Source organism: Halichoerus grypus, chromosome 6 (assembly GCF_964656455.1).
Source record: "Halichoerus grypus chromosome 6, mHalGry1.hap1.1, whole genome shotgun sequence".
Classification (NCBI taxonomy): domain Eukaryota; kingdom Metazoa; phylum Chordata; class Mammalia; order Carnivora; family Phocidae; genus Halichoerus; species Halichoerus grypus.
Genome location: NC_135717.1, coordinates 1,964,689 through 2,208,497, shown reverse-complemented (window position 1 = coordinate 2,208,497; position 243,809 = coordinate 1,964,689). Strand labels below are relative to the sequence as shown.

The 243,809-nt window shown below is 52.6% G+C and overlaps 4 protein-coding genes and 2 long non-coding RNA genes across 22 annotated transcripts; 3 read left to right on the top strand and 3 right to left on the bottom strand.

The window, feature by feature from the left end:
• Window positions 1–18,498: 18,498 nt before the first annotated feature.
• GNA12 (G protein subunit alpha 12) lies at window positions 18,499–132,110 on the top strand. Its single transcript, XM_036101731.2, has 4 exons — window positions 18,499–18,916; window positions 66,949–67,164; window positions 128,110–128,160; window positions 129,397–132,110. The coding sequence occupies exons 1-4, from the start codon at window positions 18,602–18,604 to the stop codon at window positions 129,964–129,966; spliced, it is 1,152 nt and encodes a 383-aa protein (XP_035957624.1). The 5' UTR covers window positions 18,499–18,601; the 3' UTR covers window positions 129,967–132,110.
• LOC118541852 (uncharacterized) lies at window positions 99,842–101,096 on the bottom strand. Its single transcript, XR_004920295.2, has 2 exons — window positions 100,844–101,096; window positions 99,842–100,439 (listed from the first exon to the last, which is right to left on the bottom strand). It is a non-coding gene; the product is annotated as an uncharacterized LOC118541852 (long non-coding RNA).
• A 2,350-nt stretch (window positions 132,111–134,460) lies between the features above and the next one.
• Window positions 134,461–140,252, top strand: LOC144382199 (uncharacterized). The gene is made up of 3 exons (XR_013448658.1): window positions 134,461–136,020; window positions 136,126–136,302; window positions 137,412–140,252. It is a non-coding gene; the product is annotated as an uncharacterized LOC144382199 (long non-coding RNA).
• A 1,065-nt stretch (window positions 140,253–141,317) lies between these two features.
• AMZ1 (archaelysin family metallopeptidase 1) lies at window positions 141,318–162,304 on the bottom strand. 6 transcript variants are annotated; one of them, XM_078074249.1, is made up of 8 exons: window positions 151,561–152,026; window positions 150,093–150,191; window positions 147,864–148,364; window positions 146,342–146,509; window positions 144,767–144,895; window positions 144,300–144,469; window positions 143,643–143,819; window positions 141,318–141,900 (listed from the first exon to the last, which is right to left on the bottom strand). In XM_078074249.1, exons 3-8 carry the CDS (start codon window positions 148,165–148,167, stop codon window positions 141,340–141,342), a joined length of 1,509 nt encoding a protein of 502 aa, XP_077930375.1. In that variant the 5' UTR covers window positions 148,168–148,364; window positions 150,093–150,191; window positions 151,561–152,026; the 3' UTR covers window positions 141,318–141,339. The 6 variants fall into 6 exon arrangements, with proteins under 6 accessions (XP_077930375.1, XP_077930374.1, XP_077930378.1 ...); XM_078074248.1 differs by lacking the exon at window positions 151,561–152,026 and adding an exon at window positions 150,806–150,927; XM_078074252.1 differs by lacking the exon at window positions 151,561–152,026 and adding an exon at window positions 150,806–150,927 and having other exon boundaries at window positions 143,643–143,750.
• A 5,641-nt stretch (window positions 162,305–167,945) lies between these two features.
• BRAT1 (BRCA1 associated ATM activator 1) lies at window positions 167,946–181,701 on the bottom strand. Of its 6 annotated transcripts, none has more exons than XM_036101699.2 (15): window positions 181,444–181,701; window positions 181,115–181,254; window positions 180,564–180,707; window positions 176,871–177,025; window positions 174,415–174,562; window positions 173,587–173,959; window positions 173,186–173,305; window positions 172,037–172,128; window positions 171,202–171,320; window positions 170,941–171,127; window positions 170,674–170,747; window positions 169,720–169,822; window positions 169,516–169,614; window positions 169,184–169,359; window positions 167,946–168,855 (listed from the first exon to the last, which is right to left on the bottom strand). In XM_036101699.2, the coding sequence occupies exons 2-15, from the start codon at window positions 181,155–181,157 to the stop codon at window positions 168,160–168,162; spliced, it is 2,529 nt and encodes an 842-aa protein (XP_035957592.1). In that variant the 5' UTR covers window positions 181,158–181,254; window positions 181,444–181,701; the 3' UTR covers window positions 167,946–168,159. The 6 variants fall into 6 exon arrangements, with proteins under 6 accessions (XP_035957592.1, XP_035957591.1, XP_035957593.1 ...); XM_036101698.2 differs by having other exon boundaries at window positions 167,946–168,858; window positions 181,444–181,700; XM_036101700.2 differs by lacking the exon at window positions 174,415–174,562 and having other exon boundaries at window positions 167,946–168,858; window positions 173,587–173,930; window positions 181,444–181,700.
• A 2,592-nt stretch (window positions 181,702–184,293) lies between these two features.
• Window positions 184,294–232,391, top strand: IQCE (IQ motif containing E). Of its 7 annotated transcripts, none has more exons than XM_036101706.2 (23): window positions 184,301–184,470; window positions 191,327–191,374; window positions 192,781–192,826; window positions 195,934–196,062; window positions 196,628–196,762; window positions 197,669–197,739; window positions 202,664–202,777; window positions 202,903–202,953; window positions 205,781–205,851; window positions 206,863–206,935; window positions 207,135–207,184; window positions 208,602–208,765; window positions 210,188–210,243; window positions 211,398–211,597; window positions 214,088–214,192; window positions 215,627–215,717; window positions 218,388–218,555; window positions 222,663–222,686; window positions 224,799–224,900; window positions 225,411–225,532; window positions 226,634–226,734; window positions 227,641–227,754; window positions 230,387–232,391. In XM_036101706.2, the coding sequence occupies exons 1-23, from the start codon at window positions 184,303–184,305 to the stop codon at window positions 230,524–230,526; spliced, it is 2,343 nt and encodes a 780-aa protein (XP_035957599.2). In that variant the 5' UTR covers window positions 184,301–184,302; the 3' UTR covers window positions 230,527–232,391. The 7 variants fall into 7 exon arrangements, with proteins under 7 accessions (XP_035957605.2, XP_035957599.2, XP_035957601.2 ...); XM_036101711.2 differs by having other exon boundaries at window positions 184,432–184,470; window positions 195,873–196,062; XM_036101709.2 differs by lacking the exon at window positions 184,301–184,470 and adding an exon at window positions 186,734–186,977.
• The last annotated feature ends 11,418 nt before the right edge of the window (window positions 232,392–243,809 follow it).

Below are 243,809 nucleotides of genomic sequence, written 5' to 3'. Positions count from 1 at the left end.
ATTAAAGCTTCTTTCACATTCCAAGGGCTACAATTTCCAGACATGATCTGTGCCTCCCATGGACTCACAGGCTTAGAAGCCAAACAGAACCAACGTGCCCGAAGCGTCAGCCCGGGCAGTGGTCCAGCACGAGAGCCTGCAGGACAGGCACGCTCAGAGCGGGGTCCCTCTCTCCATCATCAGCCCTGCCCCGAGTGCAAGCCGCGCCCCCCTCCCCCGCTGGACGCGCAAGGGTATCCCCCCAACCGCTCAGGCTCCCTCTGCCTGTTCGCCTCTCTGCAGCCAGAGGAATCTTTCTAGGTGCAAATATGGCCTGGTCCCTCCACCAGGCCCTCCAGGGTCCCCCCCAGTGCTCTCAGGACAGAATCTGCCCTTCTGTCTGGTTTCCAAAGGCCTGCATGGTCTGGTCTCTGCGTCCTGTGCGGACTCTATCACCTTACACACATACCCACACACGTGCACACACGCACATGCACACAGGGACACACACAACATACACTCATGCACGTATGTACAAATATACATGCACACATGATACACTCACGCATACACACACCCACAAACGTGCACACACGCACACTCACAAACACACCTGCACATACATGACACACACGGAAGTCACATCTGTGCATGTCTGCATACGCACCCACCCGTGTGCATACTCAGTCACACATGCATGCACACACACTCACCTGTGCACATGTGTGTACATATCCGCACACACTCACGCATGCACACCCACACCCACACATGCACACGCTCACACTCCAGCCGTGCTCTGCCGCTTCCCTCCCCTTGCTGCCCTCCCCTGTCTGGCGAGTTCCTGCTCTTGGGACTCAGCTCAGGACGGAGGCTCCCACACACCTACCCTGTCACTGTCTTCCCTCTCCTTGCGGATCCACGGCTAGTTTCCACTTCCCGTCCCCTCGGGTCAGGCTGCACCACGTGACCCGTCGTGGCCAGTGCTGTGCTGTTTCCTAGACAGAGCATTGAATTAACCAAGGGAGAGACTCTCATGATCCTTTCCCTTCACGGACCAGCACACGTTGGCGGTGCAGGGAATGGGGACGGCTGGTCACTACCCGAAGGACAACTGCCTGAGAGACGCATGGACTCGCAGCCAAGTGTGTGACCAACACAGGAAGCCTTGTCGTTCTAAGTGACAAGGTTTGGGGGTACTTGTCACTGCAGTATACCATAGCCAAACTGACAGTCACATACATCAAACTTCCCTCTAGAATTTCCTGCTCACCAATCCCTCCGCTCCCACCGCAAAGGGAGGCTAGCTGCCCTTCTTTGGGTGCCCACAGCCCCTGAGCTGTCCCCAGTACCCTCCGTACACTGGATTAGCACCGCCTGCTCACGGCTCTGCACGCCGCAGTCCTCGGCTCGAAGGACCCTAGATCCTGCCGCAGGGGACCCAGCTCAGGGGAGGGGTTCAGTACATGATTGATGAGCTAATGACCAGTTGGAAATGAGCTGGGTCTTGAACGGTGCATGTCCCAGGTAGGGGGTACTGCACAACCATGGCGCAGAACCAGAAACAGCCCAGTGGAGGAGGGGGTGCCGGAAGACAGTGGGAGGGGGCTGGCCGGCGGGCAGCAACAAGGGTAGCGTGGGCGGGGGGGATTCGGGGCAAACTCCCTCTGTGAGCAGTTCTGAGCACTCATGGGCTGTGACACATCGCACCTGCCCCTTCACCAGGAGAATCCCAGCGACCTGGTCCTCAGCCTGGAAGTTCCAGACCCCACGAGTCACACGGGCAGGGATCCAGCCAAGACCAGCTGATGCCAGGGTGGGCTCAGCCAGCGGTCTCACCCTCTCCCACCGGGGCTCCAACACTTCCCGGGTGACACTCCCGGGGCCCCTCAGTGTGTCCTTCAGCAGGAGGGGTGGACCGCGGCTTCTCCCCAAGAGCAACAACCCCTGGTGGGGCCGAGCTGGTCTTTGCTGCTCCCTTGCTTCTTTGTGAGTTGAAATGTATTTTTTTCCCCGTTCCTAATTAACTCCCTGCCACCACGCTTGCAGTAAAGCCTGATTTATCGCTGTCTTTCTGCATGCAGGGGACGGGCTATTTAATCTCTGCCGCGTGGACTCCAGCACACCATCTCAATGAAATGTACATCCCTCATCCTGTTAGCATCCCGCCAGCTCTCCTCCATCTCCCTGCTGTCCACCAGCCCGGCCGTCCCGGACCGAGGCGGCTGTAAATCACAGTCTCTCCTCTATAATAACACCCTCTGCCCTTTGCCTCACCTGTCAGCATGGCTCGGACTCTGCCAAGCGGCAGTCTGTGGCTCACTCCCGTTGGCAAACCCGGCAAGCCAGAAGCTGGACCCAGGTATTCCCCAGCCCGGCCCCCTGTGGTTGGTGCTCCTCATGCTCCGCCAAGCCCAGAGGTCACCTTTGGGCAGTTCCCAAGTGTGCCTCCCCGGGGGATGCCCGGCCAGGGGAGCATGCTCTGCCCACCTGCAGGGCAGACCACGGTGCCAGGAGTTGGCAGGCCAGGAGCCCCCCCCAACCGTGGAGGGGCAGGAGCGGAATGGTAAACTGGTAACTAGGAGGGAAAGCAAGCCCTGATGGGTCATGTTCACTGGGTCTGTGGGGTCAGTACTCCTCCCCGGCCCACGTCAAGCCAGCCATATGCCGCTGTTGCCACTGCTGAATGCCAAGTTCGGGAAAGATGGGCATCCTGGGTCTTCCCGCGGATCCAAGCCCGCTCCACACACCCTGGAGGGGACAGGGGGTGAGTTCAAACCTCAGCTGCTCACCCTCGGGGGGCAGTTCCAAGGCGTGTCCCGCACAAGCACGAGCAGGAAGGAGGGGACTCTGAGGCTAGGTGCCCAAGGGTGAGTGGGCGCCCCACCGGCTGAAGAGGAGGGGAGCAGAAGCACCTTCTCGGCGGAGCAAGGAACGTGGCCGGAAGTGTGGGCAACTTTCGTGGTCACCTGTTTGGCTGCTTCAGAAACCATATGCAGAGCAGGTGGGTCTTGGCCAAAGCCATGCCGTGGCTCCCAGAACTGTCCCCGGCATTGCACAAAGACCCTTCTCTGACTGCAGATGGATGCAACTGGGGTATGCAACTCTCTTTTCCAGCTGTAGGTTTTGTGACATCTAAATGCAGGTCAAGTATTTCTCATTAAAAGTAGCATCAGGGCTGAGATGTGTTACACGTGTAAAATACACACCAGGCTTTGGAGACTTAACCTGCATCATCAATAACTTGTCTATTGATTACGTGTTGTTATTTTGCACATATTAGGTAAAATATGTTCTTAAAATTCATTCTGGCTGTTCCTTCTCCGTTTCTTTTTTTGTTTTTTTTTTAAAGATTTTATCTATTTATTTGAGACAGAGAGAGAGCATGAGGGGGGGAGGGTCAGAGGAGAAGCAGACTCCCTGCTGAACAGGGAGCCTGACACGGGACTCGATCCTGGGACTCTGGGACCACAACCCGAGCCGAAGGCAGTCGCCTAACCAACTGAGCCACCCGGGTGCCCCCCTTCTTCCTTTTTTAATGAGGCTACTAGAAAATTTCGGGTTACCTACGCGGGTTGTGTTTGCGGCGCGCATGCTATTTGCAAGGTCGGCGGCTCTGCTCTAACTGTGGGAATAGAAGCCCAGGAGGCTGTTAGCACCTGCCCGCTGCCTGGCTCACACCTGCCCCAGCGCACGCGGGCCAGTGTGCAGATCCTAGGAACGAGGCCACGCCCCTGCCGCGTGGAACAGGTGTTTGTTCTAGAGACCAGGTGGTCCTGGGAGCATTGCCCCACCTGAAACACGCAGGGTCCGCCCATACGTGCACTCCCTTTCAACCCCACGCCCCTCCCTGGCGGGCGGGCAGCCATCCCCTCAGGGGAGAGAGCTTAGAAAGCCAGATCTTGACCATTATGTCAGACCAAAAAATGTGGCTCCAAAAGCTTTGGGAAGAAACTAAGATCTGGAGAACGCCTTCTCCCTGCTCCTAAACTAGCCCGAGCCCTTTCCAGCTGGGGAAGGAAAGAGGAAACACAGAGGGGAAGCACGGGGTTTGGATGCCACTGGGGGTCCGAGAAGGGGATCCTGCAGCCTGCCCCCTCGGGCGGGAGAGGAATGAGAAGTCCCCAGAGCTAGGACAGCTGGGGACAGATGGAACCCGAGAAATCTGGTAAGTGGGGGGTGCTAACACGGGGTGGGGGGCTGGCAGGGGGCAGGGAGGATAAAGGACACAGAAGTCAGTAAGGGACAGCGAGCAGGCTACCAAGGAGGAAACTCTCTGAGGCTTGGACACCTCGGAACAAGTAGAGCAGGGGGATGAGACATGACCGTGTCCCTTCAGGGGACACTGGCATCAGGAGCTACCAGTGACCAGGTACCCCCCCAATGCCATAAGTCTGTATAACCCCCTAGAACATAACTGCCACGCTAGGGCCAAAAGAAGAGCAAAGGGACCCTCTAAACTCTGAGTTTAAATGGCCCAGTTTACCCAGAACTGGCCAAGATGGCATTTTCTGCCATGGGTCAGAATCGGGGCTCAAAGTAGCCATCAGGCTGAGTTACAGAAAAACACAGTCCTGGTTTCGCTTCACCTGAGTCCCCAGAGTGAGAGATGCACCCCCACCTCCTGGGTCATGTGACCGCTTCCTTCCCAGGGTGGCCCCAGAAGCTTCCAGAACTCCCCTGTGTGGCTGAAGACAGGCATGGCCAGACCCCCAGGGCTGGAAGCACCCACCTCGAGCTAAGAACAAGGTGAATCCCCTTGGAGCTGTGTCGGGGGGCTGACCTTGGAGCCCTGGGCCTGCTGAGCATCTGGACAGGGGCCGGCAGCCTGGGAGGGGCTGCAGTGGGCTGAGGAATGGCCTTGCTCTCCGGAGCGGCCAAGAACAAGGCTGGTGGGCAGGCGTAGTGGGCAGCTGGCTGGAAGGGAGTGACAGTCACAGGCATCCTGGGTCCCGACCCCAGCAACCCCCTCCCCGTGCCATCCTGCTTTCTCACCTACAGCTGCCCATAGCTGGGGAGGGGGACATGGGCCCTGGGCCCACGACGCTGGTCACCCCTGTCTGGTTCTGGAGAAGGGAATCCAGGCACTAATGAGAACAAATGGCAGCCTGGAGAACTCATCTGTGGCTCCCAGATGAGATTCCCCCTGCCCTCCCCACCTACCCCTCCAAAACCCACAATTCAACAGAACCCGGTCTGGGTTTTCTTGTGTGGCGTGACCGCCACCTGGTGGTTGCAGGTGGGAATTCCAAGCCATGTTCTCCAGGAGGCCAGACCATCTCTGGGCCAAGGTGGGACCACCCACCGAGGCTAGCAGCCGCTCTGTGCAAACCTGAGGACTTCGAGACAGTGGCAGCAAGGTCTAGCTACAGGGGCTACACCTCCCAGTCAGGTGGACTTCATGCATTCATTCCCCCAAGCATGTATTGAGTGTCCACTGCAGGCCAGCTATCGGGGATCTAGAGAGGAACGAAATGGTCACGTGCCTGGCTTCACAGAGGGTCCAGCCTAACGGGGGGAGGCAGAGAACGAGCGTGTAAGTAATGAGATAATTTCATAATGTGTTCGGTGCTGTGAGAATTCTCAAAGCTCAGGAACAGAGTCCAAAATGTTTCCCAGGGTCTTCAGTGGGACTCGCCTCAGCCTCATCCCCCAGCGCTCACCTTGACACAGGGCCTGGGCCCCATCCTCCTGGGGCTCCCCGCAAGGCCTTACCTGCTGTGCTGTCCAGGCCTCAGAGCCATTCCCTGCACAGGCCATTCCCTCCAGCTGCTTGCCCTTTACATCGAAACTCAAAGATCGCCTCTTCCATGCAGCCTTCCCTGATACTCCACAGGCAGGATCAGCCCCCACCACCATCACCATAGTATTCATGCACCTTGTATGGACCCTTTCACAAGGTCAGAGAGTGGAGTCACTATGAGGCGCTGGGTATGGAGCTGGGAAGGCCTTGCGTCCAGCCCTGACTTGGCCACTGTGGGGGTTTGTGGCCGTGGGCGTGGTTCTTAACCTTTCTTAGCCTCAATTTTCTCGTCAGCAAAAAACGGGACTTAAAATAGCACATCCCTCCTGGCTGAGAAAATGTGATGCTTTAATGTCAGTGAAGTGCTCCGCGCATCTCGGGGCACACGGAACACATGTTCAGTAAACACGAGCTGCGATCGTATGATATTATCCCTGTGCCAAAGCCAGAGACGCAGCTGTCTGTTGCTGGCTTTCCCCACAGAGCTCTAAGTGTCTCTGTGTCTTGTCTTATGAAGAGGGCCTTTTCCCGTTGTCCCAGGACTGTGATCCGGGACTCCGGTCTGGAGGCAGAGGGATATCAGGTGCCCCCAGCCAGCAGCGAAAGGGGTAAGATGTCTTCTCAGGGCTGAAGGCTGAAGAAGTGGCCAAAATGCTAGCCCACCCTCTCCCCCTCCTTCCATTGCCAGCCATACAAGCAGGAGACAGCCGAGGAGGCAGGGGGAGAAATCGGGAGTCCTGGGGGGTGCGGGAGGCCAGGGGCGTGTCACTGTCAAGTTAAGAAAGAGACACTGGATTTTTTTTTCCCTCCTCCTGCTCTCCCTCCCCTCCTCGGCTCAGGCTAAGCGGAGAGGGAGGAAGAGGAAGGAGAAGCAGCTGGTTCCCCTCCCTGCCTCCCTCCTGGGGCTCTCAGGGCAAGGCCTGGCCGCTCTGCAGGAAGGGACAAGATGACCGTGAAATTGGATTTGAGATGGAAGTTTTAGATTCAACCAAACAGGCCTTTTTATTGCACCAAAGTGCCCAGGAAATGGCAGAATCTGTCCAAGCCCTAGCGAAGGGACAGGAAGCGGAGAATGGAAAGAGCAAGGCTGAGGGAGTGAATCACTAGCGGGGAAAACCAAACCATTTCCTGTGCATTCCCGACATAGGCCAGGCGACCATAAACAGCTACGCGTGTCCCCAGAGCCTGGTGCAAGCTGGTGTCCAACCCAACATAGCAGGAGGACGGGTTAATCTCTCCACCCAGGAATTCCGTGCCCCAGACTTGCTCCCCGTGAGGGTCTTGGCCCTGGATGCCCCCCCACTCCTACGGCCCCATCCCCACTACCCCCACCCCTGTGCCCATGCTCTCAGCAGACTCAAAGCCCCACACCTGATTTGGTGTTCTTCTGCCTTGAAATTCCTAACACCTTTTGAACAAGGGACCCCACAATTTCATTTTGTACTGGGCCCTGCAAATTACGTAGCCAGTCCTAGGACAGCTCCTTGCTCCCCAAGGTCATAGGTAGCAAATGGAACCCACTCTTCAGGTCCCAGGGCTCCTCTGCAGAGTGGTCAACATAAGTACCTTCTGGGGGGTCTCTGAGCCCAGGCAGCTCCCCTGCCCTTCTCCTTCCCCAGGAAGCAGGCTCTGAGCCCACCACCCATTATGCCTCTGTGCTCTGGGAGCCTTGGTCTGTGCAGACTACCAGAGGGGGGCCCCAGTGAGCCAGAGAGGGCCACCATGGGTCACTGCTCCTGCCTAATATTTGCAGGGCAGGATGGGACATGGGGAGGGCGGTGCTCCCAGTGCTGGAGGGCATCAAAACCTGCAGTAAGTTAGGTAGCATTTCCAGACAGCTGCTGTGGGATGAGAAGGCCAAGGGCAAGGAGGGAGCCGGGCCGTAACAGGAATAAGGTAACCGCCCCCGTGCCAGACTCACTTCCTCCCGGCTATTAATCCATTTCATCGCTACAACCTGTTCAGGCTTGCTTAGTTCATCTCTATTTTACAGAATAGTAAACTGAGGCACAGATTTTATATATATATATAATCAAGAAGCTTATACTTATGTATATCAAGAGACTTATTTTTAAAAACTGGCTCCCAGGATTATAAAACTGACAGGTGTGAACTCTGTAGGGCAGGTCAGCAGGCTGGAGACCCAGGCAGGATTCCTTCTCTCTGGGAAACCTCAGTTTTTATTCTTCATGCCTTTCAACTGATTGGATGAGGCTCGCCCACATTAACGGGGTAATCCCCTTTACTTAAAGCCCACTGATTGTAGATGTCAACACATCTATAGCACATGGTCACACCAACATCCAGATTAGTGTTTGATTAAATCACTGAGTACGATGTCCTCCCCAAACGGACGCCTCAGACTAACCATCCCAAGTTCTGGCCAAGAAGCTGTGTGCAGAAGCGACGGTCACTTCTAGGTTGTGATTTCATTGCCAGTCCAAAACCCTCCAGAGCTCTTTCTTTCCCTCTCCTGGGGGATCAGCAATCTGCAAGATGGTGGTTGCCGGGTCAGCCTGAGTCCTGGGATGAGTTGAAATAAAGGAGACCTCAGGGGCGCCTGGGTGGCTCAGTCGGTTGAGCACCCAACTCTTGATTTCAGCTCAGGTCTTGATCTCAGGGTCCTGAGATCAAGCCCCGCATTGGGCGCCGCACAGCAGGAAGTCTGCTTGGGGATTCTCTCTATCCCTCTGCCCCTTCTCTCTCTCTCTCTCAAATAAAATAAATAAAATCTTAAAAGGAGATTCCCCCCCCCACACACACACACAGTCTTCAATGGACTTGAGGTGGGAGCTAGAAATGAATAAATCTTGGGTTTGGGAGAATTTCGTGAGGCTAAACTAAGACTAAAGAACGTGTGTCCTTCACCTTGCCTTTGTGCAGTCCTTGTGAACGAGCTCGATGTTTCTTGAGCATCTCCCAAAGGTATCCCCAGATCCTAGCCTTCTCCTCAGAGGTGATGTGAAAGTCTCCACGTGTGTTGCTACGGAGGATGAAAATAACACATACCAACCTTTGATGTTTGAAGCTAGATCAGCACCTGAGACAGAAACTCACCCCACTGTCCAGACTGCTGACTTAGTTCTCAAAACTGCTAACTCTTAGCTCCCACAAATGTTCTCCTTCTGGTGCTTGGGGTCAAGTTAAGTAGAACCTAGGTTCAAATAGGGAAGTGCCATAGCACATGAGTCGTGGGTCCCACAACTAACTGTTCCTTAAAAACATGCTGACTCTGAGTGAAATAATCAGCCAGCAAGACAACTCTCTTCCAAACCATGGCAGGCAGAATCCTGAAGAATTCACTTTTCCCCTTCTAAGAGAAATGACAAGGTCTATCCTAAAGAGAAGGTCCTCTGTGATGCCCTCAAGGCCCCTGGAGACTATGCCTGCCATTCAACCATCCATCTACTCATCCACTCATCCATCCATCCATCTACCCACCCATCCATCCATCCACTCATCCATCCATCCACCCATCCATCCATCATCCATCCATCCACCCATCATCCATCCATCATCCATCCATCCATCCCTTCTTCCTTCCTTCTTTCCTTCCATCCATCTATCCAACAAGCAGTGATTAAGTTCCTACTATGTGCCGGTGCAGGGCTCCAGCCCTACATAGATAGATTGCTTCATGGATACAGCTGAGGAGACAGTCAACATATAACAACACAAATAATTTTAAGTGTGATAAATGCTGGAAGTGGAAAGCATGGGGTACTAGGAGAGCAGACAATGGGAACTGGGCCTAGTTTGGTGGGGTATGTCAGGGGGGGGAAGTTTGGGGTCAGGAAAGGCTTCCTGAGAAAGTATGGTTTGAGCTCAGCCCAAAGGGGTGAACGCCTGGGAGAGAACTGAGGGCAGGACAGTTTGGGGAGCTGAGGGAGTAACAGGAGGGAGGTCCTGAGGCAGGAGCAATCTCCAGAATATGAGCCAGAGTCGCTAAATTCTCCAGAGTGGACGGGCTTGAGGGGGGCAGGGGGAGGAAGGAATGGTGACTCTATTCCTAGTCCCACAAAGGGGGAGACGCATGATGCCGTAAAGGGGGCATAGGGTGCCAAGGGAGTTGGAAAGACAGGGGTGAAATTCTGGCTTTGCCACTTCCTTGGTGTGTGATTTTGGGGGAGAGACTTTACATTGCCAAGTGTCAGTGTATAGAATAGGAAGGTAATGATAGTAATAATTAACATTTACAGAGACCTTACTTTTCGCACGTCTTTCTTCTTAGGACTTTACAGATCTCATCTAATCTTCAATAATTTCAACTCTGTTGTGGTACTATCACGTCATTATTGTTCTCACTTTATGGATGAAGAGAAGCAGGGCACAGTGAGATTAAGTAATTTGCTCAAGGCCACACAGCGAGTAGAGGATGGAGTCAGGATCAGAATGCAGAGCCATGCTGTGGACTATTAGACTGTAGCGCCACCTGGCGGCTGTAGCAGTAAGGATACGCCAGGTTAGGAGGCAATAACAAACAACCCCATGATCTTTTTTACTTGATACTGTAACAAACAAGTTTAACAAGCTGGGCTGTTTGTTTAGAAGGTCTATTTCTAATTTCTAAAACTTTGGATATTATTAATGTTAACAATATCAAATTTAACTTGACACATTTTTTTTTTAGATAGTAATATCAAATTTAACTGCAACATGGGCAGAGAATGAGGTCTGGATGACACCGATCCTTGAAAATGTATTGAAACTTGCCTTCTAACCTCCTTTGTAGTCAATTTTGAAAACGTTCCTTGTATTTGAACAGAATACGTATTCTGTAATTGTTGGGCTCGCGGTTCAACCTATCTGTAGTAGGTCAAACTTGTTCATTGTCGCTTAAGTTATCTATTGGTGCATAACAAGTCAGTCCAAATCTTAGTGACTTAGCACGTCGTGTGGTCATGACTCTGCAACCTGGACTCAGCCAAGCAGCTGTGCTGGTCCTTCCCTTGGTGCAGTTCAGCTGCGGGTTGCCTGAGGGCACGGCTCAGCTGGGACGCTGGGGTGGCTGGAGCAGTCTCCCTTTGCAGGTAGTCCTGGGGTCTTCACCTTTTCCCACAGTCTCTCCAGCTCGGCAGCTGGACTCTTCAAGGCAGCACAGGGTTCTGAATGCACAAAAACAGAAGCTATCAGGGTTCCTTAAGGCTCAAACCTGAAACTGGCAGAAGATCACCTCTGCCACACTCTATTTGTCAACACATGCCCCACGTCCAATCCAGATTCAAACCAGAAGTGGTTCTTTTGGGGGCTCCTGAGGTAACAGACTCCCACAACTGTATTCTTTTATTTCTTGAACTATTAATTACTAGCAGAGGTATGTTTAACCCACACCCTCACCCCAGCGGTGATGGTGGATTCCTCTGTTTCTCCTCAAGGTTGTGTCCACTCTTTCCTTTCAATGTTTGAGGCTGTTATTAGGTGCATACAAGTTTAGAATTGTTATATGTAGCAGTGACATAAACCTTTTATTGTATAAAATGACTCTTCATCACTAGCAATGCTTTCAGACTTAAAATCTACTTTGTCACCTATTAGTATAGATATGCCAGACTTCTTTTGTTGGGTATTTGCCTGGCAAATCTTCCTTCACTCTTTTACTTTGATCTTTTCTGGGTCATCAGGTACGTCCTTTAGGAGTAGGCAGCTGGATCTTGTTTTTATTTCATCCAGTCTGACAGATTTTGTCTTTGAACTATTTTAGTCTGTTCACATTTCCTTTTATGAGCCATATATTTGGATGTATTTACACCTTATTCTGTCCCATTCGTCCTGCTTTTATTCCTGTGTTTCTTTCTCCTTCATTCTTCACATTCTTTTGTCTTGGTTGATTTTTGCTTCCTCATTCCATTTTTCCCCTCTGCTTGTGTGGAATTTATACACTCTATTTCTCTTCTTTTTGTGTTTACCCTAAAATTTTCAGCATGAATATTTAACTTGACAAAGTTTAGCACTAATCAAAATGTTTATTCTCCTCTCAAACAATTAAAAGATCTTAGGACACTTTATGATCGTCCCCTCCCCATATATATATATGCCTTTGGTGTCCGGTGTTTTAGTCCTATTTTTTCCTTAACTCCACAAGTTAAAATTATTATTGTTATTTCATATAATCAGTGATAAGAATTACCTGTGTGTTCACAAACTGTCCACTCTTCCTTTTTGTATGGCAGACCTTCCTTCTGAGATTATTTTTCCTCCTTCCTGATGCACGTTATAGTAGATCGCCCATGCCCATGCTGCCATAGCAAAAATACTACAGACTCGATGGTTTCACAACAGAAATTAAATTTCTTACATTTGTGGAGGCTAGAAGTCCAAAATCAAGGTGTTGGCGAGTTTGGTTTCTTCTATGGCTTCTCTCCTTGGCTTATAACTGGCCATCTTCTTCCTATGTCTTCACATGGTCTTCCCACTGTATGCATCTGTGTCCAAATTTCCTTTTCTTATGAGGACACCAGTCATGGGGTCGCAGCCCCACCTAATGACCTTGTAACTTAATTACCTTTTTAAAGACCCTATGCCCCAGTAGAGTTACATTCTGAGGTCCAGGGGATTAGGAGTGCAACATACGAATTTTGGGAAGAAGGCACAGTTATGTGCCCATAATGCACATTATATAAAGTAATCGTCTGTTTTTATTTGTTTGAAATGCCCTCATATCCTCCATTTTCTTGAAATATATGTTTACCGGTTTACCATTCTAAGTTAATGGTTATATCCCCTCAATGCTTTTAGATATTAATTCCAGTCTAGCTTCTACCTTCACCATTGAGAGATCAGTTCTCTGTTTCTGTGGTTGCTTCGTGGGTTATGTGAGCTAGTACATGCGAAATGCTTAGAACAGTGCCTGGCCCCTAGTAACTATCATATAAATAGTAGTATGATTGCTTTCTCTCTGGCTGTTTTTAAGGTCTTCTCTTGTCTTTGATGTCCTTCAAGGTCATGATGGTGTATCTCCATCTAGATTTCATTTATCAAGCTGAGCGTTTTGTGTCATTTGTCAACTTAAAATTCTAAGCTGTGATTTCTTCAGATATTGCCTCTTCTTCTCCCTAGCCCCTCTGGAACTCTGATTAGATATATATTCAGTAGGTCTTTCCTGTCTCTTACTCTCCATATTTTTGTGTTGTATTCAAGGTGATGTTTTCAGGTCTGCATTCCAGTTTTCTCTCTTCATCTGCGTCTTAGTCTACAACTTAACATACCCATTACATTTCTATTTCAATATAGTTTTCATTTTTAGATGAATTATTTGGTTCTTGTTCACATCTTCCCAAACATTTTTTTATATTCTCTTATTCCTTATTCATACTTTCAATACCCTCTTTTATTTCTTTTTTTTTTTAAGATTTATTTATTTATTTTAGAGAGATAGAGCGTGTGTGCACGAGGGAGCAGGGGGAGGGACAGAGAGAGAGAAGTGAGAGAGAATCCCAAGCAGACTCCCCACTGAGCACAGAACCCGACACAGGGCTTGATCCAAAGACTGTGAGATCACGACCTGAGCCGAAACCAAGAGTCAGATGCTCAACTGACTGAGCCATCAAGGCGTCCCTCCCTCTTTTATTTCTTTAGAGATATTAAGCATATTTATTCTATCATCTGTATTTGACAAGTCCAATATCCCACATTTTTTAGTCTATAGTTTGGGCTGTTGTCTATAGTTTGGGCTGGTTTTCATTCATGATGCCTTATTTTCTTCTGTGTTCACTGGTTGTTAAAAAAAATGTACACTCACTTCCCTTGGAACTTAATCTGTTGATAAATGATTGACATCCATACTGTTGATTTTACCAGCTCTTTCACTGAATATGTAGTCCTTGCTGGTCCTCGGTTTACGCAGGTGTCTTCTATCAGACTCTCTACCTTTAACGATCTTTAGGTTTTTATCTCTTGCAGCCAGGAAAATAGAACCCTAAACTTAAGAGGTTCAGCAGATGTTGTCAGGGAAGCTGGTGGCTTCACCACTAATATGCTTAACTTTGAATTTTTGTTTCCACTTTGATTTTGGCCCCTGAGCCTTCCTTAATCAGATCAGCGACTCTTAAAAAAAGTTTTGAATAGTTTATAAGGCATTTTTAATTGTTGTTGCAGAACGGTTGGTCTGAGTATTTGGTCTACAATACTGTCAGAAAAAGAAGTGTCTTTATTGCTTCTCTCTTCCATCTCTTTCCCTCGTCCTTCTAGAACTCTTAGCATTCCCATGTAACTCTCCCTTCCTTCCTCTCATGATTTCCATCTCTTTATACTTATCCTCTGGGTTTTGAGATATTTCTTTTACTTTATCTTCCAGTTCTCTCATCTTGTTTTCAACATTTCTCAATGGTTATCATTATCATTTGTTGTTGTACAATGCCATTTTATTATTATTATTATTTTTAAAGATTTATTTATTTGAGAGAGAGAGTGTGTGAGCAGAGGGGAGGGGGAGAGGCAGAGGGAGAGAGAGTCTCAAACAGATTCTGCATTGAGCACAGAGCCTGATGCAGGGCTTGATCTCATGACCCTGAGATCACGACCTGAGCTAAAACCAAAAGTCAGATGCTCAACCAACCATGCCACCCAGTTGCCCCTACAATGCCATTTTATACCATGAACAGCTCTCCTAAAGTGGAATGATGAGGTGGTGATGATGATGGTGGTGGCAGTACTGATGATGGTGATGATGATGATGGTGGTGATGGTGATGGTGGTGATGATGATGGTGATGATGGTAGTGGTGTGATGGTGATGATGGTGATGGTGGTGATGGTGGTGATGATGATGGTGGTGATGATGATGGTGATGATGATAGTGGTAGTGGTGGTGATGGTGATGATGGTGGTGGTGGTGATGGTAGTGGTAGTGGTGGTAATGGTGATTATGATGGTGGTGATGATGGTGTTGATGATGATGATGGTGATGATGGTGGTGGTGATGATGACAGTGGTAGTGGTGGTAATGGTGATGATGATGGTGGTGGTGATGGCGATGGTGCTGATGATGGTGATGGTGGTGGTGATAATATTAATGGTGATGGTGGTGATGATGATGGTGATCGTGATGATGATGGTGGTGGTAATGGTGGTGGTGATGATGGTGGTGGTGTGATGGTGATGATGGTGGTGGTGATGATGATGGTGGTGGTGATGATATTAATGGTGATGATGGTGATGATGATGATGGTGATGGTGATGATGGTGGTGGTGATGATGGTGATGATGTAAAGCTTTCATCCATTTACCATTAGTTGAGATGTTTGTTTCTTCTCTCTAGCACCTCGGTCCCCTTAAGCTTATTCAGACTTCCTTTTTCCCACTCAGAACCCTTTGGCTTTCAGGGAAAGCTCTGAGAGTCTCTTTATAGTGATGAAATATGAGGTAACAGGCAAGATGTTGCTTCTCTGTGAGCACAGAGAGGAAGCTCCCACGTTTCAGCAGTTGTGGCTGTTGGCAAGCTCCCATTCTCAGAGACGGGAAATCTTTCAGCCCCTTTGCCCATGCAGCTCTCCCACATTCTCCCCAGGCCAGAGAAGACATCACACGGAGACTACATTCATAGGAGCAAAGGGGAGTTTATTCCTTTTGGGAACCCCAGATTCCTGGGCCTTATCCCAGACCTTGGAGCTGCTAATCTCCTCACTCCCACCCAGCTGGAGATTGAGAGTCCGGTGGCTGTTCTCTTTTCTAGAGATTCCGGAGAAGCTCACTCTTCCACATATGCATTCCAGGCCCTGCCATTGGACCCTCCCTCCTGGCTGCCCCTTAGCTCAGGAGGTGGAATTGAACACAAGTTGGGAGGAACATTCAGGCCACCCCTCCCATCCCTCGACCAATCTTTAAGCACATGGTGGCCATCTGTTTACAAATTTTGATCTTGCTTATTTTTAGGAACTGTATGTTGTTTCACCTATATGGCTGTACCTTAATTTATTTAACCTGATCTTTCCCCAGGTTTTAGATGTTAATATCATACAGTGTATTGTCCTTATGGATTCTTCATCATCATGCCAGTATTATTGTTCTAAATTTCTAGCACTGGATCCCTAAAGCTCCATGATAATGATAATAAAGTTAGAAATTACTGAATGTCCATTACGTGTTAGGGCCTTCTTTATATATGTTAGCTTATTCAACATTTATCACAGCCCTATTTTTTCCTGATTTTACATATAAGGAAACTAAGTCTCAGAGAGGTTAAGCGAGTCGTTCAAGGTCACATAGCTAGTGGGCGGTAGAGCCAAGCTCCGAAGTTCTCATGCTTTCATCCACTTCATGCTGCACGTGGGAAATACACTGGGTCAGGTTTCCAACTGTATTTCCCCTGACATGCGGCACGAACTTCCTGGGACCCAGATTCTTCTGTTACAATAATCTCTGCCTTGCCTCCCTCCCAGCAGGTTTCAGAGGACAAATGAGATCATGTATGTGGAAGCACTTCAAAAACTATAACGTGTCATACGAATGTAAGGGATAATTAAGAGATTATTATTAAGTACAAGATAAGCTTGTTTACTTCAAGCACCTGAGCCCTTTGACAAATGTAAAAGATATGTCCAGAGACCTTATCAAATCCCCAAATTGGATGCTACATAATAATTAGATAAACACAGACACAAAGTTATTTATAAAGATGTAAAGTTATTTGTAGCTTGCTCAGAGTGCTTTGTGAATCACCTTTTCATAATTTCTTTTAACTGAAGGAAGAGCTAACTCTGGTCCACTGCTGAAGTCTACATTTTCCTCTTTATTTGTTCAAAATTCCTATTTTCTGTTTAAGAAACATTGCTTTCTGAGGTTTCAGCACGTTCTTTCCGCTTCTGTCCTAACACACGCGTTTTGTCTTTCTGCGGAAGGCCATTTTCACAAAGAAACAAGACTTTCTTTTTCATCATTTTTGAAGGATGACAGAGTACTAGATAATATGTTGACTCATAGGTGATACAAATTCATGCCTCTGTAAATGACATTGCCACACATCATTAGCACTTAGGATCAATGGGGAGTTGAGATCCTTGAATACCCTGATTCTGGGGCAGAAACTAGGGGTTCCTGTAGTCTCCACTCTGCTCTCTGCCTTGAGCAGCCTGGCTCCCTAACTAACGTGGAAGTTTCTTGACGCAAAGAATGCATCTTTTCCACCTTCAGCTTCCTCTCCTAAAGTCCCCAGTGCCTGGCGTTTTCATGAGTACGCAAACATTATTTGTAGAACGGGATGACATAACACTCACAAATCACTTTTTCTATCACTCACCCCTCTCTAGTCAGAGACACTGAAACAGTGAGAGAGCAGGGCTCCAGTTGATCCTGTGTGGAACCTGAAGACTTGGGACAGTCGTTTGCAAGCTGGTTTTTATTTTATCCACCTGGTGAGAAGGGCGGTTTGGGGACAGGATCATCTTTAAGACTTGGTAAAATAATTCAACAAGGAGGCCATTAGACTAAAGCGGCTTTAATGCAGTGATGGTTTAGGAAAACAAACCAAAATTGAAACCTGTAAATGCTTCAAGGTTACAAAAGCAAAACGCTAAAGACAACCAATCACAAACAGCCAACTAGCCTTTAAGCTATAGCCAATCAATTTCCGTTCTTTGCTCCTGGCAAGTTCTCTATATAAGTCTTTCCCCTGGCCCACTTTGAGGAGCATTCTTAACCACTTCTGGTTTGATGCCTCCGGATTTGAATCAATTGTCGCTCAAATACTGCAAACTCTTAAAAATTTTAATATGCTTCAGTTTATTTTTTATCGGACCACGGTTCCCAAGTCTGGCCAGTCACCTGGAGATTAAGAGATATCTGAGCTCCTTCCAAGAGGTTCTGACTCACGCTTCATCTGGGACAGGTACGAATCTGTAATAAGGTCAGCTAACTCTTTGCAAGAACTTACTTGGGTCTCGGCAGCGTGCGAAGTGTTTTTACAAATCCATGTTCTCAGTTTATGTCTTCATAGCCATGTGAAGTAGGTGCTATAATCGCCCCCATTTCGCAGAGGAGATTGAAGCTAAAAACAGGGTTGGAGGGGTGGGAGCTGCTTCTAAGGTTCTGCAACCAGTTAAGGGATTGAGGGGAGATTCCAAGTAAGACCCAGCAAATGCAGACACCAATCACTGTGGTACATAAGACTTTTTCGGGGGGAGGAGGGGGTGCTTCTGGTGATTTGGATGCTTAGCCAGCTTTTAGAGAAGACAGATGCCCAGAGGCCATGCCACTCTCAAAGTGTGCATTTGTTTGAAAATGTGTGTCCCCTTGCCCCGTGTTTCTGGAAGGAAAATGGTTTAGGAACAGCTTTCTCTGTAAGCCTAAAACGAGCAGCTGCATCTCCTATCGGCATTTTCGGGCAACGCGAAGTGCACTCGCGAGCCTCCTGGTCTCACAGGTTGACCCAATCTGGGAACCCAGGGCGAATCTTTCTGTACACCTGGCACTTCTGGTCCCGCCCGGTTTCGCCAATCCCCCAGTCCCAAGACCGTTCGCTGTGATTGACGTGACCCCAGAGCAATTATAATTGGCCATGGCGGACGGCCGCTCCGCCTCCCCAGCGACCCCTCCTCCCTTTCATTCTGAAAGAAAGAACCTCATCCCGGGCGCCCAATGAGAAGCGCCCCCACCCCAAAGATCCCGCCTCTTTCGGCGCCGGCCCCGCCCCGAGGGCGGAGGGACGCCCGCCTCCCGGCGCGGCACGGACCAATCGGAAGGCGCGTTCTCCCGGATGGACGACAGCAGGCCCAATCGCCGGGCTGCAGCGGCGCGCGCCCCGCCCCTCCGCCGGGGCCGAGCGGCGGGCGAGAGCGGGCCTCGGGGCGGCGGCGGCGGCGGCGGCGGACGGACGCGGCCTGAGGGAGCGGCCGGCTGCCGCGCGGGGCTCGCCTCGCCCGCGGCGGGGTCCATGGCCTGAGCGGCCATGTCCGGCGTGGTGCGGACCCTCAGCCGCTGCCTGCTGCCGGCCGAGGCCGGCGGGGCCCGCGAGCGCAGGGCGGGCGGCGGCGGCGGGGCCCGCGACGCGGAGCGCGAGGCGCGGCGGCGCAGCCGGGACATCGACGCGGGGCTGGCCCGCGAGCGGCGCGCCGTGCGGCGCCTCGTCAAGATCCTGCTGCTGGGCGCGGGCGAGAGCGGCAAGTCCACCTTCCTCAAGCAGATGCGCATCATCCACGGCCGCGAGTTCGACCAGAAGGCGCTGCTCGAGTTCCGCGACACCATCTTCGACAACATCCTCAAGGTGCGCACGCCTCCGCGTCCCCGCCCGCGCACCTGCGCCCAGGTGCGCCCAGGTGCGCCCAGGTGCGCGCAGGTGCGGCCGGCTGCCCCCGGCTTTGGGGCGGCGGGGTGGGCGGAGGTGGTGGCATGGGAGGGCGCTGGCCGGGGGAGGGGTGCTCACCCCGTCTCCGCGGCAGCCCGACCGTGGCCTCCGCCTCTCCCTTCTCGGGGCCTGGGCGACGCAGAAGCGGAAAAGCCGGCCGGCTTCGGGGGATTGGGAGGGCCGGGTCCTGGACGCCGGGTCGGGGACGCGCCCTTGCAGGATGGCTTCTGCGCGCTTCCCACGGCCGGCCTCCTGGGGTCAGGGAGCCCTCCTTTTCCTGCCCTCCCGGTAAGTGCGGACGAGCGGTGTGGACCGGAGGGGAAACCGGCCGCAAGTCTCTCGGTGGAACTGCTTATTTGGAAAATGTCAGACCTACCAGAGTCCAGAGAGTAGAACGAGCCGTACGCACCCACGCCCCCTCCCCCACCTTCGGCGCCGATCTGTTCCCTGCCGCGGGGTTCACCTAGACCCCTGCCCGTGGCTTGTAGCAAATCCCAGACATCGTGTAACTTCGTTAGTCTTTTAGCGTATGTCGCCAGAAGATAAGACATCATTTTAAAGAACAGCCACGGTACCCTTATCAGACCTAGGGGTTGGTCACTCCTTACTTCATATTCTCAGCTGTCCAGCCTGTGTTCGCATTCCCTCCCCAGCCCTGTAGTTGTTTTTTTTTTGTCTGCATCAGGATACAAATTAATTCCTTGCTTTGCAACTTTCAGTGTATCTCTTAATGGTGTGTAATCTTCTGGCTCTCCTATTCCTTGCTCCTCTTATTCTTGGCAGTTTTTGGGGAAAAAAACAAAAAAACCTGTAGAGTTGAGAAAGTCTGGGTTCTAGTCTCTCTCTACTGTGAGTCAGTGCCACAGGGCCCCAAAGAAAGGAAATCTGGAGAAAATTGACCATGAGCAGCAGAAAGTAGATTCTCTCCTGCACCTAGGGTCATTTCGGGGGTTTTGTTTTGTTTTGTTTTGTTTTTTAGTTTATCCCTACTCCTCTCCCTGTCCTCTCGCCTACTCTTTCCCAGGCCCATTTTGGGGAAAGTAAATTACAGGTATGTCTCAAAGCAGAGGTAGAGGAGAGTTTGTCATACCAGACAGCTGTCTGGAGACTAGATTTTATGGTGCCCCAAGGGACTTTAAATTTACCAAGAGGGCTGTAGAAACGCATCTGGTACGTTTCTTTCACTTCACCCATGAGGAAGAAGCTCCAGGCCTTGGGGGAAAGTGGCTCCTCATTGGGACCTGGATGCTGGAACCCTGGGTCTGGTCTCCCAGGCCTTCCTCCCTCCAGGCGCTTTCACTGGGATTCCCACTTTCTGTATTTGTTATTAAAATAATTTATTTTAATAGAAATAGCTCTTTTAGAGTCTTGCCGGGAATGAAAGGAAGAGAATAATTTGAATGATAAAACACTCCTTTCCTTTTCACCTCTTTCAAAAGCCTCTCTGTGAGTCAGCTCTGGCCAGTACTTCATCAACTTTAAGGCTAGGAGCCCAGTGTGATTCAAGGGGATCCACTGTGTGCTTAAAATTCCCCTCATCTTCTGGGGTAAAGTGCATGTCATTGTCTTTCTCTATCACAGAGCCAGATTGTATTTTTGCTGCTTTTCTGAACCTCCAAACCAAGCAGGTATAAAAGTATAAGGATTTCGCTGACTCCCTCCACTTTCTTTTAACTCCCGAGGTGGAGAAAATGTTTAGAAACAGAATCTTAAATCTAAGTCATCGTGTTGAGTGCATTTTAGAAAACTCCGTCTTAACCTTTTCCCATTGCACAAAAACCTTTAACTTTTATTGACTTCCTAGTCAACAGAAATAAGATTTGTTAACCAGTATCTTATTTTCCTTCCCAACTTTTTACTAACTGTAGTTCCATTTTAAACCATTTTATCTGTTGTGACTGTTTCAATGACTAGTTAGAAATTTATCTTCTGATTTTTTTAAAACCAGAAATTCTTCCCCTCGCCACACCATTTTTAGACTGATCAGTTTGGGAAGAGACCTTTTAAATTAATGGCTTTGTAATGGCTTTAGCAGTGGACCTTTGAATGATACTGTTTAGAATAATAGAATAATAATTTGTGTCTACATCGAGATTTGGTGTTAAGGGGCTATTTTTGAAGTACTCAGTATGTGCTGTGCACATTACCCTGTCCTTCATAAATGACATTTAGTTTTTATCATGCTTCAGATGGTATTGTCCCATTTAGCCAATGAGAAAATTGAGGATAGAGAGTTTAAAATCTACTCAAGGTCAGCTTCTAATAACCAGGTGGCAGCGCTGGGAACCAAACCTAGTCCTTTTTTTTTTTAAACTTTAATTTGGGGATAATTGTGGAGTCCCATCCAGTTGTAAGAAATAATACAGAAAGCCCATGTACCCTTTACTCACTTACCCTCCATGGTAATAGCTTGCTAAACTGGGATAAAGTATCACAACCAGGATACTGACAATGTGAACATCAAGATACAGAATATTCCCGTCACCATTAAGGATCCCGTATGTGGCCTTTTATAGCCCCTCCTTTCTGCCCTTCCCTGACCCTGGCAGTAACTAATCAATTATCCAATTCTATAACTTTCATTCATTCCAGATTATTATGTAAATGAAGCCATGCAGAATATGACCTCTTTTATCATTCTGCGTAATTCCCTGGAGAATCACCCAAGTTGTGTGGATCAAAAATCAATAGTTTATTTCTCCTGTTTGCTGAGTGGTATCCATGGTACGGATTTACCACAGCACACCATGTAACCCTTCAAGGCCTCTGGGTTGTTCCAGTTTTCTGCCTATTATGAATAAATCTGTGAACATTCATGTACATGTATTTGCATGTACACACATCTTCATGCATCTGGGATATGTGCCTAGGAGTACAGTTGCTCAGTTGTATGGCAGTTGCGTGGTTAATAGAGTGTTTTTAGAGTGCCTGTATCATTTTGCATCCCCACCAGCCATGTCTGAGTGATCCAGTTTCCCCCGCATCCTCGCCAGCATTGGATGGCCCTTTTTTATTTCAGCCATTCTGATAGGTGTGCAAGGGCTAGCTCATTGCTGTTTTAATTTTCATTTCCCTAACAGCTAATGATGTAGAACATCTTTTCTTGTGCTTATTTGCCATCCGTATATCCTCTTTGGTGCAATATCTCTTCATGTTTTTTACCTATTTTCTAGTTAGGTTGCTTGTTTTTTACTGTTTGTTGTTTATTGTGCTTCATTGTTGGTAAATGTTTTGAGAGGTGTTTTTATACTAGATACTGGTCGTTTGTCACATATTATGTTTTGCAAATAGTTTCTCCTGGTCTATAACTTTCCTTTTCATCCTCTTAAGGTCTTTCCCAGAGCAAACCTTTTTTTGATGAAGTCGGTTTATCAATTTTTTTCCCTTTATAGGTAATGCTTTTGGTATCAAAGCTAGGAACTCTGCCTAGCCCTAGATCCCAAGATTTTTTTTTTTTCTAGAAGTTTGGTAGTTTTATATTTAAGTCCCTGATCCATTTTGAGTTAATTATCCCATGAAAATGTACGAGGTTTAGGTGGAAGTGTATGGGTTTTTTGTTGTTTTGTTTTGTTTTGTTTTTGCCTTGAGTGCTCAATTGTTCCAACACCACGTGTTGAAAAGACTGTGCTTCCTCCACTGAATTGCTTTTGCTCCTTTGTCAAAAATCACTTGGCATATTTGTATGGACCTATTTCTGGGTTCTCCATCCAGTCCCACTGATACGTATGTCTCTCCTGCCATTATCACATTCCGTTGATTACTGTAGCTATACAGTAGGCCTTAATATCAGATAGAGTGCTTTCTCCCACTTCATTTTCTATTTTCAAGATTGGCTTAGCTATTCTAGGGCCTCTGCCTTTCCATATGTATCTTAGAATAAGCTTGTCTGTGTCTATTAAAAAAAGAAAATCTTGCTGGGACTTTGATAGCAATTGCATTAAACCTATAGATCATTTTGGGGAGAATTGACATCTCTATATATTGAGTCTTCCAGTCCATGAACATGGTATGTCTTTATTTCCATATTCTTTGATTTCTTTATCAGCATTTTGCATTTCTCAGACAGATCTGGTATGTGTTTTGAGTTTGTACTAAGTATCTTGTTTTCCTTAGAGCACTTGTAAATGATACTGTGGTTTGTTGTTTTTTCAGTTTCCACATGCTCCTTGTTCATACACAGCAATGCAATTGATATTTCTGTCTTGATTTTGTGTCCTATAACCTTGCCGAATACACTTAGTGGTTCTAAGGGCTTTCCTGTAGATTTCTTGGGATTTTCTACACAGATCATCATGTTCCTTGCAAATAGGGACAGTTTTATTTCTTCTTGAGGCATACTTTTTATTTCTTTTTCTTGCTTTACCACAGTAACTAGAACTTCTGGTATTATGTTGAATGAGAATGGTGAGAGGCTTATCTTCTGTTTCTTTCCTGTGTTGGTGATTTGTGTCTTTTATTTTTGTCAGTCTTCTTAGAGGTTTATCACTTTTATTTTTTTTCCCCCTGAAGAACCAGCTTTTTATTTCGTTATCTTTTTTTTTTTTAAGATTTTATTTATTTATTTATTTATTTATTTGAGAGAAAGAGAGAAACAGCATGAGAGGGGAGAGGGTCAGAGGGAGAAGCAGGCTCCCTGCTGAGCTGGGAGCCGGATGTGGGGCTTGATCCCAGGACTCCGGGATCATGACCTGAGCCGAGGGCAGTCGCTTAACCAACTGAGCCACCCAGGCGCCCTATTTCGTTATCTTTATGGCTTTCCTCTTTTCAGTATCATATATTTCTGTTCTTATTTCCTTCTTCCTTTGGGTTTATTTTGCTCTTTCTTCCCCTAGTTTCTTGAGGTAGAGCTTTGGATTATTTGAGACCTTTCCTCTTTTCTAATGTAAGCATTTTGAGTGCTATAAATTTCCCACACAGGACGGTTTTAGCTGTGTCCATATATTTTGATATGTTTTAACTTTTATTCAGTGTCATGTATATTTTTATTTCTTTTCAGATATTTTCTTTGACCCATGGATTATTTAGAAGTGTGTTGTAGGTTCCAAGAGCTTAGAGATTTTCTTATTATCTTTCTGTTATTGATTTCTATGACTTTATTAAGGTCAGAGAACATATTTTATATGATTTTAATTCCTTTAAATACTTAAGGTTTGTTTTATGGCCCAGAATATGGTCCATCATGGTATATATTCTGTGGGCCTTTGTTGGTGAATGTTCATGGACACTTGAACAAAATGTGTATCCGTTGTTTGGTAGAGTTTTCTACACGTGACAGCTACTGGTGTCGGTGGTGTTGAGTTCTGTATTCTTATTGATTTTCTGTTTAGTATTTCTGTCAGTTGCTGAGAGTGAGGTGTTGAGGTCTCCCAACTATAACTGTGGATTTGTCTATTTCTTGTATCAATTTTTGCTTCATGCATTTTGAGACTCTGTTGTGTGGTGTATAAACATCTAGGATTATTATGACTTCCTGGTGGATTGATCCTTTTGTCATTATGTAATGCCCTTCTTTGTCTCCAGTAATTTTCTTTGCTCTGAAGTCTACTTTATCAGATATTTTAATATAGCCACCCTTTTTTTAAAAAATGAATGTTTTCATGTTGTATATTTTCCAATCCCTTAAACCTACCCACATTGTTGCTGTGAAATGAGTTTCTTGGAGACAGCATATTGTTACATCATATTTTTTTTTCTGTCAGTCTTTATTAATATGCGTATTTAGGCCATTTACATTTAAGGTAAGGTAATTAATATGTTAGGGCCTAAGTTTCCCATTTTGTTATTTTTCTGTTTCTTTTATTTTACTTTACTGTGGGTTATTTAAACATGTTTTGAGGATTCCGTTGATCAATTGGTGGTTGATTTTTGAGTGTATCAATTAAAGCTTTGTTTCCTTTTCTCGGTTGCTTTGGGTTTATGATATACATGCATAGCTTACCCCAGTGCACTGGCATCAGTGTTTTACAGCTGTGAGTGAAGTGGGGAAACTTCCATGTAGACCCCTTTACTCTCCCCACTTCTTAAATGTGCAGTTTTAAGTATTTATTATTATACTTTGAGTCCCACATCAGATGGTTTTATGTCAGTCATCAAATATGATTTAAGAAACTTGTGAGAAGTGGGATGGTTTGTTATATTTATCCCTATTTTTACCTGCTCTGATGGTCTTTTTTTTTTTCCTGAGGTTCTGAGCCTTCTGTTACCCTTTCCTTTCTGTTCAGAGAACTTCCTTTAGCCATTCTTAAGGGTGGCCTTGCTTACAACAAATTCAGCTTTCCTACATCCAAGAATGTCTTTATATCCCCTTCATCATTGAGATCTCTTTGCCGGTTACAGAATTCACAGTTGACACATTCTTGTAGTACTTGAAAAATGTGCATTATTCTTGCCTCCCTGGTTTCAGATGAGAAATCCACTGTCATTTGAATTGCTCTTTCTCTGTAAGTAAATGTGTCCTGTCTAGCTAGTTGCTTTTAAGATTGCTCACTTGTCCTTTAGTTTCCAGAGTTGAACTATGATTTGTCTGGATATAGGTTTCTTTCAGTTTATTATGTTTAGGGTTTGCTTAGCTTCTCAAATCTGTACATTTGTGTCTTTTGCCAAACTTGAGAAGTTTCTGGCCATTATTTCTTCAAATACCTTTCAGCCCCACTCTTTGTCCCCTCCCTCTGAGACTCTGGTGATAGGAGGGTCAGTGGCTCTTATTACTGACCTCTAGGTCCCTGAGCCTCTGTTGCCTTGTTGAGTGGGATGTGACCTCAGTTCCCCCTGGCCTGGCTGATCCCGGGGAGTATTAAGAGCAGCAGAGTGGCAACCAGCCCAGCCTCTTACCTCCTTTTCCTGCCCTCTGGGACTGAGTCAGGGTGGAGGCTCCTCTCCCCACTGATGCCACCCTGGTCGGGGAATTGGAGCACCTCCTGCATTTCCAGGCGGGAATAGAAGAAGAGAGCCTTGCTTGGCCCTGCCAACATTACCTAGGCCACTGGATGCTTATTGGTTCTGCAGGGCAGGAAAGGGAACTAGGAGATCACCTCAGTGGGTGATGTGTGCAGTTTTTCTGTTGGTATTTGGCTAGAATAGGATAGGTGTTGCCCAAACAGTTTTCTATTGTTAAGACCACCCTTTTCCCAGCCCTTCTGCTAGGAAGCTTTTCTCAGAGCTCTTTCCATCTGCACCTTTTGGCTGTTGCAGCTTGGAGGCTGTGCAGCGCCCTGTCCCGGACAGGTAGGCAGTGAGGATACCTGGGACTCCCCGTCACGTGGTTCCTCAGGTCCTGAAGTCCCAGGCAGCCTGCCTTCTTGTCTCCACTGTCTTTCCTATGCTTGCTTGTTGTGTTCTGTCCAGAGCGTCCTTAGTAGTAAGGGAGAGGACCCAGGAGGAATGGGGCTACTCCATCTTGGCAGAACCAGAAGTTTCCATCATCCCGGTCTTTTGATTCCAGGTCCAGGACTCCTCCTTCAGGACCACAGTTGTGCCTGAATTTGAACCTGTCATTTCTTTAACTTCATCACCTCATGCTACCCTCTGCAGGGATTATTTGAATCTATTCGTTGCTTTGACCTCCTGTAAATATTCCCACTTAGACTGCTTATTCGTTCTTTTCATTTATATAATCTTAGATGCTAGTCTCTCCCTCTCTGTGTGGGCTGTCCCTAAAGTTTGTGTATGTGGTGTTTCAGAACCTGTGTGATAATGCCTCTGGTGATGGCAGGGGCCTCGGCATTTGTGTGGAAGGCTTTAGACCAGCTTGGCTTTATCTCCCAGGGTCTCCACCCGCCTCATCCGTACTTTGAGGAGCCGATTGTGAGGACCGAATCCCACATCCCGTTGGAAGTAGATACGACGTAAGCCATTTGAAACGTTAGCATCTGTTCCATGGATAGGAAATCCCAGTACCATACACACAGTTGTGTTAGTGTATCCTTTAACCACCCAGAGCTGGACACGGATTCTGAATCATTGTTCTGGTGGCTTCGTTTCTGCTCAACTCAGTTTCAGGAGCTGACTCCCTAAGGCCTCCCACTGGCCCTCCTAGTGTATGTTTGTGGGGATGATTTAGAAACCTTGTGAAGAGTGGGATTGTTAGAATTAGTGGTCTCCTGTTGACACTGAAACAAAAAAATTCAACAAATGCTTTTTGACCGTATACCCAAGGTGATGTGCTCGGCGCTGGTGGGGAAGGGGTTAGTTAATGGTGTATCCTGCCCAGTGTCTACCCTTCAGGTGCTCTGGCTAGCTGGGAGGACAGTTGCACTCTTTAATATAAAGTCTGAATGTAGATCGTGTTAAATGCCATTGTAAAAGGAGACAGGTGGCTTGGTGAGAATAGGGAAGATTAATTCTGGCTGAGCTACCTGGAAAAGCCTATGAAGGAAGTGTGATTTGAGCCAGCCCCTGAAGGCTCCATGGCTTTTTAGCAGGTGGAGAGGAACATACACATGAGACTATCTCAGTGCCCAGTGTTTCTACCAGTTAGGTCAGAGAATTCTAATAGTATGGCGTAGTAATTCTAATAGTATGTAGGAGCCAGACGGAACTTTCTAGTGCAGAGGACCGGTCATCATGCAATAGCCGGCTAGAGACCTTGGTCAGGATGCTCTTTATCTGAAAGCCATGGACCTTCTCCCTAGAAAGTTCACACACATGCACATAGTTTAAAAGGGTCCGTTGCCATCCTAAGCCTCAAAGTGGGCCTACTTACACTCTGTGGACTGCAGGTTAAGAAATTTTGTGGTGGAATATCTAAGATTATGGTAAGTTTCTGTAAATAAACTTTTTTAGGATTGTTTGCTGTGTCATTACTTTTTGCAAAGGCGAATAGGACTTTGAAGAAGCCTCCACTGCTGTTCTGTGATTTTTTTTTTTAAGATTTTATTTATTTATTTGACACAGAGAGAGCGACAGTGAGAGAGGGAACACAAGCAGGGGGAGTGGGAGAGGGAGAAGCAGGCTTCCTGCGTAGCAGGAGCCCGATGCGGGGCTCGATCCCAGGACCCTGGGATCATGACCTGAGCTGAAGGCAGACGCTTATGACTGAGCCACCCAGGCGTCCTGCTGTTCTGTACTTTTAAGCACTTTGAAACCCCTGGCTGCAAAGTCTTTGTTCTTGGGTTCAGAACCCCTTTGTGCTGGATGCTACAGTGGGTTTGTGTGAGAGCAGAAGCGTAAATGCGCTTCCGCGGTCTGGGAGAACAGTTGGGATTTTACTGCCTTGTTGGCTAATTGCATTTAAGTAAGCAAATTTACTTTTACACCTGGACACACATGGTTGGTCCTTTAATAATACCAAGAAACAAAAATCTCTTTTTCCATCGGTTAACAAAATCCAGAGGCCCCTCTGGCCCTTGTTGGGGATTCATGGCATGTGGACGGTTGGTGTTCCTCTCCAGCTTGCAGGCTGACATGTTGGTTATTTTAACCAAACCGATTTTAGGGGAGTAGTTTTGACCCTCAGTTATCTGTCATGTGAGATCTGAAATATAGCTGTGCTTGATGTTAGATGGTGTTCTGTTGACAGCTCATAATTATTTTCTGTTATTATGTAGTCGAGGACATGGATCTTATCGCTTGTAAATGGAACTGAAGATTCATACTTAAGGCTTATCTGGAGATGTAATTACAGGGCGATCTTCAAACCAACAAAGGTAGTGTGTGATGGACCTGGCGTTTGACTTGCGTCACCCGGAGGGCGGTGCCCTCCCTTCAAGACACGTGGCTTTATTTCCTGTGCTAACTCTTGTAGTTTGTATTTCAATAAAAGCAGTGGTCCCCTTCGCCTCTTCTGCCCAGTGGGCTGGACGGAGCAGCTGCTTAGTTTCACCTGATGGCCCTTTGAGTGAGCAGAATGTGAAGAATAGTTGCTGACCACGTGGTTAGCTTTTTTGAATGATTCTTTTGTGCATGAAGGGGTTTGTCTGTGTCCATTGGGGTCCACGTTCAGGTGGGCCAGGCACACTGGGGTATGGAGAGGAAACCCAGTTAGCGTTCTGCGGTATGTGTCGGGAAGCCAATACTTCGGCGTTGGTTCGGCGTGCTGGGTCCATCTGGAACTTGTGGTCTGGAAGTGCCGTGTCCGTAGGACAGAAAAGGAACAGTTAACTCTTGGGAGTATTTGGAAGTGGGTAGAAAGGAGCTGGAGAGCAGCCCTGCAGTTGTCCGGGATGCCAAGAAAGTGTTCCCCACCCCTGCTCTCTTCAGCAGAGGCTAAGTAGACAGCACCTCTCTCTGAACTTGGGCATCTATCTGTTTTACTGTCTAGCCTAAAACCATGGCACCAGCTTTGCCTAATGGCTCCGTTACATCAAGACTCAGCAGGCAGACTGATCTTAATGAATATTGACTGGTGTTAGCCAGTGAACCCAGGCCTTAGGGAGTCAGCTCCTGAAACTGAGTTCAGCAGAAACGAAGCCACCAGAACAATGAATCAGAATCCGTGTCCTGTGCAGTGTTAATATTGTCATTGCCTTGGTGGAAGGTTCTGGGGATTGTGCATGGTATGTGTTCCATCCAGCCCTTGAGTGCATGTGTGGGGCAGTCAAAGGGAGGTTCCCTTTGCTGTACCTAGGGAAGGCCAGGACAGATGTCAGGGCCGCAGCAAGACCTGCTCCTGACTTTCAGAGCCAGGCCCTTTGCTGTGCTGTGTACACGGCGGTGAGTCCTTTTACAGTGCTTACCTACCTAGTTGGCTTGTGGGGGCAGGAAACACGGGAGGACAGGGCAGGAGAGGCGACATCACTGGTTAAGTCACTGGAAGGGTGGGAGTCCCAGCCTAGCTGAAGGAGGTCATCACAATTGTCTGCAGGATGTGTGATGAGATTCATCGGGACTCGTGTCTGGGGCAGATCACCCGGGCTGCTGAGAAACCTGTAACAGGCAGTTCAGTGCTGGGCACGGCCCAGGGGCACTGGTCCACAGCAGGTGTGGGGCCCACGTGGTGCCGAGTACCGGCCTTCTCAGGATGAGATGGTGCTCATCTTTGTGGACAAGTTACACAGCATTCCGGGCAGAAGACTTGACATTTACCGAGGAAGGAGAGGGAGTGATTATTTAAACTCTCACCTTGTGGCTGGTTTCTGTTACAGGTGAAAGGGAGTAGCTGCTTCAGAAGTTTGTTTTGGAGTTTTTATTTTTAAGATTTTTTTTTTATTTGAGAGAGTGAAAGAGCAAGAACAAGAGCGAGAGAGTGAGCGCATGAACGGGCGAGGGGCAGAGGGAGAGGGAGAAGCAGACTCCCCACTGAGCAGGGAGCCCGATGTGGGGCTCGATCCTGGGACCCTGAGATCATGACCTGAGCTGAAGGCAGACGTTTAACCGACTGAGCCACCCAGGCGCCCCTCTTTTTGGAATTTTTATAACACGCGATGTTTAATCTGTGTTTTCCATCGATACCAGTTCTGTATCTGCGGTTGTTGGCACAGCTGGGATGACCCCAAACTCTGTATTTGCAGCCACTTACATGTTTTCTCCATAATTCTTGTTTCAGGATGGGGAAGGGAAGGGTTTTCCCCTAGGACTCTGACGACTTGATTAGAGAGAGACCTGTAGGTTGAAAAGTCCGGGTGTGGAGCCACGTGGGAAAGGAGACCCTCCCTGAGAGGTTAGCTGGTCAGGATTGAGAGATGGAAGATTGGCGTTTTACCTTCTTATCAGTACATATTGATAGAATTATAAAGAAGTACGATTGTGTTTTTAAACAAACATGCCAGCACCACCAGAATGTCCTACTTCAAGCAGATGTCTTGTTAAAAGTAATCATCTTGGAAGCGGAGCCGACAGATCCTGATGAAGTGTGTGTTTATGTGGGAGATGCTGCAGAAGCCGTGAGGATGGGCCCTAGAAGGAAGAATACCTTCTCTTTGAATCGGGAGCTTTGGTTTTTGTGTTTGAGGCCCCTTCTCTCTTCCCTCCTTTGGTCCTCAGTAACCCTATAAAGTCAGGTTGGGGGTTTTACTTTGGTTTGGGGGCGTTTCAGCTCCAGTACTTTCTTGCCTTCCCTCCCCAGCCTCCTGTGCTGATGGGAGGAGGAGGGAGCGGCTGGACCAGTGAGTTTTGGGGAAGGGAGGACGTGCTGGTCTCTGGCCCTCGAGGCTCCCTTCTCTGGAGCCACCCTGCTCACAGGGAGCTAGCATTCCTCTTTTGGGGGCTTAGCCATAGGGGCGGTCCCCCCTGTGCGTCCAGCCATGCCAGAGAGTGCTAACTGCTCACCGGGTTGTGGGAACATTAGGGGCTTGAGAGAACCTCGGAGCCCCTAAGTTCCTACCCTCCCCACTGTGTCCCTCACGGGGCACTTCAGCCCTTCCTTAAGCAGCTCCTATGCCGGGGAGATCACCCGGGCTGCCCCTCCCTTCTGGCCCTGCTTCTTGACACTGAGCTGTTACAGGTGGCCCTGAAACGCGTGGACCCATTTGACATGACGTTCTGTGGAGCAGCACAAGCGACAAACCCTCCTTCTACGTGACAGCTTTCGACTTCTTTTATTTATTCAACAGAGTCCCTGCATACTTCGGAAATAACTAAGAACAAAACCAAGTTCTCCTTCCCCTATGGGTGGAGCTGCCATTAGCCCCGCACTGTGTCTTCATAATCCATGTACTTTGAGTTGGGGATTCTGTGACTTGAGGCTGGAAGCACATGAATCCGGAAGGCAGGAAGGCACCAGCTCTGTAGTGAGCTGGAAGAAAAGAACTCAGGCAGAGGAATTAAAGAGCACGAGAGCAGATGCCCTGAAGCAGGAAGGCAAGAAAGAAGCTGGCTGTCGAAAGAAAGCGCTCTCGAAGTGCTGGATGCAAGGTGGAAGAGAGAACCTGATCAGATCTGGCCGGGCCGCCTTGGCCAAGGTGATTCTGGTGCGAGTGGGCAGCGGTTGCAGAGTCGGTGAGCAGGAGCTTGCCTTGATTCTCTTGGTAAATGACCCATCTGCGGCAGGCTGTGAGGTTGGAGCAGGTTCACAGGACCTTCTCCCGTTACCTGACGGGATGCGTGTGTACATATACACATATGTGTGTCTCTATTTAAAATCTTACGTGTCAGTATGAAAAAATTCACCAGGAGTAATCATGAAAGGGAAAGAGACCTTATTACACATGTAGGTTGAACTGTATGAAATTCTGATTTTTGACCTACAAAAATGGCAGTTTCCTATGGTCCAACCTAATGTTTCAAAAACACTGCAGCCAAAGGCAAAAAGATGATTCTCGGGCCATGTAGTTCATCTCTTGGCCTCAGCCCCAACCCCCAACAGTAATGTTGAGGGACGAAGGTGGGTCAGTGCAACCCCAAACATCCTCACTAGTCCCCTCCAGTTGGGAGAGAGGCAGACCCGCGGTCTGGAATGGAGCCCTGGGAAAAGTTAAGGAAAGTACCAAGAAGCAAAGGGACCTTGGCAAAGGCAGAATCTGTGCTGAGCCAAAGCTCAGGAGATGGGAAGTGAGCTTGAGGGACAGGACATTTCGTAGGATTTCAGAAGAAAGCGCCCTGTGCCCCAGACAGGGTTCCAGCTTCCTTCCCCTCCCTTCTCTCGGACACAGATTAAAAGCAGCATCTGTCTGCCACACTCAGCTCTGGTCTGGGAAGACAGATGAGGTAGAAATGCTATCTGGGAAACTGCCCCAGAGTCCTTCTGCGAAGAACAGGTTGGTGGAGAGACTCGGCCTGGCCACTCTCCATCCTGTATCCAAAGGGGGGCGGGAGTGGCAGGCAAAAGGCAGGTGAAAACCCGAGTCTGGAAAAGAAGGTGTGCTGTGAAAGCATTTATTATAGAAGACCAGAGCCCAGGGGTCTGATAAACAATAACATGAGAAAAAAGGAACAACTACAGGGTTGGCGAGACCCTGAGAAGTCACACACGCCATTCTAGTCTCCTAAGTCAGATGCAGGAAGGGCCTGCGTGGAAACGTCAGGATGCGGGGACAGGTCCAGTTGCCCCACCACTGATCTCCCCCAGTTGGGGAAGGGGCATTGGAGCGCCAGCCAGAGCGCTGCAGGCGTCTGCAGGGAGACACACCTCTAAACCCCACGTCCAAGGAGGCCTTCCTGCTCTCGTCCCTGTGCCCCCTGTGCCCGCAGAGGTGGACAAAGGCCACGCCATTCTCGTCGCTCTGACTGTGAACCATTCCGGGCGAGGACTGCCAGTGGACTCTGCTCCTACCCAACTCTGTGTCCCCTGTGAGCCCTTCAGACTCCGCAGCAGAGAGCGGGCCGTTCGGGTGTGGGTTTGTGCACTGAAGAAAGATCTGTCTGAGCAGAGGGAGACTTACTTCTTGGGGCACCTGCTAAGCTGAGGTCCTCGAGAGCAGGAATAGCTGCGTTCGTGTTGCTTTCCTGGCATTGAACCTAGTGCGCACGCCTAACGGGAGCGGGAGGACTCGGGGGCAGGCGCCCACAGAGCTTGGTAGCAACTCTGGCCCTTCTCCACCTGCCTCCGTGGTGCCATACGACAGTACTGACTACGTCTGCATGTGTGTGGCCTCACGGTCCTTAGACCTCCTGTCACACAGCTCTCTCGTTCGTTAACTGGCAGCTTCCTAATCACAGGTGGAGGGCGGGGTGGGGGCCACACTTGCGGTGAGAAAACTGCTGCGTGGCCCTTTGTAACGCATGACTTTGCCTGTGGGAGTTGGTGAGAGCGGACTGTGCTGACCTGAAAACGGGCGTGTTGCTGAAGCCGTGGTAACCTTCGCCGCGGTAGTGTGTAGTTCCCTGTACGAGGACAGTAGTAGTAGGTCTGCAGACTCCAGCACAGTGTGACAGCTGTCCCAGGTGAGCGTAAGCACCCCCGGATCTCACGTGGGACACCGCGCGAAACTCGGGCGCACGCACCCACCACAGCGCTTCGTGCGCTATGATCTGCCGCACGAGTCTGTGTAACCGAACCAGGAAAAAGTACCAGGGGTAACAAAATGCCGCCTGTTTATTTCTGTGAAGCAATTATGAACTTATTTTTTAAAACATGTTTTCTACAGTAAACATCATTTTAGAGCGTGCCTTGTAATAGCAATTTTATAGTACGTGTCCTTAGGAATATATCCTATGTGATTAATGTAATTAATGTAACTATAATAAATATAGTTTATATAACAAATAATCCAGCAGTGATTAAAGTCCTTTTTCCCCTATGTCAACTCTCTGCAGCTACAAGGACGTTTCCATTTTTAATTGTAGGTGTTTTAATTTGTGGTTTGAATCTTCCTTTAGAATTTTTGTAATCTTGAATATTTTCAGAATGTGTAAATATTTACCAAGGAGACCACAGCATCTTTAGCATTTTTTTTCAACATTTTTTTTTTAATTGGAAACTTGTCTTGTTTCTTAATGCTCAGTAACTTCAAGAAAAGAGCCACCACGGTGCCTGAGCTCTCTTTTCTCTATCTGGTACAAAGTAAAACTCTCGGACAACGTAAAGGCCTTTTTCTAGTCTTCCATTAATTTTTAAAATCAATAACATTCTTAAAAATAAAGTATTGGATGTAAGTTTTAAATGTAGGTGTTTTTGAAGTAGACTAAAAGACAAGTCTTGAGCCTTCTAAAAACAAAAAACTGTCCACTGTTTTTATGGGTAATTGGTGATACCTGTGAATATTTTCTTTTGTACTGTTTTTATAATTAATACTCAGGTAATTGTTTCCTTGATTATGACTTTTTCCCCCAAGTAGTTTTGACATTAATCCGTCATCTAACCTATTTTATATAAACAACATGATCCAAGAGGAGACCATTGAGTGCTCAATAGATAGAATCACAGATAGGTCACGATTAGAGAGTCTGTAGGGGTGTTGTCTGAAGGAAAGATCTTCCCTGCACAGAAACATTCTTATTGCAGACTGGAACAAGTCAAGGGTGCCAGGTGCTAATCTAATTCAGAGATGTTGTGGAGTTTCTAGTCCGTTAAATAAAAAAAATTACGCACATCGACTAGAAAGGAAGGGACAAAATTAGCATTATAAGTGGTAAATATCACCCAGAATGTTGTTGGAATTAAACAGTTTCAGAAGTGGCTGGACACAAAATAAATGTTTGTGTTTGAACATGTGTGCCCATGTACTTTCCTATAATAGAAAAATATCCTGGGGCAGGGAAGGAAAAATAAAATAAGACGAAATCAGAGAGGGAGACAAACCATAAGAGACTCAACTCTAGGAAACAAACTGAGGGTTGCTGGAGGGGGAGGGGGGTGGGGGGCTGGGGTCACTGGGTGATGTCCTCCTTAAGGAGGACACATGATGGAATGAGCACTGGGTGTGATAAGCAACTGATGAATCACTGAACTCTACCTCAGAAACTAATAATACACTATATGTTAATTGAATTAAAATAAAATTAAAAAAAACATATCCCATTCATAACAGCAAGCTAGGATAAAATACTAGGAATAAGCAAGAAGTGAGTAAAACCTGTATGATGAAAGCCATAAAACTGTACTGAAGAAAATAAAGACTGGGAAAAATTATTTTTTCTGAGTAGAAATTCTTGATATTGTAATAATGCCAGATTATGAATTGAACACAATACCAGTCAAACCCCAATTTATTTTTCTTAGAACTTGACAGAATGATTCTGAGATTTGCATGATGAATAAATTCTGGGGAAAAAAACGCCGTGTGTTTGGAGCAGTTACCATGAGAAATGTTGAAGTGGGGTAAAGCCGCCGTGATTAAAGCAGGGTCGTGCTGGCTCAGGAATAGGCAGTGGACTGGTGAGGTAGACTCAAATCCTAGACCGACCCACCTGTACCAGGGCCTTTAGAATATCGTGAAGGAAGGCTTTCAGAACAGTGGGGAACGAGGGATGGTTGAAGAAATGGTGCTGTGGAAATGGCTAATCATTTAGGAAAACAAGAAAGGTCCTTTTCTAATACCCTAATTCTGTATGATTAAAGGCAAAAACATTAAAATCAAAATACTAGAATAAAATATAGATGGGTAGGAAGGCCTTTCAGATTATGACACCAAAGACAGGATAAAAAGGACGGGGGATGGATCTTTTTGACTCCATAACAATTTCTTAAATTCTGCTTGGCAGAAAAGAGAATAAAGTTGAACAAACTGAGGGGCTCCTGGGTGGCTCAGATGGTTGGGCGTCTGCCTTCGGCTCAGGTCATGATCCCGGGGTCCTGGGATCGAGCCCCGAATCGGGCTCCCTGCTCAGCGGGAAGCCTGCTTCTCCCTCTCCCACTCCCCCTGCTTGTGTTCCCTCTCTTGCTGTCTCTCTCTGTCAAATAAAATCTTGAAGAAGTAAAAATAAAGTGAACAGTTCAGTGGCATTTAGTACATTCACTGTGTTGTACAACCATCCCCTCTGCCCAGTTCCAGGATATTTTCATCACCCCAAAGGGAAACCTGGACTGAGTAAGCCATTGCTCCCTGTTACCCCCTCCCCCAGCACCCACTAATCTGTGTTCTCTCTCTCTCTTTGCATTTACCTGTTCTGAGTATTTTATATAAATGTGTAGCCTTTTATGTCTAGTTTTTTTCACTTAACACTTTTTTTTAAGTTAATAAGCCTTTTTTTTTTTTAAGTATTTATTAGAGAGAGGGAGATCACGAGCTGGGGGGAGGGGTAGAGAGAGAGAAGCAGACTCCCCACAGAGCAGGGAGCCCAATGTGGGACTTGCTCCCAGGACCCTGGGATCATGACCTGAGCCAAAGGCAGATTCTTAACCGACTGAGCCACCCAGGCGCCCCAATAAGCCTTGTTAAGAACAGTTTTAGGTTTACAGAAAAACTGAGTGGAAGGTACAGACTTCCCACACATCTCATCCCTCCCCTCCTCAGAGTCTCCCTGTTGTTAACATTCTGCGTCAGTATGGTACATTGTTAATATTGATGAACCAGTATCAATACCTTATTATTAACTAAAGTCCATAGTTACATTCAGGCTCACTCTTGGTGGCTACAGGTTTGTGGATTTTGACAAATGTATCCACCATCACAGAATCACACAGAATAGTTTTGCTACCCTAAAAATCCCCTGCATCCTACCTATTCATCCTCCCTCCCTTCCCCCCAACCCCTGGTGACCACTGATTTTTTTTTTTTTTTTTAAGATTTTATTTGAGAGCGAGAGCATGAGAGAGAGAGCATGAGCAGGGGGAAGGGTTAGAGGGAGAGGGAGAAGCAGACTGCCCGCTGAGCAGGGAGCCCAATGTGGGGATCTATCCCAGGACCCTGGGATCATGACCTGAGCCGAAGGCAGACGCTTAACCAACTGAGCCACCCAGGCGCCCCATGTGACCACTGATCTTTCACCATAGTTTTGCCCTTTCCAGAACATCATATAGTATGAAGCCTTTTCAGGTTGGCTTCTACCATTTAGCAATGTACATTTAACATTCCTCCATGTCTTTTCATGGCTTGATAGCTCATTTCTTTTTAGTGCTGAGTAATATTCCACTGTCTGGGTGGACCACAGTTTATCTACTTACCTGTTGAAGGATATCTTAGCTCCCCCCAAGTTTTGGCAATTATGAAGGAAGCTGCTATAAACACTTGGGTGCAGGTTTTTGTGTAGATAAAAAATTTTCAATTCATTTGCATAAGTGCCAAGGAATATGATTGCTGGTCAGTTCAATTTTGTAAAAAAAAAAAAAAAAAAAAATACCCAAACGGTCTTCTAGAGCGGCTGTACCATTATGCGTTTCCAGCAGGCATGTCTGAAAGTTCCTCTTGCTCCTTACCCTCACCAGCCTCTGGTGTTGTCAGTGTCCTGGATTTTAGCCATTCTAACAGGTGCAGGGTGGCATCTTGTTGTTTTAATTTGCGGTTCCCTGATGACGTAAGATGTGGAGTATTTGTCATGGGCTCGTTTGCCATCTCTCTGGTGAGGTTCAGATCTTTTGCCCATTATTTGGGTTGTTTTCTGATTCTGGAATTTTAAGAGGTCTTCGTATATTTTGAACACCGGTCCGTTATCAGCTGTGCATTGCCATGATTTTCTCCCAGCCTGTGACTGTCTTCTCGCTCCCTCCCACGTAGCGGTACGGGCCCATCCACAGGGCAGCGTGCGCCGCACCGCCTTCTGGCTGGGTCGCATTCCACTGGGCGAGTAGACCGCATTCTGCTGCTCCCGTCCTCCGCGCGGACGTGTGGGTCATTTCCCACTCTGGGCTCCTGTGGATGACGCTGCTGTGGACGTCCACGTGTGGGCATGTTTTGTGTGAGCGTGTTTTTGTTTCGGGTATCTACCTAGGAGTGGGATTGCTGGAGCACGTACGTCAGCACTTGGAGGAACAGCGGCTGCGCTCTTTTACGTTCCGTCCCGTGCACCAGGGCTCCGGCTTCTCCTCGCCAGCACTGCTGGTGTCCGCCTTGTGTATGACACCACTTGGGGTTTTGATTTGCGTGTCTCCGTGGCACTGAGGATCTTTTCATGTGTTTGTTTTGCTCTGCTTTTAAGACTCTTCTTTTTAACTTCTTGACTTTCACTTCCTACTTAAACCTATGTGAGGAGTCATCGTATTTTTATAATCATCATATATATATATATATATATATATATATATATATATATATATATATATATTCGAAAGCTACTGACTATTTTTGCCATTCTGATGCCAAAGAATTGGAAATAGGAAGAGACTTTAAAGAGTTTTTTTTAATTATTATTATTATTTTAAAGAGAATGTTGAGGACCTAAAATTGGGACAAAAATACTTCCGAGGCGTGTTCTTCTCCGCTGTCTTGATTGCCGTGTGCCTGCATTTCCCCCAACGGCCATTTTCAGTTCGTCTGCTTTGTATACCTGTTCTCTCATACCCTTCACATGACTGTCAGCGTGAGCCTTCTCAGCTGGCTTTCAGAAGGCTGTGTTTCTGCTTCAGAAATTATGGTAGTCCTTAATCTCCGTTTAGACCTCGCAACTTCTAAGCCAGAACTGCTTGGCTTCTGTATATTTCCCTATAAAAGGAGGACCCGCTGATTCTGGGAAGAGGGAAAGGCTTCCTCCTGAGCTGCAGGTGGGAGTTCACATCTGGCAGCTTCTCTGGGCCCCTCCACCCTTTCGGCTCAGCTCTCTGCCCTGCGGGGCTGACCTGCACAGGTTTGGTGCTCTCTGGCTTCTGCTTGTCCAAGAGCCATTCTCCCACAGCCTTAGGTTTGTATTTCAGGTTCACATAGACCACCTGGTGGTGCATGACCTCTCAAGCCAAGATTTTGGTCTGTGGTGATCTGGCCGCAGATGAGGGGTGAGGAGAGAACAGCATGAGATCAGGGCATTTGCTCCCCCCACGTTTTTTTCCAGTGCCCCTCACACCTTTGTAATTAATCCCCAGTCTGAGTATGCTGTTTGTTCCCTGCTGGTAACCCGGATTGATTTAGGGCGTACAGTAACCTCTCTTTGGAGGGCTGGCCCATGATTAAAGATGGTCACGGGCTTGTGTACCACCCGAGGCCAGGGCGTCACTCTGTGTGACCTGAGACAGGAGCCTCCCTCTGGGGTGCACTCTGGGTGCCTGCTTACCTCCCCTTGTCTGGGCCCTTCCCTGTGCATGCAGCCACCGGCTGTCTTGTGAAAATGCAGAGTCCCATTCAGTAGGCCCGGGAGAGAGAGGGCCTGTGACGCGGCCTTTCTGGTAAGCTCCCAGGTGGGGTCCAGGCTGCTGCTGGTCCTCAGCACACTTTGAACAGTGAGGGTCTGCGCCGCAGTGGTGATTCATAACACTAACACCCCAGAACACCTGCCTGCCAGCAGTAGGGGGTACTTGGTTCAGTGGTAGCATGTACTGGGTACCACACAGCCATTGTGAAGTCATTTCACTCCTATTTATTGAACGTCCCTGTGTGTTAGGTGCTCAGGACGCATCAGTGGAAAGAAAATCCCCGTCCTCTAGAGCTTATACTCTAGTGTGGGAAATAGGCGGCCATCGTAATCAGTGTTAACTTCTCTAGAACATTAGAAGGTGTGAGGTGCCATGGGGAGAGGAAGAAGAGCAGAGGGAGGGAGGAGGAGAGTGGCCTGGAGAGAGCCTGCTGTCAGAGGTGACATTTGGGCAGTGGGAGGAGGCCGGGAGCTAGCAGGGGGATGTGGGAAGAGCGCTTCCCACAGAGAATATGCCTAGAGGCTGGAGCCTGGAAACTGGGTGTCAGCTTGGAACCTGGGGGAACCCCCCACCCTGCCCCAGAAAGGGGAAGGGAGCTGAGAAGGGGCGCAGATCCAGTGGGGCCTTGCAGGCCCTCGGAGGGACTCTGGCTTTATGTCTGAGGGACACGAGCTCCATGTGACAGTTTTCCCCAGAGGAGTGACCCGATCGATCAGAGTTGGACATTCAGGGTCACTGTCACTCGGGAGGGGGAGGCCGGGGTGTGAGGGGTAGAAATGGTGAGAAATGACCAGGTTCTGGGAATGGTTTGAAGGTACTGATATTGAAAATAATATATTTGAGACATGAAAACATGCTTGTGATATGTTTAACCGAAAAAGGAGTGAGCTATTATTCTTCAAGGTCCAAAGTTTTTTGTTTTTTGTTTTTTGTTTTATTTAAAGATATTTATTTATTTAACAGAGATAGAGAGCACAAGCAGGCAGAGTGGCAGACAGAGGGAGAGGAAGAAGCAGGCCTCCCGCTGAGCAGGGAGCCTGATGTGGGGCTCAATCCCAGGACCCCGGGATCATGACCTGAGCCGAAGGCAGCCGCTTAACCAACTGAGCCACCCAGGCGCCCCCAAGGTCCCAAGTTTGAGTGTAAAAAATAAATAAATAAATAAATGCTGGGGGGAGGGGGCATGATTCACCAAAATGTAGTGAGTAGTTACCTCTCATTAAAGGGGATTTATTGGGGTGCCTGGTTGGCTCGGTCAGTTAAGCGTCTGCCTCTGTCTCATGTCATGATTGCAGGTCCTGGGATCAAGTCCCCCATCGGGCTCCCTGCTCGGCAGGAAGCCTGCTTCTCCCTTTCCACTCCCCCTGCTTGTGTTCTCGCTTTCACTGTCTCTCTCTCTCTCTGTCAAATAAATAAATAAAATCTTTTAAAAAATAATAAAATAAAGGGGATTTATTCTTATTTTTGCTTACTTATGTAAGCACATGTAGTAGTTTTATCAAAAACAAAAAACTTTAAACAACTGTTTTTCTTTTTCTATGCAGTTTTACTGCAAGCCCTTTATTCCATCAAGATCATGCATTTGCATTGCTCTTTACAGATACTAACCTATATTTTGCACTTCATTGTGTCTACAACATGCTTTTTAAGTTTTTTATCTTTTTAGTTAATTTTGTGTGTCCAACTAGAATTCAAGATCCTTTGAGGTTCAGGATGTCCTTTTGATTTTCTCTGTACTCCACCTTGTAGCAGATTCTTCATCCTTATTGGATGAGTTGTTCCAGTTCTTTTGAGGAAGGACTGGACCCCTTCCAAAATGGCTTTCTTTTTCTACGTCTGCAGAGGTTTGTTATCGGTGTGATTGAAAGACCAAGAATGTCTAATTCTTTCCTGCTCTCCTCTCCTCACATTCTCCATTCCTGTTACCCTCCCACGGTGCTCATTCTGTCCCATCAGAAAGTTCTCCCTTTTGAGCTCACAGAAATTGTAGATCCGGGACACAGTTTGCCCTTCCTGCTATCGATACTTCAGTTAGATCAGTAGCCCGTTCTATAAATAGTCTTGTCCCTGCAGTTGCAGAAAAACAGGGCCCTTGGGTTTAATGGTGGGCGTGATCTGTGCTGGGGGCTGGCTCTGGACTGTTCAAACCAGCAAGTGTAGAAGAGCCCTTCCCGCAAAGCCTGCCACAGATGCCTCAGACCGGACTTTTTATCGTTACAAATATGTATGAAGAGTCACGGAGAATTAAAATTACTTGTTTTCAAGGCATAGTGTAGTGGTGGTTGGTCACTGTAGTGTTCCTGAAAGGCTTATTGTTGCTAATCTCTTAAACCATATTGAATTCTGGTAAGCGTGAGGTCAGGGAACGGGCATGAGGAACTCTGATGATAAATCCAGTGCTTTTAGAAGTGGTTTTAGCAAACCATCTTGGGGGTGGGGGGTCAAGGATGTTAATTTTGTCCAGCTCCTTTGCAAGTCACTGTCTTTATCTTTAGTAAGGCTTGAGAAAGGGACTCCCTTAAGATAGGTCTTAGGTTTGGGAGGTACGAGTGTGCAGATCTAAGGTCCCCATTATTCAGAATTACCACTCCTGGTCATGGGACACGTACAGACGCTGGCTCAGACGGGAGGGTTGTCTTTGAGTTCTGAGACACATGGGAGGTGATACAGACAAAAAGCATGCAGAATAGAACATCTCAAAGAAAAAGTAGTGTCCAGCAGCAGCTTCAGAATTTGCAAATTTAGCTAAAAAGTTATAAAAACAGAACATAGGAAAGCCAAGTAGGTAACATTCTAACATTTTCAAAGCTAGATTTATTAAGAAATGGTCATGTCAATCTGAATTTTTTCCGTTTGTGTGCCTGTGTTATCTTTTTACCTGATTCTAGTGGGCGCGTCCTGGAATGCCCGTCCTGGGGGATGTGCAGGGACCTGACCTCACGCACCACGTATCCCCGAGGCCCACACGGTGCGGGCATATAGTGGGCATCGTATATTTGTTGGACATACAAATAAGTGCTTCTAGAGGAAAGAAGTCTGAGAAAACACGAAAATCAAATTTTAATTTTGATAATCTCCTAAAATATTTTTCATGTTTTAGTAACACGAAGGTCAGGACTATCCGTGTATTTCCTGGAACTAGCCCTGTGCTGGCAGGGAAGGAAAGGGAAGAAGAACCACCTGCCTGGTCTTGCGTCGAGCTCTCTTGCTAAGGCGTAGTGGAAGTGGGACAGGACGCCCAGGGTAGGATGGCCGGAGGCGCCACCATTACCCACCGGGGAGTGTTCAGTGGTGAGTCGCCTTGCTTTGGGCCAGCCAGTGAGTTCGCGGGGAGTTTCAGCCTTGTTTCCTTATACAGAGTCCTGCGCACAGATTGGGAGTTGCTTGAGTAGCCGATAAAGGCGATTCTCTATTCATTATTCCATGTAACTGAAAACACGTGGGTCTAGTTTCTCTCTGCAGTCAGGGGCTGACATCCGTTTTCTCACAGTTGTATTTACTACTGAAAGGAATGCTAGTGGATTAGTTCATTCACGTGATCTTTCTGCAGGGGGGCGGGGGAAGGGGAAAGCCTTTGGGCACCTGAGCACAGGAAGCAGCAGGTTTCCCACCGTTGAAAGAAGGAGTCTCCCGAAATAAAGCCAAAGTGATCCGGCTGCTTTGCTTTCTCAGCCTGTCTTTGTAGAACGTCGATAATCTAAGAATCTTCACAAAAAATTTTAAGCCTACAATAAGCAGAACGTTAATCAGAAAATCATTGGTATAAATCAGGTCTCAACCGGTACCAGAAGATTGGGATCATCCCCTGCCTATTTTCAGACCACAATGCTTTGAAACTAGAACTCAATCACAAGAGGAAAGTCAGAAAGAACTCAAATACATGGAGGCTAAAGAGCATCCTACTGAAGAATGAATGGGTCAACCAGGAAATTAAAGAAGAATTAAAAAAATTCATGGAAACCAATGAAAATGAAAACACAACTATTCAAAATCTTTGGGATACAGCAAAGGCAGTCCTAAGAGGAAAGTATATAGCAATACAAGCCTTTCTCAAGAAACAAGAAAGGTCTCAAGTACACAACCTAACCCTACACCTAAAGGAGCTGGAGAAAGAACAGCAAATAAAGCCTAAACCCAGCAGGAGAAGAGAAATAATAAAGATCAGAGCAGAAATCAATGAAATAGAAACCAAAAGAACAGTAGAACAGATCAACGAAACTAGGAGCTGGTTCTTTGAAAGAATTAACAAGATTGATAAGCCCCTGGCCAGACTTATCAAAAAGAAAAGAGAAATGACCCAAATCAACAAAATCATGAATGAAAGAGGAGAAATCACAACCAACACCAAAGAAATACAAACAATTATAAGAACATATTATGAGCAACTCTATGCCAACAAATTAGATAACCTGGAAGTAATGGATGCATTCCTAGAGATGTATCAACTACCAAAACTGAACCAGGAAGAAATAGAACACCTGAACAGACCTATAACCACTAAGGAAATAGAAGCAGTCATCAAAAATCTCCCAAAACACAAAAGCCCAGGGCCAGATGGCTTCCCAGGGGAATTCTACCAAACATTTCAAGAAGAATTAATACCTATCCTTCTGAAACTGTTCCAAAAAATAGAAATGGAAGGAAAACTTCCAAACTCATTTTATGAGGCCAGCATTACCTTGATCCCAAAACCAGACAAAGACCCCATCAAAAAGGAGAATTACAGACCAATATCCCTGATGAACATGGATGCAAAAATTCTCACCAAAATACTAGCCAATAGGATCCAACAGTACATTAAAAGGATTATTCACCACGACCAAGTGGGATTTATCCCTGGGCTGCAAGGTTGGTTCAACATCCGCAAATCAATCAACGTGATACAATACATTAACAAAAGAAAAAACAAGAATCACATGATCCTCTCAATAGATGCAGAAAAAGCATTTGACAAAGTACAGCATCCTTTCTTGATCAAAACTCTTCAGAGTGTAGGGATAGAGGGTACATACCTCAATATCATAAAAGCCATCTATGAAAAACCTACAGCGAATATCATTCTCAATGGGGAAAAACTGAGAGCTTTCCCCCTAAGGTCAGGAACGCGGCAGGGATGTCCACTATCACCACTGCTATTCAACATAGTATTGGAAGTCCTAGCCACAGCAATCAGACAACAAAAAGAAATCAAACGCATCCAAATTGGCAAAGAAGAAGTCAAACTCTCACTCTTTGCAGATGATATGATACTTTATGTGGAAAATCCCAAAGACTCCACCCCAAAACTGCTAGAACTCATACAGGAATTCAGTCAAGTGGCAGGATATAAAATCAATGCACAGAAGTCAGTGGCATTCCTATACACCAACAACAAGTCAGAAGAAAGAGAAATTAAGGAGTCGATCCCATTTACAATTGCACCCAAAACCATAAGATACCTAGGAATAAATCTAACCAAAGAGGCAAAGGATCTGTACTCAGAAAACTATAAAATACTCATGAAAGAAATTGAGGAAGACACAAAGAAATGGAAAAACGTTCCATGCTCATGGATTGGAAGAACAAATATTGTGAAGATGTCAATCCTACCTAGAGCAATCTACACATTCAATGCAATCCCCATCAAAATACCATCCACTTTCTTCAAAGAAATGGAACAAATAATCCTAAAATTTGTATGGAACCAGAAAAGACCCCGCATAGCCAGAGGAATGTTGAAAAAGAAAAGCAAAGCTGGCGGCATCACAATTCCAGACTTCCAGCTCTACTACAAAGCTGTCATCATCAAGACAGTATGGTACTGGCACAAAAACAGACACATAGATCAATGGAACAGAATAGAGAGCCCAGAAATGGACCCTCAACTCTATGGTCAACTAATCTTTGACAAAGCAGGAAAGAATGTCCAATGGAAAAAAGACAGTCTCTTCAACAAATGGTGTTGGGAAAATTGGACAGCCACATGCAGAAGAATGAAACTGGACCATTTCCTTACACCACACACAAAAATAGACTCCAAATGGTTGAAAGACCTCAATGTGAGACAGGAGTCCATCAAAATCCTAAAGGAGAACACAGGCAGCAACCTCTTCGACCTCAGCCGCAGCAACTTCTTCCTAGAAACATCGCCAAAGGCAAGGGAAGCAAGGGCAAAAATGAACTATTGGGACTACATCAAGATCAAAAGCTTTTGCAAAGCCAAGGAAACAGTCAACAAAACCAAAAGACAACTGACAGAATGGGAGAAGATATTTGCAAATGACATATCAGATAAAGGGCTAGTATCCAAAATCTATAAAGAACTCATCAAACTCAACACCCAAAGAACAAAGAATCCAATCAAGAAATGGGCAGAAGACATGAACAGACATTTTTCCAAAGAAGACATCCAAATGGCCAACAGACACATGAAAAAGTGTTCAATATCGCTCGGCATCAGGGAAATCCAAATCAAAACCTCAATGAGATACCACCTCACACCAGTCAGAATGGCTAAAATTAACAAGTCAGGAAATGACAGATGTTGGCGGGGATGCGGAGAAAGGGGAACCCTCCTCCACTGTTGGTGGGAATGCAAGCTGGTGCAGCCACTCTGGAAAACAGTATGGAGGTTCCTCAAAAAGTTGAAAATAGAGCTACCATATGATCCAGCAATTGCACTACTGGGTATTTACCCCAAAGATACAAAAGTAGGGACCCGAAAGGCTACGTGCACCCCGATGTTTATAGCAGCAATGTCCACAATAGCCAAACTGTGGAAAGAGCCAAGATGTCCATCAACAGATGAATGGATAAAGAAGATGTGGTATATATATACAATGGAATATTATGCAGCCATCAAAAGGAATAAGATCTTGCCATTTGCAACGACGTGGATGGAACTGGAGGGTATTATGCTGAGCGAAATAAGTCAAACAGAGAAAGACATGTATCATATGACCTCACTGATATGAGGAATTCTTAATCTCAGGAAACAAACTGAGGGTTGCTGGAGTGGGGGGTGGGGTGGGAGGGATGGGGTGACTGGGTGATGGACACTGGGGAGGGTATGTGTTCTGGTAAGCGCTGTGAACTGTGCAAGACTGTTGAATCTCAGATCTGTACCTCTGAAACAAATAATGCAATATATGTTAAGAAAGAAAAAAAGAAGAAGAAGAATGTAGCAGGAGGGGAAGAATGAAGGGGGGGAAATCGGAGGGGGAGAAGAACCATGAGAGACGATGGACTCTGAAAAACAAACTGAGGGTTCTAGAGGGGAGGGGGTTGGGAGGATGGGTTAGCCTGGTGATGGGTATTGAGGAGGGCACGTTCTGCATGGAGCACTGGGTGTTATGCACAAACAATGAATCATGGAACACTATATCTAAAACTAATGATGTAATGTAGGGGGATTAACATAACAATAAAAAAATTAAAAAAAAAAAAAAAGAAAATCATTGGTTCGCATCTTTCACTTAAATAACATTTTGTAGAATGTGCGGGATTCCCATGGAGTTTTGTCTGTGTTCATTAGAATGTGGCCGCAGTGGCATCTTTGTAAGTTATAAGGTTGAAGCCACGGTGGTCAGTTAACCAGGCGAGCATAACTGATTTGTGGGCGCAGGTCTGGATGCCACACAGCTGACAAAGACAGAGGAAGCCAGCCCTGCTGACGTCTGTGGGGAGAGTGCTCCAGGCAGGGGGGACAGTGACTGCAGAAGCCCAGAGGCTGGGGTGTGCCCTGGGATTGGAGAGACAGGTCAGCGTGGGTGGAGTGGGGTCAGCAGTGGCAGGGATGGGGAACACCGTCTTGGAGGCCGCACTAAGGATTTCACACTTAAAACCAAGTGTGATGGGAAGCTCCTGGAAAGTTTTCAGTAGAGAACCGAAATGATCTGACTTCTGTTTGTAAAAGGATCACTCTGTGTACCAAACAGGAGTGTGATCCAGAGTACAGGCGGGGAGATCACTTGGAGGACCTCAGGAGTCCCTGCATATCAACACCGGTCGTTTAGTTAGGTTGGCAGCAGATGTGGGGTTTTGTCATCTTGCTTGCCTCAGTCTTTCCATCTGTGAAATGGGGATGATAATAGTAGCTTTCTCCTGGTTTCCCTAAGAATCAAGTGAGTTAATGCCTGCCAGACTGGCCCCTCGACCTAGTTGGGGTTCAGTGAGTGCCGGCTTCATTCTGAGCATTACTGCTGCCGCTGCTCCCTCTCTCCCCAGACGCCATCACTCGCACGAGTTTGGTTGTTTTCAGGGTTCGATACTTTAGTACCTGTGTGTATAGCCGTAATCAGTAGATATATGTCATGTGTTTTTAAGAATTTATAAAGGGGGGGCGCCTGGGTGGCTCAGTCATTAAACATCTGCCTTCTGCTCAGGTCACAGTCTCAGGGTCCTGGGATCGAGCCCCGCATTGGGCTCCCTGCTTGGTGGGAAGCCTGCTTCTCCCTCCCCCACTCCCCCTGCTTGTGTTCCCTCTCTCGCTGTGTCTCTCTCTGTCAAATAAATAAATAAAATCTTAAAAAAAAATGAATTTATAAAGGGGCACCTGGGTGGCTTAGTTGATTAAGCAATTCTTGATTTCGGCTCAGGTCACAATCTCAGGGTCGTGGGATCGAGCCCCACATTGGGCTCCACACTCAGCTCAGAGTCTGCTTGGGATTCTCTCCCTTTGCCTCTGCCCCTCTCCCTCACATGCACGTGCATATGTATGCGCACATGCATGTGCACGCACTCTAAAATAAATCTTAAAGAATTTATATATATGGCATCTTGAATATATTTTAAAAATTGGCTTGCTCAGCAGTATGTTTGCATTCCGTCCATGTTGGTACATACAGATCTAGTTTGTTACTTTAACCATCATGCTAAGTCCTGCATGTCCTCGTCCACATCTGCAGTGCACTGTGGCCACAGTTTCTCCAGAGCATGTGCTTAGACGTGGACTTGACAGGTCAGTCCTGTGCACCGGCAGCTTTATGGAGTTGTCAAATGCCGCCTCTCATGGAAAGTCTTAGCGAAGCTATTAAATGAAGTGGAAAACTATTCCTTATTTCAGATAAGTGAAAAATTCCCTGTGTATGTGTTTGAGTGGACAAAGTATTAGGACTTGTCAAGTACATGAGCTGGAGGAGCCATAGAAAATCACCCAGATTTGTTTTAATCGGAAATGGAGGGGCGCCTGGGTGGCTCAGTTGGTTAAGCGACTGCCTTCGGCTCAGGTCATGATCCTGGAGTCCCGGGATCGAGTCCCACATCGGGCTCCCTGCTCAGCAGGGAGTCTGCTTCTCCCTCTCCCGCTCCCCCATCTTGTGCTCTCTCTCTCACTCTCTCTCTCAAATAAATAAAGAAAATCTTAAAAAAAAAAAGGAAATGGTAAGACACGTGGACACGGAGATGACGGTCGTGAAGGAAGAAGTTCGTACTGACAGATCTTCAGCAAAGGGGCACTGCCCACCACTCAGGGCCCCCGGGGAGCACCAGGGTCAGTCAGGAAGCAGAGGGAGAAGGAAAAGCATGGCCCGGAGCCTCAGTGGTACTTTCATGGGAAAGAGTGAGCAGAGCAGGGTGAGCAGCTGATGGGGAGATAGTTGACAGGGATGGTCCCTGCTTGTCCAGGACCTGGCCCTGGGTGTTTGGGGCCCCATTCTCTCTGCAGACCCATCACTGCCTGGGTCTTGCCTCCTGGGCTCTGCACTGGTTGGTTTGCCTATGAAAGGGAGTTAGCCAGCCCTGGGAGGGGCCGTCCCTCCAGGATTACAAGCCCCAGAGATGTAAGGGCATCATGAATACAGAAAATAGAGAACACGATTAATACAAGAAGAATCGATTCAAAGATAGTCATGACCTAGATTAGAAATGCCAGAAACATGAAATCGCTCTTTTTCTTCCCCCCGCAAGCCTGTTTCCCCTCCTAGTTCAGGTCTGCAGAGGTCACAGTGGTAGGAGGCCCTTCCGGAAGTGCCCAGCTCAGACTCCACTGCCAGACTCCGATTCCTTGGGTCTGGGGTTCAGCCTGGGTACCAGGATGTTTAAAACTCCCTAGGTGACTCTCCCAGCAGCCAGGCCTGCGAAGTACTGGTCTGTAGAGAGAGAACCCTGAAAATCCATTCATGGGGGTTTGTAACATCAGATACACCCACCTTGCAGGCAAGAAGGAAAAGTCCTAGGAGTCAGCAAATGTTCTCTGTAAAGAGAGTAAATATTTTAGGCTTTGTGAGTCAGGAGTCCATATCAAGTCTATTATGAAGATATTCATGTAATAAGAAAGAAAATAAATTTCAGTAATTTTTTTACTGATAAAATCCAATATGTAATAATAAGAATTGTCATGTAGAGTACAGTGTTATGTAATACATAATATATACAAATAGAATTCTTTTGGGGGGGAATAACATTGCATTTAATTGGGGTTCAAAGTTAGTGTTCCTACCATCGAATCAAATGCAGATACTCATGTCTAAGAACCATTCTTAGCTCAGAGGCCAGAAAAGTCAGAAGACAGGATGGATTTGGCCTGTGAGCCTCAGTCTGCAGACCCGCCCCACCCCACATGAGTGGGCTGAGAGCTTATAGTTCTGAACTAGGACCAGGAGTCCCTGCCACTCCCTGTTTCTGCTCGCAGGCGGGACAGCGGTCCCTTGGCTCTGGGTGGTGCTCAGACCAGGGTGGCCTAGGGAAGAACATTCTTTATATTCTTTGGTATCATGATAGTGCAATATAGACCATTTGTGGTGCCTCGAGGTTTGTGTTTTCCCCTGAGATTCCGACAACTACAGGCCGCTCACCAAAGCTCAGCTCCAGGGAATACGAGCCTCAGATGCCGCAGAGTAAAGGTGGTGCTAGAGCGTTCAGTTTGCCAGCAAATACAAGAAAACAGCTCCCTAAAGTCTCTGCTCTGCCCCGATCCACTGCTATGTAATGAGGGTGTGTAGGGAAGAACCCTCTGTTCTGTTGTCTTCTTGACCGATTGTGGGAAAATCTGAAAGTGCCTCTGTGCATGTGGATGGATAAACTGATAGCCCGAAGAGCCAAGCTCCCAAATGGGCTATTTCTGAACCCATCTTGGCATATTTTTAAGATTGTTTGGTGAAATGACACTAGCATTACATTTCTCCTCGTTCTAAGTTACGGTTTGTAATATTTGCAAACCATAGTCCAGGAAAAGTGCCAGCACCCCGCACCTCGGCTGCCTGCGGATTCCCGCACCTACCAGGCTCCACTGCGTTCTCCCACCCCCTCCTCGCCGGCCACGCTCCAGCCCCTCGGGTGTTTGGTTTCAGTTTTTCAAAACTGCTAAGCTCAGGGCCTTGCTTCCCTTCCACTAGGAAAGCTCAGCCTGCCACTTACTGCATGGCTGGCTCCTTCCTGTCCTGGGGGTCAGCTCGTCACCTCAGCGGCCTTCCCCGACAACCCTCCTGACAGTGGCCTCCTTCCCCATTCTCTCTGCAGACCCATCACTGCCTGGAGAGCATGCGTCCCCCCCATCGGAAGGAGGGGCTGGGATGCAGGGATTGCTTCTGTCTCTGTGGCCTTGTGATTGGTCTCTCCCCTTGCCCTCAGCGTGAGCTGCAGGAGGGCAGTGGCCCGTCTGTCTCGTCTCTGCTGTGTCCCGGGTACCTGCCACGGTGCTGGCACCTGGTGGCGTTGAAGATGACCAGCCCTGGACGGAAGGGGCTGCCGCCGCAGGATAGAAGTGAATTCCTCGTCACCCGCGTGTGGTGTCGCGTGCCTACTGTGTGCCCGGCGGTAGAAATCAAACGGCAGGTGCCTCACAGGCGCCGGCTGAGAATACGTGGCCTAGTGGGTGCACACAAGTCGTTGCAGGGCACCGTGGCGAGGGCGCTGGCGGGGGGGGGGGGGGTGGATGCGCACAGCACAGGAAGGTGCTTACGGGGTTTGTGGGATAACTCAGGAACCCTTTTTCTCTCATAGGCTGATAGCATTTATGGATAGAAAGCTGATATTTATAAGGAATTCCTAGCTGGAGGGTGACTTGTTGGAGCACCTTTTAGAGGTCCTTCTAACTTCGAAATGCTGTGAAATTCTGTGCCATGAAAAAAGCAGGAAAAGGAAATAAGGAATTTTGTGGTGGGGGTTGTGGTTTTAAATAGGAGAGTTGGGTAAGGCCTCACTGAGAAGGTGACTCTGGAATAAAGACTTTATGTTTGCAAAAGAACTCCCCTGAGAGTCTTGGTTTGTGACCCTGACTAGGTTTGTGAGCCAGCGTTGAGAGGGGCTTTATTCTAGTGTCTTGAGCTGTCCTTAGGTGAGGTTACGGGATTCGTAGAGACAGAAGTTGACTTGCGTGAAGCAGCACAGCGGACGCAAGCTGGACGTCCGCCGCTGGGCCGGGCACACACACGCCGAGTGCCACCCCGGCCCGGGGCTGCGCCTGCCCCCGTGCGGCGCCCAGCCAGAGCCGGCTGGAGCCAGGCGCCGCTTCCGGAGCTGCTCCCAGCTTGTCCACGAGTCTGCAGACGGGCAGACGCAGCCGTGGCCTCAAATCCCAGTCTTGTGACTAATCCCAGCGTCTCCTGCTTTTCCAGTTCTGCGCTTACACCTCACAGTGCTCAGTTGCCTGCCTTTTCATCTTGTTTTTCCCTGGCGCCCTGCTCTGCCCCACCTTCCGGGCCTGGTCAGTTTTTCCCATCTCAGTGCTCTCCCGGAATGACTGTCCTCGTGTCCCCAGCGTCTTCCTCTCGAGGGGCCGCCGGTACGGTCGGTCTCTTGGTGCGAGGGGTGCTTCTCTTGCAGGGACAGCGAGTGTCTGTCCTCAGTGGCTGTCACCCCTGTAGCAGGTGGCACCCGCTGGGCACTCTGAGTTCTCTGCGGGGGGAGGGGGCCGAGGCAGCAGGACGGGTGAGACGGGCTATCTGAAGGGGTTGGCACTGCGAGCGTCTGTCCTCATGTCAAAAACCTCATCCTGCTGAGAAAGAGCGTTCTGTTTCATCAAAGCTGATGTATACTTACAATTTTGAAACTGTAACCTCTTCTCATTGGAGATGAAGTAATTACATTTTAAAAGTCACTCACTTCTTTTGATGTTGTGTATGTGCAGTTGACCCTTGAATAACACAGGTTTAGGCTACACGGGTCCACTTATACATGGTTTTGTGGGTTTTTTTTTAATAAATACAACACTGTACATGTATTTTTCCTTCTTTATGATTTTCTTAATATTTTCTACAGCTCTGTATTGTAAGAATACAGCATGGAATATACAGAACATGAAAAATATGTGATAACTGTTCATGTTCTCCCTAAGGCTTCTGGTCAAACAGTAGGCTGTTAGTAGTCAAGTTTAGGGGGAGTCAAAGTTACACATGGGTTTTCAACTGTGTAGGGGGACAGGGTCGGCACCCCTAACCCAAACTTTGTGTAGGAGCCAACTGTGTTTATCCTTGAATCCATCTACAGATGCTGAATAACTGTGATTGTTTACCAGCTTTATCCTTCGTGGAAGGTGCAGGTTTTGTGGTGGGTTGCCTTTCTTTTTCTGTGCTCCCCACCCCGCATGTTATCTAGATGCACTTGGAAGTTCACCATGAACATTTATGTGTTCACGTGGCTTCAGCAGTGCAGTCAGGGCAATCTGGTATGTCCGAAGGGGAGCATGAAGTCACCCAGTTTTAGCAAATTACAGACGTCTAAAGCCTGTGTTGGTGTTTTACTTAGCAGCTTTAAAAGAAAAAGAAAGCTAAGGAAAACACTGCCTGAATGATTGATCATAATTTTGAGGAAAAGCAGATGTGTGTCCTTAAGGAGATATTCTTACTTACTTGAAAACTAAAAATAGTTTTGTGTGTGTGTTTTTTTTTTTTTCATGGAATTAGGAACACAAGGATTAACTTAGTCTGCAGGTTTCTGGTGAAGAACGGTCTGAAATGCTGGTTGTGTTTAACACTTGGAAACCTCTGGGACTACCTCTCCCATGGCTGTAGTGTGGCATTTCTAGGGAATCTTTCTGGGAGTTTCCCTCCAACCGCTGAATAATTAATGCTTTCTGTGCTAAATGTCTGATTTCCTTTGGTTTTATATGGAAGCAGTATGTGACTTTTTACCTGGTTCTTTATGGAGGGTGCTTTTTTTTTTTTTTTAAGATTTATTTATTTGAGAGAAAGAATGAGTGTGAGCGGGGCGCGGGGGGCAGAGGGAGAGGGGAAGCAGACCCGCATCTGAGCACAGAACCTGACGTGGGGGGTGCGGGGGCTCGATCCCAGGACCCTGAGATCACAACCTGAGCCGAAACCAAGAGTCAGACGCTTAACCAACTGAGCCACCCAGGCGCCCTCTGGATGGTGCTTTTTAAGAACTGGACATGGGTGCTTGCTGTGGCCTGTGGGGCTGTGTTTAAATAGTCCGCGGAACCTATTTGGGGGGAGCCCCTGCTTCCCACGTGTGCTACAGGAACACTTGGCTGAGCGTCCGAAACCAGCATGACGCCCAGTGCTGGCCCAGCAGGCCCTCCCTTAGGGCTGCCCAATGGAAGGGGGTCAAGTGTTGCTCATGGGGAGCTCGCTGTTCGGTAGAAATAATCCTCGTTTTACCGCCCTTCTTCACAGCTCTCCAGCCTGTGGGTTTGGGCAGTCTTCTTCCAGGTACACTGATTTTACTTTGTGGTTTCTTCTCTGGGTTACTTTACTGGTCATTAACAAAATCAGTCTGAGTAACAAGCAGCAAGCGTATTCTCCGATCCCTCTTAAACATGCTAACGATTTCGTCTGTCTTGGGGTTCCCTGTGCCGCCGTGGGTTCACCAGAGTTCCGGTAGCTTTGTCGCTCGTTGTCTTCCGAGCAAACTGGCCTGACACCTGCAGCTGCGCCTCCGGCCCAGTCGCCGTGCTTCGGGGCTGGTGTGACGGAGAGCGCTCCCTGCCCGCTGCAGAGCCAGGTCAGCAGCTGTAACCCCAAGTAGGAGCCGGACTTCCTTTCCGGGTCTGACATCGCTGCCCGGCCCGGGCACCTCAGGCTGGGGCTTCCGCCAGCTCTTTGTTCCTGGCCACATTCTCAGCTCCTTTGCTGTTGGAAGAGGAAGTCTCCTCACCTGACTATGCGAACGTCTTCATTGCTTCTGGTCCTCTGTGCGTACTGTCTGAAAGGGCTGAGCTGCTGGCCTCAGTATCCCCTGTTGAAGGGCATCTTCCCTGGAGCCCTGCTTCCCTGTTTGTTCTTACCATCTTTCCAGGGACCGCTGGGCTGGGTCTGCTGGTCAGGAGTGGGTCTGACCCTGCAAGACTGCTCCAAGTGCATTATGCTTTTAAATAATTATTTGTATCTTATTAATCATAAAAGCATTTGTATATTTGGGAAAGAAGTGATACACAGATGTGGGGCATTTCTTCGATTTAAACTTTGTCATGCTGCAGTTTTAATTTACTTGCTACAGTAAATTAAGCTGTCTCTTTGGTTGAACTTTTCCTGTAAACTGGCTTTTTATCTTGGATGTGTAGAAAGGAGATAGTTTTTAAAGGAATTTCCAGACCCATTACACAACTAAATTACTCTCAGGTAATATATGAGCCAATATTAACTTATTAATCTCAATAATGATTCCTCATGTGGGGTAAGTTTTCCAGTGAGAAGTAAATTGAAATGATTGATGGCATTTGGTTTGTGTGCTATTTGATCCGTTTAGGTTCAAGACAGATCTAGTTAGTACACAGGTACATGACTTCAGGTATTCCTCGCTGTACCCTCAGAGTTACCCTTGTTTAGCAGATGAGGAACCTGAAATTCAGACATTTGTCCTCTCAACAAATAGACCACCTACTGTGCGCCGGGCCCGGGAATGGGAATATGGGAGTGAACAAAACAGACCAAGGATCCTGCCCTCAGGGGCATTCCGGTCCAGTGGGAGGAGAAAGATAATACACAAGATGAATGAGTAAACCATAGGGTCCATTAGCCAGCTACTGGTCAGTGCTAAAGAGAGCGAGAAAGTGGGGAAGGGGCAGGAGAGGTGGGCTTGGGGCGGCAGAAGGTCACAGTCATAGATAAGATGGCCAATGGAAGGCCTTGCTAAGAGGCTGATCTTTGAATAAAGAATCAAAGGAGCTGAGGGAGTGCATTATCTAAGGCAGTCTAGGGATATCTGGGGCCAAAGGGTTTCAAGCATCAGGAACCGGAAGTGCAAAGGCCCTGAGGCAGAAGCAGAGAGGCCAAGTGATTGTAGTGGAGCCAAAGGGAGAGATGAGGAGGAAGTGAGGTTAGAGAAACAACAGGGTCAGGTCATGTGGGACCTTCTAGGCCTTTATAAGGACCTGGGCTCTTACTCTGATGAGACAGGGGTTCTTGTAGGGTTTGAACAAAGTGCCATGAACTGACTTATTTTGAAGATAGACTGGAAGGGACGCATGCAGATGTGACCTGCAGAGGGCCCTGAGGGAGCTTCCCCGTGGGCGGAAGGGTTGCCGAGAGCACGTGCTGCCAAGCGCGCAGCTGAGCTATGCTGCTCTGTGTGCGGTGCCGGACCCCACTGCACGTTAGCGCCGCTTCTGTATCTGAAGAAGGAAGTGGTGGGGTGTGAGTCAGTGGGAAATGCATGCACAGATTCACGAACTACATAGTGAAAATCGTGGAGGCCCCAAGAGCAGGGCCTCCGTGTAGCAGCTAGAGCGCCGGACTGCGGGAAGGGGCCTGACTAATAATAGGGCTCGAAGGTGCTTTGACCTTGTTTAACCGCAGCTCCTCCGTGGGGCCAGGAAGCCGGGTCTGCGATGTTGCAGGAGCTCCTGATGCGCCGGGAGCTGCCTCCCCCTGTCGCTCCTCTGCCCAGGTGTGTGTACGCCTGAGACTTGACCCGAAAGGGTCTCAGCGGTTTAGCGGGAGTCTGCCTCATGCTGGTCTTGGATTTATTGACAGGCCCACATGCATTTTTGGTGCTGTTTATGTTCTGTGGTAGTAATTTTACCTTCTTTTCTCTTTTCTCCAGTTAGTCTTGTAACCAGCCTCAGACTTGCCATTGGATAGCTTTGGAGACAGGAATGAAAACCGTCAGCAGGCCGGTGTGCTGTCCAGGCGATTTTTCTGCCCTATGCACTTTATCTTAATGCCTCACTATTTCAAGGGATTTCTGTCTGTGCAGATAAGAATTGACCTTAACTCTCCCATCAAATTCAAGGCTCTCCTGATGGGGAAACTTCTAAGATCTCAGGCTAAAGGTTTACATCTTCTCTCTGCCTTCATGCAAGATGCTTTACTGGAAGTACTGGCTGATCTTCCTTCTCTGACTGGAAGTGAGAGATTTTAGAAATTCACGCATGTTTATTAACAGTTACTTCATGATTTTATCTCTTTTTTAATTAACTCACTTTTACTCATCATTTATTTGGCTTATTATTCGTGTTTTATTATTAATAGGACTTAGAGGAAAAATGCTTCTGTAAAAGCTTATTTGAACTATAGAAGCCAAATACTTATTAATTTTCTATTTTTTCCTGACTTTGGGTTGTCAGTATGTGTGTGTGCGTGCGCGCGCGCGCACACACACACACACTGAATTTGCTTCATTTTTTTTTTAAGATTTATTTATTGTAGAGATCATGAGTGGGTGGAGGGGCACAGGGAGAGAGAGAATCTCAAGCAGACTGTGCTCAGCACACAGCCCAACATGCGGCTTGGATCTCATGACCCTAAGATCACGTCCTGAGTTGAAATCAAGAGCCAGATGCTCAACCAACTGAGCCACTCAGGCACCCCATAAATTTGCTTCATCTTCAGTTGGTAATGTTTGGGATTTCCCTTGGGGCTATGGTTTGAGGATGTGACTGGTTAAATATTATTGTAGGACAATTTTAGCAAAGCCAAACAGACCAATTAAAAAAACAATTTTAGGAAAATGAAAAGTTAACCAGCTATAAATGTGTACCTTGGTACAGCCTTTCTGGAGAGCAGTTTAGTAATACTTATCAGAAGCCTCAAAAATGTGCGCATACTTTTTGACCCAGCAATTTCATCATGCAACTTTGAGGAATCTGTCACAAGACAGTAGTCAGATACGTGCAGATGTGCCCGTCCGGGAAACTTCCGGCCTTGTTGTTCATACTTTCCATGCTTTGGAAACAACTCAGATGTTCAGCAACAGAGGATCAGTTTAATTACAGCTCTCCCCATAGGTGGGATTACTACACAGCAGTTACAAGTCCTGAGGTTTTGAAATAGTTAATGACATGGGGAAATGTTTGTGATATATTGCTAGAAATGTTTTTGAAGATTTATAAGATGTTTATACATACATACACAAGGAGAATTCTATAAAGAACGAGACCGATAACATTCTGCATTAACAACAGTAATATTCTTGAGGACTTAATTTTCTTCTTAGTGCATTTCTGTGTTTCCTCTGTTCTCTACGCTCAAAATATTTTTGTAATCAGAAAGAAACAAATTCCATCTTAAGAAATGTTCCCATATAGTGATTCAGTCCAAGAGTGTACTTTAAATTAGCCACACTAAGAAAGGTAAAACAAAATTAATATATTTTGATAACCCAAAATATCAAAACATTATCATTTCAACATGTGATCAATATTAAAAACTAAAAGATATTTACATTTATTTTTCATAAGTCTTTGAGAGCCAGTCTGTGTTTAGAACACATCTCAGTTCGGACTGGCCACTCGTCCACCGCTCAGTAGTCACCGGTGCTAAGGACCTCTGTGTTGGATGGAGCAGCTGTTGAATGTTCTAATTCTGTGGTGCTAAGGTCGTTTACATGAGTGAAAGGTCTTTACTGTTCGGAGATTAAAGTATGATCTGAACTCACGAAATTTTCTCTAACTTAGCCAGGTGTAAGCATATCCCATGCTTCTAGATTTTAATAACTGTTTTTTAAAAAATCTTATAGAGAATACCAGAAATGTCGGGTCCTCAAAGGTCAACTCAGATCTGGTTGTAGTCTCGGGCCTGCTGTCAGCTGTGTGAAAGACAGGAAGCAGACAGACAGCTTCTGCCTCCTGCCTTTCTTTGTGCCTTCACTTCCCTGATAAACCCATAAAGGAATAGAATATAAGTAAAAAAAACCACCAGCGGTAGAACCCAGAATCACATTTAACTGGCTGTGTGATTGAGCTTCAGTTTTTCTCATCTGTAAAATGGGCACAGTACTGCTCACCTTACAGTGTTACAAAGTGGAAATGAGCTAATGGATGTTAAGCACTTGACACAGTATTGTTCACGTGGCAAGTACTTTAGTATGAGCGATGGTAACATGTTATTGTAGCGTCCCTGAGACAACCTCTGGATTGCTGAGAGAGCATGACTTTTGTGCATGTCTGCATCTGCTCGTTGGACACCCTGATAAGAATGGAAAGGATAGCATTTTTGTGACCTCTGTGCTGTTGTTTCCCACAGTATGCAAGGCCCTGAGCTTGATCAGGCTGGACGCAGAGACTTATTCAAGGACCGGTTTCTGTGTGTGCGTCATACACCCGACCTCAGGACAAGTCGAGAGGTGGTCTTTCTGCAGCCCATGTTAACTGCTTGTCCTGACCAATGTCTGCAGGGTCGAAAATATCATGAGATGTGTTCCTGGACCTCACCTTGCTGCTCAGGATGACCCTGAGAGATCGGCCAAGGTTGTGTTTCCTCAAATGCAATCTAGTGGCCTGATTTTTCTCACACCACTTTCCTCAACCTCTTTCCACTCTGTTATCCATTCTTCCCCAAGCCCAGCTCATTGTTGTTTGGAGTTCTGAGCCTCAGCTCAGTCCTGTTAGCTGTGAAGTGGCAGAGGCACGAGAGAGGGCCCACCCTAGGGCAGACCCTGCGAGAAGCTGGCCCGGTGGCTCTCTGAGCACGGAGCACGGTAGGAAATACATTTTACCAGCGTAGCTGCATGTGATGTGTGGGCGCCTGGAAATATACAGACACATCCGTCTGTGTGCTCAGATCCTGCTTGAAAGCAGAATTCTTTTTTTTTTTTTTTAAGTAGGCTCCACACCCAGCATGGAGCCCCACGTGGGGCCTGAACGCTTAACCGACTGAGCCACCCAGGTGCCCCTAACGCAGAATTTCTATAAATCACTTGCTGCTACTATTTACAGATTATTCCGATATTTACCATTATGTTCTATTTCATTTTTTAAAAGCTCACTACATGATTTCACTGTGTGGATCCTGACTTGAATTTTGAAAGCACTGAATTAGCACATTGAGCTGTGTCACCTGTGTGTAGTGTTTATGGGATGTTCCCCCCCTTGGAATGATACTTAGTATTTATTCTCGAATGTCTTTATTATTTACTGTACTTCGACAGGAAGGCTTCATTCCCCCTTGCGCCAGTGTTTGTCTTTAGAACATTTAGTGGATGTTTAGTCCAAGCGGATTCCAGGGTTTAGAGCCTGCCACTTGAAAGAGAAGAGGAAAAGTTGCTCCCTGCGTGGCTCCAGGAGGTGACTTCAGAAGTCTGCAGCCTGCCGGCTCTTGAGTTCTGACATGCAGCATGGATTTTCACATTACATTTGAGGAGATCTGAGGAATTCTGAACTGATGTTGAATTCCTTGTTTATTTATTTTTTTAGCTTTAAGGAGCACCAGCCTTTCCTGGGTACCCGGAAAAAGCTCAGGATTGACAGTTCACTTCTCCTGTACATTTCCTGAACCCAGAGTTTTTCTTACAGTTCTATTTCCTCAAAGTGTTGCCTTGGATTTCCTGCTGTCCGGTTAAATTTAATTTGTCTTAAACTTCCCCAGATCTCCCCCCTCCCAAGCCAAACAGTCCTCTGGACTCAGCTCTGGAGAGCTGGTTGGTGGTCTGGTTGTGCACTCTGTCTGCTTGCCCCGCTATCCACGTTTGGTGACTTCTTTCTCTTGCTATTACCTCTCATCTTCTTTGGGGGGGGGGGGCTTCTGACTGCTCCCCCCCACACCTGCACTGGCGCCCTCCCACCCCTGAGTCTGCAGGCAGCTGCTCCTTTCCAGACCCCCATCCTTTCCTGCTCCCTCGGAGTAAATCCCCCCTTCGCAGCTTGCCGCCTTGCCGCCCCCTTGCCGCCCGCTGGCTTCCGCCGGCTCCTCTCCCGGCTAGTGGGTCGTGCCCACCACCCTCCCCTGCCTCTGATTATAGCCTGCGCGCTCTGTGCTCTGCCCTGCTTCTGTGTCCTGAGAGCTCTTGGAGCAGACGCCACGTTTACCACCTTTGTGGTCCCCCCGCCTCCCCTGGCACTGGTCTTTGCCTGAGGGGCGTCTCAGTGTAGAACTCCGGAGGTGGCTTTCCCGGAGCCTGTTCTGGTAGTGGGGAGGCACGGTGGGGGAGGGGACTGGCCCAGGAGGCCGGCGTTCCTGTCCTGAAAGTAGTGGTGCTCTGAGGACCGGGCTGTCTGCTTGCTGCTTCCCCTTCTCACTTGTCCTCTGACCTCTCAATTAAAAGCTCTCTTCCACTTCGGTTTCAGAGAAAAACTAAGAGGAGCCATCTGCCTTTGCTTGCTGGACTCATTAACTTAAAGAAATGTATCCTGTTTACATTTCTGGCAGCATTTCTTTTATTTGGATGGTTGCCAAAGGCAAACAACTCGGCCCTAGTGGGTTTAAAAAAATAATAAAATATAAAAAAAAAAAAGAGCTTTCCAATAGATACGCTGTTATCTGATTGGGCGAACATTCTAAACCTTAACATTTTCTTAATGTCACTGTTTCATTCTGTAGAAAAAGTTAATTTGATCTACTAGCATTTTAGATCTATCTCGGCTTTAGTATTTACTGTGGGAAGATTTTAGTAAGGAATGACTGAAAAGATTTGGTTTGATTAGGGGCTAAACTAACAACATTTATTTTGAAGTGAGATAACAGGATTTGCAAGTTTTGGTCTCCATCCAGTAAAACTGAAACCCCCCCCTCCCCCAAATCTACATCCCCAGCAGACAGGGAATCTCTTCTTTGACTAGAAGTTTAAATTGCTGGATTTATAAATTGTCTTAAAAATGTGCTCTTTGAACAGTCTAAAGTGTTACATAGTATCGAGATGAAGTCACCAAACTGCATAAGACTTAAACTGTTCATATTTGGGTAACTGAATAAGATGTATGGTTCTCAAAAAATTAATACTTCCGTAACATTGTTACTAAAAGAAGAGCTCTCCTTAAAGCCATTAGTGAGACAAGCAAATTGTCTTCTGCCCTAATTTTTTTTCTTTGTCTTCTGAGTGTATATGGATTTTAGGATTTTCTGGGCTTTGTGTTCCGGGAAATAGGTCTTTCATTACAAAAGAATGAGGCAAGGTGTTTTGTAGAATGCCGGCCGTGTGGTACCATCTTCCTTCTAAGACAGCAGCAGCTCTGTATGATGGTGGTTCAGTGAACCCGTGTCGTGGCAGTGCTGCCGAAGTATAGTAAATAGAATATTTCCAAAGACTTCGTGCTCTCTCGAGAAAGCAAGAAAAAGAAGACTCCAATTTTAGGCAGAAACCTCTCCTTTATCTCGATTTTTTGGGTGTTCAGAACAAAGTTGGCAGAGAGTAGTTTTTCACTAGGATAAATTGTAAAAAGCAAGAGGGACCTCTTTTTTCTTGATGCTTTTTTTCTTCCAAATGAAGGGACTAGGGTACAGAAAACAGACCGTAGCTAACTGGTATAATTCAAAGTTCATCAGCAGTTTTGTCAATTTCCCTGGATTTTTAAAAAGAGAAATAAGGAGCCTTTTCTTCGTGTTTGGGAGCAGTTAATTTGGGCCGGTTCCAAGCTTGCCTGGGTGGCAGCGTGTGCAGGGAACACAGGCTGCTTTTGGATAGACCAGGGTTTTTTAAGCCAAACCTGTGTTCACCCCAATAATTAGGGAAGGCCTGGTCTGTGCAGTGTTGAAAGCAGGCTTGGAAATGATCACTCAGTCTTCCAAGTCCATTTTGATTCCCTGCCTTCATCTCCGACATATAAAAACGAAATTCCCCAGGGAGCAGGGGTTCCATTTCCCTTGTGAGGGAGGAGGTGCTCCTTGTGAGGCTGAACGTTCCTCCTGCGTGGAAAGGGCACTGACAAGATACCTGGTGCGTCAGACCGAATTGGCTGAGTGTGACTTGTGCAGGCTGGGCCGTCAGGAATGGGAGGTGGGTTGGTTACCTGACTTGGGGCTGGGGCTGGGGCTGGGCTGAGATCCTGACCCAGCTCTTTCGCCGGGCGAGGCATGTCATGTGCCAGGACGGCTTTGTCTGATGTGCACAAAGGTGCTGTGACCCTGTGCCTAGAATCTGACCGGAGAGATCTCTTCTACCTTCTCTGTATGCAGGTGTTTTTTTTTGTTGTGCAGCATGTGGAGAATATGAAACATCTTTGTTTTCTTGGGTTCTTGTCCTTTTGGGCAGATGGGAGTTTGGTGTGAAGTTGTCAGAGAAAGTAGGGAGATGTGAAGGACCCAGAGGCAGGAATGGGGTGCTTGGAGCCCAGAAGCAGGAGAGCTAAGGATTTATTCAAGTCCTGTTTCCCCACTGGGCGGGTTCTAACCCCCTGTTGCCACTTGCTGACATTGACCTGCACTTCAAAAGCTCACTTGGAGACCCATCCATCTCGCTTTTCCTACTGGCCCCTCGTAAACCTTCCCTTTCCACGCCACGAAATTGGAGCATTTATTGTCTCGGCTGCTGGTTAACTTCTTAAAAAACTTTTTATTTTGAAATAATTATAGGTTCTCATGAACTTGCAAAGATGATGGGGAGCGGTATCACACAGTTTCCCCTAGTGGTTACGTTTTCGAGAACTGCAGTGCAAGCTCACCATCAGGAAATCGATGCTGGTGCTGTGTGTGCGTGCATGTGCGTGCGTGTGTGTGTGTATGTGTGGGGGGGGAGGGAGGGAGAGATTCTGTGACGAGCTCTCCCACGTGAGGGTCTGTGTAGCCAACACAGCTCAGCTCCATCACCTCCAAGACCCTATCACTGCCCTGGCACAGTCACCTGCCCCCCCTGCTTCCCCTGCCATCCCCAGTCCCTGGCAGCGGCTAATTTGTATCCTATCTTTATAACTTTGCCACTTCAAGAATATTCTATAAATGGAACCACATAGTATGTGACCTTTTGAGATTGCCTTTTTTACTCTGCATAATTTTGAGATCCACCCGGGTTGTTGCATGAATCAAGTGTGTTCGTTCCCTTTTACTGCTGGGTCCTATTCCATAGTACGGAGGCCCCCACAGAGTGTAACCATTTCTCTGTTGAGGGGCTTCAGGGTTGTTGCAAATAAAGCTGCTCTGGGCATTCTTGCACAGGATTTTGTGAGGACATAAATTCCCATTCCTCTGGGTTCAACGCCCAGGAGTGAGATTTCTGGATTGTATGATAAGTATATGTTTAATTGTTTAAGAAACTAGAAAACCGTTTTCCAGAGTGGCTGTGCCCTCTCGCAGCCCCATCAACGATGCATGAGACAGGAAATATCTTTGCGTCCTCACCCCCATTTGGTGTCCTCACTGGTTTTGTTTTAGCTGTTTTAATAGTGGGTAGTGATACCTTGCCGAAGTCTTAACCTGCTTCGCCCTCACCTGCTTACTTGCTGTCTGTGTGTGCCCTCTGGTGAAACATCTCTTCATACCTTCTGCCCATTTTCTAACTGGATTGTTTTTCCAGCTGTTGAGTTTTGAGTGTTCTTTATATATTCTAGATAGAAGTCCTTTGTTAGAGATGTGGTGGGTTGTTGTTTTTTTTTTTTCTTCCAGCCTCTTAAGAGTCTTTTGCAGAACAGAGTTTTGATTTTTATGAAATCCAGTTTATTGATATCTTTCTTTTATAAATCAGGCATTTCGTGTTCTGAAAACTGTTTACCAAGCTGTATATGCTGACCATTTTCTCCTATGCTGTAGTTTTATGTTTTTTGTTTTTGTTTTTGTTTTTAAGATTCTATCTATTCATTTGACAGAGAGAGACACAGCAAGAGAGGGAACACAAGCAGGGGAGTGGGAGAGGGAGAAGCAGGCTTCCCGCGGAGCAGGGAGCCTGATGTGGGGCTCGATCCCAGGACCCTGAGATCATGACCTGAGCCGAAGGCAGATGCTTAACGACTGAGCCACCCTGGCACCCCTATAGTTTTATGTTTTGAGTTAATTCTCCAGTGTCATTTGTTGAAAAGGGTATTCTTCCTCTGTGTAATTGCTTTTGGATCTTTATAAAAATCAGCAGGCCATGCTTGTGTGGGAGCATCGTTGGGTTCTCGCCTTTGTTCAGTTGACCTAGGTGTCTGTTCCTTCACTAAATCCACACAGTCTTGATTATTATAGCTGTATAGTAAGTGTTGAAATTGAGTGATTCCTTTCACTTAGTTTCTGTAAATTGTTTTAGCTAATCTAGCATCTTTCCATAAATTTTAGAATAACTGTAACTACACACACACACACACACACACACACACACACACACACCCCACATAGAACACACACCATATCCATACCTATAAAAGATCTTGCTGGGATTTTATAGAAATTGTGTTAAACTTGTATATCAATTTAGAGAGAATTGATGTCATTACTATTTTAAAGCTTCCAATCCATGAACATGGTATGTTCCTCCATTTAATAGGTTTACTTTGATTTCTTTCATCATTTTGTTTTCAGCATACAAGTCCTGTACATGTTTTATAAGATTTATACTCTTTTAGTGATTGCTAATAATATTGCATTTTAAATTTCAATTTCTACATGTTCATTGCTAGTAGACAGTTGACTTCTGTGGGTTGATTTTTACGTCCAGTGACCTTGCTGAATGAGTTCACTTGAATTCTAGGAGGCTTTTTTGGTAGGTTCCTTGGGATTTTCTACATAGATATCATTTCATTTCTTCTGAAAGTAGGCTTAGTTTTATTTTCTCTCTCTCTCTCTGATCTTTACACCTTATATTTCTATTCTTTATCTTACCGTACTGGCTAGGACTCCCAATACCATGTTGATTGGCACTGCTGAGAGTGGGCATCCTTGTCTTGTTCCCAGTTTTGGAGGAAAGGATTCAGCTGTAGGTTTTTGTCAGTGTTCGTTAAGTTAAGGAAGTTCTCCTCTATTCCTAGTTTTCTGGGTGTTTTTATCATGAATGGTTGTTAGTTTTTTTTAATTCCTAGGTCTTTCTCTCTAGCTAGATTCTGAGTTTCTGGAGATCAGACTCTGCTTCATAAACATTTTGTTTACCTGCAGTGCCCAGCTTGTGCTTTTCCCGGAGTAAGCATTGAACTCATGCTTGTGGATCAGTACAAACGGGCCTGGTTACTGATGGCACGTGCGTGTGGGTCCTAAGGAGGGAACTCACAGGAACACCTCTCACCAGCAGTCCCGATCTGCTAGGCCTGGAGGAGAGATCCTAGCTATTCTTTCTGGTCCCCGTTACCATTTGACTCGGTGGTTTCAGGCAGAAATGGAAGTTGTAGGCACCAAACTGATGCTGCAGCAGAGATACAAGGAAGGCAGAGACCTGAGGAGTCCTCTCTGACCCAAGTGTTGGAAGTGAAACTTTTTAGGGTAACTGCCAACTAAAAACCACTGAGTTGTACACTTTAAATGGGGGAATTGTATGTTATGTGACTTATATCCAATAAAGATGTTATTTTTTTTTTAAAAAACAAGTGCCAAGTGGGCAGTGAAGTCTGGGATTTTCTGTGCCAGGGGGTGAGTTACTGCTCCCAGTCGTTTGGGGTCTGAGCCCGTGAAGGCTTTTCCAGACAGGCCCCCTGCTGCTCTTCGCCCACCGCAGTATTCACTGGGTCCCCTCAGAACTTAGAAACTGGCTTAGGTACAGTATTGCTAATTCGGAAGCACTAGCCTAAGAGCGATGAACTGGACCTACTTCCCGGTGGGACCAGATCTCCCGCAGTCTGGACGCTTCTGCTCCTGTACTTAAGGCGAGTCCGTGAGGTAAGAATGGGGCCGGGAGTACTTTAACAGTGAGGAACTAAGAAAAAATGAAAACGGGTGCCTGGGGGGCTCAGTTGGTGAAGTGTCTGCCTTCAGCTCAGGTCGTGATCTCAGGGTCCTGGGATGGGGTCCCGCATTGGACTCCCTGCTCCGCGGGAAGCCTGCTTCTCCCTCTCCGTCTGCTGCTCCCACTGCTCCTGTTCTCTCTCTCTCACTCATGTTCTCTCTCAAAATAAATAAATAAAATCTTAAAAAAAATAATGAAGTTTCTCATTATCACTAGCAGTGGTGGCATTAAATCGAGGATGTGCCCCCCCAGCTCCTGTTTTGGGGGGACGGGCAGGCCGCTCGGCTTGTGGTGCATTTCGGTTTTGTCCTGTTTCCCGACTGCTGGCCACTCTTTAAGCTGAAAGAGGCGCTGTGTCCTCCTGGTGTGGAGGAGCTGCCAGGTTTCAGCGAGTTGAGACCCGGGTGCCTTGACGAAGCGAACCAAGAGCAGATCCTGGGGGATGGCCTGGGAGTTTTCTGCTTGATGACAGTCGATGCCCGTGCAGAGGCTCTCTGTTGTGATGTCGTCTTGGAAGCACAATTAAACCCTTTCTGTGTCTTTTATCTCGCAGGGCTCAAGGGTTCTTGTTGATGCACGAGACAAGCTTGGCATTCCGTGGCAGTATTCGGAAAATGAGAAGCACGGCATGTTCCTCCTGGCCTTTGAGAACAAGGCGGGGCTGCCTGTGGAGCCCGCCACCTTCCAGCTGTACGTCCCCGCGCTGAGCGCGCTCTGGAGGGACTCCGGCATCAGGGAGGCTTTCAGCCGGAGGAGCGAGTTCCAGCTGGTGAGTGGTGCGCAGGCCCCCGGGCGGCACGGTTGTGTTTTACGTGGCTGATTGGACCTTCGGTAGAAGTTCCTTAAAACTGTCAAAGTACCAGCCAGCTGCGCGTTGCTGTAAATCCTAACATTCAGCAACAACAAAAACACATAACGGAAGCGAATCAAGCTATTAAATGGTTTCAGGGGGCAACGTGAATTCAGTCTGGCTGAGTCAATGTTTTGTTCAAGGAGTACAAAGGATTCTCAAAATACTAAAATTCAGTGTAACTCCCGGAGCTCGAAGTGTTTAGGCCTTACTCATAGTAGGAAACCACTGTCTCCTGAGAGCCGCTTTCCAGCTTGTACCATGTGGCTCCTGGCCAGTCGTGACTGTGTGCAGATCAGCACCTTGGGAGCGAATCTGAACCTTCCCAGTTGCTCTTTTTGGATTCTTTCCTTTGATTTTAAAGTCTGAAAGTTTCGAAATGCCTGGTCATCTCTGTCATTTAGATTCATCTAAGATATGCCTGTTGGCATTTTGGCTTTTTCCTCAATGTCCTTTGTTCGCCGTAGACGGAGTATCTGGTCTCTGCTGTCCCTGGCACAGTGGTTCCCGCCCGCGCCATCCACGCCCGTCCACGCCCAGGGGCTCCGAGCACCTGGGACTCCCATGCCGTCTGCCCCTGGGAGCTGGGACCCCGAGTTTGGAGCCATCAGTCCCCTCCTTTCTTAGAGTTTTGCCATAATATGTACTTTTCAAGTTTTCTCTATTTTCAAATTTGATATAAATGGCATATAAACTGTGTATATTCTCCTGTGACCTGCAGGTTTGAGATTGATTCATGTTGCTGGTGTGGCTGGGGTTCCTTCATTTTCACTGCAGGAATAAATCAGGGGGGTCCGTTCTCTCTGTGCTGTGGCCTTTCTTGTGTGTCTCCCGACATACGTGTGCAGGGGTTTCTTCAGGACATGTCCCGTGTGAACAAGACTGCCTGGTCATTGGGCACATAGACCTCCCAATAGACAAGATCTGTCCGATCATTTTCCAGAGTGGTTGTAGAGAGTCCCTGTTGCTCTCATCCTTGCTGATACTGAGGGTTACCCAACTTTAAAAATTGTATTAGTATCTCCTTATGGTTTCATTGAAATCTCCCTGATGATATTCATCGGCTACATGTGTTTTCTGGGCTATGCCTATTCATGATTTTACCAGTTTTTTTTAATGAGTGATTTGTATTGGAGGGTCCTGCGGATGGTCTGCCTGGTCATTTTTTCCGTCCAGTTTCCATATGCTCTTCACCCTGTCTCTGCTGAGGCTGACCTCTTAAAGAGATGGAGTAGGGCTGTCAGTGCCAGGAGATGGGTGTGGAGCCGCACGGTGAATGAAGCTACAGACCCCAATCTGGTTCCACCGTTTTCCCTCGAGGAGCTTTCCCAAGTCCCCAGATCCGGCTCGGGACCCCGCACAGCCTCAGTCGTCACTCTCCTTAGTCTCCAATCTGTGACCGACCTCTGTCTTATCTTGGTTTCCGTGACCTCGACACTTAGGGAGCACTGGCCAGTTATTTTGTGGTGTTTCTATTTGGGTTTCTCTGGTATTTCCTCATTGTTAGAATGAGATGATGCGTTTTTTGGCAGGAAAACCACAGAAGGGATGATGTACCCACTCAGAGCATCCTTTCAGGGGTTCAGCTCCTGGTGACGTGAGGCCGGGCTTGCAGGGTCTCTGCTGTAGAGTTACTCTCGTTCTTGTTACTGTTAAGTATTTGGAGACAATGCAGATATCCTGTTTCTCCTCAAGCTTTGGCTCGTTTTAATATCCACTGGCGGATCTTACAGGTGACATTTTTATAACCCTTTCTCATCTTCGCAGTCTTTTTCAAGTTAACTTTAAAAATTAAGGTGGGAGAGTCAAAAGAATGAGAGGGTGTGGCTGTCCTGGAAAAAAATCTTAACCTTCTAAAGGGGGGAATGTCAGAAACAACCAGGGAATACAACATCTAAGTGTGAATTTGGGGTTTAAGTCTTTCTCCCTGTAAACGGATATGTTCTAGGAGAGAAGGCGGAAATCGCTACCACCGATTGAGAATTTACTGAAGAAGCCAGTGTAAACCTCCAGAGCCGATTATTTACAACTCGTGTTGAATAAGCATTCGGCCTGGGAGGGTGGTGTGCTGGGGCAGTTTTGCCAGACTTCTGTCTGCTGGTTCCGTTGCATGCTGTGTCCTCAAGCTGGAAGGGACCTCCCAGCTGAGTACCAAAGCCTCGTGTTGGTACAGACCGGGAAATAAGCTGGAGAGGTTATGGTTTGCTCAAGGCCGTGTCCTCTTAATTATCACCACGATGAACTCGAGCCTCAGAAGCCAGTCTGCTTGTTTCCCCGTTCATTTATTCATCCAGCGTTTACGGAGCACCTCCTGTGTGCTGGACACTGTGTAGTATGCTGCGGATGCAGCAGCGATGAGACCAACCATGAGTCTGTCCCCGAGAGCCTTTAATCTAGACTTGACCTTGGTGTGGGGTTCAGGTGAGGCTGCCAGAAGGTGGATATCGGTGTCTCTGTTTCTGTCTTGTGCCCCCACAGCCGGGCTCTCTGAAGACCTGGTGCCTGGGAGGTGTACGTTCCAGGGAGCTGGCTACCCTTCAGGACTGTCCTCACCAAGGGCAACAGTGACAGTGGGTTTGGTTCATTGGGTAGTTAGGTACGTGGGTGTTTGTTATTCTCATACTTGATACTTTTCTATAGGTTTCCTTTTATTTTAAAAAATTAGAGCATTTTCTTAAAAGAGGTGGGCAGTAGGCCTTCCTAGCCCTCGTTGCCGAGGAGTGCAGTTACGGCCAGCCGTGAGGGGTGCGAGCATCGTCGTGCGGCATGATCAGCCCTCCCCTGCCCCGTCTGCAGCCCATCCCTCACCTCTCTTCTCTGTGGATCTTTCTCCTAGTGTCAGAACCTTTCCAGGGTGATGCTTCATCAACTTGTTTTTTGCTTTTTCTCTCCTCCCCTGGTGACCAGCCTTTGACCATCTCTCAGTGGAGAGATCCAGCAGCTTTGAGAATTGCTGTCAGCCAGGTGTGAGATTTTTTTTCCTGTTCCCTCTGCCCTCTGGGTTTTACTTTACCATTCCAGGCAGAGGCAGAAACAAAAAGGGGAGGAAGAAAGGCCAAGTCTGGTGACTGCCTTGTGAGGGCCCTTTCTCCTTGTGGTGAGTAGGGTGGGTGTGCAGGGCGGGAGTCTTCCTGCTCCGGAGCGGAGACGGCTGTGCCCTTCTGTGTGTTCGCGGACGTCGGCTGCCATTCATGTGCAGAATTCGGTACAACCTCCTGCAGCTCAGAGAAAAGGAAGGAAGATAACCGACTACGTTAGACCTCGTCTTTCAAACCGCATTTGAGGAAGACATAGCAAGACGACTACGTTAGACCTCATCCTTCAAACCGCGTTTGAGGAAGACACAGCAAGACACTAAACCGAAAGGTTGTTCTCGTAGGTGTAACGAATATGAATATTGTCTACTTCTATGGCCTTTCTCTAATAAAAGAGAAGTTTGGATTTTTAAACGTGTCTTGCAAATTATGAACTAATTAATCTGCTTGTAATATTGAATATGGATAATATTTCCACAGTTGGTCTGCTTTCTGTTACACCTTTGAATTTAGGGTCTCGTTCATCAGAACGGTACAGCGTAGGTGTGCCCGCGGTCGTCTGTGCATAAGTCCTGCACGGATAGGGCCCATGGGTTTGCACGTTGTAGTCCTCCTCGCTGGGCGTGCGGCCGGTGGACTTTCAGCCCTTTCTGCACGCCAGGCCCTTTGCTGAAGTCAAGTCCCATTTATTCTGAAAGCTGGTACGCAAACAAATGATAGCAGTAAAATGTGCTGAGAAATATAAATGAGGCTACATTAGGGTTAAAGGGAGAAAATGGGCAATTCTAACCTGGCAGGTAGCAGTCAGGGGAGATGTTTTGGAGGAGATTTGTAAAAATGAGGTAGAATGAACCACTGGGGATGGTTGGCAGTGAGGTGGCAGAGGGGGCGCTGCAGATGACATGCGGGGCCATGAGGGTGGCAGGGAGACGCTCTGTGCCTTCCGTGGCTCTGCCCCCTTCTCTGTGCTCGGGCCATTCAGGCCTAGCTTCCCTACCAGCTTTGCTGCTGGGGGGGGGGCGTCTTTTGCACAACTCTTTGTTAAATAGTTAATGCTCATCTTCATCTTCATTGTCGGACATTTACGACTTGGTGTTACTCTGGGTCAGGTGTACCGTTTCCTGGCTCAGAGGACTGGGCAGTAATCCTGGCAGTTGGGTGCCTCACGTGCCTTCCCGTGGCGTCTGCAGAGGCTGGGGCGACCACACAGTAGGTGTGCTGCACACACAGGACAGCTCACATGGACTGTGAATCACTTTTCACAGCCTTTTGGTTCTTACTTCCAAGGGGCAGGGCCTTGTGCTTTCTTGAGACTGCCTTCCTTCCTTTGCTTTGGAAGATGGGACCGAAGGCTCAGTTCAGAGGAGCAAGTTTCTGTGGACTGCGCAGGGTTTCTTGATTCCTGGGAATCAGATGATTCTGCTTATTACACAGAATGACTTTTGTTTCCCCGTTACGTTTCAAGGAATCGCATCCCTGTAACCTCACCAGAGATTGCTAGGAAAGGCTGGGTGTTCGGGCTGCATTTTAGGTGTGGAGGACGGTGGTTCGTCACAGCTGTGTGGGTGGATGCTGTCTCCTTAGAAGCCGCTGAGTGTGACGTCTTAAGAGGGGAAATGACCCTGTGGCTTAGGGAGTAGCATGCTGACTATGAAAAGAACCACTGGAATCGTCGGCCTAGCACCTGACATGAAATCCGCATGTGTCAGACTCCCAATTTGGTGGCGCCTGGGCTTCAGAAGTATTCCGGCTTGGTTGCTGGGCAGAGTCTGGGTTGGCTTTGCCTGGTCGCCTGCGCCTCCCGTCCCTCTCCCCAGTGGTGCGCGCTTATTAAGGGCCCCAAGAACATGGTTTACGAGTTCTCGGGCTTGGAATGCCTCATTGGGAAAGCTCCGAGATAAAGTAGTGCCCCCGTTCTCCTTTGCATTTCCGAAACAAACATCCGTTGGGCCGGGTGGTAGTTATATCATCTGAGAAAAGAATGAACCAGTCCCTTTTCAAAAGGCTGGCGCCACAGGTTCACGTCCCTGAGCTGCTCAGTGGGCCTCTGAGACCCCCGAGGGCGAGGCCAAGCGGAAGACGAGGCCGTCTGTACCTGCAGGCACTTTGTAGCTCTCCGTGAGCGCGCGTGAATCAAAGGGCCTGATCCCAGCAGCACAGTGTTCTGCACCCAGCTCCGTCCTTCTGGGAACAAATGCCCTCCGTGATGGCGTGGCTGTTGTTTTGAGCCATACGGGAAGGGTTCCCTGGAAACTGGTGGATTAGGAATAAGACCTGAGGTCGCAGCATGCCCGGCAGGTGACAGGTTGCATCTGCGAGCTGTTTGGGGAGGACACAGGCGTTTTCCACTGAGTCTGGGGAGGCCCTGTTGCTCGTCTGGCTGTGTCTCGGCCTGCCTGAGTGCCGCCCAGGCACCTGCCGTTCACTGGACTCCTTCGCTCTGTCCTCTTCTCTCTGCCATTAGGATGCCCTGTAGTCGTGATTTTTCTAAATGCTGTAATCGGAGGTTTGAGACTAGAAACCCCCAGCAGGTGCGGTGAGCACAGTGCCTTTAAAGTGAGGTGTTTCTCATGGTGCAGGTGGGGCATTTCGGACTCTTCCTGCTTCCCAGCGATGCCGGAGCTCCTGGGCATCCGCTGCTGCTGTGACGTGCGGTGGCAGAAAACCCCGAACGGGAGGGCCTGTCTCCCCTTCTCTTGTGAACAAGTCCCGGGACAGCCAGTCCAGCCATGCGGGGGCGGCCCTCTCTCCAGGCCCTTCGCAGGGTCCTGCTGTGGGGCTCCTTTCCTCGGCTTGAGCCCCAGCCAGACAGCAGGAGGAGGGTGCAAAGGAGCGGCCCACCCTCTTCCTTTCAGGGCGACTTCCTGCAAGCACCACCAGCCGCGTCCTCGTAAATCTCCTCTGGGAGCCGAGTCCCATGGCCACACCTACAGGGGAGGCTGCTGCCTGTGGGCCCTCCTGGCCTGGTGTTACTGAGGCAGAAGCCCAGAAGGGCCCCAGGCCGGGCCGGTAGCCAGCAGCCCCTGCCAGAGTCCCTCTGGGACCTCTCTGCCTCTAAGATGATTGGGGGCGGGGGTTAGTGCTCAGTGGGGAGCCCCAGGGAGGGAGAGTTGGGTCTCTAAGTTATTTTCACTTTCCTTTGTTGGGTGAGGAGATGGTCGTAATAGCACATAATAGGACACTCTAAAGTATCCTCTGCTGGCTAATGGAGATACCTCGCAACTGTGTTTTCCATCTTGTGTGTCCTTCTGAATTCTATGGAATTCATTCCTTCAGCAAATATTTGTGGAGTAGCCACCCTGTGTCCTGGGGAAGTAGCAGCAAACAAACAACATAAGGAGCTGACTTTCTGATAAGAGGAGCCAGTCGATAAATTAGCAGGCGTGCGTGTGTATGTGTGCACACGTGCCCAAGGGCGTGTACTGTGTGTGTTAGAGGAAAACATCAGGGAACTGGGAGAGTGGGGGGGGGGGGAGCCTGCTTCAATGAATAGTGATCACAGGGTGGGGGTTCTGTAGCATAGTCTTGGTTCTCCCCACATTTGTGCTCCCTCCCATCATGGTAATCGAGTTGAGAGTACTGCCCCAGAGCCAGGCTACGTATTCTACTCTCTACATGGTCTGCTGTAGCCTTGGGACTCTGTTCTGAGTCTTGCTCTTAAAATGACTGGGCAGGTCTGCCCCAGCCCCTCCATCTCCCCGTAGGCTGCTGACCCGTGCCAAGAACCTGGGTGGTCAGCACAAGCCCACAGTGGAAGTGATAATACAGAACATGGCAGAGGCACCTGGGCCATATTGTTGAAGCGTCTGTGTCTGGGCTGGGAGCCCGGACTCCTGTAGCTTCCCCGAGTGGCATTTGAGAACCCTGAAGGAGGTGGGAGAGCAGGCCTTGTAGGTGTCAGGGGAAGGGGGAAGTTTCCTCGCTGGGAGAGTGACCAGTGCAAAGGCCCTGGGCTGGGGTCAAGTTTTGTGTTCCAGAGCCCAGTGAGCAGGTAGGGTAAAAGAGACAGGTTCCCAGAGCAGAGGTATTTATGTGGTTTGATTTACATTTTAACAGGATTGTTTTGGCAGCTGTTTCGATAATAGAAACAGGGAGGCCTGTTTGGAGGCTTTTACAATAATCTAGGTGAGAGGATGGTGGCTCAGATCAGCATGATCATGGTGGAAGCGATGAGAATTGGTCAGGTCTGTGTCTTAGAACTGGAGAGGAATTTGGAAGTCCTCTGGTCTCACTGCCCATCCAGCTTAAGGATTCCCTCGGCGTTAGCCCTGTGGCTGATACTGAGCCCAGTATTTTATTTTATATGTTAAATTGAGACCACTGTTGGAGAGTCCCTTTCTCTTTGTGAGTGACTTCCGGGCCACCTGTGTGTCTGGAACGGCCCCTGGAGCCCACACAAGTAAACCCTGTGCTCGTGGTGTCTGTGTCCAAACGCGTCCCGCCGTCCGTGCTCACTGCCAGGGACACGCGTCAGACTGCACGTCCCGGTCTTTCTGTGAAGGTCAGTCACCCTTCATTTCCTGAGGTCTCAAGATCGGGAGTGCCAAGAGTGAAGATCTCGGGCAGTGGAGGGCAGGTTACAGCAGCTTAGAGACCCACACGCCCCCAGGTGAAGCATCAGCCCCTCCTGTCCTGCTGGGGGAGCAGTGGGGTTCCCAGGTGTTCCATTAGTGTGGAATTGGGCTCTAATTAGCAAACACTGAAGTCAGCAAACAGCCCCTTTCTCCTGTTCCTACCGTGCGTACCTTCTCATGCTGTGCAGCAGAGGACCTCCCCGTCCCCTCTGCAGTCCTGGGTTATCTCCAGCCATGCTAGTTTTATTCCTCTTAAATTTTTACCAGCTGAAAAGTGGAACAATTCCATGATTATTAGTTCTTTTCTTGCATGCATTAGCCATTTATAGTAATTCTGTGAGTTGCCAGTGATACCCTTTACTTCCTTTCCTCTTTTGGGAACAAGTTTCTATTGATTTATCTAGTCTATTACTAGGTGCTTATTTTGGTATCACACCTTTTTTTTTTTAACTTTATATTTTGAAATAATAAATTCACGGGAAGTTGCAAAGATAGTGCAGAGAGGTCCTTACGTCCTTGGCCCATTTTCCCATGTGGGTAGATCTTACATGACTCCAATATAATAAGAAAACCATGAAATTGACATTGGTGCAGCGTGTGTGTGTGTGTGTGTGCGTGCGTGTGCGGCTCTGTGTCCCGGGTAACCGCCCCTGGAGTCAAGACACGGAATGAACTGCTCCATCACTGCAGAGATCACCCTCGTGCTGCTCCTTCTTAGTCACACGCCTCCCTTCCTCCACCACCCCTGCCCCTGGCAACCGCTGATTTGTTCTCCATCCCTAAAGTTTATCAGCTTGCATGAATGCAGTCATAGTACGTGGGAACCTTTGGAGGCTGACTCTCGAGATGCCCATTTATTTCTGGGTAGTTCTTCCTGGTCTGGAGGCGTCACAGGAACTACAAATGTGGCCAGATACGCAGTTACAGACACGTATCTATGTACACATATATGAAGAATCATCATCTGTATCTTAGAAGAATAGCTCAGGAATGGTAGAGATTAGTGAATAATTTCTAGAGAAAGTGGAGTTCTATTTCAGGTCCTAGGAGATTAGAAATTAGTTTCGAGGGCGCCTGGGTGGCTCAGTTGGTTAAGCGACTGCCTTCGGCTCAGGTCATGATCCTGGAGTCCCTGGATCGAGTCCCGCATCGGGCTCCCTGCTCGGCAGGGAGTCTGCTTCTCCCTCTGACCCTCCCGACCCTCCCCCCTCTCATGTGCTCTCTCTCTCAGTCTCTCTCTCTCAAATAAATAAATAAAATCTTAAAAAAAAAAAAAAAAAAAAAGAAATTAGTTTCGGTTTGGTACCGCGTGCGTGTGTGTGTGTGTTTAACCTTTCAAACTAAGTTAACTTTTTTTTTTTTTTTTAAGATTTTATTCATTTATTTGTCAGAGAGAGAGAGCACAAGCAGGGGGAGAGGCAGAGGGAGAGAGAGAAGCAGGCTCCCCACTGAGCAGGGAGCCCAACATGGGGCTCGATGCCAGGACCCTGGGATCATGACTTGAGCCTAAGGCAGACGCTTAACCGACTGAGCCACCCAGGCGTCCCCTAAGTTAACTTTAATAGTGTGATTCGTAGGGGAAAGTTCAGTCTCCTTAAAACCAACTGTTCATGTCAAAGGGACTTGAAATTCTCTAACCAAATCCTCCTATTTGATACTGAGACAGTTGGAGGCCTGGGTGTTGAAGAAATTTGCGTGTGGTGACGCAGCTAATGAACAGCCTGGCCGGATTACAGTGCAGAGAACCCCAAGTAGCTCCAGCCTTTGAAGGCCCGTCTGGGTCCCGATCCCAGTGCTGGAGGGGGCGGGGCACGCTGAGCTTTCCTCCAGGTGGCTCTTGCCGGAGGACACAGAAGCAGGAAACAGAGTTGTGCTATTCTTGGATCGGGGGCCAGTGAGAAACTTACGTGTTCCTGCTCATGGTGTTGGCCTTTCCCCTTCATTTCATTAATCATGACTAGTATATACTTACCGCTACAGCCTGCTCCTTTGGGGGAAAGATACGAAGTGTTAAGCATTTTAACGTAGATCCCTGTGAAGACCGTCGCCCTAAAGCTCTGCCCCTGGAGGTTTGTAAGCGGGTGACATGACGGTCCGGGTGGAAGTGCGGTATCTGCAGGCACAGCTCGTTCTGTTGCACTCTGCGGGTAGTGTGCTCTTTACAAATTAAGAGTTTGTGGAACTAGCAGGAGACCCAGAAGTGGAGCCTGAAGATGGGACTGAATTGCAGCACTTGACATAATGAGGAGCTGCTTCTTATGGATGAGCAAAGAAAGTGGTTTCTTGAGATAGCATCTACTCCTGATAAAGATGCTCTGAGGATTTTTGAAATGACAACAGGATTTAGAATATTGCATAAACTTAGTTGATAAAGCAGCAGCAGGGTTGGAGAGGATTGACTCCAGTTTTGAAAGTTCTGTGGGTAGAATGCTATCCAACAGCATCCCACGCTACAGAGAAGTCCCTCATGAAAGGAAGAGGCCATCAGTGCAGCAAACGTCAGTGCTGTCTGATTTTAAGAACTTGGCATGGCCACCCCAACCTTCAGCAGCCACCACCCTGATCAGTCAGCAGCCATCGATGACGAGGCAGACCCTCCACCAGCAAAAAAGACCGTGACTCCCTGAAAGCTCAGGTGATGTTAGCATTTCTTAGCCACCAAGCATTTCTTACTTAAGGCGTTTCTAGGCATAATGCTGCTGCGCACTTAACAGACTACGGTATAGCTTAAACATAGTTTCTGTGTGTAGTGGGAAACCAAAAAATTCATTTGACCGGCTTTATTCTGCTGTGCACTTTATTGCAGTGATCTGGAACCGAACCTGCAACGTCTCTGAGATATGACTGTGATGGAATTAATAATAGAATATTTTGTGTGATAACAAGGCCAGAAACCCCAAGAGAAAGAATAATGGATTTCACTGAGTAAACATTTTTCACTTTTGTGTGGCAGACATCAGCACAAAGAAAGTTAAAAGGGAAATGACAAATGAGGAAAAAATCGCAACATATAGCAAAGATGTTTTTTTAATATGTTGAGAGTGTATGAAACAACTACAACATGAGCTCTTATGAACCGGCACATGAAGACTCAGCAGAAGAAGTAAAACCACCATCCTCACTGCTGACTGTGCAAGTGCAAATTAAAGCGGTAATGAAGTAATTTTTCTCTTTAAGATTATTTGAGAGAGAGAGAGCACACATGTGCAGGGGGGCGAGCAGAGGGAGAGGGAATCTCAAGCGGACTCCCCACTGAGCGCGGAGCCTGACGTGGGGCTGGCTCCCACAACCCTGAGATATGACCTGAGCCGAAACCAAGAGTTGGGCGCTTCACTGACTGAGCCTCCCAGGCGCCCCATGAAGTAACTTCTTGTCAGTCAGACTGGTGGTGATTCTCAAGAATTCCTTGGGCTGATTGAGGTCCTGGGAAATAGGTACTGTCGTCTGTAGGTGGCAGGAGAGCAAGTGGTTCGGTTTCTCAGTGTGTGTGTCAGAGTGTCACATCCTCTGCAGTAATTCATCTTCCAAGGAATTTACTCTGAAGCAGGAACTGTGAGATTTCCGGCTTCTAATCACCGCAGACTAGTTATCCAGAGACTTCTGCCGAAGATAACTTAAAATGCCAGATAGGATGTTGAAAACAACTTTATGGAAGCCTCTAAGTGCCGAGAAGATCGTAAGGACTCCAGGCCAACCCCTGAGAGCGTGGGACCTGCAGAGGTGAGCGGAGCCCTGGCAGCTGTAGTCGTGAGACGTTCGGTGATCTAAACCAGGAGCCTGAACTGTTTCATAGACTTTTCAGGGTCTCAGAAGGAGGTAGAGACTCAAGATTGACAGAGTTGAGGAATCTGACAGGAAACTCCTCTGTAGTGAGCTGGGACCTCGGGGGGGCAGGGGGTGAGCCAAAAGCAAACCCCAAAAATGGGGAGAGTGGAGAGCATTACCTGGCTGCTGAGCCAGGGCAGGGAGGGGAGAGGCAAAGGAAACTGTCTGTAGGCAAGCTCCCTTGAAGACTTGGTGCTCGGCTCCGTAAGGCGGTCCAGGAAGCCCCAGTGCTGTGAGTTTACTTTAAAGTGATACCAGACAGGGTGGTGTGCCTCAGTACCTGGTAGAAGCAAATGGGGACCTCTCTGGAAAAGACCCTCTCATCCTAACCCTTGGAATTCCCCAGAAATATTTCTAAGGACAGGGGTTGGGGGGAGCGTCCCAGAGATAGCCAGAATCACAAGGAAACAAGGCACAGTACCTAGAACCAGAAGAGAGGACAGCAGAATCTGACCGACAGTGTTTAGATATTGGGCTTACCAAATGCAGATTTTAAAACAACTATACTCGGGGCGCCTGGGGGCTCAGTCAGTAAAGCGTCTGGCTCTTGGTCTCAGCTCAGGTCTTGATCTCAGGGTTGTGAGTTCAAGTCCTGTGTTGGGCTCCACACTGGGTGTGGAGCCTACTTAAAAAAAATAAAACAACGATAGTTAATATGTTTAAGAAAATAAAAGTCAGAAAATATCTTCAGGAAAAAAACCTGGAAACTATTGAAAGTGACTTAACATATTTTAAAAGAACTTCTAGAATTGGACAATACAAACACCAAAATTAAAACTCAATGGATGTGTTAGGCAGTAGTTTGAGCCCAATAAAAGAGAATATTAATAAAGTAGAAGAAATACAGGAAGCAAATTTCAAGAACATAGAACAGAAAGACAGAAACCGGGAAAATAAGAAAGCTCAGTTGAGAGGCACAGAGCCTGGTGGGAGAAGGTCTAATGTACATTTCAGCAAGAGTTACAGAAAGAAGGCTGGAGCAAAGGCACTATCTGAAGAGATAATGGCTGGTAAAACATCATATCACAGTGAAGAATCCCAATGAGTCCCAAGCAAGATTAATTTAAAAACAAAACAAAACAAAAACAAACCCCACATACCTATAACTAGACCTATCACAACAAAACTGCAGAAGCCAAAGACAGAAAAATCTTAAAAGCAGCTACAGAAAATGGTAGAGATGAACTTTCAAGGAGGGACAGTTTGGCAGCTTTCTTCCCAAAAGCTACAACAGAAACCATAAAGAGTGAATGATGCTTTGAGGTGGTGGTGGTGTGTGAGAGAGTATAACCACTAATCTAGAAATCTGTAAAATGAAGGTAGAACAGAGACATTTTCAGATAGAGAAAGAGTTTATTATCCCCAATACCAGAGACTCCACTTCAAGCAGAAGGCAAGGGATTCCAGATGGAGGGTTTGAAACATAACAAAGAGTGAAGATTAATTTATCTATTATTTTTCTCTTTTGTTGGTCATGCTTTTGGTGTCAAATCTTAAGAAATCATGACCAAACCCAAGATTAGAAAGATTTGCCCCTATGTTTTCTTTTTATATTTAGGTTGTCCTCTTACATTTTGATTGTTGATCCATTTTTCAGTTAATTTTTGTATATGGAGTGAGGTAGGGGTCCACCTTCATTCTTTTGCACGTGGACATCCAGTGGTCCCTGTTGAACATCTGTCCTTTCCCCATTGAGCAGTCTTGGCCCCCTGGATGAAAATCAGTTGGTCATACATGTTGGGTTTATTTCCTATTCTATTGGTCTGTATGTTTATCCTATGCCAGTAACACACTATTTTGATTACCATAACTTTGTAGTAAGTTTTGAAATTAGGAAGTGTAAGTCTTCCAGCTTTCTTTTCTTTTTCTCATTGTGGTTTTGACTCGCACTCCCCTGAGGACTAATTATGTCAAGCTACTTTCAAAGAAAAATAAAGTAGGAGGGGCTTGCTCTTCATGAAGGTCATCAAACTACGGCCCACAGGCTAACTTTCATGTGGTGTGTTTTTGTTTGGACCCCCAGCTAAGAATGTTTTTTACATTTTTTAAAACTTAAAGAAAAAGAAGAATATGCAATAAAATGACTATATGTGGTTCACAAAGCCTAAAATATTTACCATCTGGACCTTTACAGGAAAAAAAAAAAAAAGTTTGCTAACCCCTTCTCTAATAAATCTAACACTGAGATTTGTAGTTTAAAAAAAAAAAAAGTTAATAACCAATACAGTGGGGAATTGGTACAGCAGAAAAAGATAAGTGAATTGGTGGAACTATGTGGAGAACAATGAAATTGGACCCTGTGCACACACACCCAATTTCAAATGGATTAGAGACCTAAATATGAAAAGCAAAACTACATATTTTTTAGGAGATAGTATAGAACAATCTGTATGATCTTGGTACAGGGAAGAATTTAACTGATTAAAAGTGCAAATGCAGGGGTGCCTGGGTGACTAGGTCGGTTAAGTGTCTGACTCTTGATTTTGGCTCAGGTCATGATCCTCAGTGTTGTGAGATCGAGCCCTGTGTCATGCTCTATGCTGAGCCAGGGAGTCTACTTGAGATTCTCCCTCTCTCTCTCTCTCCCCCTCCTACCCCCCCCCCCCAGCTCACATGCATGTTCTCTTTAAAAAAATAAATAAATAAATAAATGCAAAAGAAAAGATTAGTAATTTGACTACCATCAAATTAAGAACTTCTTCTCCTCCAAAGACCCCACCAGCTGTGGGAGTGGAGAACATGTTCGTCATCTATAACTGACAAAGGAAAAGTGTCCAGAATGCTTAAAGAACTTCCACAAATCCACAAGAAATAGGCAATTGTATAGAAAAAGGTTAAAGGCTTAACAGACATTTTTTTAAAGGATTTTATTTATTTATTTATTTGTTTATTTATTTATTTTAAAGATTTTATTTATTTATTTGACAGAGAGACACAGCAAGAGAGGGAACACAAGCAGGGGGAGTGGGAGAGGGAGAAGCAGGCTCCCTGCCGAGCAGGGAGCCCGATGCGGGGCTCGATCCCAGGACCCTGATATCATGACCTGAGCCGAAGGCAGACGCCTAACCGACTGAGCCACCCAGGCACACCGATTTTATTAATTTATTAGAGAGAGAGTGCACACAAGTGGGGGAGGGGGGAGGGACCGAGGGAGAGGGAGAAGCAGACTCCCTGAGAGAGAGCGCGAAGTGGTGCTCGATCCCAGAACCTTGGGATCATGACCTGAGCCGAAGGCAGATGCTTCACTGACTGAGCCACCCAGGCGCCCCTTAATTTTTGAAACAATGAAATGATATTATATGCTCACCAGATTTGCAAAATTAAAACATTTGACAATCCCAAGAATTGGCAAGGATGTAGAGTAATAGGAACTCTCCTTAGCCCTGGTGCTGGTGAGTATTTAAATTGTATACCTTGTTTAGAAAACAGATTGGTATTATTAGCTCAAGTTTAAGATCTACATTCCCTGTGGCTCAGTGGTCCCACTCCTGGGTCTACAGAAGGGTGTGTGTATGTGTTCATATGGCAGTATTATTCATAATTGGAACAGTCCATATGCTCCTCAGCAGTCAAATGGGTAAATAAATTATTTTTTTATTCCTGAGTACTGCAGCAAAAATGGACAAAGGACCGCTCCTGTCAATAGGTATCGTGATGTTGAACCAAAGAAGGCCAACAGGAAGGCGTATTACTGTAGGATTACAGTGCGATGCAGCCCCCTTGTTGAGTGCCCATGCAGGTGACAAAACTACAGGGAGGGGTTAGGAAATGTCACCAGCATCCAGACGGTGGTCAGTTTACAGGTCAGGGTGGGCGCTGTACGAGGGCCCTTCTGGAGTGCTGTTCCTGGTTCACACTGACCACGGCGGTCGCGGTGTTTGAGTTCAGCTGGACATCTCTGTCTTATGCACTAGTCTTATGGCATGCCATAGTTCATAGTAATAAGGATTTGAAAGGGAAAATATACTTAGATGAATATGCAAAGATTACGTGTAGAGAATGTTGAATGTATTGCTCATAAATGCTAAAACAAAGAGGAAATAGCCCGAATACTCTCCAGGCGGGATGGGCTGACCACCTGTGAGGCCACTGGCCGTGGGCCAGACGCTGTACAGCTGGCGGGGAAGCAGGTCCCTGACACAGCAGGTGAAAACAGGCCAAGCAGCAGCACATGTGTAAGAAAGAAAACATACACACACACAGGAATATACTCATTAGTGCATATGTGTGTATACTAATGCACAGAAAATTAAAACCTCAAGTAAATATATCCACTGAACTACTCCAGCTGTTACTTTTTATTTTGTCTATAATTGCAAAAATGTGTATTTTAAAAATTATTTTTAATCATGGTAGAAAAACATTTTTATAATCAGAAAAAGCCATGAAAACATTTTAAAACGAATTGTAAAAATTAATGACTGCAGACAACGATTTCATAAATCTTTTGCATTGTTCCTAAAAGAAGGTTTAAGGTCTGAATAATTCTGGTTAACTGAAACGTGCTGTTAATCTGAAAGTTTCAAAGGATGGCTCCTCCCCTCCTCGTCCCTCACTTCCTTTGAGCAGATTTCAAGAAATGTGGTCCACTGGAGCGCGTGCTCAGTGAGCCGGAGGACTGGGGAGAGCCCTGGGCTCTCGGACCCCCGCCTGGTGCGGGAGCTTCGGTTCCGCAACTGTCAGAGAGGGCAGCACGCCTCCTTTTAGATCAGCTCAGTGGTGAAAACACCTAGCATCGTGTTGGCGAGACACGTCTGTCTGGGAAACCAATTTGCCGATTTAGGATTTCTTCTGTACTCAGTACTGGGCCGTGGGCTGTGGACGGAGGCTTCTCCTCGTCCTTCCCCCGAGCACCAGGGCTCAGATGCCTGCAGCAGGCACCTGCGTCTCCCCGTGTGCGGAGACATGCACGGATGCCTGTCGGTCGGTCGGTGTCACAGAGACAGACCTGCACCAGGTGGGTTTCTAACGAAAGCCGTCATTCAAGGACACGGGAGGGAAGAGGCCGCTGCCATGATAAGTAGTCATGAGACTGACGAACTCGGTTGCTGTAGTGAAAGAGGCATCTAGAAAAGCAAGGTTGCCCTGTTTTTGCTGTCCTTTGGGGAGCTTTTCTGAGAATTTTGCATTAAAGCCAGATGAAATGGTGGATTTATTCACTTGTTATGCTTTTTTTTCCTTTCTTCCTTTTTTTCTTAATTGTGGTAAAACACGCCTTTTCTTTGTTATAAGCCACTAAGGCTTTCTAGCGGGTCAGTATTAACAGCTGAGCAGGTGTATCGCGGCGAGTCTTGGGCAAGTCTAGTTTGTGTGTGAGCAGTTCCTCGGGGATTCCTTGTGGGTGGGGACGGCCGACCATTTAACAAATAGGTCAAGAGATTGGATGGGGCCCTCATCTTCTGGTACTGGAAACACCTTTGCTGGGGTCACCAGGAGCGCCCCACAAGCTTGTATAGCAGCACTTGCTGCTCGTAAGTTCAAGGTTTAGAAATAAAGCCAAGGTGCTGTCTGTGAGCCTTTCAGACCAGGGCAGGCAGATTGCACAGCTGTCCCTCTTAGCTCGAGCTGCTGTAACTGAACACCACACGCGGGGTGGCACAAATAGCCGGCGTCTCTTTCTCATGGTTCTGCAGGCTGGGGGTCCAAAATCGGGGTGCCTACAGATCTGGTTCTTGGCGAGGGCCCTCATCTTGGTGTGCGCTCAGAGCAAGCTCTGGACTCTTTCCTCGTAGGAGGGAGAGCACTAATCCCATCATGAGGCTCCTCCCTCAAGACCTCCGGGTAAGCCCATTTACCTCCCAAAGGCCCCACCTCCCAGTCCCGTCACACTGGGGGGTCGGCGGGGGGACACAAACATTCAGCCCACAGCGGTGACCCTGCCCTTGCTCCCTCTTCCCTACTTCCTTTCCCAAAGGTAGTTAACCAACCTCTCTTCCTCAGTTCACTTCAGTCCTTTGTGTTTCTGCATTTCTCTAAGAAGACATGTTTTATGTGTTTGGCTGCATGGCTAGATCTGTGTTATTTTTATGCATTGGAAAAAGGATGCCTTTCTAATTAAAATAGGATTGTCTTCCTCCCTTTCCAAGAGTTTTGAGCCCAGAGTATTAGATGGCATTAAAATTTTTATTTTCAAGGAGACCCCAGCCCCCTGAATTTTGAGGAAAGCAGAATTCAGGGAGAGAAAGGAGGGACCAAGGTTCAGGTTTGCTCAGGGAATCAAATGTAGGACATTTAGAATGCGGATGTGTTCATGGGAAGGTAGCTCTGAGATGCACTCACCCCTGAGGAGCCCAAGACAATGAATCTCTTGCTTTTGCCTTCCTCCTCTGCCCTTACTCTGGTGTGGTGGTAACAAAACTGATTACCGAAACCTCTGCTCAGTAAATGGGGTTTCAGTTCTTGAAGCCAAGTTAATTTTTATTCCCAGTTTGGTGTATGCTCTTTCCCTGAGCCAGCCTGATTGTGAAGTTCCCGAAGACCAAGCTGGTGGTGGGGATGGTGCCGTGACACGGTACCCCGGGATGGGTAGCTCTGGTTGGAACTGGTCTCACAAGGCTTTGATTTCATCCCTTATATGATATTTGACATAAAAGGAACTCGGTTTGGCCGAGGCCCACTGCATGGGTATCTTGCATCATTCTGGGCATTTTAGCGAATTCTCCAGAGCCTCTTTCTGCATTTGTACTTCCCAGGAGATGTGATGTGATGCCCAGTGTGACTGTCCTTGGAGTTCTGGTGTCAGTCCTGGTTTTGCCTGAGCACAGGAAATCGGTGACTCTGCAGTGACCCATGTTCCCGAAGTGTCGACAACCCACAGCCCCCCTCTTCTCCCACCTGGTTGTGCTCCCGATGTGAGTGTTGGGTACTGGTGTCCGACCCTGGCTCTGTTGTCACCTTGCTCATCATTGGCCACCTTTCTCTCCTCTCTCCTTTTCATGCTGATGCTCAGATTTCAGGTATCTTCTCCTGTAGGTCCCCTTGCAGGATAGCCTCGTGCACCCCGTTTTAGTCCATGGGTGACCTGTCCCTTCCCTTTGGTGCTGTCATGGGCACTACAGGATTGCAGAAGGATGCTGTAGCCAGAGAGAGACTGGGGGGTGGCCGGCACTGCCCCACGTGATTCTGCTGCATTTATTAATGGCCCTGGCAGAGACACGGGGCACGGTGGTCCTCCTGAGTTCTGCTGACTAAAACGGGGGAGTGGGAATCAGGCTTCATTTCCAGGTTATTTTTCCTTTTCTCTGTTATTCTTGACCTGCTGCTCTTTTTCGTCCAAAACTTCATACTGAAATCCTAGTCTCCCAAGACCATTCTGGCTGGCTGATAGCTCATTCCAGCCAACTTATATCGTGGTGTTTAACCCAAAACAAGGTTGTAAAATAAGGAAAAAGCAGTGTCTCAACTCCAGGAAAGGGATAACTTGATCAAGCCTAAGACCTTAGTAGCTGGGAGACCTATTTCTCCAGGGCTCCCTCCACCCTGTTTTTTTAAACTTTGTGAATTTTGTACTATATGCATTTATTATCTAGTCAAAAACTTTGAAAATGTTAAGTAATTCATAATACAGTGAAAAGTTCAAATTCTATAAGGAAAGTATGTTACTGGGGCGCCTGGGTGGCTCAGTCGTTAAGCGTCTGCCTTCGGCTCAGGTCATGATCCCAGGGTCCTGGGATTGAGCCCTGCATCGGGCTCCCTGCTCTGCGGGAAGCCTGCTTCTCCCTCTGCCACTCCCCGTGCTTGTGTTCCCTCTCTCGCTGTCTCTCTCTCTGTCAAATAAAATCTTTAAAAAAAAAAAAAGAATGTTACCAGCAAACTTGAAAGAAGGATGTCAGTAAACTGAATTATACAATTCACACTGTTTTTAGAATATTATTATTATTGATTGTGATATTAATAGTGATTCCCATATAATGGGTGCTTAACCGTGCCGGCCACTATGCATGAACTTATAAACCAAACCCCAAGTGATGAGTTGGCTCTTCAAACACACATTTTGTTTCATAAGTATGTGCAACATTGTCTTTTTTTTTTTTAAGGAAACAACTAATAGATGAGGCTTTATGCATATTTTTGTTTTATAGTTGTTTGGTTTTATTCATCTGTGAAAGTGGTTTGTGTAAAAAGGAAGACAAATCTAAGTCTGAAAGAAATATTCAGTAACAGATGTTGACTTACGTTCTTAAACTTTGTGCTTTAGCTGCACCTTATATAATTAAGACGTTTGATGAATTAATGATGTGGAGTCCCGTTTCCCCACACTCCCACCTCCTGCTCCTTCTCTCATTCATTCTGCTCCAAGCATAAAGGTGGTCTTGCTATTCCTTCAACATTCTGTGCACAGTCTGGCCTCAGGGACTTTGCACTTGGTGTTCTCTCTGCCTGGCATACTCTTCCTCCTACATCTTAGAAAGGTTGATTCAAATGTTACCTTCTCAGTGAAGTTTTCCCTGATTTTCGTGATTAACATCACGATTCCACCCACCACTGCCTGTTACTTTTCCCTGCTTCATTTTTAAAATACTTTTGTTGGAGAATTTGTTGTACATGTATATATACATGCATGCATGTATACACACATCTTTGCATATACATTATATATAAAAAGTATGTGTATATAAACTCAGTTTTCACAAACTAAACACATCCATGTAACCAACACCCAAATCAGGGTACAAAATTACCAGCACCCCAAGATCCCTTTTCTTGAGTCACTACCTCCCACTCTCCAGAAATAACCTGACGTTCAACAGCGTAGAAGAGTTTTGGCTGGTTTTGTATTTAGTACATATAGCACCATACAGTATTTACTCTTCTGTAACTGGCTTCTCTCCTTTAGCATCATGTTTCATGAGATTCATCCGCGTTGTGGCGTGGGTTGTAAATCCTCCATTCTCATTGGTGTACAGGATTCTCTTATGTGAATATAGCGCAATTTAATACGCACTCTCCTGTTGATGGGCACTTGGGATTTTGACAGAGCATGTTACTGTGAATATTCTGGCACATGTCTTGTGATGAAGAGATGCGGGCATTGCTGTCAGGTGTATCTGGAAGTGGAGTCGCTGGGACAAAGGACATGCATGTGTTCAGTTGTAGGAGCTTTTTCACAGCATTTGTATCAATTTCTACTCCACCAGCAGAGTTCAAATCCAGCCACTTCCCTTCCTTACCAGCCCTTGGTATTCTTTGTCTTTTCCATGTACTTATTCTAGTGACCATGTAGAGGTCTCTCACTTGCTTACTGACTGAAAAATAATTGATGTACGTAAATGAAGAAATCTTAAGTGTATACAGCTCAATGAATTTTACCTGTGTATATACTCATATAACCACCACCTAGTCTAAAATAAAAAAAACATTTTCAGCGTCCCAGAAAGTTCCTCCTGCTTCTTCCCAGTTGATACCACTCCTCCCAGTGAAAGCACTGGGATTTTTATCACCATAGTGTTTTACCTGTTTTTGAAGTCCATTTAACTGGAATAATTTATGCCCTTAAATCTGACTTAATTGTTCAGTGTAATGACCAAGATTTATCTGTATTGTTACATTATTGGTAGTTTATTCTTTTTTATACATAAAGGGAAATGAGAAAGGAATTTAAATTTTCACTACTTTCACGGCGCCTGGGTGGCTCAGTTGGTTAAGCATCCAACTCTTGATTTTGGCTCAGGTCATGATCTCAGGGTCATGAGATCAGGCCCCACACTGGGCTCCACACTCAGCAGGGAGTCTGCTTGAGATTCTCTCTCCCTCCCCTGCCCCTCTCCCTGCTCACACACATGTGTGCGCTCTCTCTCAAATTGTTTAAAAATCACTACTTTCAACTAAACACAAAAGAAAATAGTAATGCAGGAAATGAATATAAAAGCTACAAGGCGTATAGAAAACAAATAGCAAAATGACAAAGGTAGGGCCCTCCCTACCAGTAATTATTTTAAGCGCACATTGATTAGACTCCACAATCAAATGACAGAGACTGGAAGAACAGATGAAAACACATGGTCCAACTATTTCCTGCCTGCAAAAGATTCACTTTAAACCCAAAGACACAGATAGATTGAAAGTGAAAGGATGGAAAAAGTTAGCAGAAGAGAGTAAGGTGGCTATACTAATATCCAACAGAATCGACTTTAAAATCAAAAAAAGGTTGCAGGAAACAAAGGCTTGTATATTAATAAAAGATTCAATACAACAAGAAGATACAAGTTATTAACATGTATGTACCTAATGACAGACCATCTAATATATGAAGCAAAAAGTGACAAAGGGAGAAGTAGACAATTGTACGATAACAGCCATAGACTTCAACGCTCCACTCTCAATAATGAACAGAAGAACTGGACAGAAGATAAGGATGGAAATAAAGGAAGTAAACAGCACAATAAACAATCAGATCTAACAGACCTATACCAACCACCCAATAACGACAGACCACACACTCTTCTCAAGTGCACATGGGACATTTTCCAGGAGAGACCACTAACGTAGACTGCAAATAAATCCCAGTAGTATTAAAAAGATATCATAAAAATAATCCTTAATCACAACAGGATGAAGTTAGAAATCAATAATAGAAGTAAAACTGAAAAATTCACCAATCTGTGGAGATTGAACAGCATACTCTTAACTAGTGGGTCAAAGAAGAAATCACAAGGGAAATTAGAAAATACTTAGAAATGAATGAAAACAAAACCACAACATACCAAGATTTACAGGGTGTGGTAAAACCCACACTAAAGGGGAAATTTATAGCCATAAATGCTGACATTATAAAAACAAGAAAGATCTCAAATCAACCTGATTTTACAACTGAAGGAACTAGAAAAAGAAGAACAAACTAAACCCAAAGCTAGCAGAAGGGGAGAAATAAAAGATTAGAGCAGAAATAGATGAAATAGAGAACAGAAAAACAATAAAGAAAATCAGTGAAAGCAAAAGGTGGTTTTTCAAAAAGATCAACACAGTCAACAAACTTTTAGTGAGATGGACTAAGACAAAAAGATTCAAGTTCTAAAATCAGAAATGAGGGGCACCTGGGTGGCTCAGTCGTTAAGCATCTGCCTTCAGCTCAGGTCATGATCTCAGGGTCCTGGGATCGAGCCCCGCATCGGGCTCCCTGCTCAGCAGGGAGTCTGCTTCTCCCTCTCCTGCTTCCCCTCCTTGTGCTCTCTCTCCTGCTGTATCTCGCTCTGTCAAATAAATAAATAAATTTTAAAATAAATAAATAAAATCAGAAATGAAAATGGGGACTTACCACCGACTCTACAGAAATAGAAGGGGTTATAAGGGAGAACTGTGAACAGTTGTATGCTAACAAATTTGACAACCTAGATGAAGTAGGACAAATTCGTAGAAATACAAAACCTATCCAGACTAAATTATGTAGAAATAGAAAATCTGAATGGACCTATGACCAGTAAGGTTATTGAATCCGTAATCAGAAATCTAACAGAGAAAAGCGCTGGGCCTGATACCTTCACTGGTGAATTCTACCAAACATTTTAAAAAGAACTAATACCAATCCTTCTCAAACTTTTCCCCAAAAAATGAGAGGAGAGGGGAACACTTCCTAACTCATTCTGTGAAGCCATCATTACCCTGATACTAAAGTCGAAGACTAAGAAAACCAGTATCCCTTACAAATATAAATGCAAAAATCCTCAACAAAACACTAGCAAACCGAATTCAGTGGCATAGTAAAAGGATTGTATACCATGACCAGTGCAGTTTATTCTGGGAATGCAAGGATGGTTCAACATATGAAAACCGATCATTGTAATACCCCATGTTAACAGAATGAAGGATGAAAGAACCCAGGGTATTCTCAATGTGGTAAAAGCATTTGACAACATTTAATACCCTTGGGTAAACACAGTCAGCAAGTTATGAATGAATGGAAATTACTTCCATATGATAAGCCATATGAAAAACCCACCACTAACATCGTACTAAGTGTTGAGAGACTTGAAAGCCTCTCCTCTAAGATCAGGAACAAGACAAGGCTGCCTACTTTCACTACTTCTGTTCAATGAAGTACCAGAAGTTGTAGCCAGAGCAGTAGGCAAGAAAAAGGAAAGGCATCCAAATTGGAAAGGAAGAGTAAAATTATCTCTGTTCATAGATGACATAATTTTATATATAGAAAACCCTAAAGATTCCACAAAAATCCTGTTAGAGCTAATTAATCCAGCAAAGTAGCAAGATACAAAGTGAACATATAAAAATCATTTGCATTTTTATTTTTATTTATTTATTTTTTATTTTTTAATTTTTTTAAATTTTTTTTTAATTTTTATTTTATTTTTTTTTTTTTAAGATTTTATTTATTTGCGAGAGAGAGAATGAGAGACAGAGAGCATGAGAGGGAGGAGGGTCAGAGGGAGAAGCAGACTCCCTGCTGAGCAGGGAGCCCGACGTGGGACTCGATCCCAGGACTCCAGGATCATGACCTGAGCCGAAGGCAGTCACTTAACCAACTGAGCCACCCAGGCGCCCCATTTGCATTTTTATACACTAACATTGAACAATCTGAAAAGAAAATTATGAAAACAATTCCATTTACAGTAGCATCAAAAAAAAAATAGAATTATCCAAGAAAGAAAAAGACTTATGAAATGAAAACTACAAATAATGCTGAAAGAAATTAAAGAAGACATAAATGGAAACATATCTCATGTTCATGGATTGGAAAATTTCATATTTTAAAATGTCAATACAGGGGCGCCTGGGTGGCTCAGTCGTTAAGCGTCTGCCTTCAGCTCAGGTCATGATTCCAGGTCCTGGGATCGAGCCCCGCATCGGGCTCCCTGCTCTGCGGGAAGCCTGCTTCTCCCTCTCCCACTCCCCCTGCTTGTGTTCCCTCTCTCGCTGTGTCTCTCTCTCTGTCAAATAAATAAATAAAATCTTTTAAAAAAAAATAAAAATAAAAAAATAAAATGTCAGTACAGGACTCAGTCGGTGAAGCGGCTGCCTTCAGCTCAGGGCATGATCCTGTGGTCCTGGGATCGAGCCCTACATCGGGCTCCCTGCATAAGTAGGGAGTCTGCTTCTCTTTCTCCCTCTGCCCTTCCCTCCTCTCATGCTTTCTCTCTCTCTCTCAAATAAATCAATAGAATCTTTAAAAAAAAAATGTCAGTACTACCCAAAGAGATCTACAGTTTCAGTACAATCCCTGTCAAAATCCTAATGATGTTTTTCTATTAATAATAAAAGAGAGGGGGCATCTAGCTGGTTTAGTCAGTAGAGCATGTGACTCAGTCTCGGGTTGTGAGTTCAAGCCCCATGTTGGGCAGGGAGCTTACTTAAAAAAAATAATAATAATAAATAAATACTCCTTGTGAAACTCATGAAATTTCAAGGGACCTGAAATAGCTAAAACAGTCTTGAAAAAGAACAAATGGAGTACTCACGCTTCCTGATTTTAGAACTTGCTACAAAGTTATACTAATCAAAATCGTGTGGTACCTGCATAAAGACAGACATATCAATCAATGGGATACAATAGAAAACCCAGAAGTAAATCCTTGTGCTGTGTTCAAATGATTTTTGACAGGGGTGCCAGTAACACTCATTAGGGAAAGGACAGTCTTTTCAACGAATGGTTCTGGAAAAACTGGAAACCCACATGTGAAAGAATGAAGTTGGACCCTTACCTAACACTGCATACAAAAGTTAAAATGTATTATAGACCTAAATGTAAGGTCTAACACTATAAAATCTTAGGAGAAAATATAAGGCAAAACTTCATGACATGAGATTTGGCAGTCATTTCTGGGATGTGACACCAAAGGTAGAGGCAACAAAAGAAAAAATAGACAATTTGAATTCTACATGAAAAATGTAAAATTTTGTGCATCAAAGGACATCAACATAATAAGAGAGCAACCCACAGAATGGGAGAAAATATTTGTAAGTTATATATGTGGTAAGAGAGGTTAATATCCAGACTATACTGAGAATTCTCAAAACTCAACCACAAAAAAACAACTACCCAATTCAAAAAATGGGCATTAGACTTGAATGGACATTTCTCCAAAGAAGATGTACAAATGGACAATAAGCATAAGAGAAGATGCTCAACATCACTGATTATTAGAGAAATGCAAATCAAACTACAGTTAAGATACCGCCAAATAACCATTAGGGTTACTACAATAAAAATAATAGAAAAGAACAAGTTCTGGCAAGGATGTGGAGAAATCGAAATCCTTGTGCACTGTTGGGATTGGGATTGTAAATGGTGTGGCTACTGTGGAAAACAGTATGGCAGTTCATCAAAAAATTAAAAATAGTATTATCATATCCAGCAATTCCATTTCTGGGTATACACAAAAGAATTAAAAGCAAGGTCTTGAAGAGATATTTGCACACCTATGTTCATAGCAGCTTATTCACAAGAGCTAAAACATGAAAGCAACCCAGGGGTCCTCTAAGGTTAAATGAATAAGGAAAATGTAATATATACATACAGTGGAATATTATTCAGCCTGGAAAAGGAAGGAAGCCCTGTCACATGTGATAGCATGGATGTACCTTGAAGATACTATGCTAACATGAAAGCAACCCAGGGGTCTATCAAGGTTAAAGGAATAAGCAAAATGTAATATATACATACACTGGAATATTATTCAGCCTGGAAAAGGAAGGAAGCCCTGTCACATGTGATAGCATGGATGTACCTTGAAGATACTACACTAAGTGAGATAAGCCAGTCCACAAAAAGAGAAAAACTGTATGATTCTCCTTATATGAGGTACTTAGAGTACTTAAAATCATATAGAAAAAGTAAATGGTGGTTGCCAGGGGCTGGGAGCAGGGAAAAATGGGGAGTTATTGTTAATGGCCATAGAGTTTCTGCTTTATGAGATTAAAAGTTATGGACGATGATGGTGATGGTTGTACAACATTATGAACATATTTAATACTGCTGAAGTGTATCCTTAAAAATGGTTAAGATGATAAATTTTATGTGTGTTTTACCACAATAAAAATTGAAGGGAAAAAAACCAGTTATACGCAAAAAGTAGAAAATGGAGTGGAAGACAAAAATAGGAACAATGAACAAAGGTAACAAGTAGAAAACAGTAACTAACAGTTATCAATCCACCTATATTGATAATAACTCTGAATGTCAGTGGTCTAAATGCACCAATTAAGAGACAGAAATTGTCAGAGTGAATCAAAAAACAACCCAACTAGAGTCTACCCACCCCCCCAAAAACCCACTTTAAATATAAAGGCACATAGTGAATAAAAGTAAATAGATGGAAAAAAATATATACCATGCTAACACTAGTCAAAAGAAAGCAGGGATAGCTACCTTAATTTCACACAAAGCAGACTTCAGAGTAAGGAAAGTTATTAGAATAAAGAAGAGCATTACATTATGATAAAGGGGTCAGCTCTCCAAGAAGACATAAGAACTCTTAACATGATGCTCCTGACAGCATAGCATCAAACCACATGAGACAAAAACTGATAAAATTGCAAGGAAAAATAGATGAGTCTATTATCATGGAGACTTCAACACTCCCTCTCAGAAATGGACAGATTGAGCTGGCAGAAAATCAGTAAGGACACAGCTGAATTTAACACTGTCAGTCAGCTGGATGATAATGACATCGAAGACTACCTCATCCAACGACAGCAGAATTCACATTCTTCCCAAGCTCACATGGAACATTAAGCAAGATAGACTGCATTCTGGACCATAAAACACAGAAAACAATCCACCTTACAGTGTCTGTTCTCAGGGCACAATGGAATTAAACTAGAAGTCAGTAACAGAAAAATTACTGAGAAATCCCAAAATATTTGGAGATTAAACAACACACTTCTAAATAACACTTGAGTCAAAGCAGAAATTTCAAGAGAAATTTTCTTAAATTTTGAACTAAATGAAAACACAACTTAATCAAAATTTGTGAGATGCAGCAAAAGCAGTGCTTATAGGGAAATTTATGGCATCGAATGCATTTTTAGTAAAGAAAAAAAAGATCTAAAATCAATAGTCTAAATTTCCACCTTAAGAAACTAGAAAAAGAAAAACGAAGTAAGTCCAAAGTGATCAGAAGAATTACAGCAGAAATTAATGAAATTGAAAACAGGAAATCAGTAGACAAAATCAACAAAACTAAAAGCTGTTTCTTTGAAAAGATAAATAAAATCGATAATCCTCTAACCAGGCCATCTAAGAAAAAGAGTGGACACAAGTTACTAATGTCAGAAATGGAAGTGAGGACATCACTACAGATCCCATGGAAACTGAGTGGATAATAAAGGAATACTATGAACAACTGTATTTCCACAGATACAATAATCTAGATGAAATGACCCAATTCCTTGAAAGACAGAATTTGCCAAAACTCACACACAAAGAAGTAGATGATCTGCATAGGCTTATATCTATTAAAGAAATTGAATCAATAATTAATAACCTTTCCAAATCAAAAGCACCAGGCCCAGATGGGTTCACTGCTGAATTCTATCAAACATTCAAGAAAGAAATTTACCAGTTCTCCACAATTTCTTTCAGAGGATAGAAGCAGAAGGGATATTTCCTAATTCATTCCATTAGACCTGCATTACACTAATACCAAAACCAGATGAAGACATTCCAAGAAAAGAAAACTAGAGAGAACAGTATCTCTCATGAATATAGGTACAAAAATCCCCAACAAAATAGCAAATCAAATCCAGAAAAAGTATAAAAAGATGACCAAGTGGGATGTATACCAAGTGTGCAAGGCTGGTTCAACATTCAAAAATCAATTAATGTAATCCATCATATCAACAGACTAAAGAATAAAAATCACGTGATCATATCAATAACTACGGAAAAGGGATTTGACAAAATTAATACCCATTCCAATACCAATAAAAACCCTCAGTAAACTAGGAATAGAAGGGAACTTTCCCAACTTGGTAAGGACTATCTTCAAAAAACCTATAGCAAACATCACATTTAATAGTGAGAAACTAAGCTTTCCCGTAAAGATCAAGTACAAAGCGTGACTGCCCCTTCACCACTGCTTACCAACATCATACCAGAAGTCTATGCTATTGCAGTAGGCAAGGAAGGGAAATAAAAAGAATACATATTAGGAAAGAGGACCTAAAACTGTCTTTGTTTGCAGATGACATGATCATCTGTGTAGAAAATCCAAAAGAATTGACAAAAAAATCCCAGAACTACTAAGCAAATATAACATGGTTGTAAGATGCAAGGTTAATATGCTAAAGTCCATCACTTTCCTAGATGCCAACAATGAACAAATGGACCTTTTTTTTTTTTTTTCAAGATTTTACTTATTTTTTTGACAGAGACAACGAGAGAGGGAACACAAGCGGGGGAGTGGGAGAGGGAGAAGCAGACTTCCCCCTGAGCAGGGAGCCCGATGTGGGGCTCGATCCCAGGACCCTGGGATCATGACCTGAGCCGAAGGCAGACGCTTAACGACTGAGCCACCCAGGCGCCCCGAACAAATGGAATTTTAAATTTAAAAAAGAGTATCACTTACCTTAGCACCCTAAAAATGAAATACTTAGGTATAATCCTGATAACAAAATATGTACAAGATCTGTATGAGGAAAACTACAAAATGTAGATGAACAAGATCAAAGAGCAAAGTAGATATTCCGTGTCTGTGGATAGGAAGACTTAATATTTTCAAGATGTGCGTTCTTCCCAGTTTGATGTACAGCTTCATTGTAATCCCAGTAAAAATCCCACCACATTGTTTTATGGATATTGATAAACTGATCCTAATGTTTATATGGAGAGGCAGGAGACCCAGAATAGCCAACCCAATATTCAAGGAGAATAAAAAATTTCGAAGTGTGATGCTACCCACTTTGATACTTACTATAAAGCTACAGTAATCAAGACAGTGTGGTATTGGCAAAAGAACAGAGAAATAGATCAATAGAACAGAATAAAGAGCCCAGAAATAGACCCACATAAATACAGTCAACTGCTCTTTGACAGAAGAGCAGAGGCGGTACAGTAGAGCAAAGATAGTCTTTTCAGCAAACAGTGCTTGAACAACTGGACATTCACAGGCCAAAAAAAAAACAAAAACAAGAAGAAGAAAGAAAGAATCTAGACACAGACCTTACTCCCATCACAAACTCAGAAATGATCACAAACCTGAATGTAAATGCAAAACTGTAAAACTCCTGGAAGATCATAGGAGAAAACCTAGATGACTTTGGGTGTGGTGGTGATGCCTTTTAGTGATGACACCAAAGACCTGATCCATGAAAGAAAGAATAGCTATGCTGGACTTCATTAAAATTAAAAACTTACTCTCTACAAAACACAATGTCAAGTGAATAAGAAGATGAACCACACAGACTGTTAGAAAATATTTGCAGAATACATATCTGATAAAGGCATGTTATCTTAAACACAAAGAACTCTTAAAACTCAACAGTAAGAAAACAACCTGATTAAAAAATGGGGCCAAAGACCTTAACAGACAAGATAAACAGATGGCAAGTACGCACATGGAAAGATGTTCCACATTGTATGTCATCAGGGAAATGAAAGTTAAAACAGTGAGCTGCCACCACGCACCTACGAGAATGGCCCAAATCCAGAATGCTGACAGCACCAAATGCTGTTAAGGATGTGGAGCAACAGGAATTCTCAGACATTGCTGGTGGGAATGCAAAATGGTACAGCCACTCTGGAAGACACTTTGGTGGTTTCTTACAAAATTAGACATAATCTTAGCATATGATTCAGCAGTCATGCTCTGAGGTGTTTACCCAAGGAACTGAAAATGTACATCCACACAAAAACCTGCACAGGCATATTTATAGCAGCTCTTTTCATAAGTGCCAAAACTTAGAAACAACTAAGATGTCCTTCTGTAGGCGGATGCATTAATAAACTCTAGTCCATTCAGACAGTGGAATATTATTCTGCTCTAGAAAGAAATAAGCTTCTGAGCCTTCCAGGAAAGAGGGAGGGAGGAAAAGGGGAGAAAAGAACCCAGTGTCCAAGGCAAGCTTGGCACTTACTGTGCCCACAGCTGGCGCAAAAAAATTTTTTAAATAATAAAAGAAATAAAAAGAAATGAGCTATGAAGCCATGATAAGACATGGAAGAACCTTAAATGCATACTACTAAGTGAAAGAAGCCAATCTGAACAGGTTCCCTACTGCAGGATTCCATCTATTATGACATTCTGGAAAAGGCAAAAATAGGAAACAGATCAGTGGTTGGGGCTGGCACAGGGTAGGGGGTGATGAATGCATAGGCCAGAGGATTTTGTAAAACAGTAGAAACATCTCATTATACTTTTGTCCAAACCCATCTGATGTGCACCACCAAGGGTGAACCCCCAGGTAAACTGTGGACTTTGGGTGATTATGATGTGTCAGTGCAGGCTCATTTTTGGTTTTAAAAAAAAAAGTTCCATTCTGGTGAATGATGTTGATCAGGAAGGTTGTACATGTGTGGGGGCCAGAGGTTTTTGGGACACCTCTGTACCTTCTTCTCAATTTCAGTCTTTTTGAAAAATAATTGTATTTTTATGTATTAGCAATGAATAATCAAAAATTGGCATAAAAATAGCCTTTACAGTAGCATAAAATCTATGACATACTTTGCATTAAATTTAATAAAAGATGTGCAGAATCTTGCAGTCTACTGAAAAATTACAAAAACATAGCTGAGATCTAAATAAATAGATGTATAGATAAATAATAAATAGAAGATCTAAATATATAGACGGATATACCATGTACAGGAGTCAGAAGGCTTGATATGTCAATACATCTATTCTCCCCTAATTGATCTATAGGTTCAACAAAATCGCAGTGGGCTTTTTGTAGAAATTGACAATTTGATTCTGAAATTTATATGGAAATGCAAAGAACCTAGAGTAGCCACAACTTTGAAAAAGAATAACAAAGAATACCACACTACCTGATTCCAAGACTCACTATAAATCTACGTAATTAAGACAGCATAGGATTGGCATAATGATAGACAAGTGGGTCCATGGAATGGAATAGAGAATCCAAAATTTATATTTTGTTTATTTTTTGCCATAACATGTTTAACTAAAATCAAATCAAAGTCCAACAATTAAAATCTGCATTTGCAAGACACTTTTAAGAGAATGAAAGTTAATTATTTGCAGTTATATATCTGGTAAAAGATTTGTATCTAGAATATCTACAGAACTCTTTAAAACTCAGTAATAAGGGGCGCCTGGGTGGCTCAGTCGTTAAGCGTCTGCCTTTGGCTCAGGTCATGACCCCAGGGTCCTGGGATCGAGCCCCACATCGGGCTCCCTGCTCGGTGGGAAGCCTGCTTCTCCCTCTCCCACTCCCCCTGCTTGTGTTCCCTCTCTCGTTGTCTCTCTCTGTCAAAAAATAAAATCTTTTAAAAAAATAAAACTCAATAATAAGAGAATAAATGACCCAGAATTTTTTTAATGGACAAAAGATCTGAACGGTGATTAAGATGGCAAATTTAAGGGCGCCTGGGTGGCTCAGTTGGTTAAGCGACTGCCTTCGGCTCAGGTCATGATCCTGGAGTCCCAGGATCGAGTCCCGCATCGGGCTCCCTGCTCGGCAGGGAGTCTGCTTCTCCCTCTGACCCTCCTCCCTCTCATGCTCTCTGTCTCTCATTCTCTCTCTCTCAAGTAAATAAATAAAATCTTTAAAAAAAAAAAAAAAAGATGGCAAATTTAAACACGTGAAAAGATTGAGTCAGTATCCATCCATGCGTACAAGCAGGTCCCGCTGCACCGTTAGAAGGGCTGACCCTACGGAGGGGTGATGTGGAGGAGTTGGAGCTCTCCAAGGCTGCTGGCGGGAACATAAGACGGAACTGCTGCCTTGGAAAAGCGTGAGGCACTTTATTAAAAGTTAAACCTACACTTCTGTGAGCGAGGCGTTCTACTTCTAGGTATTTATTGAACAGAAATGCAAATATATGTCCCCACAAAGACTCGTACACAGATGTTGAGAGCGGCTTTATTTGCAGTAGCTGCAAACTGCTAACTTGCCCGTCAACAAATGAAGGGGTAACAGATGAAGGGCCTACCCATCTACGCGGCTGCCACTCAGTAAAAGGAACAGACGGTGCAAACCCGCAACAGTGTGGGCAGATTATGCTGCGTGAAGGAGCCAGACAAACATGGATGCACGCTATCTGATTTTATTGATGTAGAATTCTAGAAGGTACAGGCTAGTACACAGTGTCAGAAGCAGGTCAGTGTTGCCTGGGGCCAGGAAGGGAGTGCGGGGAAGAAGGGACGCTCAGAGCTGCCACAACAGTCCCAAGCATGCGCATGTCACAGGCTAGCACGTTGCACACTTGGTGTATGTGCGGTTCTGAGCTTGTCAATTATACCTCAGGCCCTTTTAAAGGAAGAAAAAAGATAATGCTCTTCCTTCACCGGGTCAGGTTTTAAGTGGGTTCTTTCCTGGTGCCGTATGAAAGTCACTCATTGAACAGAGCCTTCTTGGAACGTCACTGTCTTTGTTTACATACTCAGTTCAGCAAGGCCTGGGATCTCTCTGCCTTGATGGTTGGGGAGGGGAAGGAAGAGACCGCCTTTCTTCAAGAGCTCCCAGGACAGAGCAATCTCCCTTCGTCTGTGCTGTCGTTCCAGAAGTTTCTTCCTTTCACCACAGGGTCGGGGTCATCTGAGGGCCCTGAGTGCCCCCCTCGGCCGGCCTCTCCTCCATAGACTAGACTGATCCTGATAACTGGCCCCGGAAGGCGGCTGTGTCGTAGCTGGTGATTTAAATAGAACATTTAAGTGTAATTGTTTGAAGACTAGGATTTATTTAGTACTTTCCGAGTTTATGTCTGTTGTAGAAAATATGCCAGTGAGCGTAGTCGGCCGGATGTGTTTCCCAGGCAAGCTGCTTTAACGCTTCTTCTCCTGGACCCATGTGACATCACAACAGCCGCCACAGAACGTGTGTCCTTCAAGTGGAAAGTGCGGTGCAGAAGTTGAAACTATTGGCACCCGTTAGAAAAGTTTAATTATCTGGACTTTTTTTTTTCTTTTCCTTTTATGGAAAAGAAAGACAAACCATGTGTCCCAAATGTGGAAGGCAGAAATATTTTATTAGGAGAGATGACAGGATAAGGGAGGGATAGAGAAACAGTAGATGGTAAAGCAGTATGCCTACCTTGTGCAATTCAGTCTATCCACAGTCAACAATAGACTTGGTTGTAGTTCTGCAACTTCAGGCACACGGGATGTTGTTTTTTGTTTGTCTGGAGAGCTGAATGAAGTGCAGTTTGCGTGTTGGAGATTCCTGAGCTCTGTACGTCAGGCTCTTTCCTTCGATTTTAATAATTTCATTCCCTAATTTTATTCCTCCTGAGATTGCTGTGACAGGAAGTCATCAGAGCCTAATGCTCACAAGATCCGTGTTCATACGATCTTAAAACACTGCCAAAATGCTACATAACAGCTTGGCATTTAAGCAGGGAACAGTGCCGGAGCAAATGGGTGTCGTAATTCTGATTTGTAATAATTCTGCATGGAGAAACAGAGTTAGAGGCGCATTTCCCATAGCTTTCAGGAACTTAGCGAGGTCTCAAACTAACAAGTGAGGCCGATTCCAGGGGACCCACATTGCCCTACAACCAGCCTTGCTGAGTGATGTCACACCTGAACTCTTTCAAACCTGATGGGGTTCTAGTGACTACTGAGCCACAGTGTATCTACATGTAAAATTTATGCGAGCATGGAATCTGATGACCCAAATCAGGGCATGTTGTGAGTGGGGGAGGAAAAAAAAAAAAAAAAAAAAAAACAGCCCTGCTAATAATTTTACCAGGACAGTAAGCTTGAAATGGGGTGCTCCAGGGGCAAACTGGGGCATATGGTTATCCTATTTATAATATGGCAGTGAACTTGAGTAAAGTCATGCATTTTCGATTTATGCATGGCTATCTGTGCATCTTAATGATGTCGAGCATATAGTCCATTTTCCTCATAATGCTAAGTCAGTCTGTAGTCGGAACTGATCCTGCCTCTGCATGTTACAACGGTCTATTTTTATGACATTTTACTGTAAAGTGTTTGCTTTTTAAGTATGAAAAGTGCTTAATCCTCCCTTCCCCGAAAAAACCCAGACTTAAAAAGTAATGAAAGATCACTTTTCACCCACAAATTGTGGGTAGGGAAAAAAAAGAAGAAATTAGATTGCTAATGTCCAGTGTGGCGAGGCCATGGGAAAATAGATACCTTCAGCCTTTGTTCACTGGGATATAAATTGGTAGAAGCTTTTGGCAGGGCAACTTGCCAGAGCTGTTACAAATGTAGATGGCTCTGGGCCGGCAGTTGTGTGTGCAGGAACGGACCCTACAGTCACACATGTCCCAGGAGGGCACTATGGGGACAGTTGCTGTGGCATTGATGGTGATAGCAGAGACTTTAACTGTAGAAACATCCCCCAGTAGCCCTAAGTCAGTACATGGCCTGTGTCAGCCTTCAGGATCCTGGGTGGTGCTTAGAAGGAGTGAAGATTCACATCACTCTAAGACATGATAGAATCTTAGTTGAAAAATGATATGTAGGGCGCCTGGGTGGCTCAGTCGTTAAGCGTCTGCCTTCGGCTCAGGTCATGATCCCAGGGTCCTGGGATCGAGCCCCGCATCGGGCTCCCTGCTTGGCGGGAGGCCTGCTTCTCTCTCTCTCACTCACCCTGCTTGTGTTCTCTCTCTGGCTGTCTCTCCCTGTCAAATAAATAAATAAAATCTTTAAAAAAAAAAAAAGAAAAGAAAAATGATATGTAGCATTTGATCCCGTTTATGGAAAGCTAAACAAAGACTAAAACTATAAATTTCTATGCCTACATCTGCGCATTGAATTTAGAGACAAAGGTCTGGAAGAGTATGTACCAAACTGATAATAATAGTTAACTTGTGGGATGAGTATGAATGCTCTTTTATCCGTGTTTAAAAATTTTTTACCTGTATGTGTTCATTGGTTACCTAGTTTTATAAATGAATGAATTTTTTTAAGATTTTATTTATTTGACAAAGGGAGAGAGAGAGCACAAGCAAGAGGAGCAGGAGAGGGAGAAGCAAGCCCCCCGCTGAGCAGAGAGCCCAACTGGGGCTCCGTCCCAGGACCCTGAGATCATGACCTGAGCCGAAGGCAGATGCTTAACTGACTGAGCCACTCAGGCGCCCCATAAATGAATGAATTTTTTTTAATGTCTATAATTGCATTATAACAATTGTGGAAAAGAAATGATCACTATTAGCATTTGGCTTCATTCTAATCTTTTTTTCCCTGTGTCTTCTGTCCATGATTTTTAAGGGCAGATCTCAGAGGACTTTTGGATATTTCCATTCTGAGCAGTCCTCAATGTAGTTAGTGTTTCACTGAGTTCCCTGCACCAGAGAAATAATAGGAAAACCTTAGCCTGCTAAGGCAGGACCTAAAATGGAAGGTTCCTCACCTTCATTAGGTTAAACTCAATGACAGTGAAGCTGAAAGATACAGAATCGAATTAGCAATTCCTTAGCCACTAAGTGTAGCAAAACCCAGTCTGAGCTGAGCTGCACTTGCTTGGTGGCAAAGCCTAATCTCACTTACCGTCAGGCATTTAGAGTCTCCCTCCCCACTGGTCTTAAATATTCCTCTGTGTGTGTGTTACATATATATATGTATGTTACTACACGACTATTAGCATATTTGATTATAAGGTGCTCCCCGAGGTCCCAACTGGGGACATTTTGTAATGTAGAGCATATGAACCATATTACTTCCCCCAAATCTGAAAATTTCTGAATTCCAGAATACATCTATCTAGTCCAGATGTTTTCAAGGTAAGGGATTGGCAATACCCATGAAGTAGTGAAGAGGTAAAACATGAAATTTGAAATAAGCTGGCCAAAAGTTAATTTTAACTCCTAAAAAACTAGGAGATATTTGCTCTCATGTGTGAGGGGCTTAAGTAAAGGATATTTGTGTCGTCATTGTTTGCAATAGCAAAACACTGGAAGTATGCCAAATGGCTATTGATAGGGTCAGATTTTTACATTTATTCAGTGGAATGCTATATAAAAAATTCTATTTTTAAAAATATGGGCCCTTATCCCACATACAAAAATTAGCTCCAAATGGATTACAGACCTAACCCTAAGACTAGAACTATAAAACTCTTAGAAGAAAATTAGGGGAAAACTTCATGACACTGGACTCGGCAGTGACTTCTTGAATAAGACACCGATAGCACAGGCGGCCGAAGCAAGAACAGACCAAGAGAACTACATCAAACTTAAAAACCTTTGTGCGTCAAAGGACATAACAGAACGAAAAGACAACCGATGGAATGGGAGAAAATGTTTACAAGTCACATATCTGATGAGGAGTTCATATCCAGAATATATTTTTAAAAAACTACAACTCAACAACAACAAAATCACCCTATTAAAAAATAGACAAAGGATTCAAATGGATCTTGCATACAAAAATGGCCAACACTGTATGAAAAGATGCTCAACATCAGTAATCATCAAAGAAATAATAAAACCCTAATGAGATATCACCTCACACCCATTAGGATGGCTACTATCAAAAACCCAGGAGTTAACAGGTGTTGGTGAGGGCTGGGAGAATTTGGAACGCTTATACCCTCACTGTGGGTGCAATTGTAAAAAACAGTCCGACTGCGATAGAAAAGAGCATCGAGGTTCACCAAAGGTATGTAAGGTAGATTCATAAAGCCAGAGCGTGGGATAGCGGTCCCAGGGTGGGGGCTGGGGAGCAGCACGGCAGGGAGCTGTGGTTGGTAGTGAAGAGTTTCAGATTTTCACGATGAAAGCATTCTGGAGATCTGTTTCACAACTATGTGAATAGACTGAACACTCGTGAACTGTACACTTAAAAACAGTTAAGATGGCTTATTTTATGTGTTTTCACCACAATTCTAAAAAAGAAAAAAAAAGGTAGATGTGTGTGTGTGATAATATGCAACATACAACAAGATGTGTTGCTGGGGATAAACACCGGATGCAGACCTCCCTGCTTGTAAATGGTGATTTTCTTCACCTTTAACTGAATATTTGAGTCACGAAATCCAGAAGTGAGTTCTTGAGTTTAGAGAGTACCCACTATTCATTCCTTGCCCACTCATTCATTCAACAAAGTCTTCTTGTTTTGACTTTTGCCACCAGCCTGGCAAAATTAATGTTACTTTCCCCAAAAGTGATTATAAATGTCAAGGGTGAAAATTTTGGGAAAACTTAATTGGGGCCCCAGGGGTTGGGCTTCGTTTCCCTTTAGGAAGGATCCCCATTTTCTTCAGGATACAGATTGTTCCTTTGTCACCATACAAAATGCAGTAGACCTACCTCAATACTTCCTGCCCTCAGCCTGAACAGAAGCATTTTAAATAATGAATGCTTCCTTAAATCTCCAGGGCCTCCATTCACTAAGAGGATTGGGCAAAGCGAGTCCAGCTGTAATTAATCTCTGCATTCCCGTCAGGATTCATTGGCACGTGCTGTGAGAAATGAGAGGTACTTCAGATGCTGCCTGGTACCCAGCTGGGGCGAAAAAACCAGCTCCCCTCAGGCTTGCAGAGGAGCCAAGAGATGCAGACACATTCATGTGCAGCCCCAGCTCGGAGGGCGGACCCTGGCTTTGATTAAACTAGCTGATAGGCTCTGCATTAGAAATGTTTTGGGTTTCTTTCCCTCAACTAAGAATATTAGAATTGAAGTCTTATACATTTTTGGGGAACTTTTTTTTAAAGTTACGATTTTAGCAAAATATTTGAATGAGAGGAAATTCTTTAGCATTAAGTCAAGTAAAAGCATGATTGTGGATCCCTAAACTATGGTAGAGAAAGTAACTAACTGATACGTTAAAAACAAAGGACAACCTGATAGCAGCGGGAACAGAGAGAAGCCTGAAGTCTAAACAAAGGCGGAGCTCCACCGTGGTCTGGAGGATTCAGATAATTGACCAAATAAACTTCATACAGAATCTCAACTGTGATCTGGTCAGCAGATCTCCAGGAACGTCAGATGCACATCTCAGTGAATAATAAACCGGTGAAGAGGCCAGTGCAGCAGCCTTGGGAGACTTCTAGAAAAGGCACAGCGACCTTTGCAGGAGAGCTCTGGACTCCTTCTCCGACAGCATCTTTATGCGACAGTTAAATGCACGACCCGCAGACACGATTTGTTTTATCTGGGAGTCCCTCAGGCAGCGCTTCTGCAGCCTCGGCACCGTCTTCATATCGATGAGAGAATTTCTTGAAACAGACTCTGAGTAGGCATTGACTTGGCTGGCCTTTTGAATATTGTTAGCCCCCTTCCGCCGACACATCCTCGCTCGTGCTCTCACAGGTACCAAAGATCTACGGTTCTATTTCTTTTAACTCTTAGAGATCATTTCGAACTCACAGAAAAGTCACAAGAGGTATTCTGAGAACTGCCCTCTGCCTCACCAGCCGCAGAATGGCTCCCTCCCTCCCTCTCTCCTTCCCTCCCTCCCTCTCTCCTTCCCCCTCTCCCTCTCTCCTTCCCTCCCTCCCTCTCTCCTTCCCCCTCTCCCTCCTCTCCTTCCCTCCCTCCCTCTCCTTCCCCCTCTCCCTCTCTCCTTCCCTCCCTCCCTCTCTCCCTCTCTCCTTCCCTCCCTCCCTCCCTCTCTCCTTCCCTCCCTCCCTCCCTCTCTCCTTCCCTCCCTCCCTCTCTCCTTCCCTCCCTCCCTCCCTCTCTCCCTTCCCCCGTCTCCCTCTCTCCTTCCCCCTCCTCCCTCCCTCTCCTTCCCCTCTCCTCCCTCCCTCCCTCTCTCCTTCCCCCGTCTCCCTCTCTCCTTCCCCCCTCCCTCTCTCCTTCCCCCCTCCCTCTCTCCTTCCCCTCCTCCCTCTCTCCCTCCCTCCCTCCCTCTCTCCTTCCCTCCCTCCCTCCCTCTCTCCTTCCCTCCCTCCCTCCCTCCCTCCTTCCCTCCCTCCCTCCCTCTCTCCTTCCCTCCCTCCCTCCCTCCTTCCCTCCTCCCTCTCTCCTTCCCTCCCTCCCTCCCTCCTTCCCCCCCTCCTTCCCCCCCTCCCCCCTCCTTCCCCCCCTCCCTCTCTCCTTCCCCCTTCCCTCTCTCCTTCCCTCCCTCCCTCTCTCCTTCCCCCCTCCCTCTCTCCTTCCCCCTCCCTCTCTCCTTCCCCCCTCCCTCTCTCCTTCCCCCCTCCCTCCCTCCCTCCCTCTCTCCCTCCCTCCCTCCCTCTCTCCCTCCCCCCCTCCCTCTCTCCTTCCCCCTCCCTCTCTCCTTCCCCCTCCCTCTCTCCTTCCCCCCTCTCCCTCTCTCCTTCCCCCCTCTCCCTCTCTCCTTCCCCCCTCTCCCTCTCTCCTTCCCCCCTCTCCCTCTCTCCTTCCCCCCTCTCTCCCTCTCTCCTTCCCCCGTCTCCCTCTCTCCTTCCCCCGTCTCCCCTCTCCTTCCCCCGTCTCCCTCTCTCCTTCCCCGTCTCCCTCTCTCCTTCCCCCCTCCCTCTCTCCTTCCCCCCTCCCTCTCTCCTTCCCCCCTCTCCCTCTCTCCTTCCCCCCTCTCCCTCTCTCCTTCCCCCCTCTCCCTCTCTCCTTCCCCCCTCTCCCTCTCTCCTTCCCCCCTCTCCCTCTCTCCTTCCCCCCTCTCCCTCTCTCCTTCCCCCCTCTCCCTCTCTCCTTCCCCCTCCCTCTCTCCTCCCCCCTCCCTCTCTCCTTCCCCCTTCCTCTCTCCTTCCCCCTCCCTCTCTCCTTCCCCCCTCTCCCTCTCTCCTTCCCCCCTCCCTCTCTCCTTCCCCCCTCCCTCTCTCCTTCCCCCCTCCCTCTCTCCTTCCCCCCTCCCTCTCTCCTCCCCCTTCCCTCTCTCCTTCCCCCCTCCCTCTCTCCTTCCCCCCTCCCTCCCTCCCTCCCCCCTCTCTCCTTCCCTCCCTCTCTCTCCCCTCCTCTCTCCCCCCTCCCCCACCTTCTTTCTCATACAGTTTTTTTCTGAATGCTTTTTTTTTTAATCTTTGCCATCTCTCTACCTCAAAGTTGTAAGACACATGTGTCCTGACATAGTTCCCATCAGGTGCCAAAATGGTTTTAGTGAATTATAAACGTAATGATTTTGCCCCCTTTCTTCGCAAGGACATATTGTAAAAAGGGCTTTTTTCCCCCCTCATATTTAAAAGAAGTTACAGTTTTCGTCTCACAGGAAAAAGGAGTCTGACAGTAAATAAATGTGAGAAGAATGCGTAAAAACCAGGCTGCCAGGCTCCTGGGCCGTGTGTGCCCGCGCCTGTCCTTCAGGAGGAGGGTTGCCCCCGTGCAGACACTCAGGGACGTGGACATGAGTGCTGTCAGAGACGATGCACTTTGGGAAGGAATCCCCAGACTAGCAGCTATACCGAACCAAAAAACCTGGCTCCTGCCTTTCTCTTTCAGGGCTTCTGCGAGGCCAAAACTGTATGAGCACAGGGAGACGCTGTGCCCGCGGCCCACTTCCCGGGCCCGGCACGGCCCTTTGAGGGGAACAGACAGAAGCCTGTCACGCCGTGTAGGGTTACTAACTTGAGATCCTTTTCATTGACATTCAGGGTCTGTTTAACATCCTGCTGCTGTTTTGTTAAATAACGGTGGTTTAATAAAGATGAAAACGGCCCCGTAGTCGACTTTGTAATTGGAGCTTTACCTGCCACGAAAATTTTGAGCCACTGAAATAGTTCTCAGACTTGAACTACTTAGGAGTTATTAAATGGAGATGATTAATTCTCAGTATGAGCAGAACAGGAGCATTCTTGAGTTAATAACTTGGTTTTATGGAAACTTTTTTTTCTTTTTAGGCAGCTTTTTCTAAGTGTACTATTCAGTGACTTAGCAGATTCAACTACCGTGAGATGTCGGACGTTTCCCTCACCCAGTCAGGTCCCTCGCGCCTGTGTCCTCATAACCCCAGCCCAGAGCCCTAGGCAGCCCCCCGTCCACCCTGCCTCTGTCGATTTTCTGGATATTTCATATGAATGGAGTCATGCAGTATTTGGCCTTTAGTGTCCGGCTTCCTTCCTTCCTTCTGCATGATGTGTTTGAGGTTCCTTCCTGCTGCAGCCTGGGTCGGCGCTTTCTTCATTTTCATCACTGACTAGTATTCCATGATGTGGATAAACCACGTTTTATCTCTTCACCCATGTGTGATGGACATGTGAGCTGTTTTACATTCTCTGGCTGCTAAGAAGGATGCCATTATGAACATTCTTAGCTTTTTAAAAGAAAATCGGGGGGCGCCTGGGTGGCTCAGTCGTTAAGCGTCTGCCTTCGGCTCAGGTCATGATCCCAGGGTCCTGGGATCGAGCCCCACATCAGGCTCCCTGCTCCGTGGGAAGCCTGCTTCTCCCTCTCCCACTCCCCCAGCTTGTGTTCCCTCTCTCGCTGTGTCTCTCTCTGTCAAAAAATAAATAAAAATCTTTAAAAAAATAAAATAAAATAAATAAAAGAAAATCGGTATTAAAGGTGCCTCCAAGAGAGATGAAGTTTTGCTCTTTGGAGGTGACTTTTACAGTAAGAATTCAGGATCTCTTAAGGAGGGTGAGGTTGATCCTTTTAGTGAAAGAAAGGAGTGAGTTAGCCTTCCCAAGTAAGCTCAGCGGAGCGCGGGGGTCAGTATCGAACAGTGAGGTTTCCCCTTACCCCGTCATTAATGCTCCTGTCAGCCTCAACTGAGGCTGATCACCAGAACTGCTTTTCTGGTTGGGGGGGGGGGGGGATTTTTTTTTTTAAATCTATACTTTGTCTTCTCCATGAATGTTCTATGTTTTTTTTTTTAAGATTTTATTTATTTATTTGACAGAGAGATAGAGAGCACAAGTAGGCAGAGTGGCAGGCAGACGGAGAGGGAGAAGCAGGCTCTCCACTAAGCAGGGAGCCGGACGTGAGGCTCGATCCCGGGACTCCAGGATCATGACCTGAGCCGAAGGCAGCCACTTAACCGACTGAGCCACCCAGGCGCCCCTGAATGTTCTATGTTTAAAAGGAACATCGTTCACTAGTTTCAGCGCAGAGTGTGATAAAATAGTGTGTCTTCCCTGAGCTTTAAGAAGCTTTTTTTTTTGAAATAACCCTACAATTCACTCCTTTATTTACTGAGTTTAAAAACATTTTTCGGAAATATCAAGCAAAATTCTCCATTTGAGGTGGAAAACATGTTGCTTTGAGAAGCAATTTATTGACACCTTTCAAATGTCCCCTTTGTCCAGGAGGTTCCTGCTGCTCAGGCTGTGGGTGGCTTTCATTTCCTTTGGCTCTGTTCCTGGACAAATCCCTGATGTTGTTCTAAGGAGGTACCCCAAAAGTAGCCTGAATTGGGGTTTATGCACATTTGTGGATGTTCCATGAAGAGCACACTCCGGTAGGTGGCACTTTGCTCGTGAGGTCCAAATTCTAATTTCCCTCTGGCTGGCACTGATTATTTTTTTTTTTTTTTTTTTTTGAGAGTATGTGTGAGAGGGAGAGAGGGAGATGCAGAGAGAGAAGCAGATTCCCCGCTGAGCAGGGAGCCTGATGCAGGACTCCATTCCAAGACCCTGAGATGATCATGACCGGAGCTGAAGGCAGATGCTTAACCCACTGAGCCACCCAGGCGCCCCTAGCTGGTGCTGATCCTTGAAGGCAGAAAGTGGACTGGATGTTTAGTTCACATCCCAATTTTCCACTGCAGAGGGGGAAAAAAAAAAAAAAGGAATTGATCAGGATCTTTAGTTAGTGACTGCGGTCTAATCTCCAAATTGCTGAGCAGATCAGTTCCACAAAAGTAATTATGTAAACTTTCTTTTGCCTTGACCTGAACGTTGCTTTTACGGTGGTTTTGACAGGCACATCTTGTACTGAACTCTCTCCCTTAGTGACAAACCAGAACCTAAATAAAGATCATTTTGCTCATTTTGTTTTGTAAGGTAATCTTTTCTAGGGTAGAGGTTCACTAATGTGATTTTTTTTTTTTTTTTAGTTTAATTGAGAGCAGTTAGTGAAGGTTCCAGATGTTTAAGTACCCTGGCATGATCTGATAGTTAACACAATAACCAGTAGGTGCCTGCTTCCAGAATCTTCTTTATGATGCATTATCTAGAAAATGTAAATCTTTGCGTGGCTCTCTCCAGGTATTTTGGACCTTGGAATAATTCTTTTTTGTTTTGAGCTAGCTTTAGATCATAGGACTATGCAGAGTCAAAAAACGTTTGTGCACATGTATGGGGAGCTTCATCCCCCTCGGCAGAACTGCCCTGTTGCCGGGGTGAGGGAGTTCGGGGAGCTTTTTCTGACCAAGTGTTTACTCAGACAGCTGGCGCGGCCAAAGGAAGAAACCCTTTGTGGGCTACCTGTGCCGGAGCTTTGAGCGGCGTCCGCCAGGTGAAGCACGTAAACTGTGCCGAGCGCACGCCAGTATTCGCGCCACAGGACACTGTCTGTCTGGGTCTCCCTCAGCTCCCCCCACATGCTGTGGGGCATCGGGTTCTCCTGTGAGTCACCTTTGGCGTTTACACTTCTCTGTGTGCTTCCTTGGGCTTTTGTGGTGGGGAAGGGGTCTCATGAACCCTGCGGACTTTGTCAGCAGAGAATTTTTCAGTGATTCTGGAAGGAGAGAGGACTTCAGAGTATTTGTGCAGGGGTGGGTGCTGAGTCAGTGGTCCTGCGGTCCGAGAGCACCGGAACCCTCAGCCTTCAGCCCTGGTGGCGAGGACATCAAGCACAAGGGCTCTTTATGAGGAGCTGGACACTGGCTCAGCGGCCGGAGCGTCTGGGGCATCCCTGCCTCTGGCCTCCTGCCCCTGGCCCCCTCCCCTCCCGGCCTGCCACAGCTCTGGTTGGTTCCATGAGCAGAGCCGGCCTTTTGCTCCAGAGAGCTAGGCTGGAGCATTGCAGATGAGTCAGTTTTTGGCAGAGGGAAGGCTGCTTTGAGCACTTCTCTTTCCCTTTTGTTCAGCCCGAGGTGGGGGAGGATAAGGCTGGGTAAACATCCCGCTGAAGAGCACCCTGACCCCTTGGCTTTGGCTCTCCTCCACTGTCGAGGGGGACGCGGTTGGCTTCAAAGCTCTGCCCAGTCCAGATGGTTTATCCTCTCATTGTCTTGCCTCTCTGAGCTCTGTCTTCCTGACAGGTCATATGACGGATGAGATTACTGTCCTCGTTCCGATTTTTTAATTTAATTTTTCGGAAGCACATTCGGACTTAACTCTTAAATACAGAGCTTGGCGTGTGGTCCTTGGTGGTGAGTTACACTGCTCTCATGTTACACCCTCCTGCGCTCTTGGGCTGCTTACGACCTTGACCTTTGGGGCTGAGCAGCTGTTTCGACCTTGGGCAAGTGAACTTCTAAGCTTTGGTTTCTCCAAGTAGGAAAATGGGAATGACTAGACTGTGTTTGGATTAAATGAGATAATGCCCGTCAGGTGCCTGGCCCCGAGGAGCTGCTGCTGGTGCTATCGGGCTGAGCGAGGGGTGTGGTGACGCGGCCACGTACCCATCAGCCATCTTTCATACCTTGAGAGTCTGTGCAGCATCTCCTAGCCCGGCACCTGCTAGACCCTTGTATCTCCTCCTAGAGAGGAAACCCGTGTCAACCTCCTCAACCCCAGAGGCAGAGCTTTTGGTGTTTAGAGTCAGTATTTTTGGCATGTCTTATTTCACAAATTTCTCTGCTGTCGAACTTTTTGTTGGGGACTGACGGGAGAGGTGGTCGTTGTGGAGGAATGAGGACAAGGCTGTGGCGTTCGTGATGTTTGTGCAGGGTCGTTTGCAGGCTCTGGTCCCAGCTGGACCGCTAGGCAGCTGGACGGGCCGCGTTCTTAGGTTCTGGCGCTGGTTGGTACCACCAGCCGGACAACGTGGCTGGAGCCAAATCCAGTCGTGATCCAAAGAGCTGTTTGGCACTAAGCACGACCGCAAGTACGAAGGCAACATTTTCAGTTGCTGTTGGTTCACTTTTTTATTACAGCAGTGCCGATCATCTTTGTTTCCCAGTAGCCCATTTTGGCAACTATTCATGAGATTGTTTTGTTTTGTTAGCAAATTCAAGTATATGTGAAAAGAAGGACCAAGAGTTGCCAGATTGTACATCAAGTGGAAATGTATTTGAGTTTAGCAGGGAGAGGCTGGTTTTGGAAGCACGTACAGTGTGAAGTGGGGGCTGTTTCTGTCTTAGAGATTACATAGATTAGCTAACAGTGGTTCTGGAGGGTAATGAAGTCAAGTCAGTTCCAGTGGCTGCAGAAGATTCCTTTCAGTTTCCTCTTTCAGAAAGCATGGAGCCCAGGGCGCCTGGGTGGCTCAGATGGTTAAGTGTCTGCCTTCGGCTCGGGTCATGATCTCAGGGTCCTGGGATCGAGCCCCGCATCGGGCTGCCTGCTCCTTGGGAGCCTGCTTCTCCCTCTGCCTCTCTCTCTCTCTCTCTGTCTCTCATGAATAAATAAATAAAAATCTAAAAAAAAAAAAAAAAGCATGGAGCCCAGGTCACATCTGGTTAATAATGTTTACTGGGGGCCTGGCCAGCTCAGTGCGTGGAGCCAGCAGCGCTTGGTCTGGGGGTTGTGAGTTCAAGCCCTGTGTTGGGTGTAGAGATTGCTTAAAAATAAAATCTTAAAAAAAAAATGTTTCCTGGGTTTTCTTTACTCTTCTTTTCCCTCTGTAGTTTCTTAAATTCTGTCTCCACATCAGCCATCCTTGGAATGGTGTGTGTCTTGCGGCTCCCATTGGAGCCCCTGCCCCGGCCTGGAGAAAGGTCCGGGTCGGGGTTCTGGTTCTGAGTGGAGGTGACGGGGCGCAGCAGGCTGGGACATGAACCTCCCATGAACTCCTGTGCGGACTGGGTTTTCTTCCATGAGCCTGAGTCATAAAGGACTCCGCGGCCGAGGTCCAGGTGACAGAGGAAATGGGTCGGGGTTTGTGAGGTGCGCGTTGTATGGTGGCTCCGTTTAGATTTTCTTGTTTCGGGCCCAAAACAAGCTGGCCCCAATGAGTCACTGACTGTGAGGATTGACCAGGCCACCCTTGTCCCGACTGAGGAGGACAAAATGCACTGGGGTGAGGGAGAGTCCAGGCAGAAGAGTGCCACCCCCACCGCCCAAAACGGTTGTGTGTGGGGGTCCCCTGTCCTCCCGGGGACCGGGCTGCTCTTCTTCGTCAGGCCCCTCAATGCTTCCAGCGAAGCCAGCGTCTGGGGCCTCCGGAAAGCAGTGCTGCTGGGGCGGCCCCACCAGCAGAGGATGTCCCTGGAGGGAAGACTGGAAGTGGTGGGAGCTAAACTTAGCTCCCTGGATGAGCTGCCTGCAGAAGGAGGGGAGAGGGACGTGGGGGCAGGGTGGGAGGCTTAAAGGGACAGCCACAGGCTTTCCGAGGGGTTCTCGTGGGACTTGCGGGCTGTGCGATGGGTGCCCGGGGGACCTGCACGGGCTCTGGGAGGAGGCGTCCTGAGAGCTCAGCTGGCTCTGCATCCTGGGGGGGCCTGCGTCCCGGGGGCCCTGCGTCCTGGGGTTTGGGATAAAGAACGCCCCATGCCCCAAGGGGAGGAGAACCTCGGTGTCGTCCGGATGGCTGGAAGGGCACTGCAGGCTCTGGTGTGCTTGCCCTCGTGTCTGGGAAGGGGCAGCAGGATTGGCGACTTGGATTGGCCCGTGACCAGTGATGGGCCCACCCGGCATTCCAGGGCTGGTCAAACCTTTGGGAGAAGAAGGGGCATGGACTCACAAAGGCAGCACTGCTTAGAAGCAGGCCTGAGTAATTGGTTTGCTAAAAGTGATCTCTCCCGTACTTGGAAGTCCTGAATAATTCCCCATGACTACCTTTTTAGTCCTCTGTCAACGTTTCCATTTCTTCCCCGAGGCAGAGGACGGAGCGGGCAGCCAGTCAGGAGCACACTCTGCCTCGCCCAGTGCCTCTTACTTCCTCAACCTTGAAGTGCCAGGTGCTTGTCTAGTCTGTTTAGTACTTTTTAAATGGAGTATTTATGTTGCTTTTGTGTGTTCATAGTCCCATGACAGCCTGGTGGCAGGAGAAGGGGCGGGTGGGAAGCAAGCAGCCTCCACCGGGAGGTCTGGAAGAAGTGCTGCAGGACGGCCCCACCGAGACGCTCGCACTCTCCTGAGCGCCGGCTTGAAGGGAGACACCGGCCCAGGGGTGGTTCCGGGATGCCCTTCACTACGTTTCTCTCTCTCTCTCTCCCCCTCCCCCCTCCTTTTTTTAAAATTGTAAAATATGTAAGTATTTCTCCTATCCTGTATGAATACAGAAGAGGGTCTGAAAACATATACACAGTTTAAATATAATAAGCCAAATGTCTGTACCTGCCGCTCAGATGAAGAACATTGGTGGTAATTTACTGTCCACCGTGCGCTCTCTTGCCGTTGAATACACCGCTGCACTGGCCATAACTGCTGCTCACATTTGGGCTCATCATTCCTTTTATCTATATATTTACCACCGAAGTATCCCTAAGCAGTACTAAGGAACCTTATAACTTGCCCGGTTTTAACCCCCCTCTGTGCCTCAGCTTTATCATCTGTAAAATGGGGATAACAGTAATGCCTTCCACAAGCATTGTTTTGAGGATTGAGTTAGTATGTGTCCGGCACTTAGATCAGCACCGGGCACATAGTCAGCACTTTATGTGTATTAAGCTACTGTAATTATTGTTAGGTTTAGTTTTGCCAGTTTTTAAGCATCATGTAAATCAAGAATAGTGTAACTATTTTACTGTGACTTGGGTTTTTTCATTCACCATAATATTTTGAGATTCATCATGGTGATGCTCATGGTAATAGTTCCCTCTTGTTCATTCTCCTGTGCTGTTCTAGAAGATGCTGCCAGTTAGTATCCATTGAACTTGGGGCGCACTTTGGGTTTTTCCAGCTTTGGCTTTGATGATCCTGCCGCTGGGAGCATTCTGGTGCACGTACGGAGGTCTCTAGGGCAGTGGTTCTCAGTGTGGTCTGGTGGTCCTGAGACCTTGTCAGGGGCTCCTCAAGACCAATACAACTTTCAGAATAATACTGAGATATCCTGTGTCTTTTTCACTCTCATTCACTCAGGAGTGGCCAGTGGACTTTTCCAGAAACCACATGGCATGTGACAGTGTCCTCACTTTGATGGCTAACTAGACTTACGCTTGTCTGTTCCTGTATTTTTAAATTCTGTCAGGTTCTAATTTCTGATACGGTAAATAGTGATAGATTGGGAGATACTGCGTTTGGGGGAGGGGTTTCCTTTGTTTGACTTGAATAAGTCAGTAAAAGTACAGGGGCTTTCCATAAAGAACCTGAAGAAACGAGATTCTGACTCATCCCCTTTGTTTTGAGTTAACAAATGACTAATGCCTAAGCAAGAGATTTTTCAGACACTCACTAGGTTTTAGAGCTTCTATCTTTGGAATCAGGCGGCTCCATTATAAGGAGGAGGATAAATCATTCCTTATTGCCATTCCAGTGTGGGGGCAAGTTTCTCTAGATCGATCCTAGACACCAAACACAAGTCAGCAATCCACCGAGTTATCTGAGGAAATAATGTCTAAGCTAGCACTAGAAGAAGGCTGCTTTGAAAAAAAGCCGTATCTTCGTTCACCCACGAGCATTCAGTACCAAAGTGCCAAGACACTGTTGGTAAGCTAAGGTCATACAAGTGAAGGTGACCCTTTCTTTCCTAGTCCTGTTGCCAGGTACCTAATTGTTACGATGTAGCCCCGTAAAACCACCACACCGGTGCGCGGGCTCCCAGTGCATGCGGGTCAGGAGTCCTGGTGCCTGGAGTTCACTGGGTCCGCTCTCGCAGTCTCTAGGCTGAGATCAAGGGGTCCGGGGGCTGTGGTCTCACCGACGGCCTTTTCCAGCTCCCCTGTCATTGGCAGAACTCATTTCCTTGCAGCTGTGTGACAGAGAGCGCCGTTCCGTGTCGTCGGCCGGTAGCTGCTCTGCTCTCCCAGGCGCAGCCCTGGGTTCCGTGCCACGGGGCCCCTCCGCTCACAACCTGGTGCCTCTTGGGAAAGGCTCGCCTGATTAGATCAGGCCCACCCAGGATCATCTCCCTGGCTCAGCTCCAAGTAGCCCAGTCCAGGAGTGCTGCCACCTGCTCTCCACGGGCTCTGCCCCTGCTCGAGGGAAAGAGCTTGTACATGGGCACAAGTGGTTGAGGCGCATCTGAACATTCTGCCAGCACAGGCATCTTTTCCTGACCCAGCAGTGCAGAGATTTTCACCTATGTGGTGGTTGTTTGTTTGTTTTTTAAGTCTGTAGTTTTAATTGTTTTTACATTTAGGTCTGTGAACACATTTTAAGTTAATTTTCGTGTATGATATAGATAAGGATCTGTGTTCCTTTTTCTGCCCCATACAGATGGTCTTTCTAGCACCATTTTTTGAAACAATGTTCCTTTCCCCCACTCGAGTTGCCTTGACAACTGTCAAAACCCACTTGGCATCTGCGGGACGTCCTGTTCCCGGACTCTCATTTCTGCTCAGTTGTCTGTATGCCTTTCCTTTCACCAATCCCACTCTTACTCCCACTTCAGAGAAAAGTCTTGAAATCAGGCATTGTAAAGACGTTTTCCCTTTCATAAAATTAAGTTACTCTAGGTCACTTTTTAGAAATATGTTTTTAAAATGAGCTTGTCATTTTCTGCCAAAAAAAAAAAAAAAACCTGCTAGGATTTTAATTGGCATTGTACCGAGTCTCTAGATCAATTTGAGGAGAACTGGCATCTTAACAATATTGAGGCTTCTGAAATTCATGAACATGGCACATCTCTCCAGTTACTTAGGTCTTGAATTTTTTGCGCCAATGTTCTACAGTTTCCAAAAGAAGAGGTTTTTAACCTTTTTTTAAAAATCCATTTTAGCTACTGCAATAAGGCAGCAAATATAAGAAAGGAAACCTGGGGCACACATATCCAAAAAGTTCCTGTTGGCAGATGATATAGAAAATGCCAAGGAACCACCCAAAAAGTCACAGAACTAGTTAAGTCAATTCAGCAAGGCTACGGGATACATGTAAAAAGTGAACGTTATTTCTGTATGCTAGCAACGAGCACATGGAAACGTAAATTTAAAACGCCAATACCATTAACAAGTGTTCAAAAAAAGGGGAAATACTCTGATGGAAATTTAGCAAAAACGTACAGGACTTGTAGGATTAAAAATGACAGGATACTCATTAAAGAAACAGAAGATCTGAACAGATGGAGAAGACGGATCATGCTCCTGGATTAGGAGACTCACCAGAGGGACAGTGTCCATTCTCCCCACATTCATATACAGATTTCTGTTCCTACTAAAATCTCAGCCAGACCGTCTGTAAATATAAATATGATTATTCCAAAATTTGTATGGAGAGGCACAAGCCTAGTGGTATGTGGTAATCCCCACGGTGGTATTGGCGGAGAAAGGGGCACATGGGTCAGCAGAACAGACCCAAAGCTAGCGCCACGCCAAGTACGCCCACCGATTTTGGCACAGGTGCAGAAGCAGTCCGACAAAGGCAGGCTGGCCTCACGTGTGGCGCTGGAGCAGATGGGTATCCATAGACCAAAGAAGAAAGGAAAAGAGCCATGACTAAATCTCATGATCTTAGGCGCGACATAGACTGGAGCATACACTTAAACATAAAATAGAAAGTTTTGAGAACATAGTAGCAACTCTGGGACCTGAGGCTGGGTGAAGTATTCTTAGATATGACCCCGAATGCAAAACCCATAAGAGAAAAAAAATCATTTTTGAAAAAAAGTCAATTTTGATTTTCTCAAAATGACAACTTTTGCTCTGCAAAAAGACCCCCTTAAAAGGCTACAGACAGAAAATATTTGCCAACCACACATCCAACCAAGGACCCTTCTCTAGAATACATAAAGAATTCTTGAAACTCAGCAATAATGAAACAATCGAACTAGAAAGTGGGCAAAAGATATCAAGAGATCTCCCCCAAGAGGATGTGCACATGGCAAATAAGCACGTGGAAAGATGCTCAGCATCACCAGCCACTGGGTCATTGCAGACTAGGGGAAATGCAAAACCATGCTGAGATACATAATAGAAGTCAGAAAAGCAACATAGCCATAGCAAGCAAAGGTGGTGAGGATGCGGAGAAACCAGGTCTCTCCCACGTTGCTGGCGGGAATGTAAAATGGCACAGCCGTCCCGGCTGACAGCCTGGGAGTTTCTTCTAAACCCTAAATATGTACTTAACTATGTGACCCGGCCATCTCCTAAGCACTTATCCCAGAGAAATGGAAACTGTGTCCACACAGCACCCGTACGTGACTGTTGACGGCAGCTTTACTTGTAATAGCCACAGCCACAGGGTCTCCAAATGGGTGAGTGGTGGAAGAAGCCACAGTGCATCCCCGTCACTGGAGACTACTCAGCAGTAAAAAGGAACAAACTGTTGATACACACAACTGGTTGGATCTCAAGGCATTTCTGCTGACTGAAAAAGCCAGTTTCAAAAGGTCACTTGCCGTATGATTCCATTTAAGGTACATTCTAGAAAAGGTGAAACTACACAGACAGCAGTCGGATCAGTGACTGACCAAAGAGTGGCAGTGAGGTTAGCGGCTGCCAGGGGTTAGGGATGGCAGGAAGGAGGGTGGGTGACTGTAGGGGTGTCTGGGGGGAGATCTCTGTGCTCACAGATCACGTCTCTCTCTCAGTTGTGGAAGGGACGGTAGTTAAACAAATTTACAGATGTGATGAAGTGCGTAGAACTGAACACACACATTGTACCCACGTCAGTCCCCTGGTTTTGATATGGTACTGTGCTAACATGAGATGTAATCATCGAGGGCAGTGGGGTGATGTACACAGATCTCTACTATCTTTACAACTTTCTATGCATCTATAATTATGTCAAACTACAAAATCTGTAGCAAAACAAAACAAAAAAAACTATTCCTAAATATATTGTGTTCCTTAGTGCTAAGTGGAATTGCTTTTTTTCAAATTTTATATTCCAGTTGCTTACTTAACAGATTACCTGTTCATTACAAAGGATATTAAAGAATACAAATGAACAGCTGGACAAAGAGATACACAGGGCAGTGCCATTCCAGAAGGGTCCTGAACACAGGAGCTTTTGTCCTTGTGGAGTTTGGGGTGCACCACCCCCCAAAAATGGAGACATTTTTGTTGAGCAACCTAGAAGCTCTCCAAATCCTATAGTTTAGGGATTTTTTTTTTTTAAGATTTTATTTATTTATTTATATGACAGAGAGAGACACAGCGAGAGCAGGAACACAAGCAGGGGAGTGGGAGAGGGAGAAGCAGGCTTCCCGCGGAGCAGGGAGCCCGATGTGGGGCTCGATCCCAGGACTCTGGGATCATGACCTGAGCCGAAGGCAGATGCTTAACGACTGAGCCACCCAGGCGCCCCTAGTTTAGGGATTTTTATGGAGGCTTCATTACATAGGCATGATTGATTAATCACTGGCCATTGGTGATTGATTCAACTTCCAGCCTCTCACCCCTCCCCAGTGGTCAGGGGTGGGGCTGAAAGTTCCAACCTTCTAATCAGGGTTGGTTCCTCTGGGCACCAGCCCCTATCCTTGAGAGCTTTCCAAAAGTCGCCTCATTAACGTAAACACAGGTGAGGTTGAAAGGGGTTTGTTATGAATTATAAAAGATACCTTTATCTCTTTATCATTTAGGAAAATCCCAAGGCTTTTAGGAGCTCTGCCTGCCAGGGGATGAAGACCAAATACACATTTCTTACCATAAATCGCAGTACCACAACTTGCTGAGGTTTTGTGAAGAATACTGTGTCTGTACAAGAAGGCTTTGGTCTTTAGTTTTGCTTTTTGGTAAAGCTTGTCAGTTCTAGTATCGGGGTTGTGCTGCCCTCATAAAGGACATTAGCAAGTATTCTTCCTCTTTGGTTTTCTTTAAGTTTGCATAAGATGAGTGTTACCTCTTTTTGAGTGTTTGATAGAATTCACCAATGAAACCATGGGCCTCGGGTTTTCTTTTGGGGAACATTTTTTATAACAAATTCATGTTTTGTTTTAACATTCATGTTTTTTAAAAGTAAACATAGGTCTGTTCAGGTTTCACTGTTGGTAAATTGAAATCTTTAAAGAGTTTTGTCCATTTCATCGAAGAAACCCAGTTTGTTGGCATGAAGTTATCATACTGTTCTCTTCATCTCTCTGTGACGTCTGTAGGGTCTGTAGAGTAGCTCCTCTTTCGTTGCCGGTGCCAGTGATGCCCTCGTCCTTACTGGCTAGGACAGTACACATTTTGTTGGCCTTTTTGAAGAGCCAACTTTTGGCCCCGTTAATTTTTTTCATTGTGCATCCATTTCCTATTTCAGTGATATGTGGTCTTTTTTATTTCCTTCCTTCTACTCCCCTTGGGTTTTCTTTGCTCTTCCTTTTTAGGCTTTTTGAGAAAGAAACTTAAATGATTTTGGATCGTTTTTCTTTTCTAATATAAATATTTTTTATTTTAATTGCAGTATAGTTAACATACAGTTTTATATTAATTTCAGGTGTACAGTGTAGTGATTCAGCACTTCATACATCACTAAATTTAGAGGTACAGATTTCTCCCCTAAATAATACATTAACTACATCTGAAAGTATTTTTTTTAAGATTTTATTTGTTTATTTGAGAGAACACAGGGGTATGGACAAAGGGAGAGAGAGAATCCTCAAGTAGACTCCCCGCTGAGCACAGAGCCCGATGCAGGGCCCTATCACAGGACCCTGAGATCATGATCTGAGCCGAAGTCAGACACTTAACCTACTGAGCCACCCAGGGCCCCCCCCCAAATATTTTCTAATGTACTTTGTGATTTCTTCTTGGTTTCTAGTACTATTTCCATGTGCTTCATGGAGTTTCCCTCTCCCTGCTTGCATTTCCCATCTGTTCTTGCATGTTGTGCACTTTTTCCACTAGAATCCTTAGCATATAAATCATAATTATTTTAAATTCCTAGTCTGTTAATTCCAAAACCTCTGCCATATCAGAGTCTGGCTCCAATGCTTGCTTCATCTCTTCAGGCTGTGATTTTTGCCTTTTAGCGGGCACTGTCATTTTCTGGTGAAAGTCAGGCATAATGTATCAGTTGCTGGCTCCAGCCGCGTCTTCCATCCCCGGTAAGCTGTAAGTCTCTGTATTCACCTGCCTCTCCAAGGTGGGGGGCAGTGGTTTGCCCTGTAACATCAAATCGGGGACGGATCTAAGAAAGGTTGTTGGTTTCCATTCAGCTTCTTCAGCTTTTGTCTTGTTGTGAGGACTGGAGTGACAACTTGGAGGTTCTTTACGTGTGGGATCAAAAAGGTGGGATTCTGCAGTGGAAACCTTTAGGAACTTGCTCAGCCCTCTCCCTTCCCACCCCTACTCCCAGCCTCCCTCACCCTCTGATGTCGGTGCTTTCTTATCTGGAGGAAGAGAAAGTCTAAAATCATGGTCTGGAATTTCTTTCTAGCTCATTTTCTGTGGCGGTCCCTATGATAGAAATGGAGAATCTAACTCTGTGGCTGTCAAGGCTGAGTCTGTAATTCTTACTACTAACCTTGCGGAGCTGTCTCAGGGAGGAGCCCAGCAGCTCTTCACACACCCGCACAGTTCCTCATGTACAGACAGCACCGCCTGGAACCAGACAGGATCCCAGTGAGACGCCACTTCACATACACCAGTGTGGTCGCAGGCTAGCGAGGGCCGGTGGGGATGGGAAGCCTTCTTGCCTTTGCTGGTGTAGATGCAAACAGGGGTGGTCGCTGTGGAACACGGTGGTGGTTCCTCAAAAAATTAAACCTAGAATTGCCGTATGACCCAGAAATTCCACTACTAGGTGGAATATATGCCCAAAAGGATTGAAAACAGGTGTTCAAATGAAAACTTCTGCGTGAATGTTCCTAGCAGTAGCCAAGGGCTGGAGGCCGTCCAGATGCCCGTCCACTGAGCAGTGGGTGAACACTGGATGGTGCGCCCATGCAGGGGTGTTCAGCTAGAGAACGGAGGGCACCCACAGCTGCTATGACATGGGTGAACCGTGAGCGCGCGATGCCAAGCAGAACGGGGGAGTACCTGCTGCCTTCGGGGGTGACAACAGCGTCTTCAAACGAGGTAGAGCTGACGGTTGCACATCACCCCAAAGATGCTACATGCCACTGTGTTATAGACACTTGCTTTTCAGGATTTTGTTTTTTTATGTTTTATTGATTTCAGTAATCTCTACACCCAGTGTGGGGCTCGAACCCACAACCCCGAGATCAAGAGTCGCACGCTCCACTGACTGAGCCAGCCAGGCGCCCTATACACACACGCCTTTAAATGGTTAATTTTATGTTATGTGAATTTGACCTCAGTTGAAGAAAAAGAGAAATCCCGGATGAGAGGGCCCTGGCACTTTAAAGCGCTCACGGTGGACCTTTTCCTGGGGTCTTAATCACAGATGGGAAGGAGCAGCTGTCCCCGGGAACTGGGGTGGGGGACTTCACAAGCACGGGGACATCCCATAAGACAAGGACCGCCAGCGTGAGCCAGCCTCGGGCCAGCTTCTTCCACACCTGCACGTTCGGGGGCAGAAGTGCTAGGCCACCAGTGTCCTGGGCTCTGCCCCCACTTGACACGCTGTTAGGTTCACTTGCTGTAGTTTGGTTTCCATTTTGAGGGGTTGATATTTTAAATAAATTTTGTTTTTAATTATGCAAGATATCTGCATGGTTCCAAAGGCAAAATGCATTCTGAGACATCTAGCTTCTGCCCTTGTGTCTCCTCCCCTGTCCTCCTCTTCCCTGTACCTCATCATTTTTATCTGTTGCTGGTTTATCTTTCTGTGTCTCCTTTCTTAAAAATACGCAGATAGCAACTGCTTTAATTTCCCCACCAATTCTTACACATAAGGAGACTTTGTTGTGCCCCTTGCTTCTTTCACACAGCCGTGTGTCAACCATCCGCTCCCCACGGCTGCATCCGACACCCTGCGTGAAGATAACGTGCTTTGTCCAGCCAGCCTTCCTTCTGTCTGTGGACACGTGGGTTCTTCCCAGGCTTTTGATATTCTAGAGGTGCTACAGCGAATCTTGTACCTAATATTTTAGGATTGCAAATTAGCAACAATTTATAGGCACCCAGATTAAAATTTGAGAATCTCTATTTCTGTGATGTATATTAATATGATGCTGTATCTTTTTCCAGAATACTTTCACAGCTCTGATATCATTTACTCTCACAAGACCCCAGTAAAATGTCATAGGTTTTGGCAAAGCCTGAATTCAAGTGAAAGGTTTCCTGTGGGGAGTTAGATAATTTTTTTTTAAGTATTTGTAGTTCTCTATTCAAACATTGTTTGGTTCGCATCTCTATAAAGCCAAAGTTATGTCTTAAATATGATATTTGTAAGTAATAAAAATGAAAATCTGACCTTTGGAATACTTTGTTGTTGTTTCTAATATACAGCAGTTTTAAAATTTGTCTTCGTAATATGTTTAAACGAGTGAAGTAAACTTCCGAGTCCTCTAGCTCACCATTGACAAGCCCCGTGTCTCCGTCCCATGTGACTGACCCCATTTTAGAATACCAAAATCAACCTCACTGGGTCCAGGAACTATAGGAACAGCTCATGTGTGCAGAGATAGGATTCCAAACTGAAAAGGCACCGGCCCCAAGTGCAGATTCCTCTTTCTCTTTGTAACCGCCGTCCCTGCGCACCCCTCAGCCCGCGGCACTGGCAGGAAGTACTAGGAACTGAACCGAGGGTGTGGGAGAATGGGTCTCATCGCCGGCAGGAAAACGGGTGTGACCAGTCAACCTGGAGTATTGATCCTTTTTTTTTTTAAGATTTTATTTTTATTTATTCGACAGAGATACAAAGAAGGAACACAAGCAGGGGGAGTGGGAGAGGGAGAAGCAGGCTTCCCGCTGAGCAGGGAGCCCGATGCGGGGCTCGATCCCAGGACCCTGGGGTCATGACCTGAGCCAAAGGCAGACGCTCAACGACTGAGCCACCCAGGTGCCCCTGGAATACTGATCTTGACGGCCTGGTCTTATGCGGTGTTGAAAGAGCCGAGTCTGTTCACTCACGGTCTTGAATTAGCTGGATGAAGTGTACAAGGTCAGCCGATGTCCACTGACGGGGCTGGTTCATAATGCAGGGACCGCCAGCACACGGACCGACGGGTGTGCAGGGGTGTGTCTGGTGATGGGGACAGAAGCTTCAAAGCAGCAGCGAGCCCGCTATGTGATTAGTCTGCAGCAGGTGTGGGTGATGGGTGCTCCCAGGGAAGATGTCATGAAGAATAGAGTCCATTTGCCAAAAAGCTCATTCTCTTTATGGGTGTGATATGTCCAGGCCCTGCCCACTGTCTTCCAGCCACATTTGCCCATCTGTGGCACAATTGCAAGCACCCCAAAAAGACCCGCTGCTGCTTGAAACTGATCAGCCCCCCTTCTCCACCACCAGCACCCCCCAGACTCGTCCCACTGCTGGTAATAAAAATGCACATTTTGCTGGGAATTGGGTCAGGAAAGCAGTCTGATGTCAAGCCTGTGCCTAGTAGCCTCTGAGCACATCCTAACAAACTTTTGTCTACTCCATGGATCCATGGTGTTATTAAAGAAGTGACTTAGATTTTCCGACCAAGGAGGGTTATAAAAAGCCCATTTCTCGTGTACTCTTTCTCGTTAGACCATGAGACTGCAGTGGCCATCAAGAGGACCCGGGGACTTTTTGGCCACACGTGATCCTCTTTTTGTAAAGGTGCCATCTTTGTCCGTTTGGTCTGCTGATAAACATACCTAACCTGTGATTTTGAGAAATATTCTGGAAGCTGGAAAGCCCAAGGTCAAGGTGCCCGCAGACTCGGGGTGTGGTGAGAGCCCCCTCCTGGTTCATGGATGGTGTCTTCTTGCTGTGTCCTCACGAGACAGGAAGCAGGGGCCAGAGCGCTGGGGTCTCTTTTATTAGGGCGCTGACCCTGTTCATGGGGGCTCCACCCTGCAAAGCCGCGATGCCATGGCCCTGGGGGCTAGGTTTCAGCACATGATGGGGGCGGGTGGCACAGTGTGCAGCGGGTGCTACGGGGTTCATGCTGTGGTGGCCCCTTAGTTCCTGCCACTTGCCACTTCTCCCAAGACATGACTCCTTCCCCCAGTGTTGGAAATCTGTCAGAATTTAAACCTGGACGTTTTAAGGAACTGGTGCTCTGGGAATCGTGAAGCCCGTGCAAATGATCGTTCTGTAGGCTGCATGTCGAATCTGATGGCGTACCCCTCAGTCCCTGACGGTAAACCACAGCATCCAAACCATGGTTCCCACTCAGCCTGGCGGGGCCACGGAGTGTGGAGCTCAATGACTCCTTGCTGGTCCGAACGAGCTGATTCTCTTCCCTCCTTGCCTTGATGGGGGAGCTCTGTGTCCGGACAGCCCCAGGGCAGCTGCCGCAGGGACCCACAAGTTAGTGCCGAGAAGAGGCAGGCCTGGCATGAAACTGGGTTCCCCCTCCTCGTGCACCCCCCCCAAGCATGCAGGTGGTGGCAGCCCCGGATAAATCTTGTACCTCTGAAGGAGTGAAAGGATGCTAACATTTGGAGCGCAGGTGGGGTGACCCTGGCTTCAAGCTCACTAGGGATCTTTCCATTCAAACTGGGACATACAGCTTTCTCGCTTTTTTAGTACTTTATACTTAGCTCATCCTTCATTGTGTCCTCTGGGGCACTTTTCCTTTCACACCTTCACCGTTGGGGTGAGCACGCATGTGTCAGTGTTTCCCCAGGACAGTTGTCAGGCCGTGGTGACGGGACGTTGGCCAGGGCATCGGCGTGGCCGTGACTTTATGCCCAACCACACCAAACCCCGGTTTCTTTTCGCCCGGTGCCACCGCATGCCTCAGAGTGACCCAGGGTGGCCTGGGCTGTGAGGGGCCGCCACCAGCTGGCCTCCCGGTGTGCAGACCCCGCTGGCATCCACCGGCCCTCCTTGCACCTCCAGAGTCCCTGAGTGGGGGGCAGGGGGGCTGAGAGAGACGTGGTTGTGGGGGAAGTCACGGATCGGGTGGGTTTCTCTGTGGCCCCTTCTTGGACCAGCTGCCTCACCCTGTGGAGATGGCTGTCCCCACACCCAAGCTGGTGTCAGAAGGGGACAGACACCGAAGGGCGCGGCTGGCAGATGGCAGAGGCGGGGTGCCAGGGAGTGGGGTGTCCGTCCTGGAGCCCCAGGTGCCATCCCTCCTGCCTGTGTGTCCCTAGAGCAGAGAGCAGACTGCGCCCACCGCACCCTGACGTTCAGGAGAACTGCGTGTGCGAATCCTCTGTGCTAGAGTGTGTGTGATGCGTGTTTCTGTCCCCCTTAAAACTGCTGTCTTGTCAATCCTCCAAAAGGCTGGAGGGACGTAAAACGGGACAGCTGACTCCCACTGAAGCAAATTGAGTCCTTACTGTCTTCCTTGGGGCCTGTTGGAGGCTGACTGGGGCAGAACTCCAGGGGTCAGGGCGCTGCTCCTGTCATTTTCATCTGTTTCCTTTACTGTTTTATATAAAGTCATAGGCTCGAGCCATAATCCCGCACCTTTCCGATGGTGTGTCCTCCGTGATGGTTTGGGCGTCAGCCTGCCGCCTGCACGCTTCTGTGTGAACGCAGGCAGACGTGGGCTTCCCTGGCGGGACTGTCCCCGGGTCCACGTGAGGGAGCCCGAGCCGAGCGCCGTCCGGTGGTGCCTGTGGGAAGCCGCGTCCTCCGTGTGCGCGGGGCGCCGTGACTCGTCTGCCTTCTGCTGCTTGAGGGAAAATCGCAGCTATGCGCTCACCCCGTCCTCTGTCCCGCTGCCTTCAGTGTTTGAACACCCTCTAAACGCTTCTCCTGAAACGGGGCCCAAGGTGACCATAAGGTGCACGTTCGCTGGAGAACGGTCTCTGTATGGGCGTTCAGGGCAGAGAACGTCCAGGCTGTGAGGGGTTCGCTGTTCCACCGCAGGAATCCAGACTGAAGGTTCTCGTTCGAGGCTGCGAATCACAGCCTCGAACAGACGTGGGGGGCAGCAGTGGGATGTTGGCCCCGTTTCCGGAAACTGGAAAGCGTGTGGTCTCAGGCCTGTCGTTGAAGATTTGCCCTCTCTAGAGACCACACCCACAGTGCCCTGGGCCACCTTTGTCCAAGCAGGCCTGCTCACAGGGCCCTCACGTAAGCTTCTGGCTCTGGAGCGGGCCAGTGTGCGTGTCTGGAAAGGAAGGGTTAGCCCGGCCAGAGGGGCCAGCGCCCTGCCCGTCACCAGACTCAGCCGGGGTGCTTTGGAAACACAGTCTGAATTTGAATTCTAGAGAAACTGCATTTAAAAATGTTTTCAACTGTGTTTTTAATTTTTAAAAATGCCTGTATGCTCTTAGTCTCTTTGCCTTCCCATTTATACAGTAGGGGGAAACAACACTCATGTGATTCTGTTATCATCTCCGAGTGGCCAAATCAGGGTTCTCCACCAAGACTGAGTCGTGCGTGTTTTTCCTCTGTGACAGGGTGAATCGGTGAAGTACTTTCTGGATAACTTGGACCGGATCGGCCAGCTGGTGAGTACAGACCCCACCCCCCACCCCCGAGAACTGTGAGCCAGGGTTAGGAAGCGTGTGCGTGGAGGCCGGAGCAGCCCCCGGCCCGCGGGTGTGCGCACCATCCTTGGGCGCCCTGCGCCCCGCATCCGATGACTGTGGACGGGGCTGTCATGTCTTGCCCTCACTCAGCTCCCGACTCTGGGTCAGCGCAGACGGAACGTCCGTGCGTGGCGTGAACATTCCCTCCTCACGTTCTCGCTTGGACTACCACAGAGGACACAGGGATTGTTTAGTGAACAGAGGATTTCCTTTAACGTTTTATGATGGGAAACGCACACACACACAAGGACAAATTGTCAGATGAGCCCCTGGGCCGCCCTCCGCCAGGAGCACACACATCCTTGCGTCGTTCCACAGTAACGGGATCCTGAATCCTGCCCGCGACACCACTGTTGCTCCTAAGACATCCGCAGCATTCCTCGATACCCACCGCCGTCCGGTCTGCTCGGGGATCTGCCCGCATGTCCCATCCGTGTTTTCCCGTGCACGCTGCTTGTTTGGCAGTTGGAATCCGCGCCCTCGTAAGGCCCGTCCTTCACAGTTGGGCCGCGTCACTCAAATGTCTTCTACTCTGTAGGTTTCTCCCCCGTCTTCCCTTTTCTCCCCGTTTATGTGGTGAAGTAGCTGGATCGTTCCTGCGGGGGGCCTCTCGTGCCGGTCGCTGTCCCCCCTGCAGTGTTAGCTCTCTGCCCCTGCTCCCGTGTGAGCGGGCTCTGGACCCAGAGGCCTCATCGCCCCTGTTTGGTTTCTGGCGGGGCCGCTGCCCGTGTGATTGTGCGCAGTGGTCGTGGAGGGTTTTAACGGCAGCGCCATGGTTGCGGAAAACTTCCCAGAATGACGTATTACGTAGATTGCGGACTAAATCTAACTAGCATCGCAAACCTAGATTAAATTAGTTCACAGTAAGTTTTGGGAACGCGCGTGCTTTAGAATTCAGGAAAGGACAGAGGTGGCCATGGGCAGAAACAGACCCGGGGGTTCCGGCAACCTGCCTCGGGCCAGGGGGCCTCTGCTCGCTTGAAACCAGCCCTTATTGCCTTCGCCTCCGTTCCGCGGCCAGTGTCTGATGGTACAGATGAAAGTGGCTTTTGGTGTTAGGTTCAGCTTCTCGCCCAAGTGCATTGGACTCTTGATCCTCATTTTCCCGTGTTCTTCTTCTCCTGCTAAACTTTTCCCTTCTCCTGTATTTTACAGAACTACTTTCCTAGCAAGCAGGACATCCTGCTGGCACGGAAGGCCACCAAGGGCATTGTGGAACATGACTTCGTTATTAAAAAAATCCCTTTTAAGATGGTGGACGTGGGCGGCCAGCGGTCCCAGCGCCAGAAGTGGTTCCAGTGCTTTGACGGGATCACGTCGATCCTGTTCATGGTGTCCTCCAGCGAGTACGACCAGGTGCTCATGGAGGACAGGCGCACCAACCGGCTGGTGGAGTCCATGAACATCTTTGAGACCATAGTCAACAACAAGCTCTTCTTCAACGTCTCCATAATCCTCTTCCTCAACAAGATGGACCTCCTGGTGGAGAAGGTCAAGACCGTGAGCATCAAGAAGCACTTCCCCGACTTCAAGGGCGACCCACACAGGCTGGAGGACGTGCAGCGCTACCTGGTGCAGTGCTTCGACCGGAAGAGACGGAACCGCGGCAAGCCGCTATTTCACCACTTCACCACCGCCATAGACACGGAGAACATCCGCTTCGTGTTCCATGCTGTGAAGGACACCATCCTGCAGGAGAATCTGAAGGACATCATGCTGCAGTGAGGGAGGACGCCCCTCGCCCTCGCCCACAGCAGCCGGGCCCGCGGGGGGCTCCTCGGATCCGTGCCGCCCACGCCCGGCCCCGGAGTGCCGCCGCACCGGCCACGCCGGCCACGCTCCAGGCCCGGGGACACGGACACTCGGACGTTAGCTACTGAACCCGGGGCGTAGTCAAACTACTGAGAATCCAAGGGGTCACTTTGGTATTCATGCGTAATACCTAGTAACACAGCTTTCTCTCTCTTTCCAGAAACTGTATTCCTTCTCTGACACAGTTTAATCGAGGGTGGAGTGTCGGCGGTGGGCGTGCACACGCCCGCACACGCACACTCAGTGACGACAGCACAAGCAGCTGGCCTTGCGGACGGCTTTCCCCGCTAACTTGCGAGGCTTCCGTGAGACAGACGAGCCCGAGAGCTTTGCCTCACGGTGGTCTGCGGGAGATCAGGCGTCTCTGCGCCACCTCCCAAAGCGCACGCGTTGCCTTGGAAAACCCTAGTGCCGGTTCCTTGAGAGACCCTGGTCCAGGCACCCATGATCTGGCCAGGGGCCCCCAGCTTTAGAGGGTGGGCGTGGGCTTGCCTTAACACCCCACGGCCGGTGCGCCGGCGGTGGGCATGCCTGTTACACGCACCCGCCCTCCCTCCCCCTGGCCTCGCAGGTGACTCTTCTTTCAAGTCCTGACACCTGCACTGGGCTGTATCCGCCTTCCCTTCTTTCGGAAGGTGCTAGAGCGCTTCCTCTTCCCCTCGGGGCTTCTGAACACTGGCAGGATTCCTAGCACAGCCTCTGTGAATGCCGCAGCTGACCTTTCAGAAAGCCCAGACTCTCAGAGTTTCTGCAGACTGCCACCACCCCGATGCCTTTGGACGGCCGGTGCCCGCTTGCAGCTCTGCTGGGAGTCTTGATTCTTACCGAGGTCTCTTCCACTCGTGTACACACGTCACCAGCAAACACTACCGGACATAGCTCTCGTCCGGGAGAAGGTGCCCAAGCCCGTGAGTGTGGACACGGGAGGACAGATGTCCCTCTCTGTGCCCTTGTCCACTTAGGTGTCGCTCCCTGGCTGTCAGCACGCTGCATCCCAAGCTGGTCCCGCTGTGCGTTCCTCTCCTAGGACGGTCTGTCTGGTGTGTTGGGACTTTCCCCAGCATTGAAAAGGGAACAAAAAGAGCTTCGTCTAACCGGCACCAGACCATTACTGTGGCCCCCGTCCCAAGGCCGCCCTCTTCCCGATCCTGTGTCCCTTTCGCATCTCCCTCCTGGCTCCTTTCCAGCAAGCAAGATAAACAAGAATCTTGTGGCAGATGCTGATCCAGAAGGAAAGGGCACGCAACCTGCTTCTGAGTCATCCTTGTTATCAGTGTTCGTAATGAGGCGACAACATGAAATTCTTTCTCTTTTGGTGCTCGAGGCTTTGTGTCCGTGTATGTTGGAGTTTCGGTTTTTTTGGCTGGGAAAAAAACATTGCTGTTTGTGTACTGCTTCCTGGGGCTCCTCATAAACTGAAGGATGTGACCCAGGGTCAGTGCCGATGACCGTGGCTTAAAGGAAAAGGAGCACTCTTGGCAGGCTCCCTCAGGGTGGTCTGGGGTCCTTCCAGCCCGGTCCCCAGGGCGGCGGGCCCCCCTCACGAGTCACTCACTGTCGGGGCCTCACCAGCTGCCACTTACTGATGGAGGAGCCGTCACCCTGGCCCCGGCCGCTGCCTGCTGGCACTCGGGGTGCCTTGGGCTGGGCTCTGCCCGCCATGTGCACCACGCTCCGGCCCCTTTAACACCACGAGCAGGAGAGGCGGGGCTGCACGCTGAGCTGCGTGGGGGGCCGGGCAGGCGCTGCGGCCTGGGTCCCTGGGCGGACGGGTTGGGGGTGGGGGGTCTCTGAAGGCCCTGGCTCGAAGTTCTGGGCTTCATTGGAATCGGGGAAAGAAACTTTTTGCAAGGCTCAACTAAAACCATTCACAGCTTCCCCACACATAGACTGTAGTTGTTTTTTGTCTCCAAAACCTTCGGCTTTTGTATTTTTTTTATTTTAATTTCACTGTTATCCTTGATTATTGTCTTTTTTATTGAGTTGTTGGAGAAGCAGGAGATAGTCGTGCCTCATCTATTATTGCAAAAATGTAACAATAAACTTCCTCAAAATAAGATCTTTCTTCATAGTTCTACTGTTTACATAGAAGGACACATGTAGGCTTTTCCCTGAAATACTCTTCTATTTGTAGAGAAATGGTCTCAAAGACTTTGCGTTCAGCCTTGTGATGTACAGAGATCTCCAGGATCTGTATTCTTGTAACGTTTTTTACTTCTTGGATAAAAGAAAAATAAGTCCAGTTATTTTAACTCCGAGATCCAAAAATACTCTCAACACAAGATCATTAGTTAGGACTGCCTCGCTTGGGCGTCCTGGGGACAGCGCACACGGACTCAGTGGGACTCGTGGCATGAAGGCGCCCCCCAGGATGCGCGCGGCCCACAGCTGGTTCACGGCTCCCACTTCACACCCCGCGGGCCTTGGTTGGCGGGCCCAGTGTGGTGGCGACCACCTTCGCTCTGGGTGTTCATTAAGCTCTATCCTCTGCATTCAAGCCCAGCCATTAAGTCAGATTTTTAGTCCCCAGATTCAGAGCCCAACACCATCAATCCTGATTGTACTTGAAGGTTCACTACCCAATCATCGGCCTTTAATCCCGAAAGCGTGCTGCACGGAGCCCGACACACACAACTGTCTCGAGTACTGCTTTCCGTGAAAGCACCGGAAACACAACTTCAAAGCCAATAAAAGCATCTTGTACATAGAGACGGGTGTGTGCATGCGTGTGTGAATGCGTGTGCATGTCCGTGTGTGGCCCTCACGTGGCGTGAGGGCGGGAGGCCCCGAGTGCAGCTCTGAGGTCTGAGAGCTCGAGAAGGACCTGCTGCTGGACCCTTGACGTGGCCTGAGCCCCGCCACCAGAGGGCGCCAGAGGGAGGGGCAGGGGCAGGTGGGGAGTCTGCTGTCCTGACCCCCGAGGTTCTCGTCACACTGCAGTCTTTTCCAGAAGGAGGCACGTGGGTGCTGTCCAGCGGCCGTGGCCTGGGTGGGGCACCACGGTGTACGTTTTTGTGTGGGAAGGGCAGAAACCCATCCAGAGAAACACCAGTGATGGGCATGCTGCGTGCTCCGCGTTACCCCAGGGCTATGGGCTGAGCTCTGTGGGTTCCAGTTTCAACACGTGTCAGCGCCAGACGGGATGGTGATTCCCCACACTGGCGCCGCAGTCCGATCCCCCCAAGGAGCTTTGCGGAGGCCCCGGGCCGAGCCGCCCGGGCAGGGCCCTCCGGTAGGAACGTGGTCTAAGCGGATTCCTGGGCTCCTGGCGACCTCACCGTGCAGCCAGGGCAGAGGGGCCACCGAAGCAGGTGGAGCTCCTGGGGGGTTTCTCGCCAGCTGGAGTGTGTGCTCAGCTTGGTGAGAAGGCTGCTTCACCGTCTCACTCAAGGCCGCCAGCTCTGTCCCTTGCCGGGACCAGCAGCCCGCCTCCAGGGAACAGAGGTGGTTCCTGTGGAGGGAGCTCTGGCCAAGCCTTTCCAGCGTCGGGCAGGCTCCAGTCCTTCGGTCCCATCTTCTCCGGGACGTGTGTCAGGTGCGCCTTGGCAGCCTCGTTCTGGAACGTCCCTGGAAGCTCGAGGAGCTGGCGTGTGCGGTTCTGTGTGTTGCTGACTCGGCATCGGAGCTGCGAGTCCTGGCTGGGGGTGGTGCTGGGCCTGCAGCTCGGGGGCCTGGCAGCCCTGCTTGGGGACACTGGGCTCCAGTGTCATTCACAAGGCAGTGCTGGGTCCTGACAAGAAAGCTGTCGGGTCCCCCGAGGAAAGGAGCTTGCTCGGTTCACGAAGACGGTTCCCCAGCTGCATGTGCCCTGTCCCCGCGCTCACGGGCACCCGATGTGCTGGTGGGCGCCCGAGCCTGGGGGGAGCGTGTGGGCCGAAGCTCAGGCGGTGGCTGTGGGTAGAGGGGGCCTGGGCCGCGAAGAAGGCCCTGCTGTCTCTGCAGTCCCCCTGCACGGTCTGACCCCCGCCTTCTGCTGGGGAAGGACAGGGCTCTCAGACTTGGAGGCTGCTTACTCCGTGGTGTTCGGATGGGGTGTTCAAATAGCTGGATTTGATCTCCACGCAGCGGCTGTTCTCTTCAGGTGACTCCGGGGGCTCCTTCTCTCGCCGGGCTTCCCTCCTTGGAGAGCGCGTGTCTGCAGCCCTGGCGTGGTGACGCCTCCGAGCCGGGCCTGGAGCTGCCGGGCCTGGAGCTGCGCTTTGTAAGCTCTGGGCTTTGCCTGATCAGAGATCGCGGAGCTGGCCCCCGTCCGGAGGCCGTAATCCCACATCCAACAGGAAAAGCAGGATGCCAGCAGGAACAAGCGGGTTCTCAAGTATCTGGGCACGTGGACGTTCCCAGGGGCTGGGGTCCCAGTATGGCGGGGGTGGGAATGGGGTGGGCCCTTGGGGCTGTGGGTTTCCAGCCCAGAAGGACAGCACAGAGGGCGGCAGGCTCTCCTTGCTGATTGGAGGACGGGACGGCTGGGACGGCGGGCGGCAGGGGGCACCCTGCGGTCTGACCCTGCCCTGTGGCAGCTCACCCTCCTCGGATCTTACCACTAGGCAGCAAAACATCTTAAAATGTCATTTTGGGCATCTTAGCAGGAGGGACCTGAAGACCTTGCCCCTGGCTGACCATGAACGTGGCTCAACTGGAAAATGAGGTTCTCCATTTTCAAGCTGCGTGTAGAAGGTAGTTTTTCTCTTCAGAGGGTTTTCTGTTTTATGTCTTTGTACCGTGAACCAAAGTGAAACGCTAGAGCAGAGACTCGACGGTTCCTGAATGAGCCCGAATTTGCTATCAGGCCTGGGCACGGGCTCGCCAGCGCGCCGATGAGCCGGACGCACCGTGCGGGGGGGGCAGCACTTCTCCGGCGGCTCCTGTTCTGTGACAACAAGGTGACAACAAGGGGCCGTTGTTCAGGCCTGTCACTTCGAGGCCTTTTTATTAACCGTGAATTTACTTTATTTTGTGTTTTTAAAAGCTGACGTATTTCCCCCAAGTGAACATAATCCCAGCCGTCCACAGCCACGGTGGAGTTTCCCGGTGGGAACAGCATTCCCCGAGGGCCTGCGTGGACCACGCACCGTCCGGTAAGGCTGCCCTGATGTCCGCTGCAGGGCGGGGAAGAGCTTGATGTCCTCCTCCCCCAGGGGACCTGGGACCTGCCCTGAGAGTCGGCCACGCGGTGTGGGCAAGCCGGGACACTTTTCCCAGACCCACCGCAGATGGGTGAGCAGAGCCCTGGCTGTGGTCTGGGGGCGGCGGGTGGGGGCGTGCTTCCGGGAGCACTCACGAGCAGCCCATGCAACTTTGGCCGTTTCCCCACCATCTGTCCTGTTTGGAGCTGAGCTCTTGCTAGACTCTTCAACAAGCCTGCTTACGAAGGAATTTAAAACTGATCTTTCCGGGGCGCCTGGGTGGCTCAGTCATTAAGCGTCTGCCTTCGGCTCAGGTCATGATCCCAGGGTCCTGGGATCGAGTCCCACATCGGGCTTCCTGCTCCGCGGGGAGCCTGCTTCTCCCTCTCCCACTCCCCTTGCTTGTGTTCCTGCTCTCGCTGTCTCTGTCTCTATCAAATAAATAAAATCTTTAAAAAAAACAAAAAACTGATCTTTCTGTGCATCTCTAGAATCAGAGCATCACCTCTGGACCTCTTCCAAATATCTTTTTCTAAACTCCATTCAAACGACTAAAATTGGCAGGTTATCCTCTGACCCAATACGGTGTTCCACGCCCAACCTGCGCCCTGTGTGCGCCTTTCCTGCCCCACCACGTGGCCCCCGTGCTGTAGCCTTGCCCAGGGCTGGGCGCGCGGAGGACCGCGCGAAGGGCAGGGCTGCCATGGCGTCACGCTTCAGTGTTCTCTGTGGAAACCGAGCTCGGAGCCCACTCCGCCACGGGCACCGCCCTGGAGGTTCGCGCAGAGCCAAGCCTGCCCACAGGGCTGCCAGGAAGCCTCTGTTTATGAATGCCGTGTACCAGGTGAGAATCTCTACTGGGAAGGGTAAAAACATGCCATATGGCCACAGTGGTGGGTGATTTTGATGAATTACTACGGTTCGCCTTAAATTGCCCTTGCTTTCCCAGCGCGTTGCATCCCGTCAAACACCAGCTCCCGCGGCCACGGCGTGTGACATCTCTAAGATGGGAGAACACAGGTGACCGTTGATCCTGGAGTGCACGGTTCGTGGGGCAGACGCCGTTCCAGAAGCCAAGGCCTCCCGCCGGGTCTCATGTGCGTGTGGCCGCCAGCAGGAAGGTGAGGTGAGTAGGTGCTCGCAGCCTCGGATCTGGGCCCTTGCCGTCCTCTGCCTCTGTAAGCCTGTCCCTGCTTGCCTTTCACCCCCTCCATGCCGCAGCCGGCAGGTGCACCCCATCCTGCCAGTAATGCTCCACGCACCCTTACAAGTGTGGACCCGCAGCGTGGATCGAAGGTGAGCACGCGGCCGGGCGACAGTGTGGAGCCCCTGGCCTCGAGTCGGAAAAATGCCATTGGTAGTATTAGTATGAATAGAAATAACAGCCACGCCACCTTGTCCCTTGAGAGGTACAACCTTGACCCCAGAACGCGTGGAAGCGGGGAATGAGCCGGTGTGATAAGTAGGATTCCTAACCCTCCGGGCAGGGACGTGAGAGTAGCGGTGCCTCAGGGACATGCGCCGCGTGGCTGTGTGCGCGGGTGAGGGGCCAGAGCGCTCCCCGCCCGGTGCCCTGGGCACCTGCTAGCCCAGCGGGTCCGGCGGGCACTTGCGTCCCAGCAGGAAGGAGCACCTGCTCGGTTCAGAGGGCAGAAGCTCTTGTTTGCAGCTGGATGTCTCCCCCTCCCTCGAGGCTTTTTCTTCACGTGCATTGACAGCATTTATTAATTTTAAGAACGAAAATGTAATGCATAAGCAGTCCAGAAAATCTGAACTGTGCAGAACTTACTCTGCACGTCAAAGTCCTCGGGAATCTTGGTACTAAGATGCCTACGCTCAGGCAAATTTCCCCTTGGCTGTGGGACTTTTATAAATACGGACGATGCCAATCTAGTAGTTTAATCCAGTTGTGCTGGCAGCTCCTGGGATCAGGATGCAGCGGGGGCCACGAGCGAGGCCTGCAGGGGGGCAGGGACAGGCTGCAGAGGGCAGGCCCCAGGGCAGAGGGGACGGGAGGTAGCTGGGCAGGGCCCCCAGTGGTGCCGCACTGACGGCCAGGATGCCGCTGTCCCCGCCTCCCCTGAACCGCCTCTCCAGGGGGACCTTCGGGGGAAGCACCCAGCTCATTCCTGAGGGACGTGGCTGGAGTGGGGCTGAGGCCCGATTCCAGAGGAAAGAGCTGCTGCGGGGATGTTTACCCCTCCCTGTCTCTTCCGTGCTTCACACTTCGGGCAGGCGGACGGAGCTCCTGTGGGTCCTGCTGGTGACGCTCGCTGGCTTCTCTCAGAAAAGGCCCTTTCTGCACATTCGGGCCCTGCACGGTGCTCTCGCTCTCCTCCCGGGACCCCCGTGTTCCCAGCCCTGTCCCCCGGCTTGTGACTTGCGTGCCTGTCCTGTGCAGCCCCCAGGAGCATTCCCCAGGCAGGCCGAGGGAGGAGGGCCCCAAGCCGGCCTGAGGGCTCACGGTGGAAGGCCTGGCCACGCGGAAGGGTCAGGCGCGCTCCCTCTGACGTTCTGCCCTTACTCGAGCCGGTGTGGCGAGAAACAGCGAATCAGTGTTCGTGGCTAAAAGTCCAAATGAGGGAAAGGAAAGTGATGTCAGCCCTGGACGGGATCCTGCGGCCCAGAAGCCCTCTGCTCTGTCGGCCACCTGTTCCAGGGGCAGGTGAGTGCGTCCCCACACGTGCCACGTGGGCTGGGAGCTGGTGGCGAGCAGACCTCAGGCCAGTGAGAGACCCGCGACCCAGCCTTACAAGCGTGGGGGGCCGAGTGCCGGGAGGAACGTGACGCGGTGCTCAGCATGCCGGTGGGACCTAGAAGTCCCGCATTGGCCGCGGCTGAGAGGTGACGTTTAGGCCGCAGTGTAGCCAGAGAGCTGGCCGGGAGGGAGGGGACAGCGCCAGAGTGGGGGACACCGGGCTGGGCCCAGTTTCAGGGCCTCGCAAGTGTGTTAAGATGCTCGGGTAGCGGCCACTTGGGTCGGCCTCACGGGGAACCTGATTGATTGCGTTTCTGGTTCGTTCTTTGGGCGCCTGGGGTCATTTCAGAGGCGGGAGGTGGAGGCCGGTTGCAGATCCCACTGGGGCGCGGGCTATGGCTTTCAGCCACCTCCGATGAGCAAGTCCGCGCGTCACCCTGGTCATCACGGGTGGGGGGAGGGGGACTGAGTGCGTCGTGGCCCCAGGGTGTTTCTTGGAAATTGCTTTTTTAAATAAACCCCTGACTAGCTTGTTTTCATTTGCTTCTGTGCCCGAGAAACAAGTTCAAAAATAGACAGCAGTTATTCTGGGTTCTCGTGGACCCAGGTGCTGCTGGGCGGTGCTGGGAAGGGCTGCGCGAGCCGTCTCGGCCAGTCCTGCCCGGTGACCCGGCGGCTCTCCAAGCCTCGCTTCTGGATGGTGGCACGGCCCGCGACTCCCGGTTACCCTGCAGCGTTAGCTTTCTCTCTGAGGGCTTCACGTTTGCTCTTTCCTCGGGCGTCCGTGAAACCGGGTTCCTGTCCGCGTATGGCTGCCCCACCGCGACCTGGAGTCCAGGGCTGTGGTGGCCTCTGTGGCCCCAGCTCTGGGTCGGGAGCCGCCGGGTGAAGCCCTGGCACGGCCCCCCGGTCTTCCCAGGGTTACCCACTCCGCTGGGGACTCGCTCTCTCTGGACAACAATCCGCGGAGCCCCAGCGTGCCGGCCCCCCACCCACGCCGCACCCCGACCTCCAGGGAGTCCGTCCAGCCACGTGCTGCAGCTGCAGGGCCTCCCGGGAACCTTGGAGCCGGGGCCCCGACTCCCTTTCCTGCTCAGACTTACCCGCGTGCTTCCTCAGAGAGAGCCGCGGGGACGAGGGACGTGAGCAGGTCCCCGGTGCCTAGACAGACGCATTCGAAGGGCCTGTCCCTTCCCAGGTGGATTTGGGTCTTGCGGCCGCCCCGGCCTGTTGGGTCTGAGAGTAGCTTCTCGAGGCCGCAGCTCGGACCCTGGGTGTGGGTGGCGTGTGCGCCCCTGGAATGGTGTAGCCCCTCTTCTGACCTTGATGGGATCTAAATTTGGACTCTCAGCTTCAACATTAGCTGCTTGGCTAAGGCAGGGCATGTTTGGGGTTATTTTTAAGCCCTTCTGGAGAGTTCGCTCCTCTGGGAGGGGCTGAATCTGCTGTCCCATGAGACTGTGTGAACAGCCCCCCCCTTCCATGCCCTGGCCCTGTGGGGGCCGCAGCAGGGCTGCCAGGAGAGGGGCTGCCCCGCACCGGCCTTCAGCAGGACCGTTGGGATGGGTGTTGAGCTGCTTTGGAAGGTGCATAGGTTCCTGCCCCCCCCCACACACACACAAGCCCCGGTACACGTGATGTCGTGACCCCAGAGTAGCTGTAGCTCCGTTCACGCTCTTGGGGCCACGTGGGACTCACGGGGCCCGGTGACCGATTCGGAGCTCGAAGGCGATACAGTCCATCGTGTATGTTTATTAACAAAAGCCCGGGCCCGTCGCTTCTCGGAAACCATGATGTGGGGTTACCCGGTTCCGCTTGGGTGGTGCGTGTGGCCGGGCCGGGGCCTGGGACCGCGCTGGGGCAGACGGCATGCGTTCCATCCTCCGCCGGAGCCGCCGTCCCTGGGGACCGCCCGAAACTGCTCCCCTGCCCCCCCCCCCCAGCCTATTTGATGCCGGAAAGAACCTCTGTTCCTCAAAGTTTGAGTCTCAAAACATTCCCCCAGCAGCTTTCAAGCCGCTGTCCGTGTGCAGCCGGGAGGCAGAGTGGACGGGGCGGCCGCCCCCATGGCACGGGCTCCGCCTGAGCGCCCCCTCCCCGCTCCTGAGCCAGGGCGCCCTAGCTTCTCCTCCGTCACCTGGGGACCCACCTTTTGCAGAAGACGGAAGGAAACTGGCACACAGGTAACCTGACGGAGGTGGCAAGATGGCCGATCCAAGCCACGCTCACAGACCGGGCAGGTTTCCCCTCACCCCTGCTCTGGTTGGAAGGGGGCACCCAGGGCCCCTCCCCGTGGACCTGGGTGACGGCCGTGCTGGGGTACGGTGGCAGCGAGGCTGTGGGGCGCTCCTGGGGGTCCTGCCGCCTTCCTGGCCGTGCGGCCCCAGCCTCGGCAGCCAGCTCTCCGTGAGGCCGACCTTCCTGCTGACTCTGGCCCCAGGCCAAACGCCTGAGCTGAGCTCGGAGCAGAGGGTCGGGGCTCTAAGGCGCAAAGGGGGGGGGGGGGCTGTGTTCGCAGCGACAGATCCCCAGGTGCAGGCCTCCCTCTGTCGGCTTCCCCCCCTCCCTCCATGACCTCCTGGTCACGGTGATGCTCGCGGAAGCCAGGACCCAGCCCTGGAGCCCGCACCTGCGCCCTGCGGGCCTGGGACCCTGCACCCCACCTGGTGGCCGCCGACAGGAAGCCTCAGGCCTGCTTGCGGGGGGAGGAGGGGGTGACCCTAAATCTGGAGTATGTTTTGCACTCTTTTCCTTAGAAAGCCCCCAAACTGTAAGCTAGCCCCGGAGTGTACGAGCACCCGTTCTTGCCTCTTTCCGGGAGGGAGAAGCAGCCGTGACCACACTCGACGCCGCAAGAACACTGCCGGTGGCACCCGCAGCTTCTCTCCCTGCAGCCGCGGGGGACGTTCGAGAACAAGGATGGAGCAGGCGGACGAGCGTGCACGCCGGAGCTTCAGCCGCAGGAAACACGGGGTGACAGAATCAAAGGGACACACACACCCCGGGCAGGCTGGCTGCCTTAGCGTGGCCCGCATTGGAAGGAGTCGGAAAAGTCCGTGACGACCCAGAGGTCATGAACGATGCCATAAGTGCCGGGACCGGGGACCCCACAGGCCGCCCTTGTCCGCAGACCGCACTGTTCTCACCTCTGCAGGGGACACGGAGGGCCTGTCACTCTGCCCCTGCCCGCGCAGGGTCGACAGAGCCGCCAGCCCCTCGCTTCCCCCGGGTGTGTAGACTGGCCCCAGCCCCAGGCAGCCCCTGCCCCCGGCAGCCTCCATTCCAGCCGTGTAGGCGAGGGACGTCCAGGCCCAGAGCCCCTGGTGCCATCCAGGCAGGGCCTGAGGACCCTCTGCTGGGACCCAGGGGCAGGATGCAGGCCCGCAGCTGACCTTCCTCTGCTGCCCTGGAGAGCACCCCTCCGGGCACCCAGGGTACACGGCGCTGGACAGATGGGCTCCCGCGTTAATTCTCCTCTGCCCTCCAGCGACCGGGGGAGGATCCTGCCTTGGACAGTTTGCATGTGCTCAGTTGCCTCCGCAGGGAGGAGAACGTGCCCCCCAGGACCCTGCGCAGCCGCGTGCCGTCTCGGCTGCAGGGCAGGTCCGGCCTGGGGGCTGGGAGCTGCCCTGTGAACATCTCCCACCCGGCCAGGGCGTCCACGGCCCTGTCCACCTGCACCAGTTCGTCCTCTGTCACCTCGCGCTCCAGGGCCTGGATGCACAGCGCCAGCCACCGCCCGTGCTCCTCGATGGCCTCCCGCGGGGGTCCGAGCGGCGGCGGGCTCTCAGGGACGGCCAGCGAGCCCAGCCCCTCCTCGGGCTCCAGCTCCGGCCCCCCGGAGAAGCTGCGGCTCCACGCATCGGGGGTCAGGGGCTCCGACAGGCTGCTGCCCGGCTCCGACGTGCTCCCGCAGCTCAGGCCTGAGTCAGCGCTGCCGGGGAGGGTGTCCTCCACCACCGAGGGCAGCCCTGCGTCCGGGCTGGGCCGCGCCCGTGTCCTGGCTTGCGTCCAGGCGTGAAGTCTCTGGGGGGGAGAGACAAGGCTGGGTTTTCTGGGTGCCGTCACTTTAGCCCGGGCACTGTCCCCAGGCCCCCCCAGGCTCGGCGCCACCTGGGCCCACATGCACATACTCAGCGGTGCACGCCCAAAGTTCAATTTAACTCGAACTGTATTAAGCAATAAATACTCAAAAGTCCTCCCTCTCTACCTGGTTTTACTTCTTTTCCCTCTGATCTCTGCTCTCAGGTCTCTGGCGTCTGCACCATGGACACGCCTGTGACCACACACTCGGACGCCCCTTCCCAGCGCTGCCCCCAGCGTCTCCCCCGTGCCCCGCTGACCGGGACAGAGGGACAGCAGGGACCGTCCCTGGTCTTCCATCAGTGCTCGGTCACTGCCGCAGCATCCAGGGACCAGCCGGGGACAGACCCGGGCTCCGGGGCCCCCCTCCTCCGAGCCCCTCCAGTCACGTGGGTGAGGTTCTGGGACAGGCTCCCTTCCTGGTCAGGGGCGTGAGTGGAAGGTGGGAGCAGAGAAGCCACGAAAGTTGGGGCAGGTGAACACAAGCCCAGGAGGAACGCAAGTGAGGATGCTCGTGCTTTTCACAGGCCGGAGCTGGCCCCCTTCCTGTACACCTCCCAGCGCGTCCCAGGTCCCCTCTTCCCGTGGACAGCCATCGGCCGCTCCCCCGAGCCCTCCATGGGGCAGCGTGTGGGGTCCCCCCCTCCAGCTGGGCTGCCCCCTTCCTCGATAGCCCGTTCCCCAGAGTCACTCAGAAAGGATCCGCACAAGGAGGCAGCTCTGGGACCTGGACACACCCAGCCCGCTAGCTCAGCGGAACTCAAAGTGGGGTCCCTGCCCAGCAGCACCCCCTGGAGCCTGTGAGACATGCAGGCCCTCCCCTCCCGAGGGGCCGGGTCAGAACCTGTCCCCCACGGAGTCTGGCACCGACCTTCACCAGAACGCCACCGCTTACGGCGCAGGCTGCCGGCCTCCAAAAGGAACGGGGGGCTTCCCAGAGCCTCAAACACGGCTTTGGGCTGGAAACTAAAATTCAGCCAGAGTGATTGGGTTGATCGGCCTTAATACACAGCCCCTGCCTTTGGACTTGGACTCAGAATGAAGTTTGAGTTTGCCAAGCCCTCCTCCCCGAGGAGGAGGTTCCTTCCCCCGGGCAGCTGCTGGCCCGTCTCCCTGGGCCTCGGGGCAGCCTGGGGACCCTGCTGCAGGGAGCACCTCAAGGTGACAGCAGAGGGCAGCATCGCCCCGCGAGCTCAGCCTGGCCACCTCCCAGCGTGTGCGCGAGCCTCCTCGCCAGGCCGGCGCTTCCTCTGGGCGGGGGAGGGGGGAGGGGGGAGGGCGGGGGAGGGGGAGGGGGGGAGGGCAGGGCAGAGCCTGCCGCGGGGACGCAGGGGGGCGTCTGAGCAGATGCCGGACGCGCTAGGACAGGCCCAGCACCTGACCGCGCTCAGAGATGGTGGCCTGAGAAAAGCCATCTGCCCCTTGTCCCTCCTGCACTCGTCCAACCTGATGGCCACGGTCACCATTACTGGGTGCGGACAGTGGGCCAGGCACCCGGCCAAGGCCGTGACATGCTGCCCAGCACCAGCAGGATGCCGAGAGGTTGGCACACGGGTCTGTTCACTCGGCCTGGGGTTCTCGCACCCAGGACCCGACTCAGCCCATTGGCCTCCGACCCCCGTGCGCGAGGCCGGACTGGGCGGGTGCCGGGCGGTGCGGGGGGCTGCCCCGGGAGCACCACTCACCTTGTACCTCTCGACGAGCTTGAAGCCCAGGACGTGCTGCAGCTTCCGCAGGCAGATGGGACAGAGGTCCAGGGGCCGCCGCAGGGCCTCGTCCAGGCTGAGCGCCCCCTGCATGAGGCAGCGCAGCCAGCGACAGCTCCCCAGGCCCAGGAGGTGGCAGAGCTCGTGGCACGTGACCTGAGGGAGCCCGCACAGCACCACTGCCCTCGCGGCCGCGCACCCAACCACCGGCCAAGCCCCCGGCGCCCCGGGCGGTCCCCGCAGGGCCCCGATGGCCGGGAAGCGGTCCGTGTGCCCTCGGCCCCGCTCCCGACGGCACAGGGCACAGACGGACGTCTCCGGCGCGGCGGCCCCCAGGGGCCACCCAGCACGGGAGCCTGGGCGGCAGAAAGACCCCGGTTCACATCCCAACGCTGCCCCTTCCCAGCTGTGTGAGCTCAGACGAAGGTCTGGCCAGCCCTGGGCCTTGCTGTCCGCGCTCTCTGAAGCCTGACCCTCGTGTGAGGGCTGGACGGAGCACTCGCGCCCTTCTGTCCGATCGCACGTCCTCCCCATATTCCCAGGACTCGCCCGAGCCCCCAGGCCTTCCACCCTCTTGCTGCCCCATCTTCTCCTCCCCGCCGTGCACTGACCCCACGTCCTGGCCTCCCTGCCCACCTTGCAGCACTGGACCATCCCCAGGGCGCTGAAGCCCACGCTCTGGCCTCCGTCCCGCACGGGAGTCTCGGGGCTGTCTGCGGCCACCTCGGCCGGGGCTGGGTCGGCGGCGCTGGGCCCCGACTGCAGGAGATCCCCCGAGAACCGGGCAAAGCTGCAGACGCCTACTTCTGGGGAGAGGCAGACACGCCAGGGCAGCCGCTCACGGGGAGCCCAGGAGCAAAACTGCCCCGCCCTCAGGGTGCACGGGCCCTGGAGGCCCGGCCCTGCCAGCGCGCCCCTGTGAACGTGGCCACGAGGTCCCCGCTCAAGAGGAGGCAGGACGCGGGGATGCGTGTTCAGGGCAGCGGCTTCCAGCTAGTGCGTCATCCTCCCCGGGAGGGTTGGCGCTCCCATGCGCTCGCTGGCCCAGGGCGGGGCCCCCCACAAGCGCGGGCTAAGGCAGGGGTGCCGGGGCTCTGGCTCACCGTGGCCTGGAAGGAACTTGCCAAAGGTGAAGCTCCAGGCCTCGCACGGGTACAGGTCGGACAGCGTGAGGCCCAGCACGCACAGCGCGTCCCCCGGCTTGCTGCTCTTCAGGAAAGACAGGATGCCGTCTGCGAGGGCAGAGGGCCCGAGGGGCGCTGAGGGGGCTGCTGGGCCCCCATCTGCCAGCCCCAGGCTCCGGGCAGGAAATCCTGTCATCCCCTCTTCCTCTGCCCACGCCAGCCCCTCCCAAAGTCAGGTGCAAGCTCGCCACATTGCACAAGCAGCTGGTCGTCCGAGGCCGAGAAGTCCTAGCAGCCACGCTGCACGACATGGAGCGGGGGCCACAGGCCTGGGCCTCGGGGGCAGGCAGTCGGGGTCACGTGGGCAGGACCTCAGGGTCTCCACTTCCAAAACTCAGCAGAGCTGGTTTGGACGGGGTAGTTGAGAGGCCCAGAGACATCCAAGTGGGGACGCCAAGAAGGCCACTTGACCAACGGGGCTGGTGTTCAGGGGACGGTGCCCCTGCGGCCACAGGATGGGACCCCGGCCCCAGAGACGCCTGCATCCTAGTCCCCAGGGCCTGTGAATGTTCTGCCTCACGGCAGGAGGCCGCTGTGGACGTGATTAAACTGAAGGCCTTAAGATGGGAAGTTATTCCGGATTATCTGGGTGGGCTCAATGCAATCATTAGAGTCCTTAGACGAAGAGACAGAGGGTCAGAGAGACCTGAAGGTGCTATGGTGGTGGGCAGAGACGCAGCAGTCAGGGACCGGGCCTGGAGCGGGGCCGTGTCCTGTAGGCAGGGGACAAAGGAAGGGCCAGCAAGGTCTAGGACTGGGAGAGGAGGGTCTCAGTGGCCAAACCTGAAGCCTGGGACCCAGGAAGGAACCGCCACCATCAGGATGGCACCTGCCCCAGCCAAGAGCTCCCTGTCCCCCCCGAAAACTCCGTGCTATCAGCTCCCCGTGGCTCACACTGGGGACTGCGGCCAGCCCTCCTGCCGGAGATAACCAGACAAGCTGGGGGAAATACAAAAAAACTCCTTAAAGCATCCTAAATGGGGCGGCGTTGGCCGCAGGGGACACTGCACACGTCTGGGGGGGTGAAGCAAGCTTTTCTACATCTGATTACAGTGGCGACTGGGTCACCAGTGTGTTCGTCAAGGCTCACAGAGCTGTTACGAAAGGGAGGGTTTCAGTACATGTGAATTATGCCTCAGTAAACGGGACTTTAAAAAAAAAAATCAGACATCTGATGAGAAATTAGAACCGGGGAGAGGATTGGAGCGGGCAGCTAAGGCTGAGCTGCTTCTGGGATGGGGGTGGGGGGTGGGGGCTGCAGGCTGGACTCCCAGGGCCACGGGCAGCCCAGAAAAGCGGCCTGGCAGAGGAAAACCAAAATCCTCCCTAGAACAAATCACATCACCCCCGGCCACGAGATCTTCTCAATTAAACTAGCTTTCCTATTAAGATGTCCAGCTAACAGTGAAGAATGACAAGACACGCAGACGGCAAGGGCCCCCGGAAAGGGCCCCATGCCAAGTGGCAGAGGCCGCGCCCCATGCGCTCACCCACCTGTGTGGAGCTGGAGTCTGTCCGAGTCCTGGCTGGGACGCGAGGAGCAGTGGATGGACGCGGCCGCCACCGAGGGCAGGCACCTGACCTGCAAGCCCAGGAAGAAGGCCTCCGTGCAGTCCCTCAGGTGTTCCAGTAGCGCGCCGCCCGCCGGCCCCTCACTCAGGTCTGGGGGCGGGGCAGCGCGTCAGCTGCGGGGCCCCCACCGGCCTGCGCCCAGCACCCCCACCCAGCGCCCCCGGCCACGCCAGCCACTGCGCCAACGAGGCTGACACGGACCTGCCTTTGCAGAGTCGGGCACACAGACATTTTTAAAAGAACAAAGGAGAAAAATGGAGGAAAGGCCAACACCCAGATGAAAGATGCAGGTGACACAAGTCTGGAGGGCGGGGAGCTCCGGGAGGGGTGGCGGGGCCTCATCAGGCGCCACAGTCCCTGAGGCTGGCGGGGGCAGGGGGCGGCGGGGGCGGGGCAGAGGGGCCCCTCCCTCGGGTTAATGCTGCCAAGAGCCAGCCTGGCAGGAGCAGAGTGGGACAAGGGAGGGTGCAGACGAGGCCGGGGGGCGGGTGAGGTGCCCCTGGGGGGAGCCACAACCGGGCTGTGTTTTAGGACGACAGAGGGGCACAGACCGAGGGTGGCAGCCAGGAGGGCCTGGGACGGGCTGGTTGGAAATGCAGAGCCCCGGGCCACCTCAGAACCGAAGCCACATGTTAACGAGGCGCCCGTGATCGGCTCAGGAGAGCTTGGGAAGCCCTGGGGAGCCGCTAGCGGGGGACACGGAGCCAAGTGCATGGCTTAGGGGCTGGGTGGAGGCAGCGTCTCTAGGCAGAGAGGGCGGACTGGCCGCGGGGCGATGGAAAACCAGGGCTGCCTGCAGGCCTCTGGTCCCCAGGGCTGGCGGGACGCACAGGTTCTCCCCCCGGCTCCGGCCGGCTCCTCCTCTGCAAAGCCACACCTGCCCCATGTCCCCTCTCTGCCGGGCCAGGACCCCCGCCCTCAGCACGCAGACCGCCCAGTGCCCCCCCCCAGCACCCGGCGTCCCTCACGCGCCCAGCCAGCCTCCACGTCAAACAGGCCAGCAGCGCTCACGTCCCACCCCCACGCATCACCAGCTCCGGGTGACGGGGGTCGAGTGACCTCCCCTGGCCTGTTTCCGCGCCTGCGACACGGGCTGGTCCTAATCTCAGCCCCCATGGGGGGCCCCGGTCTCTGGAAGGCACCCAGCACAGGGCCTGGGACGGCACACCTGGGCGGGGCCACACCTGCGTGCCACGGGCGGTGACACGACCACAGAGGGCCCCACGGCTGGGGCTTTCGGACAGCTGTCTGAGCTGGGGGGGGGGGAGCGTCTGAGCCGAGCGGGGCTCCCTGCCCCCACCCCCACGCCCACCCCCACCTGTGCTGTCCCCGTTCCCGTCAGGGCCTGCCTCCCTGCCTCGTACCTAGATTTAGGGTCGGGTTCCCTGCAGGGCCCTGCCGGCTCCAGGCCGCGCCCCCACCCGCGGGCCCCCCGGCCTGGTACCTATGGGCTGCAGGTAGATGTGCTTGCGGGCAGGGCTCTGCCTCCGGGACGGCAGGGAGGCGTGGAAGGTCTGGAAGTCCTCGGGGGCCTCGGGACGGCTGAGGACCCAGTCGAAGGCCGTGCGGATGAGCAGCGTGCAGAAGAGGGTCCTCCGGGGGTTGTAGGCCTCGGCCAGGAAAAGCCTCTCGGCAGGGGTGAAGGAGGACACATAGCGCTCCCGCAGGGCGGGGTCGGTGGAGACCAGCGCCTCCTTCAGGGCCCGCGGGCCGAAGCAGAACTCCTGGGCCGGCCTGCACTGCAGCATGGCGGGCCTGGCCTCTCCGGGGAGCCCCTATTGTTGCCCATGAACACCCCCTCCCCTGGGGACAGCCACCGGCTCTTCCAGAACCTTCCTGCAGGCCGATGGGAACAGCGGAAGGCTCCCCTCCGAAGGACGCCCGGCGTGGGGGGTCCTCAGCAACAGCAAGGGGTGGCAGGGACACGTCCCGGCGTGGCAGCACCCTGGGGAGGGGGACGGGCACCACTGAGCACACAGGGCCTGTTCGCTCAGGCGGGCAGTGGACACGGCCCCCCACCCGGCCAGGGGCAGAAGGACGGCATCTGCTCCAGCCGCCCAGCCCCCCACAGCGGGGAGCCTGGAGCCCCGGCGCCCACTCCCCCACCCCACCCGCCCTCAGATGGGGGGCGCCCAGGGAAGGGCCCCCCAAGAAGGAAACCAGCTCTGTCCCTTTGTGCACCCCATGGCCTGGGGCCCCACAGCACCTCCTTGTCCCAACCACAGGCCTTCCTGGCCGGTCCCCGTGTGCCCGAGGACGGAAGCCTGCTCCCCGAGTCGCCCGGCCAGCCGGGAGCCCGCACAGCACCGGGCCCAGAGGCTTCCCGCACACGCGAGGCGCGGGCACACGTGCCAACCATGGAAAGCTATAAATAGGGCGATGTGGCCGAGCAACAAAGAGCGCTTTAAGGGCTGGAACAGACCGGGCGGGGAGAGGAGACGCTGGGGAGGACAGATGGGCCGGGAGAACGGGACAAAGTCCGTTCGCAGATCGGAGTCTTCCGAGTCGGAGCGCGGACTGGCACGTCCGTGCTCATCACAGACAACACCCCCTCCCCGCCACACGCACCCCGAAACACTACCGCACTCCCGGTGGACGACGGGCTCCGTCTCCATGGGCAGGGGGAGCCTCGCCGAGCAGGGGGAGGTGACGAGGGAGGAAGCCAGAGAAAGACGCACGAATAACAGAGCAGAGCACAAGGGGGGTCAGGACGCGGCGGAGAGCGGCACTTGGCCGACGCTTAATTTAGAAAGTCAGGCCAGCGATGCAAAACCCCGAAACAGGAACGGGCCTTGTTTTTGTGGGAAGAATGGAGAAATGAGCCCACACCCCCTTTGGCTAACCCCGACTTAAAACGTTCGTCTGGAAAAACCAATTTCTAGGTACACACACACATGCACGTGTGGGCACAGACGTCTATGTAAACACACGCAAATATACACACGTATACACCAAGACGCCCTCTAGATTTCCCAGGTTTCCCTCCTTGTGGACGTGTAGATACCCTGACCTATGTTCCGGAGTTACTGTTCCGGGAGGGGGCCGGCCAGGACGGAGTGCCCACTGGGGGCCCGTCACAGACAGCGGTGCATGTATGTTTTATAGACATGAGGCCTGAGTCCATGCACAAACTTACATGCTTTTGATGTCGCATATGATGAGCATTTTCCCAAGTCCTTAGACATTCTATTAAAAAACGCCATTTTAGGGGGCACCTGGCTGGCTCAGTTGGTTAAGCGTCCAACTCTTGATCTCAGGGTGGTGAGTTTGAGCCCCACATTGGGCTCCATGCTGGGCATGGAGCCTACTTAAAAAAAAAAAAAAAATGCTATTTTTTTCCTGGTTGCCCCAAACACACCGTGATGAACATCTTGGTACATAGGTCTGAGTTTCTATGTCCTCAGGAGAGACTCCCAGAAGACACCATGTGTTTAAGGGATCTTGCTCTGCACGGCCAAACTGCTTTCCAGAACGGTCTTGCCAATGACCCCCAAGCGCTAGCTGGTCAGCAGCAAATAACAACTGGCCGCTAAATCCTGGGTGGGGCTTCTCGGCTTGAGCCCTCAGGGAGGTGGGACAGTTGCTACCCACATTTCTAAGAGGGTGCAACAAGGTTAAAACTGTCCCCAGAGCCACCCAGCTGGGAAGAGTCAGAGGAGGGACGGGAACGCACCTGCACGGGGTCCCGTCACCTGGAGCGGCGGGTGCCCCCGCCTTCCCCGCCAGACTCCAGCACAACACTGGCGATTTGCAACAGGGTATAGACACCTGGCTGCAGGAAGAAAACATCAGATGCACGAACACACGGACCGAATCACACGGCCTGCTGAAGGGCCCTTGCGGGCAGGCTCTCCACGGGGCCAGAAGGACCCGAGGGAGATCTGCCGTTCCGGAGGCGGCCGGGGAGGGCCCAGCACAGGGCACACAGGGGCGCCTTCCCTCCTTCCTTGGCTCGGTGGACAGTCCGTGAGCACCTGCCCGTCCATGGAGCTTGGCCAACTCCCCTGGATCAAACAGGCGTGGGTCCCTGGACTTCGGGAGCTTAAATTTTAGCGACATAACACACACAGTACAAGGCAGTAAAAGTGAACACCGTGTAGGGGGTGTGGGAAGGGGAGAAATGGCCCGGGGAAAACAGGCAGAGCTGGTGGGGGCCCACTGAGAAGACCAGGTCCGAGCAGCCTGGAAGGGGCCACTGGAGGGTCTGGGGCAAGTGTCCCAAGTGAAGGAGCAGGTGCAAAGGCCCCGTGGGTGGCTTCAGGGGCAGCGTGGAGCCCGGCATGGCGGGAGGGGGTCGGGGAGACGGGCGCGGGTAAGGCTGTGCCTAGAGCTCCGGCCTCCCCCTGGGAGGCACAGGGTGGGGGTCCGCGTGTGCGTGTTGCCCACCTCCTCCCCGGGGCTCCAGGCACCGTGCTGTGTGGACGCTGGACCCTCCGGCCAGCTTTCCGGGTGGGCTGTGAGCTCCTGGCCGTCCAGGACCCGGGGGGCCGGGCACAGAAGGATGCTGAGGAGACCCCCGATGAGGGAGTGCGCTGAACACCAGCTGGGCTCTGGAATGAACGCGGCCCTCTGACCTTTAACCCCACTGTGCCTCAGTGTCCCCCAGGCACAGTGGGCTTGGCAGCACCCGCCCACCTTGCTCGGCACACGGCTGGACCAAGCAGGAGGGAGGAGACGCCACCCCAGGCGGGGGATGGGGGGTGACCGCCTTGAGCACCGGACGCCATGCGCACTCACAGCTTATCTGTGGACGCGGGTCCCGTGACCCTGCTCCCGCGCCCTCGCCTCTCCCCAGAACTTCCGCTCGCAAGCGCCCGTCCTCGGGGCACCCAGCCAGACTGTGACGCTTGCCCACCAGCTGTTACCCCTAAATCGTACCCCCGCTGTCCCAGCCGGCTCAGGATCGTTCCGCCATTGAGAGCACCCCACAAACTAGTTCTCGGGGCAGCCCGGCTCTTCTGGACACTCGGGAGGGGCTGTGTCACGGGTAGCTTGAACCAGCCCCAGTCGACAACCACCCCGCCGAGCCCACTCCCCGACCCCCGCACAGGGCCTCTGGCCTGTAAACTCCAAGCTCGGTTTTTGACCCACCTCATCTGAACCCGCAACTACCCAAAACGTAGCTGCCGGTGTTCACCCACCTCATAAGCCGAGGAGACTGAGGCCAGAGAGGAGAAGCCACCTGCCCAGGGATGCACAGCTCCAAGGATTCAGAGGAGGCTCTCCTGCCTCCCGCTACAGCGCCCCTCACTCTGGGCCTCATGTCCAGGCCCTCCTCCCACCCCTGAAGGGGCTTGCGTGGCAGCACGCTCTCCCGCGTGCCCCCCACACTCCGCTCTGGGCTTCACGGTCCCCGGACGCCCCTAGCTCAGGCACAGCCCCGCAAAATGAAGAATGCCTTCTTTGTACCGAACGTCCAAGGGCCCTGCCACGTCTGTCCCAGCTGTGACTCTGACCCCAACAGTGAACCTCAGGCTCATCTCAGCCGTCCCCACGGAACCAAGTCCCGTGGCGTGGGAAGGGCCCCGAGGGTGCCCGTCCAGGAGCCGCGGGCACAGACCCAGGCGTCAGAGGACGGGGAGACCAGCGGGTGACCCCTCCTGGGGCCTCTCACATGGACAGACCACGGGGACCCCCAGGAGCTTTGGCTCACATGGGCTACAGCTGCCGACATTTACCGCTTGTTACTCTGAATACTTGCTACTTTGTTACTCTGAATACGCCTTGCAGAACGTCCCAGCAGCTGCAATGAGCCATTCACGAGCTGGGGGCGAGCCTCGGGGCGTCTGGAGCAGCCCCACGCAGAAGGGGCGGTGATGGGTTGGGGCTTCATGCTGCTCAGAGGGGCACCCGGGGCTTAGACCACAGGGGCGAAGGTCCGTGTGTCAGACCGGGGTCTCCTGTCGCAGCTACCTTCACCGGCGAGCTCCGAGCCCTAGCTTGGAGTCCAGGCACCTTCCCTTCCCTGTGACCCTCCCTGTCCGGATGTCGGATGCCGGCAGCACGTTTAGCTTCAGCATCTCTAAGTAACCCCACACCCCGCGTCTCTCCTGCTGCCTTGTTTTCCTGGGGGGTGTAACAGCCAGCTGAGCCTCCCTGTCCAGCAGCACGGGGGTCCCTGAGGCCCCTCCTGATGAGCGGGCAGGGGAGGAGCCCTGCGTGGGGTGAGGTTCTCGGGGTACATCCCACCCCACGGTGGGGGGCTCCATGTCCACTTTCCACCCTCGCCCTGAGCTCTGCTACTCCCCCAGGGCCGCCCTGTCCTGGGGCGCAGATGGCCCCGTTCCTCCCCAGACCCCCTGCACGTCAGGGCGTCCCCTCTGCCGGGCTGGCTGGCAAGTCCGGCCCGGGCGCAGAGCACGGAGCGCAGCCCTGCACCAAACCATCCTGGCGCGCTGTCCCGGCACTCCCCACCTCCTGCCCCGGGGGACGGGGAGGGGCTCCGTTTCCCCGCCGGCCAAGCGGGATGGGGGGGGTACGACTGCCGCCAGGGCGTCCTCAGGGCTTGCACGACCGGACCCACGCTGCAGCGCCACCAGGATATTCCGGCCAGGACGCTGCGCCCTGGGTCCAGTGCCACCTGCGCGGCCACCCCGAGTGGCAGTCCCCTCCTGGTTCCTCTGGGTCCCCGCGCCCCCAGCCTCCCCGCCGCGCCCCCAACTCCTCCCGCCCCACCCCCCGCGTGCTGCCCGTGACCTTCGTGCCGCATCCCTACCTCACAGCCCCACGCCCTCGGGAACCGGCACGAGCCGCGCGGCCGAGGGCAGCGAGGGCACTTGTCATGGGCCACGAAAATCGAGGAGGTCCCAGCATGACGTCAGCACCGGGGCAGGGACCCACCAAGGTGGGACGGGGTGGAAAGTGTGATGGGGCCACCAAGCGGGAGCGGAGGCTGCTCCCTGCTGCTGTCTGACCCACGGCTCCGGCCACCAGTGGGCAGAAGGCTGGAGGAGCTCCGGGCCCCAGGCACGGCTACTGACCTCTGCTGAGTTCTTGCAGAGCACGCCCGGGACACCGTGCCACTCCCAGAAACACCTGGGAGAGGGTGGGGGAGGGGCTGAGCTCCTAAAGCCCAACAGTTGAGAGGTAAGCCGGCAAGACCCAGGGAAAGCCCCCGGTGAGGCAGGTAAACCCGCATTATCCAGGGAAAGCCCCCGGTGAGGCAGGTAAACCGCATTATCCAGGGAAAGCCCCCGGTGAGGCAGGTAAACCCGCATTATCCAGGGAAGGCCCCAGGTGAGGCAGGTAAACCGCATTATCCAGGGAAGGCCCCAGGTGAGGCAGGTAAGCCCGCCTGGTCCAGGGAAGGCCCCAGGTGAGGCAGGTAAACCTGCATTATCCAGGGAAGGCCCCAGGTGAGGCAGGTAAGCCCGCCTGGTCCAGGGAAGGCCCCAGGTGAGGCAGGTAAACCCTTATTATCCAGGGAAGGCCCCAGGTGAGGCAGGTAAACCCGCATTATCCAGGAAGGCCCCAGGTGAGGCAGGTAAACCCGCATTATCCAGGGAAGGCCCCAGGTGAGGCAGGTAAGCCTGCATTATCCAGGGAAGGCCCCAGGTGAGGCAGGTAAGCCCGCCTGGTCCAGGGAAGGCCCCAGGTGAGGCAGGTAAGCCCGCCTGGTCCAGGGAAGGCCCCCGGTGAGGCAGGTAAACCCGCATTATCCAGGGAAGGCCCCAGGTGAGGCAGGTAAACCCGCATTATCCAGGGAAGGCCCCAGGTGAGGCAGGTAAACCGCATTATCCAGGGAAGGCCCCAGGTGAGGCAGGTAAACCCGCATTATCCAGGGAAGGCCCCAGGTGAGGCAGGTAAGCCCGCATTATCCAGGGAAGGCCCCAGGTGAGGCAGGTAAGCCCGCATTATCCAGGGAAGGCCCCAGGTGAAGCAGGTAAGCATACACTCAGGCATCAGGTACCCCAGTAATGTGGGGGTACCACTCCAGCATATGACACACACCCAGTTCTGTCATCGCGCCCCCTGGGACCCCCCTTCATTTGGCGGTCGCCTGTAAGAATGGAATGATTTCCAGGATTTTTTTCTGTACCGGACACTGAGTGCTCTGCACGTATTCCCTCATTTCAGCCTCTCAATGAGCCTGAGCTCTTTTGTCCCCATTACATGGACGAAAAACCGGAGAGCAGGCAGGGAAAGTGACCGGTCCGGGTGGCGGAGCCCCGCTCGCTGCACCCCGGGGCGCTGCGTGGAGAGCGCACACCACGCGCTCACATTGGGAGCGTGAGCACCATGATTCCCTAGAGACCGGCCTGCGCCTGCAGCCCAGGTGCCCTTCGTCCTTGGAGATGGAAGGGAGGGCTGCCTGGTCTCCAGCCCCGCGTGTCCCCGGGAGAGGGTCATCCTCAGCGCCGTGATCCCGCCACTCCCACGGGCCACGTCTGCCCCTCGGGAACTGGGTTTCGGCGTGCGGTTCCCGGGAGGCCACGGGCCACTCGCATGGGGCTGGGCAGGTCTTGACGCAGATGGAGGAGAGGTCCCTTCTGTCCCTGGATGGGCGCTTGCCCGAGCTTCACTGAGTGTCTCTAGAGCAGCGTCCGCCCCGCCGGGCTGCCGAGGACTCGCTCCTCGGGCTACCGGGCCAGGAAAAGTCCTTTCCCATCTGAGCTCTTCCCTTACCTGCAAGACAGGGACGCCAAAGGTCCTGGTCCACAGGGCAGGGCGTGGGGGCCGCCCCTCAGCTCTGTGGCCTGCAGAGCGCTGGCCAGATGGGGCCTCTGTGACGGTCCCTTGAAACTCTGCGTGCGCCCTGCAGCAGCACAGGACGCGCCGAATGTCCCTCGGGGGCATGGGTCCTCCAGGCGCTGGGCCAGGGGCTGGATGATGCCGTCAGCCTGGGTGATGCTTACGCCAACCCAGCGGGGCAGGAAGCACTGCCATCCCATTTTACAGATGGGGAAACGGAGGCTCAGGGAGTAAGTGGTCCCGTAAGTGGTCACGGAGACGGAAACCGAGGTCCGTGTGGTTCCAAAGGTGCATCACATCGTCTCGTCCCAAACCCCAGTCCTCGTCCTGACCTCACGCAGCTCCAGACGTCATCGGCGTGGTCACTGTGGTCTTCCTCCTGGGTCTCTGTGTTCTCATCTGGAACATTCTTCCCCACGTGGCCTTCGCGCCTGCTCTCTGGCTCATGCAGCCCTGCAGAGCCTCCCTGACCATGCACAGTGCACAGACCCCTCCCGCGCTCCCTGCTCACCCTGGTCCAGTTTGTAGTTCGTACGACTGTGTGAGACTGAACCCGGTTTCCCTGCTCACCATCCCTCCCTCCCTCTCTCTGTGTCCTAAATCATGCAGGGACACGAGCGGTCTGTCCCTGAAATCTGCATCAGTGCCTGGGACATAGCAGGTGGTCGGTATTTGCTGGATGGAGAAACACTTTATACGGTCAAATAAAAGCATAACCGACTCTAGCTCTTCCGTTCGTGTCCAACTGAGGTCACCTATTCCCTCCAACCTCTGTCGGCACCACCTCTGAGCCGGACTGGGAGGGAGTGAAGACTCGGTCCAGCTGTCCGGGCCCTTCGGCGCCCCCGAGCCTGGGATGCCGATGGCATGGACGCAGCCCATGGTTTGGGGCCACGTCACCTGGCTGACCCTCAGCGGCCCTCAGGCCACCTGTCCCGGAAGCATCGGGCTGGGGAGCCCTAAGGTATCCCCAGAATGGGTGGGTGTATGCAGCAGAAGCTCCCAAGGCAGCCCACCTCCTCGGGAACTGGGCCCTACTCTGGCCACGAGCCACCCTGTCCCCTCCCGGGCTCCGGCCTGGCCCCCAGCACCCACCCGTCAGCACTCCTCTGAGCAGGAAGGAGCACCCCACCCTGGCCTGGAGTCCTGGGAGCTTCCCCGTGCTTGTCCACAGGGCCGTGCTCCACGCTCAGATTAGGAAGATGGGGTTCGTTATTCCTTCGCAAATGTGCCAGATCTCACAATGAGAACTTCTAACGGGAGAAAATCAGAGTTCTGGGGGTACGAAGTCTGAGGCCCGTTTAGGACGCCTTGGCCACGGTGAGGGGAGGTGGGAGGGACGCTGGGTTTGGACCACAAGCCGGCGTGCTGTGGACACGCACCTCTCCCGACACCCTCACCCTGCACCCCTTCATGGCCACGTGTGCAGGACAGACCAGGGATGAGCACTGTGGTGGGGGCGGGGTGGCGCTGCGGTGGCCCAGAGAGAGGCATCCAGGCGGGCATCCAGGAGGGCATCCAGGAGGGAGGACTGGGAGGAGGCCTCCACGCTGGGCTCTCAGGTTTCTGGGGCCTCCCCTGGACGAAGCTGTCCTATCGAGTGGTGGTAAGGGTTGAGGGTAACTGGCAGGCGGGCAAACGGGGGCCCCTACAGTTCTTTCAGGGTATGTGGTGTGACGGGAGGAATGAGCGACTGTAGGAGCTCAGGAGTGCAGACGGAGAATGTTCTAGAATGGGGTCTGGGAGAATGTTGGGGGAGGGGCCGAGGCTGGAGTCTGGGCTGTGGGGGCAGGAGGTGCCCTCACCCCCTGGCGACGGTCCCATCAACCGTGCCGAGAACCCACACCAGATGCTGGCATCCCATTAACGACGAGGGAGCACTGCTTTCCTGGCGCTTACGGAAGCAGCTCTGCCCTCGGCACTCAGAGCCCGTCCCAGCCTGGACACTGGAGGTGTGGCGGAGGCCTCTGCACAGCTGGGGAGGGACCCCGGGGACAGGCCTGGCACGACATCCCCACACGGTGAGGTTCCCTTCTGGCTTCAGGGGACGCCTGGGCCCCCAGACGGCCCCCAGGACCCCGCTCCTCTCTCGGCTGTGAATGTGGTGCCCCTTGAGCTCCCCAAACCAAGAGAGACCTGGAAGCCCGGGGCTCCCTCCCTGCTGCTCCTCCTCCCGGGGAAGCCCTGCCCCAGCCCCACAGCCCCAGGTTATCAGTGTCCCTCCTGACCGCACACGGACATCCCGGACCGGAGTCTGGTCGTGCGGCCCCGTGCGTGCTGTCCCCCAGGAAAGCACGGGAGCGGTCCCACAGGGTACACTGGGCAGTGCAGCCCGTCCTCCCATGTGGGGGGGGCCCAGACACACCCACCAATTCAAGCGGCCGCTCTTCTGAGTCCCGACGGCGCTGGGCTCTGGCTTGGGACCCCGAAAGCACAGGGAACAGGTGAGGTGGGGCGGGGCAGGCACCCCAGGCTCCCAGAGGTCAGCTGAGTGGCCGGGAAGAACCTCCTGCCTCCTGGCCCCCTGTAGCTGGGGGACAAGCTTCCCCACACACTTCTGGGAGGCGAGGTGCTCCTCCCCGGCGGTCTGCCCGGCTGGCCCCCACCAGTTCCCATGAGGTCCGTCTGTCCCCTCCCCAGGGGTCCTAGCTGGGGCTGGTGTCAGGGGGAGCCAGCCGGGGGGAGGGAGGGACAGGCTCCATTCTCAAGGCACACGCCCCGAGCGAGGGCCACCTTCTCTCCCGGGTCCAGGGCATCCCGGCTGCCGATGGGCTCCCACAGCCAGCGGCCGTGAGAGCGGCACCCCGCTCCGCCCAGGGCCCCCACGCCGCAACCCCGAGCGGGGAGCGGGCCCCGTGTGCAGAGAGGAGCCCCCGTCTGAAGGCTGGCCTTACCGCTCCGGCTCCAATTTCTCCCCCAAGCGGCCCTTTTCCTTCCAGAAACCTCTATGGTAAGGGCTCCCTTTGAGCCCAGTGTCGCCCTGCTGGGGACCGCCGGCCTCCCAGGCCCTCCCGGCCCGGCCGCCCACCCGTCTGGAGAGACAAGTACCCCCACGGATGGCTGAGGGATTGGTCATCATGGGAGTTTGTTGCTTAAACCATAAGAAATGATGTGACAACAAACGTCCATTGTAGCAGATTTGGAAAATTCTGAAAAATGAAGGAAAACAAAGAAGACCGTTGAGAGGTCATCTCTCAACTTTCTGCCTGACGTCCTGCAGATGATTTTTCTCTCCGTGTCTAAATCTACTTTTCAGGGGTTTACACGACACGTCCTGTCCCGCGGGTGGCTGCACGCGAAACGCCTTCCCTGACGACAACCAGCAACGGGCATCCCCACCTTGTGTGCGTTGTGTTTCGTGGATGATTCACCTGGTTCGGGATGTTCTGTGTTTTTTTTCCCCAGTTTCCTCACTATTTTACGTGTGTATAATCTGTTCTAATCTCATTTCCACACATCTCTGCAGCACGCATATCCGATTCTCTCCCCCTTGGGATAAATCCGCACAGAGTCTGGCTCAGGGGGCGACACGTTGGACGTGCGGCGCAGAGAGGATGTCCGGTTTCTCCCTGTGGGGGGTCAGAGACCCGGGAACCCGAGAGCTGCTCCATGGACACCCGCCTCCCCACCGGCCGCCTCCGCGCTGCCCCCCAGGGCACATTGGCCTCAGACCCCAGACCTTGCCTGTGAAGTCACCTCGTTAGAGCCAATTCTAGAAACGGGCAGTGACGTGGGGGTCCCCTGTCTTTTCAGCCACATGGTCAAAAGGGTACCGTTCCCACCTCCATGCTCCCTGCCATCCTTTGGCCTGGGCAGATGTGGGGTCTGGGGAAGCTCCCTCACCTCACTGCACCTGCTTCCTGGGAGGGGGTTGGATAGAGACCGACCTGTGGCCTCAGAGTGGGATCTCACTGGGAATAAGGGTCTTTGTAGGAGGAATTAAGGTAAGAATTTCAAGATGAGATCACCCTGGATCAGAGGGGCAGGTGGTCTGTCTCAGTGACAGAGCATAGAAGACATGGGGAGAAGGCTAGGCGGCCCCGGAGGCTGAGGTGGAGGGTCTGACCACAAGCGCGGCACGCCGGGGCCAGCAGGAGCTGAAGGCGGCGGGAAGGACCCTCCCCGAGAGCCTCTGAGCAAATGCTCAGACAAGCTGCCGTGCGGCGCATGCTCTGTCCCAGGGCACCAGGCACGGCGAAGGCGGACAGAGTGCCGCGGAGACGGAGGATGGAGGCGCCGAGGACGGATCTGCAGAGCTTGTGCCACGTGAGGGGGACGAGAGGCGCTGGGCTCTGGGGCAGAGAGGGGTTCCCGCCAGCCGGAGGGACTACAGGTCGGAGTGGGCGGGGCCTCGGGGGAAAGGACCATCCTTGGGGGGGTGAAGGGCTCAAGAAGGGCAGCAGGACTACACGGGGGGCGGGGGGTGGTCAAGGGCCCTGGAACAAAGGCAAGGGACCGATGGCCCAGCAGGGGCGTCCATGTCTCTCACTAGGTCACCTGGGAGCAGTGCCGGGGAGGCGGGTGATGCTCAGGTCTGAACATCAGGCCCTGGCCGTGGGAGGGTCTCGCGCTGGCCTATGGGATTTGGGGTCAGCTCGAAGAGGGCCGGGACATGGATTCAGGGCCTCCCTGCACGTGCCTCAGCTTCCCCAGGCCTCCCATCCCAGCTCCTGGAGCTGAGCTGAGTTCGCTGGAGAAATGCAAAGTGAAGCTATCGTCCCCCCCCCGCCAACCTGCCAGCCTGGAACCGCCCGCCTGAACACCCACCCTGTACCAGCCCACACTGGGCGCCCAGGGACTCCCAGCCCCCGGAGCCGCAGCCCCTCACCTCCAGCTCGGGGCTGCCTGAGGGCCCTCTCAGGCATGGGGGGGTGGACGGGACAGAAGCCCCTGGGGTTGGAGGTGGGACAGGTGGGCGTGAGGGGCCGAGCAAGGCTGGGGCTGCCAGAAGGGCCCAGCCCGGGGGGCCACCCTCCGAGCTCCAGATTAGCATCCCCTCCGATGCAGGCTCAGAAAGCCCTTGTGCCCCCCAGAGAGCAGCCAGGCTGGCTGGGGCCACACACTGAGGACCGCTCCCCACGGGCTCGGCCAAGCCTGCAGGGGGAGTGGGGGCCCAGGGGGACTGCTCTGATCAATGTCCCCTCCACCCGAGTCTGTCTCCCTCTGGCGCATCCTCTTGCCTCTCCTGGTTTGGGGAGGTCAGGGGACTGGAGAGAGTCCCCGCTCTTCTCAGAGACACAGAGAAACCCGGTGGGCACGCGGCTGGAACACACGCCCTCTCCGGGGAAGGCAGCCCCCATGCCCTGGCGACATCGGTCCCCGTCAGGGTCACCTGGACTATGGAGGTGGCCCCCTGGGCTCCAGGGACCACACAGCCCCTGGTCTGGGCCCCAGCAGCCGCAACAGCTCCACCCTCGGGGCCCGGAGCAGGGCAGGCGCTCCCAGGACAGAGCCTGCCCCGTGCCCAGCATGACAGTGGGGGCGGGGGGGGGTGCTCCAGACAGATGGGCCGCTTCCCCCGCCAGCCCCGTTTCCCCAACCAGAATCAGCAGCCTCGCGCAGCTTGGGGGGCCGTCAGCGCTGATGGGGCAGGAACATGGGCCATGCTCCATGCTCCGGAAGGCGTCTGACCCCGAGGCAGCCTGGGCACACGCCGCTCAGCTCCGCACATCTCTGCTGGACACGGTGCCTCGGAAGTTTAGGGTCTGGTGACTTGCCAGGGGGCCCACGTGAGGCCACGCGGTCAGGATTTGGGATGTCCTCCAGCCTACTTGGCAGGTGTGCCTGCCCCCCACCCCCGCCCTGAAGGGGAGGCCTGGGGAGGCCCGAAGTCCAGGGGGAGCAGACCCCAGGCGGGTGGGCGGCTCTGGGCAGGCCCGTGAGGAGGTCTGGCCACACTGAGCCCTACCTGGGGGGAGGGAGCCAGCTTTGTGGCCGGTCTGAGTCCTTGGACCCCACGGTCCAGAAGCTTCTCTAAGCAAGCCCAGGAGGAGGGGCTCAGTCAGGGAGGGGGAGGGGTCCCAAGCGGGGCCAGAATCAGCCCGACACAACCAGGCTGCAGGGGTGCGGGGGGCCGGTGTCACGGGGCCTTCCTGAGACACCCAGGCTGCATCTCCCACCAGCCAGGGCAGGGAGGCCGCGGAAGGAGGCCGTCCTGCTGCAGGGCCCTCGTTCCCGGCGAGGCCGGCGAGGCCGTGAGCTCCCGCTGCATCCACACCTGCAGCCCGGCCCCAGAGCTACAGTGGCTGGGGGGGGGGGGTGCCAAGGACACGGGCGTGCTCCCTGAGTGCCAGCAAGTCCCACCCGGGGCTGCGTTCTTCCGGGTGCCGCACACCCCGCCCCGCCTGGAGGGGCCGGAGCTGGGGCCCCGGGCAGCGGTGGGGTCCGGCCTGTCTGAGTCCTGAGCTCCGAGCATGTTCTGGGCGTTCCTGGGGCAGCCCTGGGGGCCACACGCACTTCACCTTCAGGTGCGCACCCAAGCCTTCCCCCCGCGCCCACTTCCCCCAGCGCTTCCCATCCCAGTAGACGCTCCTCACCGCCACCGTGACCAGGGAGCCTCTCGTGAACCTCCAGACCATCTCCGGCCGGCCCCCGGCCCTGGCCAGGCTGCCCAGCCTCACCTGTATGACGGCTCAGGTCTCCCCGGGGCCCCCTCCAAGCCGCACACCCACAGCTGGATGAAGCCCTGCGCCCCACGAGGCCTCTCAAGGACTCCCCTTGTTCTCAAAGCCCAGCCTTCCCCTGGAGCCCCTGAGGTGGCCACTCGGCCCGCCATGGCCCACACTTACCCCGGCTCTGTGCGTCCCAGACACTACCCTCTTTCACCCTCCGGGGTCCCTCTGCCCAGAAGGCATCCCCCAACCCCACCCGGTTTGCCACGCGTGCAGGGCCCCAGGCGCTCCGGCCACCACTCCTTGCTGCCCTCCCCACCCAGCCCACCTCCAGGCCTTTGCCGGGCAGGGCCTTCCCCCCGGAGCCCCCGTCCCCGCTTGGCTGGGACGACACCCACTCCACACTGAGCCCGACGGCGACTTCTTCCCAGAAGCCCTCCTGACACGTGCCTACCTGCTCAGCAGCTGTCCTCGGCCCGGAATGGCGTGCTACGGGCGGGGCGCTGCGGCCACATCTGTCGCGTTCCCGCCCGCGTGCAGCGCGACGCCCGGCTCCTACTGAGCGCTCAGACCGGTGATGCACCGCAGCATGTCGGCCCCCACCCCTGCACACGCCCGCCCGCGTGCCCGCACACCTGCCTCCATTCACACACGTGCACAGCGCACGCCCGGGTCGCACACACACAGCCAGGCGTGCGCGCTCGCTCATGCCGTCCCGCCACCCTCACTGCAGCAGGCGCCCGAGCTGCTGTGGGCCGCCTCTGCCTGCCGGCGTGCTTGCCAGGCGGTTTCCATGGCGACACATCTTGGCTCTGACGGGAACAGACAAGTGCAGGGAACACAGTCTCCACGGAGGGGACGAGGCCCGGGGTCTCCGCCCTCGGGCTCCCAGGCAGGCACGGGGGGCGTGCTCCCCTAAGTAGAGACCCCCCCCCCGCCCCAGCCCCGGACTAGGCTTGCACCCGGAGAAGGAAGTTCAGGATTTCCTCTTGCTACATACTACGGGAGCTGTCATTCAGTCATTCAACAAACTCCCGTGCTGACTGCCCTGCCTGGGCATCGGCCTGGCTCACAAAGGACTTGGGGTCGTGTCCTGAGGCTGGACTATTGTCCCCACTGGCCCACCAAAGGCCCATCCCAGGCAGGTCAGGAGCTCTGGGAGCAGCAAGGCCCAAGCCTCCCCCGCTCTTGGAGGCTGGCTCAATGCGGCAAGGGTTCGGGGCTCCCCCTCTGCAGAAGATCGACCCCAAAGGCATCCCCAATTCTCCATCCCTCCCGGAACCATCCGTGTGCCCTTTGAATCTGAGCCTGTCTCGTGACTTGCTCTGGCCGATAAAAGGTGACCGGGGTGACGCTAGACGAGTGCTGAGCTCAGGCCCCCGGGGTGGCGTGTGTCTCTGCCTGTTCCCTCTGGGCTGGAGCGACAGCATGAGAGCAAGCCCGGGCTGGCCTGCGGGCAGGTGCGAGGACAGAGGGGGCCTGAGCCGTCCCCGCTGAGACCTCCCCAGAACAGCCAGCCCCCAGCCAAGTCCCTAGCTGAGCCCAGAGGCAGGAGGGCAAGCCCAGAGAAGCAGCGGTGCCTGGCTGGCCCCCCAGACCTTTCAGACGCACCCAAATGCTGTTGTTTTAAGTCACTGGCTAGAAAGGATTTGTTACACAGCAGTAGCCAACTGATACACGCTTTTCCAAGGGCCCTGGCCACCAGCCGCCCAATCTCACGCAGTCAGCACATGCTGAGCACCCTCACCGGCCCCCCAGATGCTGAGGACCAGACCAGAGTGTGTGGGCAGTACACAGCCCTACTATGCGCCAGCCCTGTGCTAGAAGCTAGCGACAGAGACACGTGTGTGAGGCCCACCTCTGCCTCCCAGGAGCCGGCAGCACACAGAGGGCGGCTTTATTAGTCCCAGCTCCCAGGTGGTCACAGGACCCGGCTGGATCAGAACTTTCATTCTCTACGTTTTCTCTCCGTGGACACCTGTGTGGAAACCTTACACTTCCTGGGTAGCCACAGGTTTGTGGGTCAGAGATGCTGTGATTTTTCAGTCTCTGTTCAGCGGGAACTGTGGCTCAGAGCTCCGGCCCCACGGGGCATCCGCCCTCCTTCTCTGAGCTGAGTCCCCCGGAGGGCTTGTGTCTGAGCGTGCAATTTCCCCACTCTCCCGTGGGCACTTCCGTGCTCCTCCAGGTGGTGTTAGGGCCCACGCTCTCCCCGTTTGCCGTGACATGGGTGGCCCAGATAATCTAGCCTGCCCTTGCTGGGAAGAGAAATCTGCATAGCAACAGCGCTCGCGGTCAGCTGCTGCACCTTGATTGGACATACCAGCCAACGTCCATTCTGATTGGCTGGCACCCTTCCGTCCAGAGAGCATCTGTCAACACCTGCCAATGCCCGTTGGGGCACTCATGGGGTCAGAGGGCAGGAGTCAGAGCCAGTTCTGCCCACGAAGACCCACTTCACCCTAAACTGAAAACCTGAAGGGCTACGCTCTTCGGGTGGGGACGGATCGGAGCTGCACCTGCCCCCGATCCTGCTGGGAACCCCAGGGAGCCGCACCAGAGTGGCCCTGTGCAGGGAGACGCAACAGCAGAAGGACCACAGTTCCTCAGAAGCCCCAGCGCCCCCTCCAGGCCGAGGGCCGCGTCAGCGGGGCGCAGCTCCCAGGTGCAAGCCTGAGCGTGCGCTGGGCTTGGTCCCCACTGAGCTCCCCCCAGGAGAGCTCCCCTTCACCCTGGGCCTCCAGGTGTCGGAAAGCCAGTGGGGGGCACACGGCTAGCAGCCAACAACAGGTGGGAACGAGGTGCCATCGGCACGCACCGAGACAGACTTGGATCCCGGGACTGTCACACATTGTGGCAGACCCTGGCTGGCTGGCCCCAGTCACTCTCCCCCCACCATGCTCGGCCTCCCCGCGCCCCCCAGAGAGCGGCACTGTTGGGCACGGCCACGGGACTGAAGCCCGGGCCAGGGAACGTGCATAGTGATGTGTGCCTTCCGCGCCTTGCCCATGAAGCCAGTCCTGTTGGATCCTTCGTGCTCTCCTCTCGTTTTTGCACGCCTAGCATGGACCCAAACCCGCAGGAGCCTTAGGAGCCGTGGGCTGATGATAAGGCACCAGAACAGACGGGCCCGGGTCCCCTTTCACCACTGGGAGGAAAGCTGCCCTGCAGAGAAACACTCTGTGAGCAGTGAGGGGACGCGATATTTCAGCCGTGACCTCTCAAGGTGCCTGATAAGCAGCTGGTGTCACCAGGACTAGTGTAGACACAGGCCACACAGTAACAGCTTGCTTAAGACATACAGAGCAAGCCTGAAAGTACCAGCACACGGCAGAAGCTATACGAAGTGATGACAAATTTTCAAAAAGCACAGATAGAACGGAACACAGAGAAATCAAACGGCACGATCGCAGAAATTTATGGCGTTCTAGGAGAAGTGAGACAACACGGAGCAGGGACAACATCTGAAAGGACGGGTGAGAATCTGCCAGAGCTGATGGAAAAATATCCAGATTCAAGAATCCCAAGAATTAAACGACAACAACAACAAAAACCCCCTCACCTGCACAATAGTAAAATTGCAGAAACCCAAAGACAAGGAGACAAATGGTAAGAGCAGCCGCAGAGAAAAGACAGGTTACGTTCAGGAACTTCAGTGAGGTGGGCAGTGAGCTCTTGGCCACGGCAGCGGGAGTCGGGGACAGTGGAGCGTGCTCAGTGGACCCCCACGTGCTGGAAGAAGCGGCTGCCAGCTCAGAGCCTACACTTGGTGTCAGCGTACCCCAAGAAGGATGGGGACAGGACGACATCTTAGGAACAACCCAAACAGGGATGTTCATCGCCGGGCTATCCTGCGGTGCTGGCTCCCCATGCAGGCTCCTGGGCCCGCCGCAGACCGCCTGCTGAAGCTGAAACTGACAGAGGGCCAGAGATCTAGCCACGGCCCGTGACTCACATAGTCTCCTGTGAGTGATTCTCCAGGAGAATAAGGTAGGGCTCTGCAAGGGATCCTGCTGGACAGGCTGATGGGCGCCTGGCCCAAAGGATCTTGTGTGTAGCCTGCTGGCAATGGGGAGCCATGGCAGGTTCTACGCAGGGAAGGGACAACGACCAGGTTTAGACAGCTCACTCTGGCAGCCAGGGAGAACAGACTGGAGGAAGGCTGGGGGGGAAGGAGACCCATGACGAAGTGGCCTCAGGAACCCACAAGAGAGACAGTGGACGCAGGAAAGTGCTATGATGTGTGCAGTGTCCTTGCCCCGTCCCAGGGCGGCTGACCCGTGGGCAGTGGGCGTGCAGGTCCAGGGCTCAGAGAGAAGTCTGGGCAGGAGCGTGAGGGTGGTGTGTGAAGCCAGGGGAAGGAGGTGGGCAGAGCAGGAGAGCAGGCCAATCCACACGAGCTCGGGGGCACAGCAGTTAAAGATGGAGTAAAGCGAGAAGCTAACACGTATCAACTGCCGTCTTTGTGAGCCACACACCACGCCTCCCCGTCAGCTCTCCACAGCCCGGTGCAGCCCACACGGAACTCAGTGGAGGCAGGGGACCCACCCCGGACACAGCAGCCAGTGAGTGGTGGGGCCAGGACGTGACCGCGGGTGCGGCTGGCAGGCCGAATGCCCTGGGCCTGCACCGGGACAGCCCCAGCGGCTTCCCACGGCAGTTGCCCAGAGCAGGTCTCCCCCCACACACCTCTCTCCCTCCAGAAGTCTCTGTGATGTAGGCAGAGGCTGTGGGGCCTTCACCTCTGCGGGGAGAACAGGGCAGAACAGGGTTTATCAGACGCTTTTTCCGCATCTGCTTTTTCTCCGTCAGCCCGTGGACGCGATGGCTGACCCAGCCTTGCACACCTGGGATGAACCCCACTGGGTGGCCGTGTCGTTTCTTCTACTCGTCGGACTCGTCCTGCCAGTGCTTTGACGTCGTCTACCATCTCTGTTCACGGCCTCCTGGTCTCTGGCGCTTTCCGGGAGTATCTTTGATTTGGGAGTCAGGGTGACGCCTCACAGAGCGAGCGCTCTGGGAGACGGCAGAGGGCGCTCATGGCCTCCTCGAGCGGCTAGAGCTCACCCGCACACCCGTCTGCGCCCCGCGCTCCGTTTCGGAAAGTTACGGATTATTGACTCCATTTCCTTAACAGAAACAGGCCTATTGAAATCCTCTATTTCTTCCTGTGTGAGTTTTGGCAGATTGTGTCTTTGAAGGGATTGGCCCATCTCATCTAGGTCAAGTCTGTGGGCCCGAACCTGCTCGCAGGACCCCTTTGTCGTTATTCCTGGAGGTTTTCAGTGTCTGTGGGGCCTGTAGTGAGCTCCCCACTTTCATTTCGGGGGGTTCATAATTTGTACCCTCTTTCCTGTAGTCAGCTTATCGATCTTACTTACTGATCTCGCCAAAGAATCAGCTTTTGGCTTAGATGATTTTCTCCACTCATTTCCTGTTTTCAATTTCACTGATCTCGGTTCCAGTTTTTACTATTTTCTTTCTGCCTTAGATTTAATCTGTTCTTTTTCTAGTTATCGAAGGTAGAGCCTATTGATCTGAGATGTTCCTCATCTCCTAATCTCTGCACTCAGCGCTGTACCCTTCCCTCCGAGCACTGCATAATCCCACAAACTTCCGTAAATTGTATTTTCACTTTTATTTAGTTAAAAATGTTTCTAAATTTCTCTTGAGATTTCTTCTTCGACCCTACCAGCTGCTTCAGAACTCCAGGACACTCACCCGTGGGAGGCAAAGGGGACAACCTCCATTTCACAGATGAGAAAACAGGTTCCAAGAGGGAGCGACGTGCCCAGAGTCCCACGGCCCGGGGACGGCAGAGCTGGCCCCGGTGCAGCCGTGCGGCCGCCTGGGCACTAACCCGGGCCCCGACTCCCCCCGACGTTACCCCCAGCAGCTCTGCCTGGTCGGCTGAGACAGCAGGCTTTCAGCCACTACGAGTGTGTGGTGATCCTGGGGCTTCAGAGGCCGGAGACCTGGCCTTGGTCCGACCCGGGGTCACTATCACCAGGGGCTACAATCCAGGGCCAGACACTCTCCAGCCCAAGCTCCTCTCTCTCTGACGTCTGGGCATCCCGGGGGCACAGTGGGTCGAGACCCCCCAACACATACCCGCAAGGTACGCGGCTGTCCAGCAGAGAAATCCCTCCTCAGATGCTTCTCCAAAGCCCCACTGGGCCTGGGACCTCCCCCCGCGGCAGCGAGAACACACGTTAACTCAGCAGCGCTGCCAAACGCCATTTATTTTGAGTAAAAAATAAGTCACTTCTTTCATCTTACATCAAGACGGACTCGTCAACCTGGTTGGTCCCACCTGGTCCCGGTCTCCCCAAAAGGTCCCTCGTGTTGCCCGGCCGGCCAGAGCTCTCAGGACAACAGGGTCCCAAGGCAGGGACGTGGCCAGGGGAGGGGGCCCGGGCACGTGGCCAGTGGGCTGCCTCAGTAGCAGTCGGCCTCGTTCTCCCCCAGGACGCCCACCGTGGCCAGCATGTCCTGCAGGAGCGACTGAGGGCTCCTCTCCACGTGGTCGCTGCTCTCGGCCAGCGCCCCCCGAAGGCCCTCCAGGTCCAGGGACCTCAGCACTGCCAGCACGACCTCGGGCTCCAGGTCCCCCAGGGGCTGGGCCTGATCGCCCGCCTGCCAGCTCTGCAGGGCGGCCTCCACGGAGGCCACATCGGGGCTGCTCCGGGACTCCTGCAGGCCGCTGGGGGAAGCCGTCTTAGCCCTCAGGAAGAGGAGGAGATCACAGGACTTCTGAGCCACGGGTCGGTCACAGTCAAACAAGGCACGAAAGGCGAAGTCAAAGAGCCGCACTCGGCAGAGCGGCTGCAGGGCCTGGGCCAGCGGGCCGACGGGGGCCTCCACGGGCGGGGTCACAGCATAGGGACAGTGGGAACGGGGCTGGCCCAGCGTCTGCTCCAGGAACACCAGCGCCAGCTCCAGGCCCTGGGCCCGGACCTCCCAGTCCAGATCCTGGCTGGCTACCTGGAGCACCCCAGCCACAAACTGTTCCGCGTCCCCTGCCACGTCGGCATGGCTGTCCCTCAGCCACTGGGTGAAGACCTGCATGACGGCCCTCCGCGGGAATCCCTCCGAGTCTGTGGAGAGGATGTGCAGAAGTTCCACGAGCAGGCTCTTCTGGAGGACAGAGAGAGAGGCGGTGGGAGGGGAGAGGGCAGGCAGGGCTGACGGGCACAGAACCCCCGCCCCAAAGAGAATCCCCTGCCACGCAGGTCTGGGGCAAAACCTGCTTTTCCCCTCAGCCCTCCATTTGCTCATGCATCAAACAGGGGTGACCACATCCAAATGACAGGGGTGCTTGGAAGAAGAGCCAGGGATTCAGGGAACGTCCCTGACAGAACCCTGGCCCCAGACTGCCTGACCCTGGGTGGCCAACCCACTAGGCCCTGGGCATCTAGACGACCGCCAGGTGTGGGCTACCTCGGGCCCCACCGGCTCCTACCTGCGGGCCCCCTGGGTGCTCAGGGCCGGCGGGGGGGACACACAACCCCTGGCTGGAGAGCTGCCCCATGGCAGTCACTGCGCTGGCACGGACGTAACTCTCAGGATCTCGTAGGAGCTGCTCGGTGAGCTTGGGCACCTCCGAAGCGAGGAGCGCGTGTCTGAAGCCGGCCTGCCCTGGGGGTCCAAGCGGCCACAACCGGCTGTGACCAAGGCCGGAGCCCGCAGCCTCCTCCCTCGCTTCTCCCAGGGGAGCCTCGGTGGTCTGCTTCCCAAAGCCACCAAGAGACAACCGGTGTGCCGAGGCCAGGCCCCCTGCCGCCCAGCACTCACCTCCCCAGTGTCTGGTCATCTGGGTCAGAAACTCGAGGCTGGAGTCCCTCACCTCCCAGCAGGGGCTGCAAAGACGCTTCTGCAGCACAGGGAGCAGGTCTGGGGCAGGAGGGGCAGCTCAGAGGAGCCCAGGCCAGGCCCGCCCTGCTCCCAACTGCTCACCCCTGTGACTCCCTCGGTTTAGCTGGGAAGGGCCCGGATTACCTCTCAGGAACAGCAGGGCATGGGGATCCAGATCCCAGCAGCCGGGGGTCTTGGGTGAGCTCAGGAGCCACCTGAATGTGGCCTGGAAGGCCTTCTTCAGAACCTGGAGCAGGCAAAGCAGGGCTGCAGGGCCAGGAGCAGTGAGGGGGAGCTGGCCTGCCTGCCCCTGTCCGCCACCCGGTGCTCCTGTCCCTGCTCTCTGTGACACAGATGGGGCCCCGGGGGCAGGGAGCAGGCAGCCCCGGGTTTCGTTTTTGGGAGGCAGAAGCACCAGCCAGCGGCAGAGCTGACATCCCGGGTCACGAGACAGGAGGAGGAGACAGCTCCCGTCAGGACCCCCACCACTGGACACTCTCCAGGCCCCCTCTCCTCAAAGGCGCGGGAAGCCACCAGGCCTGCCGGGCCAACCTCTAACCGCCTGCTCGATGGCAGGGGGCGTTCACCCTGCTCCCACCAGAGCCCAGCCACCATGCGGCCATGATGAGGAGCGTGTTTGCAGAAAACGCTGACGAGGAGCTTGGATCCCAAATGCAGGGCCCGTGGGGCTCCAGTCCCCCCTCTCCTAGAGAATTCCCTGCTCTGCATGGCTCAGCTCCCCTGGCGCTCAGGCCTCACCACCACTAGGCCCTGGGTCAAACCCCAAGCCGCCGCCTGCCGCTCACTGTAGGAAGAGACTCTGGGGGCGCCTGGGTGGCTCGGTCGGCTAAGCGTCCGACTCTTGGTTTCGGCTCAGGCCATGATCTCAGGGTCGTGATGGAGCCCCCCGCGTCGGGCTCTGCGCTCAGCAGAGTCTGCTTGAAATTCCCTCCCTCCACCTCTGCCCTCTCCCTGCTCTCTATCGAAATAAATCTAAAAAAAAAGAAGCACCTCTGGTCCCGCAAAAGACCCTGTTCTAGAGGCCTGCAGGGTCTTCCCCACACGTCTCCCCCCCCCCCCCGCACCCCGTGCCTGTACCGTGGGGCTGGAGTCTGGGCTCCTGAGATACTCCAGAAGGACAGCGAACACCTGCGTCACCAGCTCTCGGGGGCCTGAGACAGACATGGAGGAAGCACCCAGCCTTCCCCTCCAGGGCCTCCCCAGCACAAGAGCGCGTCAATCCCAGGAAAGCAGGGGACGGGACGCAGCGGCCAGCCGAGTCCCAGCCCCGCCCCAGAGAGGACGCGCAGAGGACGGCGGCCCAGCGCAGCAGGCGAGCGGGGCCTGCGGGGCCCTCTGCCTTACCTGTCCCGTCCGACAGCGCCCCCAGGAAATCGAGGGCCGCCCGCTGGACCCGCACGCAGCCCAGCAGGAGCGTGCCGAGGTGGCGCCCCGTGTCGCAGGCCGGCCTTGCTGAGCCCCCGCACAGCTGCAGCAGGGTCACCGCGGCCCCCAGCAGGGGCGCCTGAGGCCAGGGGCAGGGGCGCTGGGGCTGGGGGAGAGGGGGCGGTCAGCGCAGGCCCCAGGTCCCCTGCCGCTGCGGACTCGGGCGCGGGCCGCACTCACCAGGGGCAGCAGCAGCTCCAGGTGGGCCAGACTCCGGCACAGGAGCCCCACGCAGGCCGCCTTGGAGGAGAGGGGCGTGCCCGCCGCCACGGAGGCGCCCACGGTCCCGGGAGGCACACCTGCAGGCCGAGCCAGGGGCCGCGCCCAGTCAGCGGGCGCCTCCCGCACGCCGCTGCAGGCCTTGTGGCCGGCCAGCGACCCCGCAGCTGCCGCCGCACGCGGGACACCAGGACCGGAGGCTCCCAGAGGGTGACGCACCCACGGTGACACGGGCTGGCCGGAGCTGGGCTCTCTGAACCTGTCTGCGGGGCTCCTGAGCCGTGGGGCCCAGCTCTCCCCACAGCCCGTTCCTGGGCCGGTCCCGCTGCTCAGGACACTGGTCCCCACGCTCAACACGGGGCTACTAGGTACACATGGGTCCCCTTCGCTAATCCTCGGCACACCGCGAGGCTGAAGCAAGATGAGTCACAGCAGGGGAGGCCAACCCCCCCATCACCCTGGTCACAGAATCTAGACGCATCCAGGGGGACAGCCGGGGTGCCTGTTCTGGGTCGGGAACCACCATGTGGTGCAGGCCCACGTAACCACCCAGCTACTCGGGCCACCTGGATGACGCCCACCGGGGGTGATGCTGCCCCATTCATCCCACGGTAGGGACGCAAGATGAGGAGCAGTCAGACCTGTGACAACAGCCCCCACCCAAGCCCCTGCACTCTCAGCGGGGGCGGCGAGCTGGGTACCCTGCTGCCCACTGACCTGCCCCAACACCAAGGACACGCCCCGGACCCCAGTGGCCTGCCCTCCTGCACCCGCCCACCCTTAGGAAGCAGCATACCAGAGGGTCCGGGGTCCTGAGCCGTGGCTTTAAGGACACAGGCCAGAGGCTGGAGGAGGACAGCAAAGGCCTGGGCCCTCAGTGCCTGTGGACTAAGCACAGAGGACACAGTGAGTGCCGCTTCCCGACCCTGGGCTGGGCCAGCTGACCCCCTAACATCCCCAGCAAGTCTGGGGCAAAGAGGCCAGTGCTGGTGATCCGGACACCCTCTTGAGAAACAACTTCCTTGCAAGCACTGTGACCAGCACTCAGGCCACCATCACGCAGGCCACCAGCAGGGGACTCCACGGAAGCTGCTAGAAAGCACCTCCCCAGGCCCCAGGAACAGCCCCTCGAAGGATGGGCCACACCTGCTCCAATGGACAGTGCCTGCTGAGGGCCAGGGGGATGGGAGGCCCACCTCCTGGGAGCGTTCCTGGGGCTTCATCTCCTGCGTTCTTGGGCTCAGGGTCAGGTGGGAGGCTAAGCTAGCACAGAATTCTCCCTCCAGGCCGGCTGCCCAGCCCTCCCCCGTCAGACCACTACCTCTCCCTGAACATCTGGAGAGCCTGGAGCCCAGAGCCAGGCTTGCACTGTACCCCCAGCCCCCCTCTGGGGAGTGGGTCCTGTGGCGACTTTCACCCCCAACCTGGGCCAGCATGACCATGTCTCATCTGCCCAGAACCGTGGAAAGACGCCCTCGTTCTTCCCATCTTTTTGGACCCATGCATCCTTCCCTCTCCCTGCGGGAAGGTATCTGGCCACTCCTGCCTACTAGGTCCCCCTCTATCATCCCAGGGCCCCTAGAATCCACCCCAGCGATGTGCATACCATGCTAAGGCCACTGGGGAGGGGGACAGACAGCAGCTGAGCAAGCGGATCCTGGGTACAAATCTAGCCCTGCTCTGAGCGAAGCAGCCCCAAGTCTGTTTTCTCTTTGGGGAGCCTACAAAGCTTTTGTTTGAAAACGTTATTCTGTCTCTACAGCACGTGGAAGCCACACCCTCCAGCAAGGCTCTGGCAATAACCGGAGTATGGCCCAGCCACATCCCTGATGGCCGCCCCTGACTTTTCTCTGGTTTCAGGAGCTCCCCGAAAGCTCCCTGACCATGAGGGCCATGCCCGAGACCTCTCTGCCTGTCCTCACATGACATAAGCCCCAATCCTTACCAGTCCTGCAGTTTCAGGATCCCTAACGCCAACGGCCCTGCTTGGGTGGGGCTCAGACGGCTCAGAGTCTGAGCCAGAGTCTCCCACAGGCCGCAGCTGGAAGAACTCAGCCCAGGAGAGCTGCAGAGAAGCCCAGAAAGAAAGTCAGTTCTCTGTCCTGCCCACCAAAGCCCGTGTAGTGCCCGAATGCCACAGCCCTGGACTGGGTATGTCCCGCTGAGACGGAGTCCTTCCTAGGCGTGGGGGCCTTCAGACCCCCTCTGGCATTCCCCTGCCCCTGGCGGTGCCCTGGGGGAGCCCACGAGATGTGGCCCCAGATCCAACAGCTACCTTAAGACTTCCCAAGGGAAACAGCACCCCCAACTCCTGCCCACTCCCGGCTGCACCCCAGAGGAACTAACCGGGCCACGCTGAGGAGAAGATCCACGAGCGAGTGTGCAGCTGGGACGGGGTCTTTCTCCAGCAGACTGGCCACGAGCGGACTCAGCTGCACCCACAGAACTTGTGTCCAAGGGTCATGGCAGTGCCCGAATGTGGTGGTCAGGACGTTTAGAGCCTGTGTGATCTGTGGGGTAGCCGTGGCACGCAGGGACTCTTCGATGTGACCCACGATCTTCTGGGCACACGCCGGCCAATCACCAGCCTCCAGGCTGGGGGGCCCCCCGGCTGGGCCTTGCATAGACAAGCCCAGGATGTGCACCAGGAGCTGCCCGGCTGCCGAGGCCACAAACAGGCTGGAATCTTCCTGCAGGGAGAAGATGGTGTCAACGGCACCTGGGGTAGGGGACAGAGCAGGGAGAGAAGAAAACGGGCTTCAGCTGGGACAGAATCCGAGGGAGAGGGCAGAGATGCTAAAACCACTGAGCGGCTCTCACGGCCAGACTTCGGAGCCGGCACCACTAGGGCCCCCGCCTCCCCTCTGTTCAGAGGTCGGGCAATCCACACGGGGAAGCTCCAAGGGCGGCAGTGTTAGACCCTTGCAAGGAAGCTTCTGATCCTAATTAATTTCAAAGTCACCCCCACTGCTGGATCTGCCCTGTGAGCCAAGGACACTGTAGTGACCTCGAGCCTCCCCCCCCCACTACCCGTGTGCTCCTCACAGCAACCCCGTGACATTACAGCCACTTTCAGACACGCAGACATGGCTAGCAAGGTGCCATGATGTCCCCGGGGTCCCCACAGATGCGGCAAGGCCACAGGCCGAGGGCACAGCAGGCAGGGGCACTCACCGCAGTGGGCCAGGAAGTGCAGGGCACTGGGGTGCTGCGCCAGGGAGCGCAGACCCTGGATCCAGCCGCTGCGCACGGCGGGGGAGGTCCAGGCGGCTCCTCCTAGGGGTCCTGCCTCCCCAAAGAGCTTGGGCAGCAACTCCCCCTGCTGGGAAGCAGAGAAGGAAGTGTGAGCTGGGCCCATTCCCAGGAGACGGGCGGATCAGAGACGGTTTTTCTGTTGTTCAAGCATTAAGGCACTTTTCTGGGACTTTCTCACTCGCTGCCAACACGAGGAGCCCACGGGCAGCTGCGCTTCTGGGAAGTGCCAGGTGACAACCAGTGGCGGCCCCAGAGGCCCCCGGCACGGCCACGTCTGCCTGCCAGGGGGCAGCTTTGGGAGAACTGGGTTTTAAATAAAAGTTCATCAATCCTGTTAGTTGTTTACTTCAGAAATCCTCCCCCAAAACAGTACCATGAGTTTCACCCCCAAAAGTCCGCCTCTGACCAGGACATTGTGCTCCAGGACCCCGATGGTCTCCACAGCCTACTGAACTCCTGAGCTGGGCCTGTGGGGTCCACCAGGGCACCCACCCTCCTCCGGGTATCCCCCACTCCGGACGCCCCAGCACACCTGTGTCCGGCACCCTACTCCTCGCACCTGTTCGAACCCTTTACAACCCGGCTGCGAGCCCCCCACCCCGGCCGGCAGTGCTAACTCCCCACTCAAGCTCCACCGGCTGAGGGACACCCATGGTCCGATCGTGCCTCGTCCTACGCTTCCTGCCGGGGTGTAAGATTCTCGTTCACGACGGGGTTTCAACACGGCGTGTGGGAAACCCGCCGCCTCCTACCGAGGTTGCTGCAGCCGCTGCGGCCATCGCTCCGGGCCCATCTGCGCCGCAGCAAGGGCGTCAGAGCCTATGTCGTGCCCCGGCCAGGCCACGGGGCAGCCTGTCCGGCTACGGCCCGACCCTCAAGGGGCAAGGGGCCCCTCCGATCGCCTCAGACTCCAGGACCAGGGACAGCGAGACCTCGGAGACGGACTCCGACTGCTCAGGATAGGAGTCTAAGTCTGCAGCGGCTACGGGCCCCTGCCGGAGGCTCACAGGGAAGGCCCCCTGTGGGAGCCGCTATCACCGGAGGGGGACCCTCCCGAAGTGAAAGCCCCTCGCCAATGGGGCGGGGACAGAGGCTCAGCCCCTGCCTTGCTCAGTCCGTCTGCACGTCCCCTGCCTAGACACTGAGGCTGCAGGGCAGCTGTGCCTGAGGGGCCCGTGGGGCTGGGAGACCTCCCAGGAGCCTGTGCAGGGGTAGCCGGGAAGGGAACAGGAGGCCACCCAGCGCTGCGGGCCCCGGGGAGGGGACAGCAGAGGAGGGGAGAGCAGCCTCTCTTTGCAGCTGAGAGCCCATCCCTGGCCCGGGCCCCTGGGCCCTGCAGGCAGCCAGCGGCAGACTCTTGCAGGTCTAGTGTGAGCGCTGCCACTTCTGCGGGGCTCCTACATTAGGCCTCCCCTGATTCCTCATCTGCGAAATGAAGACCGCTGCTCTGCTGACTGGCCACGGCCGCCAGGATAAAATCAAAGTGATTCTGCAAACCCTGAAGAGCTTTACAAACCGCAAGGTACCACGGGTACCTGTGCATGAGTGTGTGTATCACGTGAGAACAGCAAGCACAAACTTAAGCCCCAAACACACTTTGGTGTAGCGAGCTGCCAGAGAACATCCTGGAAAGTCGGTCCACAGCAAGCTGTGCTGGGCTGCACCTCTGTGGCATGTGCAATGCTGGACTGAGGAGCGTCCATGAACAGCATTCCGAAGCTACTGAGGACACATCCCTCCCCACTACTGTCCTCTCTTCAAGTGACTGCATCACAGCATGGCCTTCCCAGGGCCCGGCGCACACTGGGTCCGAGACAGTTGATGTGCCTTCCTGAGAGCTGGTGAGGCTCCGAGAGGTGCCAAGAGATGCCATCGCAGGGCCAGACATGCTCCCATCGGGCATCGCCTAACCAACCCAGCTGTGCCCGTGCAGGGGGGTGCAAAGCTGTAAGACGCACGGCTCTGGGGGGGCTCTCCAAGCTCCATGCCTTAGTACTACGGAGAAATTCTCTTGAGTCACTCATTCATTCATCCAACAGGACTGACTGAAACCAACGGTCTTGCTTAACCCTTGTGATGGTTCCATGTGACACACACAACTCTCCTGTCACAGGGAGAAACCAAGGCTCGGAGGGCTGAGTCAACCCCAGCTCTGATTCCAAAAATCTGACCCTTTTACTCCAACATCATTCCTGGCCAGTTTTTCACAGAAGGATCACGCTCAGGAATAAAAAGCTGGTGGTACAAGTCACGACACGGGGCAGCGCATTTCAGAGACCGAGGGGCCACGGAGGCCGCCACCGTTTTGTGCACCTGCAGAGAAGTGAGCCATGTACTTCTCGGCGGGGCACTCAGGTGGGAGGACCCAGGCTCACCTGAAGATACTGGAAGCAATCTTCCTGGGCTGCCAGCACCCCCGTGAGGCGAAGTGAGAAGGAGAGGACTCTGGAACTCAGGTCCTGGGGTTTCAGCATGTGGCACAGCAGCTCCACCAGGCAGGGGTTCTCCTGCAACAACAGGAGACTGGACCCTGGGGGCAGGCCCAGCCAGGGAGGGGGGTCACTGGGGCACAGTGATGCAGCTTGCCCTAAAGGACCATTCTTTTTTGTTTTTAAAGATTTATTTATTTATTTGAGAGAGAGATACAGCGCATGCGTACACATGCATGCATGGGTGGGGGGAGGAGCAGAGGGAGAGAGAGAAGGCCAAACACACTCCCCTCTGAGCACGGAGCCTAACTGCTTGATCCCACGACCCTGAGATCATGACCTGAACCAAAATGAAGAGTCGGACGCTTAACCAACTATACCACCCAGGTGCTCCCCCACTTCAAGTTTTATTTATTTAAGTCATCTCTACACTCAACATGGGGCTCAAACTCACAACCCTGAAATCAAGAGTCGCACACTCTTCCAACTGAGCCAGCCAGGCCTCCCCCTGAAGGACCATTCTTCTGGCAATTCCCAGACCTCTTTCTCTCCCACTGTTAAATTTAGCAATCTCACTGGAAGAAAATATTTGCAACAATCACAACAAAGGAGTCACGACCTGAACTCAATGAGAGGGCACAAACCGGCATCACCTCCACATCAGGTAAGGGACAGGACAGGAAACACAAGGGCCCAGCAAACCGGAAAAGGCCTTCTGTTGCTGACTACAACAAAAGAAATGCAAATTAAAGCAGGAGACCACTTAACCTCTCAAGTGGATGCTTTTTCTTACACTGAGAATACTACATGCAAGGAAGTAGAACGGAACAGCCATCCTTTTCCAGACGTGGTTCCGGAAATGTCTATACTCCACAACACCACAGTTCAAAGGCACCCAGGTGGGCAAAGGGAAACGTGGGGCACAGGCTGGGAGAGTTTCCCGTTGAGAGGCCCTTGTGGACACAACCACCAATAGATGTGGTTCAGTGAGAAGGAAAAAGAACAGCATGAAGAAGAGAGAAGCATGAATCTGAGAAACCAAGAAACACGTCGGTGAATCTAAAAAAGCACCAACTTTAAAAGTTAAACAAGTTTTGATGGGTTTTAAAACAAGAGGGGCGCCTCGGTGGCTCAGATGGTTAAGCGTCTGCCTTCGGCCCAGGTCATGATCTCCAGGTCCTGGGATCGAGCCCTATGTCGGGCTCCCGGCTCAGTGGGGAGTCTGCTTCTCCCTCTCCCTGCTTGTGCTCTCTCTTTGTATCTCTCTGTCTCAAATGAATAAATAAAAATCTTAAAAAAGAAAAAAAACAGATACAATCAAAATTCTAGACAATAACAACATGAAAATTGTGCTGGGCTGGAGTTAAAGTGCCCTGAGATCCTCCTGCTGGTGGAACGGATAGAGATCCTCGTTAACTTTTGACTTTTTTTTTAACTTTGACTTTTAAAATCCAGTTTGTGTGGAGGTAACCACTAAAGAACATAAGTGGAATGCATAACTTCAAAACCAGAAAAGGAAAAAATTTTAGAAACAAAAGCTTTATCAATCCAATGGAGGGCAAAAAAGGAGGAAAAAGGAACAAAGACAAGGCATGGGAAGTTCTGAAAAAAATACTAAAGAACAAAGGTTCGAATAGAACAGTAAGCTCGACAGATAGTCTGTTCAAGAGCTGCTCATACTAAATTGAGAACAAGCCAGAACTGAGGAAGCAGGAAGCAGGACGGCACAGAAGGGCTGCGAGCACAGCGGTGAGGGTGCAGCGCGCAGCTTCCCGCCTTCGAAGAGCGGCTGCAGCAAGAGGAACAGCCGACAAACCGGACTTGAAAGCAAAAGGCATCACTGGTGCTTTTGGAAGAAAGTCGCTGTGCAAAGGTGGAACAGTCTACGCCTACATGGACCTAACTAGCTTCGAGATTTGTAAATGAAAACACAAAACGGAACTTCAAAGAAAAATTGTTGAATCCACAATCCCAGGGTAGGGTCTTCCCATCTCAAAAACAATCCAGCAAACCGATGAGTAAGGACACTGCAGGCCTGCACTGTGCAGAGCGCTGCGGCCGACGGAATACAGGCTGGCCGGGGGACAGGTGAACTGCGGGCGGCACCCCGCTTCCTTTATAGGGAGGACCACGCTGCAAAATCACACTGTGGCATGCTTGTACCGCCCTGTGTGTGAACTCACTGAAAACCAACCAATTGTACACTTTGGGTCAATTCCCTGGTATGTAAATTATGTCTCAAAGAAACCTGTCTAAAAGTAATTTTTAAAAATTTGACTACAAACCAGGCCACAACTGAGGACTCTACAAATAACAGAAACGCAGCAGGTATTAACACCTACAGAACATCTGTAAAAATTGCACACTCTGCCACAGTAAAAACCTTGACGGATACAAGGAAATCAAAATATACACATTTTCTAAATCCGATAAAACAAGTTAAAATCAATGATAATAAGACACGAAAACCCCACCTTGTGAATCTAAAAGATACCCCTCTAAATCGCTTGTGTGTGAAGAAAAAATCACAATGAAGAGTATGAAATATCTGAAAACAAATGACAAAAGTACCTCAAAGTAAAACGTGCAGGACACAGCTTCCAGAGAAGTATGCAGCCTTACTTGTGTGTATTAAAAAGACTAAGATGTTCAACTCAAAGGAGAGGAAAAGAGCAGGATAAACCAAATGAACTAACAGCAGAAATTAATGACATGGGCTCTATCCTAAGGTCACTACCAGCCAAGAGATCGATTGTCTATGTGAAAAGATTTACATAGGAAGCCAACGTTATTTATAGTAAGGAACGTCAGAAACACAGACATCTACTAATACAGGTGTGATTACATAAATTACAGTCCATTCACACAGCACAGAATCGATAAAATCAACATATTCTACAGAGAAAACTCCCACCATAATGGTAACAGAGAAAAAGCAAGACACCATGATATATTTATGCTGTGACTTCACTTTTATAAGATAAATGCAGCTCTGGGGCACCTGAGTGGCTCAGTCAGTTAATCGTCTGACTCTTGATTTCAGCTCAGGTCATGATCTCAGGGTTGTGGGATCAAGCCCCTAGTGGGGCTCCACGCTCAGTGGGGAGTCTGCTCAGATTCTCTCTGCCCCTCCCCCCACTTGCACCAGTGTCCCCCCCCCCTCTCTCAATAAATAAAATTAAAAGAAAGAAAGAAAAACGCAGCTTTATGATGTGTTAGGAAAAAGGGCTGAGAAGAAATTAAAAAGTTGATGGTGGTTTAATTTTCCTCTTTACTCCTTTGTGTTGTTCAAAGTTTATCTAAAAAATACGTATTAGTTTCATAATAACAAAAAGTGATTTCTTGAAACAAACGAATAAATGCAACAGTAACAACAAAATAAGTTCCTCTACAGCCATCCAGTGTGAACTGAACAAAAGGAGGCCTGAATCAGGGCTGGAAGCAGATAAGAACTTCAAGATCAAGCTCTCCCCTGCTCATTCCCTCAGGCTTGAGCTTGACGTGTTCCCAACTAGCCAGGGGGACTCTCTAGGATGTGAAGGAAAGGAGCCAGGGGGTCACCCCTTCCCCCTGCACAGGGGAGTCCCACGCACCCTCTGGCCTCCGGAAGACAGTCAGCAGCAGCACCCTCCCCCTTACCAGCTTCAGTTATTGTTTTAAACCAGTCCAGCAACTTCTCCAAACAGGTGTCATCTGCCATGGGCTGCCTGGGGTCTGCCAGAACAGCACAGAGAGCCGGGAGGAGTTGGGAGCACTCTGGGTCCATGGTGAGGCTGGAGATTCCTGCAAAGAAAACGTGAGGGCCAGGTGCCACCCACCCTAGCCACAGGCAGCCCCCGTGTCTGCTTGGGCCAGGCGCTGAAAGACCGCATGCCAGGGTGGATGCAAAACCTCAGCCTGGGTGGTACTGGGAGGTGGTCAGGAGCAAGCAAGGCCCTGAGTTCGGCTCTCCCGGGCTGGAAAGGGGCCTTAGGAGCTCAGAGCCTGCCAACCTTGAACTCCGGTGGGAGGGGAGCAGCTTGATGCTCACCCGGACAGCGCGTGGGCCAGTTAGGGGTATGTGTGCGCGTTCTGGCGCCAGGCACGCGCATGGGGTCAGTGCGTCTGCATCCCACAACCCTGCAGCTAGTAGCGCGGGGAGGGGGAGGCGCTCCATCCACTCTCAGTCCCTCCCGGGCCGGGACGTGCACCTGCGAGTCCTGCCGGGGAGGGGACCGGGAGCCCCTCGGTCATGCAGTCAGGGCGCGCGCTCTCGGGAGGCTGGGGTGGGCAGGGACTCTGTCGCAGTCGGGAGTGGGTCTGTCTGTCCGTCCCCGGTGAGGCCAGCTCCCTGGGGAGGGAGCCCTCGCTGAGGGAGCCGCCGCGGCCCCGGCCGGCCGAAGAACCCAGAGGAGGCACGAGGCGGCGGCTGCCGTCCAACCGGCCCCAGGTTGCCCCCGGATCCCTGGTCCTCGGTCCGGACTCCTCCCGGCCCGCTGCCCCGGCCCGGACCTGACCGCTCCCGGTGCTCGCTGCTCACCTGCGGCGCGTCCCTCGGCCGCCGCAGGCCCCGCCCCGGACCGCGCCACTTGCCGGGTCCGGCGGGGACGCGCACAGGGACGGCGGCCGCGGGAAACCCTCAAAGTGCCCGGAAGGCCTCTCTGGGAGCCCCGGGGCCCCACACTTGGGGACCGAGCTCAAGCTGAGGGGCGCTGAGACAGGCCGGCGCCAAACCGGTGGCACCGACCCACCACCCTCACAGGGACGCCGGTGGTACGTGCCCGAGGACCCAGCGGGCATTGCGCCCAGAAGGCGGGGCTTCTCCGGAGGAAGGGGTGGGGCAAAGGCCGGAAAAGGCGTGGCTTCGAGAGCTTAGGGGACCAAGTGTGTGGGCGGGCAGGTGGGACGGATGCCCAACGGGAAAGGGGCATTCTCATCTTTAAGGTTGAGTCACTGGTCCTTTGGCCTCAAAACTGGGTCCTCAGGGCCCGTCAGCTGTATGCCAGAGTTCTCAAAGCCAGTGGACAAAAACAAGCCTCATCTTGGGGCGCCTGGGTAGCTCAGTCGGTTAAGCCCCTGACTCTTGATCTGACTCTTGATCTCAGGGTTGTGAGTTCAAGTCCTGTGTTGGGCTCCAACAACAACAGCAACAAAACAAGCCTCATCTTCCCATAGCGTCAGTGTTTCAGCAAGATTTTTGGGGAACCACCGGGTACATATTAGGATATAGAAAGCAGAATCCTTAGGGGTACTAAGCTAAAAAAGAACTTTAAGGGGCACCTGGGTGGCGCAGTCGATTAAGCATCTGCCTTTGGCTCAGGTCATGATCCCAGCGTCCTGGGATGGGGTCCTGCATCGGGCTCTCTGCTCAGTGGGGAGCCTGCTTCTCCCTCTCCCTCTGCCTGTGCTCTGCCTACTTGTGTGCTCTCTCTGTCAAATGAATAAATAAAATCTTAAAAAAAAAGAACTTTAAAAAACATGACCTTGATGGGTGACCACTCCGGACACCCCGCCCCTTAGAACTACTTGGGTGAAAAGGTTTAAACTGCACAGTTCTCTTCCCTGAATTGTGATCCCTCATTGTAAAAATGGGGATACTAATATTTGTGTGGTTGCGCAGTTGTGGGGGAAAAATATCTTACAGTAGCACTGTGCTGAGTGCTTCATTTAATATAAGCCCAGGTGATTTGCCACCACTTCGAGGAGGGTGGGTATTATTACCATCCCCTCAGATGAATAAACTTAAGCGTAGAGAGGCTAACTCCGAAGGTCGTGGAGCTAGTGGGCTGGCATGGCCTGGATCTGAACCCAGGCAGTCTGGCTCCACAGTTGAATACTATACAGGTCCACCGTTTCATAACTGAAACTTTTGAAGACACCTGGTTCAGAAAATGTAATTGTTCACACTTTAGAGAAGTTACATGGTACATATACGCTGTATGTGAGATTACAATCCCAGCAGGATCTGATGCCGCACACCATAATCCAATGCATTAAAAGTTCCCTGGTGAGACTCATTAATATACACTCCAAGTGGAATACAGAAGCATTGCACATAGCCTCAGCTCAGACTTTTGTTGGCAAATGACTTGAGGTCAGAACAGGTTTGGCCAACAAAAAAAATTTGAAAGGCTTTCAGAAGTTTTTAGAATTCAGAAGAGCAGATAAAAAGTCATGAACATGTACTGTCTCTATAACTAAATGAGAGAAAGTAAGTGAAGCAACACAAACAGAAGAGCAGGGGCATTGCGGAGCCCCAGGAGTGGAGTAACAGGTACAAGTGCATAGGTAGGTTAGCTAGCAAAAGCTCTTGTCCACCTTGTGGGCAATACCTCGAGGAAATAAATGGGAGTCCTTAAGATAATCAGCTCCGTTTCTCCTGCAACAGCCTCTGAACCACCTTGTGGCTCACCCTCTTTGTTGTGCAGGTGAGGATGCAGAAGACAAGAGGGCCATGAACCTGTAGTAGGTGTTGGTGCCAGAACTAAGAGGAGTAATAACCTGTCAGGCATTTCTGCCACACCACACTACAGTGGTGTGGGGATTCATTCATTCACCCCATCAAACGAAGTCTGTCACATTGCACTCATTCTGGAACAGGCAACTAAGCACTTTACAGATATTGACTCATTTGAGCCTCACAACACTTTTCTCCACTTTGTATTTGAGGAAACAGTGGCGCAGAGAAGTTACATGACTCCTTGGACGCCAAATATATATTAATTGAGCACCTGCCTGAGCCAGACCCTTCCAAGGGATGGAGGTATGGCTGTGAACTAAACAAAGCTCCTGCCCCAGAGAGCTTACATTCTAGACGTGGAATGCTTTTGTGGATAACGTCACGTGGCTGGGAAAAACAAAACAAAACAGGGTGAGGGGACAGAGTAGGTGCCCTTGGAGACCTGTATGAAGGAGCAAGAGCACATCCTACTTGCTAATAATAATTTAAATAAGCTTTGGAGCCCAGTGCTCCTAAAGATCTTCATGATACACACTGAGTGCAGTGCAAACTCATTATTTTTTATTGTCCTGGGGCTACATCAGAACCCAGGAGCCTAAGATAGAGATCCGGGAGGATAAGTTTCTGAATGCCAGGTGTCCAGAACGAGCAGCCTGGGACACTGCACAAGCCCCTTGTCCCTTCCAGCGTTAACCTAACAAATACTAGCATCCTGCTCTGGTGACTAGCGCACCCGCTTATGGAGGAGCCTCCACGAGAGAAGGCGGGGGACGCACTCCAGAACCGTCAGGCGCGACCCGCGACTTCCAGCAGGGCCCGGCTCTCCGCCACCTCCGCGCGCGCTGCGGGTCGGCCCGCGGGTTTCTCAGCGCACGCGCACGGTCGGCCGGACTCGCCGGCGCCGGCCACATCCGGGGCTCCGCAGGCGGCGCGGTTACCATGGCAGCGGGGTCGCGGCTGGCGCGCGGGCTGGCAGGCCCGGAGGCTGCGGGCGGCCGGGCGGCCGGCGGAGCCGCACAGCCCGACAGCCGCGCCCGCAGCGCCGAGGGGCGGCCGGGCAGCGCTGCCGCCATGTCGCTGGGCACCGCGGAGCCGGCCTCGGAGACGGTAAGCGCGGGGGGCCTCCTCGTTCCCTTCAACTCTGCGACTCTCGGGGCCGGGCGCGGGCCGGAGGAAGGGGAGCACGGCCGGCGGCCGCCGGGTGACAGCTACCATTATTGTTACCGCATAAGAGCGGCCATCGGGCCCCCGCCCTTGTGCAGCCGGCCGGGCCTCGCCGCCCCCCACCCAGCCTCCAGCCGCCCCTGGACCGCGCCCGGCCTTGCACAGGCCGCCGCTTCCAGGAAGCCCTCCCGGACGCTGCGCCCTCGCCGCGCGGCGCCTGCGAGGCCCCGGCCTGTGGCGAGCCTGCGACCGCGGTCCGCGGGGCAGCGGAGCCTACTGTGTAAGTGCCCGCCCACCCGTGCCTCTGGGGCGGGGGGCAGCGGCCGGGGCGGCCGGCCCGAGCCATCCGGATGTGCGGGGGATGGGGGTGGGGGAAGCCCCCGGCCCCCGGCCCCCGGCCCCTGGGAACAGCGCCCTGCCCAGCGCCGGTTGGAGAAGGCTTCCCGGAGGAGGTGCCTCCAAGCTTCCTCCCTTGGGTGAGGGCAAGCATGCTGTCAGCTCGTGCCTTTTCCGAGTGTTTTTGGCGCCCCTGCTCTCCGCTGGAGGTGTCAACGTGGATTAATGAGCGGCATTCCGGTGGGGGGAGAACGAGGCAGTAAACCGCACTAACATGGCCTGTGCAGAACGTGAAACAGGCCCATGTGGCCGCGAGGGGTGGCAGAGGGCTGCTTTAGGCTGCGTGCCCTAGGCAGGTGCCCAGGACGCCCTGGATGTCCCTGACCAGAAGGAGGTCTGAGTGCAGAGGGGCCAGCAAGCACTAAGGTCCTGGGGTGGGAAGGTGGGATGTGCTCCAGGGCCTGAAAGAAAGCTTGCTGGGACCTCGTGGGGGAAGGTGGGAGCGGGCCTGACAGTGGACAGCCTCTCAGGCCGTACAGGGAGTTTGGACTTTATTTCCCACACTGTGAGAAGCTTTTGGAGGGTTCCAGACAGAGGGCATTTTGCTCACTTTGCTTCCTTCTCACGGAGAAGGCTGTGCTGGGCAGGGCTACACAGAGCTCAACCAGTGCAGAGCGTCCCTCAAGGCACCAAGTCCTGCCTCACCTGGAAGGCTGGCCCACCTACCCGGGACTCACTGCACCTTCATCTTTAGAAAGTGACTTCTTAGGTCGTGGTTGTGAAAATTGTGAGCACTAGAGAAAATGTAGAAAGTCAATTTACCCGTGATCTAACCACCCGTGATCTAACAAGATCACCTTAATGTTCAGTGTATTTCCTTTCGATCTTTTCTCAATGCATCTCTTCCCACACAGTGTTTAAAAAAAATTAAGATCATATTTAAATTGTTTTGTGACCTTTACCATTTAATTTGTTATTAACATTTTTCCCACAGCCACACGTTTTCAAGAGCATGATTTAAAAAGTCTGAGCTGTGGCTACCCCTACTTTATCCACTTCCCTGCTTTCCCTCTCTCGTTGGCACTTTTTCTCTACTAGGAACAGTGTGGCTGTAAACATTCTTACACGCTTAGCATTTGTTAAGCCCTTTCCATGTGAGGCTCTGAGGACACAAAACCAGGTAAGCCCCAGTGCCTTGGTCTCAAGGAACTCCGTCGTGGAGGAACTGGTGCGAAGCTCTCTCAGCACTTAGGAGACTGTGCGCCCTTGGTCCAGGCTAACCTGTGGCTTTCTGCTGAGCTTGGATCTGTTTGAAATTAGATAAGAACCTCTTGGGAGCAGGCACTGTGCGGTCTGTCCGTTCCCCCAAGTGGACTGCAGCTGCCTCCGGGCTGGCTGGTGAACTTCCCAGAGCTCTTACTCTGTGCCAGGGGGCTCACCGCATGGTGGCTGTATACATGGAGCCTGAGTGGGACCACGTGGCTGTACACAGAGCCACAGGGGTGACCTGGAGCCTGAGTGGAACCACCAGTGATTTAAGAGTCAACACTTGTGAAAGGGCTCAGAGATTCTAGAATAAGACAGCAAGAGCATGTATTAGGCATTCACTACGTGTAAGGTTCTGTGTCACGTGCTTTACTACGGACCCCCCTCTGACCTGTTGTCCAACCCCTGTGCCCTGCTGCCTCCCGATCCCCTTGCAGCCTCACGGCAGCACGGCTTGAACAGATTTATGACGGCTGCTCTGAAGACCTTGTCTGCTAAGTCCATCATCCAGGCCCCTTCAAAAGCTTCTGTTTCCGCTTTTTCCCCTCCTATCACTCACTTTCCTGTTTCTCTCTGTGTCTCTTAGTTTCCTGTTGGCAGCTAGACATTTAGGTAGAATGTTACAGCAACTCTGGGTATTGATCCCTCCTCCCCATGGGACTGATGCGGTTTGCTTGGTGGTTCATCTCTGCTGAGTGACTTGACTGGACTGACCCTGCAGTTGATCTCCCCACGCTGCGCAGCCTCTGATTCCCTGCTCAGATTCTTTCTTGTTTGCATCTTCCAGCCTAACTACCTAGGGGTCACCCTGGGGTCAGCAGAAGCCACTTTCTGCTCAAACGTTATAGGTAAGCCCCTTGGCCTGTCAGATCTTTGCCTTTACCACTGCATGTACGTGTATGTGCGTGCACGTACGAGTTTGGTGTGTGTGCGTGCATGAATGCACATGTGCGTGTGTGGTGTGCATGCGTGTGTGGTGTGTGCCTGCGTGTGTGTGCACATGCGTGTGCATCTGTGGTGTGCGTGTGTGTGCGAACACGTGTGCATCTGTGGTGTGCGTGCATGTGTGTGTGTGCCTGTGTGCGCGTGCATCTGTGGTGTGTGTGTGTGTGTGTGGTGGGTGTGCCTGCGTGTGCATGCACACACATGTACATCTGTGGTGTGCGTGCGTGTGTGGTGTGTGCCTGCGTGTGTGTGCACACGCGTGTGCATCTGTGGTGTGCGTGCGTGTGCAAGCACATGTGCATCTGTGGTGTGTGTGCGTGTGCAGTGTGCCTGTGTGCGAGCACGTGTGCATCTGTGGTGTGCGTGCATGTGCATGTGTGGTGTGTGTGCCTGTGTGTGCTTGTATGCACAGGTACATCCGTGGTATGCGTGCATGTGCATGTATGTGCCTGTGTGCGCGTGCATGTGTGGTGTGCATGTGTGCATGTGCATGTGTGGTGTGTGTGCCTGTGTGTGCATCTGTGGTGTGTGTGCCTGCGTGTGCGTGCACACACATGTACATCTGTGGTGTGCATGCGTGTGTGGTTTGTGTGCCTGTGTGCAAGCACATGTGCATCTGTGGTGTGCGTGCATGTGCGTGTGTGGTGGGTGTGCCTGCCTGTGCATGCACGCACATGTACATCGTGGTGTGCATGCGTGTGCAGTGTGTGTGCGAGCACGTGTGCATCTGTGGTGTGCGTGCATGTGCGTGTGTGGTGTGTGTGCCTGCGTGTGCTTGTATGCACAGGTACATCTGTGGTGTGCGTGCGTGTGCAGTGTGTGCCTGTGTGCGCGTGCATGTGTGGTGTGTGTGCCTGCGTGTGCATGCACACACATGTACATCCGTGGTGTGTGTGCGTGTGTGGTGGGTGTGCGTGCATGTGCGTGTGTGGTGTGTGTGCCTGCGTGTGCTTGTATGCACAGGTACATCCGTGGTGTGCGTGCGTGTGCAGTGTGTGCCTGTGTGCGCGTGCATGTGTGGTGTGTGTGCCTGCGTGTGCGTGCACACACATGTACATCCGTGGTGTGTGTGCGTGTGTGGTGGGTGTGCCTGCGTGTGCGTGTGTGGTGGGTGTGCCTGCGTGTGCGTGCACACACATGTACATCTGTGGTGTGCGTGCGTGTGCAGTGTGTGTGCGAGCACGTGTGCATCTGTGGTGTGCGTGTGTGGTGGGTGTGCCTGCGTGTGTGCGCACACACAGGTACATCCGTGGTGTGCGTGCGTGTGCAGTGTGTGCCTGTGTGCGTGTGCATGTGTGGTGTGTGTGCGTGCATGCACGTGTGCTTCTGTGGTGTGTGGCCTGGAGGCTGCAGTCACATGGCGGGAGTTTACGGTTTTGCCCACCTGCAGCCAAGGACTGGCAGCTTGGGTCTCTCCTCTCCATCTCCCCAGAGGGCAGCTGAGCCGTGCACATGGCCCCCCAGACTTCAGGGATGTGTGACTTTACCTTTAAGCCTGGCTTCCTGGGAGCTGCTCTTGCATCGGAGTTTCTTGTTGAACCAGTGTTTGGTTCAAGGTTGTGCTAAGGCCCCTAGCGCCCGTGAGCTTGTGCCCTTTGGTTGATCGAGGCGCGGTGTGGAGAATGTTTCCAAGTCCACCCTGAGCCTGCTCCTGGTGGGTGCAGTCTGATGCTTGCAGGCAGCCTCCCTGAGCCTCGGACTTGACCGGGACCCCAGGAAGGCTCTCCCGGGCCTGTTAGAGTTCCTCTTGCTCTGCTGGTTAGCTTTCTGCTGCAACGATCGCAGAGCTGGGAGGGCTTTATAATTGCTCCCCACCACGTCACCGTGGTCTTCGACTTGGCACTGGAATCAGGGAGGCATGGGGATGCTCCATACCCGCTAAAATAAAGCCAGTCCCCTTGGGCTCAACTGTTGGCCTGCCTCTCCCTCCGGGAAGGACCTCTGTGCAGCAGGGATGGCCGTGTGTCCCTCCTGGAGTGACACCCCTACTCCAGGAGGGGGCACTGGCCTTCTGGGCCGGATCTTCCCTGCGTGGAACCTCTGCCCTACAAGCAAGCCAGCGTCGGGGCGTCCGGGACCCAGATTTCCTAGCCTGCCTACTTACACCCTACTTCTCAGAACCGCCCCCCCACCATTCCCCACCATCCTGCCTGCACCCTCCTAGAGCGGGTCTCTCTGAAGTAGTTTCTGTGGGATGGAGTTTGGGGGGCGTGCGGTGCCCCGGACTCCCACTGTTCTTCCCCACATTTAGTAGATTTTCTTGAATGAATTGTTGCATGCCTCTATTGTTGTATGCCTTTAGGTCAATTTCCAGAAACCTCAAACAATTGTTTTGTAACTTTCTGTGTTCAATGGCTGTTGAAGAGACAGTTGCCTGAGCTCCTCACCCCACCATTCGGGAAGACGGCTCTCAGATAGTGCAACCCTTCCCCACTGTCACCATGTACTGAGTCCCCATAGGCCCCTGCATCTCATATAGACACGCCATGTCTTCTCCCCCAGTGTATGTAGACTTCCGGTGCTTTTAAAAAATCTGGTAGAGGAATGGGTCCTCTGTGGTCCAGGAAGCTGAGATGGAGAGGGTCCGTGGCGTGACCCACATCGCACAGCTGGCACGCAGGCCTGGGGCTGCTCCAGGCCTCGCGGGACTCTGCCCGCAGACCGCCCTGCCGCCCGCCTGCAGTCCCTGGGGTCCCGCCTCGCAACAGTCCGGGGCAGTGTAGCCCGCCAGCCTGCGGCGGCGCGGATCGTGCTCAGGGAACCGGCCATCGGTGTGTTCGCTGTTTTGAACAGTCTGTGGTCTCTCTCCTGCTGACCGAAGGGGCGGGCCTGCGGCGGCTCCGCGGTTCCAGACGTGGCTGGCAGGGCGCAGGTGGTGGCCCATGGGGGGGACTGGCTGGGGAGAGGGCGTGGTGGGCAAGCACCCCTGTTGGAGAGGGAGGTCACTTGGTTTTATCCGCCACACACATAACCTCATTCCCTCGTCGAGCCTTCAGGTCATCACACAGTTTTCAGGGTTTTATTCGGAACAAGTAGTAATGACGAGTGTCCACCAGAGAAACCTGCTGCTGCTCTGTAGTTTCAGCAGGTTCACACCCGCCGTTGGCAGGCGCGTCCTTTGCGATGCCAGGGCACCCAGACGCGGTCGCCACAGTCGCTCCTCTGCTCTTGCCTTCCCCTGCCTTCTGTTCCTAAATGTTGCACGTTGTATTCATACACTTTGCTCAGGGAAAACTCTCTCTAATTGGCATGTGCTATTTACCCCTGAAAACGTCACCTGTTCAGTGACATCGAAAACCTAAGTCCGTGGCTGGTAAAAGATCCTGCTAATCGGAGCACACTTCCTTCCCCGGCCCCACGTCACGCCGCACCCTTAGTCCGGACTCTGTTTCGGACAGCTGGCACGGGATGCTGCCCCTGTTTCGAGTGGACCTTCAAGCTGCTAGCAGCGTTATTGTTTAAGTGCTGATCCTCAGCCCTGCAGAGGATCTGTGTGCTTTTCAGAAGGCAGCAAGTCCCGCTGGGATAGGAAGTGGGTTCCACCACAGCACGGACGGCTCGCTGAAGTACGCTGAGCCCAGCAGCCTGACACAGATCGTCGGTTCACAGGAGGGGCGTGCGGTCCTAACTCCCAGCAGCAGCTTCGTAAATCAGCAACACAACAGTCTGAAAGGATTTAGATTTTGTTCCTCCTTTCTGTCTCTTTTTTTAGGATTTAAACTTGAGTTGGTGAGTTACATGGAAACACTCTTCTCTTGAGAAACGACATCCTAGTTCTGGAATTAGGTGTACAGATTTTATCCCCTCCCCACAGGGCCAGGGCAGGAAGCTTTATGAGTCCAAATAATGCATGTCTTAATGAGTGTGTTTTTTTAAAAATAACTTCAGCTTGTTCTGATCAGGATCCACAGACTCCTCGTGCTTTGATGTGAAGGTGAATGAGAGCACATTTAAACAGTGTGGAAAACGAAGTCCTTTTATCCTGAACTGTTTCTTTAGCAACAGTACCCAGCGATTCCGTGCAAATGGTGTCGCTAGGTGGACAGACACGGAGCAGCCCTGCAGGCAGAGTCTGCTCTGTGTCCCCCACCCCTTCGTTCCGCTGGGCTGAGCCGTCTGGCTGCCGCCTGCTTACTTTGACTGGGTTTCTTGAGTCTCAGCCTCCGTAGCTGTGGCTCTTTCCACCTTGTGTGTAACCGGGGGAAGCCAGGCAGGTGCCCTAAAATCTCAATGTTTGCATCTCTTCTTCCAGGGAGACGACAGTCTATCTGCGATTACCTTTGACTCTGACTTTGAGACGGTGAGTGTGGTCGGGGGGCAGCCGCTCATCCCCGCGCTCGTGCTTTTGCCCTTGCTCATGTTACTGAAACACATGCACCAGGTCATTCCCCACAAATGTGGAGCTTAGAGCTGGAATATAAACTCCACATGCTTCTCAGCACCTGAAGAGTTTTGAGCCCTTCATTGGATGTAAACGACTGTGGTTATAATTTTAAGGCTTGTATCCAGGTGTCAGTCCTGAGTGGAGTATATTTGAGGCAGACGGTAAGCTCCTATCCTGGGTCTGGTTTTGGCTACAACCCTCTGGTGCCCCCGGCCCCCAGTCCTGACACGTGAGGGGAAGGAGAGGGCTCCGGGAGGAGATAGGAGACCGTTTGGCAGCCGCAGCCCTGGCACTGCATGTCCTGGCCGGATGGCCCCAGGGCCCCTGGGATGCAGGAGCTAGCCTGAAGGGAGAGTGGACAGCACAGGTCCCCAGGCAGACTAGCCCCCAGCTTGGCCTCTCTGCATTCACGTGGGAAGCTGTGCTGGGTAGAGAATGAAGCCTTCCAGCCACATGGTGAAAGACGAGCCCAGGCAGCATGTCTCCAGCAGGCAGAGTTACCGACGGACCTCGACACAGAGCCCTGAAGGCACGTGGCACCAGCAGATCCCCATTCCACCACAGCTCTGTGCACTCAGGGGAGCCTCTCGGGCCCCTTGTCTGCCATGAGGGACCCCCTGCAGCGTGAGGGATGCCCCCCTCAACACCACCGAGGATAGGGGCCTAAGATGCTCCCTGAAGTAGGGATCCAGCCCGTCTGCTGGGTAAAATGCACAACACAGAACTCCTTGTTTCCGCTAAAAGGGAAGTGAGGGGCATTCTCTGTCTAGTGGGAAGCAGTTGAGGAACACAGGCATGGAAGACGTGTCATTTCCCCGGGCACGTAAGTAGTGGGTAGGAGAACTCACTGGCATCTGGGTTGTCCCCGGAGACGGGATTACGACAGGGTCATTCCTCTGCTGCACCTTCCCTCCCCAGGGGGATTTGCAGGCGCCTTATTCACAAGGGTTTCTTCTTGCCGAATCCGCCGTCGCGGACGGGCACAGCGTGGTGCTTCAGATGCTGGCATGAGTACAGTGGGCTGGTCGCAGATACGCCATTTGTGGGGTATCTTCAGTCTGCACTTACGCAGCATCCCCAGGGCTCCCAGGGACCCGGCTCAGCCAGGGCGCAGCACCGGTCACCTTTCCTGGGGTCGCCCCACTGTGCCATGGGCTTTTTCCTTGGCTCAGACTGCGCACAGGTCTCTGCTGAGTTAATCTCCTTCTCACTGCCCTTGCACCTGCTCCGAGCCATCCCGAATACACCCAAGCTTCACCACTGGGGCCGCTGGGCTGCTCCGGAAGGCTCAGCGTGCTTTACCTCGTTTTTCTTTCTTTCAGAAAGCAAAAAGGAAAAGTTTCCACAAACCTCCACCCACATCACCGAGTAAGTATGACCAGGCCCCTCATCTCTCAAATTTCTGCAATTTAACACAGAAAATGGTTCTCAGAAGCTGTCCTTCCCTGGTGTCTTGGGAGAAAGATCACGAATGTCTTCTTCAAATACTTGGGGTCATTGAAATGCAACACTTCCACCGCTAGGCTCCGTTTTGTGTTAGGGTCTTGCGAGCTGGTGCTCTTGGGGTCCCCACCTTACCCCGTGGCCCCAGTAGTCCCCGATTGAGGAGGCCCTCGAGGCGCTGAGGCTCCTGAGTCACTGTCCCTTGAGCCCCCGGCAGATGCTGTGTTTCTGGCCTCTTGTGCTCGCTCCCCGCCCTTTGAACCTGCTTCTGTCTTCGGAACGCTGCCGCGGCCGGAGGGCCTCATCCCCTCCTGAGTCAGAGCTGCCGTCGGCACACTGGGCAGGTGTCGTGGTTTCCTGTGGACTTACCCTGGCTGCGTCCGCCGGGTGGATCTGTGCTCCCCGTCCTCAGCAGGGGTGGCAGCTCTGTCCGGGAGACACCATCCTTGGCTGTAGACAAGTAGGCGGCTGCCCGTTGGGCACGAGGCTGCAGGGGTGGGTCCTCTTCTGCCCGGGCGGCTGAGCTGAGCTGAGCTGGGCGCCTTCTGAACAACAGACAGTTACTTCTCACAGTCCTCGAGGCCGGAAGTCCAAGACTAGGGTGCCAACTTGGTCGGGTTCTCGTGACTGTGCTGTGGACAGCCACCGCTGGGTGGTATCTCCCACGGGGGAGGGGATGAGGGAGCTCTGTGGGGTCCCTTTTATGGGGGCACTCATCCCATCATGAAGGCCCTCGCCCATCATGAGCTAACCATCTCCTGCAGGCCTCACCCCCTCATGCGGTCACAGTAGGGGTTAGGTTTCAGCATAGGACTTGTGGGGGGCACAAACATTCAGTCCGTGGTGCATGGGGTCCGTTTAGACAGCCAGCCAGCCTCTCTTATTCTCCGCCATTCTGACATTGCTCTAGGGTTTGGTGAGCCGCATGTGAATTTTATGCTTAGGAATGTCTTTATGACAGAGTTTAAATCCTGGATTGGCTTCCTTTTGCTCACCAAAAACCTGAGGCCATCCCTGACTTTATTACGCATGTATCTATGTTCCTTACATGCGTGTACATTTCAAACACACCGTGTCACGTGTATGATGCACTCAGAGAACACTAACGGACTTTCATATTAGCCCAAGAGAAACATAATTAGAAAGATAATTCCTGCCAAGGAAGGAAAGTATGTTTTCTATTACAAAGAAATATAAACATTAGAGAGAAAGCATCTGTCAGTTTGGATTTTTGATGTCCTTGCTCTCCTTCCATGGAGGAAACTGAGAATTGATATAAAGTAAAAGTGTGGTGTTTGTGTTTTAAACCTTCTAGTTTTAGAACCATTGTGTTTTAAGTCCTTTGTGGCTACAAGGTACCAAAAGTAAATATCACAACATCTTTCATTATTCTTACCGAAAGTCAGCATTTCGAGTGTTTAAAATCGTAATAATCAAATAGTTTTTATCTTGATTTCTGTAAACATCTGAATTGTGTTTCATGTAAGTTACAACGGTGAGAACCCCCAAATCACAACTTGAGGGGGCTGCTGAACCTCAGCGGCTCGGCGTCTCCCGGCGCTTTCTCCTGGCAGCCTGGCGGGGAGTCTCATCCTACACCGGCACTGATCATGGGTGCCCTGCTCCCCACTGACCTGCGTGTCCTGTCCCCCTCGCGCTCGTGCTTCTCTGCGTGGGCTGGTGTTGCCTCTCACTCTGGCTGGCCAGGTCTCAGCTCCGGGGCCCGTTTCCCTCGCGCCTTTCAGAGCATGTGTTGAGCAGGTGTGCTTCTGTCTGGATTCCTGGGCCGTGACAGCAGTGACTGCGTGTCCTGTTCACGTCACAAGTGTGGCTCTGGAATGCCTAAGCCAGCTCCACGTGGGTTTGTAGCTTGCAGAGCGCAGGGGCTGGGTGCTTGCCTCCCTGCTCACCACCGTGCTTCCCGGCCCGTTTCCTTCTGCCTTTCCTGCTTTGGTCTGTGTGCGTGCACATTTCCTGAGGAATTCTTACTATTCATTGATGAATCACATACATTTAGGAGGGAAATGTTACTTGGGGAGCTGTTTCCCTGATTGCTAATTTACTGTATAAGGGAACACTTAAATGGACAAAGTTTGGAAGGCCTTCAGCTGTCCCAGTGAGCAAAAATGCGTCCAGGTCTAGTGAGTCTTTATTCTCCTGTTCTAAATAATAATGGGACATTTCTCATAAATTTTGAAGCCATGGAAAAAACATAGAAATTTTTAAAAAATTAAATATATTAGACTTACGTTTTTAGGACCTGCTCTAGACAGATATTTCTTTGCTAATTATCAGCATGTTTTATGAATAAGTTTTCACATAAATTTGCTATATCTTCCATAATTAAAGAGATGAAATTCCAGATTAAAAAAGGACTTTAAAACATTTCCCTTGTTTTGATAACAAAATAAAAAATGCCCTGGAAAGGTAATTTTTTTCTAGATTTTTTTTTTTTTAAAGATTTTATTTATTTGACAGAGAGAGACACAGTGAGAGGGAACACCAGCAGGGGGAGTGGGAGAGGGAGAAGCAGGCTTCCCACCGAGCAGGGAGCCCGATGTGGGGCTCGATCCCAGGACCCTGGGATCATGACCTGAGCCGAAGGCAGACGCTTAACGACTGAGCCACCCAGGCGCCCCTCTTCTAGATTTTTTAATATATTAAGTTCTTGATATTATTGCTTATGTCACTGTGTAGCAAAATGAAAAGTTTTTTACAGTGTCGAGTATAGAGGACACAAAATTGTGTGTTGACTATAACCACGACAATGTCGAACTACACACGCATTGTAAAACGTCAAATATTGGCGGAATTATGGATTTGCATTTTTAGATAAATTTCCCATTACGTTATGTCTTTATAACAAAATTTTTTTTAAAATGTAAGTATATATACATATCATGACTGTGTTTTTTACTTTTGTCACAGTAGTCTCGTGAATATTCTGTGGTACTGTTCTTGTCTCTCTCAGACACTTATGTTGAGGGGGCATTGATCTCTTGCACCTCTGAAACTGTATGTTGACTTTCTAGAGTCACCTTATTACTCTAAGCCGAGAAAAGTGGCGTCCTGGAGATCTTTGAGGACGGCAGCAAGCATGCCTCTTGGTAACAGAATGTCCTTAACCCCACAGAAGCTGTGGCTGGGAAGCTCAAAGCAAGGTACGTGGTCGCTCCGACAGAGACCTTTCCTGCTCCACAGGAGAGTTTTAGGAATTGCAGGTGGTGATTTAAGATAGAGTTTGTGATATGACTTATTTGAATGATATTGTTTTTAATCTTCTCAAAGATGCTGATCAAGCCTCGTAACCTTTCCGTGACGTGCAGTGTAGTTCCTGACGGTTTGCGTCTGTGACGCTGTGTCCCTTTGAGTCTTAGGATGTCTCAGCACGGCTGGCCTGGCCTGTTGGAGACAGCTCCTACCGGCTTGCACGAGCCAATGGTTCCATTTTTAGGAATTTTGTGAGCTGGTCGATGGCACACTGACAGCTTGAAATTGGACGTGGTGGGAATATTTATACCAGGGAAATAGGCAGATGCTACCAATCTGGGCTTCCTTTGTCTCTTGAGAGCTGCTTATTGAACATTTATCAGCAAAGCACTGATTGCCACTATCTGCTGGTTGACTTAAGCTTTCTTCCGCTCAGGAAGATTGATTATTAGAGGCAAAACCTCCCGTTGTGTTTGTGTGTACCTGTCGTGTTAAATCCATGCACGTTCAAACCAGGAAGTCTGACCCAAGCCCTGAAGTCAGACCTGACCTTGGAGCATGCACGGACCAGCCCCCCCAGCAGCACGCCCGACTATCTGACAGAAGCTTTAAGAATGAAGAGGTCAAATCTCAGGCGTTCTGCCAGCAATGGTGAGCATGGTGATGGTGACAAGGCCACACGTAAGGAAAAGCAGGAGGGAGAGCACAGGGTCTGCTTTGACTCAGTGAGACTGGAGCTTCCTGTGCTGGCTCCGTCCCTACGAGGTCATGGAGAGAGGACAGGGGTCCTGCAGGTCCACTCTGCCCTTCTAGAAAGTAGCTTTCCTAATGTGGACGGTGGCATCTTCCCAGGCTCCCATGGGGCCCACCTCCCTAAACTTGGAGTCGTACTGAAATCTATCGGATACACAGTCTTAGAAATAACAATTGCAAATAAGGAAAAGCCCACATCTCACCAGAAAAGCTGGCTCTGTTGTCCTGTCTCTGTCTTCCTGCCTGGTCTTCATCCACGTTTCCTGCCTGGCTCTTCCTGCTGTCCTTGTGGACCTCCGCCGGGAGCACGGCGGGCCCTTGTCGCTGTGACCCTGAGCTGACCCCCTTCCTGTGTTGGCTGGCTCTGAGTTCTACTTTAGGCTTGAATGTTTTAGAGTCTCAATATATTGGGTATCACGCTGAAACCAGAGTATGCTTCACTGTTTCGACATGGGAAGGGGGATTGTTTATTTGTCTTTTTGTTTTGTTTGCTATTTAAAACCTGAACGTACCACTTCTCCTTTTGACCCCTTCTTTCCTTTTCCTGCAAGTAAGCCCTGTGTTCACACCTTTCCGTTTCCTCCTGCTTTATATTTCTGTATTGCCATCAGTTTTGGTCTCCTTAATTTGGGTGAAGTATTGTGGTCAGGCTAAAAATGTTGAAGTATTTTTGCTCCTTTTTTTTTAATCCTCCTTTTTTAAAAAGGGTAATTTTATCAACTTCCAGGTTTTCCTTAAGGTACAGCCAAGAATTCTTTCTGCTGTTGCGATGATCTTTTCAGACGTTTGTGTGTCGTCCTCTAGGTCATGTTCCCGGGACCCTGGTCTACAGAGAGAAGGAAGACATGTATGACGAGATCATTGAGCTGAAGAAGGTAATGTTACTGTCTGTCCCTTGCTGGTTTTGGATAACGAGAGCCTTCTGCAAGGACAGGTAGGACGGTCAGGGTCGGTGCTGACGTGTCTGCGTGGAAAGAACATGAGCTTTGGCGGGACGCCCGAGTTCGAAGCCCGGCCCGGTGCCTTGGAAGCTGGGTGGCCCACCTCATACCGGCTGCGGGGGAAGCCTGCCCCTGCGTCAGCGCCATCTCTGCTCTGCTCCCGCAGCATGGCAGGGCGTCAGGGGAGACACGGGCTTGACCCCACAGTCCCTCTGCACAAAGATTTGGCATCGGGGGAGGTCACTGGTGTCGTGTGTCTCTTCTGTGTGACCCGGACGTTCCGCGTGCCCTCGCTCGATGGGTCTCTACAGGAGTCTGTGAGGGAGCGCACGCTGTTAGAGACTCAGACAAGGTAGTGGTCTGTCCGAGCTCAACCAGTAGCAGAATGAAGACGTCCACCAAGGCCATCTGCCTCCCAAGGCCAAGGCTGCTTTTACTGCCCTGTGCTATCCTCCAGTCCCTAAAGTGTGAATTGCACTGAGATAAATCACTGTCATCCTCGTCACCTTCACCATAACCACTATGGCCACACTGCTCTTTCATGCCCTTACACATTCTCGTGCCCCTAGAGAACAGGCCAGAGTTCACTCCCTTCCATGACGTTAGTCTCTTTCTAGCCCTACTGTCCCCTCCAGCCGAGCCGTATCTGGGGGACCAGGGCCCATCTGGGCACCAGAGGTTAAACAGGGTGTGGGTAGCCAGCACCCCCAGGGCACGGCCATCGTGAGGAGCCTGCGAGGAGCAGGCTGGTCTAGGCCGCTGTGTACAAGACACAGTCCTTCTGTGTCAGTCCAGACCAGATGCTCAGACTTCAGGTAGAACCAAGAGACTGCGCTGCCGTGGGAGCGGCCCAGCAGTGAAGGTACCGCCCGAGCACCCATACTCCCTTGTCCTCAGAAATCGTGAGCAAATGTTGGACAGCTGCTTATCAGCGGTAAGGTGGGGAGAACCCTTATTTTGAACTCTGAATCATCACTGCAGTAGCACTCTTGGATCTTCCTGGGGCTAGAAGTGGGTCCCTGGGTAAAATTATACTGACTTTATTCAAACTTACCATCACAGGCATCTGGAAAAAATCAGCCTAGGCTTCTTTTTTTTTTTTTTTTTTTTTTTTAAATTTTTTTATTGTTATGTTAATCCCCATACATTACATCATTAGTTTTAGATATAGTGTTCCATGATTCATTGTTTGTGCATAACACCCAGTGCTCCATGCAGAACGTGCCCTCCTCAATACCCATCACCAGGCTAACCCATCCTCCCAACCCCCTCCCCTCTAGAACCCTCAGTTTGTTTTTCAGAGTCCATCGTCTCTCATGGTTCTTCTCCCCCTCCGGTTTCCCCCCCTTCATTCTTCCCCTCCTGCTACATTCTTCTTCTTCTTTTTTTCTTTCTTAACATATATTGCATTATTTGTTTCAGAGGTACAGATCTGAGATTCAACAGTCCTGCACAATTCACAGTGCTTACCAGAACACATACCCTCCCCAGTGTCCATCACCCAGTCACCCCATCCCTCCCACCCCACCCCCCACTCCAGCAACCCTCAGTTTGTTTCCTGAGATTAAGAATTCCTCATATCAGTGAGGTCATATGATACATGTCTTTCTCTGTTTGACTTATTTCGCTCAGCATAATACCCTCCAGTTCCTTCCACGTCGTTGCAAATGGCAAGATCTTATTCCTTTTGATGGCTGCATAGGCTTCTAAATGCAGAGAGAAGAGAATTTCATTTCCATGACTCTGTGGCTCTGGGATCTTGAGCATCGGAGTCGTTTTTCTATGGCAAGTGATGCCTCAGTTTCCTGTTGAAAAATGGGGACCATAAAGGTGCAGTTTAACAGGGTAGCTATGAAAGTTCAGCAAAGTACCCGTGCGAGTATTCCACACCACGCCCAGCACTCAGCCAAGGTCCTGGGGTGTAGACCGTCCCGGGGAGCCCGGCCCTCAGCCAGGGTCCCGGGGTGTAGACCGTCCCGGGGAGCCCGGCCCTCAGCCAGGGTCCCGGGGTGTAGACCGTCCCGGGGAGCCCGGCCCTCAGCCAGGGTCCCGGGGTGTAGACCGTCCCGGGGAGCCCGGCCCTCAGCCAGGGTCCCGGGGTGTAGACCGTCCCGGGGAGCCCCGCCCTCAGCCAGGGTCCCGGGGTGTAGACCGTCCCGGGGAGCCCGGCCCTCAGCCAGGGTCCCGGGGTGTAGCCCCTCCCGGGGAGCCCGGCCCTCAGCCAGGGTCCCGGGGTGTAGACCGTCCCGGGGAGCCCCACCCTCAGCCAGGGTCCCGGGGTGTAGACCGTCCCAGGGAGCCCGGCCCTCAGCGAGGGTCCCGGGGTGTAGACCGTCCCAGGGAGCCCGGCCCTCAGCCAGGGTCCCGGGGTGTAGCCCGTCCCAGGGAGTGGCAGAGGTAGCACAGACAGTCCCCTGCCCCAATCTCCCCCACCTGTCAGCACAGTGTCAAAACCAGGGCGTGGACGTGGGCGCCGTGTGCGTGTCCAGTTCCGTGCCATGTTGCCACGTGCGTATAGTCGTGTACCTGCCACCTTGGTCAGCATACGTGATGCCCCAGGCTGTCCCTCCAGTGCCCTCTGTAGCTGTCTCCCTCCCCACTCACATTCCTCACTCCTGGTGACCACTCACGCTTCTCCCCATCTCTGTAACTTTGGCCTCCTGGCCATGTTCTGTACATGGAATTACGTCTGGCATTTTCCACTCAGCGTCCTGCCCTGGGAGCCTTCCAGGCGGCCCGTACCAGGGGCTCCCTCCGCCCAGCCCTGGTCCAGCTGCGTCCTGCGAAGTTGGATGGACTTTTTTGATGTGCTAATTCCCTGAAGACCCTTTGGCCCATGGTTATTTGGAATTGGGTCGTTAAGTGTCCGAGAGTTTAAAGATTTTCATGTTGCTTTTGTTGCTGACTTGTAGTCTGATTCATTGTGGCCACAGAACACAGCCCGTGGAGTTTGGTTTCCTGTGTGTCTAGGCTGGCTGCGTGGCCCCGGGAGCGTCTTCGCGTCTGTGCTGCGGGCTTGGGAAGAGAGTGCGTATGCTCCTGCCAGGCAGGGTGTCGTGTGCGGGCCGTCAGCCCCTGTGGGGCGGCAGGGTGAGCTCCCCGGCACCCCTGCTGGCTTTCTGTCCAGCTGCTTGCTCATCGCTGAGGGAAGGGTGTTGAAGGCCCCACGGTGCCTGTGGGTCTGGCCTACCCTCCAGTTTTGTCACTTGTTGGGTGTATGTGCATTTAGGGTCGCTGTGTCCTCGGTGGATTGGCCCTTAGGGTCACTACGTGACATCCGTGTCTGCTCTCTGATGTCTGCTTTGTCTGATACTATGGACCCCGTCCCGCTTTCATTGGTCAGTGTTGCAGTGGCATCTCTTTTTCCATCCTTCTACTTCTGTCTCCTATCTCACTACGTGAAAATCAACACAATTGGTCATGTTTTTTTAATCTACTTTGCCAGTTTCTGTCTTCCAGGTGGTTTGTTTAGATCATTTACACTTAATGTAATTTTTGGTATGTTAGGATTTAAGTCTTCCATTTTATTTGTGTGTGTGGCCTCATTACCCCTGGACAGTAAAGACCTTACCCTCCCCCAGGCCTCCTCTGACCACCCCTCTCCCCCAGCAAGGAGGGGGCAGGGCATCTTGCTAGGGCCTGGCGGGGGTGGGGGCTCGGCTCCGCGCTCAGTCCTCACTGGCAGGATGGGGCCACGCTCTGTTCTGCGGTCTGCCCGAGGTGGAGCTCTTACTGTCTGGAAGTTTTCTGCCTGGTGAGGCTCCCCTTTCCTGCTGGGGAGAGGAGGCTTTCCTGTCTGTGCCCGTGGGCTCGTCCAGGCTTTGGCTTTCCCCCGTACTCCACTGAGGCCGTGTGAGGCGCAAGGGGGTCTCTGCGGTTGTCTCTTGGGTCCTGAGCTAGTCTGCTTCTTCTCTCCACCTTTGTGAGCCTCCTTATGTTTGCCTCCCGTGTAGTGTCCAAGGTTTCTCACCGTACAGAGCAGGAGGAACAGGGGACAGTGAGCGTAGCCCCTATTTCCAAAGCAGAATTCCCATCGTACGATTTCTTCTCCTTCCCTCCTTCCCCTGATTAAACCCTCACCTAGCGCCAGGAACGTCTCGTGCCCCAGAGCGCTGCTAGCCAGCCGCGGGCGCGTGGCCGGCCTGCCAGGCCTCCCTCCGTGGGTGTGCGCTCTGAGTCGGCTGCTGGTGGTGGTTTTGTTCAGACGCCGCCTCTGTTCCGGGACACCACGAGTGCCCGGAGAAGGCTGTTTCCAGGCTAGCTGCCTGGTGCAGCTCGGGGCTGACGCTGGCCGACTGTGTGGGCGCTGCCCCTGCGGCTTGTGCGCCCTGGGCTCTGGGCTTCCACGGCCTGGGAGAGAGCTTTCTCAAGTGAGGACGTGAAAAACAAAAATGAAAAATACCCTGCCGTCCCCCTTTCATAAAAGGGTGATGTAAGCCCAGATGAGGCAACGGAAGAGATTTCCAAGTACAGGGCAGCTGTGGGATCGAATCAACTCAGTTGAGTGGGAAATTGACTGCGTGGTCTTTTCTCCTCAGTTCCCCACAGATTGGTGGAAACTGGTGAGGCCATTGCTGTGACCCCCTGAGCCCTAGCAGGGGACAAGGATCTTAAGTGGACGTTAGTTAGCCTTTGACGAGTCTTAGCGACGCGTGCTGTGACAGACGCAGGCTCGCTTGGGGGTGCCCACAGGGCTCCTCCCCGTGACATGCAGCTGTCCTTCCCCTGCGACACGCACAGGGCCCTGACCGGGCACCGGGCCGCTTGCAAGGTCTGCTCCGACGGGGGTCTCACCTGGATGTTCGTGTGCACACGTGTGTGCACGGGTGTACGTGTGTGTGGTTCTGTTTCCCTTCAGTCGTTGCACACGCAGAAGAGTGACGTGGATCTCATGAGAACAAAGCTCCGGCGCCTAGAAGAGGAAAACAGCAGGAAGGACCGGCAGATAGAGCAGCTGTTGGACCCATCCCGAGTAAGTCGTGGCCCCGCGTGGCGGCGACCGGCCGCGGCCTGGGTCGGCGCAGACCCCACTCCTCAGGCTGTCGGGGGGAGAGGCCGCGCCGCCCGCGCCTTCATCTCTGCGTCTGCTTACCGCAGGGCCCGGATTTTGTTCGGACTCTGGCAGAGAAAAGGCCTGACGCCGGCTGGGTGAGTACAGTCGCCAGCAGCACGGGTAACCTCCCTCTGAGGCCCAGACAGCGCGCTGGAGGCTTGCCCCTTCTCCAGCACAGGCGCTCCAGGGGGTGACGGAGCGAGGGCCCAGAGCTCCCCAAGCCCAGTCTCCAGGGCGCCGGCTCGGGGGGCTTACCAGAAGACGCCGCGGGCGCTCTCGGGGGCGCGGGGTAGGCGGTACATCGTAGGGCACAGCGGTCCCAGTGGGGGTGGCCCCCGCCACACCCGAGACAAGACACACACATCGTGCTGAGCCAGTGACGCTGAGTGAAGACAGAAACCAAGCGGGGGTGGATTAACCCTTACGGCCCCCAGGCCACCCCTGCCGTGGGGCCGCACCGCACATAGCGGATGGAGTGAAGCCGGGGGACGGGCAACAGCGCCATTCTGTGACCAGTGCCGTGGCGGGAAGCCCCCGTGGGTGGACAGAAGTGTATCCCCACAGCCCTCCTGAGGCAAGGGAGCAGCTTTCCTTAGAAAGGCGAAATGCAAAAAGAAAACTGGAAGGGATGCAATTTTGAGATCGTTGAACACAAGGAATTAATAACACTAGTGAGGTGATTATCGGGTTTGGTGACCTAAAATTTGTAACAGAACCCCTGAGACGACAGCGGGAACTGGATCCGTGTGACGGGGGAGCGGGGTGGACGTGAATCGGTGTGACAGAGTCCTCTGCCCGAGCCCGCGGAGGGCCGGTGCTGGCCTGCACGGAAAGCAAGCAGTCGGCCCTGTGTGAGTGCTTGAAGCTGGGCTCTGCCCCTGCGACCGCACGAAGGACATACTCTCAGGGCCTCGAACACGTCTAGTGTTTCCGCAAGAAAATCATTCTTAGATGAGTAGCAGCTCCTAGGCCTTGTGTAGTCGTACGTGATCTCACTGGATTGTTCTGTGATAGGGACCCAATCCGCATGTTTTAAAATCCGGAAACTGAGGTTAAGAGATTTGCCCAGGTTGGTTCAGAGTGAACCCACAGGCCCCGCGCAGCCAGGCAGCATCTGCCTGGGTCCCCGCCGCTACCCCACGGTGCATACTTGAGTGAAGACGTTCACTTGAACTACCATGACTAAGATGATCGGAACCAGCGTCGGCAGGACTGAGAACGCACCAACGTGCTCCGGGCTGGATGCTGCATTTTAGGTTGGCAGGACTGAGCCGAGGAATGGTCCGTGAAGTCATGCCTGCCATTTGTCCAGTTTGGGCCATGTCTGCGGGAAAAAAATCCAAGATAAAAAGCCTTTAACACAAGGGTATTTATAGCTGCCCAATTGGACGGGGACATTGAAGAGAAACCATTAAAAGTAGAATAACACTACGTTAAAACACACGTTCAGAAAAAAAATTTTTAAAGAATATAAAACAGTACGGCTATGTTCAGAAACGTCTATGTGATTAATTTAGGTGAGGATTTAGAATTATGTAAATAATGCATACTTGTAGAGGAAGGGCTTTTTGCATTTTTATTCTAACGCTGTGGGATTTTTCTTTTTTAAGATTTTATTGATTTTATTTAGAGAGGGAGTACGTGCAAGCAGGGGGCAGGGCAGAGGCAGAGAATCTCAAGCAGACTCTGCGCTGAGTGCGGAGCCTGTACGTGGGGCTCGATCTCACGACCCTGAGATCATGACCTGAGCCTACACCAAGAGTCAGAGGCTCCACCAACTGAGCCATCCAGGTGCCCTGCTGTGGGTTTATTATTATTATTATTATTATTATTAAAGTTGATTAAAAGTAGACATTCTAGATCCTCGGGAATGCACTGTTCCCACTTTCAGACCCGTTGCCAAATCGCCCTTCAGAGTCACGGCATCTTGTGATTGGACACTTGTGCTGGTCACCATCTCCCCTCAAGAGACGTTTGCACGCGTGCACGAGGAGGGCTGGATGTCTACTGATGGCTTGTTTGTATTAGCAGCTTAAAGGTCCGTCAATAGAGGGATGGGTATCTACACCAAATGGTCGTACTGTGTAAGAATCCCTGAGATCTGTAGGCACAAGAGGGATAGACACCGAGACCGTTTGTGGTGTGAAGATAACGACCGGCAGACTGTGTGCGGTAGGATGCTGCTTCTGCAAACACAGCAGAACGACCGATTGCCGATGGGTACACACCCCTGTAATGGGGTCTAGAGAATTCAGGTTCAGTTGGGAACAATATTTAGTGGAGGGAATAAGGTGAAGGAGCATAGTTCCGTCTATGATGTTCTAATTTTTTTTACAAGAAGATGTATTCATGGATTACTAATATAATTTAAAATTTGCTTAAAATCCAATTAAAAAGTTGTTTGGTTACTCAAGAAGAAAGAAAAGGATAGTCTTCCAGAAACATAAGGGTGCTATCTCCCAGAGTGATACATTAATAGAAGGAAGAAATGAGGTGGGCGAGCGGTGGGGGGTGGCTCCTCCAGACCTCTGTCTGCTCTGCTCACCCCCAAGGGAATACTGTGGATGCAGTTGCCCAGGGGAGGTCAGGATTGGGGTGATTGTATCTAGTGCTGGCGGTGCATCTCGTCGGTTCTCGAAGTGCGGAATGTGGCCGAGGGGAGGGCTCTGCACCTGCAGGCACGTCTCAGGGCCCTGCCCCCCCCCCGCCCCGCCACCATGCACTGAGCCAGTGGGACAGTTGGCCCTCGCTTTGCTGCACCTAGGGACTACCAAAGAAGCCAGCGATTAAGCGGGGGGAGGATGTCCGGGTGCTGCCCGGTCAGCTGGCAGCCTGGGGACAGGACATTCTGAGTGTCCAGAGGGAGGGGGAGGTCGAGGACACGGAAGCAGTCAAATTGATGTGCTGGTGTTCAATCGGCAGGTTGTTAACGGGCTAAAGCAGAGGATCCTCAAGCTGGAGCAGCACTGCAAGGAGAAGGACAACATGATCAAGTACGGACGCACTGGTGGGGGGTGGGGGCAGCGGGCTCTGGAGGGTCACCGAGGCCTCGCCCCACCGTCGGCGGGCTGGAGGCAGCCTGCATGCCCCTCGCCTTGCCTCGTCTCTAGTACCAGTGTTTGCTCTGTCTGCTCAGACTGCAGCTTCAGTCCCCACCCCACCACCCTCTGTCCCATGTCCCTTGTCCCAGCTTCCTCTTTGTACTAACCCTCATCCAAACGTCACCGGGAATGGTATCGTCCCTTCATCTCTTTTCCTATCCCTGGTGCATTTAAGCAATGCTTTCTCTCCTCGGTCTTCTGAGGATCGCCTGATGATGTGCGCTGGGTCTGTGGTCTTGATGCCAGCCCTCGGTGCTGGGAAGCCAGCTGCCTGCCCCGCTCCCGCGGCGTCCTGGTGCTGCTCCGGGGTGGCCGCGCACGCGTCCCCCCGGTAACGTGATGCGGAGGAGAGTCCTTCTATTGGCCCGGTCTCCCCTGTGTACAGCAGCATCCCCCTGCTGTGTTTCTTGCTGAAATTGTCAACTGTGACCATTTTGATTATTTGCTGATTTCTCCTGTTTCAGAATCCTGAGCTCTGTAACTGTACTTTCGTTTGTCTGCTAGAGCTTTTTATCTGAAGTCTGTGGGATGCTGAGGGCGGGGAGAATGGTGCTGGTGCTACGGGAGGGAAGTGATGCTCCCCCGCCCACCCCCAGAGGCAGCTGTTCTCACCCGTCCTGGGTCCTTCACAGGCACTCCGCTTCTTCCCAGAAAGCCTCCTGCTTAGTAAGGAATAGCTTTAGGGCGTCTGTTACCGCACCTGGAGGTGGCTGGTCCAACACGGAGGGGGTCTTGACGGTGTGAGGATTCTCCCGTGGGTCTCGATGCGAGTCCGCGAGGCTCCCACCCAGCCCGCTTCTCTCGCGAAGCCCTTCTTGGCTGATGTTCCGGGAAGCGCTCTTGCCCTTGGTCTGCCCTGGGGGTGCCGGCACTGCCGTGTTAACTCTGAACTTGGGTTTCCAGCAAACTGCAGACTGATATGAAGACCACTAATTTGGAAGAGATGAGGATTGCCATGGAGACTTACTACGAGGAGGTGCGTGGCCTTCTCCGGCGGGGGGGTGAGGGCAGGCTTCCCGCTGCACCCTGGGGACCCTTAGCTTGCACGGGAATCCCAGCAACTCAGTGTTACTTGCAGCCGTTAGGCAGAAATCAGGAATCTGATTACAGCTTTTTTTCAGGGGATGTCTTCATGCTCATTTTTATTGTAACGTACTTTAATTTGGTATTTACAGATTCACCGTCTCCAGACTCTCTTGGCAAGCTCTGAAACTGCAGGAAAGAAGTACGATCATGTCGTCGGGAGCCACGTTTTGTGTTTGGTCCTAAGAGCAGCGCAGGCGTTATGTGGGAGGGGCGCGCACTACCCTTCTCTTCGGAGCCGGCACCTGGGTAGCGTGTAGCGGCTCGAGTGCGCGTGTTTCCGTCTGGGACAGTTACACACGTGCCCTCCAGTGGCCACGTGCTGCTACTAACAGCATGTTCAACTCTCCGCGCATCAAGTCCTTAGCTCCCATTACGGAACAGCTTCCACATACAGTTAGCGCTATTGTTGAAAGTAGGCCTTCCTTTTCAAGAAGACCTTTAATACCAAGTACAAAGAATACAGGTTCATTTCCCCAAAGGAGTTTCTTAGGAAGACATCAGGGTTTCCTTATCTCGGAGATTCCCTTATCACAGATTTGGCCATGTCGCTGGCCTCAGCCCTGAGCTGCGAACGTGTATCAGGCGTTCCCCTGTGCCAGGCACAGCCTTCCCTTTTCCCCTTTGGGGTTGGCAAGCTTTTTCTGTAAAGGACAGTTGATCCTTGCTGTTCCCAGCAGGTATGTTCTGTGAAGTGTCCCCCAACACAGACCTGCTTGAACACTGAGCCATCACCCCTGGGGGACATGCAGAGTAGGTTCCTGCGAGCCTCAGCTCACAACATCGTCACCTACCCTGTTTCTGTGTGTGTTTCTGGTTTAAAGACGGCTTACTTAGTAGGTACTGCTGATGCCCCGAGCGGCGTCGCGCACACATGCTTTCTCGCGATTAGGAACGCGGGGCAGCCCCTGCGCATTGTGCTGAAGGGGGCGGTTTTAAACCGTGAGATCACCGATGAAAGCGCCAATGTGGGGAAATAGCACTCACTAGATGGTGGAGGTGCCGCTTGGGGGCACGTGGGGACTGCGGGGAAGGCAGAGCCCACCCCCATCCGCACCCCTATACCCCGCCAGGAACTCGCCTCGCAGGCTTTCCGCCCCCTACCCGTGTCCCTGGGCGACCGTGAAGGCACCCCAAGTATCGATTCAGGGGTTACAAATAAATTTTAGCAAGTAGGCAAATCTGCAAATACAGAAATTGGACAGTGAGGACTGGCTGTATGTTAGACTTTGTGGGATAAGGAGCGAAATCGTTCTACCGGTATTTATGTAACGACAGAAAGCGAGTTCTCACACACTTCCTAGTGATGCAGTTTAAAATATACCACTAGTGTCAAATACAGTATTTTGTTCCACAGGCTTACAAATGAGGATGGAATCCAGTTTGGGGGATAGCAGTTTGCTTCCTGGGGGCTCAAAGTCTGTGTTCCCTATGCGATGCAAAAACCTACAGAAACCACTCTGAGCCAGGGACAGGCTGCCGTGGGCACACCCCTCTTTTAAGGCATTTATGAAGCCAGTTTAGGAACTCAGACCTAGCCCTTGGCTTTGTACTCCCAGGACTCCAGGGGAGAAGAAAATGGGCCTCAAAAGGCAGAAAAAAGTGAGCAGCGCCCTCCTGAGTTTGTCCCGGAGCGTCCAGGAGCTCACGGAAGAGAACCAGAGCCTGAAGGAAGATCTGGACCGCGTGCTGAGCAACTCCCCCACCGTCTCCACCATGAAGGGTACCGTCCCCAGAGCCACCCGAGGAGGGACGCACCAGGGGAGGCCGCGTCTCGCGTTCTCTGAGGGGACGACGCGGGCGGAGGCTGTGGGAGCGTCCTGGCCCGCCCGCCCGGCCCCCGAGGCCCTGGTTCAGCTGCCGCAAATGCAGACACAGACTGCCAGGCAACATTAGGATTTATTCCAAAATCTAACGAGCACTCGCTGTGTGCCAAGCACCCTTCCAGGGAGTGGGGCCGAGTAGGGAACAGAAGCAGACAGCCCTCGTGGGGGTGACATCGTACTGGAGGGCACGAGAAGCCAACCTGCCAGTCATGGGTCAGGTGGTAGCAAGTGCCAGGGAGCAAGATGCAGAGGGAAGACCGCCAGTGTTGGGGGCAGTGGTGTGCGCCTGTGAGCAGGGGCGTCAGGGACAGGACAGCTGACAGAGCTGGGACAGGTGAGGGACGGCCAGGCCCAGAGCCAGCGTGCCCAGCCTGCGGCGGCTGTGGGAGGGTGGTGGCGATGAGACAGAAGGCGCGGGGTTAGGCGCAGGACAGGGCTGTGAAGGCCGTGCTCAGGCCTCTGGGGTTTGGGCCGAGGGGAAAAGACCGGCTTCTGTGCTGAGTGGACTGTGGGGAGACGGGGCTTCTGCGGTGTCCTCGCAGGGGCTGCTGACGACCCAGAGCAGGGTGGCACCGCGGGGCTGAGAGGTGGCCGGGTTCCAGATACCTTTGGGAGATCAGGTGCAGCCTCTGAGGGAAGGGAGGAGACAGGCTCCAGGGCTTTTATCTGAGTGATCGAAAGGACAGGTGTTCCTTACTGAGGTGGAGGTGACAGAGAGGAGCGGGTCTGGGGGAAGGGAACGGATCCAGTCTGTGGTGTGGAATAGGGGTCCAAGTGGAGACAGGACATATCAGTGAGTTCAGGGCGGAGGCTTCGGCAGCTGGTCCCCGGCCAACAGAGGACCTGGGTGGGATTCAGAGCACCCATGAGAGTGCAGCAGAGGTGGGCCTGGGGTGCAGCCCCTGACATGACTCAGCAGTGCGCAGAGGGCAACCGGGGAGGGTGGCTGGTGAGGTGGCCGGCGGAGCTAGGAGCACCAGGGAGGGAAGTGCTGGGAGGAGGGAGGTGGGTGGAGGATGTGGCAGAGTGGACTCATGTGACCTTGAGAAGGACCATCTTGGACTGATGGGGCCAGGCCTGACAGGTAGGATCAGAACTGGATGCCCCACTAGGGACAGCGCTGTGGTGTGGGGGACAGAATCCTTCACGGGGAGGCACCCTTTGGCTTATAAGCACCTGCCAGGTGGGGGTCCCCCGGCTTTGCTGCCGGCTGTGGAAGGGGAAACTCGCAGGCCATGCTTGAGACGGGTGGTCCGGGCCGAAGGGGCCATCGGGGTGGTTGTGTGCAGTATCTCTCTTAAAAACGTTGCCTCCGTCAGGTTACGTGGAATGGAGTAAGCCCCGGCTGCTTAGACGGATCGCAGAGCTGGAAAAAGTGAGTGGTGCGCCTCTCCGCTCACCTCCTGTCCTTTCGGACCAGCCGGTGCTCGAGGAGAAGCCAGGCAGCTTGTAAAGTGGGGACACAGACAAGTCCTTTGCTCACAGGACACTCAGAGTGAAAGTGTGAATGACTAGTGGCCGTCTACCAGATGGCGCCTAGTGCAGACTTCTTGCGGGTCTGGACGAGACCCACAGGCTGTGCCGTTCCTGTCCCCGGTGTCAAAGGGGGCAAAGCCACAGTCCCGTGGCACGTGGTTTTGGAATCCCGTGTGTGACCGGGGGTGGATGCAGTGATCCTAGAGCCTTTCAGAAACCCAGCCTGATGAGTGCGTGTGGGTTTCTGCTGCCGGTCACTCATCAGCCTGTGTGTCTGAGTCCTCAGAAACTCTGTCCATCCACCAGGAGACTGGGGAGATTTGAATTTGCAAATTTGATCTCACTCCTCTGGTCAGTGACCAGTTGGACTCTATTGGAGTTGGTCAGAAGTGTCAACATCTTCTGAGTCGCCTGGCAAAATCGTGAGAGCTGCCCCCTTGTTTGGCTGAGCAGAGTAAGCCTAGAGGGGAGCATTAAACAAAATAATTTTACATATTTACACAGCATTAAAAACCTAAGAAATTTTTATGTAGTGTGGGTATTTTGAAAATAAAGCTCGTTAGGAAGAGAGTCAGCCGGGGTTGGCTCAGAAGTCCCGCGGGACGGTGCTTTCTTGGCTGGGACAGACCGGCATCAGGCAAGCTGCAGGTGCTCCATGGCTCTTAGCCAGCACAACCGGGTTATCACCTAGGGTTAAAAGCACAGAGATCGAAAATTCCAGAAATCCTAAGGAAATACTAGGGTAAATGAGCACAAAGAAAAGAAGCTTATGAATTTGCCTCCCATGGGCCCTGTGTTCTGTTTTATGAATGGCACCTTGCCCCCCGCCTGCCCCAGGCTGGGCTCTGCTGGCGGGGTGCTCTTCACTTCCCCAAAAGGCTCCCCTCCCGACGGGCTCCGGTGAGGTGGAGCAGTCCCAGGGTTGTGAGGTCACACACGGTCCCATACCTGTGCTTGGGACAAGTTTCCCTTGGTCACTGTCTCTTCCTTGGGTTTCATAACCATAAAGTAAAATGAGAAAGAACGTCTAAAAAATGCCTGTGTTGCCTCTAGAAAATAAGTTCGATGGAAAGCCCCAAATCGCACGCTTCAGAAGTGGTCAAGTCAAACGCTGTGGTGCGCTCTTCGTCCAGCTCCACTGTGCCCAGGCAGCCGGAGGGCGACCGGGAGGACGACAGCGAGCGTCTCCGGGGGGCCGTGCGGAGCCTGAAGGGCGAGCGGAACGCCCTGCAGATGCAGCTGCAGGAGAAAGAGTAGGTTGCGGGGCACAGCCGACGCCTCATGCCCTGGGAGGGGGTTGTGGCTAGAGTCCAGCTCTTCTGGTGAGCTCGGGGAAACGCTCAGCTCCTCATAGTGATTGCTGCTGTAGTTTTATATGATTCAGAAACTTTCTATATCTTGTTTGTGAAGTAGAAGTCACTTTAGTGGTAAAAAGAAGACGTTAATTGACCATATTACATCACTGAAAGAAGGGGAGGTATCATTTAAATCTGTTCACACTGAATTCCAGAGTGATTTCCAAATTATTTTTTAGAGAAGAATTTGCTTTCATTGATTTGTGTAAAGTAGGTAGGCCATCAGTTAGATCTTAGGCAGAGTGGTTTAGAGAGTCAGTAATATGTTTATGACTTCCAGTCTAAATGCCAAGTAAGACATAAATGCTGTCAAGTGTTCAGTGTGACCCTGAGAGTTTGAAAGGCAAAGTCTCCAGATTTTGCTTATTCACTGTTTGTTCTCTAGTGTCTTGATCTGTAGCCTGTCTCCTCCACTGTTTACTTGTGGCTTCTCTAGTTGCAGTTCTGTCATGAATAAGCCAAACCCATGTGTCTTCTGAGATGGGGTTTATCTCTCAGAGTATGGTCTGGGAAGCCAGTAGCCTCAGCATCACCTGGCAGCTGATTAGAGATGCAGAATCTAGGCCCCGCCCACCTGGGAGCTGGTTAGAGATGTGGAATCTAGGCCCCGCCCACCTGGAAGCTGGTGAGAGATGTAGAATCTAGGCCCCGCCCACCTGGGAGCTGGTGAGAGATGTAGAATCTAGGCCCCGCCCACATGGGAGCTGGGGAGAGATGTAGAATCTAGGCCCCGCCCACATGGGAGCTGGGGAGAGATGTAGAATCTAGGCCCCGCCCACATGGGAGCTGGTGAGAGATGTAGAATCTAGGCCCCGCCCACCTGGGAGCTGGTGAGAGATGTAGAATCTAGGCCCCGCCCACATGGGAGCTGGTGAGAGATGTAGAATCTAGGCCCCGCCCACATGGGAGCTGGTGAGAGATGTAGAATCTAGGCCCCGCCCACATGGGAGCTGGTTAGAGATGTAGAATCTAGGCCCCGCCCACCTGGGAGCTGGTTAGAGATGTAGAATCTAGGCCCCGCCCACCTGGAAGCTGGTGAGAGATGCAGAATCTAGGCCCACCTGGGTGCTGGTTAGAGATGCAGAATCTAGGCCTTGCCCACCAGGGAGCTGATTAGAGATGCAGAATCTAGGCTCTGTTTACCTTGGAGCTGGTGAGAGATGCAGAATCTAGGCCCCGCCCACTGGGGGAGCTGGTGAGAGAGATGCAGAACCTTGTCAGACCCAGATCTCCTGAATCTGACTCTGTGTCTAATGAGGCCCCCTGGTGATTCATGTGCACATGCAGGTCTGAGAAGGACTCCCTAGCGGACTCCTCGCCTACTAAGTTCTCTGCTGCCTTCTGTTTACAGCAGAGGAAAATCCTTTCACATTCCACCTGTTCTTACTCCTCCAATCCAAGGGCATCTATGTGAATTGGTAGGTTCTTTGTAAGAATTAGTGTTTCATGAAAGGTTTTCAAAATTGGACTAGTCATTTTGATCATCTCTTCAGCTGTCACCTGGCATGATAAGAGCTTCCACTTATTGAGCCCTTGCTCAGTGACAGACACTCTGTGGAACACTCAAGGTGTTTCCTCTGATTCATGAGATTAAGGAACCTTGAAAAGTGAGGTCACACGAGAGTGAGCAGTGGAGCTGAGCTCAGACTGAGGTCTCCTCTTGGAGCGGTGTTCTTAGCCACGTGCCACCTGTGGGACCCAGGAAAGCCCTGTGGGAAGCAGTTTAGTTGGAGGTCCTGGGTCACCCCTCCATCCTCGATGGCTCGGCTCAGGCAGCAGCCCCATGCGGTGTGGACAGGACCCTCCAAGCACTCATCTCAGGGGTTATGTACCAATTGTGTGACTATTGGGATAATGAAATATTCCAGCTCGTCTGGGGTTGCAGCTCGTCTGCGTCTCCTCACCCCGTATCCTGGGCACCTAACAGTCACGGACACGAATATCTGGAGGAACCACGGCCGGAGTGGCAGGCCTGTCGGGTCTGTTCCTGGCTCTGCGTGGTGGTAAACGAGCACCTCTGCCCATCTGCCCCCGTGTCCATCCACTGTCATAAGAAAGGAAGGGGGGGGGGGGCTCCTGGGTGGCTCAGTTGGTTAAGTGGCTGCCTTCGGCTCAGGTCATGATGCTGGAGTCCCAGGATCGAGTCCCGCATCAGGCTCGCTGCTCGACAGGGAGTCTGCTTCTCCCTCTGACCCTCCTCCCTCTCATGCTCTCTGTCTCTCATTCTCTCTCTCTCAAATAAATAAATAAAATCTTTAAAAAAAAAAAAAAGAAAGAAAGAAAGGAAGAGGGGCGTGTGATGTTTTCGGAAAGCTCTTCCTGCTCTGTGATCACGGGCGTAACTTTGTTTTCACGAACGCTGAAATGTCTCTGGTTCTGTGCGCTCAGGCTGGAGGTCAGGCAGCTGCTACGGACCAACACTGACCTGCAGAAGGAGCTGGAGCACGTGAAGGGAGGCGAGGAGGAGAGAAGAGGGAGAGAGGAGGCTCTGAGGTGAGTGCTCCCAGAGTCACAGGCGGTGAGATCGCTGGATTCCAGGCGCTTCTCGTCTTCCCTCCGAGCGGCTCCGCAGCGGTTTTCACACGGCTGCCCCAGCCGGAGTCCGCCACTCCAAGTCCTGACATCCTGTGGCAGCTCTTCGTGTCCTTCGGAGGAAAAGTCCCAATTCTGGGAAAGGGCTCTTCCCACCAGGCTGGGGTTTGCCTCTGCACGCACCCTTCGCTGCCGCCTCCCTGGTCAGGACTCCCGGGACGGTGCCTCCCGCACCGTCAGTGTGTCGTTGCTCACGCCGCACAAAGGGGAAAGAGCCCCCAGCCCATCAGCTGAGGCAAGATAAGAAACGGAAGTATAGGGCGCCTGGGTGGCTCAGTTGGTTAAGCGACTGCCTTCGGCTCAGGTCATGATCCTGGAGTCCCGGGATCGAGTCCCGCATCGGGCTCCCTGCTCAGCGGGGAGTCTGCTTCTCCCTCTGACCCTCCCCCCTCTCATGTGCTCTCTCTCTCTCTCAAATAAATAAATAAAATCTTTAAAAAAAAAAAAAAAGAAACGGAAGTACATCCACGTGAAGGGACAGAAAGGACTGGGTTCTGACACATGTGACCGCGTGGGCGGGCCTCCCACACATCACGCCACTGAAGGACACAGACAGGAAGGGCCACGCACTGAGCAATCCCACCACGTCAGCAAAGTCACAGAGACGGTGCGGGGCGGGGAAGCAGGAAGGGACGGCTGAGGGCAGAGTTCTGGAGTTGGTGATGGTGGCACAACGCCGTGAGTTCGTGGAAACCTGTACTTTCATCCTGTACTTTACTCTAGTGGATTTTACGTTCTACAAACTTCACCTCAGTGAGAAATGCCCCCAAAAGTAAGTTAGAACACTGAGTGGAAATATTCAGCTCTCAGAATAATGAGGAAGACACAGATTGCTGGAACGAATAAGAATATTTATTTTCTGGAGAACCATGACTAGGTTTTGTCGGAAGGCAGGACTGAAGGAGACAGAAAGGGCAGGTGTGCAGGGAAGAGCTGTTTTCCTGTTGCCTTTGAAACCCGCAGCGAGGACACGAGTTGTATTTGCTTCCATTCACACCGTGCGCTGAGAAGCCCAAGTGGCGCTGCCCGTGTGTCACTCCTGCCGTCAGGATCTGCCTGCTTCTTCCCACGTGCCAGAGGCAGTGGCGGCCCAGGGGTCCTCCGGCCCTGCCCCTCCGCGGCTGCCAGCCTGGCCACTGACACAGGCCACAGAGCGCGGTCCCGCAGTGGGGACCCCGTGCCGGCCAAGGTGCAGGGGGCTGGTAGCGGGGGCCCCACGTCACCGCGGGAGAGGTGGCCTTGGCAGCCCCGCGGTTGGCCCTCCCTGCCATCACATACAGATGTGGGCCACTGCGTGATGACGAGTAAGACGTCATCTTTTCCCTCCCACTTTAGAGAGGAAATTCAGACCCTTACGAAGAAGTGTCAAGAACTGGAGGAAATCAGGAGGGAAGAGAGAGACGACCCTGTGGAGAAGAGTCTTGAGGTATGGCTCAGCCGGGTTTCGGATTTCCTGCGTGGGCGCCACGGGGCTCTCGGCCGGGGCGGGATGGTTCTGCGGGGTCTGTCCCCCGGCTCTCCTGACTCCGACGGTGACAGTCCAGTTCCCCTTTATCTTCCCCTCGATGTCCACAAATGGCGGTTCTGAACTGATCGATTGTCAGTTAAGTGACTTTTTTGAACGAGCGTTGGAGTCTTAGTGAAGCTGAGTGAAGATCTTCCCCAAACTTCACATATGCAGAAAGTCTTAATTGTCCAACAAGGGGGTGTCCGTTCGTGGGTGAGAAGGAGTGACGCTGCGTGAGGACCTCCTGCCCCCTGCCCTGTGTGTTTAATGGAAGCTTCGGACTGTGACGCCGACACGGCCTGGCGGGCAGAGCGCTCGCTCCAGCCGGGCATCTTCTCAGGGCCCCCATGCCTGCCACTGAGCTGTGCACTCGCCCAGGTGTTATTGAATGAGTGTGTGGCGAATGGCGGGTTCGAGGCAAGAGGTCAGTGCGGGCGCCCGCCTTCCTGTCCCCGTCCCCTCATGGAGGCAGCTGTGGCCGAGGTGGCCTGGTGGCCGTGAGGGCCTCCCGTGGCACCACCTTCAAGCCCTCTGGTGCCCGCAGGCCCGGTGCCACCTGCACTTGGACGGCTGGTGGCTCCTTGCTAATCCTTTTTCCCAGTTGATGGGGTCTCTCAGATGGTAGGTGCGATCTATTAACACAAATAGCAGAGGTATTACAATCCTGTGGCTGCCGTGTGCCCCCACAGGATGCCACCACGCAAACGTGTGGCGGACAGCGCCGAGCTGGTGGAGGACACACGGTGGCCTCTCCACAATCCCCTCCCACGAGCCTCTGTCTGTCTGCGACAGATGTGGTAATACCTGGGGGACCACCAGGATGGCGGGGCTTTGCCTGGCGCACGCTTTAGCCAAGAAGTTCTGTTGCTTCAGAAGGTGACTTACTGTTTTATAACAAGTGACCTGACAGACGGTCAGCGGGGCTGAGTTTCTGCTGAGGGCAGTGCTGGAGTCGGGGCCGGCTTCTGGCTTCGGAGGCTTACTTGCTAGAGTCTCCACTGGGGGGCTCTTTGCAGGACTCTGTGTGTACCTGGAAACCAGGAAAGAGCTGAAAGTCGGGAATCTGGAGAAGCCGATGGGCGCAGCTTACCTGGCAGGCAGGGGAAGGCAGGGTCGTGGCGCGCGCTCGCGGGAGTGTGAGGGTCGACAGCGTGACACCCGCTGGCCACGCGTGAGGGTCGACAGTGTGAGTCCTTCCCGATCCCGCTGGAAACTATTTCTGTTGTTCAGTAAAGCATACTGTCGTGTTCTCTGTGGGATGCTTTTCTGTGGCCGCTTTCCTGCATCCTGGAGCGAGTCGCTCTGCACAACCGTCCGTCCCCAGGGCCCCCTGCTCCCCCCCAAGCCCACGCCCACTGTCTGCCCCGGGCGGACGGGAGCCCAGGGCTGCCACGTGTGCGGCAGAGCCGAGTTTACGTGTCTCCAGGGGCCGCATCGCCGGCAGGGTCCCCCTTTCTTCCCACGCGGGTGCTCCCCGGGCTCTGAGACGGCAGGGCTCACCCACCTGTGACTTGTCCGTGATCCTGACCCCTGGGAGGCACCCGACAGAAGCCAACGTACATTCTTCTGCTTATCTTAATTTCTCTGTTAATTAAGATTAACAGAGAGGCCCGCTTGGGGTTCCCATAGACGCTCCCGTGGGAAGGAAAGCAGGTTTCCCCTATCGTCTCTTCGGTGTCCTCCGGAGCTGGAGTCACTGTAGCCCGGTCTCCGCCCCGGGCACTGACAGGCACCCGCCATCAGGAAGGTGGCCCTGGCTGGCGGGCTCCTCGCACACCAGGCCTCACACTGACATCTGGGAGGATCTGGCACCGAGGCTCAGGCCCGCTTCTCCAAGCACCTTACCGCAAGCGTGCCGCTTTCCGTTAATCCCAGCGATTCGGGATCCGGATCCTCCCCTAACTCAGTGCAAGGCACAGCGGCCGTGTCGGTACGGGGCCCTGATGAACATTCTTTTCCTCAAGGGAGGACATCCTTAATCACTGTCTCCGCGTCCCCAGACGAGTCCCCAGTCCAGTGTGTTGATTTTTATTGAGACATGTCATTGCAGATAATAAATTTGGACCCTCAAGTGTGGTAGAAATCAGGGTTATTTCAATGGTCACATAGCAGTTCTTGCTTCTTTTCACTGTGAAAACTGAGCTAGAAATCTATTGCCTTTAATCACAGAGGTCCTGTTTCTATCAGAGTCTTAGACTAAAAGAAAGACCAAACACAGGACCCCCAAAAAGCAGGTAGACCTTGCAATAACACACACGTGTCACTGAGCTCGGGAAGGACATTGTAGCATGGGAGGGGCTGCCCATCGGACCCACAGGTGGTGTCACCCCACCGTCCTCCCAGGGGAGCGCCGCCACACCGGGTCTGGGGAGGGGGATGAAAACCGACCTTCAATCCATTTATTAGCTGCACATTGTTTCTGCAGAGATCTTGTTTGTCGAATAGCATGCTGAACAAACAGATTGTCCTCCACATTAAAAAGTCTGGTCTGACGGGCTCCCTGTGTATCATGCCGATATTCTGCCGTCTGACCCGATCCCCATCTTCCCTGCCCAGCTTAACCATCCTTTACACCTTGAATTTCTGCAGACCCCAGAAGAACCCCGACCTTCCCTTCCCACCAGCAGGCCCTCTCAGCAGGACTATGAGCCAGATACAAGCAAGGAGGGCTCCCGGCCCCCCTCTACCTGCTCCGAGGGGCGAAGAGACACGGCGGCCAGGATCCTGCAGACCCAGTGGAAGGTGTACCGACGCCAGGTGAGAGCCCGTGGAGGCCATCCCTGTGCCGTGCGGGCTGTGGGCTAGGTGCCACGGGCGTGGGTGGAAACGCGGGACAGACTCGACGCACCTGAACAGACATCGTGGGGGGTGAGGGACAGACGAGCACCTGGACCTGCAGTGGAAGGACTCGGTCCTGTGGGGAAGGAAGGGGAGGTTTCCCTTTCAGCTCATCCTCGGAAGAGGGGGAGGGTCGTTTTCCAGGTGGCAAACGACAGTGACTTGTCCAGAAGCCTCTGTTAGCTCACGGACCGGGTACGTGCAGCGGCAGGGTGGCGGGCTCCCAGGAAGACCCACTCTGGGTGTAGCCCCTGATCACACTCTGGAATCACTGCCCTGTCCCCCCGAGCACAGCCCGAGCATGGGATCCACAGTCAGGTGCATCCATTGCAGAAACAACTGGAAATTCAAACCCCCAGAGTAGCCCTCTTCTGGGGCTGTCTGGGGGGCAGCAGCTCGGGCTGTGGTCCATTTTACTGGGACTGTGAAAAACCTGCCTTGAGTGGCTGCTCCTCAGAGGACAACACCTGTAGGTTAGGGGACAGGAAGACCACCCACCAAAGCTGAGCATGTGCATCTCAGACCCCAGGAGACAAGGAGCTGTGAATCTGTAATGAGTGCCTTTGTGCTCGGGGGGAAGTGGGGCCAGGAGCCTGGGGCAAGGGAAGTGGGGTGATGAGGGGTGGGGGGATGAGAGGTGGGGGGATGGGGAAGTGGGGAGATGAGGGGTGGGGGATGGGGAAGTGGGGTGATGAGAGAGGAGCCTGGCGGACCCCCATGCTATCTCATGGAGGAGGAATGGGGCTCCTCCCCTGAGCTCCCAGGGTAAGGGTGGCAGTCTCCTTGGACAAGCTATGTGCTCAGAAAGAGCTCCCGGTTCTGCAGAACACAACAGCGCCCTTTCTCCCCCGCTGAACCAACAAAAACTCTGGAGTTCTCTACCCGCCTGAGTATCATAAGATCTTAGTTCCAGAAGATTGTCTGTAGAGTTAAACTGTTTCTTCCCAACTTTTTTTATGAGAATGTACAGAATGTTTAGAATAGTTGAAAGAACCCCGCATATTCACGAAGGTGCTGCACAAATTCTTGCCCCCACCTCGACTCGATAGTAGTTAACGTGCAGCCGTATTTCTTTCCTATACAGATCGTTTCTTTGCACAACCATGTGAGAGTAAGTCTTCGACGTGGATCTCTAGCATCTTGTAAGCACGAGGGCGCTCGCTGACCACAGCACGTGCCGTCAGACACCCCGAAACGTGGCAGAGGTTCTCTCGTGTCCTCTGGTGTCCCCTTCATAGTCATATCTCCCCCTGTGCCCCAGGATGCCACTCAACTGTCTTTTTCAACCCCAGATCCAGTCAAGGTTGGATTGTGACCCACATCCCATGAAAGCTTCCTCTTCGGTTGTCTAAACCTCCTCAGTGTGGTTTATCAGCCCTAACCTTCTTTTCTCTTTAAAGTCATGTTCTTCCTGAAGAGCACAGGCCAGTCTCCTGCAGGGCATCCCACATCCTGCATCTGTCCGATTGTGTCCTCGTGGTGGCCCTTAACTTGTTCCTCTGTCCCCTTTACTTCCTGTACATGGCAAGTCAGGTGTACAGGCTTGACTCGGGTTAGGTTAGGTATTTTTGGCAAGAGCACACTCCCACAGGTGGTGCTGGGCTCGTTGTCTCCCTTCGGGCGCAGGTGAGACGAGGTAGGTCTGTCCGTGTGTCTAACTGCAGGCACTGGGTAAAGTCGCGGCTGCCCGCTTCTGTTGTTGTAAGCAAACACCTTTCCCTTGATAGTGATCCCGTCAGTCTGTCGGGAGAGTGGCCTCTGTGAACCCCGGTCTCCACCTTTCGCCGGTGGCCCTACACCCTTCGTGCACGGCAGCTCAACCCATCTTTCACACGGCTGTGGGGTGACTTCAGGTCCTCCCGATACTTAGCGGCTGGTACTCTTCTGTGAAGCAGTTTTCCTCATCGGCTGGTCAGCGGGGCGTAGCTCCAGGGTCTTCCAAAAAGGCAGGCTAGAAGCTTCGCTGTTTTCCTTCAAGTACTAAGTAAACCCTGATTTCAGAGCAGGGGATTGGAGGCCAGCGAGTTTCTCCCCACGCTCTCTCTGAGGGGAGGGAGCATTGCTGCTTTTAAGATTAATGCGTCGTTTTTCTTTTCATGTTCAACGTGTCCCACATTTGGTCAGTGGCAGCGCTCGGGTCGGGCTCCTGTGCCTTTGATCTTGCTGGTGCAACCTCATTTTCTGCACAAGAAGGTGTCCCCAGCTCCCCGTCCTCCTCACCCCAGATCTGGGTGGAGCTCGCCATCTCTGAGCCACTTGTCTGTGCTGCTTTTCCCTTCATCTTTCACCCTTCTCCCCATCAGTCCCTTGCTTAATTAAAAAGACAAAACGCGGGGCTCCTGGGTGGCTCGGTTGGTTGAGCAGCCGACTCTTGATTTTGGCTCAGGTCATGACTCAGGGTCGTGGGATCGGGCCCCGCATTGGGCTCCCTGCTCAGAGGTGAGTCTGCTTGAGGTTCTCTCCCTCCCTCTCCCTCTGCCCTTCCCCTTGCTCTGCACTCTCTCTCTCTTAAGTAATTAAAAGAAGTCTCTCTAATTTAATTAACTAATTAATTTTAAAAAGACAAAACGTAAAGTGCTCTAAGAGCAGTGCCCTAGCTCACTGCTCCCCACCAACCGGGCAGGGCTAGTCACCCGCACTGGGTTCCACTGCTCGCCCCTCCAGGAGCTGGGCACAGCTGACTTCTTGACACATGAGCTGAGTCTTTTCTTCAGGATTCTGCATTACAAGAACTCAGAAAAATCAAATGCACATACCTACATCTGAGAATAAAGCATTTGAAAGGCCACTTAATTGGAAATCAGGGTCCTGGGACCTCAGTCCAGGGTCCTCGTGGTCTGTACATGTTGGACTCGCCTTGGGGTACAGGGGTGTCTGAGGCCGTGAGGAGGAAGGCCCTGGACCCGCCTGGAGCCCTCCCGGCTGGTGTGGTGGCACCCCACACCCAGCCACTCTTTGAGGCGAGCTGCAGGTTGCCCTCCACAGGGCCTGCAGCCGGCTGTGGTCCAGCATGCCTCCCCCACTCAGGGTCCATTTCTGCAGCAACAAACACGGTTCCGTCTTTCCCATCTGTCTCAAGTCACAGCACGTTTCCACCCCTCCACTTTTGCTCTTTCCAGGCTTACTGTTGACTTCCTCATTCTGCAGCTCACCCCACATCCTCGCCGGTACTGTCCTCATCGGCTGCTCGGCACGATCTTCAGTCTTGATTGTTATCATTATTAAATATTCGTTCATTCATTCATTCATTTTATGTCCCCCGGTCCTCGTGCTCCCTGTTTCCTTAATCTGTCACGGGACACATCCTCTTCTGCAACAGCTATGGGCCATGCACTCTGGTGAACATTGCAGAGGAGCGGGTGGGTGTGTGTTTTGCGGACTGTGGCTTGGCCCCTACGGCACGTGTGTCATCCTGGGGTTTCCACACTAGAAGGACTCGGGCTTCACTGACGTCTGTAAGGATACACATTTTGGTTCAGCCTTGGGTGTGGCTGAATCTTTTTTCCTCCGGTCCCCGGGTGCTTCTGACGATGGGTCAGATTTGGGAGCCCGTGACCCAGACCCGTGAATGGGGGTCCCCTTTGTAGCTTCTCTGGCAGGCGGGGCCCAGCTGCTGTGTGACCGTCCGGAGAGGGCAGCCGTGTCCCCAGCTCTGGCTGGGGGCGGGGCTTCCTCACCTGGGGCTGAAGTCAAGCGCACACGGTGGTGCTCGTGAGTCCGTCCCACAGAGAGCTGCCGCGGGCGGGAGCCGCAGGTGCCACTGACAGGGCTCTTCTTTAACTGTGACTCGCCCGGAGAAAGCTGGCCATCTGGTTATGGCTGCTGGGTCCCCCGGCACGGTCCTCCAGGCAGGGGAGGACAGGGACGCGTGGAGCCTCCTGGGGCTCCCGAGGAGGGGGGGCGCCCTGGTACCGCGGCTCTGCTTTCCATCCGTGGTGATGGTGGCAGGGGCAGGATCAGGACATGAACACTGTGTTGCCAAAAATTCATCCTCATGTTAATTCATAACCTGTCTCTTTATTTCAGAAAAAAAAGGCTGTTCTGACTGAGGTAAGCGAGGTTTATTTCACCTGTTTCAAATACGTATTCTTGCAGTAGAGCGAAGTCACGGTGGGATGTCTCGGGCACTTGTTTTCCTGAAATCAGACCAGACGGGGGTGACACCAGAGTGAGAAGAATATTTGGATGATTCACACGTTTAGATTCATTCAATTACACAGTCGTTTTTTCAACACAGTTTTCTCTGTCATCAGTTTGGGTCGGGTAACCCGGCGGGCCCTCGGGACTCAGAGAGGTGTTGAGACGGGTCACTGCAGGTCAGCATGGCAGGCGTGTGTTAGGGCTCTTGGGAAGGCCCGGCGCAGGGCCTGGGGAACGTGAGAGGAAGGGCTGCGGGCAGGAGACGGGCGCGCGCAGGAGCGCAGCTTACCCCGGAGGAGAGCAGGTCTGTGTGAGCCGCAGGACGCGTCGTGACAGGCGCTGGGAACCAGTGGAGCCTCCAGCCACCCCGACGGCCGTGGACGCCCGCACGGCCCTTGCCGCTGTCGCCCTCCCTCAGCCTGTTCCCCAGGCAGCCTCCAGGGCAGCATGTTTTAAATGTTAAGTAACACCCACCACTGCACGACTCACTCCCAAACTTGGAACGTGATCCAAAGCTGTTGTCTAAGGACCTTCCATGCCAAACTCCCTGGCTACCCCACCCCCCCAGCCCTGCTCATTCTCCTCTACCCAGTCTGGAGGCTTCTTGGGCACTGCTTGGAAATACCAAGCTTCCTCCTGCCACAGGGCCCTTGCACTCGCTGCTCCCTCTGCCTGGAAAGCTCTTCCTCCGGACACCTGCATGTCCTGCCCCCTTGCTTCACACAGGAAACGTTACCTCCTCAGAGACGCTCTCTCTGAATACCCCGTGCCAGCCATCACTCCAGCCCTGGGTCCTGCTTTATCTCTCTTCGTAGCTTATATCCCTACTTGACATTTTGATATTTTACTTGTTTTAAATTGCTTGTCTCCTACTGCAATTTATTTAAAGTTCCACGGAGACAGGGACCACCTCTGTTCTTACACCACTATATCCACAGTTCCTAGGATGGTGCCTGCCACGTGGTCGGCATTCAGCAAATATCTGTGGAATGAGTGGGTGAATGGGTGAATTTGGGACTCCTTGAAAGCCCGTCTAGCGTGTTTCCTAGCCGGCCAGCCGGCATGCACTGTCATGTTCTGCTGCTGGTCTCCCGGGTCCCCACCGGCCTGCGTGTCCTCACCTCCCCAGGCAAGGCGACAAGACCCCCGTGTGGGGCAGGGCTGGGCTGGGTTTCTGCCGGGCTCTGGTGGCCATGATGTCAGCAGCCGTCACCCCAGCCCATGTTGCCCGCAACGAGCCCTCACCTGGGTCGTCTGCGAGCAGCGAGCCCCCCGGGTTGGTCTACACATGCACCTGCTTGTTCGAATTTGCCTGAACGAGGGTTCTCTTGCTGCGCTTTGTTGGGCCTGTTTCTGAACCCCGAGTTCAGGACATCTCCTTCACCTTGCCCCCAGTAACAACAAAGCAGAGGTGTTTCTCTTAGTGCCCTGATTCTGGAAGCGTCTAGACCTCTGGACACATGACGTGTCAGGCCCCAGTGTGCTCATGTGGCGCTCCCTAAGATGCTCAACTAAGAGCTCCCTAAGAGCTCAACCCCTTTGTCACACCGTGATGTTTCCAGCCAGGCTGCCCCCGAAATCCAGAACACTGATCTCAGAACTTAACAAAGCATCTGTGTGTGTGAAGAAATCACTTGAAATTAAGGTCAGAGGATAGATCATTTCTTGGCGACAGTTTGAGACCATGTCTGCCCTGCTTGGTTTTGGAAGATGTGTATGGAAAGCATGAGGCATGGGATGGACTGCCCAACGTGGAAACGTAATTGCGTGTAAATTATGGACAAATACTAGCCGCTAAACGTCATAGCGTTTAACAGAGGATTCGGTTTGCCATGGGAGGGGAAGCCCGTGCCTCCGTCTGTGTGGACGATGGGCATGCCTCTTCCTGTGGGAGGCGCTGGGCGGGTGACAGAGGCCGTGGCTCTGCACGAGCAAGAGAGCTTTGCCCTCCGGAGCCCCCTCCCCTGCACCTGCCGCCTTCCAGGGGAATTCACCTCCCTTCTCTCTCCCTGTCCCTGCCAGGCGGCCACGGCACTCCAGGCAGCTTTCAGGGGACACCTAGCGCGGGTGAAGCTACTGTCAAGCCAGGCGTGTGCTTCAGAACCCCCCGGCCCGCCCGGCCAGGTAACCCTGGGGGGCCAGACGCGGCAGGGGCGCTAACCACTCTCTCTACGTGTCCCGTCTCGTGCCTCCTCGACCGGGGCAGCACAGCATCTCGGTGCCCGTGTCCCGCCTGGCACCTTGCTGTCCGTGGGGAGCCAGGCGGGGCCAGGTGGCGAGGCTGTGGTGCACACGCCAGAGGGATTGAACTTCAGGGGCCATGTTGCTTTGAGGTGCTCACGTATTAGGCAGCATGCCCGCCTCACAGTTAAGACAGAAGCTTAAAAACCCAGTAAAGATTAGTGTTTTCTATATCCATCCCTCCTCTGCGAAAATGACAAGACGTTCATTTTAAGAATCTCTAGAGTCTGAGCGTCAGGAGGCTGCTGAGCACATAGTCAGTGACCAGGTGAGCCACCCGGAATGGGGCCACGCTCACCGGGCTCTCTGGGGGCCAGGCGGGGGCCCTGCCACACCCGGGAAGTGGGCAGAGGCTCCCAAATGGCTCTCTTCCCCACTGTCGTGTCACTGCAGGACCCTCCGCCACCACGCGTCCCGAGCCCCGCCATCCAGGCTGAGGACGACCCAGGGCAGGAGGAGGCCATCACCACCGTCCAGTCTGTCCTCCGGGCGCACCTGGCATGGCTCAGGCACAGGTAAGTCCAGCTGGCAGGCTCCCCCGTTCTGTGTCGCCGGGAGACGCGGCCGGACGACAAGGCCAGCCCGCAGTGCGCAGGCGCAGGCCATGGGAGCCAGGACCTCGGCGAGTCGCCCGAGCACAAACGCCCGTGCAGAGCTCCTCCCACGTGTGCAGGTGGGGTGGCCCGCCAGTGCTGGCCCTCAGGAGGGGCCTTCCTGCCTGCAACGGCTCGCTCGTGCTGGGGGAAAACCCGCAGAAGGGCGTAGCACCGCATGGTGCTGCTCCCCACCAGTCTGTAGGCTGGCTCGCCTGTCCTAACGCATCGCCCTTTAAAAAAAATGTGATGCGACCCCAGTGTTCAGGGGGATGTGGGCGTTGTCAGGTCCTTGGCACAGCAGCTCACACTCGTTCTCACCTGCTGGGGCCGCAGAAACTCAGACTCCATCCAGGTCGACTCGGGCAGAGTGGGATCTGCAGCCTGCAGTGAGGTGAAGGGAGTGTCTGTCGAGGTGCGAGGGCAGGAGGCTCAGGCTTCCCCTCTGGTTCCCAGTCCACCCGTCACTTTTCAGTCTCTGCTCCCTCTCTGCCAGAGGAGAGCGGTGGAGCAGAATCTTCCGGTCCTGGTTCTGGACGAGCTGGGACAGCCGGGGCGCAACACAGGTCAGGGTCCTTCCCGGTGCCGCCAGCCACAGCCAGGTGGGGCCGAGCTGCATGGCCAGTGGCCATGTCCACAGGGCTGGCAGTGGGTACAAGAGACTGGGGGAGAGGGGCGCCTGGGTGGCTCAGTCGTTGGGCGTCTGCCTTCGGCTCAGGTCGTGATCCCAGGGTCCTGGGATCGAGCCCCGCATCGGGCTCCCTGCTCAGCGGGAGGCCTCCTTCTCCCTCTGCCTCTCCCCCTGCTTGTGTTCCCTCTCTCGCTCTCTCTCTCTCTGTCAAATAAATAAATAAAATCTTTAAAACAAAAGAAAACAAAAGACGGGGGGAGAGGAGGGTGTCTGAGGCCTGACCTCGGCGTGTGCCCCTTGTGTTCTGCAGCACATCCGTGAGCCCCGCCGGGGCCTCGGGCGATGGGGGCGTCCTGTAAAGTCCAAGCGGCCGGTCTCTCTCTCTTTTCCAGCGCCTCTGGTCAGAGAACGGCCACTGCAGCTTCTAGGAGGAGGAGACCCACTCTGGCCACCGCCCGCCCGTCGCCTGCTGTACCCTGCCCTGCTTCTCCTGGTACTTTCATTTCATTTTGAATTTCCATGCGAGGGGCCGCTGGGGCCCTCTGAGCCCCGAGCAAAGAGCGGCCGCTGCCCTGGAAGCTTGGGGTGTGCGGGCACGTGTGGGGGCCCGTCCCGGTGCGACGCCCCGCATGCCTCCACCGAGCCTCCCGCCTACGGCTTCGTCCCTCATCCCCGGGCCGCGGAGAAGCTCCAGTGCCAGTCACAGCGGCGTCCAGGCACCTGCAGGCCCCACGGTGGGAGCTCGTGGCTTGTGTGTCTCTGGTTTTTATTCTTGGCTCTGCTGGAGTTGCGTGGTTTCCCCGCCTTGGGCCGGTGCTTTTCCTGTTTGTTGGTTTTAAGTAAACTTTTGCTTGTATTTGCTTTTCTACCTCATCACGGTCCAAAAACAGTGCAGAGATCTCTGGGCCCGGCAGGGGCGCTGCGCCTCAGCTGCGAGGCCGGTCCCTGCTCTGCCCGCTGGCTGACGTGGGGTCCTCGCAAGCGAGGTGGAGCCCCCCGCGAGTCCGACGGCCCTCACACGGTTGGGCACCTCCCTGTGTGGGGCGCGCTCGCACTATCAGTAACCGCTGGAGAGGAGCAGGGAGGGGGTGCGGCGAGCTTTGGCGCTGCCGTCGGACCCAGAGACACGTCTTGAGGGCTCATCTGTGAGGGTGGCACGCGGTCACCACGCGGCACTCGTGGGAAGGACTTCTCCCATCCCGAGCTCTTCGCTCGCACAGATGGAGAAGGGCAGGTGCCGTGGGGAGCAGTGCCTCATTTTGGGACAAACTACAAAAGGAAGCAGTTTTCTGAGCCAGAACCCTTTGAGGTAGAGAGCCAGGTGGAGGTGACTAGCCCTGTCCCTGTCTGCTGCCGGCTCTGTGCGGGGCGGGCGCCTGGAGTGTGCGTGTTGTTTCAGGTCAGGAGGACAGCGACACGAGCAGCGGGGAGACCGTGGAGGGGCCGGTGGCCAAGGACGAGGCGCCGGGGCTGTGGGGGCCGGAGAAGCCAGCAGCCTTGCAGCCCTGCTCTGGTGAGTGGGGGGGGCCGTGGCTGGGCGCGGGGGGCCTGGCCGCCCTGTCCCTTCTGGGGCCGGGTCCTGGAGGATGTCTTGCACCAGCTGAGGGTTCGACGCCGTGTCTGACCCAGAGATCACGACTCACTTTCCAGCCTGTCGGAGCTTGCAAACTGTGAACTTTGGTATTTGCTCCATAAACTCCATGTACAAAGTTCAAGGAGCAAACATGAACAGCACAGGGGCGGGGTGGGGCGGGCAGGGAGGATGTGCAGGTGAGCAGGGAGGACACGCAGGTGTGCAGGGAGGACGTGCAGGTGAGCAGGGAAGACGTGCAGATGTGCGGGGAGGACACGCAGATGAGCAGGGAAGATGCACAGGTGGGCAGGGAAGACGTGCAGATGTGCGGGGAGGACGTGCAGATGAGCAGGGAAGACGCACAGGTGGGCAGGGAAGACGTGCAGATGTGCGGGGAGGACACACAGATGAGCAGGGAAGATGCACAGGTGGGCAGGGAAGACGTGCAGATGTGCGGGGAGGACACACAGATGAGCAGGGAAGATGCACAGGTGGGCAGGGAAGATGTGCAGATGTGCGGGGAGGACGTGCAGATGAGCAGGGAAGACGCACAGGTGGGCAGGGAAGACGTGCAGATGTGCGGGGAGGACGTGCAGATGAGCGGGGAAGACGCACAGGTGGGCAGGGAAGACGTGCAGATGTGCGGGGAGGACACACAGATGAGCGGGGAAGACGCACAGGTGGGCAGGGAAGACGTGCAGATGTGCGGGGAGGACACACAGATGAGCGGGGAAGACGCACAGGTGGGCAGGGAAGACGTGCAGATGTGCGGGGAGGACGTGCAGATGAGCGGGGAAGACGCACAGGTGGGCAGGGAAGACGTGCAGATGTGCGGGGAGGACACGCAGATGAGCGGGGAAGACGCACAGGTGGGCAGGGAAGACGTGCAGATGTGCGGGGAGGACACGCAGATGAGCGGGGAAGATGCACAGGTGGGCAGGGAAGACGTGCAGATGTGCGGGGAGGACACGCAGATGAGCGGGGAAGACGCACAGGTGGGCAGGGAAGACGTGCAGATGTGCGGGGAGGACGTGCAGGTGAGCGGGGAAGACGCACAGGTGGGCAGGGAAGACGTGCAGATGTGCGGGGAGGACGTGCAGATGAGCGGGGAAGACGCACAGGTGGGCAGGGAAGACGTGCAGATGTACGGGGAGGACGTGCAGATGAGCGGGGAAGACGCACAGGTGGGCAGGGAAGACGTGCAGATGTGCGGGGAGAACACACAGATGAGCGGGGAAGACGCACAGGTGGGCAGGGAAGACGTGCAGATGTGCGGGGAGGACGTGCAGATGAGCGGGGAAGACGCACAGGTGGGCAGGGAAGACGTGCAGATGTGCGGGGAGGACACGCAGATGAGCAGGGAAGACGCACAGGTGGGCAGGGAAGACGTGCAGATGTGCGGGGAGGACACGCAGATGAGCAGGGAAGATGCACAGGTGGGCAGGGAAGACGTGTAGATGTGTGGGGAGGACGTGCAGATGAGCAGGGAAGACGCACAGGTGGGCAGGGAAGACGTGCAGATGTGCGGGGAGGACGTGCAGGTGAGCGGGGAAGACGCACAGGTGGGCAGGGAAGACGTGCAGATGTGCGGGGAGGACGTGCAGGTGAGCGGGGAAGACGCACAGGTGGGCAGGGAAGACGTGCAGATGTGCGGGGAGGACGTGCAGGTGAGCAGAGCCCACAGAGCCTGAGGGGCTGTCATCTAGAACCTTGGGGCTCCCCAGAGCTCACATCCTCCAGAAACCAGCTTCATGCTGATTTTGCCCGACCCCGCCTTTGGTGACTGTCGTCCACGTAAGCCGCCCGCTCCTCCTGCTGAGCACGTGTCGTGTTCGAGGGGCAGCCGCGCCCCCCTGCCGAGAGGCATTGCCGGAGGGCCGCGTGCACGCACACCGCGCTCGGGTGCCCAGAGGGCAGCCTGCGGGAAAAGTGGGAGTCCAGCCCTTTTGGGGTCCGACTGTGACAGTGTTTGCAAAGAAAGAAACAAGATAAGCTTGAAAATGGGTGTTTTAGTGTCCCGAGGCTCTGCTTTAATTGTTTCCTTGGAAGTCCCAGAGGACAGCTGACCAGTCCCTGGCCTGCGGGCTGCTATACGGCTTTCCGCCTCCTTACCTCAGTGAGCGGCTGGCCGCCCTGTGACTGCCGTGTCCCCAAGTGGTCAGAGTGTGGCCCTTCCTGGGGCTAGGTGCCCCCCGCCTTCCGCCCTCGCCAAGGCGGCACTCAGGGCGCAGGCGGTCAGCAGGTGGCGCCCCGTCCGGCGTGGACTGAGGATTTGGGAAGTTGGCTGTGCGTGAAGAAAGCAGGGGAGGGTCCGTTGGAAAGCTCACAGCGCTCAGGGCACGGCCTGGTCCCCTCCCCGGGGGCCTGAGTCGCGAGGAAGGTGGCTCTTCCCCGTGCGGGCGGCCCTGAGAGAGCCGGCCTGCGCTCGAGCTTGCAGGTGTTGGCCTTTGGGAATGGCCATGCTCAGAGCTGAGCTGCGAGGCTGAGGCGCTTTGTGCCGCTGTGACAGGGATTCTGAGGGCCTGCCCCATCCTGAGCTGCCGGGGTGATGGCCCCCTCTGCCTCCTTGCAGGGCTGTGCTCTCCCTCGGGACCGCGACCTCAGCCACAGCCCACAGAGCCTCCGCCTACGGATGACGACAGCTCGGACGACTCGGATGAGATTGTCGTTGCTCCGGCACGGCCCTCGAGGAAGGCCTCGTCCCCGCCGTAGGCCCTGGGCCCTCCCGCAGTGCCGGCTTTGCTGGGGAGCTCAGGCACGCTCTGGAGGACATGGTGACCAGAATCGCAAAGTAGTTTATCTCGTTGGGAAAGAACTGCCTACTCCACAGCTCAGCGCTCTCGTCGGCTTTTCTCTTTGGTTTGGTTTTGCCGCTTGTCTGGTTGTTCGTGTAGGAATCCTGAAGCCGTTGCTTCATCTGCGCTGGTTTTCAGGGTCAGCCGGACAGACGCGTGTGCCCGGGATGGGGGCAGCCGCGAGCCCTGCAAACACATGCCCCGGGTAGTGGCTTCCTGGCCACCGTTAGCCTTGAGCCGGGAAGAGCTGCTCTGTCTGGAGCCGCCCGACAGCACCTCGTTCTCCCCACCAACATCTCCGGCACCGTATGCTCCGACCTCCACCCAGTAAGTAGGTCAAGCTGGACGCGCCGGGGCCGTGCCTTCCGGAAGAGAGGACATGACAGGCTTGTGTGGGGCAGGCTCTCCCCACCCCCATGACGGGACACGAAGATGTCAGGGCCCCAAGGTGGGCTTGGGCTCCTCGGGCTGCTCCTTCCTGCACCTCTCCACACAGACCTTCATCTGTCATCGTCCCCACCTCTCTGGGGCACTGTCCCCAAGAGCTGCCGTGCCCAGGAAGCGGTCTGATGGGATTTTGTCACTGGGCAGATCAAGCCTTAAAAAAATACCAAACTGTGATTAAGAAGCAGCATCAGGTTTGCTTTTGAGACCTGCAGGGGGGCAGGCTGTCCCCAGGCCCCGAGGAGGGGGCAGCGGGGAGCCCACAGGCCCGTGCTGCATTCACGCCCCAGCTCCGGCCCGGCCTCTGCCGCACAGAGCTCCACTCCGGAGCTGAGTCTCGCCCTTTGTTTGCGAGATTAGCCCTTGCTGATGGTAACATGGAGAGCCTCCGGCTTGGGTGGCATTTCAAGGGCCTCTAGAGCCCATGTCCCCCAGGCCGCGAGTCTGACATTAGCTCGCTCTTGCTGGGACTGAGCGTGCCCACTGGAGCCCTTCTGAGGTCGCACCTTGGGGAGCATGACATCCTCCTTGGGGAAACTCAGGCTGTCCTCTCGGTGGTCAGGAAGCTTCTGGTTCCAGCACCAGCTAGGCGTGTGGCAGGGGGCACTCTACATCGCCACTCCCCCCCCAGCCCGGGTGGGTGAGGGTCTCTGCAGCCCGGCCTGGCCCCCTGGAGTCACCGGGACCCCCCCGCAGCTAGGTTCTGTTCACACAGCGGGTCAAGAAAAACTCAGCCAGGACGCTTGCTTGTTTAGCTTTTCTTCTTCGTTTGGTCTGTGGGCTGCCCCATCAATTCTCTTTTCTTTTTCTCCCGTTGGACTGATTGGTAACTTGACTGAAATCATTGCTGGCCCTGGCTTGTGTCGTCTGTGGGGTCTGCTCCCCGGTGACCGGACCACCCTTCGCTGTGTGCCGGGCTCGGAGCTCAGGGTCTGTAGGGGCGGGCGAGCGCCAGGGGGTGATGAAGGCGGGGTCCGCAGCCTGCGTGCTCCCGGGACACATCTCCTCCTGCCCCTCATGCAAACTATGGGCATTCCTGCCCACTCTTCGCTCTGAGGAGCGGGTGGCCTCGGGGGCTCAGGTCGTAGGGACATCCCTGCCTCAGGCCTGGAGAACAAGGCCTGCTTGGGGGAAGGGCAGGGGGGGCTCCACACGGCGTCCGGGCTGGCCTGTGCGCCGTGACCAGAGCGGCCTGGCATCGGGCAGGGCTGAGAAGGCAAGGTCAGTCCGTGCACTTGGGTTTTTCCAAGGAAACGCCCCGAGAATTATAAATATCTACACTTGTCTGTGCACCTTTGGTGCAGCATTGTTGATCTATTAAAAGCAAACAGTCTCAAAGCTGCTTGGTCACCGATGCACCTCCAGGCCGTAACCCGAGCCGACGTCCATTGTGCACACCCTCTGAGGGACGGCCTGCCCTGCGGCTCTGTGACCCTGCAGTTCCCGTGGAGAACCCCGGCACCGGCATGCTGGCGGGGGCTCCACGGCGGCAGAACAGGCCAGGGCCGGAGCGGGGCCCCGAGGACCCCTGCCTGCTGTGCTGCTCACCCCGGGCCAGTCCCCGCGGAAGCCCGGGAAGACGCAGGGCAAGGGGATCCAGCAGGAAGGCACTGAGCACCCCAGAGACACAGGTCACTGCCCTTCTGGGGGGAGGTCCAGGGGCCTGCGTGGCTCACTCTGCCCGGGCTGTCACGGCACCTGCTGGGACCCATGGTGCACAACCGATTGCGGTCGGGCTGCGTAGGTAGCTGGGCTCTGAGAAGCTGCCGCCTCTCCGTCCCAAGTGCCCTCCGGGTGCCCTGACCCAGCTGACCTGGCGTGGCCACGGCCGGTCTCCGTGGGGCAGAGCACATGCCAGCACCCTGGCCGCGGGGAGGGGTGGCTCCAGGCCGCGGCCACCCACCCTCCCGAAGCAGGGCTGTCCAGGGGCCCCGGAGGCACTCCCCGGGTTGCATGCACTGACCCGGCCTGGCCATCGAGATGCTGTTCCTGTCGCCCAGGTCATGGGGGAGACCCTGGCCCAGGAGCCAGGGACGGACCGTTCTGAAGGTGCCAGGCGATTACGGGAGTCCAGGCCGTGCTGTGGCCTCTGCAGCCCTCGGTTCATACCCACCCAGCAGGCGTGGGCTGAGGAGAAAGGGCAGGGGGGGCAGGTGCCGGTGGGAAGACCAGGGGGCGGGAGCAGCTAGCCCAACCATGGGCAGACGTGAGGCGCGTGCCGTGGGGCGAGCCAGGTGGCAGGAGGTTCTCAGGGCGTGCTGCCGCGGCTCTCTCTGCAGAGGGCGACCCAGGAGAGGGATGCGGGCTGGGAGGCACCCCGCCCAGGAAGGAGGGGCAGAGCCCCGCAGGCCTCCAGGGCTGGGGAGGTCCTTACGGGGCAGCTCTGTGGGGCTTCTGGGGTTTTGTTTGCTCGTTCCTCTGTGAGCGAAGGAGGGACTCTGTGAAATGGACGCCCGGCCCTGACCACGTGTGCTGGCCATGCTGTCCCAGAGCGTCCGTTTTGTCTTCCTCACGAACGCTCTCGGCCCTTCCAACCAGAAACCTCCGTCCCGGCAAGAAGACCAGCTGCATGAAGCCAACCTAGCTCGTCTACCAGGGTGAACACAGCGGGCTTTGCTGTGACTCCAAGAAATAAATGCCCTCTGCAGAAAGCCCACTACCCTTCAGGATCTGAACACAATTTAAATTCCGTAGAAGCCGCCTGAGCTCATTCCAAGCTCCTGCTGTGGTTTTGGAGCAGGGTTTGCTGTCACGGGGCTCAGGGATGTCTCTGAGGACTGGGGGTCCAGCGGGCTGCCCCTCCAGGCCCCCACCTCACCGAGCTCCCAGCAGCTCACTAGCAGGGATCCCGGCCGGGTCAGTGTCCTTAAAAACCAGGTGGGAACCAGGCACCATCGGGTGGCTCAGGAGAGGAAGGGCTGGATCCCCGGTCTTCTGCATTTTTATTTGGAATTATTCCAAGCTTATGCATCATGTGTACATGAGTCTTAGGATACAGTTTCAGACTGTGTTACTCGTGACTGGCCTTTGTCAATCATGGTGGTTTTACGGGTACTTGTCTGGTTCGCCCCATAAATCCTACCACTTCTAATGGCCCCCAGGGGAGTGACGCTGTCGCCCACGCCGCGCAAACCCGTCGGCCAGTGTGGTTTAGAGATGTGCCTTTCCTGGGCCTCTGGCCCTTTGCTTGGGTGGCAGCTCCAGCTCAGGCATCGAGGGCCCGCTGGAAGAAAGGGGTTCTGCCTCCAGCCCGCCGCTGCTCCCTGTCACGCCTCGCCCCGTCCCTCTTCCCTGCCGGCCCACTGCATCGCCCCGAATTCCACTCAACTTTTGCTTGAGGAGCAGGAAGGAATCATCGACAGGAATGCAACATCCAGTGACAGAAGAGAGCTGATCTCTGGGGAGGCCGCTTCCCAGGATTTTGCTGCGCACGGCTTTGCTTGCACGCGGCTGCTTGCCGGGCCCTTAGGGCCCCCTGGAATCTGCTGGAAGCCCCTCCAGGGACTTGTTGGCTGCCTCTGGCACTTGCCCGAACCAACCCCATGCCTCATCACCGTGGATCTCATGGGCAAATGGCTCTTTTGGAAGGCTTCGCGCTTTGTCGAGGAGCGGCCTGGGCCTCAAGGAGTCTATAGCAGGGAGCAGGGCGTGGCAGACCCCTTCCCCAGTCACGGGCCCTCCCCTGCGCGTTCTCCCCAGAGCCTGGGGTCCACCCGCACAGAGGCTGCCTCCAGGGGTGGGGGTCTCAGCTGGAGCTGGCAAGAGAGTGGAGTGAGGTCCAGACTCAGGCCCCCGGCCAGCAGGTGTAGACAAACACATGGATATGTGGGTCCGCACACGGATACACCTATGCACACGCACGCACGCACGCCCCCCGCCCCGTTCCTGCCACTGGCTTTCGGCTCTCGGGAGTTGTCAGTCTGAAAGCAGCACCCAGCCTGGCCCACAAGGAGTCCTTACAGACTCTTACTGCAAGTCATCCCCAGGCCCTTGCCAAGATGAATTTAAATATTAGGTTCTTTAAAAGTCACCAGGGAATATGGGGGAAAATGTCAGAATCCGATCCCTGGTTCCTTTCAGCACTGCTGCTGAGCTGAAGGCATTGAATGAGGAGGAGGAACAGGTCCATGTTGCTGGTTGGGGTGCCGGGTGCTGGCCTCGGGCCAGCGCTGTCCATTAACATGCTGGGAACCCAGCCGGCCCGGTACAGCCCGGAGGGGCGGCCCCGTTAGCCAGAGCCTGCTGAGGGAACCTGTGAGAAGTTTCCATGGAGTCCTTTCTAAATAGGGAGAGGGGTGCCCCTGAGCTCTTCGTTAATTAAGCCCCAGAACAGCCTGGGATTCAAAGGAGAGGGTCCAATGTGTGCCAAGGCCCCTGGGGCTTTCATTCAGGCGGCCCAGCCTGGCCGCTTGCTTCCTCAGCCCTCCCCTTCCTGGACGGCGGGAAAGGAATGAAAGCCGGGGAGGGCGGGGGTGGCTGGGGTCAGGGCCCCAGAGCGGCTGTCCCTGCCGATGGCCGGCCGCCTCATCCCCCACCACCCCCCTAGACCGCCTTCTCCCCAGCTCGGGGCCAGGGCTGTCCCTCTGGGCAGCACTTATGCAGTGGCCCCTACCCTGTGTCTCCTCTCCCTGCTTACTCACTTTCTCCCCTGCCCCCCACTCCGGCCTGGACCAGCCCCGTCCCCTGCCTGTTAGACGCAGGCATCCCCAGGGCTCCATCCCCAATGCCCAGACTCCCCAAATATTGAGATAGACATCTGCACAGATGTGCCTCAGATGCCTCAAACTCAGCTTGGCCCAGCTTTGGTTGACCTTCGCTCCCTAACCTGCCCCCTGCCCAGTGATGCTGTCTCTGTGACATCAAAAGCCACTTTGTTTTCTGAGCCAGAAGCCTGGCCGTAGTCCGCACCTCCCTCCATGCTCCTCACCCACAGTCGGTCACCAGGACCCAGGCTACTGCCCACAGCCCCCTGCTCTGCTGCCACATCTGCAGGGAGGCTGGGCAAGCCCACCAGCCATCCCCACTGAATGTGCCACGCCACCCCACACTCAACGAACACCCATGGGCAGACACACACATGCACACAGAAACACACATACAAAGACACACCACAAACACATACTCTCATACAAACACAGGCAAACACATAAATGCACAAAGACGCACCACAAACACATACTCTCATACAAACACACAGGCAAACACATAAATGCACAAAGACGCACCACAAACACATACTCTCATACACACAGGCAAACACATAAATGCACAAAGATGCACCACAAACACATACTCTCATCCAAACACACAGGCAAACACATAAATGCACAAAGACGCACCACAAACACATACTCTCATCCAAACACACAGGCAAACACATAAATGCACGAAGACGCACCACAAACACATACTCTCATCCAAACACACAGGCAAACACATAAATGCACGAAGACGCACCACAAACACATACTCTCATCCAAACACACAGGCAAACACATAAATGCACAAAGACGCACCACAAACACATACTCTCATACAAACACACAGGCAAACACATAAATGCACAAAGACGCACCACAAACACATACTCTCATACAAACACACAGGCAAACACAAATGCACAAATACATGAATATACAAAAACTCATGAACACATAAAATACAAAAACAAACACATTCACACATGCTCTAAACTCAAGCCATACGAACTATACAGGGCGCCTCTATTTTTCCAAAGAGAAGACCACAAAAAAGGGGACTGTGTGACCAATTTGAAAATAGGCACTTTTGATAAGTGTGGATGAAATTGTCCAATGCCAGCTCATTAGTAAGTAGTGCATTCTTGGGTCCTACATACATGTTCACAATCACATATAAAATAAGCCACTCATGGGTTTGGCGTGCTTGCACCGGCATCTACACAACCCCATGTGAGTCACCTGACACACTTCTTTCCAACACACCTCGTCCTGTCTTCTGTCCAAGCTGGCGGTCATTGGCCACATAAAGATCCATATGGGATATGCAGCCTCCAGAAACACTTCTACCCAAGCATCAAGGGTGGGTGTGAGAACATGAGGACATCTGTGTCCAGGGGTGCTGGCTTCTGCCTGGCCGCAGGTGTTCCTCTCTGCACAGTGTAGCCATGGCTATGTGCACGAAGTGATTTTTCCGAAGGCTGGTTCACAGGGACACCCAGCATTTGAGATGTGAGGCTCTCCTCCTGTGATAGCGACTGAGTTTAAGTTCCATATCTTAACTATTTTTAGCCGGCTCTGTCAGGGGGCCCCGACTTCTGGCTCTCAGGCTGCTTTCCCAAATGGTGCCGAGCTGCCATCACTGAGAGCCCCGTGGGATGAGATACTTGGTAAGCCCTTAAGCTGAAGGGGGAGTCCTCTTGCCCCAAGGATGTGTTTCGGAGGGAGATCCTCCTCTTACATTTGGACCACCCAGGAATGAACCCGCCCATTGCCCCCATGCCCTGACCTCTCCCCACCACCATCAACACGTTATTGTAAAAGAAAAGCATAGAGCAGCCACACAGGGTCCACGGTCCTTCTGTGGAGGGATAACCGCTGTTGGTATTCAGTAAATATCATCGAGTCAGTGCCTCTCTGCATTTGTATACAGAGGGAAGTGTAGATGGATGGATGGAAGGAAGGAAGGGCAGGTGGGTAAATGCCACGCAGACATAAGTTTACAATAGTCTAGAAAGAGACCAATGCATGCTATTTTGGTTTTTAAATACCACCTTTAATTTTACTTGAATTCCACCAGAGGAGAGGGAACCTGAGGGACTGTCTGGTCACCACACTCATGCTGGTTGTGTGTGATGGGGTCCACACTCCTGTCGGGTTCTGCACACCAGACACCCAAGCTGGGATTTCCTGGTCTTTCCTAACGCTTGCTGACAACGTGGGTCGCCCGTCCTCCACGGGCTGCGTGGGTTGTATCCTCCCTCCCTTCTGCCGTGGTTCGGTGTGTCTTTTGCTTCCTAGGACACTCCTTGTCCTACTTGCTCCGACAAAGAGCATGGTCCAGCCACACCTTCTCTGTGCAGTTCCTCCGAGCTGCAGTGCGGGGCCGAGGCTGCCCTCAGGCTTGCCCTGCATCCAAAGCAGTTGCTCTGCCCAGAGCCACTTGGAAGGCTTCCGACTGTCCCCCAGCAGAGCACACGGAGCTCCGAAAAAGTGCATCCTGCAGCTGTGTGGGTTCTCAGGGCATTCTGGAACATTCTGGGGGCATGTCTCTCACCCGCTCCTTCACCCCTGCAGTGAGTTCTTTGGAAATTGGGAGAGGTCCTGACAAAGTCTCTCAGAATTCTGTGGATTGTGCTTCCTTCCTTCTTTGCTTCTGGAGGCCTGGGGTAGGGGTACCATCTGTGCGTATGCTTCCAGAATCTTCTACATTTCCATTTGTGACCCGATTGCATCCCTGTCCTTATGTGGTTACTGCTGATGGACTTTTGACTTCTCTCTCCTGCATCTAATCTTTCCTCCTCCTGTTGGGGACAGAGAGGAGGCTCTCTGCTCCAGCCTCGATGCCCCGTCTTCACCCTGAAGCCCACGGATGTTTAGACCTCCTAGTGACAGATGACGCTGCTGACCACCCCCCCTTCCCTCTGCTGCCACCAGACCCCACAACTCTGCGCCCCAGACCACTGCCACCCACCAGCCACCATGGTGGTGGAAGCTCTCTCCTCCGCTCCCACAGACTCACACCTGCCACAGCCTCTGTCATCAGCTGCCGCATGGATGATGGCACCCATACCTCCCCGGCCGACGGCCCGCCACTCCCCAGCCCTGGCCGCCCAGCCTCCACTCCTCATCGCCTTGGGGATGTCCCAAGGCCTCCACCTCAACTCGTCCACAATTACACCTGCTGACCTCATGCCCACTGGGATGGTTGTAGTAGTAAATCACATCCAAAGTCGTAACGTAGACTCACATAACATAACCTCGCGCTCTGTCGGTGGGAATGAAGGATGGGTTAGCTGCTCTGGAAAATAGGCTGGCAGCTCCTCGGAAAAGTATCACCATGGGATCCAGCAAAGAACACACCCCAAAGAACTCAAACCAGGGCCTCGAAGAGGCACTCGCACCCTCGCGTCCACTGCAGCAGAGCTCACCAGTCGGGAGGTGGGAGCAGCCCGAGCGTCCACTGCAGCAGAGCTCACCAGTCGGGAGGTGGGAGCAGCCCGAGCGTCCACTGCAGCAGAGCTCACCAGTCGGGAGGTGGGAGCACCCCCGCGTCCACTGCAGCAGAGCTCACCAGTCGGGAGGTGGGAGCAGCCCGCGCGTCCACTGCAGCAGAGTTCACCAGTTGGGAGGTGGGAACAGCCCAAGGGTCCACTGCAGCAGAGCTCACCAGTCGGGAGGTGGGAGCACCCCCGCGTCCACTGCAGCAGAGCTCACCAGTCGGGAGGTGGGAGCAGCCCGCGCGTCCACTGCAGCAGAGTTCACCAGTTGGGAGGTGGGAACAGCCCAAGGGTCCACTGCAGCAGAGCTCACCAGTCGGGAGGTGGGAGCACCCCCGCGTCCACTGCAGCAGAGCTCACCAGTCGGGAGGTGGGAGCAGCCCGCGTGTCCACCGTCAGACGAATCAGCAAGGTGCGGTCTACACACACAATGGGTTATTCTTCAGCCTGAAAAGGAAGGAAGCACGGACGCACGCTACCCAGGGGTGAACGTGGTGGACACGATGCTCGCTGGAACAAGGCAGTCGCAGAAGGACAAACGTTGCTTAATCCCACTCACACGAGGTCCCCGGAGTCCTCAAAACCACAGACACAGAGCAGACGGTGGTGCCCAGGCTGGGGCGGGCGTGGGGGGTCAGGGTGTCGCAGGGACAGGGTCTCAGTGTGTGGGGACAGAAGTCCTGGAGCCGGACGGGGCCGTGGCTGCACCAAGTGTGAATGTGCTCAATGCCCCCGACACTGAAAAACGGTGAAGATGGTAAATTCTATGTTATATTTTTTACCCCAATTTAAAAATTCTTGTAAATGACATTAGTCTCTCCTCCCGTGCAGACACACCCCGAGGGACCCCCCTCCTCCTCCCCATCCGTGGCGCTCCCTCTCTCCATCACCATCCCCAGTGTGTCAACAAAATCTCCTATCGACTTAACCTCCTAAAGATGGCCCACGTCTGTCCACTCCTCCCCGTGTCCATCCCTGTGCACAACAGCCCAAACCACCCATTGGCCTCGCCTGCACGGCCGTGCCCCCTTATCCTGTGGGCCCAGACTCGCTTTGGCCAGGCCCCATCTGCCGTCAGCCACAGCCAAGGTTCAGGGCAGCCAGGAACAAGCGGGAGATTTGCTGGGAAAGTGGCTTGCTCTCTGAGAGCCCCAGAGATGCCCTCCCCATGGGGTGGAGTGTTACAAAGCCCATCGGGGACTCCCGTGGCCCCCAGCATGACCACTCACACTCAGAGCACAGGATTCCCCTGTTGTAGCACTTGGCAAGTTCTACTCTGTCATTTAGTGATGAGATCATTGGATTGTTGTCTGAATTCCCCATCAGACTCCCTAAGTTCCACACGGAGTTTGTGATGCTCATTGCTGGTCCCAAGGCCTAACATAGCACCTGGTACACAGCAGGTGTTCAATAAATGTGCAGAGTGAACACACAAAGGGCTTAGCAGCTCCTTCCTCCAGCAGAGCTCTTCCAGTGTCTGTCTATCCCCCCTGACAGGGTCTATCTGACCCACGAGCTCCCTGAAGATAGCAGGCATACCATTCACCTGTATACTCCCTCAGCAAACACAGAAGGTGCTTAATGCATGCTGAGCGAAGCATTCTACCACCTCCCAACAGGACCTCAAAGGCAGACTTAGCTCTTTCTTCTCACTCCCCCGTCCCCCAACCTTAAATTCATTAGGTTTAGATCTGGCTGGAGAATGAGAACACCCAAAGCAACAGTAACCCAAACACATTAGAAGTTTCCAAAGGCCCCAGGGAAAGAGTACAGGTAAGATATGGTGGCTTCATGAGTTTCAAAGACCCACACACTTGTTGCTTCACACTCCCAAACACAGGGCTTCATGGCCCAAAATGGCTGCTTGGGCTCCGGCCATAACTCACACTCCAGCCAGCAGGAAGGAAGGAGAAAGGGGGTGTCCCCTCACTTGAGGACACTTCCACTGGTATCCCATTCGTCAGACGGTAGCTACTTGCATATCCAGCTGCTGAGGAGCTTGGAAAATGTTGTCTTTATTCTAGGTGGCCGTAGACGCAATAAAAATGGGAGGTTCTGTTACTAAGGAAGAAGGGAAGGATAGATCCAGCAAAATGGCCGGCACTCTCCTCCCTGTTCCTCATCTCCCTCCTGGTGCCATGATTCTAGAGTCAGGCCCTTGGGTCTGTCCTCCCCACACTGCCCTGCGGTCCTTGGTTTAAAACCAGTGTAAACACACACCTTCTCTCCCCAGCAGACTCACAGAGGTTCCACGTGGCAGCTTGGATTCCCTCCATGCCCCGCTTGGCACGCCTCCCCTCCTCTGGCCCTGACCCCTGCCTTCCCCTCCCCCCTCCAGCTGACCCCCTTGCACAAGCAGTGTCCTGTCCCATGGGCCAGCCCACATGGCCCTGCCGGGAAACTCTCTGGGCTCAGACCCTCCTTTGTCCATGTTCTCACAGAGTCTGCGGTTTGCCAGGCACCGAGGGAGGAAGGCACGGTGTACCTTCAAGGACCAGAGTTCATCTGTTTGCACGTCTGTCAACTGGGCGGAGCTCAGTTCCTGCGCCCAGCAAATATCCACCTGCCCAGGTGCCAGGCCCTGCGCGGGCAGACCTCTGGCTGAGTCCTCCCCACGAGGGTGTCGAGGGTCTAGGCGCGAGAGGCCCGGGGGGAACAGAGTGCAAAGTGGGCAGTAGCCAGGGGGTCCAGGGGAGGGAGTGAGGGGCGAGGCCGGGTGGGTGGGGGTCTTCCCACCTCCGGAGCCTTCAGTCCTCACCCCGGAGATGGGAGGGGCTCCAGGGTGGCAGAAGCAGAGGCTGCAGGGGGTCATTGCCCGTGCTGCTGAGGGGTTCGGCCCTCGCCCTGGGAAGCGTGGGAGCAGGCTCCGATTTGCATTTCAGAAGGTGAAGGACCTGCTGGCAGCTGGGAGGGCGCACAATGGCTCAGGGGCTGGTGAGGAGCCCTGTGAATACTGTCCTCCGCCCGCCCCCCCAGTGCCCACCGGAGCCCCATGAAACCAGCCCCTGCCAGCCACCCCCGCGGGAGAGAGAAGAGTGGGGGCATCCCTGGGGACGGGGGTGGCAGGCAGGGAGCTCGTTTCCAGCACATCCCCTCCTCAGTGATCTCGGGTGCGTTCCCAGGGCCCTGATGGAGTAGAAAGTGGGGGCAGGCAGGGAGGTGAGCCCAGTGGGGCCTCCTGCTTGCCCACGTCCCCCCCCACCCCGCCCATGCTGCAGAGCCAGCTGGGGTATCTGGGGAGGAAAGGGGTCCTGGGCCTGCAGGCAAGAATCCAGGCCAAGAGTTCCAGCCAGACCACCCTGGCCGGTGACCGGGGGTGACCTGAACCTCAGCTTCCCCGTCTGTAAACAAGGGAGCGACAGGGGCCGTGTCTCTGGGAGGGGGTGAGCAGGTGGCTGGAGCGGGCCTGTGCCAGCCAGAGCAGCTCTCGGAGAGCATGATGACGTCCGTTCCAGAAACATGCACGGTGCACCCGTCAAGGGCCGTGGTAACATCCTCATCGTGGCCTTGGCTCCGGGAGGCTCCGCCTTGCTCCTGTCCTGACCCCTGCCTCCCTGCCCCTCCGGGAGAGATGGCCGGGGAATGGCATGATCCGCGCCCCTCATGCAGACGGGACTGGTGAGGACAGGCTCAGGCGAGGAGCGCAGCCCCGTGGGCCCCATGTTCCCGGTGGCCCGGAGGAGGCGGGTCCTCTGCCGGCCCTGGTCGGGCTGACATTTCCCTCTGGAGCCAAGGGGAGCAGGAGGTCTCTGGGGCCTCCCAGAAGAGGCAGTTTACCCTGGGGAGGGGGTCGCAGGCTCAGCCCGACTCCCTGGGCCCCACCCTGACCGGGGAGGCCGTGTGTGAGGGAGCGAGGTTTGTCTGAGCCCGCGTGGAGTCTGGGCGCCCAGGGCCCCCACGTGGGGAGGCAGTGGCTGGCCTCCACCCAGCGAGGGAGGCCAAGCCGTAGTGGCTGTGGCGTGAGTGACAGGCCCCCAGGGGACACTTGGGCGCATCACGTGGGGGAACAGCTTACAGCGAGGGGAGGAAGCTGGGTTTCAGCTGTGAACATCCCCTTTCCAGGGCAATCCTGGCTCCCACCCAGGCAGGGAAGCAAGATGGGCCTCCTGTTGCAGAAGGGGGGACCGAGGCTTGGAAGGCTGCCCAGCCGAAGGGTCTCAGCTCTTGGAAGGGGAATAGTGTCACCAGACAGCCCAAGCCTGGGAGGAGCTAGCAGGGCTCAGGACTGGGAAGGGAGAGCCCAGCTCTCCCATGGCCCCAGGCGAGAGGCCCCGATCCCTCCCCTCGCTGCGGGCCTGCTTCTGAAGGTCCCAGAAAGGCGTCTTCTCTCCCCGAGCACGGGGACGGTGTGATTGGCAGCCCATCCTCCCAACAGCGGCCTGGCCAGCCTTTGTCACCAACTTGAAGCCAGAGTCCCCTTCCCGTGGCTCCTGGAGACGGAGACGAGGTTCCTGAGCTGCCGGGAGGAGACCGCAAGTGCTGCAGCCTCAAACACCCACTTGTCCCAGCGGCTCATGTGCAGTTTGTCCTCTGCGCCCGCCAGGGAGGAAGGGCGTGTC

What these genes read in the sequence shown, in the direction of transcription:
- GNA12 (XM_036101731.2), top strand. Translation starts at nt 18,602, where the DNA reads ATGTCCGGCGTGGTGCGGACCCTCAGCCGCTGCCTGCTGCCGGCCGAG. An exon ending in TCTTCGACAACATCCTCAAG is followed by an intron (nt 18,917 to 66,948) that starts GTGCGCACGCCT and finishes TTTATCTCGCAG; the next exon opens with GGCTCAAGGGTTCTTGTTGA. An exon ending in GGAGGAGCGAGTTCCAGCTG is followed by an intron (nt 67,165 to 128,109) that starts GTGAGTGGTGCG and finishes CCTCTGTGACAG; the next exon opens with GGTGAATCGGTGAAGTACTT.
- AMZ1 (XM_036101726.2), bottom strand. Translation starts at nt 148,167, where the DNA reads ATGCTGCAGTGCAGGCCGGCCCAGGAGTTCTGCTTCGGCCCGCGGGCC. An exon ending in GGATGGTCCAGTGCTGCAAG is followed by an intron (nt 143,820 to 144,299) that starts GTGGGCAGGGAG and finishes GGGCTCCCTCAG; the next exon opens with GTCACGTGCCACGAGCTCTG. An exon ending in AGCTCGTCGAGAGGTACAAG is followed by an intron (nt 141,901 to 143,642) that starts GTGAGTGGTGCT and finishes TCTCCCCCCCAG; the next exon opens with AGACTTCACGCCTGGACGCA.
- BRAT1 (XM_036101701.2), bottom strand. Translation starts at nt 181,015, where the DNA reads ATGCGCGTGCCTGGCGCCAGAACGCGCACACATACCCCTAACTGGCCC. An exon ending in CTTCTCCTCAGCGTGGCCCG is followed by an intron (nt 173,306 to 173,586) that starts GTTAGTTCCTCT and finishes GCTTCTCTGCAG; the next exon opens with CTCTCCTGGGCTGAGTTCTT. An exon ending in TGGAGCTGCTGCTGCCCCTG is followed by an intron (nt 171,128 to 171,201) that starts GTGAGTGCGGCC and finishes CCTCTCCCCCAG; the next exon opens with CCCCAGCGCCCCTGCCCCTG.
- IQCE (XM_036101706.2), top strand. Translation starts at nt 184,303, where the DNA reads ATGGCAGCGGGGTCGCGGCTGGCGCGCGGGCTGGCAGGCCCGGAGGCT. An exon ending in ACCTCCACCCACATCACCGA is followed by an intron (nt 192,827 to 195,933) that starts GTAAGTATGACC and finishes TTGACTTTCTAG; the next exon opens with AGTCACCTTATTACTCTAAG. An exon ending in CACCGTCTCCACCATGAAGG is followed by an intron (nt 208,766 to 210,187) that starts GTACCGTCCCCA and finishes TGCCTCCGTCAG; the next exon opens with GTTACGTGGAATGGAGTAAG.